Here is a 244,850-nt window from a genome sequence, read left to right as displayed (position 1 = left end):
TAAACTACAATTCCCTGGATTCCCTAACACTGAGCCAGGGTAGTTAAAGTGCTCTCAGACTGGAATATTTCTGCAGTGTGTTTTGGACCATGATGTAAATGTAAATTCCTGCTTCTTAAGCCATGCTCAAAATGGAGAACATTTTGGAATTCTTCCTAGGCAGAAGGTAACAATGTAGGACAGGTCCTGGAAAAGGAGGACACCTGGCCACCTTGTCCAGAGTCAGAGTGCAACACTCAAACCAACAAGCCAAGTTATTAGCTTGTTTGTTTGTTTGTTTGTTTGTTTGTTTTATTGTATGCCACTTTTCTCCTGGCTCACAGATACAATAGTTTTAAAAAAACTTTACTTCTTATTTAAAAAATAAAATAAAACCTATTTGCTAAAGTGGTATAAAATTACATAATACATGCAAAAGTTAAAAACATAAAAAAAGAGCACACACCCCTTAAAGGAGTGCAGGCAAAACTACAAATTCAGCTAGGGCAGTAAAAGGGCTGTCAAACTACATACTGTAGTTTCTACAGTGTAGGTGCAACCTTAGTGAGACTGTAGTTCTAGGGATTCAAAATGACAAATCCTGCCTGTAACTGTTAGCTATCAACTATTAGTTAACTATTAACTACAACGCTACAACCTCCACACTTTTGTTGTTGTGTGCCTTTAAGTCATTTCTGATTTAGGATTGTGAATAATAATAATAATAATAATAATATAATGACCCTAAGGCAAACCTATCCTGGGGTTTTCTTGGCAAGAGGGAGCTTTGCCCCAACCTCTGAGGCTGAGAAAGTGTGACTTGCCCAAGAGTAATTATCACTGAATTCACTGAGACTTCCTTATGAGTAGCCAAGCAAGAAGCTGGGGTTTCTGTTTGTTTCCTTCCTTTGGACAGAAAGAGCCAGCGAGTACTGGAGTGTGGTTGAAGTTTTACATTTTTAGCCTGTTCTCTTAAGAATGGGTCTTTTAGAAAGACAACAGCAAAGCTTTATTTTGGAACTAGTTCCATGGAAGACAGCTGGGTGAAACTGATGAAATCTTACATTAAGGGATGCATCTACACTGTAGAAATAATGCAGTTTTACACCATTTAAAATGCTGTAGCTCCATCCTATGGAATCTTGGAATCTATAGTTTTTCAGGGTTTTAGCCTTCTCTGCCAAAGATGCCTGTGCCTCACAAACCTGAGTGACTGCGTTATTTCTACAATATAGCATACCATTGATACTTTGGACCTTTGCTGCCAATGGCTTCTTAAAAAATCAGAGAGTGGGAAGACTGCTTATTTTTGGACTGCAACTCCCAGGACCCCCTAGCCAATGGTTGGGAGGGAGATTCTGGGAGTTGTAGCCCAAAGTTAACATCCTCTAACTTGGGTGTGGGAGAATCAAACAAGCATGTAATTCCACAGAATCCTTGTTTCATCATTAACATACAGCATGAAAATGGATTTTTTCTCACTCATCTAGGTTGTTGGCATGCCTGTGTTAGCTTGCAGATCTTTTTTGCAAATTGAGGGGGCTATTGCCCACTGCTAAGAAGATTTTATCAAGGCCTAGTAATTGTATCCTGGTTCATACATGCTCTACATACAACCTTCCATGTTACTAGCTAAATGTACACCTGGTGCAAACTGCCCCAAAGGGCGACCTGGTGGCGACCTGTTTACCTATACAGGTACACCACAGCAGCCAAACTGCCTGGCATCCCTCTGCCACAAAAAGAACTGGGAAAACCTGGGTTCTTTTTAGGACGGTGCATGCACATTGCGAGTGCGCCATTGGCACACACTCATGATGTAAGTGACATGCAGCAACATCTATACGCTGCACATCTCTTACGTCAAAAAAAGTTTGAGGTAATGCTACTGCAGCAGCAACAGCTAAAGCAAAAATAAAGATTAATTATTACAACATAGCAACACATTTATCCAAATACAATGGAAATGAAAGCTTTCCATAAAAGCTGGTGGAGCTGGAAGCCTTCTCCAAAAATAGGAAAGTAAGGAGGAATGGGTGAATGTGTTAAAGCACTAAAAAAAAAAGAATAATCTAATTCCATTCCATTTTCATTATGAAAGGAACATTTTTATCTATTATGTGTATTTTAAATTACCATTTAAATTTTATTTTAATGCTTACGCTAAAAACCTTTGTATGTAGATGTAGGATATTCACGATGAGAGGGACATAATAATGCTTTCTGCTTCTGTACATGGCTTTGCAAAAGAATCAGTGGTTACAGTAGACTCATAGACTGAGCTACAGAGTAAAGTATACATGGGCTATGATGGCCCCCTACCTTTTGCTCCTGTGTGTGTCCACCGTACACACTCACATCACACGCACGCACTCACCCTCCCTTCGCCAGAGCTTTGAGAATACAATGCTCTCCCTTTGCTGTGGCCTTGAAGGGAACAGGATCATCCTAGCTAGTATCTCTTTGCATTCCAGACTCCAAGCAAATGTAATGCCAATAAGAAAGTGTGTGAACACTGCATGGACAGTGAACGCAACCAATCATTTGTTATTTAGACAATAGCCAATTAACTGCCTTTTGTATAATCATGTGTGTACTAAATAGCCAATTAGGCTAATGCTATGTAAACAATGAACTGTGTTTTACTATAAAACCTTTTGGAAATGGCTATTGGGCGCGGCAGCCATTTTATCACCATCTGCTGGTGTGCTGTCGCCTTGGCCAAAATAAAGTGCGTATTGCCTATGGAGATTTCGGTTTCTCGTATCTTCACTCAAGGACACTCCTTTCAAATGAACATATTGGGAATGTTTCCCAAACAACGAGACCTTCTATGTCCTCTACTGTTGTGGTTTCTAAAGACTGGTACTTGTCTGTCCAAGACTATCCCTGGCCCTGAAGTTTGAGGGCAAGACATGAGACCTATGGACAATGCCCGAAAGTCCAATTTCATAAACCATGATATCTTAAGCATCAGCAACCTCACTCACACAGAATATGCCATTGAAATTGAAAACAAATTATATGCATTTCAAGGCAGTGCTCTTGCCCTAGGATTACTCCCTCTTGTCCTGAGACTTAGAGCCAGGCCTAGTCCTTGGTTGTTATTGGACTATAGCTCACAGATTTCCCTATCATTCTAGGCTGTCTAGCTTTTGGAAATTAAAATCCAACAATTTCTAGGGACCCATGAATCCAGGCAGCAGTGCAAATCTGGCCCAAGACATTTTCTGCATGAAGCAAGAGCAGCAAATCCTGCCCCATAACTTCTAAGGGGAAGATGCAGACTAGCCAAAAGTTAATCAGTTATTTTGATACCTAAGGCAGAACCTCCCACCATGCTTCATCCTGAAATTAATAACAAAATAACAAGAAATTAAATATTAACATTTTGGTGGCTTTTCATGACACCCCAAATCTGCTGCTTCTAAAATGGCTACATCATTCTTGCCTAATGGGAGTAATTGGTAATCAGAGTTTAGTTTACAGTGGGCACACATTTGGCTTGATAGAGAGTCCTATCATTCAGCAAGGAGAAGGGAACTATCACAAAAAAGCAATTGAGGTTTACCTTGTGATATGTATAGACTTTGACAAAAGCCTTAACATTAATCCTCCAAATAAGAAAAAACACTCCTAATGAGAAAAATATTTCAAGTTAAGCCTGAGGGGAGAGAACTGTCAAATTACCAATATGTAAGCCACTCTGAGAGCCATTTTGGCTGAAGGTAAGGGTATAAATACTGCAACAAACAAATAAAGCTTAACATTTAGTAGTGGAAAGTAGGATATGCATTAATAAGTATACATCTAATGACTACTGAAAAAGGAAAATAAACATAATGACTAAAATCATACATTAAACTGATTGAATCAACGGAAACCATGTGGTAAGTGTTCACTTAAAAATTCCCTTTGATTCAGTGGGCATACTCAAGTTGGAACTAACTGGATTAAAGCCCCAGAATTTAGTGGCCACTTTTGAATAGTCCTGTGAACAGTGCCAAGGAAAAGGACTTTTTGGCGCCTGCCTTAAAATTATGACAGTGAGGATGTAGCTGTGAACCGAAATGATATGGGATTAGACATAACTGAGGCCTTCCCCAGAGCTGCCTGTGGCCAGAATCCTGCTGCTGATACATGCAAGCCAAATTTACATTATGTACATGGATTTACTTTTTTAGATAATGTAGAACAGATGTATCTAATAACTGTTACTGGCAGGAGTGGAGTTTCACATGTAGAACCATTGCAAATGTGCAATAATGCACCTAGAGTAGTGAGTCTACGTGCATGGCATACCACCTCTGTGCACATTCACCATTTCTCATATCATCAAGCCCAGCAGCTCAGTGGAGGCAGTGAGAGTGCCCCTTTAACATCCAGGGCCCAGGCAGCAGCGCAGCTGGAGCGACGAGGGGGCATCCAAGCAGAGGACATAAAGACCACTCCCAACACCATCAAGCCCAGCAGCTCAGCGGTGGCAGTGAGAGTGCCCCTTGCCCCTTTAACATCCAGGGCCAAGGCAGCAGCACAGCTGGAATGAGGAGAGTGTGTCCAAGCGGAGGACATAAAGACCACTCCCACCACCTTAACATGGGCTCCTTTGCCTTCCCCCACACCCCCAACATCGGTCACCTGTGGCCCATTTCACAGATCAAAATTCATACAGACCTGACTTCTTTCCTCCCTAAACCTATGCCCACTTTATCAATCCCTTTTTTTAACTTAATCTTGTTATTAATTAATCAAATACTATATTAAACTAAATCTAGCTAATTGCCCCATTATTGGCACAACTGGCACAATATTGGAAAAGCAAATTTATTCCGAATAAGGAAGATCAGTTGCTGAAAATATTTGACATAATAGAAATGGATAAATTGACACAAGTTTTTAAAAACAGTTCAACAGAAAATTTTGATAAAGATTGGTCTCCTGTCCATGAATATATGAAAGAGCAATGGGCAATGTACTGCTGCTGAAATATTGAAATACTATTATACTAATTCAGTTTAATAGATTACATTAGTACAGATATATTTTATAAGTGTGTAGATAAGAAATATAATTAATGATAAGCAGAGTTTAGGGATATGCAGCAGGGCAGGGCAATTAGTAAACATATTTCTAAATATATTAGCTTTACTGTTATGTGAGTGAATTGAGTTATTAATGCACCTAATTAATGCTGTTAGGCCTAAACTTGACAAATCATGGAGAATCTAGTAATTTGCCAGTGAGTCAAAAGAAGGCGAGACATCAAAAAGCTACAATCTCATTTATTATTTAATAAATCTAAATGTGAAACATGGGATTAGAAAACTTGCCCACAGTGTTTAACAGCTATTATATTTTGGCAACTGGGAGCACAGAGGAGTGCTGAAAAATAACCCTTGCTTTCTTCTGTTCAAATGTTTAGTTTTGCTTCTGTGTGGGAAAATAATAATCACTGAATTAATTGTATCAGTTTTATCTTATTTTTATAATAAAATTTCCTGTATATCAGTTTAGGTTGCATCTCTGAATTTAATCTTCCAAAGTGACAAATCTTCCAGGTGTAATTCTTTATTCATGTGCACTTTACTATTTGCCATTGGTATATTATTTGTTAATGATGGAAAAGGTAGACAAATGTCATTCATAAGTCTAATTATTGGGGGTAAAGCATTTGAAATGTGCCATAATGTTTGAAACAGCAGCTTTACTTCTAATTTTAAATTAATAATATTTGTGCGGCTGATATAAGGAGATGCTCAGGGCAAATGATAAATATGTAGACTGAATGAAGGGAAGTCCTGATAATAATTCTCTCTGCATGAATCACTGGTCACCAAAGACATTTGTACTTAAACAGAATCTTTATGCTTTGATCAGAAAATTTATCAGTCTATTAATTGTATTGAATTGTAGATCGGAGAAAACTTTGTCTCTCCAAATGCACCCCACAAAAGCCCCTGCCCGCAAGACATTAAAGAGAATGGGCCAGATGTCCACAATATCTGAAAGTCCAAAGGTTCCTCACACCTGAAATGATATACAGTTTTTAAATACACACTGATCAACCACAAGGCTAGTGGCACAATATGCCTGTTGTTGATGATTTATGAAATAGCTCTCAGTTCTCATGCCAATAATTTCTCCTAGCATTTAGAACCTAAACTAATGGCAGTCACTGAAGCCAGTATCAGTAATTACGAGAGAAGAACCTAATGTGTTTTTCTTTTCCGATCAGTATTTCAGTGTTTCTTATCCAGTACCACAAGGTGGTAGCATTCTAAGATGAAAAGATGTTGCTTTAAAATAAAGGAACTAGTGAATAATATCTTAAAAGCTGTGTCAGCTAGCAAACCAACGCCTATACTCCGTTCAAACAGCAGCACTGCTTCTTCTCCAAGAAAACACTACCTTAAAAGGTCCTGCATGCAGTTCAGATTCTGCAGCTGTGTGATATTAAAAGACAGACCAGATTTCTGGGACTTCTGCAGCTTCAGTTAATTTAACCCTCATATTCCAGAGACAAGCGGCTGAGCATGCCAAGGTACTGGGATATTTAGGAAGTCTTCAACATACACGCCTTGAGCAGGCCTTCTGAGAACCAAATTAGTGTTCCCCTAATCCAAACATATTTAAGTTCCACAAGTTCCCAGATTTTCTTTCTGTGCTTTCTATATGTGCCATAGGGAACCATATAAAGGGTGCCATAAAGGGATGATCGTTTTTGCTGAACTGCCACAATATTTCAATTTCTCTCCCAAGCTACTAAAATAAATAATCAAATGTTTTATCAAATATGGAATTTGGCAGCCTTCAGACAACGTGATTCCGATACTTATATCAGAACTAAAGAATCAACAGTATGTTAGCTCCAGCTTGTTTGAACTGTGGCAGTGGGATGAGGAGAGTAAAGGGGAAACAGTTTAATTTTTAATTTCTGTGGTAAATCCTGATCCTCTATGAGAGGTTCAACAACCCTCTCCCACAAACTCCCACAAATGTCCAAAATCACAGGCAAATGCCCTCTTTGACTACTCACTCAGGTAACTAGAGGGGGTCCAAAAAAGCTTTCCAATCCAGAGTGCTCTAATTGAATCTGGGGAGGAAGGCACACCCAAGCTCACTTTTAACTTGGAGACAGGGGAATTCCCCTGCATGATAGAGGCCCTAGACAGTTTTTCTTCGTGATTTTTGAAGAGGATCCAAAAGTAATTTAAAGGCCTCCCCTGTAGCCCAGAGGGGTACAGTGAAGTGCATTACCATGCAATAATTCATTGGGGAGGAAAGGTGATTCAGTTTTGGAATCTTCATGCCAAAGAAGGACTATTCTTGCTACATTCCTTAAATGGCTTTACAAAAAAGGCTGGTGTATTTTTCTTCAGGCAAGTAATGAATAAATGACCCCTGTGTTGTCCCTTTTCTGCAGGAAATATTTGCAGAGGTGGTCCAAATGTCCCGTGGAATTAATTTACATTTATTTACAGGTGGCACCTCCCTTCTGCAGTAGTCTGAAATCCAAAATATTCCAAAATCCAGAATTGCCCACATGGATGACTGAGGTAGTGACACTTTTGTTTTCTGATGGTTCAGTTAACACAAACTTTGTTTCATGCACAAATTTATATAAAATATTATATAAAATTGCCTTCAGGCTATGTGTGTAAACTGTATATGAAACATAGATGAAGTTCATGTGTAGACTTGGGTCCCACCTCCAAGATATCGCATTGTGTTCGTATATGCAAATGCAGGGATTCCAAAATCCACCCCCTCCAAAGATAAATCTGAAATACAGACCACTTCTGGTCCCAAGCGTTTTGGATAAGGGATACGCATCCTGTATTAGTTTATGAATGGACTGTCTTGTTTTGTTTTATTTTGTGCATTTACCTCCTACCTTTACCCTAGTAATGGGACTCAAGGCAGTTTATAACATATTAAAAACAATACAGATTAAAACTATACAAAAACTTGCCGTCCGTGTGACCTTGAGTCCGTGTATAGCAAACCTGCAAATGGCACAGGCACGCTGTGCAAGTTACTTAAAACTGACAAAAACACGGAAGTGTAACCCTAAACCTGAACGGAGTCTGGCAGAACAAAAAAGTCTAGGGAAAAAATGCATCAAAAGATGGCTCAATTTTATTGGGAACAAAATAAAACAATGAGTTATGAATGAAAGAGGTGGGTTAAAAATATTCCCAATCTATTAGGCAAACAGAGATCCTAAGATCTGTGTACAGAGCCCGAATATAGGATAACATAATATCTGTACCTGTATTTTGTATGTCAAACATCTCCTTTCACTTTGCCTATTGGTTGGGATTTATAGTCACTTAGCCTAGTACATATTGGCTACATTAGCGTTTTTACTGTGAGGTTTGAGTATTTTTTTATCCTATATTCGGGCTCTGTACACAGGGCCTTGACTCTCTTTTCCAGTCCTACAGTAGATAGAATCTCAGGGCAAGACCAATGCCATCAATCAAGCAATCCAGAGAGAAAGAGCTTCTCAGGGCTACTGTTAATATAAAGTCGAAGGCTTTCATGGCTGGCATCCATAGTTTTTTGTGGGTTTTTCGGGCTATGTGGCCATGTTCCAGAAAAGTTTCTTCCTGATGTTTTGCCAGCATCTGTGGCTGGCATCTTCCTTGGAGACCTTCAAACAGAGGCTGGATTGCCATCTGTCAGGTATGCTTTGATTGAGAGTTCCTGCATGGCAGGGGGTTGGACTGGATGGTCCCTGTGGTCTCTACCAGCACTATGGTTCTACGATTCTATGAAGTAAAATAACAAAGGTCAGAGAAGAAGACTGACGAAAGGTAGCCCCTAGATCAGGGGTAGGCAACCCTTTTGAGCCGGGGGCCGGGTTGCTGTCCCTCAGACAACTGGGGGGCCGAAGCAAAAAAATAAGTAATTAAATATTTTTTTAAAAAAAATTAAATAAATAAATAAATAAACCGGGACAAATGTAGGACAAAATTTTCAAATGGAGGGCACTTTTTAAATAAAAAATGGAGGACACGCGAAAAAATTTGCTGATTTTTTAAAAAATGTTAATATAAATGCATGTTTCTGAGGCTTCTATAGACAATTGCCCCACCATGCCCCTCGTGCGAGACGCCAAAGGCCCCGGCGGCAATCGGTGGCAGGACCGGGCTGGGGCCGGTCCCAAGGCCTCGACGGGCCGCATCTGGCCCACGGGCCGCAGGTTGCCTACCCCTGCCCTAGATGGATATAGTGGGCCCTTGGTATCCACTGGGATTTGATTCCAGGACCTCTTGTGGATACCAAAACACTTGAATGCTCAGGGCCCATTATATACCATGGTGTAGTGAAATGGTGTCTTTTATATAAAACAGCAAAATCAAAGTTTGCTTTTTGAAATATATATAGGGGGGAGGGATATTTTCAAGCCATGGATGGTTGAATCTGTGGATAAAGAATCCTTAGATATGAAGGGCCAATTTATATGGTCCTAATGCGCTTTAAACAGGACAGTCCATACTATTGGTGTCCTCTTTCAACTGTGGTAGGGTTATCAGATCTCAGGGCACTACCATGGGTCCCCAGTTTGCAAAGGCCACCTCTGAGTGGCAGGAAGGGGTTCAAATTGTCCAGCTCATATGAGATCAGCTCCAGGCAAGAGATGTGTAGGAGATTATCAGATGGAGGACAGGAGCGAAACCCATCCTTATCTCTTCCATGGCAGTGATTGTGCGAAAGACATTCACACTTGACATGCTGAACCCTATCATAAACCTGTCAGTGAAGTGGAATTGCATTAATGAGTTCATCCATTCATGCAAAATGAAGGGTACTGATAGGACAATGTCCAAATCAGCACAGCATCATCTGAAAGTCCTTAGCGCAATCGTGTGGGAAGGATGGGGTGAGGATGGGACAAGGATGTCCCATCCCCTGTCTGATCATCTCTAAAGCTGTATACAAGCCTTTACTCAGGCAGGGAGCCTTTTAGCAGGCTGTGCAGTTCTCTGTGCTGTGCAAAGTTTAATTGATTTAAATATTCAGCAGTATCTGGAGGGTTGCACAACTCCCATTTATGATATAGACCAAACCTCTGATTTAGCATGAATGTCCTTATGCTTTGAACAAAGTCATATTGGTTGATAGCCTTGATGCTTCCCCATGAGGCCTTTATTGTGCAATTCTTCAGGCAATCTGGATGAAGACATCATTAATGCAACATTCCCATGTTTGCACGTCACTTTTTCTTATGAGAAACAAATAAATCTGTTAATGAGCTAAATATATGGTAACTGAACAGTACTTTATAATTACTCATGGTTTATCTTAAAATTCTGAGGAAGAACCAGGCTTTCATTGGATGTGATCAGTGACTCACTAGCTGCATTTGAGACATGGTTCATTCATACTCCCCTAAGTCAAAACTAGGAGAAAAGACCAAAAAATGGGTGCACTATATATCACCCAAGTACAATTGCTAATGAATAATGAGATGCTACAAAAATTCTTAGCTAATTATAAATATAATTGAATAATTTTAAATAAACTTGAAATGATAATGAATAGATATTAGAGAATAACAGATATTAATGAAGAGTTCAACCAAAAACACCTTGCAAGGATATGATAGTATAAGGTGCTACTATGACAAATTCTTCTGTTAACACCAGTAACTTCATGACAGCCAATATAGGGTAAATATCCCAGTAATTCCAATTTGATAAGAAGCCCAGCGATGGTGGCAGTGGCACAGATAACCAAGATAGGTCACCTTGTGAAGATTACACTGTAATAATGTTTCCAAACTGATGGTAAACAAGATAGCAGTATAGTAGTAGAAGCACTGGTAGCATTGATGCAGGTAGCATTTACAATAGCACTGGTAGCAGACAGCTATCTCCAGAGTTTTGAAGCTGCTTCAACTTAATAGTCTTCTTTAGTAGTGTTATAATATTGCAATTCCGGATTACAATTCAGGAAGATATAGTTCTAAATTAGCTTTTCCATGCTTCTACATATGTAAAATTAACACACATTAACAAAAGAATATGCAATTATCACAGAGAAAAGAACCAATATATCATTCCTTACACATATAAACTGCTTACCTATATTTTAGACCACATTCAGTATGTAGATCAACATTCAGCAGGTAACAAAATCCATGAGTGTAATTTTATTAGAACAATATGTTGCAATGGGTGCTAAAAGGATAAAAGAAATTTATCTACCATCGCATTGGTATTTTGTATGTCTGACACCTCCTTATGTTTTGCTTTACTATTCGGGATGTGCAGTTTATTAGCCTAGTCGAATCAACCCTGGCGATCAATGGGGTGACAGATGTCGCAGCCAGATCGCCCTCACATCCTTATTAGCCTAGTACTGATTGGTATCACTAGTCTTGTTTGTTAGGGCGTGGCTTACAGGCCAGCATAAGCCTATTTGTTTTCAGGATTGCATATACTTTATGCTTTTTAAATTTCTTTTATCCTTTTAGCACCCATTGCAACATATTGTTCTAATAAAATTTCAGTGTTTCTTATTTTCATTTCCCCTAGACTTTTTGTCTGCACATTTGTTGTTTCAGTTTAGAGTATCACCTCCCAGTTTTTCCTCAACAAAATCCATGAGTACAAACTGATTGTAACTAGCAGTGTTAATATACACTTACAGTGGGCCCTTGCTTTACGCGGGGATCCGTTCCGGACTCCTCCCCCCCCCACATAAAGCAAAAAACGCGTAAGCTTGAGCCCCATTATATCCAATGGGGCTCATGCTCACTGCATCTATAAGAAGTCCCCACTGGGTAATCGTAGACATTTTGAAAGGAATTTGGGAAAGAGATTTAAATTTAACAAGTGAAGATACACAATTGTAGATACAAGAAGTTAAGAGAAACAACCGCACTAGAAAACAAGAGCAACAGATGAAATTAATAGGGTGATCATAAAGGACCCCTTCTCAATTAGCACTTTTCAATAAATTATCAGCTAAATGTTGGCACTGCGGTGGGTCCAAGGGTTTTTACATGCATATGTGGTGGGATTGTCCATGTGTTCAGAAGGTTGGGGGTGAAGTGATAAGAGAGATTAATAAAAGTATAGGCAAGGATGCTCATTTGAGCAAAGAAAATTGTATAACATTAAATTTGAAGAATAAGGGAATGAAGAATAATGAAGAGTTGGACTGGATGGCCCTTGGGGTCTCTTCCAACTCTACGATTCTATGATTCTAAGAGAAAGCAATAAAGTATATATTAAAAGCTACACAGGCAGTGATAGTATCAGGATGGAAAGAAAGTAAAAATTGGAACTTGACCAAGGTAGATAAATATTTGGCAGATAACTTGCTGTTTGATATTATTAGAGACAGAAGATTAAAATATACTGGAGAAAGGAAAGTAGAAACTTGGAATTTGGGTTGGGAAATCCTGCTGGAGAGGTTAAAGGGAATACGGAGTACAATGAAGTCAATAATGTAATTAAATCCCACATATTGAATGTTAGGCATTAATTGTAAACAGTGTATTGATTCCAAACTCTATCAAGCCAGGGGGAGGGGGGAATGGAACATATGCAACTTTGTTTGTATAGATGTTAAAATAATTTAATAAAGACATTTTAATTTTTTTAAAAAAAGAACCCCCACTGGGTGACCTTGGGCAAGTCACACACTCTCAACTTCAGAGGAAGGCAAAGGCAAACTCCTATTGAACAAATCTTGCCAAGAAAAACCTATGATTAGGGTCACCGTACGTTGGAAATGACTTGAAGGCACTCAACAAACAACAACAACAAAATGACTTTTACTTTTTGAACTCAGTTTGCAGCAATTGAAGTAAGCTGAGGACAAAGGGAGAAAGTAGGAGGAGGGAGAAATGGAGACATTTTTAAAAGAAGCTGAAAAGGCGGGAAGACAGAGAATTAATCAGGACAGTGAGAGGGTATGTTAATTCCTACAGATTGCTCCTTTGCCTTCAGCTTCTGAAAAAAATAATCAGTTAAACTGTTTCATCAAAATGAAAAGCCTCCAAGTAGGAAGTTTGGAGAACTGTAGCCCCAAAAAGTAATGTTTGCAAGCTCTTCCTTTATCAACAGTCAATGAGATATAAACCCAGAACATTTCTTGACTTGTAACCCACCAATCTTTTCACACCTATTCTGAGTTGGACTGTCACTCATACTTTTCCTGTTCATTACCTTTTCAAAATAAGAGTCAACATGCTCTTTCAGGCTCTGAATAGGAGTTGGTCTCTATCTGAACCATCTGTATTGCATAATGTGCCAGACAGAGCAAAAGTTATCTTCTATGTTTCCATGAGGGTTGCCTGCCATTTTGTTTGCTGAGGTGTGGGAAACTATACACTTCTCATACTTTAACGCCAAGATTATAAGGACAAGAAAGGGGCCCATGTTGCATGCACTCTTAATGAAACAGATGGCCAGTCTACACTATCAAAATGCTCCTCATTCTAGTTGAATAGAATGTGATCCAACCACACATGATTCGCAGGAGTTTGGGCTTTTTGCACCCCCTGAAAAACTCAAACTCTGAGGGAAAAGGCTTTGTGGTTTTTACTGGAGTATCTGCTGAAATCCTGAGAAATATGCCTTGTTGCACATGTGACCATCTGTCCACTTCATATGCATTTGGATGACTGTGCATTTTCGGCAGAGAGTGGGGGTGAATGGATGTGAATTCCTGAAGGAAAGTGAACAGTATTAACCATCAACGTGAAAGTACAAAAATACGCACCAATGTGTGTAATACATTTATGCTACTGGTTGCACTTCCAGAGACCAAAAAAAAAAAGGAAAGGGGAGCTATTGCAGAAAAGTAGTCTAGCAGCCCCTAATCTAGATCAAAATAAAAACAGTCCATTTTAAACTGAACTACATCTGTTCAACTTTAAAGATACTTTTTGCAACTTCTGTTAACTGACAACAATATGTAGTCTGGCCTTGAGGATGAGAGCCGGTGACTTGCTTCAAAATGTTCATCTGGGCTTAAAGCAACTCTTGCTTTGCTTGGTTTGTAACATAATTTGTACTGGATTTTGTTATTGCTTTTTTCTTGTGTTTTATATCTTGTATTTTATATATTTCTTATGTGCCAATTCTGCTTTTTGTTTGCAATTGGTATTTTATACCTGTATGTTTTGTACACTGCCCAAATAGTGTTTGTTATCAGGCAGTGAGAAAACACAAACAATTTTTAACAAAAACCTTGCTTGCCCAAATTTTTTTTTAAATACTCTTTACATACATATATACACGCTCATTTAAGCTGATTGTATAACACAAAATAAAAAAGAGAAAGAGAAAGAAAAAAAAGGAAAAAAAAGTCAAAGGCATCCTCAATGATACATCTCATTCATAAACTTATTTCATGTGCCCCTTCCCCACCCCATAAACAAGAAAAGAGAAACCAAAAAAAAAGCAAAGAGAGTAAGTACTTATAAACAAACTAATCGACAAATCAACGAATCAAACCATACAAATAAAAGAGTCTTCCAGTTTCAGATCCCTCTATTCCATTTTATACTTCTTCTTTCTATATCTATACAGCTGTGAATTTCTTATTTCATTCCTCAATTTACATCAGCTTTCCTTACCGCACCACTCCTTAAGTTTCTCTTTTTCCATTACTGTTTATCTGGTAGGTACTATGGTATCCACTGCTCATTTCTATTTCTTATTTATTCTATTATATCAAACTCATCTGGGAATTACCGTCTCTTCTTTTATTTATCCTCAAGGGGGACTACCATTCTTTTCGTCCTATCATTTCTTAACCTTAAGTTATACATATATATTTATTGGAGCGCTCCAGATCATGTCCAGCGTTTCTTACAATATTTGGATAGGGGTAACCATATATCTTCATAATTATCCTCATATTTGACAGTATCCTTTAAACGTGTGGTAATCATATCCATCTCTACTACATCCAGTGCTTTTATCAACCATTCCTCTACATCTATTTCTCCCTGATTTTTCCAATTTCTGGCGATTACTATCCTTGCAGTTGTGATTAAGTAGAGTACTGGCTTCAAGTATTTTCTGACCTCTGTATCAGTAACAATGTTTAACAAATACGTTTCTGGAATTAGTTTTACATTTATATTGTACATACTTTTTATGCAAATATATACCGCTTTCCAGAATTTTTGTATTACCGGACAAGACCACCACATGTGATAGAAGGTTCCCAAATGCTTACCACACCTCCAGCAATCTGTCTCTCTAGTATTATACATTTTGGCAATTCTGATTGGGGGGAGATACCATCTATGTAGCATCTTTATATAATTTTCTCGAATATCCACACACACCGTGAATTCTAAGTCTTTGCCCCATGCTCTTTCCCAATCTTCTAGTCTGATGTTTCTGCCGATATTTTTTGCCCATTCAACCATACTGGGTTTGATAGTTTCTTCTTCAACATCTATTTTTAGGCATACTTTGCATAGCTTAGATATCATCCCCTTACTATCTATTCCTTCATTCATTATTATCATGTCCAATTCTGTTTTTTCCATTGTTATTCCGTGTTGTTTCATATCATCTTTAAATCTTCCTACAAGCTGCCTATATGTAAACCAACCCATATCTATTCCCTCCTGTATCATTTGTTCCCTGCTTTTCATATGTATCCTTCCATTCACATTTTCCACCAAATCTTTGTATATCAGCCATCCCCTGTCTATTAATTTACTTCTCTTCATGAGGGCTTCATGTGGTGACACCCATAACGGGATATGTCTATAAATTTTTCCTTTATATTTAGCCCAGATTCGTAATAAAGCTCTTCTTAGTATATGGTCATTGAATTCTTTATTTTGTATTAGTTTACCATACCATAGATATGCGTGCCACCCATATCTAATGTTGAAGCCTTCCAAGTTTAGCAAATTTTCATTATCCAATTTGATCCAATTCATAATCCATTCAAGACAATTTGCATGAAAATATAGTCTTAAATCTGGGAGTGAAAGGCCTCCTCTTTCCCTTACATCCACCATTATCTTCCACTTTATTCTTGATTTCCTTCTCGACCAAATGAATTTCTGTAGATCCTTCCTCCATTGGTTAAAGACTTTCTCATTTAGTGTCACGGGCAGTTTTTGATAATAAAACATTAATTTAGGTAGAATACTCATCTTTATTAAAGCAATTTTCTCCATCAAAGATAGTTTCAATTTAGACCATTTTAACAGTTTCTTTTTTATCTCCTGCCATGTTTTCTTGTAATTATTTTCGAATAATTCTGAGTTCCGGTTAGTGACTACTATGCCTAAATACTTGATTTTTTTCTGTATTTGTATATTTGCTATCTCATTTAGTTTCTTTTTTCCTCCCTCATCTATATTCAGTGTTAACAATGCTGATTTGTTTTTGTTTAGTTTTAGACCTGCCCATTGTCCATACTGTTCAATTATTTCAATGGCTTTAGGAATGCTTTTCAGAGGGTCTTCTGTTATTAATGCTATGTCGTCTGCGTACGCCATGATCTTGGTTTCATTACCTTTTATCGTCGTTCCTTTAATTTGTCTCTCGTTTCTTATCTTCTGGCATAGTATCTCTAAACACATGATAAAGAGAAGCGGAGATAACGGACACCCCTGCCTCGTTCCTTTCTCTATTTTAAATTCCTCTGTTTTGGTGCCGTTTATCATTAATTTTGCTTTTTGGTCCTTGTATATTTGCTTTATCCACGATGTTATATTATCTCCCAAATCCAGTTTTCCAATGAGTTCAAATAAAAACGTCCAATTTAGGTTATCAAAAGCCTTCTCCGCGTCTGCAAACAAAATGGCTGATTCTGTTCCCGGGTTTTTTTCATAATATTCAATTAGGTTTATTATTGTTCTTATGTGTTGTTTTGTATGTCTCTTTGGGAGGAAGCCACATTGATCTTGATGGATCCAATTTTTAAGTATTTTTTTTAATCTTTCCGATAATATAAATGCAAAAATTTTGTAGTCACTGTTCAACAAAGATATTGGTCTATAATTTTGCACCTGTGTTTTATCCTTATCTTCTTTCGGTATTACCACCACATTAGCCTCCTTCCATGTATCTGGTATCCCCGCCGTTTTAATATCGTTAAATGTTTTTTGGAGTGGTTCACATAATTCCTCACAAAATATTTTATAATATCCGGCTGAGAATCCGTCAGGCCTGGGTGATTTTCCATTTTTCATATTGCTAATTGCTTGTTTTATCTCTGTTAGTGATATCTCCATGTTTAATTGTTCTTTCATCTCTATTGTTAATTTAAGTTTTTCTATATCTTCCAAATATCTCTGTATCTTTATCTCTCTTTGTTCTCCTTCTTGTTGATTTTTATATAATTTTTGATAGTATTTTAGGAAGGTTCTTTTTATCTCTTTCAGATCCGTATAGCTTTTGTTTTCTTCTCTAATTTCATCTATCATATGTTTTTCTTGTTTCTTCCTGACTTTCCTTGCAAGGTGTCTACCACATTTATTACCAAACTCGAAATGTTTTTGTTTTAAAAATTTCATCTTTTTCGTTAATTCCTCGGTCATTTTATTGTCTAATTGCTTTTTCAAAAATGTTAGTTGTTTTTTGAGATTTTTGCTTTTACCTCCAGATTCCATTAACTCTTTTTCCTTTTCCTGAATTTCTTCCGAAATCTTTGCAATTTTCCTTTTCCTTTCTCTTTTCTTTTCCGCCCCTTTCTTCATTATATGCCCCCTAATCACTGCTTTTGAGGCGTCCCAAATTACTTTCATTTTTATACTGGGGTCCATATTCTCTTTGAAATATAGCTTAATTTGTTCTCTGATTTGTTTCTGAATTTTCTCCTCCTTTAACAAATTCTCATTTAATCTCCAAGTCAAATCCTTCTTACATTGTTTTATTTCTAATACTACTTGGTTATGATCCGTCAATTTATTCACTTTTATTCTCACATCTCTAGTTTCATTAATGAAGTTTTTTGTGATGAAGAACATATCAATTCTTGAGGCCGAATTGTGAGGGGCTGAATAAAATGTAAAATCCTTCTCATTTTGGAATTTATATCTCCATGGGTCGATAAGTGAATAATACTCTTGTAACTCAAAAACCTTGCTTGCCCAAATTTCTATCTTCCAACTCTTGTTATCAGACAGGGGCTGTGCACACTGCCATGAAAGGGTGCCCTGGGGGCAGAGTTGGGGGATGGCATCGATATGATGCATGCCCTAGCTCTGCCCCCAGGGCAGCATGACGCCACATGCTGCACTACATGGTGCACAGCACCATGGTGCTCCTCTGGCACTGTGTCCATACAACGCAGTGCCAAAGGAGCACCGTAAAGCTGAAGCACTGTGGCTATCACACTCTTTGCAGAGCACAAAAAGGAGCTGCAGGCTGCCCCTTAGAGGCTGTCTGCACAGCCCCAAAGTGTCAGGAACATAAAGAGCAAAAGGAAGAACAAAAGGTGATTTAAGTTTCTTATACAAAAAAGTTCTAAGGCCCTAATTAGATATAACTGAAGGCACTATGTGTTCAGATAGAGCAATGTTTACATATCACACAAACAACAGCCAATCCCTCTAGAGCACATTGTTTTGAGTGGTGGGTAAATATTAAGTCAGGGCACACTATATACCCACACTATATATCCTGACTCTTCTATCCAGGAGGAATTCCAAAATATCTTTCTGAGCATGACTAAGAAGCACATTGAGTAACTTGTCATTTGCTGTTCCCCTTCAAGAAATGTGTCTACTTAGCAGCCTGTCCTCACTGCAAATAGGGGTATAGGATGGATTCTTCTAAAGTTCCTTTTTTTCCTAGGAGCAGCAATACCAGACAAGACTCGCTCTCAGAGCTCAGGGCATGTTTGCTTCTCGAAGGAGAAAAGGACAGCAAACATCTTAGGCAATGGGCTGTTTGAGGACACAATGCAAATGTTGAAAGGGATTTGAGCAAAATGGACAAATGAAAAGAATGAATTAAATATATATTCAGTCAAGGTTTTGTTGCTAGTAAAGTATAATTTTAATCATTTTTTTGTGCTCAGAGTTCTAGAAGTATGTTGCAAGCCAACACAGCCTTTTAACAAAGATAAGTTCATCAGAAAAATACAGTTGAGTACATAATAAAATACAGTATATGTAATATAGGTGTAAATAAACCATATTGAATGAATTAATATTTATTTTAGTGTGTAGTTTTTATTTTGTTATGTCCTACATTTTTCTTGAATGTCTTACATATTGCAGTGTCTTGTCCTTCTTTGCAGTTATGACATCTGATCATCCTGGCTGCTATCCCCATATGGGAGTCAGTGAGGCATGATATTCATCATGGTAGCTCCACAATTTACCGGTGGTTATGAGCCATTGTTTGAAAGCTCTTCAGTGCCTAGATCTCCTTGATCACATAAGCAGTCTCCACACATCTTTCCTGGTGACAAGGTTTCGGAGAGTATGCTTATGACTGGAGACATGCACATGGTAAGCTGCTCTTGTATATTACATTCCCAGGTATTGAAACTGTTAATGAAAGGGGGGGGGGGGGAATCAAGCTTTCCTTCTTTGTGGAATGAGAACCAACTGAGAGGCAATTATGAGGATATTCAGCATGAGTATTCCTGCTGTTGATGCCTGTACATTAACAGATCAGAAGCTGCAAGGAAGTTTTGCACCCAAATCCTGTGCAGAGGTAATTGTGTCTATTGATTTCAATGGCCTTGGGTTGACATATTTCTGCATAGGATCAGAGACTGAAAAGTTACCTTTTCTGGGAGCTGTAGTCCAAAAAAGCAATTTTTCAGTACTCTGCATGAAGGGCCAGTGTGATGTAATGGTCTCAGTATTGGATTAGGATACTGGGAGACCAGGATTCAAATCCCAGCTTGGCCATGGAAACCCACTGGGTGACCTTGGGCAAGTCACTTTCTCTCAGCCTCAGAAGAGTGTAATGGCAACCCCCCCTCTGAAGAAACTTGCCAAGAAAACCCTATGATAGTTTGGCCTTAGGGTCGCCATAAATCAGAAACAACTGGATGGCCCTAGTGGTCTCTTCCAACTTTACGATTCTATGATTCTATGACTTTAGACAGAACTGAAAGGAAACTCACCAGTCAAGGAGAAATGTGTGCATGGGGGGGGGGGGGGGGGCTCTTCCACTACAAGGGAGGGAGTGTTGACATGGTTTGTTTACCCCTTCCGTCTGCTCTGTTTAGCCTCTCTGCTTTGGTCTCACAGAAAGCCATGAAACAAAACGATGATGACGCCTTCTCTGAGCCCAGGGAGGAAGTTTTGGTCAGAAAAGGGGATTTCCAGAACACTGAGCTCTCTGATGTCTATGCAAATTATTGACACAGGTTAATCTGAGTGCAGCAGAACAGGCCCTGCATAAGAATGTTCTGTGAAATGATACAAGATGGCCTAGTGTTTCCTGAGAATGACAAAAGAGGCAATGGGGAAAGACAGGTTAAGAGAAGAAGTCTAAAACAGTAGAAGAATGGGGAAGCATATATTGACAAAGAGCAGCTAAAATATTAACAGCAGCATGTGGGAATTAGACAAAAGGGCAAGATTCCATCCCTTACTCACCTTTCCTTGCTACTGAGTTAACTGAGTGCAAACTACTTTAGCACTGTCATCTTCGTTTGCAGTAAATTAAGTAATCTGAGGACAAAATGGGTAAGTGAAAGAAAGAGAGAAACTGGGACTTTTAAAGCAGCTGAAAAACTGGGACAACAGAGAATTAATCAGGACTATCCCTACCAAATCAGGACAGTTGGAGAGTGCCATGTTATCTCCAGTGGCATCTCTCCCAATACTTTGTTGTTAACTGACCTATACTAATTCCTGGGAAATACAAGTGTGAAGTTGCTATGTTACTCAAGTCCTGTTGGAGACTCCTAAATTGATTAACCCATTCCTATTTGTCTAGATACTTTGTATAGCCCCTTTTGCCTCTCCATACCATATTGAAGCAGTAAGATATGGCGGGGAGATGCAGCATAATACTTCCCCAAACCCTTGCCTTATTGGCTGCAAAAATTAGACTTATGGATGAACTCCATTTGATATTTAATGGTATAATTTGTGTGTGTAATGGTGATATGCGTGATATGCTAAGACAACAATAACAACCTAACTCTTATCATAAATTCTTAATTGAATTTCTCAGTTACATTTCTTGTTTAAAATGATGTAAAAAACCCCCCAAAGTTCCTGTTGATTGAATTTCAAATGTTATTTTTTCAGAATAAGGATGGAAGTGTTGATAGATGATAGATAGGCAGCATGTGCCTTGAACTAGATGACAGACAGAGAGGATGTACTTTCAACTAAATTGTTAATGTTCTTCCATGTTTACATGGGGAAACAACTTGAAAGGGATATATAAGGTGGGCTTTGAAAATGTCTGGTTGTCTTACTTTGGACTTCAAAAAGGGTGGACCTATTTCTGCTGCAGAAATACCTCCCCCATACACACACACAACATTTTGCTTGCTTACCCTGCTAATTTGGACCAATCTGCTAGGCATAGCCTTCACTCTTTTGACACATGCATCGGTTCTCTTTTATATAATTTTTAAAATAAAGTGAATGATAGTGAAAAACTTTCTTGACCAATAAAGCCCCCAAAACAACAATTTAACTTCATTAGCAGTGCAATTCTATACTCTCTGGGATTGTGTCCCAGAGGCCACAGGAAAGAATTCTGCTCTTGCACAAAGGGAGCCCTGATACTGCAGCCATAATAATAATAATAATAATAATAATAATAATAATAATAATAATAATTTATTTTTATCCCACATCTCCGGTTTGTTTATTTTAAAGGTTTTTTTTCTTTTCTGTTGAAGTTGTCCAGTGTTTATGGATTTCAGTGATTTCCCTGTGCATTCTGACCTGATATCTCAGATGGTTTATAATGTCTTCTGCTACTGCTGAACATGAGAGACACTGCAAAGTGGGTTATCCAGAAAAATCAGTAGTAGCAGAACTGTTATAAACCACCCTGGGCATAAATGCTATTTGAAAACACTAAAATTCTAGACCAAGCCAACAACTATCAGGGATGCACAGGGAAGCCATTAAATCCATAAACACCTGGACAACTTCAACAGGAAAAAATAAACCTTAAAGTAAACAATGTTTGGCTACCAGTCCTGAAAAACACCAAAATTAAAACCAAGCCTGTGCAAATGAAACCTACCCAGGGTCAGGGAGATTTCTTAACAGACAATGGATCATTAATTAAATGGACATCCTGAGGCCTTACCATTCAACATGATACAGAGTGTATCATGTAAATTCACTTCCTCTTAACCAAGGGTCACACTGTGTGTGTGTGTGTGTGCGCGCACGCACACACACACACACACACACTCACTCACTCACTCACACACACTCACTCCCATGCCAGCATTCTCTGAAGATGCCAGCCACAGATGCTTGAGAAACGTCAGGAATAAACTCTTCCAGAACATGGCCACATAGCCCCAAAACCCCACAAAAAACTATGTACTTGCTATTGCTATTGCTATGAACACCCTGTTCTTGCAGAAAGGTCCCAGATTGTGCCCTTTCCAACTTGGGGAATGGGGAAGGGGGGAGGTGTAGTGAAGGGGGACTGATCAGGGAGGCTTTCAGTCTCAAGGATCTAAAGCTTGTCGAGTCCTTCAACATGAGATAAAAGTTACATTAAGGGGAGCAATGGGCAGGAGGTTGAAACAATCCTAAACACACTTACCTGGAGGCAAGGCCCATTGAACATAGTAGATTTTATTTCTGTGTATTCATGTGTTATATTATGAGATACCATTATGGAATCGTGTAGGCTTCAGATGGTTTTGGACTGCAAGTCCCAATAGCCATAGCCAGCAGCACCAGTGGTGAGTAATGCTGGGAGTAGAGTCCAACAACAGCTAGAGTGTCATATTTTTCCAACCCCTGACCTATCCCTTTTGTTAAGTTTAAGTAACTTTCTTTCAGATAAACCTGGCAACAAAAGGACACTAAGGAGACAAGAAAGAGTCTTGCGTTTCTTTTTCTGTTGTTTCAGTACTTAACAATAAGAAAATCAGTGATAATCAGAAGCCATGCATTGTTTTTTTCTTTTACACTAGATGATGATAATTCCATTATTCTAGATTATTCTGACTAGTCATTTGCAAGATTAATAATATGAGGTGGAAGCAAAAAACAGAAAGCTAATACATTATATTTGGCATAAGCTTTAGTGGACAGCAGCCCATTTTATCAGGCCGGTTTCCATAAAAGCTTAAGCCACGTAAATGGTGTACAGGAGTGGCAGGAGACTTGCGTGGCACCTTCAAGTTATTTTTACAGCAACAGACAAACATGGCTACTCTTGCTGCCTGCCCCATGAAGTGGCAGCTGGTTCTTTCAAGACCTGTTTTCATGAAGACATGAACAATGGAGCCTTCTGGGCTTAGCAATTAAATTAATTGACCAGAATGCCAAAGTTGGGGTGAACAAGTTCATGGCAGAACCCTGAAGGTAGGTCATGTGCCTTGAATTCCTCTCAGATTAGACACCAGAGAGAAAACTGAAAACTTTTACCTCCAGGATGGCTGGAAAACAAGTGACTAATCTAGTAAGATTCCCAAACAATTCATATTACCCAAGAGCCCTTGCCATCCTTCCCCCCAGGATTCCTTTGGTGACGTCTTCTATGTTTTTTTTTTCTGTGGCTGGAAAGAAGGAAAAAGAAGGAATCGACGTGTTTCAGTTGGTTCTCCAGGCACTGCTGGCTGATGCTGGGCAACTTTAGGGCATCTATTCTAGGTCTATGGTGGTCGTATGGTGTTTTAATTAGGGGGTTATTCACATGTTTTGTTTTGCAACGCAACTATGTGAATAATCTCATTCATGAATTCCAGATTTGTTGATCACACTATTTTTTTCTACCTGAACTGCATCTCTGAGAGTTCTGTTGTTCATACGCATCAGCACTGTGAATAAAGATGGGGCCGATGATGCAGATGTATTTGAAACACATTCAAAACATGCAGAATTTTATCCTGGCTTATTAGCATCAGTTATTCGCACAGCCAACAATGCAAATCTTGAGGAGAACTCAGAAACAACGATAACAACAACAGAATCCGAGATCAATTATCCTGGGTTTTTAATTATCCTGGGTCTTGTGAGGGTTTTGCCAGCCTCCCCAGAACTTAATTGGATGCATTCAAAATTCATGCAAACAACACATATTCAATCCACGTTCTACTGGAATTATTTACACAGTCTGAATTACCCCTCAGCTTCAACTGGACAGCACTTCAAATAAAGAGTTGTTCTCTCCTTTGTAATGTAGCACACATTGCCATCCATGTCAGTCTCAGCCTGCAGCCCCGTTTCACATCATGGTGACCAATTGAAACATTCCTTATCTCCTGTTCTCTTTCTTGAAGGAGTCTAACACAAATAATTGCATTCCTGTAGTGCAGGGACAGTGGGGTTACCAGAGTGAAGACTAGAGAGCTCTCCTGTACCCTTAATGGTTGTGTAGAAGAGGGTAGTTCAGCAGGTTTTGCTTTTTTTACTTGGTTGTGTTACAAGCAACACCTGCTGAAATTCTCTCTTCTGTACAACCACCATAGGCACAGGAGCCACATCCAGTTTTCACACTGGTATTCCTAAGGAAGAGGAATGTTTGATATTCCAGATATTGCCAGACTGCAACACTCATCTCTCTCTTTCTTTTGTTGGCTGAATGGCTCATGTGAACTGCCATCTATCAACAAATGGATAGCCCCATTCTGCCTATCCTGGTCACAGAGGGAAGACCTCTAAAGAAAGAACTTGACATAATAACCTTTCAATTGAAAAAAAGTGAAAGTCAAAAGAATGTAGTTAAGCCCACTACTCTAAACCAGTGGTTCTTAGACTTTGATCTCTAGATGTTTTGGACTTTATTTCCCCAAGTCCCTGACCATTAACCATGCTTTCTGAGGCTTCTGGGCATGGAAAGCCAAGACACCTGGAAGACCAAAGGAAATGAGAACAATTGTTATAAAGTGTAAGCAAAAATCTTCCCAGAGACAAAATGTGATGGGAAATATTATCATCAGCTGACTCAGAAGGGTATGTTCCAGACATCTGGACATAATGTGCATAAGGCAAATTTCTTTTTAAAATGTTGCAACTCATGAAACAAAATTTTGCTTTTCCTGGAAGCTCGTCTAAGCTGCTCAATTTGTGACAAAATCATGCAAAGCAGCTGTACATGGCTATGGGACTGTAACCTTTAGCAATGGTGGCTGTCCTCTGGGAACAATTTTCCCTCATGACTACCCTTTTCCTTGTCTTCTTCATTTTGAAAAAAACCTGTACTCTCTCCAAATTAAGACATTATTTCTTCCTGTCTTTCCTTGAGACAACACAGCCTTCCCAAAGGCATAAGCTAAGGAAAGGGTGTGGAAGAATGTCAAGAGCCAACACAGGGAAACCAATTCCATGCTATCACAAAATATTAATCTATTTCTCTCCTCACCCCCCCCCCTTTCAAATATTCTTTTCACTTTTAAAATTATTATCTGTATAAGCAACTTATTTTTACTTGACAGGGGCTGCTAAGGGCTCTTTGCATGTTCCTGGATGGCACGTCCCATCAGCTATAGTCAGTATAGCCACAACATCTGGAGGACCACATGCTCCCCAGCCTTGTTGGAAAATTAAAAACTCAGCAAGTAATTCCCCACACATTCTTTTAAACCCTCAATGTGTCTTGTTTAGCCCAAAATATGTATGTAGTACATGGGGTTAGACTAGGACTACAGACCAGGGTTTAAATCCCTGCTCAGCCATGGAAATCCATCAGGTGGCCTTGGGCAAGTTGCGCACTCTCAGCCTCAGAGACAAGCAATAGCAAACCCCCTCTGGACAAAACTTGCTAGGAAAAAAACACACGATAGGGTTGCCTTGGGAGCAACGTAAGTCAGAATCGACTAGAAGGCAAATGAGTTGAAGGAGCAGCAGCTAGAGGGAACTAGAGCTATTTTTAGAAATTAACCTAACTATCTATAGATGCAGAGCTTGGAGATGTTAAAGATTCTTGGGAACATAATCTTCTGTCAAATAAAGCAACCGTTCCTCATTTTCTGCTCTAACATTGAAAGTAAATTTTTATTCTATAAATCTACAAGATTATATAATAGGAGAGGGTTCTGTAAATTGCATGACATGTAGGATACGGAATTTAACCCCCTGTTGCCTTGGGGTTAGCTTGCCAGTTCCTGAACCACATTTGAGGACATGGATTGGAGTTCACAAAAGCTTACACTGAAATTGGTTATTTTTAAAGGTGCCACAAGATGGTTTCAGTATGAAAACATGGCACTCTGAAAATTAAGACAAGAAATACACTTATTTTCTTAGGGCAGTTTCATTCTGTCCTGGCTGCATCCTGAAAGAGACTATTGTTTTGTTTTAGAAAGCTGAACTGGAACTTTGTAAGAAAAGCAGCATGGCTTGCGACTTTAGCGCCTTGATTCTAAGACAGGAGTGTGTGAAAAAACACACTTGACTCTGCAGAAAGAAAAAAGAAAGAAGCCTTCTAGAGCTAGGAAGTGTTTTTAAAAAAGTTTTCATCTTTTCCCTTGAAATTATTTTTAATACCCAAAATAAAACATTCACTTTTCAACTTTAGCACTGAAAGCACCTGTTCGTTTCACTAGCCTCATGCCTGAGCTTCCCCAGGTAAACTGAGCCAAATGTACTTTACATGCCTTAGAATCAGCAGAGGAAGTGGCCTTCTCACCTCAAAACCCTCCACAAAGAAGCCTTTTCCCACCATACTTAGCTTACTTGCTAATTAGCTTACTTGCTGTTCACCGCTATGATCTTTGGAATAGCGGTATATAAATAAAAAAACCCCAAAAAACCATACATTAACATTTATGAAGTGTCACCCTGCTGAAGTCAAAAGCAGAAATACAGGATTTCAAGATATTATGATGACGTTTGCGTTCTTGGAGGATATCTTCACATGCCAAAGCAAAGAAGATGATGTCAGCAAGTCAAGTGTATATTCTTTTTGGCAGAAACTGGTAGGTCACATTTTATGTGAGCACTTCATTGGGCCTAAGGCCAGAACAAATGAAAAGCAGTCCACTTTGCCTGGCTGCTCCTAGCTTTGCAAACCTCTTGTATGGTTGCTGTTTCCCTGCGTAACAGGAACATCCGTCATGCTTGCCTTACTGTTAAATAAAGAGGTGTGTTCCTGTGAGTACCTGGAGGCATGTCAACATCCCATTACTTGAATAAGCTGGGCTTACCAGGGCGAAAAGATGGCCCAGGGTGCCTTCTGCCACTGTCACTTTTAGGGGGCCAAAAAATAAAGAATAGTGAACTGCCAAAGCCTTTGTGGGTTCTGGAAAACTGGAACCCAGGTCTCCAAGATTCATGTGCAACATACTGCATGACTCTATTGGCCTGTTCTGGCTCTTGGGATTGCAGCTTTAATAGCTATTATCTTAAAAGGTAATGAAAAGACACACCAAACATTTCAAGAGCCAATTATAAAGACTGGGGTGAAGGAAGAACTTTGTCTCCAAATATTTATGAAGTACAGAACATTTCACATTTGTTCTCCCACTAATGTAAGGCAGGTTAAGTCAATTAATAGGAAGGACCAGTGATTCAAAAGCAACAGGATAGAATTACATGTACGATTTATTTCCTTCAAAGTATGTAACAAGTAGGTGAATTTGCATCAGCCTTAGTGTAGCAATTGCAGGTCTTAAGAATTATGTAACTGTACAGCTTTTGCAAAAAAAAAAAAAGCACTTCTGTGTAGAACTGATTGCACAATTTGCACCCTCTTTTGAAAGATCTTAAGTTTTGTGCAAGCCATGTTGCACATAGCATCTGAATGCCAGTGGTATAGGTGTAGGGGGAAATCCAAGCTGGTGGGCAATTACTCCATTTGTAAACTTGGACTGTGTTTGATAGCCAGATGTTTCTTACATCTTAGCCCTTGTGGCTAAATGCCTGCACTGCAGCCATTCACTCACAAACCACAAGGTTGTGAGTTCAATACCAGCCAGGGGCTCAGGGTCGACTCAGCCTGGCATCCTTTCAAGGTCGCTAAAATGAGTACCCAGCTTGTTGGGGGCAATTAGCTTACATATTGTAAATTGCTTAAGGAGTGCTAGAATGTACTTGCTATTGCTTACAGTTACTACTGTCTCTGACCCTCTCTTAAAATGAGGATGCAAGAAAGCAGATGGAGAAACTTTGGCCCATCTCCTGTTTTAGCCTCAGCAATAGCAGAGGGTTGTGGGATGTATAGTCCAAACTTCCTGCAGAATCAAATGTTCCTCACCTGATGCAAAAGAACAATGCGATTTTCGTGATGAGTTTCAAAGGCTAACAAGGCCACAGAGACTTTCTCTTTGTTTTGGATCTCCCATAAGCTCAGAACAGGAAGTAGGATGCTAGCAATGAGATTCAACTCTTCTCCCCTAACACTGAGCTTTGGAGGCTCTCTAAATTAGAGATGGGATGGTTCTGATTTCAAATTCTTTTGATGGCCAGTGCAGGAAAACCAGCCCCTGTCCATTTCTTATTTACTGCTGGGACAGACTGTTCCCAAACTGAACAATAGGTGTCTGTCTGTGAAAAACTGCATGGGAAATGTGCAGGGGTGCTTTCAATAAGAGTTGTATTAAATACCTCAAGGGGTGTCAGAGACGAGGGTGCGGGCCTGTTCTCTGCTGCCTCAGACAACAGAACTAGGTCTAACAGTTTAAGTTACAGGACAGTAGATTTCAGTTTAACATAAGAAGGAACTTCTTCACAGTAAGAGCTGTTTGGCAATGAAACCAATTGCTTAGAGGGGTGATGGGGTCTCCTTCTCTGGACATGTTCAAAAAGGAGACTGAACAGCTACCTGCTGGAGATGCTTTAGCTGGAGATCCTGCACTGAACAGGGGATTAGACAAAATAGCCCATGAGGCCTCTTCCAATTCTATGACTCAATATTTAAAATTGGATTCTTTGGTTTCCATGTGTTTTTTCTTGACAAAAAGGAAGAAAGAAAAATTAAAAACATTCCACAGCCAGCAACATTTAACAATTTATTTCTTTGGTTTAAAATATCCATAACAGTGTTTCTTCATTGGCCGTGTGTACACAAGGCAGTGTCATATCATTTTAGACAATTCCCCCACTGATAGGACTGAGCAACCCCTGTGGTCTTTGCTGCTTTGCAGTGTTAAGCTTTTCTGTGTGATACATTTCCCCCCAACACAAAGTGAATCTCCTTAGTGGGATCCAAAACATCCCCCAATGCTTCTAAAAGCAACAGTGACATCTATGCTGCACAAATGTGAGTTACAATGACTTGGACAAGATGACGGGCTTCTACTGCAGTCATCGATTGCTTACTCTTCTTCTCCACAAATGGCCAGCAATGCTTTGCAGTAATCGCCTGAGGTATCCTTCTGTAAAGAGGAACAAAACAGTAAGAAGATGAACATTGGGAATGTCTTCAATTGATCAAGTCAAGCATACAAAAACCATTATTCCTGACATCTCAGCACGTGCCTCTGGGAGCTATCTGCACCAAGAATACAGAACTTAGGCCCTTCTATATGCTGTTAGACTGCAACTCATATCATTCCTGATCACTGGCCATGCTGGCTGAGGGTGATGAGAGTAGAGTCATTTTAAGATACAGACAAGCTGGAGCAGGTCAGACAAGGGCAACAAGGATGGTAAGAAGTATGGAAAATGAAACACATGAGGAAAGGTTCAAGGAGCTAGGCATGTCCAGCTTAGCTTTTAAAATATAATTGTGTCAGGGAGTCCTTTTTATTATAAGGTGTGTGCTCTAGTTATGTTTTTAACTTTTGTGTAATTTATGTAATTTGGATGAAAAAGTCAGAGGGAGCTATGAATGTTTGTTAAACGACAATAAGAAGAAAACAACACAGAATGAATTTGATGTTGGTTCATGTTTTCTTTTTGACTTAGAAATTAAGAGGAGTAGCAGAAACTACAAATGTACAACTTTTTGAAAGAATTATCTTACCATTGACATCTTTTCTAGGTACTACAGAAGATATTATAGAAACTCAGATAGACTGAATGTTTAGAATAATCTCAAAAGTAGCAAAAGAAAAGAAACTACCCAGAGACATTGTTATATGCTTTCTCAGGACAAGGATGAGAGACAGTGGTACAGGAGAATTACAAGGAAAAACTAATTACAGACAAGATGATAATAGATATTTTAAAAGACATATCAACCATTAAGGACTATTAAGGAAAAGACAAGAATATAAATGCCTAATTGAACTATTGAACTACAAAGGAACAATATTAACTTCAGAATTCTTAATTTACTGATAATAAGCAATGGAAAATAAAAAATTTTAAAAATTCATCTGGAAAGGAAACAGACTGAGAATCAAATGGGAAACAGTAAAAGATAGCAAAGAAAGAAGGGGATATGTGCTACCTGACTTGAAATTGTATGTGTGGGTTTCTAGTTTTATATAGCTACAAGACTGGAAAAAATTAGACAACAAAAACATCTTGAATCTAGAGGGTTCTGATCTAAGGTATGGCTGGCATGCCTATTTATGGTACCATAAAATCTCAGTTAATAAGGATTTTTAACAACCATCCATTTAGGAAAAACTTAATGAAAATATGGCTACAGATAAAGAACAAATTTTACAATAAAACACCTGGGAGGATATCAACTCAAGAGGCTTTCTTTGGAAAATGGAGTGATGTACAAGAATTTAGTTAAAATTCTTTAGTTAAATTTAGTTTAAAAAGATGAGCAAGGAAACTTAAAAATAAAACAAAGACAAGATTTAGAAAGTGAAAATAAAAATCTACATTGGTTTAATTATATGGAAATCTAAAGGAAATTTCTAGAAGACATAAGAAATGAAGCAACAGAAGTACAATGAAATGAATTAGATGAAACATTATGAAAACCAGACAAAGGTAAGATATCTACAATATATAAAATTCTCTTAGAGAGAGAAATGGAAAAGGAAACAATTAAGGTCTGGGCACAAGACGTGGTCACACAATTGATTTGGAAAACTGGGGGGAAAGCATGGAAGAAAACACATACTTTCACAGCTTCAGAAGATCTTAAAGATTTTTTTGGGAAAATTGTTAATAGATGGTACTACTCCCCTCTAAAATTGAAAAAAAATGTACAACTTAAAAGACCAATGTTGGAGAGCTACAGGTTCACTATATCATATGTTGTGGATGTGTACAAAGATAAAAAATATTGGATAAAGGTACACAAGACAATTCAAAAGATGTTCAAAATTCAGTTCCCAATGACACCCGAACTTTACTTACTTAACATGACGTCCATATTGGAAAGTGCAGGGGGAAAAAAAATATTGCCATATCTTATTATACACAATTACAGTGGCAAGATTGATAATAGCTATAAACTGGAAAGGTGAAGAAACACCACCAATTGAAAAACGGGTACAAAAAATAAATGAACAGACGGACAGACAGGTTGTCCTATATGATCAGAAAGAAATCTATGACAATATTTTGTCATAGATTGGCTTCCCATTTTAGAGTATTGGAAAGAAATATGGGGGATTAAGAAGGAACTATTAAGGGATTAAAGTCAATATAAAAAGAGTTAAAGGTCTGACTAGGGAAAAGACATTCCATAGAAAACAAAACAAATGAAAGTTGCTTCAAAATTTTGTTTTGTTTTGCTTTACTTTAGGATTTCCTTTTTTATGGAAACATAGGGTTAGGCTGACTGTTATATTGTCAAAATGTGGAGGGATGTTCAAAATAGACATCACTGTGTTATTTTTAGACAAATATTGAAAAGCTATTGGAAATAATCAACTATAACTTATGTTATAACCATATAGAAGGTGATGAAAAAGGAAATGGGGTCGTCAAATATGGAAAGAAAATTTGTGCATTAGAACTTAACATATGGAAGTGTTTAGAGCAGATTAACTCACAAGAAATAATGTTTATATTAGTAAAAATTGAGTTTTATTTTAATGAAATGTTAATATTTTTTTTGAAAAAAGAAACTAGCATCAAACAGGATATACTTGTAATGGGAGATGCACCTTTTCTTATATCTGCTTAACATTGGCTACTAATGAGCTACTCTGCAGCCAATATTTTCACACTGAGGCCTGATTAAGGACTGCTTTAAAAGTTAGCTTAGTCTGGAAAAGAGAATGATTTGGATAACACTTAAGTGTGCAAGTAAATGGAGCATGCAACCATGACTTATATTAAGAGTAGTCCTGGTGCTGCAGAGGTTAAATGCCGTACTGCAGCCACTCACTCACAAACCATAAGATTGTGAGTTCAATACCAGCTCAGGGTCAACTCAGCCTGGCATCCTTCTGAAGTAAAAATGCTAAAATGAGTAGCCAGCTTGTTGGGGGCAATTAGCTTACAGATTGTAAACCGCTTAGGGAGTGCTTAAATGCACTGATAAGGGGTATAGAAATGTACTTGCTGTTGCTATTGCTATATGCCTGATGATTGCACCTGTGGCAAAACACCCATGCATTTCAAATATTATAGTAAGCATTTGTTCATTACAAGAAAATAAAGAGGAACTTCTATGGAGGAACTCTTAATGTGTGAAGCAGTTTTACTATCACTTGGAGTGTTCAACATTTCTTTGGTTTAATTTTTTTTCTGGTGAGGGGAGGAATTACAGCTCCCATAATCTCTCAGCCAGTAAGGTCAGTGTCATGATGGTGGAGTGATTCTGGGAATCACAATCAAAAAAGGAAAAATCTTCCAAGCACACTGACCTTCTTTTTCAACCTATGCAAGTAGTTTATCTATGCATGATTTGAACACTCACTGCGAGATGCACAACTAGCCAACAGCTAAACAGTGAGACACGTTCTAACAGCCAGTTACTGCAGATATTTGAACACAAATCTGTGTATGCAAAAAGCCACACTCATGGTTACCTCAATCATGTGATACAGTGATTTGTCATAGAGGTCCCAAAAGTCACGCCGGATGTTGAGCAGATCAATCTCACTCCTTGAGACGATGATACGGATGAGAGTTCGGTCGTCTGTGCCAGCACCCTTGTGAGATTGAAAAACCAATCAGAGAAACAGAGATAGAGATGCAGGAAGTCATGGGACTTCCCCTCACATTGTTATTAGCAAAATATTATGAAGAGATGGCAACAAGCACCACAACTCAGAGGTTGGGTGCTTCTGTTTACATCAAATCATACTATAAAGCTGATTACAGGAGAGCTTTAGATCCTGTTTTGATATTGAAACCTACATTCCATTCAGAGCTGGGTCCAACTCATTTTGAATTTGGGAGGCTAAACCTTTTTATGGTAAAGGTTTCCCCTTGACATGAATGTCTAGTAATAAACGCACTATAGGGGGCAGTGCTCATCTCCATTACTAAGCCGAAGAGCCAGTGTTGTCTGATTCTAGTGGTCATGTGGCCAGCATGACTGTACAGAACGCTGTTACATTCCCACCAAAGTGGCACCTATTTATCTACTTACACTTTCACATGCTTTCAGACTTCTAGATTGGCAGAAGCTGGGACTAATGTCAGGAGTTCACTCTGTCACACAGCACTTGGACCTCCAACTGCTAAACTTCTGACCTTACAATCGTCACAATTGGCATCTTGACCACTAAATCACTATGACCCATATGGTATTGACTATGATACTGATAAAGCATGCAACCCCTAAAGCTGTTTTGTGTCCCAAAGGTCCCTGCATCCAGCCATTGGAGGTAAAAAAGAAAAAGGAATTCTCTTCCCAAAGCCTCTAACTTATGCTATTGGCCACTTTTCTGTACTGAAGAGGGAATATCCTTTTCAAAGGCTAAACAGTCTCTCTTTCTGCAAATAGGAAGTGACACTCTAGCTACTTCCTATTTGGTAAAAAATCTGTCTGGATCTGAAACAGGGTTGAAAAGGGTTCAAAAAGGCTCCAGAATGCAGGAAAATGGCCTAGTAATTCCTCTCAGAGGCTCTGGGGATGCTACAAACCGTTTTGGGGAAATAAATGTTTTTGATCTCCGTGTCCCAATTGGTGTGAGGCCATCCTGGGTGTTATGGGGCCAAGGTAGTCACCTAACACCTGGCAGCCACTCCTGATATTGATTATCCTGTTAAGTATATCTAGTTCCTTTTCCCATTAAGTATATTTAAGTTTACTGCCACGCTCTTGTCTGCAATCTGTGAAATCATATTTTTTAGAGTAAAAATTCTGGGGAACACTTAACACTGACAAAAAGAGCTGATGGGTGTACATAGCCCAGGTATGTATTTTGCCCATTCCTAATCTACTGTACACCCACACACACTCACATACACCTAGGCAAATCCAATGAGCAATAAGCTGTTTTTGGCCTCTTGAAAGCAAGCATGCATGCACCTCTGGGAACCCACAACTTGGTTCATGTTTTTTTAGTTGTAAAAGGTACTTAGATAATTCCTGGGCTGATTAAAAAGAACAAAACAGAGCATCAATATATCTAAATATACACTTACCTTCATGGACTTGTACAGCTTTTCAGCAAAGAAAGCTTGCTTGTTCTTAACACTCATCACTTCAAACAAAAGACAAGAAAGAGCAAAGCATGAAAATAGTGCCGGATACAAAATACCCCATTTCAGCAATTCCTCCCACATCCCTGGAAACGTTTGAAAGAAGGAACTGGATAAGATCTCCCAGAAAAGAGATATCAGCATATACTAAAATCTAAATCATCTATGACAGTGGACCCCAAACTTTGGTCCTATAGGTGTTTTGGACTTCAGCTCCCAGAATTCTTGACCATGGGCCAAACTGACGGGGGCTTCTTGTAACTGGAGTCCCAAATACCTGGAGGAACAAAGTTTGAGGATCACTGAACTATGCCATAGTATTTTTTTATTTCCATGTATGGGTGTAAAAGCTGGACAATTAAGAAAGTTGATAGGAAGAAAATCAATGTATTTGAAATGTAGTGCTAGATGAGAGTTCTGTGGATAACCATGGACTGCTAAAAAGACAAATAAATGGATATTAAAGCAAATGGGGCCTGAACACTCACTAGAAGCCAAGACTACTACAATGAGACTGTACGCATCATGAGATGACATGGGTCACTAGAAAATATGGTATTTCTCAGTAAGGTGAAAGCCAGTAGGAAAACCACATCATAAGTCAATTGATTCAATAAAGAAAGCCATGGCCCTGTGTTTGCAACATCTGAGCAGGACAGTTGAGGGTTCTTGGCGCTCTCATTCATAGGGTCATCATAAGTCAAAGTTGCCTTGATGGCAAATAACAAGAACAGATGCCTCAGATGGCAGCGCATCAGGAGCAGCAAATTGTCCTCTCCCCCAGGAGTATGGTCTTACTTTCCTCCTCTTTCCATGTTATTGCAACTGCCACTTCACCACAACTTCACAGCTAACACCACTTGCCTGTAGGTATTATTGTGGCATGCCTGCAAGTCATTTCTGACTTATGATGACCCTAAGGTGAACCTATCACAGGGTTTTCTTGGCAAGTTTCTTCAGAAGGAGTTTTCCATTGCCAGACTGAGAGAGCATGACTTGCTCAGGTCCCCCAGTGGTTTTCATGGCTGAGCGGGGATTCAAACCCAGGTCTCCACAGTTGACACTCAAACCACTGTACCTAGGTACTCCCACCTATAAAATTCTGCTCATCTACAAAGAAGCACTGTATGCACAAAGCAACCAACATTTCTTGATGAAGACACAGCACCTTAAGTAAAGACACATGAGTTGCAGCCAGAATTTCTTTGTTAGGAGAAGGGATTCAAGGATTGTAGGCTGAGTAGAGGAAGTGAGGTAGGGGAAAGCAAGGAGAGAAGGAGAGGGAGGGGAGGAAAAGTGGCAGAAAGGCGAAATAGAATGCTAACCACAGCAATGCTTCTCTCCTCACCTCAAGGAGAAGGAGGGCTCAGGCCCCACTGAAAATTAAGCATAAACATGGCCCCTGTATAGGATGATAACTTTCTGGGGCTCTTTCACACCACACAGTTATAGCACTATGATTCCACTTTAACTGCCATGGCAATATCCTATGGAATAGTGGAATTTATAGTTGGGTGTGGAAGTAAAAGGCACTAGATCTCATGTCAGCCCAGGGTCAGTCCTGGTTAATAATGATGGAAGACCACCAATGAATACCAGGTACTATAGGTTATATTTCAGTGGAAATGGCAAAACGACCTCTAAGTATTCCTTGCCTAAGAAAACCCTATGAAATTCACTGGGTTGCCTTAGGTTGACAAGCAATTTGAAGGCAGATAAACAGAGGAGCTCAATGGCTGAGAATTCCAAATGCCCACCCCTTGACTGCAAATTCCAGAATTCCACAGGATGGAACCATGTCAGTTCAAGTGGAAACATAGTGCTATAATTGTGTATTGTGAAAGAGCCCTAGTTCTCACAGTAGTGTAGGCAAGACCAAAAACATACATGGGATATTTAGGAAAATCTCATCTTGATTGGTAATATGGAGTATGAATAATCCTGCCTATCATCCAACCATCAACAGCAATTAGCTTCGTTCTCACTACCACATAACCTGTTGCCTACATATTTTGTCTCATGTGTGAATATAATTCTACAAAATAGCAAAATGTAATATAATATATTCTAGGGGCTGGGGTTAGTAAATGAAATAAGGCATTCCCAAGTGAGGAGATAACCTCGTTATGCTCATGCAAGCGATACTCACCAATGGCTAAAAAGGCATCCTTCACATCACCGGACATCCGTTTCCTGATGGCATGTGCTACATCATGGTTTGTCATCTTAACAAACTCCTGAAAAACTATTAGGATCAGGGGCGAAACATAAGAAATTAGACTCCCTAATGACATTCCGTTAGGACTGATTTAATTACATTCATGCCTAAAATTTCACTGGGATCCAAGCCTGGGGACGGGCAACAACAGGGCCACAGGCTGGCTAATACCCATGCTCCACTTTTTTGTCATGTTGGGCAAAATCAGGTAAGTTCAAGATGAATTATGTGTTGCCAAAGAGAAATCAGGACATGGTGTACAAATAGACCATTAACAATTCCAAGGAGAGGTGCAGTGGATGAAAGTAACCTCTTGGTCTTGAATTCTACGGGCCAGAGGAGCTGGTTTTCTTGAGCTAAAGGAAAATTTCCCTTTTCTTGCAGTGAGGTGGTTGCATCAGTAGCCCCTTCTCCTATCAGGCCAATTAGTTTGTACCCTATTTCCCCGTAAATAAGATATACCCATAAAATAAGCCATAGCAAGATTTCTAAGCATTTGCACAATATAAGCCATAGCCCAAAAATAAGACATAGTGATAGGCCTGGTGTGGAACGGAACGGGGCAGGAAGGGAGTGGAAAGATTGGGGCCAATGGTTCAAAAGGAAATGGAGTCACAAGAAATTCAGGATGGAGAGTTATGACAATGTTCCAGAAGAAGACGACTTAACTATATTTGAATAAATGTAGATTGTTGTACCATACTTAATAAAAATAAGACATCCCCTGAAAATAAGCCATAGTGTGTCTTCTTGAGGGAAAATAAAATTTTCGGGGAAGCATGGTACCTAGCTCCAAGATATCTGTCTTACAAACACACTCTCTCTCACACACTCACTACCTACCTCTCCTGAGTTGGGGGTAACTCTGAGAGCACAAGATACTCAGGAATCGTGTTTCAAGGGATGTTGAGTCATCACTGGAAACATCAGCCAATTTCTACAAAGCCAACAAAAAATCAAGGGGTAGGGGTAAAATCAAAGGAAAGAATAGCTTATAAATTCTATAAATCATTTCAATCCTATATGACTCTCAGAATATTCCCTGCATGTACCTATTTCAATATGAATATAAGAAAGATCCATTCAAGTCTACCAACTTTGTTATAAGTACTTAGTTCCCTGGCTTATACAGCATCAGAAGCCAGACAATATTCTTTGAAGACAAAGGCAGCTTCTCTAAAACAGGCACAGGTTCTGATCTGGATTTGGGCCCTTTATGTGGGATGGTGGAAGGATGGGGGGGGGGGTTGTGTTAACCTTTCATGCCCTACTGTGGTGCCAATTACAATCAGGGCTTCTATGTCTGCAGTTTACATTGCCAAAACCTGATCCCAATGGCTAGATATGTCTTTAGAGATGTCTTTAAGGCAGAGACTGGTGCTGGTGTTGTAAAAGGGGCTCAGCAAAGGCTGCCATGCCCACAGAGGAAATTTCTATGATGGTGGATGGTATCTTCTTCCTAAGACCACTTCTGTCATGCTTCTCTATAAGCTTTCACAACTAGTAGCCATTCTAGCAGGCTATGGTAGAGGAAGACAAGATGGGAAGTGGGTCCCCTTTTCCATTACCACCCCCCTTTCCTTTTTTGTCACATATTCTTGCATTTTTAAAAGAAGATAATTTGTGCCCTCCTATTCTTAAGTATTCACATACCTGTATACATGCTACTTTAGGAATATGTTTGGCTGAGTAGGATAAAAATGCTTTAAAAAGCCATCACCATCTCTCCATAGGAGATGAATGTGTTGCCATTTAAACAAATCCAAACTGATGATCCAATTAGGCTGTTAAAAGTACCTTTGAATACAACTGAGGGAGGGAGGGAGGTAAGGGATGGATGGATGGGCAGACCAACAGATAACCTCTCTATAACAAGAGCAGACAGGAGCCAACCCATAAGTTGTATGTCATCCTGACTGTTTTTTGAGCCCACAGAATCTTTCCTATATGCCCATTTCCTCCACTTACAATAAGAGGAAGAAAACCATGCTGCTGGAAGTTTACTGGAAGACTGATTTCCCCTTAAAACAGGGCACTTTGATTTCAACATGGGGTCATGAGGATTCTCATAACTAACCTTCACTTTAAAAGAACGTTCCCCCAAGTTATCTTACGGTGGAGATCTACAGGAACCCAGGCAGTAAGACAGCCCTACCACCCTGTGAAATTTTAGGTTAATGTTTTGTTTTGTTTTGGGGGGGGGGGACCCTACAGTTTGGAAAACCTGTTGTGGAAGGTTGTGCGAGAGAGAGAGATTGAGAGAGAGAGAGAGAGAGAGAGAGAGAGAGAGAGAATCAGCAATAGGAACTAAGGGGAATAATTCCTCCTGAGTTCAAAGAGAATCAAACCCACAAAGGATCAATAGCTCAGTTGGTAGAGCATGTAATTTACATGAAAGTTTTAATTCAGGAATTGGGTTAGATTTCCACAAAATGAGCATTTACATACATATTTAGTAAATAATTACAAAAATAAATAAAAATATCCACTCCTAGTTAACTCAAGCATTGTTCATTCCTGTAGAATAATAGTGCATGTAATGTGGGTGCAGAGGAGATCATTTTGTTGATGCTTCTATTAAATAATTCAAAATCAGAGGGTTTGGCTAATTTATGGCAAGTCTCCCAACCACCAGATACTAGCAGATCTAGATTTACCATCTGCCTACCCTTGGAATAGACATCACTTTATGAGAGGCTCATGTGTTCAATATTACTGTCTCCCTCAATAAGGTCCCAATACTGCCTATGTTCTCCTCAGTATGGACAATGGTTATTTGTGAAAATGACCCAATACCAACAGTGTGGGACTAGGAGACAGGACAAAGCACATCTAAAGCTCCAGGAAGAGCTGGATCCTGAGGAGGTTACATGGCATCTGGTTCCATCTTGCTGCCCAAATCCTTTCCCCAAAACAGACTGTATTCTTAAATGTCAAAGAAAGTGTCAAAGGACAAAAGACAGCAGGCACTCACCAGAGTTTCAGCAACAACCTAACAACAGAGAGAAAGAGGGAGAGAGAGAGGAAGGCAACAGGGTCAGAGATGGTCCTATAATAGTCTTTCCCTGGATTTCACAAATAAAATGGGTGTCTTAAGCTGACATTGGCATTAGTACAGGCTACTGAATGACGGCAGCAGAGGGGGGGCTTGATTTTCCATTTCTGGCTGAAGAGCATGCACTTCAATGGACATTTGTATTGTTCAATTTAGCGGCTAAACAGAAAACTTTATACTTAATTCAGGAATTATCTATTATTCAAAATCAACAATGGGGCAAGGACAAGAATTGTTAAAAAATATTTTATAAATGGACTGTTGGCTTTCCCCTCAAATATGTAAATCAGTTTATCCATCTCAGCAATATCTGTAGTTATCCTACCCTATCCACTCCTCTTCTGTAGGAGTTATATCAAGATTTTTTGTATAAGAAATTTGACAAATTTACAATAGAGGGATTCTTAGAATAATGACCACATCATTTACTGTACACGGGTGGATGAAGTATATGGCAAATGTGTAATACGAAAAAGACTGAGGAAGAAAAAAAAAGATTGATTAATGAATTCATTAATTAACATAAGTAACTATGAAAAATATTCTTTTTTTGCTTTTGTTTAAAAAGATACATTAATGATTGATAATTCAAACAGGCTTCTTGGCATTTGGGAAGTTCTCAAAAATTTGTTGTATTATGAGATTGTTTATTTGTAGTTTTGTATTTGTATGTTAACAAATATTGTTTTTTATCTTTTTCTTTTGTGTTTTCACTTGTGTTTGTAATATAAACTATGTGTAAAACTAATTTTAAAAATTACAAAAAAGTAATCACAAAAGGAAACAACTCTGTAAAGAAACTTGGCATAGTTTCCTTGAGGCATAGCTGCGAGTTGTATATTGTTGATCTCTGACTATATGCATAAATATTGAGTTTTACAAGGATCCTACCACACAAGGACACTTGTTCTGCGAAGCTTCCAGCATGACAAAGAAATGAGCCAAGAATGAACTGGGAAGTGTGGGAAAAGTGTGTAATTAAATAGAGATCAGCAACAGACAAAGACAAACAAGGGTGGAAGATGGTAGAGTCTTGATTTTGTCTGTGTGGGAAAGAGAAATCATACTGAATGTAAAAAATTGATGTTGGGAAGTACTTCCTGTTATCAGCCTCAGTAGCCAGATATGCTATTGCTGCTAGAATTAGATGCTGTGAACTTGACATCGCATTTATTACACAGGCTAGGAAGATGTCCAGTACACAATCTGGTCAGCATTCATGGAATCAGTTTCAGTTACTGAGGCCTGATGGTGTGGACAAGATGCTTGATGCAATTCAGCCCACACATGTAATCTCAATCCTTTCCTAACTTGGCTGATAAAATATAGTAGATGTGGATTAATGGGTGGGTTCAGGGAGTAGTAAATGCCTTGTAATATCAGGGGGAGGTCTCTGCTGCCTCAGAGGAAGTGGTGCTGCACCGTCTCTTAAAAAGGACCTCCTTGGTCCCAGGTATGTGAGAACTGCCACCTGATTGCAAATATCCCCTTTTGGACAGGTGCTTGGGAGTGTAGTGGCAGGGCAACTTCAGGTGTTCTCGGAGGAAATAGATTATCTGGATCCATTTCAGTCTGATTTCAGACCAGGGTATGGCACTACGCTGGCATGAATTATATTTAGAGCAATTAGTTGCTCTACTTGGCAACCTGCTGCAGGCAAAAGACAGGGGGAGTGCTACCCTGTTGACCCGAGTACCATATAATCTCAGGGGCTTTTGATTCTTAAAATAATGCACAGTGCCATTTAGTTGCCCATTTAAAAACTTGGCTGTTCATCAAAGCCTTTGGGATTCATCAACTCATCCCAAATATAGTGTACATAGTTTTGTTTTATTTATTTTTGAAATCTTTAAAATCCGTTTTTAACTTATTACAGCACTTTAATACATTTTTAGTTTGTTTAATTATATTATTGTCTTAAATTGTGTAACCTGTTTTAATGCTTTTTGTAAGCCCCCCTGATATCTCTAGTATAGGCAGGGTATAAATGTTTTTTTTAAATTAAAATTTAAAAATAAATAAATAAAATTTAATAATACAGGTGAGGTGGATTCTGAACATACAAACAGGAGGGTGTTGGGCTTTGCTGCAATCTGCCTAAAAATCCAGTATTTAAGCCACCAGCCTCTGTATCTCTCTCTTTCTCCTGCCTAAGTAGATGCAATAGTAATCAAGCACAGCTTGTTAAAAATAATAAATACAGCCTATACAAGCATGCAGAAACATCAGCACTCCCCCACATGGAAAGAAAACTAACTGCATCTCTCAGCATCACACAGAGAGCTTGGTGACTAGAGGCATAGAAGGCAAATCATGCCTTCCTCTGCTCCTCCAATACACATTTGACCACTCTGTCTTCTTAATATGAGTGTCCCTTGTTACAAAACTGTCACCTATCAGTTATAGCTCCAGTTTTTTTCAACTCCGAATAAGATGAGCAATCTGAATTAATGAGGCTCGTTTAAATGCCTATACTCCAAATTATGGGAGAGTTGCAAGGAAGCATAATGCCCATTCCAAGCACATGCACTACAGCAGCCAGAGCAGGACTGGTCTATCATCAGACAATAAAAGAAAACAGCTGAACTGTGGTGGTAAGTTTCAACTAGGTATTCTTTTTTCTCAGTTCAAGAAAAAGCCAAATATTGTATAATGAGAACTGTTCTGAGCTCCAAACAAAATGCTCCAGAAGTTTTCTTTGTCTAAATGAAGCATACTATTGCAGCCAGCCCTATGTTATACACTGGGCTAGTGAGCATACTTCTTCTCCCACAGGCCTTTCCCATTTCCACCCCTTTGATTTTAAGCTGGGAGGAAACAGTGCTTTGAGTGCAAGACAAAGTTCCTGATGCACACTGGCTTTCTTTTTCCCTAGATCTAGTCAGCAGGCTTTAGAGTAGGGTTTTCTGTCCTGGTGTCCACCAAACATTGTTGAGCTACAATCCCGCTAATGCCTGACTGCTTATACCTAATGTCTGTGTTGGCTGGAGCTCATGGGAATGATAGTTGAACCAACCCAGCAGGTAACAAGTTGCCTACTCCCAATGCAGAAGTATAGTCCTATTCAGGGGTTCACGTTGTACATGCAATGAGGGTGAGTGAGGAGAAGAGTGAAAGCTCTGCCTCCACCCACACTATTTTCACAAGCTGGTGAATGACAGCACATGAAAAGGCCCCCAACTGCTGAGATCTGGCCCCAATTTATGGCGAGTGATAAGGACACCAGCAGATTTGTGCCTATTCTCCCTTCTCATGTAAATAACCTGATCAGGGTCATATTGTGCCTACACAGCTCGTATTTGAGATGCAGGAATGGGTAAGAGTCCTGACCCTTTGAAGAAAGCAACTTTGGGAGAGAGGAATTTAAATAGAAGGTGTAAGGTTGTTGGGAAGGGGCTGGCTGCTTTCCCCTACCCAGCACTTCTCCACTCTCCATCAATCATGTGGCTTTCCCTCCTTTTCCTGAAGGTTAATGATTCTCTTTATGATTCTGGGCACCACATTTAGACCTTTGCTCTAGGCCAGGGGTGTGAATTGTGCAGCCCTCCAGATGTTCCCGGCATCCCTCACCATTGGCTATGCTGAATATGGCTCTTTGATTTGCAGTCCAACAATTATCTGGAAGGTCACATCATTTCTTGTTCTAGGCTGAAACACTAAGGAAGTCACTAATGTGGGGGGAAGGGTGTAAAGAATTCCTCTGAGGTGTTTTTATTTTACTTTGAGTATGGTTTTGAAACCAGAGGCATGTGACTTCATAGAGAGTGCAGGAGGATCAGCTGAAGGGAAAACCCAGCTAGTATCAGTTTCAATATTTTCAGCTCCTAGGCAAGGAAGAAAGGCAAAATGCAATGAGGGCCAGTGTTCATGTGGGTTTCTATCTCACCTGGGCATCCGCACGAGCTTTTGCCAAGTCTTCTCCTCCTTCATCGCGGGCTCCCTGTATTTAAATATTGAAAAAACAATCACTCAAAGAACAAAAAGGAATCTGGATCAGGGCAGGACTCCCTCAAGACATTCTGGTGTTTGGGACAAAGGGCAAAATTTCCCCACCCCAATTCCGTGTACAGAAGAAAACTGGAATGACAGCTGATTCTTACTTCAACATTAGCAACAGAACAGCATTCCCCGTTGTCCCTGAGGGCAGTGAGCCAGTTTGGGGGGGGGGATAGGATAGGCCAGGTTGATTCCTACTTTGGTAGAGAGAAGACTATAAGACCCTTCCAACTCTATGGTTCTCTCATTCTATGCGGCACACACTTCTAACAGAGAGGAATAGTCAGGGAACTCTGGAAGAATGTCTGGGTAGCTGCCATGGTCCCTGCTCCCCACTTGAGGGGGCTCCCTGATTATGCAAGACTAATTCAGTATGAGCAAGCTGCAGTAATCACAACAGCAACAACTAGGCCCAGCATTAACACCGCCCAAATCCTTGCCAATACCTCTGACTTGGTCTTTATTTCTGATGTGGTCAGCCTCTATTATAATTCACCAAATGCTCTGTCATGGCTCTCGTGACTGACTGCCATGAGAGCCATGATTAATACCATCTTCCTTGTACACCTTGCCCCACTTCCTTGCCCACATCTACCAGAAATAAATCAGAGGAGAAGGATAGCCCAAATTATCAACCTATAGATTACACAAGCTATGGAGAAGAGAAAAATCCTAAATGCAATATAGCACTGGGCCCACTGATTTAAAATTGGCTTAAAAATACTAGAGTCTCACTGTGGTCAAAATCTATACTGTTCGTCTATATTAAATAGATATATTGCATCTAAAACTCACATATTCTGTTCTAACACATGCATGACACCAACCTCCCTCACTCCAATTGGCACTATCATTTGCTATTTATGCATGTTTGTTTAAATATTTAGAACCCTATTAAAATGTCTGGGGGATTACCCAGAACAAAATAATTTAAACAATTTTAAAGCAACTTAAATATTTTAAACACAAATTGAAACAGGGCATATTTTGTATCCGAGGCTAGGCAAGCCATGATCGCCAAATCTTTGATAAAGAACTATGTTTTCATTAAGTGTTGAATTAGGCTCTACTTGCACTATAGTGCTGAGGACTACTATCAATATGAGCATCTGGGGAGCAAAACAGGTATTATTGCACTAGTGAACATTTTCACAATCTTATGGTTGTTGACAATGTATTTTTAATAATTGATTAGTAAAAAGACAATATCTAATACAAGTTACAGGGTTTTACAGAAATAAAGGAACAATGAAAAATTCTCAGTTGACAGACTGACAATTTAAGGGGTGTGGTATAGAAGGAGATGGGCCAGCTCATTATAAGTGAGAGTCCAAAGAAAGATAAGTCCAAGCAAATGTGAAAGAAGAAACAACAAATTTTGAGAGAGAGAGAGAGAGAGAGAGAGAGCGGGGGGGGGGGGGGGGGGCTTCCAGAGATTGGAAGCAATACATTGAAAAGAGCAGACAAGGTGGTAGGGAAGATTGCAAGTTTCGTTTCAAATTCATATCTTGCATTCCTGTGTATCTACAATAGTGGAGCAGTCACATTATCTGTTGGCTTCATGGGATTAGCACTCACCACAGCAGAGCTCTTTATGTCTTCACTGTTACATTGTTTTATGAGGACTAATGATGCAGCCGTGGCAGTCATCAGTTGAGCGCTGCTTTAATTTTACCCACATTTACCACTATTCAAAACATGGCTAGTAAGCTGCAGTCAACATAGATCAGAATTTTGGACTGTTTCTTTGTTTGTTTTGCCACCTAGTGCTGCTAACAGTTCCCCACTCCTAAAGGAGCCTGTGGTATTGAAGATAAAGGTAGGGCAGTTTAAAGCAGTCACTGTGTGGCTGATTCCCCCCCCCCCCCCCATCCAGTCAGGGTTTCTGTGTCTTGTGTGTATAAAATACGCAGAAATCATCACATGAACTGTTATCCCCCACAACCCACTCCATCTATGCAGCTGTCTGCCACAAAAGAATTAGTTATTGACACATTTATTTTAACTAAGGCTATTGGGGGACGTTTACAGGAGAAAGCACAATCCCAACTAGTGAAGATGGCCAAGGGCCAGCTGAATAGATACTAAGCCAAGTAAGATGGTGAAGCCAAATCCCTCTCAGCACATGGCTGTTGGAAGTTCACTAATGGTCTAACCCTGTTTCAGCATTATGGTTGTGCCTCCAGGTTGGAGGACGTCTGAACAAAGCATAGGGCTGTTCATCCCTTATCTGACCCTTTCTCTGCCTTTTTTGGCTGTCCTTCCCACAACTCTTAGCCAGAATAGCTGTTTGGCTGGCAGATTGCTATGTCTGCAGCTCTGTGACATTATCCAGCAGAAGTAGGTTCTGCAGGCAGAAGGGGATTGAACTTGATCCTAACCTCCATATCAGATACTTTGAGTTAGGAGTGCACTGTAGGAATGGAAGAGTTCTTACCAGAGCTAGAGAAATAAGGATCCTTTTGAAATGTCCTGAAGTATCAGAACTCAGTGCATCCTCTAAAGTTGTATGATAGGCTGGAAAAAAAGAGCAAGGGAAAAGGGGGTTGAATTAACTCAAAATACTGGTCCTCATCTTCCCTCCCACATGAACATCTTTTTGTATTTGTTCCATCCACACTCATTGTATCCCATTATATCAGCCTTTCTCAAATAGTGGGGCGGGCCCCCCAGGGGGGGCGTGAGGCTCCGTAAAGGGGGGCGCGAGGCTCTGTTATGCAGAGGTGTACTTATAACAATTTTATAGACAAATGATACTATTTACTGTCACGCGGGGGGCACGAAATGTTTTCTTCTTCCTAGGGGGGGCCTGACAGAAAATAATTGAGAAGCACTGCATTATATGCATATGAACTAATGTATGTGAAGACTGGCTATGCACAAAAATTATCTAATTACCAAAAAAAAAGTCTTTTTACACCTTACAGGCTAGTCATTTTATTGTGGCATAAACTTTCCTGAACTAAAAGATTGCTCCTCTGAAAATTAATATACCAACATACCATATATTACAGTGCGCCTGCGCAATATGAGGAGTCCTGCTTACGCAGAAGCCATGCAAAAATATAAACAATGGTGCATGTGCCTGTGGCGCATACACCATGCCGCCACCACATGCACACGCCCCATTGTTTCCTATGGCGTGCAAGCATATGTGGATTTTCCCTTATGTGGGGGGGCACAGGATGGATCCCCCACATAAGGGGAGGGCCCACTGTAGTATGAAATGCCAAGGCCTAAACGTCATGTGCAACATATGGAAAAAAACCCACCATGATATCATGGTTAGTGCTGAACAGAAATGTATGTACTTTCAAATTTGACCTTAGTAGAAAGGTAAAAGTAAAGCTATTCCCCATTGACAAGGCTGTCAAGTTGTGTCCGACCATAGGGCATGGTGCTCATCTCTGTTACTAAGCCAAAGAGCCAGCATTGTCAGAGACTACTCTGTGATCATGTGGCCAACATGAATGCACAGAATGCTGTTTACCTTCCCACCAAAGTGATACCTATTTATCTACTTGCATTTGCATGCTTTCGAACTGCTAGGTTGACAGAAGCTGGGACTAGTGATGGGAGCTCATCCCATCATGTTGCACCTGCGCCTCGAAATGCCAACCTTTGGATCTTGCAATCAACAGAGTCAGCATCTTAACCACTTGAGCCACCACATCCCTGATGCCCTTAGTAAAGAGGTCACTAATATTGAGTACAATTGTCTTGGTTGATATATAGTGCAAGCATGGGAGGGGATTGTGGCAGCACTTTCATTCACGAGACATCAAAAACCTTGAGGGTCTCCACCAAAAAAGAATGTTCAATTACCACTAGCAAAGAGGCAAAATCCACAAAATTATGCCATTCCTTCAAATCAATTGGATTAGCTACTTATGATGAAAAGCTACTGTATATACTTATAGTTGAGAAATGTGAGCCCATAAATTGACCCCTAAAATACAAGGGTCAATAAGGGGACAGCTGGGCTGAGGTGGATGAGGAAGGGTGGGTTTTGACCCCTCACACCTCTTCTCCAACCTGGCTGTCTCCCATGGGGACAGCTGGGCTGAGGAAGAGAAGGAAGGGTAGGTACCCACACCTCTAAGCTCCACCCCAACCCAGATGTCTTCCTAGGTTTTACCCTCGATTTATCCACAGGTCATGTCAGAATCCCTAATTTTGGGACCCAAACCTGACCTTGGCATATAAATGAGGTTGACTTACCATAAATACTTTATTATAGGTCAAGAAATGTATGCCCCAAAATTGTGTCAACCTATAGATGGGTCAATAACTAGAACTGCTGAGAGAGGTCCTAAAACACGCAAGCCTGATGCCCCACTGTTGGTGCCTCAAGGCACTGTGTTTTTCTGTGTGTGTGTGAAACAAGTTCCCAGTCCGATTTGCCAGCCTCCTCTTCCTATGGAAAAAACACCTCATTTAACTCTACTTGCTTCCTTCCCCACTCCGATTTGCCAGCCTCCTCTTCCTATGGAAAAACACACCATTTAACACCATTTGCTTCTCTCCCCAGTACAATTTGCAAGCCTCCTCATCTATGGAAAACACATTTCATTTAACTCCACTTGCTTCCCTCCCCAGTCCGATTTGCCAGCCTTTTCTTCCCATGGAAGAAACTCCACATTTAACATTTAATTGCTTCCCTTCTCAATCCAATATAAAAACTCTCCTTCAGCACCTGGGAATCATTGTTAGGTGATCAGGAGAGATACAGAGAAGGCAAAGGAAGGATAGAAGTGGTATCTTCTCCTTTCCATCCTTCCTTATAGCCCCCTCAGTTTCATCCTCAACCTATCCACGGGTCATATCAAAATCCATGATTTTGATCCTGAGACCTTCCCTTGACTTATACATGAGGTCAACTTGTACATGAGTATATATGGTATACTCAAGTATATATGGTATGTAATTCAGCTTGAAGTTGGGAGCTGCCATGTTCCGTTTCTTGAGCATGAGTACATGCAGCTATATATTCTGAAAAATTCTGGAAAAGTGCATTAAGTGGAAATGCTCTCAGGCATCTTTCCTGGTATTAAGGGGCAGATGTTGTAAGGTGTGAATGTTGCTGTTACAGAAGAGGTATGGGCATTTTGCAGGGCACACACAATCTGTTATTACAATGCTGCAGTAATTCAACACTGACTAGAATCCTGTTGGTTAGTCCCAAACACAGCAGACTCACTGAATCAATTGTTGAATGGTCAACCAGTAGATAAGTCCAGTAAATTACACGGCTCTACTTGGAAGTTTACTGTAGTTGGAACTTACAGTAGGATTTCAGTTATTAAGCACTATAGTGTAGGAGATCTCTACCACCAGTATAAGCAACCCGAGAGCAAAGCAGTTGTATTAATGCATCAATGCACATTTTCAATTTTATATTAATTTTGAGTTAAGAAGCCTTAATAGTGTTCCGGAAGTATCACATATCCAGGATTGTTCTTAACTCCTTCAATTTTCTTTGGAAAAAGCTCAATTTTAATAGCTGATGTTCCTGTGGAGCAGCTGTAAGCAATTCTCTGGATTTCTTAGTGCTCATGCATTGAACTCTCTTAAAAAGGGTCTTGGGACTCAGGAGCACTTTACCTTCTTTATATGCTTCATTAATTGCTTGGATCTCCTCGTTGTTCCGAGTGGCCAAGATTTCAATGAGTACACTTTCATCTGTTCCAGCCCCCTGAAAGGATAAAGGATATTTGATGATTTACTAGCTGATAAAGAAACTTCAGGGTACCCCAAAGATGTATATTTCTCAATGCAAAGCAATGGGTCATTGGAAGATGTCAACATTTAGAATATAGCTGGCTCCCAAAATGCTCCTTCAATGATGAAACAAAGGTGAGTGCCTCAAAATAGGGCAAGGACTGTAATCAGAAATTTGCTGAGCTAGTTATGCTGCTTGGGACAGAAGAACAATTGCCTTCCTCTTCCTCCCAAGGGCCCAGAAACTATGATGGAAAACAGAATAGGTGGTTTTCTCACCACTCTTTCTCCTCCCAAGCCTCAGTTATCTGAAACCAGCTTTGGCAGCAAATGCCTTCCATGGAAATGTGTAAGGAAAAGTACCAAAAGGGAAAGCTCAGGAACGTAGCTAGGATTTTAGGAAGGGGGGGTCCAGACTAAGTGCCACCATTATAATGGGGCTTGGGTGTGGCGGCGCAGCAGCACACACCATTCATTTTTCTAATGGAAGGGGGAGTCCGGACCCCAAGAACCCCCCCCCCCCTTGGCTACGTCCCTGTGCCACTAGCAAGGACAAAGTTTGGGCACTGGACTCTGGCTTTGGTTGTCCTTGTGCCTGTCTGACTAGGCAATGCTTTGAACCACTAATGTTTTGCAGCAGTTACTCCCAGAGTATACGAGAAATCATGACACACTGGGATTCTGGTTACCTCTCACACATTTTTTTTGAATCTGTGTTCTAGCTGTACATGTTTGGACAGTTTCAACTTGAACTATTACTCCTGCCACATTATCCCTCTGAACACCAAAGACAGAAAGGAAACACAGAGTTGGAAGAGAGCCTCTAGTTCTAGCCCAATTCCCTGTTTGAGGCAGGAGATTCCTTTCTCCACAGTCTGTTACAAGAATTGGTAAAGTAATTTTTCCTTCACACAGCCTAAATCTAGGAGGTGGAGGAGGAATAAGACTTTAATGCACCTCACACCTTGTTAGGTAGTTCTAAATTCTAAAAGCTATATGGGACTCTCTCATGATTAGCAAAGCCACTGGGATCTGGTTCCAGGACCGCCCCCCCCCCCGCCCCCCACCCCAGATACCAAAATCCATGGATGCTCAAGTCCCTTTGAATACAGTGGCATAGTAAAATGGTGTCCCTTATATAAAATGTCAAAATCAAGATTTGCCTTTTGGAATTTATATATTTTAAAAATATTTTCAATCTCTGGATGCTTGAATCCATGGATAAATGAATCTGTGAATATGGAAGGCTGACTTTATTTTTTTTGTTGTTGTTATGTGCTTTCAACTGAATTCCAATTTAGACCAACCATAGCCTAGGATTTTCTTTTCAAGATTTATTCAGAGGAGGTTTGCCATTGCCTTCCTCTGGGGCTGAGAGATGGTGATTTGCCTAAGCAGGGATTTGATTGAAACCTGCTCTCTCAGAGATTTAAACCAATGCTCAAACAAGTACAGCTCAGTGGCTCATTGGTAACTAATAAGTATTACTCCAGCGATTTCAAAATTAAGGTCGGGCAGCCCTACTTCATTGGGGAATGCCTGCTGATTTTGCTGTGTGGACCTCAGCCCCCCCAAAGGCTTGCCCTGATCGTACCAATGAAAATACCGTAAAAGGAGATGGAAGAGAGATCTACCCTGTAGTCTCTTAATTTAGTGAACAAAAAATCTGTGATACCTCCACAGCTTTCTTCAGTTGCTTTGCATCATACTGTGCTGGAGTCATCATCAGTCCCAGGATTACCTTCGCCAAGGCCCCTGACAATTCAGACTTCAAATCTGCCATCAGATCCTATTATAGGGAAAAATTCATGAAGAAAAACAAATTTGAAACTATGAAGAGCTACTACAAGTCAGCTGAGACAATATTAAGCTAAGATGGACCAATGCCCTGACTCCATATGCAGCAGTTTTCTGTGTTCCTGAGTAGTTATGACACCTACTTATCCCTAGCCAATACAGAAAGGCACAAAATAAGACAGAGGAGAGACATGTTGTTCTCTAGTTTTCTGATGTGTAGAACTGTCTCTACTTATGGGTTGCTCCATCAGCAGATACTGTAATATATTTTCAGAAAACTAGTAACCACTGCTTTGCTAATCATGATCTAAAACTTGATATGCTCCCCATCTTAGAAAGCCTAAGCTTAAAAAAAATACCTTGCAAAACATGGAACATTTCACTGAACAGGTTTTTCCTTGGGCATAACTAGACAATATAGTAGAAGATCTATGTTCAGACGACTTTCCTTTTATTTAAAAAGGTACAATCAGCATGTCTAGGGGGAGAGGAACTGAAGGAAGGTTGACTGGATTGGTCCATAACACTGATAAAGGAGGGGAGATAACACTTTACTCCTGTACTATCCCATCCACACTAAATTGTCCCTCCATAGTACAATAGAAGGGGTTTTTTTTTGGGGGGGGGAGGCTTTCAACTGGAAAAGACAGTGCATACGGAAAGGATGAATCTGTCCCTTTTGATTTCATTTACCCTCATCACCTGCATCCTTTTTTTAAAAATAACATACATGCATGCAGAAAGCCACCATACCACCCTCAACACAGCTGATCTCATCTGATTTCAGAAGCTAAGCATACTGCGTTCTGGTTAGGACGTGGATGGAAAATCCCCAGGAATACCAGGTGTTTCTAGGATATAATCCGTCTTGAAACCCTGTAGAGACACAGTTGCCATTCAGAGTTGACAGTACAAGACCAGACAGACCAATGGTCTGACTTAGTATGTGGCACCTCCCTATGTTCAAGTTCATAAACATCATACTGTTTTGTCTGACTACCGTCTTAATTTATGAAGACAGCCAACAAACAGGCAATATTTAATCTGGTCATTTAAAAGGACACCTTTCTGACCATTGCAAAGAAGGCACAGTTGATAAGAATTAGAGAAAAAGTGTGAAAAGCAAGCGAGTCAAGGTGTGTACTTAGGATGGCAGAAGGTGGGAAGAACAACAGACAGAGAAACAGATAGGGCTTGTTACCCGTCCATAATGAGACTTGTATGCCTGGATGATTTCTTGTCTCTGAGCATTACTCCTCTGTGTGACAACTTCAATGATAGCATCTTCATCAGTACCTGAAACCCAATATAGAAAAGTTATAACTCACCCAGTTTTAAACAAGTGATAGAACCTGGCTTAAGAATGAATATTTACAGTCAACTCCCACATCTACACGGGAAACCATGCACCAACCCAACCCCAAGATACCAATGGAAAGGAAACTGTTTCAATGGGCACACACTAGACTGAGAGGGAAATTGGCAAGTTCGGTCATTCAGAGAGGAAACATCTTGTTGACCCAGTTCCACTGGTAAAAACCTACGTATGTACCAGGCCTTTTCTTGTCTTCCTGTAAATAAATGAATCTCAGTAATATACCATATGGAATATATCACATAGGTAATTGCACAGACTGCATAACTTTTAAGGAGCCAAATGGACCTCATAAGCTTAAATTCTCTCCCTTTAGGCTAAGGTAAGGAACTTGGGAGGTGAGTTAAAATCAATACTGTGCAGAAGTAGATTTCGCTTCACAGTATCAACACAACACTGTAAGACCTAGCTTGAACCTAGCAATCGTGTGGTGAAGGTTTACGTAGCTCCCAGGGGGCAGGTATCACCATCAAGCAAGCTGTTGATGCGCAGCTAGTTATCACACAGTTCAGGTGCATAATTTTTTTGGAAAAAAACAACACACACACAAATTTTGGCAGAGACAATTCCTGACCTGAGCACCTGACCTGACTTAGCCATGCTGGCCAGAGGATTCTGGGAGTTACTATCAATTACCCACCCACCCCATTCCTGTTCTTGGAACCAAGCTAGTGGTGATGAAGAATATAGTATGCTACAGCAGCTTTCTTCTTTCTTGAAGATAACACTTGGGGCAAACTAACAACAAATACTTACAAAAACACTTCAGCAGTTGTTAAACATAATTGTGAAGTGGGACAATTTTTAAAAATATTCTAAACACAAGATGACACAGAAAAATGTCACATGGAATAATTTAGTTAGGGAGAAAAATAATTAAAACATGCTTCACAACATGGCAATATTCATGTGGCATGTAGGCAGCAGAAACAGCATATGCCTATCTGTCAAATGGGCAAGTTGGTGGGGAGACTGTGATTTACTCTATAGGAACAACAGCTGCAATAGTAATAAGAATGTGAAATACTGGCTGAAATCCAGTGCAGAGTTAAGCATGCTTTAGCCCACTGAAATAATTGGGCATGCCTAATTTTGGCATGCCCAATGAATTTTTAAAAAATCAATTTATATCCTACCTTGCTTCTAAAAATAGCTGGCCAAATACATTTCTTGTTAAGCAAAATACCATCAAGAACTTATGATTGTAGCTTTCAGAAGTTCTCTTTTATTTTTCCTTTCCTTGTCCTAACCCTTCTGCATTCCCTCCTCCTTCACCCAAGGACAGGACCATTTCTATGACTAAATGTGACAGAGACTCCTTGTAGGCTGTTGCATATCCTTAAGATAGCCCTCTCTGTTATGCACATCTGCTATCTATTGCTCCTTCGCTCTAGCACACTTATGTTATTCCCTTAGCCTTTGTGACCAATCTCACTTGATTAGCGGTAGCACTCAAAAAACCCAATAGATTTTATATTATTTTCATTTGTAAATAAAATAATATATGCCACACAGTCAAAAAAGAAAAGATGTTACATTGCATCAAGAAAGTATATGATTGCTTGAGGCCACCCCTAACTGACAGAGTAATTCCCTCCTACGCCAATGGTTACTACCATGCATGTATGTGCCTTCAAGTAACTTTTTGACTTATGATTTATGATGATCTCATGAATTTTTGTAGGGTTTTTAGGCAACGAATACTCAGAGTCAGTTCACTTCCTCTGAAATATAGCCTACAGCACCCAGTATTCATTCATTGGTTATCCTCATCCAAGAACTAAACAGGGTTGACCCTGCTTAGCTTCCAAGATCGGACAGGATCTGGTACCTTTAGGGTATTTAGATGGCTATCATCTATTGGATACTGGAGAAGAATCAGATTTAGAAAGCTCACTGATCACAACAAACCAATGAGAAACAAGATGCAAAGTATCATCACCCCAATTTTGAAATGAAAATAAAAAGCACACTCTCAAAGATGTGAAGTTAAATATTTTTGCTGTAAGAGTGCCATGGCTGTGAAGCATTTTTACCAAGTTTTTTCAATGAAGGAGAACCCCACAGAGCATTACATTTGTTTCATATGAGGTTTTTATCCCAAAATAATCCTGCCTTATCCACTGACTTTTACAGCACCTCCAGATGACTGGGTCCCTCACTCATAATACTTTGTTTTCCCACTGTTTCTTCCATCCCCTCCCTTTTCCCCCCCAAGAGCCCTGGTGGCACAGTGGTTAAATGCCTGTACTTTCAGCCACTCATTCATAGCCACAAGGTCGTGAGTTCAATCCCAGCCAGAGGCTCAGGGTTGACTCAGCCTGGCATCCTTCCAAGGTCACTAAAATGAATACCCAGCTTGTTGGGGGCCTTGGCTTACACATTGTAAACTGCTTAGGGAGTGTTTAAGTGCACTGATCTCTGGCTTTACTTCACGAACAAAGATTCAGGAAGGACTCATCCTGCGCTTTCTACAAGAGCGTTGATGACTAAAAAGGCCAATCCAAGGTAAACAAGTCCAGTTGCAGAAAGCACAGCAGAAAGTCTCCTTGGGTGATATTTCCGGGTTGTGGTTCTTTCTGCATTGTCATTTCTCTTCGACACTCATTCAGCGTGAGCTTTCAAAAAAGACTGCAGTGCAGTATAGAAATGTACTTGCTATTGCTATTGGTTATTGGAGGGGAGGGGAAGTATTTAATAAGAAAAAGGCTGCCACTGACTTGGTTAGTCACAACTAGAATAGAGTAGCATTGTTGAAGGTGAGTCAATGTGCAAGTAAATTAATGAATCAACAGGCCTACTCTAGTCAGGGGTAAAACAAGATTTAGGCCATTAACAGAAGAGTTTAATGTGCCTTTTAACTGCTATAGTGTGATATCTTGTCCACTGGTGTATATTAGTGCTTCCCTCTTTTCCCTCAGAGTCATCAAAATAAGAGAATAAACTAGTCCTCTCAGAAATATATGTCATTTTTGTTATTTATACAAGGGAAAGCTATGATGGGGCTTCCATGCAGCCCCCCTAGTCATCAGAGGAGGGGCTGTATCCTCCCTGATGGAGTTCCCACAGTTACTCCCTCGGTTGCTCAATTTGGCCAACTAATTTTAGTGGGGTGTTTATTTTCTTCTGTTGTGCTCTCTAAATGCAATGGTTCAGCAAGATACCACAGCTTGGGGGTGCTGGCCATGTAGCCCTAACCCCAAAATTAATTTTTAAAAATATAGCTGTAATTCCAAGACTTGATACCTTTTCTTACAAGTATAAGGATTTGTTGCCAGTAAATTAGAATGCTTCTAGGCCCCAAATGTTATTAAATTAGGTGCTTCCAGCTGGAAGGCTCTACTGAGTAAATGATATTATGTACTCGTTACATCTTTATCTCTTTTTAATAGATCTTTTCTGGGTGTTTTTTTTTAAAGACAGAAGCAGCAGTGACAAAGCACAAGACAGTTACATGTGTAAGATGACATCAGTCTGGACTTCCTGTAAAATTTTATCTTTGAGACAGAGTGATTGCACATAAGGTCCTTTTCTGGAAGCACCCTCAGTGTTCCCTTTTGTAAGTCCAGTAAACTAGCCTAAGGATGAAATAATTTGCATCTTTTAAGCACTTGCTTTCAGTAACTGTGCCTCCTGGACACTTCAAAAAGTACCTCAGATTGGCTACAATCCTATAGTGCTCAGTATAGCATAGTACAGACCTGCACAACTTGGCAGTAGATAGGGGCCAAAATTAAAATAGGCGAAACTTCTTCGACCCACAAATAGGTTTTAATTCAATATTAATTAATTATTAATTATTATTAATATTATTAATATTCCATCTTCCTCTTCCTCTGCCCATACTTTTCCTCAGGATAAAGCCAAGTGACAGAGGAACTTAAGCCTTGCAGGGCGAATATCCGCCCTTCCTCTTCCACATGGCCCTCTCCTCAGAAGAAGGCCAAGCAGTGGAGGAGCCTTGAAGTCATCCCACATCCCTGTGGGCTTCCCCAAACCCTTTAGCAGGCCACATGCGGCCCCCATGCCATATGTTGTGCAGGCCTGGCCTGTATGTTGTCCACCTAGGCTAAACTGCATTATATATCACACACATACACTTACTGAGCAACTGCTGATCTTCCTCCCCACTGCTTTGTGGGAACCAGGCAGAAGCACCTGGCTACACCCCCATAGCCAGATGCAAAATGATTACAATAGCATTGAGACAGCAGATATCAGCATGGATCTGATCATTTTTATATCTGGCTGTGGAGAGACTCTTGTGATCCTACCCACTCCCCACAAAGCCAAGAATGGCATGTTGGGGGCTAACTGGGGTGTGGTGGCTTTGGGAACTGTAAAGGCCTAAGGATGAACTAACTTGCACCATTTGAGTAACTGCTTTCAGTAATTATACTTCCCTGGAGACTTTAAAAAATACCTCAGAGACTGGCTATAATCCTTTATGGCTTAGCATAGCACAGTATGTCCACTTATGCTAAGCTAAGTGATATACCACCCCCACACACTTACTGAACAGCCTCTGACACCCACCGACCCACCCATCCTACTTTGTGGGAAGGATGCAGGATCACAGAAACATCTGGCTACATACCCATAGCCAGACACAAAATAATTACAGTAGCATTGAGATATCTGGAGGTTCCCAGCAGATATTAGCACTGATGTTATCATTTTGTATTTGTTCATGGAAAGACATTTTTGTGATTCTACTCACTCCCCACAAGGCAGGAATGGCATTATGGTGGGATTGAGAGGCAGTTAAACTAAGGAGGGGGGCCTTTGGGCACTGCAGTGGGAGGAAAGGAATGCCAACCCCTGTAGTAACCAAAAGAGGATATACATACCCATAAGAGAAACATACACAGCTTTGGTACATAATATTAGAAATATTAGAAAACAATTTTCTAATAATCCTAAGCATTTACTCCAGAGTATTATAATTTTTGGTACTGTATCCATTTCTTTCCTAAAATATGGGATTCACGTTACTATATATGCTTAATCGTAGCCTGACATATTTACCTCACCTCTGACTAAATATTTATTGATTATACAAAATCTAAACAAATTGTCTGTCCTTCATCCTACTTACTGGCCCTAAGCAGCAAAATCCATCATACAACGCAAAGTATAAATAATAGGGCATCCCTCTGGTCTCCTAAATCAAGTGGTTGACATGCTGTTATAAATTTAGCTGATGCACAAGGCAAACATTATTTTTCTTGTCATACCTCCCCTCCCTAGTTCTGCACTTGGAGCCTGTGGGCACAAGCAGTGAGAACTGCTTCAAATAGGCACTCCTTTGGGAGTACACATCCTCAGGTGTCAGCACTTTTTTCTGGAACACTCAAGACAAATGGGGCAATCCTTCCTTGAGTATCTGTCTAGATATGAGAAATGCTGCATAACAAAATCGAATTCTTACCTTACTGGAACAAAAACTAGAATCTAGGTCCTATCCAGGATAAGCTACAGAACAGACCACACAAGTCCTCAAACTTGAAAATGTACTTTTGTGTCCTAGAACTGCCAGGGGCCATACTATCTGGGAAATTTGGGGCAGGATTGTTGTTGGTTTTTTTGTTACAAATAAAGTAACCTACTTTAAGCCCTGGTCCATTGTCATCATGTTCTTGGAAAACTACAGGGTGGAAAACCAAGGTCACAAATGGGGAGGGGAAATTACAAGCTTTAAAATATTTCAGTTAGGAAAGAAACAGCTTTCAGTGAAGAAATGTGGACTCTAAAATATTTAAAAACTTCCTTTCTATCCTACAAGTCTAAATAAATATGATCCCACTCACATCCAGAAAAAAAAGACAATTTCCTTGTCCAACATAAATGGTAATAGCCTTCATAAAGGCCTTACATACCAAATCCCTTCATAGCTTTCCTCAGCACTTTTGCATCACCATCAGCATTGAAACTGGCAGCTGGACGAATGGTTCCTTTCAGCTACAGACAAAATAAAAGCAGTTTAGATTAAAACTAGATCTGGCAGAGTGGAAGACAGAAATAAAAGTGTGTGTGAGAGAGGAGCATGTTAAGGTGGAAAGCAGCTGTTAAGGATAGAGCAAGCTGGGAAGTTACCAGTGGTGTAGTGGTACATTTTGAAGTACAGGAACTGAACATGGCAGACCCAAAATGCAAATGGCTGCTTTGATCTGTATTGCCAAACCAGTTCTAGCAGTTGTTGTCTCCCCAAAGAGCAGGTCTTTTGTGAATATTGTAGCTTAGCTCAAAGAGAAAGGGGTGCAGAATAGCAAATTATGTCACTGTCCCTGCTGATCAAAGTCTACCAGAACTCTAAACTGGTGAGCCCTGGTTCCACTGCACCTCTGGAACTGACAATGCCCTTAATTTTGTTAGAAAGGAGCAAGTCAGAAAAAAAAAGTGACTAAATAATGTCAAAGAAGTCACCTGCTCATTCAACTACTTCATTTAAAAGAAGGGAAAAGGTGAATAAAAACTAAAAGAGAGAGAAAGAGAGAGAGTATCCTAATAGAGTACAGCCCCATGCATCTCCCACTGTCATATGGGACGAAGCTGTCCTTGTCTTTCTGTGGCATTTCAGGTCCTCAAATATCTTTTCAGCTATATTCTGAATATTAATTCAGTCTGATGGTTAAATTCTCTATGAACAGACGACATGGCTCTCCTAATGTTTGACACCCACGTGAACTAGATGAGTTCATACAGGGTGTTCCAGTGATGGCAAGTGCCTCAACATCTTATCACTTCTCAGTCTGTTCCCTACTGCAATCTGGGTTAAGAATACATTTGCTTGCTTACATCAACAACAAATAGTTGAAGGTATCACATGAATCATGCCATGTGTGAATTCACTCTCTGAAAGTGATTAGTGGATGTTCAGTATCCTAAATATATTTCAAAGAAAGAAAACTTTATTCATAACTGGATATTATAAATTATTATCTCTTTTTACAACATTCTATAGTTTTATTTATTGTATTGTTTTAATTGCTCTTAGCTACTCTGAGTTGGGTGTAAACACTGCAAAAGCAGGTTATACACTTTTATTTAAAGAAATGAAAAACATAAAATTATGGATTGTTTTCTCTTATAGACTGAAACTCCCTTATCAAAAATGTTTGGAGCCAGAAATGTTTTGGATTTTGTTGTATTTGCATATACATAATAAGGTATCTTGGAGATGTGACCCAAACCTAAGCATGACATTCATTTTATGTTTCATATACAACTTATATACCTAGCTTGAAATTAGTTTTATACCTGATATTTTAATAGTTTTGAACATGAAACAGTTTGTGTACACTGAACCATCAGAAAGCAAAGATATAACTATCTCAGCCACCCATGTGGACAGTTTTGAATTTTGGAATATTTCAGAGTTTGGAATTTTGGATAAGGGAGACTCAATCTGTATACGGTTCCACTAAATGATGTTTGGATCCATAAGCCACACCTCTCCAGCATTACCTGAAACAAATCCTGCACTTGCATGTGGGCATTTAAAATCAAGTCCCCTCACTGGTCTATTTTTCCATCTTACCAGTAAGCATTATTCCATGCTAATGTGCACTGGGAAGCAACCAGTATCTTAAAAGATTAGTTCATAAGCAAATACATGACCAGAAAAAGAAAGAAAAACCCTGTGAAGTCACTACAAAGCCATATGGGTTAAAAAGGCATGTCTCAAAGGTGTTTCATTATAGTAGTGAGTAGCTCATTTGAAACAATAAGGATAGCTAGGAGTCCTAGCAGGAAGGGGTCAGCAGCACGCAGGGTTAAAGCAGCTGTGGGTTCAAGCCAGCAAGGCAGAGACTGGGTAGGGAGGATAGGGTTCTGACCTCTACTTTGGCCACTGCACTAAGTTCCCACATCTGATAGGCCACCTGCGCAGCTTCAGGGAAGAACTCACCTGCGGCACTGAAAGGGGAGGGGATAGGAGGACACAAGGGTGAGGAACTTTGTGGAGACACGGGACCACATGGTAACTCAAGTCTTGTCTAAGTCAGCAGTGCCATTCTTACCACTTCCCTCTCCATTGTCAGTAAATTCAATATCACAAGCCTGCTTCAGGCATAACAAATGTGGGGTGGGTGCGTGGGAGGATAGGCACCCTAGCCCACTCAGTGACTACCTTGAAAGTCATATAGTAAGAATGTAACATTTTCTTTACTTCATTCCCACATCATGAACTAAAAACAACATACATTTTCTCCCAACGGACAAGATTATAAGGAGTTTTTGTACATTTTAAATAATTTTTCACATTTCATGACTACTTCTAGAAAATCTCAAGAAAGTGTTTCTGTACAAGCACATTTTTTTCTACATGTTTTCCGGGTGTGAGGATCAATGTATTTTGCCCAAAATACAAGGTTTCCTTTGTTTTTACATCCCTATTATGTAGGGACAAGCAGTTAGGAAATTGCCATATTTTGACTTCTTCAGACACTCCTTATAAACTTGAATTGGTTGCAAGTGGATGGGGTGCAGCATGTATTCCCATTTCTTTCCATACTTACAAGTTTATCACATCTGAAGATGGCTGTAGTCTTACCATAAAGCAGTCCTATGTTATTAACTGCTTTAATATGGCATGGAGATGCAGAGAACTAAAAAGGTGAACCTGTTCAGTTTCAACACACTGGTGTTGGCTACACCCTCTTAACATGCTAAAATGTAACCATCATCATATTAATTTTTTTTATTTAACGCACACATATATATGTGTGTAACCATCATCTATCTGATCACCACAACGTTTTCAAAATACCATAGTTGTGGCATCATTTCTAGCAATGAATGCACAACAGTATAATATTCTATGTGTCCATGAGCACACTCAATCTTAAAAACCTTTTAAAAATAATAAAACAGTTTGTATGATAAAATTAGAGCTTGGGCAAATTACTTTCTTGGGCTACAGTTCCCAGCACCTCTCAGTCAGTAACTTTTCCATGCTCACACAAAATATGTGTTTAGCTCCTCACACTTTTATTACAGAAGAGAATGATTTGAGAAAGCTGAAGTTATGCATCCCAGACATACAGATTCTCCCAGCCTTACCTACACTGAAAGCAGATCCCTTTGGAGCCCTCCTGCATGATAAAGTATTGGATAGTAAACTTGTCCTAATTTCAGAATACTGCCTTTGGGCACTGTCAGAGGGATGAGTTTTGAAGCTGATTAAAAAGCATTTCTTTTTTAGAATCTTCCAGAAACAAAGTGTGGAAATGAAAATTGCACAAGGCCCTTTGGAACACAATGAGTAAATTCATACTATTTTTAAAAACAGAATCTGAACTTCTTTGCATACAACCTACTGTACTCTTTCTTGGTCAATCGTTAAGTTCCCAGTGCCTTGGCAGGCAAACAGTAAGCAATTGTGGTAAGAAATGTTGCCTTGTTTAACTCTCCAGGATTACAATGTTTTACACACCAAAGGACTGCACTCCACTCATAGTGGCTACTGTACAGTTTACAGATTTGTAAAATCATGCATTTTTTAAACAGAACTAGGGCTTACTCATCATCTCCTCCACATAGCTTTAGTAGTGCTTTTTTGTAATCACCGGATGTATCACTCTGTAAAAAAAGAAAGAAAGAAAATGACAAAAAAGGGGGAGGGGAAAGAGAAATTCAAATTTAGTAGTCAGTTGTTACAGATCAGCCACCAGGAGAAATACTTCTAGATGAGATGTTCATAATTACAGTGATATACATTGTCTGATGCATTACCCATCCTCAAGGCAAGAAAGGGTCAGTGCCCAAAAGCTATAATAGCCCAACATATTGGCCAGCATTGCCACTAGAATGCATATACTGGCCCCAAAATGGAATAATATACCTCACTCCAATAAATCAACAGACCAGCAGTCTCTGTCTGGGTCTCTCAAGATATTTTGACCCACAACCCCCATCACCCCAATTTCCTGGCAATTCTAGCTGGCATTGATGGGAACTGAAAGCTATAACATCCTGAGAAATCCTAAGGGTTTTCAGAATCTAAAAGCTAGGTACATTTCCTAGTGGAAAAGATGCACTGCTCTCTCATGAAAGATCATTTGGTATTTTCAGAAAGTGAAGTTTAACTGCTAGTAAACTTTAACCCAAGCAGCTCTCATAAGGTTAGCCAAGCCTCATGCTTGTCACCAAATGTGAGGCAAGCTGAGAGAAAAAGAAAGAGAAGGTGGAGGTGGGGGGGAGAGAAGTGGAGCAGGCATTTCACTGTAGCTAAATTGGGCACCTTCAAAAGGACCACTTCTATCCTTCAAATCTCTTGGTTACATCCAACATTTACTCTGCTTGCACACCTCTCCCTAAATTTTGCCAATTACATCCTCCAAGGAACAAAATTCCCCATTTAATTACACTCTGCTCTGAGCCTATTCTATACCCATGGGCATAAATAAGCAGGGAGTCACTTTTTAAAAAAATGTTCTCTCCTCCCTCCCACCCCCACTGGCAAAAACAAGCCAGAGATGAAGTTTTGAAGTGGATCATCATGCCACTTTGGAGATCTTTTGGAGACAAATTTTCAAGGGAACCAGAGTGGAGGCTGCAAGGGGGCCATACTGTGCTCGCTCTTGAATTTCAGAGTACAAATAAGAGAAGGTGGTAATGGCAGAAAGAATACTTTTCCTGTCTCTTGCACATCAATACAGTCCCTTAGACATTACCTCAATCATGTGATGTAGAGACTTCTCGTATTTAGTCCGGAATATCTCCCGGATATCCAACATGTCAATCTCACTGCGTGATACCATGATCCGAATCAGCGTGTTGTCCCTTGTCCCCAGGCCCTGCAACAGATCCCCCAAAGAGGGGAGGGAAATCAGGGTTTGCTTGAAGGTGTTACAAGAAAGGAGGAGCAAATACCAGTTGAATATGGAAACTCATGCGAGTATCACCAATACCTAATTTACTCCAAACTGGTTGAAGTTTGCCCATTTGTGTATATCCAACATGTCAATCTCACTGCGTGATACCATGATCCGAATTAGCGTGTTGTCCCTTGTCCCCATTCTGTCTCTGCGTCACTCTACCTTGGCAATCTGTATAAATTTGGGAAACAGTCTCGAAGGTCCTTCTAGTCAACCCAATAAATTGAGCTAATCAAAATTCCCCTAGAGAGATCGTTGGCTACATTAAATACATTTTCTGAATATATTTTTCAAATACAGTTTGTCAGAACTGTTCCCTCGAACAGTGAAATTTTACATACTAAAAAAACCATGAGTGTTTGAAAAGGGAGATCATATATGTATGTGTCTGTGTATGTTATATGTTTCGTGGACTTTACAGCACCTCCCATGACCAGGCAATTTGAACCCATTACTGATACAAGACAAAAAGCAAGCAGATCAGTTAAATGCAATCACATATTTAATAACATACCTGGTTTAGCCCTCAGAATGTATAGCTGCAATTTACAATGATTGCTTAGATGGTCCCTATTCACTTAGTGGAAAAGAAATTCACATGTGGAATGATACTCACCTTCATGGCTTTAAAGAGTCTGTCAGCAAAATATTCTGATGTACTCCTGACATTCTTCACTATGGAGAGAATAAACAGAGAATAAACTAGAGGCTCAGGCTTCTTGATTGCAGGACAGTGACATGTAATTTCTTCCTAAGCCCTGGAGCCCTTGAAAGCCTGCTATGTATCATGACAATAAACAATTCTTTTGAAATACTCAAGAGAACACAAATGGGATCTGCAATAAAATGTTTCAGGATGGTGTGTTGCAACTAAGGATTGTAGCCTGGCAGCCATGCCTTCTTTGAGGATACCCAGTTCCATTTTCCCTCCCAAGTTTTCTCTTTTCCCCTCAATGTACACAGGGTATGTGGCTTGTGAGCATGCCTTGTTCTCCCTGGGCCAAAAGCAGGAAAGGTTGCTTCGTGAGTTTTACTTATATCTCTGTGTGTGTTTTTGTGTCTGTATTGGGAGAAGGATCTTTGGAAATTCTGAGATTCCCATAGCCTTCTGAAACTTCCTTCTTATGTGCAGACAGTGACATTTTGACTACATAAAGATAATCATTAAGAGCCCTTTCACATTATGCAATTATAGCATAAGATTTCACTTTAACTGCCTGGCATCATCATCGGCATCATATTTATTTATTTATTTATTTATTTATTTATTTATTCAGCACCATTAATTACACAGCGCTTTACAACAGAATAAAACATTAATAACTATTTCAATATAAAATACTAAAATACAATACTAAAACACAATAGTAAACTACAATGCAAAAAAGCTACACACACAACAGAAAAAATCCTACAGAATCTTGGGATCTGTAGATTTGTGATGTATTAGAGGTCTCTGGCTGAGAACACTGCAGCTTCTAAGATTCCACAGAAGGGAGTCATGGCAGTTAAAGTGGAAACATAGCACTATAATATAATGGTGTGAAAGGATTCTAAGAGCTTTCTATTAACATATGTGAATCTCTCCCCCATCTTTCCCCTCAGAATTCTAACTCCTTCAAACAAGTACGCACGCACGCACGCACACACACACACACACACTGTTGTGTGGTGTGTTTTAAAGCCACCCACAGCCACCATGTCTACACAGGATACATACAACCTGTATATAAAGTATCATCTTTTGAAGGAGGTTTTGCATACTGGTGGATTGGGCAATGAAGGGGCATCCTGAGAAACCTGCTTTCTATGGGGATAGAAGGGATCCATGCAGGCCCTTCAAGAGCTTCAATGTACCACATTATGGTCATCATTCCTTCAGTGAGTTTTGCACATAAAATTCCACCCTATGCTTGCCCATATATTTTTCATTCGTCGTAGAGACTGGTGTCCCCTTCTTTCTTCAACAACAACCAAAGCCCTGCCAGGATTTACAATATCTCTGATATACGGGAAATGGTTCTTGGGGGACAGCCACCCCAAGAACCATTCCAATGCTGGTGGAGGTAACTGGATGACCCCAGCAGATCTTGGCAGAAGATGTCCTCAACCTGTTTCTTGCTATAGGAACATAGGCAAAAACTTTTCCAGTCCTCCCCACTCCATGCACCAGCTAACAAATCCTCATGGGAGGGTACTATGGTGAATCCTGGGGTAGCCATTGCAGAGTCTCATAAGCAGAACTCCTATGCTATATGTGACAATGTAGGATCTTGCCTGTAACATTGTTACCCTCTATCCATTAAAAAGTATAAAAGCTTTTAAAGTTATTCCTGACGCCTCCAGTTTACCTTTAATCATGACTAGTTTGATGCATGTTATAACAAGTCATGGCTACTCACTGTTCTTGCATTTTAGTTTAAAGAAAGAAATGCCAGTCATGTTTCAGCAGCCAGGTGGTAGTGATAGTTATCAGTTGTAGCCCCAACTAGGTTCTTCTAGGAGCTTGGGTAGAAAGCTTGAGTAGAGAGAGCAAACATCCCAGTATAATGTCCCCTGTTACTGTTTATTTATGAGCTGTGCAATGTGAGCAAACCAACATGCTGCTCAGAAAGTGTAACATTTAGGGCTTAATATATCTTAAATGTAAAGTAACACTTCCAGGGCCTGGGCTCCTTATTGGTGCTGTGTCACTTTCAGGGTCATATGCACTAAATCATAACTCTCACCTACAGCTAGCATCAGTTTCTCAAGGTCCCCAGACAGCTCTCCCCGGATGCTTGCCTCAATGGGTTTGCCTGCTATCTTCAGGTATTCATCAAAGACTGAGAAGAAAGCACAACAGAAGAACAATTCAACATATAAATGCCTTTGAATCATTATAGCCCCGAAAGCATGCTGCTTTCTACCCCAAGCAACAAATGATTGATGCTAATCTATTTAATTAGCACAAAGCAATTTGAAGGGAATGTTCAATCCTTCTGTAGTACTGTATTTTATATAAAGAACCCCTAAAGGAACTGAGAGAGCCAATATGTTGTAGTGGTTTGAGCATTGCCTACAACTCTGGAGGCCAGGTTCAGTTCCCTGCTTGGCTATGGAAACTCACTGAGTGCAGGGTGACCAGAAGTGATAACCATAAAGGAGGACAAGTCACCACAAAATGTAGGACGTTCAAGAAAAAGTAGGACTTCACAAAATAAAAACAAAAAATGTCAATATCCATATAAATTCATGTTCGCCATGCTTGAATTGGACAACATTTTGAAATTCCTTCTGGACAGAAGGCTAAAATGTAGAACATGTCCTGGAAAAGGAGGACATCTGGTCATCCTCACTGGGTTGGTCATCCTCACTGTTGCTCCTTGACATTAATTCTCTCCATAAAAAGGCCTTGTTTGTAGCTTTGTTTGTCTTCACTCACTGCTGAAATTCAGACTAAGATCTGCAGTGCAGGAACTAATTTTATTTGTTATTCTATGAAACACTACCAGTATTAACAGCACTACAGCATTGTTAATGTATTATATTATGAGAATTAGCAGAGCATAGTGGTTTAAGTGCTGGATTAGAATTCTGGGAGATCAAGGTTGAAATCCCTACTCAGCCATGGAAACCCACTGTGTGCCTTGGGCAAGTCACTCTCTCGGGCTCAGAGGATGGCAAGGGCAAACCCCTTCCGAACAAATCTTGCCATGAAAACCACACAATATGGTCACTTTAGGGTCATTCTAAGTCAGAAACTACATGCAACACACAACAAAAATTATTAACAATAATTTGGAACTCCATTAACACCATACTCTTCATTTAAAGTTAGTAAGCATAAACAGACTTCTCAAATACTTTCTGACAAGCAGCAAGGATAGTTATCAATCACAGAGCATATGGGTCTCCTTTTTACAGGGTGAAGTGAAATGAACCAGCAAAAAATCATAAACTGAATGTGGAACAGAGACAAAAAATCCAATTTCCCATTCTATGCTCTTTGAGACAAAGTTGCAATGTCTATACTTTGTAGAAAAAGAAGAAAAATATAGTACAAAATCACAGGTAGGATTTTCACCCAACAGAGGAGTACAGTGGTACCCCGGGATACGAATTGACCGCGTTACGAAATTTCCGGGTTACGAAAAAGTTAGATTTAAAAAAACTGTTCCGGGTTACGAAAGATTTTTCGGGTTACGAAATTAATTTCGGCGCGAAATTTAAATCGGAAGCGCGGCTAGCGGCTTTCCAGCGCCTTTTCGGGTTGCGAAATGTATCGGGTTACGAACGGCGCCGCGGAACGAATTAATTTCGTAACCCGAGGTAGCACTGTATTCTCAGAACCTATGTGGCATGGTGACCAGGTTCCAGAGAACAGCACATTAATCTCTGTTGTACAAGGTCTTAACACTGTGAAGCCTGCCACTAGATGGCATGTACTTTTCCTGTGCATCATCAAAGCCTTATCAGTAATCATTCCAGAAAGAAACATAAAGCTTTTCTAACAGGAAGCTCAACTTGCAGTTTGAGAACCATATAATCTCTTTGAATGCAAACTCAAACTCACCCAGCCGAAGATGCTGTTTGCTTCGATTTCCAAGAATGTAGATGAACTGGGCCTCATCTGTGCCCCATTTCAGCTCCCCAGCTTCCAACAGGTCCTTTTGGAAAGAATACAGAGAGAGAGAGAGCTTAAAAGCTAAAGTGTGAGAGGGTATCAGGAGTGCCATGCCAGGGAGAGGGAGAAGAGACCAGGAGAGATGCTGAACCAGCTTACCCTATAGTCACCAACTGGTCCCCTAACAACCTACATAAAGCTTGTTGGTCTATCTGAGTGCTGAAGGAACTTAAGTTTATTGTTCAGCACTGAAGCAAATATACTGTTTTACTTGGATCTTTTGGCTTGGCACCTCATGGAGGGTTGATGGAGTCAAAGGCCTATGATGTGCTGCTCCCCATTCGGGGAGAAAGGGCAGGGGAGGGGGAGCCACATAGCAAATGACAGAAAGAATCAACTACTAAGACAAAATGTCCTTCTGCAGAAATTTGTTTTAGAACAAATTCATACAACTCAACCTATATTAATGAGTATGCAAAACAAATAAACAAAATGCATCAGACTGATATAATGAGCATTTGAGGAAGTAGACTGAAGTCTACGAAAGCTCATGCTGTCAACTTTTTTCTTTCAGTTAGTCTCAAAGGTGCTACAAGTTCTCTCTATATACTGATTCTACAGACTAACATAGCTATATATTTGAATTCTCCCAGTAATAACAGTATTTTATCCCTGGGTCTTACTGTTATTAGAACTATTCAGTCTCATAACTAGAGCTTATTCAGTCTTATAAGACTCAGTATGTAACCACAATTCAAGCCTATTCTGAACTGTTGAAGACTTCAGAAACATATTCAAGAAATCACAGTCTTAATTCTTCTCTCCCAAGCCAGCATGGTCTGGTTTTTATCAGATATATAGGAAATGCCATTCTGTGGCTCACGTTGTTAGAGATATTTGTCTGTGCATGTACGTTAACTACCTTCCCAAATTAATTGCCATAAAATTATTTATTTTGAAACAGGCCCTCCACAAATACCTCACACATACTGATCACAATGTGTTGCAATAAAAGAAATTTAAAAGGCTACAGAATCATGTAAACAAAAGCAACATTGTTTCAGGATTTGCAGTTTAATAGTTTAAATTCAATTGCAGCTTGGCTTCCTACTTTATTTCAGATTCACAAACAGTAAATCACTATGCACAGCGGAAGAGAAACCAATTAAAGTGTGATGAACCAAATGTTCCTTCTGTCATTTCCTACTATCTGAAATTATATCTAAACAAGTTTATCCCAGACCCCAATAATACATTTCTAGAGACTCCAGTTTGCATTTCTGTGCTTGTTTCAGCCTCTCAGAAATCACCTGGAGAAGGCCAGCTCAAATCCGTCCCACCAGGCTGGTCAAGACTGTATTCTTTTCCCCAAGGCTAGAAGTACAGACTTGCTCATTTCTGACATTAGGCAATGAATGGAGTTCTCCAGCTGACATAGAGAAGCATGAAAACCTTGAGCACATACATCAGAAGCAGAAATGTGTCAGAGGGAAATCATGCAAACTTGCCCTTTTTTAATAATAGGGGATATTTTCCTAGGAGATTTGTTAAGGTGTCTATACTGCTGGTGCATAGGTTGTGAAGAAACCTGACCAGAACTTGCAAGCTTCACCTTGACAAGACAGTGGCCAAACTCCCAACTCCAGCCACTTTCCCTAATTCATGGTACTTTCTGACTCATCATTGGTAGACCAAAGTACCATGTCCATTGTACCTACCTTGGCATCTTGTTCCACTAACTCTTCACTCACAACATCATCTTCTTCTCGGGTGGCCTGCAGTAATGGCAATAAATTAGTCTTGTTCAGCATAACAACAACAACAACAACAAAAAGGGGGGGACCTGAAGGGAAGCACAGAGATATCATACCTGAAGAAGAACAATGATCATCTTTTTGAAGTGTCCTGAAGTGTCAGCAATAACATCTTCCTCCAGGTTCCTTTCATATGCTGCGGAAGAAGGAAAAGAGACAGGGGAAGTATCACTTATGGTACCATTTTGGAGGCTAACTTAGGCTCATTGGAGATCTTTTTTAATAACAGGAAGTGAGCATTAATCAATTCCTGTTCAATTCTAATTACAAAAAGGAAAAAAAAGACCTCTCCTGGGCCTAAATTAGCCTAGGGCAGGGCCAAAAATGCCTCCATGGGCCACATTTTGCCCACCCCTGCTCTAGAAGGCAGGACCCAACCAAATGGATCCAAGGCCTGAAAGAGAAAACGCATGCACCCAAAGTAGCCAGAAGCTGCATGGAGAGTGCACCTGGCTGGAAAAAAACAGCCACAATGGAGCAGGGAAAGTGTACTCTTTGCCGCCATCCCGTTTGGGATCACATCAGCGGCCCAAATTGGGACTGGATCATGCAGTTGCTACAATCCTGTGCCGGTCGGTGGGTGACTGGGGCTGGAGCCGGTCTGCATGACCCCCAAGTTTTTAAAAAATAAGATATTCTAAGGAAACTTTACAGAAAAATGTCCCTACAGTAAGAGCTGTTCAACAGTAGAGCAGGTTACTTTGGAAGCTAGTGAACTCTCCTTCACTGCGATGTTTTAAACAAGGGTTGGACATTTGCCTGTGAGCAATTCTTTAACAATGGATCCCTGCACTGGTATTGGACTAGATGATCTTTGGTGTCTTTTCTAACTCTATAATTCTATGATTAAACTGTACAAGTAGATTCAGGGACTAAGTAAAAATTTGCTCATTATCATTCAGAAAACTGAGCATAAAAGTTTATAGAGCTTTCATAGAATTTATATATTTTTGCATGTCTTTAACATGTTTGATTTTTTAAAACTTTTTTTGTAAAAAAAAACCTTTAGAATTTTGATTGAAGGGCAGGGTATAAATCCTTTTATTAAAATAAACAGGGCTGACATTATAATCTGGAAAGAATCTAAGATCCCCTATATTTGAGAATAGTTCTATTCATTTTTGTTCAAGAGAAAGCCCTGCTGGTCTTAGTAGAATTAGATTAACTGTTTATATCAGTGAGGAGAAACCCTTGCTATTCCAGTTTCTGGGCTGAAAACATCCATCAACCCAAGCCAGCAGGGCTGAATGGTAAGGAATTATGGGAGCTGATGTCCAAAACATCAGGAGAGTCAAAGGCTCCTTATGTTTGGGGATACAGAACTGCCATTTTTAACATGCATCTCTCAGTAGTAGCTAGAACCAGCTCAAGGCTCAAGGAAAGGACAAATCCCCTGCCCTCTGTAATCACCATCTTTGTAGGCTTCCACCAGAGCACGAATCTGTTGATTGGTCCGTGATGCTAGGATCTCAATCAGGCACTTCTCATCAGTCCCAATGCCCTATGAGTAAGGAAAGTAAATATGAAATGAAGCACTACGAAATCTAAGAAAATGAGATAAGGGACCCCTTATCTGCTGTTTCTGCAGATGTTCATGGGATGAGCTAAGAGTTCTCAGAATGGTGGAAATAGTAAATTGAATGCTGGTGCTGTCAGGTGTTTCTGAAACAATGACAAACAACAGCCTTTTACCTTTAGAGCATCTTTGATTTCCTTGGCATCAAAGTATTCCAAAGGCCTCATCAGACCCACAATCAGTCGTTCAAATTTCCCAGTCAGTTCATACTTCAGGTCTGCAATCAGGTCCTAATAAAATGGCAGGTGAAGATGGAAGAGAAGATGTAATACTACTTTCTTGGATCACTTTGTGAGGTCACTCATGGTGAAATTCATAAGAACTTTGAACCAGCAGAGTTCCCACCAACTTAACTGACTTCCCTACAAGCACTCACCCCTGGTCACCTGGAACTCAGATCTGTGGAGGACTGAGAAATATATCCTTCTTGAGATGTATCCACATGGCAGGATTAAAGCAATTTCATACCACTTCCATTGCCATGACTCTATCCTACAGAATACTGAGATTTGTAGTTTGGCGAGGTATTCAGCCTGCTCTGTCAAAGTGATCTAGTGCCTCACCGGGACAGAATCATGGTAGTTAAAATGGTGTGAAACTGCTTTGATTCCGCAGTGTGGATACACTCTCAGTTACTGTTGATCAATGTTATTGATCAAGGTTACATTGTACTGTACAACCTGTTGTAACTATAACAGGTATCTGAACACTAATATATCTTAGGAATGGATGAAACATTCCAAGTCCCATATGCATGATGTACAGGAAAATTAAATTCATGTGTGCCACTCTTATCCTGCCACTTACGTCTATGTTTAGTAAGAAGGATTCAGGATATCAAGAGGAATAGAACCTGCAGTTCTTAACTCACTAAACAGAGATAGAACTATTGGGTTTAGAGATGGAATTGCAGGAGTGGCCAGTGGTTTCTGAGCCCAGTGGGTGGTAAATCATCTCCAAGTTTTAGACTAAAATTTAGACTATATTTCTCTGCCATTTTGGAGCCTGGGGTTCAGTACCTTAGATATCTCCTTCAAAATTTAGACTAAAACCATTAGTGCAAGGACTTCAGAGCTACCAGCCACCCCTGCCTAGCATATGTCTTTCATGCCACATTCTACTGCTTGCTTCCTTTGAACGCAGAGATTTTAGAATATATGTATCTCACCCAACCTGTTCCTAGTATCTCTTCACCCCAATAATTCCCCCACCCAAAAGGCACTCTTGTGCATTTTACAGTTGAAGATCAATTTGCCTGTGGTAATCTACTTGCACCACAAAGCAATGGAACAGTTCTATCTTTACCTTTCCATAGAGGGCCTTGTATGCATGACAGATCTCAATTCTTTGTTTGTTGCTTCTGGATGTTAAGAGATCAATTATGGTATCTTTGTCACTGCCTGAAGGGGAGAAAGTTGTGTTTAATGCTCATAATAGGATCTGTTTTCAAACACTTGTATTAAATTTCTATTTCAGATGCTAAATGAAATTAACAGGAACACGATTTAATCCCAAAGTGAGTTCCAAAGAAGAATGAGCTACCTAGTCCTGTCACCGGGGGGGGGGGGGGGGGGGGGAATGATAGTAAGAGGAAGTATCTCACTGTAGAGTGGGATCAGATTTTCTTGTCTCTTACTGTCACAAGTGGAATCAGAAAACCTATTTTTCCAGTTCTGGAGAGTAGTTTAATGGCCCAGCACTTTCCCCTGGAACCCTTTCACACTATTACAGTGCAATTATTCCACTTTCACCACCATGGTTCCATCCTATAGGAAGGGAAGAGGAACACACAGACAGAGGACTCCACTAGTGCCTCTGACTAAACTACAAACCCCAGGATTCTATAGGATGTTGATATGACAGTTGAGTGGAATCATTGTCCTGTAACTGTGTAGTGTGAAAAGGCCCCGGGTCATTTTACATCACCCGCAAAAAAGAAATCACCTGAAGTTCTTGTCTGGTCTGTTGAGAATTTTAAAACAAAACAAAACTAAAAGAAAATATTTATTGTAAAAACCAACATAATCACAAGTGTTTGCAGCAAACTAACAACAAAAAACAATCACTACAAGAAGAGCCTATGTCTTCTCAAAAGAACTGGTCTTTTTTTTACCAGACGCAAATGGGAAATTGCTGCCGATTCAATTCAGAGCCCAAGAAGGGATGGGTTAATGTGTAGGGGGTGCATCGTGCCCTTTGCTCTCTCCCTGCCAGCCAAGCACCATTGTTTTTCTCTCTCTGAACTAAAAGCAGCTCCAGAAATGAAGTGGATTCAAATTCCCCATGCTTTGGAAAGTGGTCTCTTTAAAGAGCAGTCCAGCTTTTTCCCTCTTCTGCCAGTGTCCCCTTATCTGCACTGATGGCTGATTCCCAGAGCTCACCAAAGCCCGAGAGGGGGTTCTCCTTGGAACATCATTTGATGGTGTACTTTTTTTTTGTTAAAAATTTTTTGACAGCTCATGCACATCTTTGCTATTGGATGGCCACAGTACACAATAGTTTAAACACTTGCACCACCAATATGACAAAGGTGGCTATCATTTGATTGGCAGTTAAAAACCTGAGGACGACTGAAATGTCAGCTCAATTTTAAACTGATATAAATGGTAATGTGAACATCAACAGGGTTAAATTGCCACCGACAGCTTTGATCGTGGCAAATGCAGTGTGAACTTCAATTCAATATTGCATCGATCATGCAGTCTGACTCTTTTCAGCTCAAAAACATAGTATTCATTGACAGTCTCCCATTCAAGTACAGTAAATTCCTACTATACGTTAATCAAAGGCATGACAATAACTTCAGGAACCCAACCCAAATCCAGTTAGAAGCAAATACATTCGTTGAAAAGAGCCAGTCTCTACAACCTACCCTTTCCTCCCACTATTCTTGTCTCCTTTGTTCTGGTACAGAAAGAAAGGTAATTAACCAGGACTGCAGCAATGAGATCCTTCTATGCAGAATAGCAATAATCCTTTCTTTGTTTTTTTCATAAACAACAGCTGGAAAAATGTAAATAGCCAGAATCATGTTAATGATGCAACATGTTTCAGCCCATGTCCAGAGGAGGCAACACATACCAAATCCCTTCATTGCATTATACAATGCCTCAGCATCTTGGTTGGCATCAAAGTTTGGAAAATCCTTCACCGAACCCCTGTATCTTCCAGCCTAAAAACAAAGAAAATGGGAGAGATATATTAGGCTGCTATCTTCCATCGAGTCCATCAAGGTGATGAAGGTATGCAGAGGGGCATTCTCTGTAGTTACACCATACTAATGTAATTCCTTCTCCTAAGGGATTTCAGCACCATCAACCATTATACAAGTTTAAGCTGCATTGCCACATCAGTCAGTTTTTGTGAAAACAGTATAGATTTATAGATTTATTGGAAAGGTAAAAACAGTCTTTAGATGCAACAGCCTGACCTAGGCTGGCATTTTGGAACTGTGCTATTTCCTTCCAGATCTTGAATCTTTGAATCTGGATTAGATCTGGGTGACATCTATTTTCATATTCTCTTTTTACTAATTGGAAGAAAGACAGATATAGAGACTGGCTCAATGTCATGCCTAAAGTTGCAATTCAAGTCACTGGCAGGAGTACTGCCATAGACATTCTATCAGGTGGAACTGAAAGCAAAGATCACTGAGCTGCTCTCTCACCAGCTGCCAAGACCATCAATACCACACAACCCATCCTCAACTCTAAAATGTAGAGCAGCTCAGTAAAGACAGAACAATTTGTTTCAGGAATGAACATCTTGTTTGCAGTGTTGAGAGAAATGGATTTGAATCAAACACATAAGATTTAATAAGAGTTGGAAACACATGAATAGAGTAGAAATCAGGTAAGACAATATAATCGTATGCTATAATTATATATATATATATATATATATATATATATATATATAAAAATAAAAATATGGAACCACATATATACATGTATACTATTATAATCAATATATCTATTTTAAAAGGATTTAGATAAGGTCAGCTGAGGTCCTTTAACTGAAAGGGAATTTTATAAAAATATATAAGTTAGTAAAAGAAAGAGTTTTTAGATAAGCTTTTTATAACACTGTTATTTATTAAATATTAAATATATTGTTTTATAAGAATAAAGGGGGGTTATATCTTTGATAATAAATAAGATACACTTATAATATGCTGGACTTAGTTATTTTAAACAGTATTTTTTGTCTTTGTTAAAATTATCAAAATGGCTAAGTGTTCTGTTTAAATAAATAAATAAATAATGAAGTAGACTTGCATTAAAATAGCAATTAAACTAGACAAAAGACGCATCAAAGACTGCACCTGGAAGTCTAGGACAACTTTGCAAAGAAGGAGGCAAAACAGTTTTTGGAGCCAACTGATAAGAGAGCTCCATCCTCATTAAATGTCAAGAACACTATTTTTTTGGTTGGGTTACTAAAAGTCAAGAGATATCCCCTTTTGCGCATGCCTAATGGGGGTTATGAATATTAGAACACACCTATGAATCTATAATGACTAATTTAAATGATCATGAGATGTATGATGAGATATGTTATGGGTGGAGTTTTTACATACATGAAAAGGTAGTCTTAAAATTGATCACATGTCTAGATCTGGCCAATAAAAAAATGAGACAGAAATATTGTAACAGAAAATGTCTTATAAATACTGGGTAAAACCTCAGAGGGTGTGCCTACTTGCCTGAGACACCACTTCTTGCAAGACTGTAATTAATAAATTGGAAATTGCTGCTTCACTTGTTTTGTCCTGATTAATTTGATTTGGTACTTTGGTACTTAGAAAAAAAATCTGTATCTCACAGGTGTCATCCAACCATACATAATCTCTCACTGCTATCCCACTAGATCTCTTTTAGGGAACCTTTCACATTACACAATTATTGTGCTACAATTCTATGCAATGGTTGCGTTCTACAGAATCCTGGGATTTGCAGTTTAAGGAGGGGCCTTTAGAATCCTCAGCCAGAGAACTCCTCTGGTGCCTCTGACCAAACTACAAGCCCTAGGATTCATAGGATGTTGCTATGGCAATTTGAGAGGAATCACATTGTGTAGTGTGAAGAATAATTTCTACAGCATTATTAAGGGCTAAGTACACACAATTACTTTCCTTGCCACATCACCAGCTGTGACCGAAATGGAACAAAGTGGGGGCATGAACTCTGTTGCCTAAAAAATTATAGGTGTTGAACATTTAGTCCTCTATGTGTTTGGAACATCAACTCCCAGAAAGCCCCTAGCCATAGCAGACAATAAAATTATGGGACCTGTAGCCCCAGAATAGTTGTGTTCCTCTCCTGAAGAATACAGCTGAGGCTTCCACAACTGCAGTGGTTCTTTCACAAACAGCATTCATAGGAATTGCAGCCCTCCATGCAACTCTATGTCATGCTTCATTTTCTGTACAAGCATGTACAAGATGACTGGACAGTATGTGACCTAATGGTAGTTATATATAGCGCTATATAAATAAAGCTTGATGATGATGATGATGGTTGGTGCCCTCCCCCCATTTCAGTGGGGCTGTGAATCTACTCTGGGTTTTAATATGAACTTTAAATCGGCTATCCACACTGCTGAATCAATTCACTACTGCAATGACATAAGAGCCACTGCTGGTACAAACTGGCCATAGGGAAAGCGTAGCTATGATTTATTTATTTTTTTGAAACCTCAGGGATCTGAACATGTTAATTTGACAGGCCCTTCTTGAAATCTCCCATGTATAATTAACATTCATTCCCTTTTCTCTTTGCCCTTCCCCCAAATCTATGAGTCATCCTGGCTTCCTGACAGAGGACCAGAGCCCTTGAAGTTATAAATAGAGGAGCCAGCCTGCCTAGGATGGCTGCCTTAATTCATACTTCCAAGTTGCCTCATAGTGCCAGTGCCCTGCCTTCACATCCTTTCCTCCTGAAGTACATCCACACAAGGAACCCAGCCTCTGACACACAACTCCCTCTCCTTCCACATTACTTTCTGCACTCAGTTCACTGCCATTTCCTCCATTTACAACATTTTCTGTACTGACATTCAAGTGAGTTCTGATGAGTCACTTTACAAGTATCCAGTCCCCTCTTTCCAGAGAAGGGTAGTAGAATGCTCTCATATAACAAGATGTGAGAACACTGGATGTCATTTCCCCAACATCTTCCACATATGTGTTCTACTGCTCCAGCAAAGGGCAAATGGGGACAATCTTTTCCTAAGCAAAATACACCTTGAGAACTGTAACTATGTAAAAATCACAGGTAACTAAGAAGAGCATCGTCCACACAAAGCCCAGAGTTTCAGGGGGCACATATTTTAAAAAATCTGTGCAAAGTGAATGTGCCATGAAATATGAGTGCAGCAGTATGTAACTGGCAGAATCAGATCTCTTAAACTGGAAACCTGAAGTTTGCTGTCCCTGGTTCAAATGCAAGGCATAATCTTTGGTATCACATTGATTCTTTCCATCATACCCACTTTCTAGACCAGCTACCAGAAGTGAAGTCCACTTCATTTATACCCTCACTTCCCCACTTCTAACATGAGTTGCTTCCACATCAAAAACAGCATAATCCCTTTGTGTAAATCTTACATGTTCAGCTGTTTACATGAGAACTGTATGACTTCTTGCATAAAGTGACTTCTGGAGATGGACACTCAAATAAAAGGACATACAATTCTTTAAGGTACCTCATCATATTTTTATACCAATGAAAGTGGTACTTGCTACTCATATCACATTAACCAAAGTAAAAAGTTAACCTAGGTGGCAAATGAAGATGTACTATCTGAATGCTCCTCAAAATAAAATGCTTCCTACACAGGAAAGTCTAGCACAGGGATGAGGAACTTTTGGCTCACCAAATAATATTGACTTCAGCTCCTAGAAGCTCAGACCAGAACTGAAAATGGTAAGGAAATATAGGAACTATAACCCAAAAATCTAGAGGGGTAATGTTTCCCTATTTAGTGTGTTAGAGAGAAGCTTTTATATTTTCCCAAGAACATTAAGCAAAACAAAAAAGCCTCACAAAACAATCTCAGAGGTGGAAATGTTTTGGACTATGACTCTTACAATTGCCTGCCATTGGTCATGATAGCTGGGGCTTCTGGGAGCTGAAGTCCAAACCATCCAGAGAGACAATGGTTCCCCACCATCCCTGCTCTAAATTAAAGCAAGACATTAAACCACAATTGCACAGGATTGTAACTCTCATCATAAATGCTTTCGTAAACATCATCCAGCAGTGTTTGTGTTATGTGCATGCAACACTTCTCACTGCTGCAGATACTTAGGGTGGGGGTGGAACAAGATGGCCATCTCTCAGGGATGCTTTGATTTGGGTTTCCTGCATGGCAGGGGGGTTAGACTGGATGGCCCTTGCGGTCTCTTCCAACTCTATTATTCTATTATTCGATGATTCTAAGAGGCGCTCTCACAGTTTTGCTGTGGAGGATATCTCTATTAACAGGTATACTTCTACTTCAAGGACAGAGGTGTGGTAAAAAATGTGCATCATCAACACATTGTTTACACTATGAATTGGCTGTCTAGGAAACCACTGGAACAAATAAATCCTCATGAAACAGAATCTGCATGACTTCATCAGCCATTTTCATGTCTTGAGAGCTTTGGTATTACACCTTCACGCACTTTTAGACTCCCCAAGTGCACGTGTGTTTTTGCACAGAGGATTTGGAAATTTGTCAGATGACAAATGCTGATTCTACAGCTTGAATACAGAATGCCCTCTTTGTCATTTGTTTTCATATCACCTGCCACAGAGACAGTCTGTATTGAGTTCTTAGCAATGATCAATCTAGTGCTGACAGATTCCCTTTTTCTTTGGACCTGAAGTTAGCTCTTTTATTTAACTTGCAAGTTTAGCATCCAGTTCTATTTGTCTGTATTCTAACTCCACTTACATGGAGTTGCTGAGAAATAGCAATGAAATTTAATAACACATATCCACAATACAATTCTCCACTTCCAATTAGAAGACCATGCAAAGTGGGAAGGGAAAAAAAATCTGCAAGACATTTATTTTGAAGAGCAATATGGGAAAAGACATATTTAATGAACAAACTATAGTTTCAGTGTATTGCTTGTGATAAAAGGACACTGGAGATGCTATATATCCTCAGGAAGTCATTTTATATTTCAAATTTCAACTCTAGCTCATTTCAAGCATCTGTTTCCAAGGATATATGCAACAATGCTGTATTTCCATTGCTAAGCACCAAGATCGCAAAATTAAAAAACGATACAAACATGTATGACTTAAATATTTTTTTTTAAACAAGTGCTAGCATCTTCCGATCTCTCATTTACAGAGGAGCAGGTGTAAAATAGATAGTTACCTACAGTATTGTAATATACTAATGTATTACTTGTCTGACACACCATCATATGAACTGGCTGGCAGACCCTAATATGGGTTGGGTCTCCCTTATCCAAAATGCTTGGGACCAGAAGTATTTTGGATTTCAAATTTTGGGATAGTCACATCTACATAAAAAGATATCTTGGATTGGAACCCAAGTCTAAACATGATATTTATGTTTTGCATATAGCTTATACACATAGTTTGAAGGTAATTTTACTCATAATATTTTGAAAATAATTTTGTGCACAAAACAAAGTGTGTGTACACTGAACCGTAAGAAAGTAAAAGTGTTACAATCTCAGCCATCCATGTGGACAATTTTGCAGAATTTTGTATTTCAGAATTCCTGATAAGGGATACTCAACCTATAATGCACAGCAGAACAAAAGGAGTTTAATATTCATCTGCTAACCATTTGATCTCCACAGTCGATAATTACAGTTTACATTTTATGCTTGTTAAACTGTTATCATAGATAGGGGCTGCTGTAGGTCAGTGCTGACTGCACACCCTTCATGGCAGATTTCTTAGGGTTAAGTCCTACCTGTTTTGCCCACATAAAGCTTTTCCAGTTTTGCACTAAAGAGAGAGAGAAATGGGAACTGGCATGATGTGCAGATACATTTGTTCAGAACTTTCAGACCAATTCTGCACACCCATCTTCTATGCTCTTAAGATGCATTACTACAGAAGAAGAAGGTGGAACAAATGTACCTAGAGAATCAACCCCTTTGTAGCACCCAGTGTCTGAATCTTCCTGGCACAATCTGTAGTGAACTAAGGGTGTGATCAACGAATCAACGAAGCTCAAGCTTCTCGGTTTCTAAGTGGACATAATTGACTGCACATTGTTCTTTCTGGGGCATAAATTGGTATCTATTTCCATGCAGTTTCCTAAATATGCATGTTTTAGTATGCATTTTAATGCAGTTTTGAAAAGGATAGGTATTTGTTTGTAATTTACTAAAAAAATTGCACATTTTTCAAATGCAAACAAATGCATATTTGTTTGCATTTTTCAAATTCAAGCATCAATATTTTTTCAAGCATTTTTCCAATTCAAGCATTTTCAAGACCATGTTTCAATGTGTAAACTGGATCACAAGCTTCCAAATATACAAATTTATGATCACAAACGGTATTTGGACACAGGCATTGTGAAGTGGGAGCCAGCGTGGTGTAGCGGTTTCAGTGTTGAACTAGGCCTCTGGAAACCAGGGTACAAATCTCCATTCAGCCATGGAAACCCACTGGGTGTCCTTGGTTAAGTCACACTCTCTCAGCCTCAGAGAAAAGCATAGGCAAATGCCATCAGAACAAATCTTGCCAAGTAAACCCCCAGTTTTGTCTTAGGGTCACCATAAATCAGAAATGACTTGAAGGCACACAACAACAATTGTGAAGTGGGTAAACTTAATCAATTTTAAATGATGTTTTCAGTTATACAGCTAGCCCTCTATTATCCAGATTCTCCATCCACAGATTCAACCATCCACAGCTTGAAAATATTTTTAAAACTTTCAAAAAGCAAAGCTTAATTTTGCCATTTTAGATAAGGGATACCATTTTGCAATCCCACTGTACAGTATATAAAGGGACTTGAGCATCTACAGATTAAGGTATCCACAGGGGATCCTGGAACCAAAATCTAGCACATACTAGGGGCCACTGTATTTAGAAATTCAATTATTTTCTCACCCTTATTTTATTTTATTTTATTTATTTAATATCGAGCCAATTTTCCTTGCACAGGACCATATGGGGCTTCTATATGCAATGCAGGTGGCATAGAATTGGAATACAGAATTGAGATGATCATTTGAATGCACACCAAATTCTTTTAAAACCTTCACATAAAGGGGCCTTTGAAATGAATAGTGTAAAATGCAAAGTTATAGTACAAAAAACCCTCTTTTCAAAGGTTTTGGCTGGCAACCATACACGAACATACATGCCTACTGAATGAATCCAGTACTCTGTCATTCAGAGTGCTGTAGTTTACTATCCCCATCATCACACCACTGTAATTACTCACCCCTCAACATTTTGACCACAAAATAAGGATGGAATACTATTAGTCTCATTTCTGCAGACAGAAAAGTCAAACACAGAGCATGTGAAATGAGTATTCTCAGTACTAGACAAATGAAAATGAGAATATTACCCACATCTCTGCTTGATCCACAGTCCATAACCTTTTATTTACTAACCATCCTTTTTGAAATGGTTACTTTTGAAAGGTCGCTTCCTTTAAACCCTTCTACATATATCTTTTGCTTCCATCTTTGGCAAGAGAGTGAAGCACCAGCAACAGCCACGCCTATGATCCTGGCTACAGGAAAGACTCTCAGTGACAAGAACTCTCGTCCAGCAGCAGCTGTAGCAACAGCTGTTTGAGAACTATACTGACACCAGATCCAAGGGATTTCCATGAAAAGCTCCCTGAAATATTTATCAGGGTCCCTGTGTTAATGGAAGTGCCAGACAGCAAAGGGGGATCCTTTGTGTTTTGTGGCCTGTAGAGTTCTCTTGCAGAGCAAGATGCTTCTAGGTTGCAAGCAGGTGAAGTAGTGGGCTGCACATTTGCAGCTTGTCAGCTAATATTACAAACAGGCCTTTCTCTGGGACAGGCTATGATACATGACACCAGTCCAGAGATGAGAGTGGGTAGGAAGGAACTAGCACACAGTTCCTGAATTCCAGTAACTCCTTGCTGCATTCATGATTAAGCTTAGGCTAGGGAGCGTTCTCAGAAAGAGAGATAAAAGAGAAATTATTTGCCTGGTGCTATCTAGTGTGTGGTCTCATTCTACTTTCATCCCTGAGAAACAGGTTTTGCATCATTTTGAGTGATGCCACATTCTCAACCATTTCAACGTTCACAGGACACCTACACAGTGACAGATGCATCTAGAAACGGGGCTAGGTGTGATCTATTCTAAAGCAGAGCAAGATTTGTGAGCCAAATGCCCTGAATTAATCTAAGATTTACTTTATCTTTGACTGTCCCTTTCCCCAAATCCCTTCATATTTGACTGTGACTTGGAATGTGGTTGGAAGACAAATTATGGTTATTATTTTTTTCCACCATCCCACTAAAATAGCAAATGACAGTTTGCTGCAAACTAGAGGTGGGAGAGTGTAATATCCTCCACTTACCTGTGGGAAGAATCTGCAGGAGCTACAAGCTCATCCATTTTCATAATGAAAAACTATGGTTTGTCTTTCATCTGATGAGTTATGCAGAAAACAATGAGCTTATTCACCTCAGGTTAACCTTTGTGATTTCTTAGAAATTAAAAATGATATATGGTCTTGGCAGGATGATTAATCTGCCTTAGAACAGAAATCTGAGCAAGATCAGGAAACTCTCTGACAATCAAGTTCAGTATAGTACCCATATAAGAAAATTAAAGGTGATTCCCTCTTTCCTCCACTCTCTCACACACAGAAACATATCACTATTCATAGTATTATAAATATTAGTCTACCATTCTCTAATAATGTTCTCAATGTAATCTACAGTAAAAATTCTGTAATTATCATTTAGTTAAAATATTTATAATTTAATAATTAGATGGGCAAAATGCAAGCAGCACAAATGCTACCGATAAAAGACGTAAAAGATTGGGAAAATAAAAATGGTATCTCCCTTGCAGTTAAATTGTAGCAAAGTATAGGCTAGTCATCTTTCTGGGGAGGTCATTTCCTAACAAGGACTGAAAAGGCATATGTGTTAGTTATTTGGAAGGGTAACTTGTAGAGGTACAAGATGTATACAAGGAAAGAGGTAGCCCTTTAAGTATTCTGACACTAACTTAATAAGGGCTTTAAAGGGAAAAGCCAGCACTTTCAACTGGTCCTAAAAAGAGGCTAAAAATCAATGCAAGTGGCCTAGCAGAGATGTTAATCTGATTCAGGTACTGTCATATTAATCTAGTAGCTGCCTCATTCTAAGCTAACTGCATTGTCCAAACTCTCCTCAAAGGCAGCCCAACCCAGAGCACATAAGAGTAATTTCTTTTCTTCCCATAACTCTGAAGACCCTAACATGTGTGATAACTTCTATTGAAAATATTTTGCTTTTGTGTCATGGCAAAGAATACAAAATCTGAAAATGTTCTGAGTGAGGGCATGCATGCATAAACCCATCCTATACTTGCAAGCAATATGGCCTTTCTTGCCCTCTATTTTATCAACCTCTTTGTCTCTCAGTTTTGTTTATGCTGACATCACATTATTTGCCAGTGTTACACTGCAACTGCATTTCTATACAACATGCTTTGCAGTGGTTATTCTGATCACTCTTCAAATCTGACAGACAACCCTTTTCCCTACAGTTCTAATACTAATAAGCCACTAATACTGTTGAAGCTCAAGATGGTTTTCAACCAGACCAGAGGGCTGCAGCAGGCACTAGTAAATAATTTATGCATTATGTCATAATAAGGCTTGTATGCACAGCTGTGTGCTCAGATACCGTTTAGTAGTAATCATCTGGAAGAAGAGGCAATATTATTATTGGTATTACTCTAGAAGTGGGGGAAAGCACCCTCTTGGATTACATGCTTCAAGAATACCAGAAGTGCTGTTCCTTTATTAACCTTTTAAAGCATCTTTCTTGGGTATACACCTACACATTCATATGCCTTTAGAAGAGAAGTAAGCAATATTCAGCCTCAAGTTTGTAAGTGGCCCCACCCATACCCTTTTGGTACTATCAGAACCATGGCATCAAAAAAATGTCTTTCTGGTCTTCCCTGCCTATATTAGACCAGGTTGTTTCATTCATCTGGTTCTGATAGCAACACCTCTCCATTGTAGTATAGGCCTTCCCTTGACTTATCCACAGGTGTAGGTATCACATCTGGAAGCATGCCAGCCTCAAGAGAGAGTTTATACAGCCGAGCAATGACCTCTCATGTAGAGAAGTCCAGGGTGCCTCAGAAAGAAAAATCAAATGATGTCCTCACTCAGGTCAGTAACATAGTTCCACTTTCTCACAGAGGAATACACAATACTGTATATACTCAACTATATGTTGACCTCATGTATATGTCGAGGGCAGATTTTGAGACCAAAATTATGGCTTTTGATACGACCTGTGGATAAGTCAAGGGTAAAACTTAGGGGCACGTAACAAAGGATGTAAAGGCAAAGCAAAGGAAGATGATGCCAAAGAATTTACAAAATCCCAGCAAGCATAACTGTTTGGACTCACACTAAAGGCTGGATGGATAAGAGAGTAGAGGGAGGTCAGTGCTTCCAGGACAGATTACACTCTTACCTTTCACCAGTGGAAGGTTCCTTTTCAATAAGAGTTACAGTACTTACATTGACTCATGTATAAGTCGACTCAGGTTTTGGGGGGCAATTTGGACTAAAATTTCTAGACTTATACATGAGCATATACAGTACTTCTGAGGTGGCAAAGTTGGAATGGTGCTTGAGCCATCCATAGGTACTCAGGTCCCTACTAAGCCATGAAACTCACCACATGACCTTTGGTCAGTCAATCTCTCTCAAAATTCTTCTGAAGATAAAGTGGGGAAGAGGGGAGCCATGTACACTATCTTATACTCTTTGGAGGAAAGCCAGGACATAAATATACATCATAAACATTAAATTCATTTAATAAGCTATTATAGTGAATTACATTACACATTCAAAACCAAATTGCTCAATGTGAAAAGTGCTCATTACTTTGCATGTTGCTAGAGTAACGTTTAGTTGACCCCAATGTGTGTAAACTCATCAACTGCCAACTTTTCCAGGAGGCACATTACTAGGAGAATGCCACCTGGAGTACCCCCCTCACCCCCTCCCATATACCATTAAATGCCCATGTCCTTCAGATAAAATTAAAAGAAGGAAAGTCAGAAACACAGGCACTATTTTATATTAACATCCTCAGATCAGAAAAATGTTGAGTGCTTATCTACAGTTTAGGTTCAGAACCAAAAACTGCAGAGAGTTTGGAAAATGGGAATGGTAACAAAAAAAGAGTAATAACAATACAAAAAAGGACTACACACTAGCCAGATCAAGATCCTGTGTCAGCATATCCCTGTATATAGTAATGAAGAGTCAGTTTGCTTTAAAATAGCATGCAGTTCAGTCTGGTTTCAAACTGACCAAGTTGGCACATGATTCTAGACTTGGGAACTCTCTCAAATGTTACCAGAATCATACAGGTTTGGGTGTTCTGGAAGCAGGAGTCATGTTGCTAGAGTAACATTTAATTGACCTTACTGTGTGTAACCTCATCACAGAACAGAGACATTCATTCCTGTGACCAGGTCATTTATTCATTATCTCAGCCATACAGGGGCCATGCCCAGAAAAGCAGCTCTCACATGTCTAAGGTAATGTTTGATGTAAGATTTTGTTTCAGACTGGTCACCATCCCTCCTCCATATTCTGGATTTCCCCCAAAAAATTCCAAAATGTGTTTAAAAGGGACCCCAACTTCAAACTGGTTTCATATAAAACCTAAATAGGTACTGAGGGTGAGGTTGCATCTCAATTGCCTAGTTCCTTATTCAACAATGAGCACAAAATGAGCTGAAGCTGGGCCCACAATCCCCCATAAAGATTTTCATAGAAATCCAAGGGGCTGGAGAGGGATAGCCAATATATCTTTGGGGGAGGGAGTACAATTTCAGAATTTTTAGAAGAACAGAATATTTTATCTGAAAAACAGCAGATGGATTTTCTCTTCCCAATTTTCTTTTTAAGAAATTTTGAGCCCATACAAACAGGCCAAAATAAAGCTGTTTCGGGTCACTTTGGAGGTATGCTGTTTAAGTTATGCATGCGTCTTAAGAGTTCGGAAGCTGAGCCAAACCCAGGCTCCAGTAGGACTGGAGCATGGTTTTAGCTCAGCTTCCGGACTCTTAAGACGCATGCATAATTTAAACAGCATACCTCCAAAGTGAACCGAAACAGCTTTATTTTGGTTTGTTTGTATGGGGCCTAAGTTCCCAAATAGTTCTGCCTTCCCCAGAATGCGTCCCGGAACATCATGCTACAGCACTGTGACATAGGCTGAATCTTCACTGCAGAAATAATGCAATTTGACTCCACTTCAACTGCCATGGCTCAATGCTATGGAATTCTGGGATTTGTAGTTTTGTGAGCCATTTTGAAAGTTATTCTCTGTCAGAGAGCAGTGGTGCCACAACAAACTACAGACCCCAGGATTCCACAGCATTGATTCATGGCAGTTAAAGTGGTGTAAAAAGTGCATTATTTCTGTAGTGCAGCTGCAGCCATAGCGTTGCTAGTTGTCAAATCCAAGAGGGTCTGCCACATCTTTCCCTTATCAATGTATCTGGAATGACACAACATCACAGATCTTATTCAATCATTATATCAATTATGAAAATATACCCATAAAGAGGAAAGCACGCTAATTCCTCTACCACCCTCTCCACATCACTGCTGTCCTCACCAACTGTTTCAAGCAGTGCAGAAGTCTTCCCTTCACCATATAAGCTCCCTACATGACCCAGAATTCTGGAAAATAAGCATTCCTGTTTGTGTAAAGTATCTCAAAGGAGGGATGAACTTTCTTTCTTTAAAAAAGTCAATTGTCATGTGAGGAGAATAACATTAAAGAGGACAAGGCTAGCATGTTCTCTTTCTCATGGGTTCATTCTATAATGATGAAATACAGCTTCAATTTAACCCTATCAGGTGAGACATTCTGAGGAAAGCATGGCCACCAGGCACTGAGGAAGATTACTACAGGGGAAAAATATAGAGGAGAAAAGCAGCAGCTAGAACTATTTTCATGAAAACCCTCTGATGATGATCCAAAAATGGAAACCGTCTTTGAGTCCCATTAGTGGAAATAAGGCAGGATACCAATCATTTATATAAAAGCAGCAGGAAGTGACTGTATCCAGCTGCATAGCCTACATTCAAGCCTACAAAAGTGAGCAAATATTTCTAGCACAGCAGGTCTGAATAAGAAACTCTGTTCTCCATGCTACAGCTGTCCCTCCTTGTCCTCCTTCCCCATGCCCCTCTCCCATTCCTTGCCTTAGCACTCCACTGTTTAATACCCCAGTAACAACCAAACATTATTTAAACAAAGTCCACAAAAAACTTATCAGAGCTTCTGAACTATCTCCCCCAAAAACACAATTTTGGAAGAAAAGAAAATCACACACACTTTAGAAGTGATGGCAACACAAAGGATACCTTTCTAATGCACTTGGATTCTTATGCCCAGCAAAATGGGATGAGACTTAAGGGAGCAAGACAGAGTGTTATGGAAGATTCTTTGGCCCAGAAAGTGTAAGCCAGTCTTCCCCATGTGGAAATCTGCAAATGGCCAATACTACAATTCCCATCACCCAAGCCAGAGTGGGGATGATGGGGATTTTAGTGCAACAAACCTGCAAGGCACCAGGTAGAGGGAGACTAACCTAGGCTTTCAAGGGAGAAGTCAGATGGTCATAGAACAAGGCTCCAACTCTATCCTGAATATCCTGCTATATTTGCTATGAAAGCTTTTGGAAAGATGAAACACATCTGCTATAAGAACAGAAAAAAACAGAGCTTCTCTCTTTGCTTTCCCCCTTCTACTCCTCCCTTTTCATCTGTTCATTTCAGTCTTTAGATTCCACGCAATAAAAGCCTCATTCTAGTCTCTCTAATATACATCTGTTCTGTATTTAGACCAAATGCTGCCTGCAGGAGGTAAGAATGTAAACTCAGCTTGGGAAGTTATTTAAAAAAAAAAAAAGGAAAATTAAAAGAAAAGGAAAGGAAAGGGAAAAAAAAAGAAAAGAAAAGAAAGGAAAGGAAGGGGGGAAGGCTACAGCTGCTTGGGGGGGGGGGGACTTGCATCAGAAGGGAAAAACAGATGAAAGCAGGATGCATAGTAAGCATGATAATGTTTTCCTTCATTAAGTTACCAGATTCTTGTATTAAATGAGCAAACGCCTGGAATAGTAGCAACTGCAGGGGGCAGAAAAGCGTCTTACCTTTCCTTTGCTTGACATGGCTTCTGGACAGGTATTAACTGAAGAGGTGAAGAAAGCTGTCAAAGAGAAATTAAATAAAATTAACAAAGTTATCCTTTATTTATTGCTCTAAAAGCCCCAAGTTTAAAAATGTACCTCAATGCTTAATTTGCAAGGGGGCTATACCCCCATCAACAAAAGCCTACTATGCCGCCTCAGTGTTAAGAAAGTCCCCTGAGGTATACTCAGGAGAAGCTGTCTCCAGCTTTCTTACAGAAACACAGAGACATGATCTTCAAAAAACAGCCCTCCAGGGTCAGGATAAAGCACCAAAAAGAAGCCAAGATTTTTTAAAAAGAAGGGTCCTGAAATGGATTCAGTTTTCCTGCCTTACGCCCCACACCCATAAGTGTCCAGTGAAATTTGACACACAAGACTAGCCATCTAACAAAAACACTAGTCCAGGATTGATGAATTGGTGTGCACAGGTTAGAAATTGACACCTGGGTTTTATTATCTGATGCACTCATTTCTCCCACACTTTGGAATAAATGCTAAATGCTTCCAAAGCATTTCCTTCCCATAACAAGGAGAGATGGGATAATTAAATGAATATATCTTGGAAATATTAATGAAATTCCATGCTACCCTACAGACACTAGTATAATAATTTCAGTCCATTACAATAAAACTTCAACATTTGTTGACATTTACTAGTCAATCTTAAGATTTTAGATTTTGAGCAGAAAATGTTAGATCTGTTTGTCCTGAAGTATTTTTAAATAAATGTCCCATATGGTATAACCTAATTTTTGAGGAAGGAAAAATACAGGTTTGAACCAAAATTTGAAAACAAAAGTTAATGTTTGGATTATAGCTTCTAGAATCAGCACAGTCAATGTAAAACACATCCACTGAGATTAATTTTTTTAAATCCATCTTGATATTGAAATACATATGCACTTAAAAGCAAATCAAATCAAAGGACTGATATACAAAAATTCAAAACTAAGGGAAGAAGGGCAGCATCTGCTTCTTAAGTAAAGACAAATATCTTCTTCTCACTTCATAGGGCTGACTGTTTTCCCTTCAGAGCTCTTGGACAGAGCTCTTCAAGAAGAAGAAGAAAGGAGGGAAGATCCACATAGTAAAGACTGCAAGAACAGTCCAGATGTCTAATGAGGGAGCCTTTCCAGCCAATGAAAATGTACAGTATTGCCTTGCAGGCAGCTCATCATCACTGCACTGCGGTTTGTCTGTTGGGCTGAAATCCAACTAGAAACTAACCCTTCAGTCTTCAGCGATGAGGCTACACAGAATAGCTAGAGAGACAAAAAGGACCACACCTTTCTAAGGACTGCATCTCTATCAGTCAGAACATTTCTACTCATACCCATGCAAAAAAGTACCATATTTTTACACACCAAGTGGTCCAGAAGTGGTCACAGATCCCAAACAAATATAAAGTCATGAGTAATCATTCCAACTTGTAATGCAGTGATGGGGTGGCCTCCCAGCTGTTGCAAGGCTACACCTCTACCCTGCTCTCACTCCTGGCTACTCTAGCAAGGGCTGATGGGAAATGCAATCCCCAACCATAGTGTTAGTGTCTCATGTGTGTTTAGCTGTATTCCATGAATGGACGTGTGCTGATGCAGCTCATCCATGGATGCCTCTTTGTATGGCCACAATTACATCAGGAAATACTCTGATATTTCCCAACTCTCACTACCAAACTTCTGCAACTCCAGAAGCTATGAGTAGTGAAGAGCCACACGAACTCTAGAAGCACAAGACCAAGGATACCCACCTATGAGGACTGGCAAGTTTATGAATTGAATTGCAGTTATGAGTGTCATTTACATAAAGTAGCAGTGGTTCCCAAACCTGGGTCCCTAAACGTTGTTGAACTACATGGCTGTGCTGTCTGGGACATTTGGGAATCCAATGCCCAACAAAGTTTGCCACTCTAAGTCTGGGAATGATAGACAGAAAACAAAGATGAGCAATTGTGGTAGACTGAAAGAAGGACAAACAAACAAAAAAATAATCCAGTGACTAGTATTCAAAATTGTGATTTTTTTAATGTTAAACAGTATAGTGGAGCCATGCCACCTATCTAAAAGGCCAACTGAGATAGATGGAGGCTTCTCAGTCCTAGAGTCTCCTTCCTTAGAGGTCTTTAAACAGAGGCTGGATGGCCATCTGTTGGGGATGCTTTGATTTAGATTTCCTGCATGGCAGGGGGTTGGACTGGATGGTCCTTGTAGTCTCTTCCAACTCTATGATTCTATGACTGGTCGGGGATTCTGAGATGTTGGGGGGAGGGCACAAGAAACAAAAAAACATGTCACTCCAGGGCTGTATTTTGTCCACCCATGGTATAACAGATGGTGTCTCAAAGAAGAGTCTCCCTTTATGGGTGGCCTAATACAAAAAAAACTTGCAATAACCTATGTGCTAAAAGAGAAAAATAATAAGGGAGTGCAGTACAGACAAGTTGGATATTCTAGAGTAAAGCATTTTGACTATAAAGAGAAGTTTTAGGGAAGAAGGCTTCATAGAAGTCCTCTGCTCTTCTTTCATAACCCCCTTCTTATGGTTCTGGTGGTCATAATTGTATAATCCACCAGTGCCTGATGCCAGTCTCCCTTGTTCCTCTTTGGCTCTGCCATGGTGAACACAGGAAATTTCCCCTGAAATATACTGAAGGAAAATTTTTTATTAACAGAACATATACAGTGGACCCTTCCTATACATAGGGGATCCGTTACAGACCCCCTCCCTCACGTTTGGGGAAAAACATGTAAAATTAAATCCCTTTATTTTCTATGGCAGCGCACATTTTGTCCATCATGGCTTGCCATACATGTAAGCTCAAATCTGCGTAAGGCAAGCCCGCGTATGGCATGGGCACACTGTACAATAAGATACACATGCAAAACACACGCATACACTTTTAATCTATTGTAGAAAAGTAAATCTGAGGAGCAGCATCTCTGGAATGCTAAGGACTTGAGACTTGATAAGCAGAAGACAGCTGAGAGAAAAGGGAGTACAGTACAAAGGATGCACAGCAAAAGCTTTAACTCTATGACCTCTGTTGCTTACTAGAAAGGTCTCTGTTACTCTGGCAATGTGTGGTTCTCCAAATGTTACTGAATTGCCCCTCCCATCAACCCTAGTGAATGGCAAGGGATGATGTGTGCTTGAGTCTAATACTGTGCGAAGGTCATAAACTGCCCATCCCTAATCTAGACTAATGAAGCACATGGTCAGGGTCTTTTGTATAGTGTGCCCTTGGTATCTGCTGCTTATTGGCTCCAGAACCCCACGGATACCAAAATCCATGTATGGTCATGGCCCATTATATGCAATGGTGTAGTAAAATGATGTCCCTTATATAAAATGGCAAAATCAAGGCTTTTTGGAATTCCCCCCCCCCCCCAAATATTTTCAGAATCAGTGGATGTGGAAGGCCAACTGTACTATACCCAGCAGTGCTAGTGAGGAAGAAAGAAGCCTTGTGTCTTGTAGATGGCATAGGTTTAACAGGGCTTGCACACTGATCATGAGAGAGTGTGGCTCCAATGCTTTGACCAGAATGTCACCACTTGGTGAGGAAGTGATACTCAGTGTGATGTACATGCAAGCTGCTTTGTTTCCTGTCCCAACCCCACCAAGAACTTGCATTTTGATGATCTCAGGTTTTGTACATGGCATATGAGTTTCCCATATTGAAAGCTCCCTTTGGCCTTGGTTTGAAATGAGTTTTGTTTTTTTTGTGGCGGCGGGGAGAAGATGTATGTCACCTCAGCACCCACATTCAGAGAAAAAAGGCCAACTGAATGAGTACATGGTTCACGGTCTAGAAAATATTGTACTTACCAAAAGCAGATGCCATAAAAGTATTATTAATCTGGGTTCAATTATGCAGCCAAATAGATAAAACTGAACTAGGGACAAGGTCTACAGACTTTAGTCCATCTCAGTCCTCCATAGATGCTCTTGTAGTTACTGAATTTAACAATTCTTTGTTCCTAGCAGGACTGGATTAACAAACATCCGACTCCCAATTTTAGGCAATGCTAGATTCCTGAGGCTCTATAGTTTATCCCTTCGCTGATAAAGGAACCAGAATCTACATTTTGTCCATGACCATAGCTTTTGAAGAACAAAGGGACAAAAAAATTTACAACCTTCAGTCACCCAGAGGCAAACACTGGAAGCAAAGGTGATGAAACCAAGCACAATGGGCAGCAAAGGAGAAGTAGGCTCTACAGCACATAACTGCATTGTGGAAGGAATTCCATTCACACAGATAAGCACAAGAGGGAGAATAACTGTCCCTTAAAACTGCAAACTGCTGTCTCTCATTGCAATCCAGGTAACAATCTTGACAACTCCCACCCAAGATTCGGACAGATCTCTGTGATTTTTACAGGAACATGAGGAAGTGGTTCCCATTAGTGAATATCTGGTCTCAATTATTTTGGAGGAGCTAAGAGGGCAATTCTGGAAGGATCCTGATAAATTATTCCCCAGAATGAATATAATGGGGTTGCTTCCAGATCCTGAATTGAAAAGATGATGGGCAAATAGCCCAGAAATGACAGGTTAGCTTGCCTACTCTCTTCTTCAAATCTTCCTGAGACCTGCCTTGACTTTGCCCCCTTGTGATGATCGCCAAGGAACAATTTGGGCACAGCAGGATAGTTTAGTCCTGTTCTCAACCCTTCCTTGGCCAGACCAGAGATAATCATCTTAAAATATAGAATCCAGCTGCTTGGACTCAAACTAGCATAGTCTGGCAGAGCATGAACTGAGAGTTATTTTTAAGCACTTTAGGAGATGTGCTATGAAGGCAGTGATTCAGCTCAAACGTGGAAATCTGCAGCCTCAGAAAGTTTTTATTATCAATTTTTACAAGCCAGCGTGTGATCTTGTGTACACCTCCTCAAAAGTAAGTCCCACTAAGCTGGCTGAGGATTACTTCCAAGTAAGTAGATGCTGGCCTGCAGCAGCCTCATAGTCAATCCTGGAACAGTATGGCGCATGCAGACCCCACCCAGTCTAAGGAACTGCCAAAGGCATTAACAAGGCAGGATAGACATAAGGCAACAGATGTCACACAAAGTCATACAAATATCAGTGTCTTTTTCTGAAGCACCCAATTAGTCGCATGCAGAAAATATAAGCATTTTCCTCCCCAATCGTTCCTGTACCTATTTACTTGAAAATAAGCTCCACTGTCTTCATGGGTGTTTCGCTTCCTAGTGAATCAAGTGAGTAAGTTGTACTCAAGCCTTGAAATCAAGACTAAGCAAAATATTTGAAATGCCAGTTTGTTCACATGATTCTTTCTCTCTTTGGAAGCACAGCTTGTGACTTTTTAGTGCGTACAATCTACAATATTCTCTTTGCTCTTGAGCGGATGTAATCAAATTTAGCAAAACTCAACCTCAACCAGAAAAGGAACAGTCTCTCCCTGAAAAGGCCCCAGTCATTTCAGTGTGCTTGGCACTGGCCCTGCCTGGCAAGGCTAGGAAACGCAGGGGGAGTTCATTCTGAATTCAGCCTTTATAGCAGAAGCACATGGCATAGTGGTTTCAGCACTGCACTGGGACTGGGACTTTGGAGACAAGGGTTCGATTCTCATCTCAGCCATGTAAACCTACTGGGCGACCTTGGCCAAATCACACTCTCTCAGCCTCAGGGGAAGGCAAACCTCCTCTGAACAAATCTTGCCAAGAAAATCCCAAAACAGGTTTGCTTTAGGGTTGCTGTAGGTTGGAAAGGACTTGAAAACAACAAAACAGCAACTTTATATTTAAAACAGGGATCCTGTAGGAAGCTTGGAAGCAAGCATGCCCTCTTAAGTTCAGGCATCATAATAATAATAATAATAATAATATCCAAACTTTCTCCCCAATTTCAGACTCAATGAGGCTTTAGATTTTTTTTTATAAAACAACAACAACATAGTTACACGTTCACAAAACACAAAATATCCCCCAAAGGGCTGCATTCTAGAAAGCCAGAGAGAGAAAACTGCGGTAACACTGTGGAGAAAAATGCCCTACAAATGGTCTTTTCAAAACCTTCTTTTGGCCTTTTGCTTGGGTAAAGGCCGGGGGTGGGGGCAGGGTAACAATATTGGGGGGATGGATGAACTCCTGAACCCTCCTCTCTCCCCCTCTGGACTCACACAGCCAGAGACTCTCTCTGTTAATAGACCCTGAAGGTGTTCCCTCCCCCCTCCTCCTCCTCCTCCTCCTCCTCCGGAGGGAGCACCTTTGGGGCAGCAGCCAGTGGGCAACCCTCCCCTTGCAAGCCCTGAGGACCCTTGACTCTCGGCCAGGACCACCCCCACCACCGCTTCCTAGGCAGACAGACCCGGGCTGCACCTTCACTGGAGAAATAACCCGGCTCAAAGCTATGGAGTTCTGGGCCCCAACACCAACTCCAACTCCCAGAATTCCACAGCCTTGAGCCAGGGCAGTTAAAGCGGTGCCAAACTGGGCTTATTTCTCCAGTGTGGGTGCAGCCCCAATGGCTTCTTCCTGCAGACTCTAGTCTAGGGGGCCAGGAATGCCCCTGGAAAGGGAAGAAGGGCCCAGGGGGACCCCTCAAACTTCTGGCTTATCCTTAGACTCCCCTGCCTTGCAAAGCAAGCGATTCAATAGAAAGGGAACAACTAAAACACCACCCCACCCCCGTTTTGCAAGAGAAGCCCAGCCTCTTTAGGAAAGGAGGCGACATCCTCCCCATCTGCGGATCCCGACTTACTTTCCAAGAGGCCAGGAGCTATTGGTTGGCGTTGGCTGGGCAGCAAAGGAGCCGGCGCTGACCTGGAGGCAATGCAGCAGCTGCTCAGGCTGCCTCGCCCCTCTCTCTAGAGCACCACCAGCAAGAGCAACGTCATCGGCTCCAGAGCCCTCCAATCCTGGCTGGTCCTGGGTCCCTCCCCGGGTGGGAGGGGGCTGCAGAGCAGGGCGACACTAAGCAGGGCGGGGGGGGGGTGAGGGCTGCACCAGGTGGCACCTTAAAATGGGGGGAGGGGGCACTACTTTTCAGAGGATCCTAGAGTTGGATGGGACCCAAGGGCCATCTAGTCTAACCCCCTGCCATGCCGGAACTCTCACCATCAAAGCACTCCCAACAGATGGCCATCCAGCCTCTGTTTTAAAGACCCCCAAAGCAGACACCCCAAGGCAGCATATTCCACAATTTATGACAACCCTATTATGAGATTTGCTTAGCAAGATTTGTTCAGAGCAGCAGAGGTTGCCATTGCCTTCCTCTGAGGCCAAGAGAGTGTGACTTGGCCAAGGATCAACCAATGGGTTTTCATGGACAAGTGTGGATTCAGTCCCTGATCTTCCCAAATCTGGAGGCATGAACAGACAAGTAGGATACCATGGGCAATGCTTCTTGTTCCAACTCAGGTCAATCCCTGAACTGGCATGGCGATGGGTGAGGGTTTACATCCTTACCCACCACCATGCCATGGAGCTGCTTCCACCCCGTGCCCCTTACCCGCTGCCACTGTTGCAGCCTGTAAGGGTGGAAATGTGGTGCCTGGCTCCACCCATGTGGCCAGGTGTCTCCATCTGGTGTCATTACTAAGGACATCATCATGGGGACCTTCAGGAAAGACACAGTGTTGGTAGCAGGTAAGGGTTGCACCATGTGGTGCACTGCGTGGTGTACCAGCTGTCACCATGACATTTTCAAGAAATTTGACTGCAAAGAGCCAGACATTTTGCCCCACACTAAGGCCCCTTTTGGCCAGGATCCGTGTGGGACAGGCCAATGATGTGAGGCAGGAGGGGGGGACACAAGCCTCGGGGCCCATGCATACAAACCCTGGGTTCAACACTCAGTTGAACAATGTTAATCAGTTACCATTTTTGTTTGAAGCCAAAGAAAGTAGTTCATTACAGTTATTACAGCAATGTTGGTTGCTTCCCTTTTTCCTGGAAATGTGTGATTATGCTGCCCAGGGTTATCATGACTGTATATGAAGGTTCATATTCATGGGTAAGTCAGCCATTTTCTGACATTAAAAAGATTATGATGTTTTTTAAAAACAAATCTATACCAACAAATTTCTCAAAAATAACTGGCATAGATACTTTGAGTTGCTTTCTAATAATACAGTATATGTGAATGCTACAAGGTGTTGGTTTGTTGTACAGAAGATTTTCTCCTCCCGGCTAGCTTATTCTTACCTTAACACAGCAGGAAGAAGCAGCACAAGGCATCATAGGAGTCCACATTTGAACTAAGTGATGTTTTCCTCTACTACTGAATGAAATCACAACCTTGCCATTGTGAAAGTAACACAAATGTTATGGCATTACCACCAAAGGACTGAAGAAGATACCCATATCAAGTTATAATTCTAAAACAATTTAGTTATACAGTGGGCCCTTGGAATCCTCTGGGGTTGGGTTCCAGAACTCCCCATGGGTACTTAAATCTGTGGATGCTCAAGTCCCATGATATACAATGACATAGTAAAATGGTGCCCATTATATAAAATGGCAAAATCAAGGTTTGTTGTTTGGATTTATTTTTTAAAAATATTTTCAAGTTGTGGATGGTTGAATCCATGAATACAGAATCTGTGGATATGGAGAGCCAACTGTATCTTCATTATTGGAGAAAGGGATTAATTGGACGTCACTAGTTACTTCTCAGCTCTGCTCTCATATAACAACAGTTGGGATCACTGTGGAAAACTAAAATGGTGACTGGAGCCAGCAGCCTGATACAGCATTGATTACTGGTACCACTGCCCATCGCTGCCATGCCTGTCTGCCATATGACAAAGAATAAGGAGGCTGTGTCCAACCACCAGTTTGTTTTCACATATTGATATGAAAACAGAGCTTGGAAGTAACTGATGGCTTCCAGTTAGTTCCTTTCCCCAACATGAAGGTATAACTAAGGGCTTATCTACACCACCAGAATGCCTCCCATACTCATCCTGTATCTGCCTTGTTAATATGTATGACCATTTCCAGAGTGAAACTGCTTCTTTAGTGTTTTAATCCACATTATAAAAACTTGCAGGTTGCTCTAGAGTTTCTGGAAAACCAAATTATTTGACATGTGGACATTTGGATTGGTCTGGATTTGGGGGAGAGAGGAGCAGTTGGGATACACCCTCATTGCTGATCACATCACTGATCATTTTGACCTCAGAACAAGCAGTGTTGCCAACGGGGCTCTACTGGGGAGGTACATGTCATGGCTGGTGGCAGCCCTGAAGAGAAGGGGACAACAAAATGGTGCTGATTCGCATTCACACTGGGGACATGTGTGGACATCAATTTGGCTTCAGATCACTTTATTACCAGCATGTGTGGTACTAATAGGCTGAATCTGGGGCAGCTGGGGGCAAAATACTCTGATTTGGACCTAGATTATCTTTGCTAGTGTAGACAAGTGGCAAATTGCATTGCAAATGGCAAAGAAGGGGGCCTACTAAAGTATTTCCCTGAGACCCTCTTTGAATTTGACCATATTAATCCTGCCCCTAATAAAGTCACAAATGAAATAGCTATTAAAGGACCAAAGGAGTACTCCTGTCAAGAACAGTCTTCATAAAATATAATTCTCAAGTCATATATAGTTCGCATAAATATTTACTTTTTTTCTAAAAATAAAGAAAAAACTAGTTCAGTTGGAATGGCTTCTCTTCCTTCCTACTCAGTGAGATACAATCATCACTTAATAATTTTCCCAAGAAGCTTTTACCAGCCAAAGGGAAGGGGGGAGGAAAGGAGAAAGAGAGAACTTTTAATTTTGTTGCTGTGCCATGTGTGGTTTGTTTGTGCTTTTGTTTTCTGGGTTCTGCAAACTTGGATACACACTCTCAGGGCCTGAGGCAACTATTTCATTCTTATAATAACAACAGCAGCAGCTTAAGCCTTGGATAGGCACTTTTTGTTAAACCAGTTAGATGTCAGCACTGACACAGGTAAAAGGATGATGAAATCTCATTCATCAACATGAGTTACTAACTCCATCATCAACCAAAGTCTGAAAAAGAATACTCTAGCAATCCTCATACCTACCATCATTATTATTCTGAGAAATTTCTTTAAATGTCTGATTATTTTTCCTTCCTTTCATTGATGCTTGCTTTATTTCCCATTTCTTAGGAGCCTATCTATTTTGTAACACAGGTAGCAAGGTCTTATTTTGAGTTGGGGATATGTATTAGCAATTATGGGATTGGGGTGGGGGTGGGAAGGAAAATAGGTGTATGTGCAGACACTACATAGAATCATAGAATCGTAGAGTTGGAAGAGACCACAAGGGCCATCGAGTCCAACCCCCTGCCATGCAGGAAATCCAGATCAAAGCATCCCCGACAGATGGCCATCCAGCCTCTGCTTAAAGACCTCCAAGGAAGGAGACTCCACTACACTCCGAGGGAGTGTGTTCCACTGTTGAACAGCCCTTACTGTCAGGAAGTTCCTCCTAATGTTCAGGTGGAATCTCTTTTCCTGCAGCTTGGATCCATTGTTCCTGGTCCTGTTCTCTGGAGCAGCAGAAAACAAGCTTGTTCCCTCCTCAGTGTGACACTCCTTCAAATATTTAAACAGGGCTATCATATCACCTCTTAATCTTCTTTTCTTCAGGCTAAACATCCCCAGCTCCCTAAGTCTTTCCTCACCTCATAGGACATGTTTTCCAGACCCTTCACCATTTTAGTCGCCCTCCTTTGGACACGCTTCAGTTTCTCAATGTCCTTTTTGAATTGTGGTGCCCAGAACTGGACACAATATTCCAGGTGGGGCCTGACCAAAGCAGAATACAGTGGCACTATTCTCTTGATCTAGACACTATACTTTTATTGATGCAGCCTAAAATTGCTGCTAGATTTATCTTGTTTTCAGCTGCTTTAAAATGTCCCAGTTTCTCTTTCTTCCTCCCACTTTTCTCCTTTGTTTTCAGCTTACTCCAGTTACTGAAAAATTAACAGTAGTTTGCAGTCAATTACAACAGTGGGGAAAGAGAAAAGGATGTCCCAGTAGGCTCGGGCAAAAGCAAACTGCTGTAGCCTCTCTTAGCTTGTTTGTTCCTCCTTGTTAATAATTTTTGCCATCTTGACTACACTCTGATGTTGCTTGGCCATATATGACCTGGTTTTCATCTCTGCAGTGTTGGAAGGTATGATGTAGCAAAGATCTTCAAGCTAACAGGCCAAAACCAAAGCCATTTCGAAGTCAATACCCAAGCAGGTGTTTTTCAAGTATTTGCCTTATGTAATCAGCGACAAAATCAACTTTATTGTACATGCAACTTTATTGTACATGCAAACTATGAAATTTAAAAGGGCATGTGAACTGGTAACAGCTGGTGTAGGCCTTACACTAATAGTAGATCATATTATTTGTCAAACTACCCCAAACTATTTGTCTCTTCTTATTGTAAGAACCTTTTGAAGGTAAAAGGCATTCTGAAGTGGTTTACCAGTGCCACTTTCTGTACAGTACTAACAAAAGTTAAAGTGTCGCTACCATTGCCTCTGAGAGATCGTCTTCCAATGTCACCCCCACCACCCCACTACTGCTGCTGCCCAGTTGCTTCCCTTCTGGAGTTTCTCTGCCCTCCTCACTATTGCAACTAGCACTTCTTTTCTGCCATTTCTCCCTTAATAGGATGGGTGTGCTTTAGTGTACCATTTCCATTGTGAGCATCCCAGTTTGGGAGATTCTACTAGGAACTTCCTAGTAAATCACAAGTTTAGCAGCTAAAAAAGCCAATGTGGTGGTGGTGGTGGTGGTGGTGATGATGATGATGATGATGATGATGATGATGATGATGATGATGATGATAATTTATATTTTCCTGCTTCTCCCAGGTGGATCGAGGCGGGATTACAACCCATTAATAACAATAAGATACAAGAATAAAACATGCAATTTTCAAGCATTAAAACAGTTAAAAACAGTACAGTCAAACAATTATAAGATATAATATTCTGATTCTGAATAGAAGAGTGAATGATGTCTTTACAGAAGATTGGGTGGATAGGGTTGCCAGAAGAGATCCGTCTTAACTGCCCTCTTGAAACCCTCCAAGGTGGTAATAAGACGGATCTCTTCCAGGAGGTTGTTCCATAGTTTAGGAGCTACTGAAGTAAAGGTTCTTTGAGAAGTTGAAACCAGTCTGGTTGGATGTACTTCCAACAGATTTTTCCCGGAAGTTCTGAGAGTGCGGGCAGATTATACAGGGAGAGGCGTTCCTTTAAGTAACTTGGGCCCAAGCCATATAGGGATTTATAGGTAATAACCAATACCTTGTATTGCGCCCAGAAGCTAATAGGTAGCCAATGAAGATCTTTCAAAATAGGTGTTATATGGTCATATTTCGAAGAACCAGTGACCAATCTGGCTGCCGCGTTTTGTACTAATTGAAGCTTCCGAACTCGGTACAAGGGTAGCCCCATTACAGAAATCAAGGTAAGAGATTACCAGTATATGTACCACTGCTTCAAGATCCTTTTGGTCCAGGTAGGGACACATTTGACGTATCAACCAAAGTTGGTACCAAGCACTCCTGGCTGTTGATTATAGGCTGCATCAACAGAAGTATAATGTCTAGATCAAGGGATGTAATAGTACCACTCTATTCCGCTTTGGTCAGGCCTCACCTGGAATACTGTGTCCAGTTCTGGGTACCACAATTCAAAAAGGATATTGACAAGCTGGAGCAAATCCAGAGGAGGGCAACCAAAATGGTGAAAGGAAATGGTGTACCTGGCAGCCTGTCCTCACTGCAAATAAGGGAATACGATGGATCATTCCAAAGTTCTATTTTCTTAGGAGCAGCTCAGAAAAGACTTTCCCCCAGAACTCAAGGCACATTTGCTTCTCAGTGGGGAAAAAGACAGCAAATGTGCTAGGCTGCTTGAGGACACAATGAAAATGTTGAAAGGGTTTTCCCCTTAATTTCAGCACAATAGAGAAATGAAAGTAATAATTGAAATGTAGATTCAGTCAAGGATTTGTTGCTAGTAAAGTACCATTTAAGTACTATTTGTCTCTTCTTATTGTCTTGTTCAGAGTTCTATAAGTATATTGCATGCCAACAAGGCATTTTAACAAAGATAAGTTCATCAGAGAAATATGACTGAATACATAATAAAATACACTACAGTCATCCCTCCCGATTCATGGGCGATCCATTCCAGACATCCCCCCCACAAATCCAGAAAAATGTGAATATTCGAATCATGGACTCCAAGTCCATGAATGGGGAGGGATGAGCTTATACTGTATATAATATAGCTGTAAATAAACCATACAAAATGAATTAATGTTTATACTAGTATTTTTAACTTTTATTTTGTTGTGTCCTCCATTTTTCTTAAATTCCCTACATTTTGCAGTGTCTTGTCCTCCTTTGTTGAATGAAACAACTCTAACTCCTCTTGTTCTCAGTCATTCTGCTCAGGTGTTGCAGGACCTTTGATTCTTTTGCATCCGGGTGATTTTAAGCCAAACATGGGCTTTGTTTGAATATTGGTTTCTTTTATGGTTACCTGGGTGTTCTTTTAAAGCTCTCATTAGCTTTTCTGTTGCTCAATGTTTATTTTTATTTATTCCATTTGCAACTCTGCAGCCTGCTGGTTCAAAAGGGAACAGCAACTGACTTAAGTTTTCTGAAGAGGAGGAAGATGAAAGAGAAGAAATAACTGATAGTATTTGTTTGGGAGCATCTGAGGCTGCTTTAACTGTGATGTTTGTGTCTGTCCTTCAGGATCCATTCTGCAAACCCATCCTAACTGTCACTTACAAAGTGAATACACTTTCAATGAACTGAAGAAATTGCATGCACTTACATGGATTCTAAAGAGGAGGAAGAAAAAAGAAAATGTGACAGCACATTTAAGACTTTTTATTTTGCATGAGCTTTCATGAATATAAATAATCTTCTTCAGATGCAGTACACATTCAGAGAGTAAGACAATATTTTATGACAAATAGTCTACCTACTACAAGACAGAAGTATAGCCATATGTGGTTTCAATTCTATCTGTTTTTATTATATTTATAAATTATACCGTACATTCTGTAAGCTGTTTTGGTCTCTGTGTTGCTTTCTGGCAATGTTTTTTTTCTTTTGCATATTTTTTTTCAGTCCTAGTGAGCATTTAGTAAATGATAGCATACATATGTTTTCAAAGCTTTTGTATACACTGGCAAGTGAAAAAAGGCTGCAATTCACATTAAGGTGATTTTCTCTTTAGGGCCATGGTCAGAAACAATAGATTGAAAACCAGAACTGTGAACTGAAGCCACGAACATAATAAAAGAATGCAAACATACACTTTCAATAGACAAATAGAAAGAGAAAATTAAACATGGATGTCAGAGAAAATGCTACAAGCTGTAAAGGAAAGAAGAGAAGAAAAATAAAAGGGAGATAGGAACAAACCAGGAACTATGAGTGCAACAGTACAATGGCTAGTGCAGTGAGATAAAGATACTGCAATGACCAGTGCAGAGAAAGAGAAGACAACAACAAAAAAGGAAGAACTGGAGACCTCTTCAACAAAATTTGGGAAATCAAAAGAAAGTTCAAACCGAGGACTGAGATGCTTTATGACAATAAAAATAACATAATTCAAGATCAGGAAGGAATAAAAAAAGACGTTGGATGCAGTATGCAGAAGAGTTATATGAAAGAGATGATAAAATGAATGATGGAATGAAGACCCATATGAGGATGAACCTCAAATTCTAAAAAACGAAGTGGAAGCTGCAATAAGAGAAATGGGGGGAAAAAACCCAAATAATCAGCTTCTGCAATCCACATTGACAGAATAAATTCTAGCGCTAACCAACATATGTCAACAGATATGGAAGATGGGCAACAGATTGGAAACTATCAATATACACTTGGCCCTCCACATTCTCCACATTCGTGGCTTTGACACTTGTGTTTTTGATTATTCATGAGATCAAGGCTGCTGTGTATATACACTCCTCTTCCTCCTTCCTCCTGGGTTTTTCCCGAGGGGAGGGGGAAGCCCAAGAAGGAGAAGCCGGGAAGAGTGAGTGCGCCAATCCCTCCCCTTTCTCAGATGGATTGTTGCCTGCCCCAGGCACCGATAGGCCGGGGGGAAAGGGCTGGGAGGTGGAAAGGATCCATCCCTCTCATCCCCTTTCCCAGCGGGATGACAGCCTGCCTTGGCCAGGCAACCATCCCCCCGGGAAAGAGGCTGAAATGGACAGATTGCCCCCCCCCCAGCCCTCATCCCAGGCATTGATCTGCCCAGGAAAGGAGTGGGGAGCCAGTTAAAGGGACAGGAGGGCAGGGGGGAAAAGTGTGCATGCCTGCTCCTCTTCCCCCACTCAATGCTCCCTTTAACTGGTTTTCATGCAAGGGGCAGAGGGAGTTAGTCATGATTTTTCCACATCCGCGAGGGTCTTGCGCCCCTAACGCCCAAGAACATGGAGGGCCAAGTGTACATCCCCATCCACAAAAAAGGAGTCACAAAACTGCAGGAACTATAGCACTAGGGTTGCCATATCCCGGTTTTGGCCGTGGGAACACATTTTTCTTTTCTTTTTTTAAAAAAATCACAAAAACGGTTGAATGGTTCAGCAACAACTTGCCATTGCAAGCAGTTGCTTTGCCAATCTATCAATTACGTGATTTATTTTATCTCTTTGCATAGAGGAAGTAGACTATGCTAAAGATGCAAACTTTTAAGGACTGAGACATTTTTTTAAAAATTCTTTAAATATTTTTATATCACCTTTTAACTATAACAAGTCATTCTTTTCCCTCTGTGTGAGCAGTCACATGAACAAGCATGCATTAACTAGAAAGCTATGGATAGCACTAGGGATAGTGACTTACTGGACATTTGAAGACACACAAATATGTGGAGGAAGTGCACTGAAATCCACAAAGGCTCATGCTAAAATAAAGTACTGATAGATTCCACCTCCCTTTCCTTTTCAAGGCCCCTTTCACACTGGTCCATTTGTCCTGGATAGATCCGGGCAGATCCAGTAATCCCCATACTGAATCTGTCCGGAAAGCTGTGCCCACTGCTTAACCCTGATTGAACCTCCCTGGTGAAATTTACCCTGCTGATGTTCACATTTGCCTCCTTCTTGTTGTGAGTCAAATGATTTGCATAATGACTTCTGCTTTTGCAGTGGTGATGTGCCATACAGCCATTTGCCAATGACATGGGTGCTTTCTCCCCTCCTTTAAAAAAAAATACATATAGCAGGAATGTTTGCATATTCTGTCATTTTGACAGATTATGCGAATGCTACAAGCTCCAGGGAGATAATTTCCTCAGCTCCCTCTCTAGATCCCCGGCTCTTACCCGCCCTTGACAGCCTCACCGGCAGGGAGCCTACACACACCAGTTCTGGACTCTCACCTGCCTCCTCCTCCTCCTCCCTCTGGCTGAGAGAGTGTACTTGGTCAGAGAGTGTGCCTTGAACCAGCAGCAATCCATTTCCCTCTCCTTCTCCTTCCCTCCCCCACTGGCTCCCTCCTCTGCCTCCTCCTCCCTCCAGCTGAGAGAGTGTGACTTGCCCAGAGAGTGTGCCGGCGCTCCATTTTCTCCTCTTCCTGCTGGCTCTCTTCCCTTCCCCAAGCCTGGCCCCGCTTCAGCACCAGGGGAGGGAGGGGGAGGGAAGGAGCTAGGAAGAGAGCACTTCTCAATCCCTCCACGCCGCCTCCTTCCTTGCTGCCTCCAGGCCTGGGTAAGAGAAGACAGCTATCTGGGGAAGCAGGAAACCCAGTGCCAGTGGAAACAACCTACTTTTAAATCAGGTTCAAAATTGGGGTATATGGTAGTGTGAATGGCCCCCAAGTTAAAACTACTTTGAAAACTACATGGAGGCAATACCTTGCTCTGTGATGGTGCTGTGAGCATTGTTTTTACAGGAAACTATGTCTTTAGTGAAGCAGAAACTCAAATGCTTATAGGTCATTCTTGACCCTGGCTAATCTAGGCTGCCTTGGGTCCCTTTCTGTGAGAAATGCAGCACAGAAATGAAATGAAATAAACAAATAATAAACCTGCCCCATTGGTTGATACCACTGGTGTTTCCTCCCTCAGCTGTGAGGGGAGGGCTGCACAAGTGGTGACAATAGCAATCAAGTGAGTGTGATAGGTAAGGTCCAACACATATATAATTCACTCAGTAGTATTCTGGCAGCCAGAATGGTGTAGTAGTTTGAGCATTGGACTAGGACTTTGGAGACCAAGGCTCAGTTCCCAGCTCAGCCATGAAACTCACTGGGTGACCTTGGGCAAGTGACACTCTCTCAGCCTCAGAAGAAGGCAATGGCAAACCTCCTCTGAACAAATCTTGCCAAGTAAGCCCCATGATAGCTTCACCTTAGGGTGGCCATAAGTAGGAAATGACTTGAAGGCACACAACAGGTATTCTAGATTCTGAAGTAGAGGATAGAAAACACCCTTGAGAGGCTGCTGAACTATAATTCCCCGGCTATGCTGGTTAACGCTGATGAGAGTTATAGTCCAACAACATCTTAAGGTCCACTGTTACTCCCTCTTGACTTGAAGGCACATTTCACTATGCAGTTACACTGCTTCTATATTATGTGTGTCTTTAACTACATAAGCCATTCTCCAACATCTTCTCTCCCTCCTCTCTTTTGCTGCCAGTTGTGTTTTTTATTATAATGAAGTTGGCTGGAGCGACACTCATACTTGTTGACATAATCTGCTGTGTTTGGAAAAAAATAGCTCATGTGAGATGAATGTACAAGACAATCAATGCTTTGTGAATAATTGTACACAAATCAGACTGCCCCCTCCATCTCCTTGAAGGAAAACAAAACAAAGTATTTGCCCCAAAGCCATGCCTTATTAACAGCTTTATAACATAAGTTGACCACAAAATACAGATTTTCAACCCATGAATAGTAGCTATTATTCAACAGAATGTGATTTAAAAATCTGAGGGCTTGAAAAAGCACAATGTTAGGGGCAAAGTACTTTTCTGATCCATAAGTCATAACTGCATTCATATTTACTAATCATATTTACCAATCATATGGGGAGACAGACATCCTAAACCAGAATGAGACTTCGCATGTGTTAAGTCTATCCAGGTCAAGTGGAACCATCATATCATGAGAATTAAAGAACAGGGTGTTGCTTAGCCAAGGCTTGGAAAAGTTCCTTTTTTTGACTGCAGTTCCCCAAATCCCCCCAGCCAGTACGGACTGTGGCATCCAAGCTTTGCTCTGAACACATTTTAAGCCTAGGCATTTGTTTTTAATATCAGAAATGAATAAAGCTCAAAGGCCTTTAATGTGAAAGTCAATTTTCAGTTTGTATTCTTCTTCTTAGAAGCTTAATTTAGGTGGGAAAAGTCATTTTGGGTTTGCTACTGCACATAACAAAGAATCATCTTGGCTTCCAGGCAGAGATCTGGCTTTATTTGACTTCTTGACTGTCCACAGTATCTTTAGCACTCTTCTCTGGCATCACATCTCAAAAGATTTTATTTGCCTTCTGTTGGCTTTCTTCACTGTTATGCTCCCACATACATACATGATAATGGGGAAGACAATGGCTTAGACAATTATAGCTTTAGTGTTCAACTGTATATTTTTACACTTTAGGATTTTGTCTAGTTCTTCCAATTCCTAATCTTCTTTTGATTTCTTGACTACAGTTTCCGTTCTGATCTATGCTTGATCCAAGATATGGGAACTCTGACTATTTTGATTTTCTCATTATCTAGGATGAATTCTTGTAGATCTTTTGTCGTCATTATTTTTCTTTTTTTAAATGTTCAACATTAAGCCTGTCATGGAGCTTTCCTTGACCTTCTTCAGTAGTTGCTCTAGGTCTTTGTTTGGCAGGGTACAGACCGCCCAGAAGAGGTACCTACTCGGCGCCTCTCTCTGCTGCACAGCTGTGCCCCAGCATACAAACTGTGCGGTGTAGCCACACAGCAGAAAAGGAAGTAAAAAAAGCAGCTCCTTTTTGCTGTGCCGCAAAGCGCCAAAGACTGCACAAATATGTCACAGCTGTATGGAAGCTGCGCAGCTGCAACGTAACGGTTACGCGCGCCATGTGTAAGGTGCTGCGTAAGGGTGGCGCGTGCACAACGTGCTAGGGTTGTGGGGCATGTGCATGCACCACCCCAAGGCAACCCTAGCATGTCATGGACGCGCCGCAAGGGGCTTTTGTTTCTGCTAATAGTATTGTGCCCACTGTAGATCATAGGTTGCTAATGTTCATTCTTGTGATCATCACTCTTCCTTCCTCTGAGTCCAAGCCTGCACTGTTTTCTGGATACAGGTTGAATAGCAGCATCTTGTCTATAATTTCTGTGAGAGCATTCCATAGCTTTTTGTGATCTATACCGTCAAAGACTTTGCTCTAGTCAATGAAGCACATGCTTTCACTTCACTTTCCAAGATCTAGGGTTCATCTTTGTAAGTCTTTTCTTCCAAACAAAGCATACTTCAAAGGTATTGGTAAAATATATTTAATTGTGTGGTCCCAAAAACTCTTCTAGACATGTAGAATTTTTTTATTCTGCAATACCCTATAATTTCTTTATAGTGAGAATTCTGTGCTCTCAAACACTGTGCTCCCAAAAACTCTTCCAGACATGCAGAAATGTACCCTGCAATACCCTATAACAGTGACAGTGAACCTTTTAGAGACCAAGTGCCCAAACTCAGTGGCATTTCTGCACCAGGTGTCACCACATGCCAGGGGCGGGACTTCCTGGGGTAAGACTTCCAGGGTGGGATTTCTGGGGGTGGGACTTCCAAGGGCAGAACCACAGCTAAAGTCAAAGGTTCAAAATACCTTGCGTAAATAATCCAGTCTGAGACCACTTTAACTGCCCTGACTCAGTGCTAGGTAATCCTGGGAATGGTAGTTTATTGTGGCACCGGAGCTCTCTGGCTAAATATTTAACACTAGTGGCAGACCATCACTATTTTGTGGATTTTTGATGTTACTATATTTTGCTATATGGCCAACAAGAGCCAGCATGGTGTAGTGGTTTGAATGTTGGACTATGACTCAGGAGACCAGGGTTCAATTCCCTGCTCAGGAAATAACGCACTGGATGACTTTAGGCAAGTCACACTCTCTCAGCCTCAGGGGATGTCAATGGCAACCCCCTCTGCACAAATCTTGCTAAGAAAATCCTGTAACAGGTTTGTTGTGTTTAGGACACCTGTGTGGTATAGCGGTTTGAGTGTTGGACTAGTCCTCTGGGAGATCAGGGTTCAATTCTCCATCAAGCCACAGAAGTCCATCAGGTAACCTTGGGCAAATCACACTCTCTCAACCTCAGGAAAAAAAGGCAATGGCAAAAGCCCCTCTGAAGAAACCTTGCCAAGGAAACCACAGGATAGGGTCCCCCTGAGTCAGAAAAGTTTTGAAGGCACACAACAAAAACAATCCTGGGTAGGTCACATTCTCTCAGCCTCAGAGAAAACGGCAATGGAAAAAGCTTCTCTGAATAAACCTTGCCAAGGAAACCCCAGGATAGGGTCCCACTAAGTCAGAAAAGGCTTGAAGGCACACAACAACCTCAAGGCACTGCTCACCTGAGAGGCCACCTGGATCTGGGGAAAACTTTCACACTGGAAGCTAAAATGCTGTTAGCCAAGTGGTCGAGTTCCCTGCAAAAGTGTGGGGCTTCTGGGTGGAAGAGGAAGAGCTTTGATTCCTTGCAAAAAAGCAGAATATAAATAAATTGTATTATTATTATTATTATTATTATTATTATTATTATTATTTTGGGTTCAAGGGGTGGGGCTTCCAAGCAGAAGGGCCATCCACTGCCTCTCCAGGCTGCAGCAAGTAGCTGGGCTGGCCATGTGTGCCTCCCCACCCCTGGCCTCCATGGTTGTGTATTCACTCCGATGGCTTCACGTGCCAGAGTGGGCACATATGCAATGGGTTCGCCAACATAATTTCCTTGTAGTGAGAATTTTTTTTAAAAAAAATATGTCTGCATTACAGTTAAAGAAATGCACAAATATTGGGCAGCAAATTGTCAATGGTTTAGTTGCTTGGTTTATTATAATTTTTTAAAATGTGTGTCTATGGGTGCATCCAGACTGATTAAAAAGACCAGATGTCCCTGTTCATTCTGATTTTATTTTGGAGATTCATACACATTTTGTTTATTCTAAGTTTTTTTCTGTGAGCTCCCAGTAGAATCAGAGCCTTTTCATACCAGCTGCACAGGTCAGTTTATTTTAACCAAGTAAAAAATCAGAAAAAGAAGGAAAAAAATGTAGGACTTTTCAATCAGTGTGTGTATGTTTGTATGCCATGAGCATTCCAGTTGAATTTTGTTACTCATTCATACTAAATGACCTGCATGCTCTCTGAGAAGGCTCCATTGATATCACCCATTCTTGGAGGTTATTCAGATAGTGAAAATAATCCTGGTAGAATGTGGATTGAATCTTTGTTGTTCACATGCATTTCGAATAAATCTAAGTTTGGGGGGCAGTGGCCAAACCCCCCCACTTAATGTGGGATAATCAATCTTAGGAGTTTTCCTGAGTTATTTTAAAAGATTCACATTGTCGGCTGTGTGAATAACTGATGTGAATAGATCCAGGATAAACCAGGATAAAACTCTGCATGCCTTGAACATGTTTTAAATACATCCACATCATCGACTCCATCTTTATTTGTACTGCTGACATGTGTGAACAATAGAACTCGTTGAGATGTGCAGAGATGTGGTTCCAATTCCAAAATTCCAAAACAATTCTAATTCCAGTTCCAGTTCCAAAACAACAAAAACAGAATGCATAATGAGATTATTCACACAGTTGTGCTAACAAAAACATCTGAATAACCCCTCAGATGTGCATAGTGGGTTTTCTTTCCCAGTCACACAGCATGGCTCACCACACCCTGCCATGTAGTCTATCAACTTTTCCATCTTTGTACTCTGGTGCTCTAGAACTCCACTGGTGCCTGACTCTCCACACTCATTTGTGTCCTCCTGCATCCCCGTCCCGTTCCTTCTTTGTGTTTGTTTGTCCTGCCAAATGCTACTATTCACTTTCTTAAAGATTTGATACTTTTGATGCCTAGGGAATAGAGACAGAAAGAAAAGAAGGAGGACAGGAGGACTGTGAGCAAAAGAGATGGGAGCCCTTATGTCCTGCCAGCCCAGGCAATTCTGAAATGTTAATTCAAGCTTTCCAATAAGGCACTGAGCTGCTTAGCATTTGTGTTCCGTGGGTAAGATTTGGAAACTGTTGGGGGAGGGGGGAGAAAATATTTCTGCATAGCTTTTCCCATGAACAAAAGTGGCTAGGGAAAGGCAGAGGTAGGTGGGTAGAGGAACAGAGGGATGGGCTACACACAGCTTATGAAATATGTTTAAATTAGAGGGAAGCAAAAATACCCACTGGCTCTATATCTGACTCCATTCTCTTCATTACTTTCTGTGTGAAGCTGGAACAATTTCCTTGAAAGAATACAAAAGTAAGTAGATCGTTTTGTAGGCAGGGATGGAGGGAGCAGGAGGCAAGTCACACTTGAAGTTCAATTTTGCTGCAGGGCATTTTGCCAAAGTGTGGCAAATGTGCAAAAAGTAACTTTAAAGGGCAACAAATACGAAGAATTAAAATGGGGGCTGTAGAAAACAGATGAAGGGCAAAGGCAGGAGCAGGAGCTCCTGTTGAGACCCAAAGTGAGCACCAATAAGCAGAATTCAGAATAGTTACTTTTTAAAATACAAGTCCCAGGAATCTCCCCACTCCTCAGCCAGTATGGCCAGTTAAGAGTTGTCATTACAATACACACACACACACACACACACACACACACACACACTATCCAAAACATGATGGTTAGAATTCTAGGAATTATAGTCATTTTTCTCAAAAAAAAAATAATCAAGCTGTGCAGTGCATAGTCAAAGATCAGACTTTAATCAGGGGAATGCTGAGAATAAATTAATAATCCTATTGCCTGTTCATTATTATTTGTATTACAAGCTAGAGTGAAAATGTTTTCTTGTCATCTTGTTTTCAGAGACAAAGTTCATGTTTGTCTTGCAGGTTTTCAAAAGACACCTGTCTGAATAATAATATCCTCCAAAGCAAAAACCAGCATAAGCTGAAATTTATAGGCAACTGCATGTGTTAATTCAGGAATTAATTTTAAATTAACTTGGAGCTTTTCCAAGTTAAAATAGAAACCACTGACAGAATAGAATGTGGGTATTCCCAGCCAACTGATACAGCAATATAAAATGGATCAGGGACACACACTGCAACATTAAAGCAGTTTGACACCACTTTACCATTACTCTAGTCAACAGAATCCTGGGATTTGTAGTTTGTTGAGGTATTCCACCAAGTCTGTCAGAGCTCTGGTGCCTCACCAAACTACAAATCCCAGGATTCTGTAGACTAAAGTCATGACAGTTAAAGTGGTGTTAAACTGCTTTAATTCTGTGGTATTCAATAATGGTCATATTCTAGCTTTTATTCTATAATGGTTTCATATTCTAGTTTTTATTGATTTTATGTTAAATTTAAAAACCACTATGATGCAATAATGAAAAGTGTTCTATCAATAATCCTTAATAAGCATGCACTAGTATGTATATAAAAGTGGAAAAATAGAGGGGAATGGAGATATATAAAACTAGTAGGAGTACTACCTGATTCACTAATTTCCAAGGGCACATGTGACTCCACCACTGTCAGTATTTGATTTCTCCAGGTCAGTGAATCAGATCTCCACTTAAAATAAGCTGTTCATGGACCCAAACCCAAATCATCAGGTCTAGTCAACTGTCCTGGCCATTTCTAATTGTAATTCCTTAATGCTTTAATACTTTTCTAACTTTCTCAGTTGGGTTGTCATCATTTCCCTTCCATATCATATTGTATGTAGATTTCTAATCCTTAGATAGTGTGATTATAATATATCTACACAGCCTCAGGAATTTCAATTTAGGATCAGAGATGTGTGTTGGCAGTAGTTGTAGTGCACATCCAAAGAAGACAGCCTTTACCTATGAGACCCAAGATGGCAGAGAGGTTCAAGAAGTAGCAAGAACAAGAAAGGAATGTGACACCTTCTTTACAGCTGTGAAGCCTAGCATGAGAAACCTAGCATGTTTCAAGGAGTCTGCTGCGGGTCAAAGGGTTGCAGACAGAGTTTCAAATGGAAACCCATAGCCAGGGATATCAAGGAGAACAGAAATATTTTGATACTATTGTGAACCTGCTTATCAAGAATTAGTACCATTGGATGTAATGAACTTTGCATATGCAGTCTTACCCTACCACATACTTCTTTCCCAGTATGTTGGAAGGCAGTACCCATCTTTCCTTTTAGAATGGCTGAGTGTGCTGGTTGGGGATGAAAACTGAGACATGTGTGGCCAAGCAACATCAGGTGTGGTCAAGAAGCAAAGCTATTGATGAGGAAGAACACACAAGCTAGAAGAAGATACAGCATTTTGCTTTTGCCTGAGTTTATTGGAAAGGGCAAGATTATTCCCCTCCTCTTCTCTTCTCCCTGTTGGGCTAACTGAGTGCAAACTACTTTTGTACTTTGAAATCAGTTTGCACCAAGGGAAATAAGATGGGGACAACTGGGGAAAGTGGGAGGAAGAGAAAGAGGTTGGGACATTTTTAAAGCAGCTGAAAGACAGGATGACAGAGAGGTAAGACTATCTTTGCAGTTGTAGGGATTTTGTTGTCTATTCTTATTTAGGTAGTACTTTGTTGGGAATGACTACCCTACAGAGTAGTGCTGCTTCACAGTTGAAAATCAGGCTAGAAACAAGCAGAGCTGATGTCACCACAGTTTTATAGATAGCCTTCTTCCCCTTTCCATCATAACGTGTCATCTTTCACTTACCTAATGCATGTAATATGTGGTGACTCAGTGGTTAAGATGCTGACTCTGATGATTGCAAGACTGGGAGTTTGGCAGTTTGAGGCCCAAACGCAGAGTGACAGAGAGTTGCTGTCACTAGTCCCAGCTTTTCCAACCCAGCAGATTGAAAGCATGTAAAAGTGCAAGTAGATAAATAGGTACCACTTCAGTTTGAAGGTAACAGTGTTCCATGCAGCCATGCTGGCCACATGACCATGGAGTTGTCTTCAGACAATGTTGGCTCCCTTGGTTTAGTAATGGAGATGAGCACCGCTCCCTAAAGTCAGAAACAACTAGACAAACTTGTCAAGGGAAAACCTTTACCTTTAATGCATGTATATGGTAGTTTGTGAACAATGCAGTACCTCCACATATCACAAATCCAAACCAATTTTTCTTTACTTTTGAACTGTATTTTAGCTATTGAGCGTTATGGGAAAGCAGCCTCAACTGAACACTGCAGTGCTGTGTCTCTGATGATAGTGTTTCAGAAATTAAAGATGGTTAGATTTCAGATTATTCTGCTTTGGTCAGACCTCACCTGGAATGTCTGGCTGTCCAGTTCTGAGCACCACAATTTAAGAAGATATTGACAAGCTGGAGCATGTCCAGAGGGCAGTGACCAAAATGGTGAAAAGTCTGGAAACCATGCTCTATGATGGGTGACTTAGCATGGAGAAGAGAAGGTTGAGAGATGACAAGACAACCATATTTAAATATTTGAACGGTTGTCATAGTGAAGATGGAACAAACTTGTTTCTGCTGCTCCAGAGACTGACAGGTGAAACAGATGGCTCCTTTGTGATGGCTTCCCAGTGATTTGGGGGCGTGTTGTTTAGATGATGTATGCCCCCCCCCCCGCCGTGAAGCTGCCCACCCATCCACACAGGGGGCAGCTTTTTGGCACTCCGCCGGTGTAGCACTTAGATGTCGCTTGCCGCAGGAGCACCGAAAAGCCACCACAGTGGCAGAAAAGCCAGTGTAGTGCCATCTCAAAAAGGAGCAGCTTTCTACCACTGCTTTTTGTGCTGGCAGATTCAAACAGGAAAAGAGATTCCACCTAAACATTAGGAAGAAATTTTTGCTAAGAGCTGTTCGAGAATGGAACACCGTATCTCTGAAAGTGGCAGAATCTCCTTCTTTGGTGGTCTTTACATAGAGGCTGAATGGCCATTTGTTGGGAGTGTTTTGATTATGTCTTCTAGCATGGCAAGGGGCTGGACTGGATGGCCTTTCCCAGCTCCATGATTCTATGAGAATATGCTTGCTGGATCTCTATCCTGTTTGCTACTTATGTGACTTTAGAGCATCCTTCTCTTACCAGTGGCCCTCCAACCATGTTGTATTGCAATTTGCATCTCCAACAAGACATGCTGCACTCTATAGCAACAATGGATGTTGTAGTCCAATGCATCAAAAAGACACTTGTTTGGGGAAAGCTGCTTTAAATTGTCAGATGGATGATATTGTTTCTGCATTAGTGTTGATACACTCTCTGGCATCTTTCTCTTTCAGATGTCAGCCTGGCATGATGTACTCTCCCTCTTTCAGATGGTTTCCCGTAGGAAAGTAGTAACAAGCACTGGCTGCAGAGAATCGAACTTGCGCCGCTGCCTTTCCACCACGGATTTAGTGGCTTTGGGTGTGGGCAGTACACTGGGGGCTGGGGTTTATGTCCTAGCAGGAGAAGTAGCCAAGACCACCTCAGGCCCTAGTATCATCATTTCCTTTTTTATTGCTGCCCTAGTATCCATCTTGGCAGGATTGTGTTATGCTGAATTTGGAGTGCGAGTGCCTCTGACTGGATCAGCTTATCTCTACAGTTACATAACAGTTGGAGAGCTGTGGGCATTCATCACTGGGTGGAACCTGCTGCTTTCTTACATCATTGGTACAAATATACCTTGACCATTTTGAATTTTGATGTCATCATGTGGCTTTGCTGATAGCAGAGGTTTGGGCCAAACAAAGAGCAACCAGGCAGGCAGGCAGAACTGGGGGAAATGTTCTACCTCTGCTTTATTTTGCTGGGTTTTTAAAATTATTTTTTAATTTGGTAGATTCACACAAGTTAAAAATATAGCAAGTCTGTCACCGAGTAATCCATGAAGATATGTCATAAGATGATGAAAATGTTATTTGTGCATTAGTAGAAAAGCCTGACACTTCTTGGCCTATGTGTTCTCTTATGGTCCTTTTTGTGGGGCTTCTTTGAAACTTCAGAGGTTTCTGAATTGATAACTTTTGAAGTATTTCCTGGGCCAATTCCATCGCCATGGAAACATGGCTCCCTCTTAGCATCCCTGAATCGTTCCTGGGAAGCAGAATTTCTCTGAACGCAAAGTTTGCATTCATGGGAAATCTGCTCCCTGTGAAATGATTCAGGGATGCTTCAGGGAGCCATGTTTCCATGGCGATTCAGGAAATGTGTCTGGCTTTCAGACACAGGCACTTCCTTCCCCTTTTAGAGACGTTTGGAGCATGTTTTAGCAGCCATGCAGCCAGGTATGAAAATCTTCTCTGTGTATAATCCAACTATCTGGGTCATATGGCAACTCTACTTTAAGAGCACACATAGGCTAAAGTGTAATGGTGTTTTCTATTAATATACAGACCAGCTTTTGAGCATCTTTAGACATGTCGCTCGCTCCTTCCATGGATTCCATTGGAGGATCCCCAGGTTTTGCTAATTCTTTTAGTGGCAGAGCATATGCTTTGCATTTAGAAAGTTCCAGGTTCCAGGAACATTTTGGGGAGGGGGGCTTGTGGTCCAAATTCCAATTTGGGAAGACCCTCAGGGACACATTTAAAAGTGAGGAGGGCTGAAGGCAAGGGACATCCTGGGTTTGATGGACCAATGGTCTGACTTTACCGGGTCCAGAATCCATGAAGGACACCTTGGAAATATTGCTGTTCCACAGAAGTTCACATTAGAAGGCCTTTAAACCTTGTAAAAAGCTAAATATGTGTTCATGACATAGCTCTAGAATATTCCCAGAATTTGGAAAAGACACATTTTTGGACTTCAACTGCCAGCTGGATCTCCCAGGCAGCATGGCAACTTTTCCAAGTTCTGAATATCCCTCATTCTTAAAATCGGATGGATTTTACCTGTCATTTTACAAGGTCATTTTGTTTACTAACTGATTGTCTGCAGGTACTTCCAGTGTAGCCAGAGCCTGGAGTGCTACTTTTGATCAGCTCTTAGGGAAACAAATGGAAACCTTTTTCAGCAAGCATATGGCCATGAGTTCTCCAGGACTGGCTGAACACCCTGATATCTTTGCTGTTTGTCTCATTATCATCCTAGCAGGTATGTTTGTAGGACATTCATCTTTGTCTTTATGGAGAGACCTAGATATGCTTCTCCCTACAATTTTTGGGTTTTCTTTAAAATTATTACCCTATTTTTGTTCCACTCCTAAATTGATTGGCACACAGCTTTTGGTCATCAAAATGTCCAAGCTTTTCATATTGAAAGTAAAATGGTTTTCATGTTTTAGGAGCCAGAGCTGGCAACAAAACAGTTTATTTGTTTATTTTATGCGATCCATATCCTCCCTTCTTCTCCATACTGAGATTCAATGTGGCTCACAAGATTAACTTCAAAAGGCAAGATAAAACTACCAAAAACAAAACAACAAACAGTTAAACAAGTTATAATGTTAAAATACAATTGAATTAAAGGTAATTTAAAACCACATCAATAAAGAAAGTACAGTCCCCACCTTCTGAAACTCCTTTCTCAGCAGCTTCACCTGCTGAGAAAACAGCCCTACCTTCTTTGGCAACTTCCTTATAAGAGGGAAATGTTATTCTTCTTCTAGCTCCTCTGTGGAGAACAAGATATTTAAACATGGTCACCCCTCACAGACAAGCGAACCATTCCTGACAAATTCCAGAAGAATTCTTGGAATTAGTGGTATGAGCCATAAAACTCTATTTGCAGTATCGAATAAGGGAGGATTGCCTGTGTTTAACTTTACAATGAAATTCCCTCTCCTCCTTACAGATGAGAGGAATAATTCAAATTACCTTGACTGGTACTCATACAATTAAATTAATGACTGAAGCAATGCTACTTTTATTACCTAAATAAACCAACCATCTTGAACATCAATTTTCTCACTGAAGGGCCTGCCCCTGGTGAACCAGTGGATCTCAAGAGGCAGAGTTACAGAGCAAGATGGACTAACAGCCACACTCATCCAACAGAGCTGAGCATGGACAAAACAACAACAAAAACAACCCTAATATTTAATGAATAGCAATGAGCTTTTGTCACATCCCTACTTCCTTATACATGTTTTAGATCAGATGTAGGAATCAAAGAATCTTAGGAGTTTGTCACATGGGGGGGGATGGGAATTTAAACAATGATTAACCCGTGAAAATTGAGCAATTGACATTACAACATGCTTAAAATGACATTAACACAAATGCCATTATCCCATGAAGAACCAGGGAATAACCAGGCAAGAAACAGCAAAAAGTCATTCACAGGAAAATCCTGTGAATAAGTTACTGTTGTTTCTCGCTTGGTTAGTCATGGGATAATGGCATTTTAATCATGTTTTTTCTCAACATTGTGTGAAAACCATTTGCGCAATTGTGCACAAGTGGGGGTTAATGGGTTATTCACGGGATAATAGTGCTTTGCACATGAAATCATGTAAAAACCATTAGCGCAATTGCGGGTTAATCGTGGGTTAATCATGGGTTAATCACAGTTTATACTTCCAGTTTCCCCCATGTGATAAACTCCTTAGAGCTGGCAGATGCCACAATAGTAATCTAGTCCATCCCCCTTAGGTTTTTGATATTCCTTCCTCCTATGTTCACTCCTCCTCCTCCTGAGTCTAATTCTGCTTTTCTTATGAAGTTTTCATCATATAAATTGAACAATCAGGGTGATAGGATGCAGCGTTGCCTGAGCCCTTTAACTATTGGGAACCACTCTGTTTCTCCAAATTCAGTTCTGACAGTGACCTCCTGTCCTTGATACAGATTTCACATCAGGATTATCAAATGTATGGGCATCCCCATGTCCTTGAGTGTATTCCATAGCATTTCTTATCTATACAGTCAAATGCTGCTATAGTCTATAAAATATATGGTCACTCCCCCCCCCCCTCCAGAATTCTTTGGTGTACTCCATTAACCATTTTACATTTACAATGTGGTCTCTGGTGCCTCTTCCTTTCCTGAATCTTGTCTGCACCTCTGGAATTTTGCTCTCTATTTATAGTGCTACAGTGCAGCAGAAAAATCATACTTTTGCACTATAAGAATTAAAAAAAACAGGGGAGGAATAGTGCCCTTCAGACCACCTCAGCAAACCACATCCCTGTTTTTTTGTTTTTAAACTTTGGAAGTCATCACTACAAACAACCTTGTAAGAATGGAATAAGTGGACACGGGAGTAACAATAACCAGCAAAACAAAAGGTGTTGTATGGTAATAACATATGCTTCTTAAGATGATACTGAAAGAGTCTTGTGTTTCATTTCCATGCAGTATAAGCAATTACACATGCTCTGCTTTGCAAAGGGCAGTTTCTCAAGCATCTGTCCCCAGCAACTGTTCTTGTCTTAAAGTTTCAAACTGAGTCAACTGCAGTCCATGCAGCTTCAGAATTTCACTCACTTGTGGCACTTTCTCTTAGAGGAAGTCAAGTTGGTGCCACCTTTTTTGAGCTTCTGTTGGGTAGTCAAAATAATATTGAAAGGACTTTGGTATAAAACTACTTTTAGACTTAGCCTTTAAAACAGTTTTTAATCTTTTTAAGGGAGTGTCCTAAATCTATTTTATCATATGTCACTTTGGGAGCCACAGTGGGAAGAAAAGTGATATTTTCATGAATGAATTGATACTTTCAGCCATGAAGTCTTACTTCTCATGTTCCTGTCTCCACAGGCCTCCTCTCCATTGGGGTAAAAGAATCCGCCACAGTCAATAAAGTATTCACAGCTATTAATATACTTGTTCTCCTATTCATAATAATCAGTGGATTCATCAAAGGAGACCTGAAAAACTGGAGAATGAATGAGACTGATTTAAGAAATACTACCAATAGAACTAGGTAAGAGAACAGCTACACTAGCATCCAGGCTGTAGTCAACAAATTATCTGCAAAAATTTTGCAGTGAACAAATAACTGATTTTCCACCCATAATCTTTGTATAGTTATCTTTTTACAGATTTAGTCAGCTATAAGAAAAGTGAATGACGTTCCCAAGCTACTAAAGCCATGCCTTTCTTGTTAACTTTCAACAAAGTGCAGCCCAAATAGCCTATAATTGATTTTTATTTATGATATTTTGTTATGATTTTGCAAGGAATGGTCATGCTGGTGAAATGCACCAGAGAATCTCCCCTTTTCCAAAGGGGCAGCATCTTCATGATGTCAGACTGCCCTACCTCAGTGAAATCTGTGGCCAAACAGAAAGGTTCCACTGACCATGAAATTTACAGATATATTGATGTATGTGCCTATGGAAAATATAGGATTCATTTTCTAAGTGATGGATAATGATGAAAGAGAGACCCTAGGGCAGGGAATAACAACAACAAAAACAACATTTATTTTATTTATTACCCACCTCTTCCCCAATTCGAGGTGAGGTAAAACATAGATTGAAATACAATATATACCATATATACCCGACTATAAGTTGACCTCATGTATAAGTCGAGGGCAAGTTTTGGGGCCAAAATTATGGATTTTGACATGACCCTTAGATAGGCTGAAGGTAAAACTTGGAGGCTCCTTCTGTGTGTGTATGCAAGCGGCAAGAGAGAAGCAGCAATCAATATGAGGCTTCAGAGTTGCAGCTTTCATTCCTGAGACAGGGGAGCACATGGGTGGGAGAGTGACTGAAACAAACAGCAATCAATCAGTGACCAAGGACTCCATCTGCTTGGCTCAGGTCAGAAAGCAACTGCATGAGAAAATCTGAAAGAGCTGCTATCATATTACCATATTGACCCATAAATAAGTTGACCTAGGATTTTGAGGTCAATTTTTGGGCATAAATTTTTAGATTTACAGATAAGTATATACGGTAATATAACAATATACAATATAACTAACCACATGAAACTATTTAAAAACATAGGTTAAAAAGCATTAATATGGGATTAAGATGACTGTTGCACATTAAAACTGTCCAGATATAAACATTTTAAAAATATACCAATTTAAAATTTATAGTTTTAAATTGACTGGGTAGGCCTGTCAGAAAAGATTAATAACAACAAACAAACAAACAAACAACAGAAGGCCCTTGGTATCCACTGGGGTTTGGTTCCAGGATTCTCCATGGATACCAAAATCCATGGAAGCTCAAATCCCATTAAATACAATGGCATAGTAAAATGGTGCCACTTATATAAAATGGCTAAATCAAGGTTTGCTTTTGGAAATTTATATATATTTTAAAATATTTTCAAACCATGGGTGCTTGAATCCATGGATAAAAAAATCTGTGGATACAGAGAGCTGACTGTAATAAATGAAGGGCAAAGAAGCAAATTTTTGCTTAAATAAATGCCTATATAGGCATGTCTCTTATCGTCCATCCAAAATCCACTACTGTGAAAAAGAAATTCAGAAAGAGCTTCCTTCCTTCCTTCCTTCCTTCCTTCCTTCCTTCCTTCCTTTTCTCCCTCCTTTCCCCCCACCCCTCCGTCCCTCCCTTGATTCCTGTTAGTTCAGGCTGGTGTCCACTACTAATTTCTCTTATCCATCCCATATGGTGGTTATCTATGAACAGCATGCAGTCAGATCCTTCTCATACTGACTTACTTTATGTCACTTTCCTTCAAAGCAATCGATCTGTGGCTGTCAATGGCACTTTGGAATTTGGGGCTGGAGGGTTCATGCCCTTTGGCTTCAGTGGAACCCTGGCTGGAGCTGCTACGTGCTTCTATGGTTTTGTTGGGTTTGACTGCATTGCCACTACAGGTAAGAAAGAGAGGGGACAAGGATACATTTTTGATTACCACCTCTGATAACTTATAAAGAAAAAAGAATGCTGATTTTGCCTCCTAGAGAGAGCTAGTTGTTTTTAAAAGAGTCCTGTGCTCACTTCTCTTCCTAAGAAAAAGAGCAGAAAATACTTATGTGTTTGTTGCTGTAAAGGAGATCCTGAGGCATTCTTTTGGATGGACCCAAAGTACCACAATGTTGCTCCATTGCTAGTGTGATAGGAGGACAAATATGCTCTGATCCAAAGAAACAAAATGCATATTTCAGAATAATAATGTGGGTATTCGTGTCTTCTTTGTACCAGGAGAAGAAGTGAAGAATCCCCAAAAATCTATCCCAGTTGGAATTGTCCTCTCTCTGCTCATCTGCTTCCTGGCCTACTTTGGTGTTTCAGCTGCCTTGACCTTGATGATGCCCTATCACATTTTGGACATGATGAGTCCTTTGCCAACAGCTTTTGAATACATTGGATGGAGCATGGCCAAGTATGCTGTAGCTGTGGGGTCACTCTGTGCTCTGACCACCAGGTAAGTAGTCTTGCAGGAGGAGGTATAAGTGTCCATCTAGGTGTCCATCTAGTGTCCTTTCACTCCCCCCCAACAGTAATCATCCAGATGCCTCTAGGATGTGTCCATAAGCAGAGTGTGAAGGCAACATACCACCCATCCTTACTGCTTCCTACCCAGAAAATGCTGTGCAGTCCATTTGGCCCGTGTGTGTAGTAGCCCTTGTGTTTAATTCTCCTCTAAGGTTTTCATCTTACCTTAGTGTTCAAGGTCTAAAGAAGTTTATCATTTTCAAAGTAGCAACTTATTCAAAGCAGCCATCCTCAACCTTCTTCTGTGCAAGTTGTGTTGGGCTACAACTTCTATAATTCCCATCCACATGGTCGTTTGTTGATAGTTATGATGGGAGCTGCAGTCCATCCCATCTTAAGGGGCAGACTGGAAAAAAGCTGAATTAAACAGTTATTTCTGTTTTAAAACTAGGAAAATGTTGGGAGATTTTTCTCTATTCTTTATAAAGGTCTGTTCCAGTGCAGATAACACAGATTTCCTTGCGTATAAGAGGGTAGTCAAGAAAAGGGGGAAATGACTGTGATCCTTCTCTTTCTTCCTCTGTAGCTTATTGGGCTCTATGTTCCCAATGCCACGGATTTTATTTGCCATGGCCAGAGATGGACTCCTCTTCCAACCTTTGGCCAAAGTGAGCAGTCGACAAAGCCCAATGGTTGCAACCTTTGTGTCTGGAGCAGTAGCAGGTAAGTTTGTAAAAAGATCTAATGCTGAACACACATTAGGCCAGTAGACAATGGACTAAGAACCTTATCACACGAGGCACTTACCACTGCCAAAACATTTCCCAAATGTTGCAAAAGCACCGGAGGTGGGATCGTCTGTCAGACTTCTCCTACGTAATTGAGGCTTCCCACTTTCCTTCCGTCACTGAAGCGTTCATGGGGAAAGCCTCAGAGAAGCCATTTTTTAATAGCCGAAGATCCAGTTATTTTAAAAAAATGGCTTGTTGGAGGCTTCCTCGTGAACGTTTCAGTGACGGGAGACAAGTGGGAAGCCTCAATTACATAGGAAAAGCATGACAGATTATCCCACCTCCAGTGCTTCTGCAACATTTGGGCAATGTTTTGGCAGTGGTAAGTGCTCGTGTGATAAGATCATAAGACTTGGATGATGAACCTAGTTCCATTTTTAATGGAACATAAGAAAGACACAAACATTTCTTGAGAACCCTGTTTCTCACAGTGGCCGAGTAGATGCTTCTGAAAACCTGCTAAGACTTAAGTCTGCTCTTATGCCACAGCAACTGATATCCAGACACATGTAGCCTCTGATATGTAGTACAGTAATGCCTCCAGGCAAGATTTAAAGTGTTTGATGCCAGTGACTGGAAAGGTTTTCTTAATTTTTTTAAAAAAAATTAGCATTACCAGTTGAGCTAGCATTCAAAATCCAAAATGTTTCAAGCACCGATACTCCAGAAGTGGTTCAATGTATAAAAATCACTAAAAATATTGTATAAATTTACTTTCAGGTTATTTGTATTAGGTGTATATGAAACATAAATGAATTTCACGTATAAACTTGGGTCCCATTTCCAAGATTACACATATGCAAATATTCCAAACTCCAAAAAATTTCAAAATCTGAAACACCTCTGGTCCCAAGCATTTCAGAAAAGAAATATTCAGCCTGTATATAGTGCTTTTTGCTTATAATACTTTTTTAAAAAAACAAACAAACAACATCCTGAAATACAGAGGTGCTTATCACACTAGTCTGTTGTCTTTGGACCATTCAAATGAAAATTACTTCTCCCATACTTGGAAGGATAGCAGAATGGCAGTGCATATCCCTGCACTGTGTTTGCTTTCTGATACTTGAAATGCAACAATACCATTTACAAACACCTTGTTTACTCCAACTCCTGCACCGTGATTAGTGTTTTTTAAAAACAACAACATAATTGCACAATGGTGCTATTATAATTCCTTATCCAGATAAGAAGGATGATGTGCACACCATGCTATTCCTACCATTTTTTCTGTGCTTTCTCCCGCAAACCAACATTCGTACATTTCTACTTTTGAATATTACCCTTTCATCTTTTATCTATTTACTCTTTATTTACCTTTTGCTGAACTTAATGGTTTGGACATTAACCCTTATATTATTGAACTGTCTTATTTTAAATACATATATAATTTAAAATAATGTAGAGAAGGTTAAGAGGTGATATGATAGCCCTGTTTAAATATTTGAAGGGATGTCATTTTGAGGAGGAAGCAAGCTTGTTTTCTGCTGCTCTAGAGAACAGGACCTGGAACAGTGGGTGCAAGCTACAGGAAAAGAGATTCCACCTCAACATTAGGAGGAACTTCCTGACAGTAAGGGCTATTTGACAGTGGAACACACATCCTCACAATGTAGTGGAGTCTCCCTCCTTGGAGGTCTTTAAACAGAGGATGGATGGCCATCTGTCAGGAGTGCTTTGGTTGAAAATTCCTGCATGGCCTGGGCTTGGACTGGATGGCCCTTGTGATCTCTTCCAGCTCTACGATTCTATGATTCTAGAAATCCTGTTAGCGAATGGAGAACAAATGCACAATGGTTCCCTTGGGAACTCCTGAGAATCCTAGTATCATCTCATCCCAACCAATAGAAGTAGTCTGGCATCTCCCTGCTGGAAACCCCCAGGGCATCTCCAAGGGACTAACACTGAAACCACACCCTCACCACACTCACTATGCTTCCAATATCACAACGAAGCAGAATGAGACATTCTCACTCAAAGTGGTTACTAAACCATAGGAGGATGGGGCAGAGAGTGGCAATCATTTCCAGAGTATCTCCAGTAGCAAAAGAATAAATTTCCTAATGAGCCAACAGTGGTATAGCACTGGGAGAGCCATACTGTAGTGCAATCAACTCCAGGCATAGTGTAATAGCAGAATAATAGTGTTGTGTGATAAATTTTTGAATTTCAATATACTGTAGTAGATAAGATAAAATTAGAAAGTAGGAGATAATAGAAAAATATTTGTTTACTTGCATTTGCAACAGGCCTCCTTTCTGTCTCTACAGCTGTGATGGCTTTTCTTTTTGACTTGAAGGCCTTGGTTGACATGATGTCCATTGGAACCCTGTTGGCCTACACTCTAGTAGCCATCTGTATTCTTCTCCTCAGGTAATGAAACTGTTCATGTTGTATTTCTCACTGATGGGGTGGGGCAGGGGGAGTGCCTATATCCATAAAGAAAATATATTGCCATGACATAATATTGTTGGAAAATTTTTGCGTTCTCTTTCCCCCTTGTGGACGTGGCTCCTATGCCCGCCGAGGGTGCCCCTGGGACCGGCTCCATCCTACTCTAGAGTTGGTTCACAAACAGTCCTTGCAGCCGGAATGATGCTTACAACCAGAACACAACTTTATTAACTCTTCACAAACTGAAACCAAAAATACAACTCCTTCGACACAGTTACTTTCACTGATGCCGTCTCACTTCCGGGAAGTATTCACAGGGTGTGGTGTCGGGCCGGACGGTAGTCACTCACAGGCGTCTCTACTCGTCTTCTGGGCTCGGGGCTGGGGCTGGAGTTAGGAAGTTGCCGCCGCTCCCTCAAAGACCACCATGGCTCTTCCCCTTCTCTGACTCCCTCTCTTCCCTGGCCTATTTCTGGGTTCCATGGCTGGGACCGGGTCCCCTCTCCTCCCCGTGGGCACGCCGGGTGGGTTGTAAGGACTGGCCTGACTCTCACCCGTCCTCCGGGAGTACTACCTTCCCAGTTCCTCTTATCCGCTCCGCTGGTAGTGGGTTCCTCTCCTTTCCCTCCTCCGTACCTCTCTCCACGCCCCAGTCTTCCGCCAAGTCTCCTCCCCCCGAGCGCCTCTCCCTTCCTCCTTATTAAGGCCCCAGTCGGCCTTCCCCGCCCCCAAGGTGGGGTCTCTAATTCCTCGCCCGAGACCAGCTGGGCTTCCCCCTCCCATCTGCTTGCCTCCCTCTCCCCTGGGTCCTCAAACTCTTCTTTCGCCCGCTCAACCCGACCAACCTCCCTCTTCTCTCTACACCCCTCTTTAGATAAATAGGGATTTCCTGCATGCAAACTCTCTTTTCTCTTTCAAACTAACCATGTGATTTAGATCACTCCCCCTTTGGGACTAACAGATCTCCCTCTCTCAAGATCTTCAACTGAACTGTTAGTCTTCCATCTTTCTCCTCTTTCAACTTTCTTCTGAGAGAGGGTGAAATAAAGACTACTTTTCTACCTGAACTATTCACTAGCTAGATTAGTATATAGCTTCTATGTAAATATAGATTAAAACCATTAGTAAATTTTTGTTTGAACTACAAGCTACTATTTGTGTTGTTTTTGGAGTTAATCTCAGTTCTTAGAGAAACATTGTTAGGCAAGTAGACATTTATGCTACTCTGCTAATTTAAAGCTAGACCCTAACAGACATGGCTTTGACATTTTTTGATATTTAAATATTTTTGGTTTTTTATCCAAGGCTGAAGCCTTAGGAAACTTAAATTACCCTGCAAATATTTCCTCCACATAACATATCAGTCTCCTCTATTGCACTTGCATCATTTATAAATATGCTGTAGAACTAAGGAAACAGCAAAGGTATATGGAATTGCTGATATTTTTGCAGCAGCATATGCACTGTGGATCTTGGATCGAGAAGATCTAAGAATTAAGCCCACTTAGAATTTAAATTAATGCTATTAATGACAACAAGGGCTAAATTACTTAATCAGTTAAAATTATTTATTTAAAAACTTTTAAATTATATCCCTAAACTCAGAAATAGGTACTGTATCATATCCTGGATAAGTACGTATACAATTACAGCTTTAATCTATTTAATCATCTCTGCTTTCTCTCATAATTCTTTTTGCCATCTAGTTATCAGCTTCACTCAGGTGACATGGCCATAATTGTAGTCCAAAAGAGTAACTTTCCCAAGTTAGGCTTCTCTTGAGTGATGGACATCCAGGGCTGCTTATGTCATCTGCTAGGAATGCAACTCCCAACAAGCAACTTTGATGGAAATAAAACAGTACCAGTTTATGGTTTTTACAGTAAATGAATATGCTTTTCAGATACCAACCTGATCCCAGTTCTCCAGACCTGTCAGAAATGAAGAATCCTGGCAAAATTCTCTGGGCAGAACTCCTTCTTCATCCTCCTATGATCCCATCCCAGTATTCCTCAAACCTAGTATCCTATACTTTATTTATAACCGGTGAGTATTAGATCAGCAACCTCATTTTAGTCTGTCTCTTATGCTGGCCTTCACCAGCCCAGTGTTTTTAACCAACTGTTTTTTGTGGTGGGAGTTGTCGGTCAAAACCTCTGGAGAAGGGGTAGGCAACCTTTTTGAGCCGGGGGCCAGGTTGCTGTCCCTCAGACAACTGGGGGGCCGAAGCCGGGGGGAGTGGAGCTTCCACCCTCCGGGGGCGGGGCCGCATGCTGGGGCGGAGCTTCCACCCTCCAGGGGCGGGGCCAGCACTGGAGGCCTCTCCCTCTTTGCCGGCCCCTGCCAGGGCCCCAGGCCCCATCAGAGGCCGGCAAAAGAGCTATTGGGGGCCGCCAGCGCTGGAGGCCTCTCCCTCTTTGTGAGCCCCTGCCGTCAGAGGCTGGCAAAAGAGCCGGCAGGGGCTGCCAGCGCTGGAGGCCTCCCTCTCTTTGCTGGCCCCTGATGGGGCCCCAGGCCCCGTCAGAGGCTGGCAAAAAAGCCGGTGGGGGCCGCCAGTGCTGGAGGCCTCCTCTGGCAAAAAAGCCGGTGGGGGCTGCCAGCACTGGAGGCCTCCTCCTCTTTGCTGGCCCCTAACAGGGCCCCAGGCCCCGTCAGAGGCCGGCAAAAAAGTCCTAGAGGCCCGCTGCCGCCGCCGGAACCCTGTTGGAGGGCCCCAGCGACGGCAACGGGCCTCCCAGAGGCCTGCTGTCACTGTTGGAGCCCTGTAGCAGGGCCCCGGCCACCGCAATGGGCCTCCTAGAGGCCGCCACCATTTTGTTTCTCAAAATGGCGGCGAAGTCTCGCACAACCTTTCCTGTGGTCACGCGAGACTTCGCCTCTAGGCCACCGCCATTTTGTTTCTCAATATGGAGGCGAAGTCTCGAAAAGCCGCAATCGGTGGCGGCGGCAGGAGTGCGCAGGGACCGGCCGAAAGGCCTCACGGGCCGCATCCGGCCTGTGGGCCGGAGGTTGCCGACCCCAGCTCTGGAGGCTTTCATACCATGTAAGACTGGGATATTCAGTTATTGTTGGTAAATGGGAAACAAACAGGGAAACTATTAGTGTAAAACTATTGCTGAATGAACAGGACTCACCTGAAGCAAACAGAAATAACCACTTCACAAAATTTTCTGCAATGTCTGTATAGCCTCCAACTGTCCCAGGTTGGCAGGAACAAGTCTGATTTGCCGTCTCTCATCCCAGTTTTTCATCTGCTTTTAAAATGTCCCAGTTTCTCTCTTCTTTTCTGACTTTCTCCTTTTGTCCTCAGTTTACTTCAGTTTACTGAATTCAAAGTAATTGATATTCAGTTAACTTAGTGGGAGGAAGGAGAGGAGATGAAGGAATCCTGCCCCTTCCAGTAGACTCAACAAACTGCTACAACCTCTCCTAGTTTATGTGTTATTCCTCATTAATCACTTTTGCCATCTTAACTACACTTTGATATTGCTTATCAACCAGTGTTCTGGTGTAAATCTGTGAAATGTTGGAGAGTATGGTCTTGTCTTTTCTGATAAGTGCTTTTTGTAAGGGATGGTCTTGCCTGAGGTGTATATATTCTGGCTCCACCATACTTTCATAGGCTTTTTTCTGTCCAGCTGTTCTAGTCTGCATCGTGAGTGTGCTGGCCACAACAGGACTGTCATGTTTGCTGTCTGGAAGTGCCTGGTGCATTGCCTGTCTTTTCCTTCTCTTCCTGGCTATTCTACTGGCCTCCTTAATCATCTGGAGGCAGCCTCAGAGCCCAAAGGAAGCAGATTTCATGGTAAGCTAAAAAGACCTCATTACTGGTACTGTTCTGTAAATTTATGTCCAGATGAGGTGCAATGAATTTAACAATAGCTGAGGGCTGAATCCAGAAACACCTATAAACAGGAATAGGCAAGGGACAGTCTTTGTGAAGCAGTTATATTTCCTACCAACTTTGCTTCTAGTTAAAGGACATACCTACAGTCTGTGATCTAATGGTTCATTACCTTTTCTTTGTTCTTCTCCACATGCTTCTTCATGTAGCCTTCTTGTGTTGTGTGTGTGTGTGTTGTGTTGTGTTTCAAAAGCTGGTGGCATTTTACCTACTTAAACAAGTGTTTAGTGATTCAAGATGGTACTTGGGAAAATTATAATTTGGACTACAGTGCCCAAAATTCCCAGGTAGTAGGGCCACTAGGTCTTTTGGTCAGAGGATTCTGGGACTTGCAGTCTAAAACAGAACATTTTAGACACACACACCCTCCCCCAGATATCTGTATTTACAGTATTACTCAAAGAAGGGAAGTAGTGTTCTGAGTGCTGGGAGGACCACCCAGTCAGCACTGGACATTGGAAAAAATTCCAATCCTGAAATTGGAAAGAATAGACTACCACACGCAATTTCGGGCAATGAGAAGTCAGTCCAAACGCAATCATGGGGTTTCACATTATTGCATGAGAGGTGATCACATGCAATTTCGGGCAATGGCAAGCTGTTTTCAGGCAATGGGAAGTCAGTTCGAATGCAATTCGAATTCATGTAAATTCGCTGAACTAGCAAATTCACGTGAATGAGTTCTGGCCCCACTTTTTTTTTCATTCGAAATTAAGGGAAATTCCTCCCGTGTGATAAACTCCTCAGTTCCATGTAGAGCTTGTTGCGTGAGCTACCAGAGCTATGGCACAAAGCATCTTTCAAGGCAGTGAAGTCTTTGCAGATCTTGGACTAGTATTGCCCACCCAGGCCAGCTTGGACCCTCAAGCTGAAGTAGTTACTGTGTTTTTTGGCTCAGGCTTATAGCTCTCTCTGGTACAACTCCTTGGCAACTATGTCTGGCTAAGACCCAGGTCTCAATCAAGATATGCCAAGTCTTAAAAAGTACACAAAGTTTGAGAGGTGCCATAGCATTATCAACAAAATTATAAGGAAAGGAGAAATTGTGGTGTTGTAGTGAGGCTTCCCATGATCTATTATTATTATTATTATTATTATTATTATTATTATTATTATTATTATTATTAACCTTTATTTATAAAGTGCTGTAAATTTACACAGCGCTGTACATACAATCTTTTTAATTGGACGGTTCCCTGCCCTCAGGCTTACAATCTAAAAAGACACGACACAAAAGGAGAAGGGAGAGGTGGTGAGGAAGGGGCCTTTCTAGTAGGATAATACATATAAAATACATAGCAATACAGGAAATGATTCAGTAAAACAGACAACAAAGGAACATCAAATAGCAAGTGACAGTTATGCAATGCCTGGGAACGCTTCTCTGAACAGGATGGTCTTCAACTCCGTTTTGAAGCTGGTTAAAGAAGTGATGGCTCTTGATCACGGGGGAAGAAGGTTCCAGGAGTGAGGGGCAGCGAGTGAGAAGGGGCGAATCCTAGATGGGGCAGAGGAAATCCTGGGTTGGGACAGCAGACCTTGACTACCATAACGGAGGACCCTAGTGGGAAGGTGAGGAGAAATAAGGTCTGATAAGTAAGGAGGGGCCAGCCCATCGAGGGATTTAAACGTTGACAGCAGGAGCTTATACTGAATGCGGAAAGGAAGGGGGAGCCAGTGAAGGGATGCCAACACAGGAGAGATGTGGTCAGAGCGGTGGGTGGATGTGATAATGCATGCAGCTGAATGCTGGACAGAAATTAAAGGACAAAGGTGAGAAAGAGGAAGCCCAGCCAGGAGGATGTTACAGTAATCGAGTCATGAGACCACTAGGGCATGGACCAGGATCTTGGCAGTAGAGACGGAGAGATATGGTCGGATTTTGGCAATATTATATAGAAAGAATCTACAAGCCTTGGTTGTGGTCTGGATCTGAGGGATACACGACAGAGAAGAATCAAAGATAAAACCAAGACTGCGGTCTTGCTTGACTGGTTGAATAGAAATGTTGTCCACAGAGACAGAAAAGGAGTGTTGAAGGGTGGACTTAGGAGGAAAGACAAGAAGCTCCGTCTTGGACATGTTGAGTTTCAAACGCCGATGGCGCATCCAATGCGAGACAGCTGTGAGGCAAAACGAAACTTGCTGTTCAAGCCTTGGAGAAAGATCAGGGGTGGAAAGATACAACTGGGTGTCATCGGCATACAGATGGTAGGAAAAACCAAAAGAGCTGATGAGTTTACCTAAGGACAGTGTGTAGAGAGAAAACAGAAGGGGACCCAGAACAGAGCCCTGGGGAACTCCAACAGATAAGGGAACAGGAGATGAAGTCTGACCACCTGTGACCACTGCAAAGGATCTGCCAGACAAATAAGATCTAAACCAGTCGAGAACAGAGTCTGAGAACCCAAGGTCAGAGAGTATGTCTACTAGGAGACAGTGATCAACGGTGTCAAAGGCTGCAGACAGATCAAGAAGGATGAGAACAGAGTAAAGGCCATTAGCCTTGGCCCGTAAAAGGTCATTGGAGATCTTAGTGAGAGCTGTCTCTGTAGAATGCCTTGGGCGGAAACCAGACTGAAAGGGATCAAGAATGGAGTTGGCTTTAAAGAAACTCGAGACAGTGAGAATAAACAACCCGTTCCAAGACCTTAGAAAGAAAGGGAAGAAGAGAAATTGGACGATAGCTAGACAAAGAGGAGGGGTCAAGAGAAGGTTTTTTCAGAATTGGGGAAATGAGAGCATGTTTGAAGTCCGACAGGAAGGAGCCTGTAGAGAGAGAGAGATTGAAGATATGGAGAAGTGAGGGGAGAAAAGAGGGAGCTATAGAGATTAGAAGACGAATAGGAATCTAGGGCCTGAAACTGTAGTTAATTAAGTTGTTTGTACATCCATCCATGACAAAATGGAGATAAATTCCCATTTGTTAATAGGCTTCATCACTGCATAGGTTTTATTCCAGCATTTCATAGTGCTTCAGACTCATTAAAGGATATAATCCAAAATAATGTTCTTTTCTAATCTCCAAATATGTCTGTGCTAATTTAGGTTCCATGCTTGCCCTTCCTGCCCATCTTTGGTGTCCTTGTCAACAGCTACCTCATGGCCCAGTTCAGTAGTGATACCTGGCTTCGGTACACAGTGTGGATGATTATTGGTAAGCCCAAATGGAGGTGGAATTTCATAGTAGGACTCAGGGAAAGTAATAATCATCAGTGAAATATGATAATCTGACTTTCTGAGCAGGCAATTATCTACTTCATAGTTCATTGGGATGAATAAGTCCTACATCACTGGATGACCCCGATTTATTTTTGATAAAACACCCACCTTCAACTTCCTGCATAACTATGGGGTTTCTGTTTTCATTTCTGCAAACTCCTGCAGTGGCAGCAGCATAAAGAACAGGAAAATGGGATAGTTATAACAAGTCCTTGGTTCCAATAGTGTCTGATGTAGCTTTGTGCAACAATAACAACAACAATAAAAAAGACAAGAAGGCACCACAGCATTTCCTATTACTTTGTGCTTTCTCACAAAGCTGGTTCCTTTTTCTTGGGCTTGCAGTGCCACATGCTGAACATATCCATATCCAACCTGATGCCCTCAAGATGTTTTTGGACAGAAGCCACTGACTATGGTAACTGGGGCCAATACAGAGAGTAGTACAACACATCTGGAGGGTCTCAGTTTGGGGAAGCAGCTCCATTTCTGACATGGCTGGGTTTATAAACAAGCTAATTAATTGTGAAGTCGAAGGCTTTCATGGCCAGCATCCATAGTTTTTGTGGGTTTTTTGGGCTATGTGGCCATGTTCTAGAAGTTAATTAATTGTGTAGGTCTTAGTGGCTATAGCTGCTTCCCTGAGCTGGGACCTTCCAGATGCGTTGTACTACCGTCTGTATTGGTCCCGGTCACCATAGTCAGTGGCTCCTGTCCAAAATCAACTGGAGGGCATCAGGATGGAGATGTTTGATGCTCAGCAGGTGGTACTGCATTCATGTACATGAACAAGGAACCAGCTTTGTGAGAAAAGACAAAATAATAGAAAATACAGTGGTGCCTTCTTAGCTTGTCTTTTTGCTGCACAGAGCTACATGAGACAAACTTGACTTCACTAAGTCAAATAATGAAATAAAAATGATGACCTTTACTATAATTAGGCCATCACTACTCTCATTCCACAGACAGAACTTTCGTATTGTATTTGCAACTTGACACAAAGGGCTTTTCAATTGAGCCTGTTTTCACATTCAACAAGGTAAGGCATTCAGGCAGTGCAGAGGAATCAAATGTGGAGATATTAATCTGTGTGATCCAGCCCATGGGCATTGCAGGTTCTGAAACAGCTGTTCCCTGTGTCGTAGGTTTCGTGATTTACTTTGGCTATGGGATTCGCCACAGTACAGAGAGACACAGGAGTAAAGATTCATCCTCACAGAAGATAAAGCATGAAATAAGTGACACAGATGCAGCTGTCATTTGGAAAAAGTAATTCAGAAGAAGCCATACTTGTAGCTGGAAGCAACTGATTTTTTACCAGCTGAAGGACTTCCCAATTATGTGATTCCATTATGCCTGTTTGTCCTTGTTTAATAAGCTAAAACAGTGGTCCCCAAACTGTGTTCTTTAAGAGATTTTGGACTTCAACTCCCAGAAGCCTCAGCCATGTTGGCCAATAGTCTGGGATTCTGGGAGCTCAAGTCCAAAATCCCTTAAAAAGCACAGTTTGGGGACCACTGAGCTAAAGCAAAAGCAATGCTTAGATGACAGATGTTTGATCAGCTCACCAAACTCATATCCCCTGGATGAACTGGTGTTGTATAGCAGCTACAAATGAACTATGATACAGAACACTCATGAGTTCATTACGTTTCTTTAGCCAAATAACTTTTTTTAATGGCTTCAGATTATCCCCCGAAATATGGGGATAATAAGATCTAACAGGATTGTGGTGGTGAATAATAAATTATGCTTGAACTACTTTTTTTAAAATTTAGCATTATATACTTGCTAAATATTAACATGTGATAATGACCACTGGCTTAAGTGACTTTTAAGGAGTGGACAGATTCATGGAAAAATGCTCAATCATCAATTCTGGTAGTTCATAGAGGAATTGTTACTGGTCGGAGCACTGGAATATGACTGGGGAGTCCTAGGTTGAAATCCCCATTCTGCCATGAAATTCTCACTGAACCACTTATTATTGTTCCATCTAACCTACCTAAGCAAGAGAGCACCCTTGATTAGTAGTGATGAAGAATGAAGAGTCATTGCTACAATCTGTCATTGTGGCATACCTGCTAAAAGACATTACCAGAATGATGGTTTTTGTTGTGGTGGTGGTGACTGTGTGTCTTCAAATTGTTCCTGATTTATGGCAACCCTCAGATAAACCTATCATGGGGTATTGAATGTCAATTACTGGCAAGGTGGTAAATTTTAGATTACAGGTGCTTCTCATGAAAGTACCCATTGTTGAGCACAACAAGGAGAGTCCATCAATGCAGCCAGTTGTGTGGATCCATACTAATAGACCTGTTTTAGTTTTCAGCCGCAGTGAGAGAAGGACTTTTACAAAGCCTTCTTCATTGCCCACTCTAGACCAAGTAACCTCAGAATACTTTATATTACAATAGGGTTAGTTCACAACTTTGCATAGTTACTTGGAAAATCCATTTCCCCTTAACTATTATGAGGATTGCAACGAAGGTCAAATGGAAAAGGGAAGCATGGCTTATCATAGTGCTGGTGGCTGCAGATGACACCACTGTCCTTTCTTATCAAAAGCACAGGAGCCTTTGGTGAGTCCTGACTACAACACTATTTGTCAAATGTTAACAAGTTATTATCTTTGATACCCACAGAAATAGCTCTACTTGAAGAAATTTTACAAGTTGTAGCTCTTTCACACATATAATTATAGTGCCTTTGCTCCACTTTAACTGCCATGACAACATCCTGTGGAATCCTGGAATTTGTAGTTGAGGGAGAAGCATTTAGCCTATTCAGCCAGAGTTTCTCTTGTATCTCTGGGCAAATTAAAAATCCCAGGATTTCATAAGATGCAACCGTGGCAGTTAAACTGGAATCATAATTGTGTAGTGTGAAAAGGGCCCAAGAACTGGGGCATCTTGGCTAACTGCTGTGGGGAGGGATCATCCCAAAGCCATCCCATAACAGCAGAAAGGAGTTCCATCACAGTCCTGGGGACCAACAGAGCTGGAGCTGCTCCATATAAGGCTGCCTTAGAGTTCCTAAATACTAGAAACCCTCTGCAACAGCAGCTCCAACCCAGCCTCTGTGAGTTCTATCAGGGAGTCTACTAGACAGTGGTTTGGATAGTATTCTGGGGAACTCTTCAAATTGTATCTAGTCCCTAGAGCCCAACACCAGGTGTTCTTGATACAGGCAGACTGCCAGCTGATCTAAGACCTGGTCAACTATGTGGCATTTATGACCATTAAGTGGATTTTTCTTCACTGATGCTGTGCAGAGAACCTGGCCATACCTATGTCTAGAAAATAAATTCCCCTTATTTACTGCAGGGATATATAACTGTACTGAAAGCTCTGAGCTAGCAAACAAACATGAAACTCATGGGAAAATTGATAAGTGTGGTCAAAATTGACTACTGTGGTTTACTCAAGGAACATGTACAAGGTAGGCAGTAGTAAATCCCAGTTGCTGAACCCCATCTCCAGAAACATGTAGCACCTTGGATCACTCCTTTAATGATTAAAACTTTTAAAGTGGTATTAAACTGTTTTCTTGTGACTGCTCAGACTTTGCTGTTTGCTGTTATACATTGGAAGGGCATAGTAGTTATACATTCCTTTGGGTGTGAACAATAGTAAAGCCATGGAAAAGTTTGTTTGGTTGCTATCTGTTATAATGAATAACATTCCCTATTTGTTAAAACAAAAGAATAATAAAAGATGTTTTGCTAATTGATCCACATTTACTGGTTGGTCCAAGTGGTTTACTGGTTTCCTTAAAAACACTTCAACAACGGTGATATAACATGCTAATACCTACTATCAAATTAAATCTGTTGCAATGGGTCCTATGGTATAAGAAAACTTCAATCCTCCCAGAATATTTCCCCCCTATAATGTTGGGGGCAAATTGCTGGATGATATACAGTATAATATGGTCCTGCCTTGTTGTTGTTGCAGGATGTACCTTTGTTATTTCTGACTTATGGTGACCCTAAGGCATTTTCATGGCATTTTCTTGGCAAGATTTGTTCAGAGAGGGGTTGCCTTTGCCTTCCTCTGAGGATGAGAGAGTGTGATTTTCCCAAGGTCACCCAGTGGATTTCCATAATTGAGTGGGTATTGAAACCCTGGTCTCCAGAGTCGTAGTCCAATGCTCAAACCACTACACCATGATGGTTCTTAGGCTTGCATATACAAAAATGTCTAAATTGGGAGAATTGTGCACAAAATTTTCATACAGTCTTAAAATAGTCCAATGCTTAAACCACTATGCTGCATTGGCTCTGCCTACCCCCTCATTGAATCCCTTACATCTCCCATCTATTCCATTTACAGCCGTCACATCTATTTGTTTTGGATATGCACATATATTATTATATATGTTGCAGCACTTGAAAATTCTGATGTTTCTAATGAATTCTTCTTTGGGAATATCAGTGTATTAATGTAGGGGTTGTCATGCAAGATGCCAGACCCTACAATATAGAAATGCTTTTATCTGGGAAGTGGAAGCCGCTTTTTCTGATTAAGTGGGAATCCAGATATATATTGATGGCCCTCTGCAGGGCTGTATAGTAACACAGCTATTTTAGGCTGAACATAAAAAAGAAAAAAAATATGTGCCAAGGCAACTCTGATTTTTCAAGATATGAGTGGTTTTCATGCCACTCAGCTGCTTAACACTAATTAACTGGTTCTTTGAACTTGATACTATATGTACTTTGTGAAATAAGCAACTATTTAGGACTGAACTTCAGGGTTACTAGTTATGTAGGATGTTGACTATTCAGAAGAATCTGGAACAGGTTTCTCTTTTAAACAAAGCTGCAAAGTGTTCATTTTAAAATGTATTTATTACATTAGTGTTCTTTTTTTCCCCTCCCAGTACAGTATCTCATCTCAGAGGATAGCTTCATGAGCACTAGTAGCTTTAAGACTGGGGATGAAAAGAATATTTGAAAATGGTCAGAAAGTTGTTGAAAAATGAGTTTCGTGTGTTGAGAAATACTGCTAAAGTGAATACTAAACAGAGGAGAATCTTCAGAGTTCAACTCAGCGTAAAAAATGTACATAGGCTTTTCCCAGAGAAAGCAGCATTTTCTGTGGAGAAAACTCGTTTGCTACACAGAAGACAGCATTTTCTTCACAGAAAACATTTCCCTGCAGAAAACAAGTTTCCTGCAGAGTAAACAATATTTCTGCATTTATTTATTTATTTATTTATTAATCAATCAATCAATCAATCAATCAATGACACAGATTGATCCCTGAACTGTGAATAGTCTTTGAAAACTTTGAATTATAACAGCTTTCTCATAGACTCTCAACTCTAGGTGACCCAATATTTTCAAGTAAAACAATGTTAGTACATTAATTGTGGTTGTGAGGACAACGCTAAAATAGTAACAGTTCTAAAGTTTACTGTCTAGAAGACATACAAAGGAGAAAGGAATTGGCAAGGAGAAAAATATTTAAATGTTGCCTTTATATCCCTGCTTCAAACATCCAGGGGTATATAGGGACACAGTGCCTTGCCTGGGCACTTTTTATTAAATCTGAGAAACATTAGATGCTTTCTCTTTCCCCCCTGCTGTTTTCTGTTTAATGTATCTGAAAAGGGCTCAGCAATAATATTTTGTAATTGGAAATGTGTTGCTTTTAAAAACCTGAAGTATATCTTGCAGAGTGCCACACTGAATAGGCCCATTCACCTCCGCTGTGGGATCCTGAACTCTTGCGGCACTCATGTGTGAAAGAGATTTTGTTTTAATGAAGCAAGCTGAGGGTTTGCTTTGAAATCACTGAATTCTGTATACGTCCCAGTCTCTCTTTCTTACCTCCCTCCTCTGACCAAAAAGAACACATTGGTGTGAGATTTCTTCTTTCTGTTTGCAAAGTTGCAGCAGTAGTAGCAACTTTGCAATCTGTACGCTGACTTCAGTGGATGGAGACATATTTGAAGCTGTGTGTCTAATAGTTTGCCCCCAAGATGAATTCTAAGGGACTGGCTGTTTTGAGTTGCTGCCTTCTCCTCTTTGTTTGGGGTAAGTCTTTTTTTTTCTCTCAGTTTTTGTTCCTTCTCTGTGCAGCTTTCCTACAGTACCGATAGTGTCATTTCTCCAGGCAATCAGGAATCACGTATTTATTTTAAAATCAGTGTCACAGCAACAACTAAACTCTAGCTGATCTACTATTTTCAAGTAAGATGATGTTAGCACAGTTGATAAGACTGTATATTAACTGTGGTTGTGAGGACAGCACTAAGATCGTTGCGTTTCTAAAGTTTACAATCTAGAAAAGACATACAAAAGGAAAAGGAATTGGTGAGGAGGAAGAACCCAAAGAAAAATCCAGGCACCAGATCTTACAGTTGGCCCTCCATATCCACAGATTCTTTGTCTATGGATTCAATCATCCATGGACTGAAAATATTAAAAAAAAAATCCCAAAAGCAAACCTTGATTTTGCTATTTTATATATGGGATGCCATTTTACTACACCACTGTATTTAATGGGACTTAAGTATCCACAGATTTTGGTATCCATGGGAGGTCTTGGAACCAAAACCAGCAGATACTAAGGGCCCAGTGTAGTTGTAAAATTCATTATCGATGGTTTTTTTGGATGGGATGGGCAGGGCAAATTCCTGAAGGGACTACTTCTTGGGCCATACAATAGGGACTGAGTTGCTCTTCCCTTCCTGTGGCGATATTCCTGGAGATCAGGGAGAGTGACCTCCATGTAATCAATGGTCCCTTGGCTCACAGCAGCAGCCAGAGGGAACTATACCTGTACTTCAGTCCCTGTTAATTGTATCTTTTATAAGAGTGGTGACAAGAGGATGATTTTAAAATAATGTTTTAAAAGGCAAAACTTTTTAAGGAATTTTTAAATATCACACAAAAATGGATCATCTTTCTCATATTTTTCAGAGATACTTAGGGCTTTATCACATGGGGAAAATTGGGACGTTAAACTGGTCACAATTCAGGGTCATCCAGGGCATTAGAAACAATTTTTCAATCGCTTTTCAGACAACACTGTGCACAAACTGGTTAGAATCCAAACAGAAAGTGAGGTAAATCAGGAAATAAGCATTTTTGCAAAAATACCGTGTTTTCATTTCCAGTTCATTCACGAATTCATTTTCTTCACATAATTGCAGCAGTTTGAAAACCATGTCCCTGATTCTCCCTGTTCTAGTGGTCCCTTGCTGTGCCCAGGAGAGGGAGGGAGCCTTTTTCTTAAAGGGATACACACACAGCTGGTCTCCTCCTCTAATGGAACCTCTAAGCAGCTTCTAAAGGAACAGCTGGTGGGAGAAGGCAGAGAGAGAGAGAGGAAGTTTTGGAATTCCTCTTGTGTAGGTGGGAAAAATGGAAGATATGTGCTGGAAAAGGGGGGCATCTGGGAGTTTCAGCCCTTGCTGAAACCAGGCAGGTTTATGGACCAGCCCCATCCTTTTTCTCTCTAGTGTGTATGTATGTGTGTGGTTTTAAGGGAGTTTGCAAAGTGAAACCTCAGCCTGCCTTCCTATGAAACAGCTTCTGCGACAAAGAGGATTTTCCTCCCAGGTTTTCCTTCCTTCTCTGGAGCATATGTGTGTATGCACTTGTGGAAATGACAGTTTGGAGCATGTGCAAAAAAGTTATTTCCAAGCTATCAACGGGATTTGTGCTCATCTGTCTGAAAACCAAATTTGCTTTCTACCCACTTTCTTGCGTAAGTAATGTGCTTTTAACCCATTGTTGTGCTCTCTGTGTGATAAGCATTAGCGAGTTGGTTTGCTTTTCTGGGATGCCAATACTTTATCCATTTTCGGGATGGAAGCACATAGGTCACTGTGTGAAAAAGTCAATTTAGAAATGTAGTAAAGACAAAGCTTGGAAAAGTGACGTTTTTGCACTATGATTCCCAGAATCACCCAGGAAGCACCCAAAAGTCACTTTTCCTGGGCTTTGAGTAAAGGTCAGTGTCACTGTACTGTGATGTATTAAAATGTCTCTTTGTAGCTGAATGCCAAAAAGAAAAGCCCTCCAAAACTACTGATAAGAAGGCCACAAAGGAGCTGAAAGCCAAAGAGAACAAGTTTTCAAGAGCAGCTGGTAAAAAGGTACCGCAGGGATCATCAAAATTTCTAAAGAAAGGCCAAGCCAAGCCCATGACTGTCACTCCCAGTCAAAGGCAGCCTTCACCCCTGTCTATTCTGACCCGTGCAGTAGCCAAGGGGCAATTCCAGAAGGTCCCTGACACATTGGTGCTGAGGGCAAGAGAAATGCTGGACTTGCGCTGTAAAGGAAAAATGGTCAAATGGAGATATCCTCCTTACCTGGACGATGATGACACTGACAGGCGTCTCAGGTGAGTGTTGATGGTAGGAGATCCAATTTTAATGCATGTAATTGCGGAAGTAGGGACATAAATACTTTGTATTATTATTTTAATTCAACCTATTTAATTTATATCCTGCCTTCCTTCCAATATGGGACCCAACACAGCTTATAGCAAATAGCAAAAACAATATTGCTAAATGAAAATAAACAAATAAAACAAAATAGTTAAAAGAATATGTAACACTAAAATCATCATTAACCAACCCAACTGAACAGTTAAAATCCCATAATAAATGATATAGCACACCCATTAAATATCCTTCTCTTTCCCCCCTGCTTTCCCCCCAGTTAAAAGCTGAAGGTCTGTTTAAATAAAAAGATTGTTGCCTGCTAATCAAAAAAAGAAAAGAAAAGAAAGAAACACTCTTCAATAATCAATAATCTAGGAGCATCTTCTGATAAATCCTTCTTCTATGTCTATACCATACAAACCTGTGAGGTGGTGGGATTAAGTCAGTGCTCCCTCCCAAAGATTTGAAGACTCGGATATGGTCATATCGGGAGATATGGTCTTTCAGATAGAATCATAGAATCATAGAATCGTAGAGTTGGAAGAGACCACTAGGGCCATCCAGTCCAACCCCCTGCCATGCAGGAAATCCAAATCAAAGCATCCCTGACAGATGGCCATCCAGCCTCTGTTTAAAGACCTCCAAGGAAGGAGACTCTATCACCTTCCGAGGAAGTGCATTCCACTGCCGAACAGCCCTTACTGTCAGGAAGTTCCTCCTAATGTTCAGGTGGAATCTCTTTTCCTGTAGCTTGCATCCATTGTTCTGGGTCCTGTTCTCTGGAGCAGCAGAAAACAAGCTTGCTCCCTCCTCAATATGACATCCTTTCAAATATTTAAACAGATGGTCTGGATGCAATCTGTTTAGGACTTTATAAGCAGCACTGTGAATTGTGCCTACAAATGGATCAGTACCCATTGAAGTTGCTTCAACAAAAGAATTAAAAGCAGCCTCTTAGAATACTAGGTATTGGGATCATCCAATGAAGCCTTTGATCTGCTTTGAATTACATTCACCACTTCTTCATCCATAGCTAAACAGAAGAATTCACTGCCACAAGATGTGGTTAGGACTGCCAACTTGGAAGGCTTTAAAAAGTGACTGAATAAATTCATGGCAGATAGGGCAACTAGTCTAAATGGTTATACAGTATATCATTTCAAGTATCAGAGACAGGATGCTTCTTTATATCAGTTGCTGAAGACCAGAATGCCTCTGAATAGCACAAGTTACAGGGTGCTATGGCACTCATGTCCCACTGTCAGGAACAGAATTCTGGACCAGACAGTATAGTTCTGCATAAGTCCAGAACATCAGTCATTTGTATCAAATGCATGCAAATCATTATTTGGTGTTGTACAGGATGATGCATGTGTCTTTTGAGGAAACATGTTGTTTCTGGCAGGAGATAACAGTAGAAAATATTTCTTTGACAAAACCAGAATACACACACACATACATACATAAAATTTGCATGGCCTTGTTCTTCCTCTTTCTCTTTCAGAATCAAACACTTTGAGAGGCACAGTCAGCTGATTGTTGTCAACTCCACTGCTGCAGATACTGGCGAGTATAGCTGTTGGTCTTTCCAGTGCTATGACAGTGAGTGTCACAATGGAGAAGACAAGCTGGGGAAAACATACATCTTCTTCACAGGTCAGGCTTTGCTTGGTTTAATGGACAATCTTGCTTAGTTAGTGGGAACAGTCCCTCCAGGCATTGCTGGGCAATGATTCATGAGATCAAGGCATACTGGAACCGATGCTCTTGACTATATAATACTACCGCTAGCCTCAACCAGCATGGACCAGGACAACAGTTGTTGTTTAACAATTGGTAATGCATTGGGTTCAGGAAGGTTATACTAGAACAAAGCAGGAAACTACAGCCCCCTTCCCCAGGGAACTTTTTGCACCTCCAGGCCTCTGATAGACTCCTTCCAGCTCCCCAAAATACTGGGGTTGAAAACATATTACTTGGTCAAAAACAATTCCTAATGGATCCATTAAGAGCCAGCACGGTAGTAGTTTGAGTATTGGACTAGAACTCTGGGAAACCAGGGTTTGAATCCCTATTCATCCATGGAAACCTACTGGAGGACCTTAGGCAAGTCACACTCTCTTAGTCTTTTACAAGCCTCCTCTGGATAAATCCAGAAATGGATACCCTGGAATACCGTCACCTTAGGGTTGCCAGAAGTCCGAAATGAGTTAAAGACACACAAAACAGCACTCAAAACATCACTAGTCTCTCACAAAACAAAGAAAAATAGCCTTAAATGCTTTAAATCAGAAACTAAATATTACTTCTGATTTTATTGCTGAGTAAGAAGAGAAAGAAAGAAAGAAAGAAAGAAAGAGGACTGGTGAAGCTTTTGGGGACAAATTACTGCCCTTCTTGATGCTCCCATTGGCTATAGGTGCTGGCAGTTCTAAAGAGGGCATTCCATTATGTTGACAGGAAAAGCTCTATTTGCCAATTGAGTGCATGTGGCTTTTGTAGAAAGGGTGGAGGTGACAATGATTCTGAACACCTTCAACTTGGTACTGTCTTTGTAGATTAATGGTGGGCAACTTGTAGGCATTCTGACAATGGAACTCTTTTTGTATCTCATGATTGGGAATGCTGAAAAGGGCTGGAGGGATTTGAATTACTTTCCCCACCCCTGGAGTCCAGGGCTATATGTCACTATATTATTACCACAACCTACTTTTTCCTCAGACCCTCAGGAGCTATTTGTACCTACGGAAGATTACTATGAAGTGATCCAGATGCGTACAAACCACCCCACTCTTCTCCCATGCCAAGTGACGAATCCACTTGCCAAAGTGACATTGCACCGGGAGTTCCCACCTGAGAATGTTGCAGTGGATGGCATAGACATCTCCTATGAAGTGAAGAGAGGGTTCACGATCCACCGCCCACGTCCCTCCCATGCTGGCTCCCTGTTCTGCATGGCAGATATGAATGGAGTGAGGCAGATATCCACAAAATATATGCTGATTTATGTGAACTGTAAGTTGCCACAAAAATGAACTGTAAGTCTCTCCTATTCTTTCCCCCAATACACCTCTCATTTAGAATCAAAGTAGACATATTCCCTCCTACAATAGGATTTGCCTGGGGATATATACCACATTGATCCAATTTGCAAATTAATGCAAGGAACTGAGAAGGCAGCAAGTCAAAGGAAGTAGGGTGGGATGTTGAAAGCAATGGCTGTGAAAGGGAAGACCATAGCCTCTGCTATGAAAAATATGAAGTAAAAGACAATGATAAATAAAACTGGGAAAAGGATTTGTGGCAGGAGATCAGAAGATCAAGAATATTGTTGGTAAACAAGGTGAAGCAGAGCATAGGCTAAGCTAATCTCAAATGCGTGAGAACTTTTAATGAGTTCTTCTTGTTGAGTTTCCACAACACTATACTATTTTCATAATTGTTTTATAACTTCAGGAACTCTGCTTTCTAAGGCTGTGACTGCATTGCAAAAATAATCCAGGTAGACACACTTTAACTGCCATAGCTCAATGCTATGGAATCCAGGGATTTGTAGTATGTTGTGGCATCAGAGCTCTCTCTGATATAAAAGAATGTCTCACAAAACTACAGTTCCCAGAATTCCACAGCATTGACCCATGGCAGTTAAACAGGAGACTGGGTTGAGAGCCTATCAGAACCTTAAAGATCCTGTAAAAAGAGGTTAGGCAGTATTGATGCTCTTATATTGTCCATCTGTGACACTTTATCCTCTGGAGTAGAATTATTTCTATTCTGATTCAACAATGTGTTGGCATTCTGTAACAACACCTTGAAGTTAGTTTGACTTGTATGAAATGCCACCAGCCTCATTTCAATGGGCAAGTTCCTTTCTTAGGGTATCATTCAGGAATAGTTTTGGTTTGGGAAACATGTGAGATACTTTGTGCACAACATCTTTTATTGTATTCCCTTTTGGCTTGTGCTCCAGATTCAGGATTTTACCATGCCACAGTACATGATGCACAAAACCAGAAGGTAGGGACGAAGGTAGATCAGAATCAACAGGTAGGTCTCTTGGAAAATTGATGTAAACTGGCAAATATTTCCAACCTGTAATTATTTAAAAATGGTAACAACAAAAAGGGGTTTTATCTCTCCCCTAAATTATATGGCTGAAAGTCTGAAGCAAAACAGGAATATTCTATAAAAAGGGGTACATATGCAAGGCCCAGTTCTGAAATGGAAAACAAATTTCTATACTGAGCTTTGTTCTCTGAGGTTGCTTGTTTTGTAACTCTGTCCCCTTTCCTGGGCACCTTCTTTGTATTGGGTGAGGAATGAAAAAAAATTGCATCAGCTCCAAGTCTGCCTACCCTTGATTTTGTCTACCAAAGGCATCCTTAGCAACAAGGCAATAACAGCAACTGATTTCTGAATACATATGGACAGAACCAAGCAAGAGGTCTCTGACACATGGACTCCCCCCCCTTCATATCCGCAGATCCCTCCTCAGTTCCCAAACCAGCTATCCAAGCCTCAGCAGCCTCGTTTCACATTGGAGACAATTTCAATGTCACTTGCACCGTATTTGGGGAGCCGGAGATTGCTGTCGATTTCATGTGGGAATATCCAGGCCAACAAGTAAGTGAAGTTATGCTGAGGGAAGGAATGGGCGAGAGAAAAGAGAAATGGCTTATCCCATACAGTATGGCTCTTTCGGTTTCTTCTGCCCTACTGCTGACCTGCAGCATTTTCCCCATAGAAACTGAAACAAAAAACTATCGTGACCCATGAACCTAGCAAATGGAGGAGTGTAAAGCCAAGCTGAACTGGGTTGAAGCTTCTGCAGACAAAGGTCATAGGGAGAACACAAAGGAGATTATCATACAGGATGAGATAAGGACGGGATCGCTCCCCCATCCTTATCCCATCTTTGACTGCAATCCTGAAAAAGGCTTTTAGATCGCAGGGTTATTGTCCCGTCATTGAAGTGGCATTGCATTAACGTGAACTCCTCTAATGCAAAATGCTAGGTGATGCCTCTTCAGTGACGGGACAATGACGGGATCAGTATGACATTGTTTGAAAGTCTTTCACATGATAGTGGTCAATCGTGTTTTCTGGAAGGGATAATGTCTGGATAAATGTGACATCTTATGAAAATCTTCCTGTGATCACACTATGAGAACAGGGACAGGGTGGGACAAGGATGTTTCGTCCCCCTTCTGATAATCTCCAAAGTCAAACTGCTGCTTTTAAGGAAAAACAAATAAACCAACAACCACGTCACATGGTTAGGCAACACCTGTATAATTTTCTGACTAAAGCCACGGATCCCATTGGCACCTACAAACTGTGGGAAAGTAATAAAAACGTTCCTTTTGAGGAAAGCAACTTTTTAAATATCCTAATATGCTAGATGTAGCACTTTTATACATTTATTTCATTTAGGTTCCAGTATGATGTACATAGGGTTGCCATAAGGCAGGACCTCCAAACCGGGACAAATGTAGGGCCACATTTTCAAATGTAGGACACGTTTTTTAAAAAATGGAGGACACATGAAAAATTGATAATTTTTTTTTAAAATGTGAATATAAATGCATGTTTCTTAGGCATGCTCAAAATGGAGGACATTTTGGCATTATTCCTAGACAGAAGGCTGAAATGTACTTCTCTTTCTGGCCAAACACCCCCCCCCCCCAAAAAAAAATTCTACAAGAACATTTCCCACTTCCAAGCTAGCATTTGCAAGATCACAGGCAGTCCCTTGTGCCACTGAAAACTACATTTCTCACTCCCAAGCAGGCATAGCATTTGCAAGATCACAGGCAGTCCCTTGTGCCACTGAAAACTACATTTCTCACTCCCAAGCAGGCATAGCATTTGCAAGATCACAGGCAGTCCCTTGTGCCACTGAAAACTACATTTCTCACTCCCAAGCAGGCATAGCATTTGCAAGATCACAGGCAGTCCCTTGTGCCACTGCAAACTACATTTCCCACTCCCAAGCAGGCATAGCATTTGCAAGATCACAGGCAGTCCCTTGTGCTATTGAAAACTACATTTCCCACTCCCAAGCATGCATAGCATTTGCAAGATCACAGGCAGTCCCTTGTGCCACTGCAAACTACATTTCCCACTCCCAAGCATGCATAGCATTTAAAGACCACAGGCAGTCCTTTGTGCCACTGCAAACTACATTTCCCACTCCCAAGCAGGCATAGCATTTGCAAGATCACAGGCAGTCCCTTGTGCCACTGCAAACTACATTTCCCACTCCCAAGCATGCATAGCATTTAAAGACCACAGGCAGTCCTTTGTGCCACTGCAAACTACATTTCCCACTCCCAAGCATGCATAGCATTTGCAAGATCACAGGCAGTCCCTTGTGCCACTGCAAACTACATTTCCCACTCCCAAGCATGCATAGCATTTAAAGACCACAGGCAGTCCTTTGTGCCACTGCAAACTACATTTCCCACTCCCAAGCAGGCATAGCATTTGCAAGATCACAGGCAGTCCCTTGTGCCACTGCAAACTACATTTCCCACTCCCAAGCATGCATAGCATTTGCAAGATCACAGGCAGTCCCTTGTGCTATTGAAAACTACATTTCCCACTCCCAAGCCTTCTTAGCAATTTCCCCCCTTCCTCCTTTTCCTTGCCCCCTCCAAACCCCCCAAACCCCTCGCCCCCTCTTTTTCCCAGGTATGTCTCAACTTAGGAGGGATTTATGAGACAGATCCAAAGCCTTTTTTCTTTTCTAATGGGGGCAAAGCCTTGAGAAGCCCTGGACCCCTGAGAAGAAGAGGAGGGGGGCTTAGAGAGAGGAAGAAAGAGAAAAAGAAGATGAGGAGGGGGAAGAAAGGAAGAAAAAGGAGAGGAGGAAGAGGAGGAGGAGAAAAAAATGGAATAACAAGAAGAAGAGAAGGAGGGGAAAGAGAAAGAGAAAGAGGGGAAGCAGCTTGCCTGAATGCAAATTCCTCCCTGCTTGGATGTTGCCCAAATAAGGAAGCAGAGGGCTGGCCAATAGAGGCAGGGCAGTGCAGCAGACCCCGCCCCTGCTGGGTTCAGTCGTGGTGCTGCTGCTGCTCCAGACAAACTGCACAGGCAGCACTCTATAGAAGGCAGGCAGCAGCCCTGGGAGCCCAGAGTTGGGCAGCCACCCGGGGGCGGGGTCGGGGTCGGGGCGGGACCGGGCACGCCCCCCAGGGGGCGGGAAAGTCCCGCCCACCACCGTGAAATGGCAACCCTAGATGTACACTGCCTTTCAAGGTTCGCCCAGAACTTGACAAGAAACGGGCAAATGGCAATGAAAAATATCCCAGCAAATCTATAAATTTATAATAAGCAGCAGTAAAACTTCACAGCTCCTTAATATGAACTGAATGGAAAAAAAAACATATTTCAAGTTATCTTGACAGCTGTGATAATGGAGAAATAACATATTTCCTTAGGAAGGGAGTTCCCTTGCTACTGAAAATACTGAGCCTTCAGGGATTTAGAATGCTGTTTTTAAAGCAGTTTCTCTTTAAGGCAGCTCATCGCCCTGCAGGAAGTCAGTGATTTTCCTAAGGCACTTTATTTATAAGTATTTACTTATTTTAGTTGTCATTTGTTATTTATATGCCATCTTTCTCTAAATATAGGCAACAAGGCAGCTAACAACAAATTTAAAACTACAAAAGCATTAAAAAGTATACAGTTTTAAAAACAATTAAACAATCCATGCAATTAAAACATTAAACATTAAAAATATTAAAATGTCTTTTAAAACTACATACAAGCCTTAAAATTTGAATCGGACAGCATGTAAAAGCCCAACCATCATCAGTTTGAAAAAGCTTGATGGCATAAAAATGTTTTTACCGGCCAGAGAAAGGAGAGCAGGAATAAGGCCATCCTGGCGTCACTCATGAAAGTGTTCCAAAGTCTGAGTGCAACCACCAAGAAAGCCCTCTCCTTTGCTCTCACCAATTGAGCATGAACAAATGGTGGGACAGAGCAAAGGGCCTCTCTGGACATTTGTAGAGCTGTAATGGGCTCATAAAGGGAGATACAGTCCTTCAGATAACCTGGACCCAAGCCATATAGGACTTTGATGACACACTAACTGTGGCCACACTGCAGAAATAAGGCAGTTTGATGCTGCTTTAACTGTCATCCCATCCTACGGAATCCTGGGATTTGTAGTTTGTAGTGGCATCAGAGCTTTCTGATAGAGAAAATGAAAAAAATGAAAAAAAAAAATCCCAGAATTGAACAGCACTGACCCATGACAGTTAAAGTGGTGTCAAACTGTATTAATCCTGATGTGTATATGCAGCCATTGTTTTAAGAAGAGACATAAAGTACAAAAAGGGGCAAGAGAAAGATCTAGAATAAGGCATTTATTTTAGCATGACCTTTCCTGGATTATAATCCATTTCCTCAGATGGATCAGATGTGACCCTTTACAACTGGACATCAGGATGCTTTGAAAAAAATCATTCTTAGGTTCCTTCTCCAAGCTATCTGCATTTTAAAATCTTCAGGAGGGGCCCCTCTGCTTGTCCCAGATTCTGGAATGCCATGACACAGAAAGCCAAGCTAGCCCCATTTTTGTTGACTTCCACTTTTTTTTTAAGTTTTGAGTTTTTGCTGAGTAGTATTAAAGATGGGTGTTGTTTATTTTTAAAATTTTTTTAGATAGTTCCTTTTGATTTGCACCTATGTTTTCATTATAATTTTGTATTTTATATTTTATTGTTGTTAGCTTCTTGAGCATTATTTGTAAGGAAAGGACAGGTTATAAATTTGGTGGGTTGGGTGGATACATAGGCGCAGCACAGACCGCTGAGAAACAGTGGCCTGCCCGTGCCTGTTTTTACTCTGGAGGGATGGCACAGCCCCCAAACCATATGCCGTCACTCCAAAGTAAAAAGAACCCAGAAAAACCTGGTTCTTTTTGTGCTGCCAGTTACATTGCGAGTGCATTAATGGCGTACTTGTGATGTAACTGGCGCGGTGTGACATGTGGACACTATGCGTCTGTTACATAATGGCGGTGTCCATGTACACGGGATGCTGCGATTACTGCGCTGCTGGCACGTATTAAGGTTAGGGACCATGTGGTTGCTGCGCGGTCCCTAACCCTAGAATTGACAGCCTTTACCACGCCATGGATAGAAAGAGGATCTTGCAGCACCTTTGAGACTAACTGAAAAAAGTTGGTAGCATGAGCTTTCATAGACTTGAGCCTACTTCATCAGATGCATTTGGACTAACATTTTCAGATTAATATGGCTATCTTTTTAGAAAGAAAAAAAAAGATAGAGGTACAGAGTGTGCTGTGTCATTCACCCTATGGATGATGGATGGATGGATGGTTTGGTGTGTTTTTCAATGGAGTGCAGGTTGGCTAATAGTATTGCCTTGGTATTGGAAACATCTAGAAACCTGTGGTCTTCCAGACGTTAGATTCCAGTTCCTATCAGCCCTAGACAATGGTGGCTCAGCAACACTGGTGTATCTGTTCATAGCTTCTTCACTCCCTAAATTCCAGACATGCACTTGCTTTTATAGTCACAGGAGTAAAGGAGGACTCAGAGCAAGGTCAGGTGTGTGCACGTGCAATGTTTGGAAGCATCTCCATTTTGCCTTTCTTCTTCTACTGTACTGTTGGTACCAATATGACATTTAGTGCTTCTGGAGAGAGGAGGGGCTGTGGCCCATCACAGCACTCTTGCAACCATCTAACCTTTGAGAGAACCAAAAGACTGTCAGAGAACTATGTTTTGGCCATGTAGCTGTCACAAGGATTGCATGGTTGTCACTGATGTTGGACATTACTCAGGCTCCTCTCTCCACAGCTGCATGTGGACCAGCACACTGGCTATTGTACACTCTGTCATAGTTGTTAAGGAAAAGTGCTTTCTCAAAGAATATTTTCTCTCGTTTTCAGATTGGGAGACCACCGTATGTCCGTGAACGTACAGACCTGGTACGACAGGGCGGGCAAGTGCAGCAGGAATCTGAAAGCATCCTTTATATTGATGAAGCTCGTGCTGTGGACGATGGGCTGTACAGCTGCATTGCAGAAAATCTCCAGGGCACCACCACAGTGTCTACTCAGATTCGCTTGCTTCAAACCACCCTGGCCCCAAGGAAGGCAAAAACTGGGTAACCACCTGTGCGGCTGAAAGTCCCAGCTATACTTGGAAATCCCAAAGCTAAAAAGCTGCTGTCAGAAGCAAAAGGATGGGGCTGCCAGAATGCAGACTAGAAAGGGCTCCTATACCTTTCATGGTTGTGTAAAAGAAGGAATTTCAGCAGATGTTGCTTGTCATGCAACAAGGTAACAAGAAGCATGTGTAGAAATTCCCCCTCTACATATCAATTAAAGGTACAGAAGCCTTCTTAGATTTTCAGTCTGGCAAGCTGAAGAGTTGTCTTCTGTGTAGTTACACTTAATGCCTTCTTAGGTGCCAAACACACTGCCGAAAACAGTCCACTTTGACACCATTTTAATGGCTCAGGCTCAGTGCTAAGGAATGCTGAGAATTGGAGTTTGTTGTGGCCCCAGAGCTTTCTGTGACAGAAGGCTAAATGCCTCACAAAATGACCCTTCCTAGAATTCCCCAGCATTGAGCCAGGACAGTGAAAGTGATCTCAAGGTGAATTATTTCTGCAGTGTGGATGGAGTTTAGCTACTTATTAAAACAGTAAGCTCTTGCTTTTCCCCAAGCTGAGACAAAGGCACCCCACCCCCCCAGGATATATTGTGGAAGATTAATATAAAATTATTCAAATTCAAATATTCAGTAGCTTTGCCAAGATATTGCAGAACTTGGAAATACTTTGTTTGGGACTACAACTCCTAGCACCCCTATCCATCATGGCGAATTTGGAGACTATGGCCCCATACAGACAGGCCAGAATAAAGCTACTTCGGGTCACTTTGGAGGTATGCTGTTTAAATGATACATGTGTCCTAAGAGTCCGGAAGCCACGCCAAAGCCACGCTCCAGTCCTATGATTTTGAAGTCACATTTTAAAAATTGTTTCTCATCAGTTCTATGCCAATAACATGAAATATCAACTTGCTAATCAGTACTTTCACGCCTTGTTTTTGACATTGTTTTGAAATCAAACTATGTTCAGAACCTGGAGTATTAAGACTCATAGAATCATAAAATCCTAAGAATTGATGTGTACATAGGTGGGTGTCAAATTAGGAGAGGAGGCATCAAAGTCATGAAAGCCATTTGAAACTGTATTATTCTAACATTTTTATTAAAATCATTTCCTGGTATTATCTGATGTCCATTGAGTCCTTTGTAGACAAACTGACTAAACCAGATGGGAAATAGATGAATTCTTTAGCCATGAGCTACGTTTCTCTGTTGCATACTCTTGAGCTTCGGTCATGCCAGAGCACTATCAGCACATCATTAGGGAACTCGATTATCAAATTGATCCACATAGAGGACCTGGAATCAACATCGATAGTTCATTCTCTATCTCTATGGCTGAGAGGAATAACTGCAGGACTAGCAAAAGGTTTTCATTTACAGTACATGATTTTCATTGGTCTCTTCCATCATCTCTAAAGATACTAATGATAAATAGATGGATAGGTAGATAAACTTGAAAAAATATTTGGGGGGGGGGACTTCAACACCCAGATTTCTTCAGCTAGCATGGCCACTGGCCATATCAACGCCTACTGGTGAGAAAGCAGAGGGTGGCTTCCGCATCCTTCCAGGCTCTGCATTGAAGACTTGCCTCCACTGATACAGTTTAGGAGGTTGGAGCCCAAGGGATAACACCTGTGGCATCTGGCTGGGTCTCTGTGCCCCATGGGAAGGCGGGTAGGCAGTCTTGGTGGTTCAGTGGCCTGGAGAGAAGTTGATCTGGAGTCGCCTGCCAGTGAAGAGGAAAAGCTGTCACTGAAGAGGCAAACCATCCCTCTGGAGGATGCCAGCAGAACTGATAGCCCCCCCCCCCTGTGCTGCACCCCTGCTCTGGCAAGAGTGTGCTCCTGGCATCATGGAACAGTGCTACCTGCCATGCTACAGAGCCCAGATTCACACCCATATGTGGCCATACTGCTTCCTGGGCAATCTTGGCCCAGTCATGGTTCCTCAGCCTCATCTACCTCATGAGATTGTTGTGAAAAGTAAGATGTGACCCAGCCCCATGCCTACCACCCTGAGTGCCCTGGGGAAGGAAGGAAGGGACAACTCAACTGAGGGGCAGGGGGTGATGCCTACCTGATAGCAGCCATCAGACTCTGGTGCCATTTGTTCAAGTCCTCCTGGTCATGGGACATCAGCAGTAACTTCTTGTGTGGGAAGGATAGCTGAAAAGGCAAAACACAGCTGGAGAAGTGCAAGCCAAGTAGCAGAGCTGCTTTGTGGGCCAGTGTGGAGGCAGACAGAAATGGCACAGGCAGCCTTAATTCTTGCACTCATCTTCCTAAGAACCTACTTCTCTTGGTGCCAGGAAAACAGGAGGGCATCCTGCCAAGAGAATCTGCCCCCCCCCCCGCAACACTGTCCAACAGATCCCTTACCAAGGAGCAGTAGGGAGGGGATTGAGAGACTCACACTGAGGAGCCCCCCGTGGCTCTGGGTGTGACCAAAGATCTTCTCCACCAAGCACTGCTGGAGCTGGAAGACCTCCTGGCAGGCCAGCTTGTGGGCATTCCAGGGGTGGAGAGGGTGGTAAGGCTTGGTCATCAGCAAGGCATCAGAGAAGAGGAAGAACATCCTGTGCTGTAGGGCCTCCCCCTTGTCGGGCACCACTGTCAGCCAGCCCTCCCGGAGGTACCACCGCCCTGAAGAGATGGAGGAGACCCAAGTCAGACCTTGACTGTGTGACAACCACGTCCCTTGTGGGGGCTGGTGGAGGGATGCACCTGCACAAAACCTCAGGGGTCCCAGCACAGCCACACTTGTGGGGGTGGCAGTAGCAGGGATCCCTTCCCCGGGTGAGTTTTCCAAACTAACTTTAAGGGTGGCCCCCGTAGACTGGATCAGTTTATGAAGGCCACTAACATGTGATAGGACCGCTTTCCCAGAGAGGGTTGAAGCTACCAAGGCTGGCAAAGATTTCTGTGCCACCAGCATCACATGCGTCCCCAGAGGCAGGGAGGGCCAGAGACACCCCAACACTGGTCATGTGTTCAGAAGGAATGTCCCCTCTGGGTCACCCACCCCCCACTCTCCAGGAGGCCCACTCTTTCTGGACAAGTCTGCTTGCCACAATCCCACCTTGCCAGTTGAAGACAAAGATCTCCAAGCGGGACGCCATGGGGGAATGAATGCGGGAAGAATCAATGGTCAGCACAGTCCCTGCCCTGCTTTCTGTGTCCCCTGCATTGTACAGGAAACTGTCCCTGCTCTGAGAAGCCCCTTGAGGGTTTCCCTAGCCCACTGTGGCCACTAGGCCTCTCCAGGCAGGGCTCTCTCTTTGCCAGCCCTCTCCAAAAACCCCTTGTGTTTCCTCCAGGTGGTCTCTGATCTGAGGACAAGCCAGGGCTGACCCTGCTTCGTTTCCAGTCACACAAGGGAGCAGAGAGTTTGGGGGAGGACTATTGTTAGGCTCTCCCTATCTGTGCCCAATGCAGTTGCATCCTACCTGGCAGTGTCACTTTAGTCTTCTGTCCTTTGAGCAGCAGCAGCTTCTGGATCCGACTCAGGTGTCCCACATTCTCATGGAAGCGAGTAATCTCTTGGACTTGGTGAAAGGCCTCCTCGATGGACTTCAGTGCCTCTGTGGAGAATGGAGATCACGGTGGCACCTCTGGTCAAGGTGCTGGGAGCAGGGATGGCCAGGGTGGGGCCTGCAGCTGTGTGGCAGGGGGGCAGGGGGGGGCAAATGCCATGGGCCTTGGGGGTGAGGTGGAGCAATGCAATCCCACCTCTCAGCTGCTCAGCCTCTGAGCTCTTTGTCGGGGTGTTCTCCACCAAATCTTGCAGGAGGTGTCTGTACCTGTACAGCAGAAGAGAGGCATATGGGGCCACACATCAGAGACACCCGCTTGCCCTTCAGTCCCCTGTACCAACTGGAGGAGCCCAACTGCCCATACACCCTTCAGGACTGCCGGAGCCAATTTGCTGGACCATGGCCCTGGACAATGGGGGCACCACTGACCCTTCAAGACCAGGCCCAAAGGGGCGGGAGAGGAGTCCTGCATTGGCAGAGGGGGGCACTTACTGGCGGAGCCTCTGCAGCGGCAGAAGGAGCAGCTCTTCCAGGCAGAGGCCCCCGAACTCCGTCCGGGACTCCTGGAGCTTCTTGAAGCGGGAGAAGGCCTTGTTCTTCCTCACCTGTCTCTGTGGGTACAAGAGGCCGAGGCTAAGGGCAGTCCCCTCCCTCTGCCCCCGGAGCCAAGGACTCGGCAAGCAGCCCCCAGTGGCCCCAGGCAGGCGGGCAGTGGGTGGGGTGGCAGGCCCCTTCCCCAGGCGCCCACTTGGGCCGGGGCTGCTGGGCAGAGCAAGGCTGGCGGCAGGAGGAGGGAGGCAGGGAGAGAGGGCTCTTACCCGCAGGGTCTCTCTGGCCTGAGGCAGCTTCTCGGCGTAGGAGACGTAGAGCGGCAGCTGGGCACGGAAGCCCTCCAGCCCCGGGCCCAGGAGGCCCCTCTCCAGGAGGCCCAGCAGCGCCCTGCAGGGAGCAGAGGCCAGCAAAGGGGCTTTCTTCCAGCCCCCTCTTGCCTTGGAGGCCCAGGGACGCCAGCAGCCCTCTCCTCTCCCTCGGCCCCAGAGCCCCCCTTCCGCCCTCTCCCTGGGGCCCCTTCCCCTTCCCCTTCCTTACCGGCTGGCGGGGCGGAGGGCCTCCCAGGGGCCGAAGAGGGTCTGCCTGGCCTCCGGCCGCAGGATCCCCTTGGCCGCCGACAGAGTCCCGAAGTGCTGCCCGGAGGGAGAGGGCTTCAGCCGGGGAGCCCCGCCACCCGCCGGCCCCCCTCCCCTCCCCTCCCCTTCCGGCCCCCTCACCTGCCCCAGCGCCTCCAGCTGCGCCAGGTAAGCCTCCTCCGTCTCCAGCAGCGCCGCCGCCGCCCGGGCCCTGCGCCTGGCCCACGACCCCCCCGCCGCCTCCGCCTCCGCCGCCTCCGCCGCGCTCATCCCCACAGGCCAAGCCCAAAGAACCCGAGCCCCCGACGGCAGGGAAAGGCGCCAGCTCTCCGCCCGGCTCTGCCTCGTCCTCCCGCCGCGCCTCCTTCAAACGGCCGCCCAGCGCCGCCCCTTCCGCCCTGGGCCTGAGTGGCCAGCCTTCCCCGGGGAGGGTCCTCCTTCCTTCTGGCCTTGCGAAGGGAGGGAGCGCAAGCCACCCCGAGCCTGGCCTCTGGCTGAGAGGAGCACAGGCTCCGGGACTTGGAAGGGGAGCCATGAAGGGCCATCCTGCCCTGCTCCGTCCAGCTGATGAACTGGAGCTCCTCCGAGACCTGCTCCAGATGGTCACTATTCTTCTTCTTCTTCTTCTTCTTGAACCGGGCTGCAAAGTCACTCCCTCCCTCCCCGAATAGAGAGAGACTACTGGATGAGGACTTGGCTCAGGGTCCGTCTAGATCCTGTCTTCCTGGCAGCGAGGCAGTCCAGGGCTCTGTCTCCCAGGGAACCGGGATTCCTGCCTGCGCCTCCTCTGCTCCTTTCCCCCAAAGCACCCCATTTCCATGCCCACTTAAGAGGCAGTCAGGCAATCCTTTGCTTTTCTCTAGTGCTTTTAACACAGCGGGAGCCAGCCTGGTTTACTTGTTGGAGACCAGGGTTCAAAGCCCTTCTTGGCCATAAAACCTCACTGGATGGTGACCTTAGGCAAGTCACACTCTCTCAGCCTGAACAAGAAAAGCCCCGGAGAGGTTCACCTTTGGGTCTCCTCCATAAGCTGGAAATGAACGGAAGGCACACAACAACCACTTCTAAGAGAAGGACTGCTTGAACTGCTTGATGCACTTGTCCCTGTTCTTGTTTGTTAGACCCCTCAGGATACACTCCAAACCTCCCAGATCCTTAAAAAAAGTTAGGTGATAGACTTTTTTGCCCCCAAGTGACACAAAACTACCTCCAAATGGGACAGTTTTTCTTAATTTTACCTCTTGGGACATCGCCAACCCCAGTTCATCAAAGGTAGGCCAAAAGTGAAACTGGAAGTCCTCATGCCATACATTCCTGTCCAACCCAATGAGGTCCACATGGGTGAAAACGAGGGGCTCAGTCAGAGCACAGTTGCCCAGAACTGTCCGACTGCACACATGGCATATAAGATGGCCTCCTATATTCCAAGGACAAGGCATCCACAAAGACAACCATTTGAAGGCCATTCCCCAAGCAGAATGGTAATATTGCCCTACCTTTCAGGGCTGTTGTGAGGAATAGTGTGTCTTTTTTGAAACACATGTATCCTAAGCCTACACGTATGTACTCAGTTCTCAAATCTGAGTTCTGAAAGGCTGACTTCAGTGTCAAAAGTCACATCTGCACTGCAGAAATAATGCAGTTTGACACCGCTTTAACTGCCATGGCTCCATCCTATGGAATCCTGGGAGTTGTAGTTTGTTCTGGCACCAGACCTCTCTGACAGGGAAGGCTACATCTCTCACAAAACTAGAAATCCTAGAATCCCATAGCATGAAGCTATGTTAAAATGGTCTCAGACTGTATTATCAGCTGCCCCCAGTCTAAAGAACAACCTGCCAGAGGAGATTCAAGGGCTGAATGCATTGTATTAAAGATGAGTGTCTTCTGGAAGGCCTATCCAGATGTTTTTTCAATTGTACATTTTAAATGATTAATTTTGAAATGTGGATTGCTGTCCTAAGTGATGTATTTTAACTGGTATGTGCATTTTAACTAATGTAGTGCATTTGTTGGTCTGTTGTTTCCTGCTTCGATCCATAGGGAGAAGCGGATAAGAAATAAATATTATTGTTATGAATAAAGGTAAAGGTAGAGGTAGTTCCTTGCAATGGATGTCTTGTCGTAACTGACTGTAAGGGGCGGTGCTCATCCCTGTTTCTAAGTTGAAGAGCCAGTGTTGTCGGAGGATTGCTCTGGTGGCCATGTGGTCATCATAACTGCACCGAACACTGTTACCTTCCCACTGTGAAGTGATACCTATTTTGTATGCTTTCGAACTGCTAGGTTGGCAGAAGATGGGACTAGTGACAGGAGCTCACCCCGTCATGCAACACGTGGGCCTCAAACTGCCAGCCTTCCGATCTTCCGATCGTCAGAATTAGCATCTTAACCACTAAGCCACTGCTGTCTCACAAGACCAGTTTGGGACTGCTTTACCTACTCTGGCTCAATGTTAGGGAATTCTGGGAACTGTAGTTTTGTGAGGCATTTAGCCTTCACTGTCAGAGAGCCCTGGTGCCACAATAAACTACAATTTCCAAGATTCACTAGCACTGAGTGTTGTAAGTCAAAAATGACTTGAAGACACACAACAATTATCATCGTTTTAATTAGGACAGGAATACACTGAATAAAAGTATCTTACCATGCACATGTCAAGATAGGACCCAAACAGACAGGCCAAAATAAATCTGCTTCGGGTCACTTTGGAGGTATGCTGTTTAAATGACACATGCATCTTAAGAGGCCAGAAGCTGCGCCAAAGCTGCGCTACAGTCCTTAGGGCTGGAGCGTGGCTTTGGCATGGCTTCCAGCCTCTTAGGAAGCATGCATCATTAAAACAGCATACCTCCAAAATGACCCAAAGCAGCTTTATTTTGGCCTGTCTGTTCAGACCCATAGATGAGCTTTATAATAGTAGCAAACAAACAGTAATAGAGTATGTGATAACAAAGGCTTTCATGGCCGGCATCTATAGTTTTTTGTGGGTTTTTCAGGCTATGTGGCCATGTTCTAGAACATTCTAAAACATAGTCACATAGGCCAAAACCCCCCACAAAAACCTATAATAATAAAGTATGATTTCTTCCCAAATCCAGAAAATCTCATCCTCTTCTTCAACATCACCATCTTAAGATTTTTTAAGGGACCAGGTCAGGATCTATGAGATCTGTGTACAAACAGGCACAGATGAATTGCAATGGCATGGAAGTTTTTTCTTTGGATGGAGGGTGCAGCAAAAGCCACAGAGTTGTTCTATCTGGCAACTGATGGTTTTTCCTGGAAGAATTAGAATTCATTTTTCACAGCATTTTTGGAACAGAACAGGAGGACTTGGAGGGGTCTCATTCATGGGGTTGTCATGAGTAGGGATCAACTGGGGGTGGTTAACAATAACAAATGCTTAGGCAGAAAGAATGAAATGCCCAGATATAGGATAGATTAGACAAGGGATGGGCAACTTTGGTGGCCTCAGGGACCAATTATCTTCAGGGACCACATGGACTGCCAGAAATGGAGGGGGGGAAACCCCAGTAGTCAGAAGTTCTTTTGCTTTTGCAGGCTGCCAGCTCTTTTAAGGGTGGGTTCTAGGAGAAGAAATACAGGGTTTTTTGGGGGGGAGAGTTGCCAGAAAAAGGGTGGCTACAGGAGTTGAGGTGATCTGCCTTGGGGGCCTGCACCTGTCCTCACTGCCATAGCCCATCCAGCTATTAGAGTGACAGATACACACATGTGCAAATGTATAAACACCTTTCCATAATGCATATTATTGTTCAGGATATATACAGGACCTGTTATGTGACCTTTTCTCACATTCTCAGATGCAAACAGGATGGTGTTATTTCTAATAAGCTTAAAAGGGGTGGGTAGGTAAGTTTTAAAACTACATTTTTCTCCTCCGGAAGATACCTTTGTTGTTCTGAAGGCATTCACTTATCTTATTTTCTTTACACTTCTTCACTATTGGTAATTTTTTTCCCATCTGTTTTTGCCCTACCTCAGTCTGCCTAGGTTCTGTGGTATCTGTTCTTCTCTAGGTCCAAGTACGCCAAATCTGGGACAGGTCTGACTGGTATTTCAGTGAGCTGATGTGCAACATCCCATCCCATCCCTCCTAATGTCCTGGATTAGCATTTTGACTAGATGTTATAAAATCTGAATGATGCAGCAGGGGAAAATGGGGGGGGGGGGGGCAGAAAAAAGCCAAGAAATAATTGAAAAAAGGGAAGAAAATCAATTATGGAATATTTTATTTTAGCATGATTCAGGAAAAACATGGACAAAAATTCTTTTATTCCTATTTGGGGGGGGGGGGCTTCACATCTCAATGCATCACCCATCTTTGGCTTGCCCTTCAAACTGCTTCACCGTCATATTTCCAAACTACCCCCAGTCAGAAGCCAGGGCTATGTCTATACAGTTATACAGTTTCATTCAAACCATGCATGGCCAGGGCTGCAATTTTTGGAAGAGTTAAGTAGTCCCAATGATCTGTTTAGACAGGAGGAAAGACAGCTAGTTTCATTTCTCCTTCGAGTCTTCAGCTTGTCTGCTTGCGCATCTGCGCACCGTCCCAGAGAAGCCGCCTACGGACCTTTACATCTCGGCGTCTCCAGCTTGCCAGGACTGAGGAGTGTTTGCCCCAGCTGGGGGAAGGCGGAGAGAGGGGCGTTCCGGTGGCAGCGGAGTGCTTAAAGCCAGCCTGTTTGGCCTCCTCCTTCGTCCCGCCCCTTTTTCCTCCAAGGACTGTGCGGCTGGGGCTGCTGCGGCCGGGCGGCTCTCTGGGCTCGGGTGTCTGCTTGCACATCTGCGCACCGTCCCAGAGAAGCCGCCTACGGACCTTTACATCTCCGCGACTCCGCAACTGCGCACCTGTGTAACATCTTGGAGGGAGATGGGCTGGGTTCCTGCTAGCTGGATAGTTGCAGTGATTGATTGTCTGTATCCTTCTCTGCTACTGTGCTGTGTGCTGGGGGAGGGAGAGTTTGGATATGGGATGTATGCTGGTATCAGCTAGTATAATTGTTTTTTAGCCTTGTTTTAATCTTGTTGTTAATTGTGTTTTAACTGTACTATTGCTATGCTGGATTTTGTATTTTTGTTATGTTGAATTGAACTTTGTTACCCGCTTTGATCTATGGAAAAGCAGGCTAGAAATAATAAATATTATTATTATTATTATATTGTTGCCAATAATCTGACCAGGTGATGTGTTTCTGTCTCAGGAAATGTGTGCACAGATGTCATTTTTGCAGCTGGTATGGCCCAAATACAATCGGGGAATTTAACTTTGACCTATGCAAAAACATAGACAGTGCTGTGAAAAAATATATCTACTTCCTTTATTCAACCTTTTCATACAAAATTGTATCAGTACTACCTCCTGGTTACAGGTGTCAATTCTTCAGCATTCCTTCATATTCTCTCTCTCTCTCTCTCACACACACACACAATTACATTTGTCTTGGCTACATTTTCACTTAGATCTTGCAAACAGCAGGACAGTAGAATGTGCACCAACTAATGTTCCTTTGCAATTGTTTTGATGGCGTGCATTTCTGCTGAGTTCTCTTGTAGGAATTACTTGCAGTTATTCTCCTTCACTGAATGAAAAAGCCATGGACATACTTACCTGGCAGGGAGACACCATGATCACGAAGGTGATTTTCCCAGGGTGAGGCTCATCCATTGCACTCCAGGTGTGCTGACCCCTGTGATTTCCCCAAATGCGGGAAACTCAACTGCATAATTTGTGGTAGTAATTTGGGACAGTTGAAAAAAGGAAGGGAGGGCCACTTGAAACAATCCAATGAAAATACCACCGTTCTGAAAACTGTTTGAAAAATCCTTGTTGGTCTTTTGATTTCAGCCGTATAATACTATGGGGACAGTGGGTTGGCCTAAACAAGCTGAATGTTTTGGGATCTGTTGCAACTGAACTCTTATTTGAAATAACTATTTATCAAATACATGTAAGAACCTATAATGACCAGCAACAAAATCATACTTTTTTCCAAAACTAGTAACTTTAAACAAATCAGACCTGAACTCTCCCTGGAAGCCAAGATGACCAAATTGAGACTGCCATGCTTTGGCCACATTATGAAAAGTCATGACTCATTAGAAAAGACAATAATGCTAGGGAAGATGGAGGGAAGTAGAAACAGAAGTAGGCTGCATGCTAGATGGATAGATTTGATCAGAGAAATCATGGGTATGAATTTGCAGGACATACGGTATATACTAAAAGTTTAGTCACTTGGCCAGTTTCTTGCTCATTCACATTCTCCCTCCCATTCCACCACCCCCCCCCCCAAATATCTCAAATTCTTGATTATTCTTTATTGGAGATTCCAAAACAATGTATTAGCTGATAGGACTCTCACAGTTAGGCTGTCTTGTCCTCTCAGTGCAATGTATGAGCTTTGTAATTGCTCAGTACTGAGTTTTTCTTTCTTTCTTCATACACATATTTTTAACTTTCTGAATATAGTGTGGCCTAAACTCCCACTCCTCTGTTACTTGGGAACTACATTAGCACATGCTTGCCACCTTCCCCTCCTCTTCATTCTATTGTCTGCCTTAATGTTGGCATTTCTGTGCCAGCTAATGGCCCACACATTGATGTCACATTAGGAGGGTGGGGATATGCTTGAAAACAACACCCATTTTATAGTTTAGAAACAAATAAGTTTGGATCAAATAGAGTATCTGGTGCGATACTCACAGGCAATGAATGCGCAATAATTCCTTCAAATCCAAACAGAATTTGATTACTATTTTACGTGCAGAAAATCACACCTATTTGATGCCCACAGTTTTTTTGTTTTAAAAGAGCACAGTTTTTTTCACCAACATACATATCTGAGATACTCATTATGGTCACTGGTTAGGAAAAATCACTTCACACATGTTAAATCATTATTCTGGCTAGGACAGATTTTCAACCTTGATAATATTCCAAAATTTCCTCATGGTGGAAAACTTGGTAAGTTGTTTTAATTATGAGGTGGGCATGTACCTTCTCCATAACAAACTCTTTCCTATTCAGATGTAAGTGTATTGTATGTGATGAATGGAAATTAAAGTTTTGTCAAGAGACTGGTTATTCCCATTTTTGTTCCCTAAATGTTTCAGGAATCGCAAAAAGTTGAGTAGCTGAAATGAAACAAGTTGGCTTGTCCAACTTGTAGCCCACCAACCAGGTGTAGGGTGCAGTTAGGTAGTGAGTTGTATCCCAACACACCAGGAGATTGGGTGGACCAGACTGAAAAAAAGCCATACTAAGGGGGAGAGCTTGGAAAAGTACTTGTAGGAGTGCAAATCCCAGAATGCTCTAGCCATCGCCATGCACAATCACCTGGTTTTGCAGCTTGCTGAGTACTTCCAAAACAAGTGGCATGTCACAAGATAGGGACTCAACTGTTGTGTGGATCCATGCTTTAGTTTCCCAGACTGAAATAAAGTTTATCAGTTCATTGTCTTTCATTACTTCTGTGCCAGTGTTTATTCACAACATTCTCCATTCACAATGTGCTACATGCCAGCATTTCCATTGGTACAGGAGCATAAACTACTCCCTGATTACTTTTCATACCTACTTCATTCTAATTCAAATTATTCTTGTTATACTACTGTCTGTCTATGTGCTATGCCTCTGCAACAGTGTCTTCACTTTGGACAAGCAGTTACTCTTTTCTTTGCAACTAACAGTGCTGCATCATAGCCACGAGAGGGCAACCTCTTTTGGTAGCTTCCCAAAAGAGTGACATGAGGAGGAAAAGTCCTCCTGGATTTCCAAGTGCTTGCATTTTGTGGGCATTTCTAATAACACTATTCTCTAATAACTGACAGTATGACAAAGCAGAGCTTGGCAAAGTTACTTTTTGGTATTTCAGTTCCCAGAACAACCCAGTATGCATGGTCAGCAGGTTTAATATAGTACAAAAAGCAACATTTCCAAGCTCTGAAAGAAAGAAAGAAAGAAAGAAAGAAAGAAAGAAAGAAAGAAAGAAAGAAAGATTCCATCAAAACAGAAAGAATGCTTTCTATTAAAATATTGTCACTGCTGGAGGGAAGTGAATAAAGAGGGTGCCTCTTCCATTTTCTCTCATCTGCTTGAGACCTCCTTATCTAGTACAGCCATTCTCCAGTCATGTGGGCAAGAAGCCAATTGCTATCATGGGGTAATTGGAAAGGAAAAGCCCACAGCGAATAGGCCCTGCCCTTGTAGTTGAATCTTTTTAAAAGAAACTTCTCCCAGCCCATTATAAACAACATAAGTGTATGACTGGAGAATATTTGAAGCATTCCTTTGTTGCAAATATCCACACTCCTGTCTAAGTTCTCAATTTAATTACTAGGGCTTAGTTCCAAATAAGAATCCCCCAGCCAGTGGCCATGCATGATCAGTCACTTAGCTTTGTAGCTTACCAAGTACTTCAAAAACAAGTAGCATGGAACAGAGGAGGGACTCATCCCTTCATTGTAAATATTCACATTTCTATCTAAGTTCTTAATTTAATTATTTGGGGTTGGCTCTACTTGCTCCAACTCACATCAAAACAGCTGTGGAAATGTAATTCTGCCTCCCCGCAATATCTACCACAGGCAAGGTGAAAGTCTCGTTCTCCTGATGTAGTCGGACTGGAACCCCCACCAGCTCTAGTTTGCATAGTTAATTGTGATGGATGATGGAACTTATAGTCCAGCAACTTTTAGAAGGCCACATGTTATCCATCCTTGATCCAGCTGATGAAAGAATTGGGGGAGTTAGGTCCCTGTATGTTTAATCTGTGTGCCTCTTCTTATTTTCTGTGGCTCCTTCCAACATAAAGCCACAGCTACTGAAATACCAAAGGCAACTGGGACACTACCCTACCACATACAGTCTGGTATCTGAGGTAGCTGATTTGGTTGCTTCCTTAGGTGAGGAGGTCAGGGTGGGAGAAGCCCATCCTGGCCAGTGCTTGCTTGTGCACACTCAAAATGGAAGCACATTTAACTTTATATCTTGGCAAGCATTAATGCTGGCCTTTTTTGGTGGGGAGAGCACCATGCATCCTTTTTAAGTGTTGGAAGAAACTGAAAACCAAAAGCATGTGGTACTCAAGAACCTTTCGGTCAATACAGTGTTGTCACACAGCACTGAGCTCTTGGTCTGGCTGGAAACAGAAGGGCTAGAATGAAAGGACTGAACAGTCTCCTCTTTTCCCTTGCTCTGCCCCATGTTCAGTCCATTTGGCCTTTCCAAGTGCTATGTAGCAATGAGTGCTGCCTCAGTGGAGATAGGGAAGATGTGCACAGGATCACCATTGAGCACTCTGTACAGCAATTCTTCCTTCTCCCGGTGAGCTTGTTCTCTTAGCTGTGCCTCCTTCTCCAGGGCCCCACGAACACTGAGGAGCTCATCAGAGAGTTGCCTGTAAAGCAGAACCAGAACTGGGATAAGTTAATTTTTGGACTTAACATTTCCCAGCATCCCCCAACCAGCATGGCCAGTGAAGTATATGAACACAGGAAGTTGTCAGAGACAGCATACAAAGTCTCTTTGCCTTAGGCAGATGGACAAGTCCTTTTCTGTTGCCACTCTGCTTTCTGTTGCCACACCCACTAGCTGTTGCCCATCAGTTGGGCTTGCTCTCTAAAGAGTGGTACCACTTTCAAAAAGCAGCCAATGTGATGCTAAAAGAGCAGTGAAGGCTAAGATGGTTCACTCTGAATGGCACTTGTTCAGAGGAAGGCATCATGGGAGATGCCACCAAGACTCCTCATCTACTAAAGGACTCCTCAAAACAAGGCATTTAGGCCTTGGCAGTTGTGCTCTATAGCTGTATCCCTTACTCAGAGGGGGACCCTTCATAAAGTAAGAGAGCCAAAAGGCAGCTGCCCTAGGGACTCCACTCACTGGATCTTTTTGTCTGAAGATCTCTCTTAGAGAGATCATCAGGCAGCTACTACAGGAGTCCCACCTATTGTATTCAGCTACAGCATTTGCTACAGTACCAGCAGGGAGAGGTCCTTCTTGTGTGCAATTATCTGCTCCTCTGGATCCACCATGTGATGCCAGTCCTGTAATCTACCTTACATTTGGGGCTCATTCCCACTATCAAAAGAATTGCTGAGCAAATTAAATGCCCTCGTTCCCATTTGAAACTGGTTCCTGCTGTGATGTGATTGAATCTGTCATGATGAAGCGAGGCAAAGGCAAAAGAACCGTTTTTTTCAGATGCTAGCTTAAAAGAGGTTCTTTTGAAAAAAACACGATTCCAAAGGGTGTTCAGCAAGTGGGAACAACAGATTGGAATCACAGCATTCTGGAGGGGAGGGACTAATGGCAGAGGGGTGTTTATCATCCCTCCCCATTTTTTTGGAGATGTCATTCCTCCACGCCCCTCTCACCCAGTGCTGTCTTGTCATTTATTGGTGTGACTTTTGGTTCCTTTTTTAAAAAAATTAATTAAATTAATCGATTAAGCGACAGAATGGTTTAGCAACTACTTGCAAAGGTGCTAAACCACTCTATCACTTTATTGTATTTACAAAAGAAAAGAAAAAAAGAAAAGAAAGGAAAAGATGCCCTGCCCTCCTTCCTATAAGCCTCCCTGGATGCTGGTGCCCTCACTTCCCAAGCCTCCCTGGATGCTGGTGCCCTCCTTCCCCTAGGCTCCCTGGATACCAGTGCCCTCCTTCCCCCGGGCTCTCTGGATGCTGATGCCCTCCCTTCCCAAGGTTCCCTGGGTCCCTCCTCCTCCTGCTGCTGCTGCCTCCTTCTTCCTCCTCCTCTTCCTCAGTCAGGCCCCAAGCCCCTACCTTTTCCTCCCATCCCCCCACCAAAGCCTTTATCCCCCTCTTCCTTCTCCCCTGGGTCACTGACCCTTCCTCCTGCTTCCTCCTCCTGCCTCCTTCTTCCTCTTCCTCCCCCTTGTGCTACTCTGACCCTCTGACCCTTCAGCGTTTGCATCTCTCTTGAGCATCACACTCTCTCAGTCTCAGGTCACACCCTCTCCGCCTCCACAAGCCCCCCAATTCCAAGCCAGGCAGCTGCTTACATCATGGATAATTGACAGGGGATGCTGAAGCAGCGCTGCCAGTGGGGATGACAATCAGGGCAAATTAAGTCACTTGGATTGGGGTAAGGAAAAGATCTCCTTTGATAGTAGGGACTGGGTTTTTTTTAAGAATCGTTTTCAAATTCATGAAGCCATTCATCCTGCCAGTGGGAATGACCCCAAGTCATCCTTTCCGCACCCAGACTAGTGCCTTCTTGTTTCTGCTTCTATACATACTTTAAAAAATAATAAGATGCACGGTCTCCTCCTCCTTCTGCCTCAAATAATTGCTCTTGATTTTTGAATGATTTTAAAATAATTTTCCCAGATAATTATTGTTACCGCTCTATAAAAACAAGGTTCTTTCCTAGACCTATTTTGAGCTGGCAGGAATTAAACCTGGAACCATCTGCATGCACAGCACATGCTCTACCACTGAGCAATAGCCACTTCTCTAAAATACACAGGGCAGTTCTCAGAAGTGACATGAAAAAAAGGTGGGAAGAGGGAAACTGAAGTAATTTGAGCAACTGAAAACTAGACCATGTTTTTAAAAACAAGATGGGGCACATTAAATCCATGCACCTGGTAAAATCAGGAAAAATGTGGTTAAAAACACCCCAGAACACAGTAAAGCCTTGTACTTTTGCGGTACTGCTGATTGCAACAGCCGTTCTTAAGCATTGTGGGAAAACTTCTCCAGTACTTAACAGAGCACACTGACACTGGATGTTGCATGGGAAGCAGATAATTTATAGATACTTTTAGTATGGGGAGTTGTTGCTACTAAACTGGTTGGTTTGCTTGCCACTACTTGTCACAGCTATGCTGTCACTGCTGATCCCAGTCTAGATAGCCTGTATACATAGAACAAAGACAGTGAATTTGGTCACTTTAAATCTTCCTCTGGACACTTCTTTGCATGTATTTCTGTAGCACAGTTCCAACACCCCTTCACAAAGACATTTTGTATCAGGGATACTCCATGCAGCTGAGCTCAGTACCTTGTCACTGTTATGTGATTCTGCATCCGTACTTGGAGGTCTTCATTCTCTTGCTGAAGAGTTTTCACTTTCTCCTCAAGCAACAAGTTTCGCTCCATCTGTAAAAGGTCAAATGAATGAGTGGACACAATACTGTGGACACAAAAAACATCCACTATTCTCCCCGTTAGATCAAGTAAAAGCACAGAGCTGCAGTACTCTGTCAAAATGTCATCCTATGAAAAGCACTTCTCAGAAGGCTGAACACTAATAAGGATACTGAGACAATATTTTTGGAGGACAATAGCACCCTCATATTTGTAGACCTTCAGGGTGTAAAGACTGGACATATTAGTGGGTCAGTATGTTGCATATGTTCTTCCAGGTCTAAACTGCACTGCAAAAATAATGCAGTTTGACACTGCTTGAATTGCCATGTCTCAATACTATAGAATTCTGGGTTTGTAATTTTGTAAGATTTTTAACCTTCTCTGTTAGAGAACTTTGGTGTCACAGCAAAATACAAAAACGCAGAACTTGATAAGATGAAGCCATGGCAGTTAAAGCAGTAACAAACTGCATTATTTCTGCAGTGCAGATTAAACCCTAGGAGCCATCTTTCTGCTGGCACAAGTATTCTGGGAACTGTTGTCCAAAAAGGTAGCTTTTCCAATCCCCAGGGGAAAGAAAAACCACAATGACTTACTAGTTTTCAAAGGTACAGTGAAGTTGTTTATGTATACAGCCTAAGGGTTCCTAATCTCAGATGTTTTTACTAACGTCCACAAAGATTTATGAAATACTAAAAACTCAGGCAAACTCACCACTGTTTCCAGATTCAATAGCTTTTTGTCCAAGTGGTGGATGCGTTCATTCTTCATCTCAATGACAAAATGCAAACTCTCTAGTTCCTGTTCCCAGAATTGGCTGGGACTCCCATAATCCTAGAAAACAAGATGGGAAATGTAAACATACATCCTGAATCCAAAGGCTGGCAGCAACCATGTCACATTCTTATACTAATGTATACATGCAAGCATACATGCACAAAGCCTTACAGAAACAAAATGTCACCCAGAGGGTCACTGTCTTCCCATGTTGGGGAGAAACTACAACTGCAATAAAATTATCTTTATCACTGAGTAAGTCCCATTGAGCTCAATGGGTTTCTCAGTGTATGCACTGTGTGTGTTTCTAACTGTCAGGACCTTTGGAGGTCTTTAAACAGAGGCTGGATGGCTATCTGTCAGGGATGCTTTGACTGAGAGTTCCTGCATAGCAGAAGGTTGGACGGGATGGCCCTTGTGGTCTTTTTCAGCTCTATGATTCTAATTCACTCAAGCTGATACACTGCTTGAAGTGCAAATATATGCTTACCTGCTCAGACACAAGTCCCACTGAGTTAAATGAAATTTATGCCCTGGTTAGATGCACTGGATTACATGATGCTATGTTGGGAACTATGGATGCTTTGGATTTCAGTTACTAGACTTCACCATCCAGCCTGGAAAACTGTGAGGGTTGTAGTCCAAAATGTCTAACAGGCCAAGGTCCTGGTTTGTTGGCCATGACGTCAAGCAAAAGCATCTTAATGCTTTTTAAAACCTCTTCTTCTTTTTTCATAGTCAGGAAACTTTGTTCCCCTTAAGAACTCTTCTTCTATATGCTGAAACATGGATTCATATTCCAAAATATCTGCTGGACAAGCTAAATGTATCAAGCTTATTCCTTCCATGTGCAAATTTTGGGTCTAGGACCAGTAAGGATCTGGAGATGGGATTAGAACATGTATTTTTGCTCCTCCTCTAAGTATGTGAGGGGAAGTGGGTTTATGATAGGAGGAGGTGGCATTGTTCCTTTTTTCATAAACAAATACATTCTACACAATAGATTATGTCTGCTTTTGTACCTGGATGTGCTTCTTATAATCTCTGCTCAGGATTGATTCCTCCACTCGTTTCATTTTCTCTTCAAAGGACTTCATCTGGGAACTCAATTTGTCTATAGTCTCCTAAAGCAGGAAGATGAGGCTGAATGCATTAGTACAAATTCACAACTCCAACAGAAGCATGCATCTCTCACTATTTCCCCACATAGACAAGCACCATGCCATAGAAAGCTTAGATTATGCTAGTCAGTAAACTGGATAATTGTTTTTCAACCAGTACCATAAATGAAATTGGCAAATACAAGACACAGAGGACCTAATCCAGATGAAGATAGTAGTGGGGAGGCAAAGGATTAAAGACACTGCTCGACACCAGGGTCCTGACTCAGAAAGCCCACTAACCTGTGATTTACTTTTTAAAAACATTATTCGAACTGTAGTGTTTTGCTTTTCTGTGTGCCTCCAAGTCATTTCTGACTTATGACTACCCTAAAGTGAACCTGAGAGCCAGCATGGTGTAGTGGTTTGAGTGTTGGACTGTGATATGTGGTGTGCCTCCAAGTCTTTCCCAACTAATGGCCACCCTAGGGCAACCCTATCAGGGAATTTTCTTGGCAAGTTTCTTCGGGGGGGGGGGGGGGTGTTGCCCTTGTCTTGGCTGAGAATAGTGTGACTTGCCCAAGGTCACCCAGTGAGTTTCATGGCTGAGCAAGGAATTGAAGCCTGATTTCCAGAGTCACAGAGAGCCAGAGTGGTGTAGTGGTTTGAGTGCTGGACTATGACTCCATGAGACCAGGGTACAAATCCTGGCTCTGCCACGTAAATTCACTGGGCTATCTTGGGCAAGTCACACTCTCTCAGCGTGAGAGGATGGCAATGGCAAACCCCTTCTGAAAAAACTTGCCATGAAAACCCCATGATAGGTTTGCCTTAGGATGGCCATTAATTGGAAAATACTTGAAGATGCACAGCAACAACTCCAGAGTCCCAGTTCAACATTCACACCACTACATCATGCAGTACAGTACAGTACAGTAAGCCTGCAGTACAGTACTTTGAAAGTTTAGAATAACAAGAAGGAACTGGACTGTCTTTTTCTGCATTTTAATCAGGAGTTCTCTGCTCTTTGGAGCATAGGCAAGAGCACCTGTAAAGATGACTTTGACTTTTCATAGGATTCCATCAGAAGATGCCTCTCTTGGTCATGTGCTTTCTGGAGTTCTGTGGAAAGAGCACAGAACAACATTGGAGATGAAACAAGGAGGAACACAAGCCACACTCTAGCCCATCTAAGGTTTCTCTTTACACAGTTGAATGCAAACAGAACCAGTTTGGAAAAATTAACTGCTTCCACCAGAACAGATTACACTCTTGAGTTTCACCAAGAAATGGTCCCTTGTGGTTCAAGTATAGTGCATACAATGACTCATGGATAAGTCAACTCAGGTTTTTGTGTCCATTTTTTGACTAAAATTTCTAGACTTATACATGATTATATAGAGTATATCCCAGCACAGTGCACCAGGACAATGCAGAGTTACAAACTTTACAAGCATATTAAAATCTTCTTTAATTAAAAAAAAAATTGAAAAATTGTCCTTAAATAATTTTAAAGCAAAGAACTTAAACAGATGGAGCAGTTTGAAACACTAAAGGCTGGACAGAATATCACCATTTTAGCTGGCTGTGGAGGCTCAAAAGAGATGGAGCTGGTCTAAGTTCCCCTAGTAGGCAGTTCCATAGCTGGGCTGCTGCTACAGAGAAAGCTTTGTCACACGTGCACACTTCGTGAGGTGTTGGGACATGCAACCCTCTGAAGAAAATTAATGTTCACCACAGTATTCAAAGATCCCAATTATTCTTCTGCGGCATCCGTAGGGTAATTATTCTGTGGAAAAAACCATGGTGTTTTTTTTTTATGCAAAACCCTGTTATTTGCACAAACTTCATGTTCTTCTTCACATAATACTTTTTCCATAACACGTCAGTGTGCTTGAATACCAAGAGAAAATAGTGCAAAATTTGCTGGTCTATTATTCTTACCAGTGTGGTTTTGGGATTGTTGAGAATCCTTTTTTTAAAAAAACGTGGGCATTAACAAATATGAATATTCTTTCCATCCCTGCCATGAACAGATCACGCCTCTTGTTTCAAGAATGTAAAGGAGAACCCAGAGATCTGAGCAGGATAGAAAGTCTCAACTATACTGCTGCTATTGACAGTGACCCTCAGAGGAAGTTAAAAATACAATGAATCACAGTGTAGAAAGACTCTAACCAGGGAACAGGAGCTGGAACTGGAAAATCTATTTGGAATTGTTTCATACCACTGAGCACATACATATAGGAGTTTATCACACACATGTTCCATCCTGAGCCATGCACTGGACACAATCTGGCTGGAACGGGGGAAAGCGGCTTTTACTGCACACAAAATTGCTGTTGCGCTGCCGTCTAACCTTCATCTGTTCCCAAGCTGTGCTCTGGTGGCCGATTTTAGCACTACGGAAGCTTTCCATTTTACCAAAATTGGCCACCAGAGCACTGCTTGGGGATGGATCATGGTCAAATGGCAATGCAGCAGCAATTCTGTGTGCAGTAAAACCCATTTTTCCCCCTTCCAGCCCGATCCTGTCCAGTTCATGGATCGGGCTAGAAAATGCATGCGATAAATCCTATAGTTATAACCATGTTCAGAGAACATAGGGACATGGTAGGATAGGCTGATGTCTCATATACAAACATCAGTTTAGCACTATGTCCTTCAACATATATCTCTGTGACCAAAGCCTTTGTTGAGGTCATGACTACATTACTAAAGAAATGTGAAGCTGCTCCTGCTCCTGTCGTGACTTTCTTGTACTTCCGCTTCTGTGGTAACTCAATGTGTGCTGGTTTCTTGCCAGTAGTTATTTCTTCTTTCCACATCTGCTTCCCAGCTTTTTGAAACACCACTTCCCATAATATTAGGGGTGGGGGGGAAAACCTCTCCTTCCACAAGTATGATGACATTGACAGTTTTGTTTTTTTCCCTTGATGGTGGAGGGAACGCCTCTCCCTACACAATCCGCCCCACACTCTCAGAACAACCGGGAAGAACTTATTAGAGTATGTAAACACCAGGTTAACAACAACTTCCCACAGGGCATTTAGTGCTGTAGTTCCTAAATTATGGAATGGCTTGTCGGAGGAGATCTGTCTCATTACCACTTTAGATGCCTTTAAGAACGCACTTAAGATGGATCTCTTCTGGCAGGCCTATTCACCTCATCTGTATTAAGAGAATTAGAAACACCCCACTTCTATTTGTAAAGATATGTATTTTAAATTATGATTTAGTCTATGTGTTGTATTGATAGCGGTTTTACTGTTTTATTCAGTGTATTTTATATGAAATTGTAGTTTTTTCTCTTGTACTGTAATGTTGTTTCTATTGTTGTAATCCCACCTTGATCCGCAGGGAGAGGTGGGAAATATAAATAAAATTATTATTATTATTATTATTATTATTATTATTATTATTAACCTTTATTTATGAAGCGCTGTAAATTTACACAGCGCTGTACATGCAATCTTTTTAGCTAGACGGATCCCTGCCCTCGGGCTTACAATCTAAAAAGACATGACACAGAAGGAGAAGGGAGTGGTGGAGGGAAAGGGTAAGAGGTCCAGCAGTTCCTCTCTACCTCCGAGGCCTGGACCAAGGCAGATGGACTGGAGGGAGGGCTTGGTTTCATAATGGATGGTTAATCTTCCAGGGAAAATACATACTCTCAAGTAGGATAATGCATATACAGTACATAGCAATACAGGAAATGGTTTGATAAACAGGCACCAAAAGAACATCAAATAGTAAGCAACAATTATGCAATGCCTGGGAAGGCTTCTCTGAACAAGATGGTTTTCAACTCCGTTTTGAAGCTGGTTAAAGAAGTGATGGCTCTTGCTTGTGGGGGAAGAAGGTTCCAGGAGTGAGGGGCAGCAAGTGAAAAGGGGCGAATCTGGGATGGGGCAGAGGAAATCCTGGGCTGGGACAGCAGACCTTGACTACCAGAACGGAGGGCCCTGGTGGGAAGGTGAGGAGAAAGAAGGTCTGATAAGTAAGGAGGGGCCAGTCCATGGAGGGCTTTAAATGTCGACAGCAGGAGCTTATACTGAATGCGGAAAGGGAGGGGGAGCCAGTGAAGGGATGCCAACACAGGAGAGATGTGGTCAGCACGGTGGGTGGAAGTGATAATGCATGCAGCTGAATGCTGAACAGAGATTAAAGGACGGAGGTGAGAAAGAGGAAGCCCAGCCAGGAGGACGTTACAGTAATCAAGTTGTGAGACCACTAGGGCATGGACCAGGATCTTGGCAGTAGAGGTGGAAAGATATGGTCGGATTTTGGCAATATTGTACAAAAAGAATCGTCAAGCCTTGGCTGTGGTCTGGATCTGAGGGATACACGACAGAGAAGAGTCAAAGATATAACCAAGACTGCGGGCTTGCTGGACTGGTTGAATAGAAATGTTGTCCACAGAGACAGAAAAGGAGTGTTGAAGGGTGGGCTTAGGAGGAAAGCTCCGTCTTGGACATGTTGAGCTTCAAATGCCGATGGCGCATCCACTGCGAGACGGCTGTGAGGCAGGACGAGACTTGCTGTTCAAGCCTTGGAGAAAGGTCAGGGGTGGAAAGATATAACTGGGTGTCATCGGCATAGAGATGGTAGGAAAAACCAAAAGAGCTGATGAGTTTTCCTAAGGACAGTGTGTAGAGAGAAAACAGAAGGGGACCCAGAACAGAGCCCTGGGGAACTCCAACAGATAAGGGAACAGGAGAAGAAGTCGGACCGCCTGCAACCACTGCGAAAGATCTGCCAGACAAGTAAGATCTAAACCAGTCGAGAACAGAGTCTGAGAACCCAAGGTCAGAGAGTATGTCAATTAGGAGACAGTGATCAATGGTGTCAAAGGCTGCAGACAAATCGAGAAGGATGAGAACAGAGTAAAGGCCATTAGCCTTGGCCCGTAAAAGGTCATTCGAAATCTTAGTGAGAGCTGTCTCAGTAGAATGCCTTGGGTGGAAACCAGACTGAAAGGGATCGAGGATGAAGTTGGCTTCAAGAAACTCAAGACAGCGTGAATAAACAACCCATTCCAAAACCTTAGAAAGAAAGGGGAGAAGAGAAATCGGACGATAGCTAGACAAAGAGGAGGGGTCAAGAGAAGGTTTTTTCAGAATTGGGGAAATGAGAGCATGTTTGAAGTCCGAAGGGAAGGAGCCTGTAGAGAGAGCGAGATTGAAGATATGGAGAAGCGAGGGCAGAAAGGAGGGAGCTATAGAGATTAGAAGACGAGTAGGAATTGGATCAAGAGAACAGGTTGCAGGTTTGCAAGAGTTCAGAAGTGTAGAGAGTTCATCCAAAGAGGCAGGAGGAAACACAGAAAATTTGTTAGGTGAGGGCGATAAAAGATTAAGAGCAGAAGAAGAATCGGGGGGGGGGACTATCTCAGAACGAATAGTGGAAATCTTAGAGATGAAATAATTAGCAAAGTCATTATTATTATTATTATTATTATTATTATTATTATTATTATTATTATTATTAAAATGGAAATCCAAGAGAGGCAAATGTGGGAATTTCTGCCAACTAAACTGTTTCATAACATCACTGCTAGAACTCTAGCTTTAAGTCCACCAAGGTAAGCTTCAAAATTGGATTTGAGCTAGCCTAAATAATCTTTAGAATTGTTTGTTTGTTGTTGCTGTTGTGTGCATTCCAGCTGTTTCCAACTTATGACAAGCCTAAAGCTACCCTATCAAAGAGTTTTCTTGGCAAGATTTGTTTAGAGTGAGTTTACCTCTGCCTTCCTCTGAGGCTGAAAAAGTCTAACCTGCCCATGGGTTTCTATGGCTGAGGGAATTCAAAGCCTGCTCTCCAGAGTCATAGTCTAATGCTCTAAATACTATACTATGCTGGCTCTCTGATCTTTAATGTAGGCACATTCAGATCAATGGGACAAATTAGTTAGGGGCTATTCTACATATGACTGGGTCAGATCTACTTATCTGTAGAACTTGGCTTCAAAGTGGAAATTAGGTACTGCTATCTGCTTTTCATTGTTGTTGCCCTGACAAAGTCCATATGTCTTTAAATTTCTGCCCATCATACAGCTGCTTCTATCACAGTGACTCCAACAAGTAAAAAAAAAAAATATCACACCAAAATCCAACATGGGAATTACTTACCTTTCTACTTTAACAGAAGCATGAGGAAGCTTAGGCTGTTGCCCCACTCTAAAATTAATGCAATCTGACATCTTATGAAATCCTAGGATTTGTAGTTCATTGTGGCACCAGAGTTCTCTGACAGAAAGGGCTAAATACAAATCCCAGAATTCTATAGCATTGAGCCATGGCAGTTAAAGTGGTGTCAAATTGCATTAAGTATGCAGTGCAAATGCAGCCCCAGATATGTTGTAAAACACATTTTGGCTCTTACCTCTGAGTCTTTCTTCCTGTTCTCTCTTTAGGAGGTTATACTGCTCAGAGAGTTGCTGTTTACACTCTAAATTTTTGTCTTTTTCTACCTAGAAAAGAAAACAGAAGTAATATAGAATGTTACACTGCTAACACTCAATAATAGCAGCCATGCTGACCAGGGAAGTCTGTGAGTGTGAGACCCCCCCAAAAGCAAATTTTCACAGTTCCAGTAACTATAGATCAAGGATTCTAACTAGGGATGGAAAGAATACTCAATGATTCATTCCCAGATTGAAAAAAATGACTTTTCTGCAGGTTGGGAAGGCCTACCAGGAAGAATAATTAATTTGTACAATTTTCTCCTGGTATTCAGCACCTAAAGTATCACACACTTTATTCTGAGGAGAAAAAAAATTCAGGCATTGTGTACACACACTCATAAACAAAATGTTTTCTGCACAGTTTCCTGTCCAGAAAATAGTTTCCTGTAAGAAAATTCTGTTTTCTGCACAGAAAAAATAGTGCTTTTGTATGAGAAAATTCATGTTTTTCTCCCCAAAATAATTGCTGTGCAACACTTCAGGAGTATGAATATGGGGAGTAATACCATAGGAGAATATTAGGCTTTTTTCCCAGCAGGAAGATAAGTATTTTAATAATTCATCCTCGTGTATATCCCTAATTGTAATACAATACTTAGAAAGTGGCCAGGAGAATTCCACATAGCCCTGGAGAAAGGCAACTAATTAGTACTCATATTCAGGGCACTAAATAACAGCTCCAGACCAGACAAATAGCTCCAGACCAGCAGTTAAAGATCTGGAGATGGAGGAGATGGTGACGAAGATGGGGATTTTGCTGCCAATTTGTCTTCCCTTAAACAAACAAGGAAATGAGAACTCTTTACTGATCTATAGCAAAGCAGAGATGTACTAATACATCTAAATCTTCATTTGGACCATACCTGCCCTGGAATTGACTGAAATCCATGAAGGCTTATGCTGGAATAAGACAGTATATTTAATGATGGTAATGGAATACTTTATGCCTTTTCATGCTGAAACAGACTAACATAGTGATCACATGGCTATCTTATTGAACAGTATTGGAATGCATCCAAGCACTCTCCTACATTTGCACATTGTTGGTGAAGAATGATAGAAGCGTCAAGCTGTCTTTGAGGGAGGTTTATCTCCCACTGCTGACTATCCCAGGGCTCCCTGGAATACAGACTTAGCATTACTTTTTTGGAAAGATGTTCTACGTGACTTCTTATTCCTCTTTTACAACTGCCTTGTTCCCTCCTATACTCACCAAGGAAAAGAAAGCTGAGCTATAGATGCTAAAAATAGTTACCTTGTTTCTTTAAATGGACTGAGAATTATTTAAAGAGTTCACTGCATTCCTGATGCTGTGTTGCCAAAAATCTATCAGTACAGAATCTGTACAGTTAGAGCTTGCATACACAGTTTCAGTAAAGTAAATACTTTGTAAAACAGCACATGGATTCCTCATTGTATACATGCCTGTTCACTCCACAAACAAGTAATAAGAACCAAACAATTTCCTTTTTAGAACTAACGGTGGGGGAAAAAATTATTTGAGCTCCCATTATCTCTGACTGAATGTTGAATTGCTATACTTACTGCCTAATTCTAACTTAGATCTCACTGACTTCAGTAGGGCTTAATTCTCAAGTACAGGTGCTGAGGCCAGCTCTATTGTTCTTGGATACATAAGGATCAGTCAGTAGAGTACTGAAGTGGCAATTATATGCTGACATGCTTGGGAATAAGAACATGGTAGGATCTTGTTCAAAGCAAAAATGTAAGAGATTTTCAGAATGCAAATTGTAAATTACACAACTGAATTCATAATTTCAGTTTTGAATTCAGGTACAAGAATTAGGTACAAGAATTAACAGAGGTACAAGTTGGGTTCAGGAAAGGAAAAGGCACTAGGAACTACATTGCAAATATATGATGGCTAATGGAATGAACCAAGGAATTCAAGAAGAAAATAAGCATGTGCTTTATGGACTATAGCAAAGTCTTTGACTGCATAGATCATGAGAAGCTATGGAATGCTGTTAAACAAATGGGAGTGCCACTACATTTGACAGTCCTGATAAAAAATCTGTACTTAAGACAAGAGGCTACTGTCAAAACAGAATATGGAGAAACAGAATGGTTCTTACAGTGTGCCCGCGAGGCGCAAGGAGCGGTGCATCCCACTCAAATGAGCCTAAGCCTGCAAGACCTAAGCAGAACTAAGGATAGAGAGGATTGGAGATGTCTCATTCACAAGGTCGCCATGAACCAAGGCTGACTCAAGGGCAGCCTACAACAAACAAACAATTATACTGATGCTGTTTTTCTTTTCTTTTTATTTCTTATACTGGTCAAAGACCGAATAAACTATATTACATTACATTACAAACAAACAACTACTTGAATCGGACACCCTTGACATTCCCATTAATTTACCCTGGATTGGACACGGTCCATGGCAAAAGAACTGCTGGAAAAGTGGTGTCAGGATAGAACACAGCTGATTCGGGTTATAACTAGAGAATCAATCAAATGAGGATCAAATCTGAATTATAATGGGAACAATGTCCCTATAATGAGGATTGAACACACATTCAAATGGGAACAATATTCTATAATCCGATTCTTGATATCCTATAATCCGCTTTATAACCCAGTGGGAATGAGGCCTGTGTTAAACTTCGTACTTCCTATCTTGCTTTTGTTGAAAATTTAAAAATCAGTTTTTATTTCTACCTAACATTCTTCATTACATCCATGTCTTTCCAAAAATCCTTTGTATGTTCTATCTCTATTTTTACTTGTCTACTCTTCTCCAAAGAAAATATCTCATTTTAAATATTTTATTTCAAAAACTAAAATGCAAAGTGACACGAGCAAAGAACTGTGTCTTTGCTTACATGTTACAAATTTTCAGGGACACCAAATTAGTTTGTCTATCTGTTTATTGGTCAAGCAAAAGTGGCAAAACAACAGATTCAACACAAATTTTCTAGAAATGAAAGTGTTTTTACTCACTTCAGAGTATGTCAACCAAATAGGCAGGTGTGTGTGTGTGTGTGTGTGTGTTGTGTCAACCCTAAAGGGAAACCTATCATGGGGTTTTCTTGGCAAGATTTGTTCAGAGAAAGTTTGCTATTGTCATCTGAAACTCAGAAGGAATGTTGTAGAGAGATTTCTATAAACTGAGGAACATTTTTAAATATATTACCAAATAATTGTCCTTCCAAATGTATGCATTATTAGAATTCTATACATGCTAATAAGACCTCAAGAGCTGGTTAAGATTAATGTTGACCACTGTTACAACTATAATCTATTTGTATTCTACCAAAGCAGTTGGCTGTATGAATAATACAACTGCACAAGATACACCCCATTTCCTTTTACTCATCTGGGACAAGCAACCATTATGGCTGTACATTGACTCAGCATGTACAACAGAACTTGACAACATGTCCCATGAATGGGACTACTAGTGTATTCCATTGCATCTAATTTGGTGAGCTCAATCAGTGTTATATATGAGTCCATGAATGAATTTTGCTTTTTGACTGACCACTGAGGCAGGGTGAGAGTTGTCAAAGGCAGAAGAAACCTGCATTGGTCAAATTGATTCATTTCATGAGGACTAACATACAAGGATAAATGTTTGCTTGCTTGCTTGCTTGTTAGTTAGTTAAACATCAACTCCATAATGTGTAAAAGCATATGGGTTTTCTAGAGGCAGGTAGCAGGCTAAAAACGCTCATCTTTCACAAAATGACACCAATCTCTTGATGGTATGCAGTGACCCTCAAGAATGTATTTAAAATCTGTCTAATAAACTCCTTTACCCTCTTCTATAACTGTGAACAGTCAACTACTGCTGAATAAAAGATAATGGTAGTCCCTTTGACATGAATGTCTAGTCGTAACAGACTAGGGGGAGATTTCTCATCTCAGTTACTAAGCTGAAGAGCCAATGTTGCCTGTAGATGGCTCTGGTCATCATGTGGTCTGCTGAACAAGAGTGGTCAATATTAAGATTGACCTAGGATGTTTTGCTGCCTGAAGTAAAGGACACGATGATGCCTCCCTCTGCCTTCCAAATCCTACATACAAAAGCCTAATTTTCTTTTAACACCTGCTCCCTTGACTGCATCAATGGCAGAAAGCTAGCTTAGGGCCTACTGGGCAGACAGTATGGCAAACACAATGCAGTTTTCAGTATATTCTTCTACATTCCTCACTCCCCCCAAGAGCTGTCACCTATAGCAGCCATTTCACTTTGCCTAATAGTAGAGCCTGTCCTGATGAGGGGAGAGGAATGGATCCCATAAACAAAGGGAGATGTAGCTAAAAACCAATCAAACCAGTCAAACCCTATTCAGGATATGAAGAACATTGAAAAGGAGAACCCCAACCTGGATTTTAACATCTTGGCTAAGTCTCTCACTCTCAGCCAGGTAAGCTTCCTTTAGACACTCCTGGTGTTGTTGTTGCAATCTTGTGGTCTCATTTTTCTGCTTCTCCAGCAGCTCAGCATTACATTTCTCTGCTTCCTCGTGTAAATGGACTGTGTTGACTTGTTCAAGGATAAGAGGAGAGAGAAAAAAAGACAGTACCGTATATGTAAACAGCTTTCATTCTCATAATCATTATCTTCATTTTCCTTTTAGTGGTAAATAAGCTTCCATATTCAAATCTGGGAGCCCTGTGCTGGAAAACATTTCTGACCTAACTCTAAAGCTGGCCATGGAGAAGTGTTTGAAATACAGATGGGATGTGTGTTTGTGGGGGGGGGGAGGCATTCCAGATTTTTTTTTTACTTCAACATCCATGATCCTTTGCCATTGGTCATGGCAAAAACTGAGGTTCAAATCATCTGGAGGGCCAAAGGTTTCCCAGCCCTATTTTAAGATCCTTCAGCATTCAAATTAGTAAGATATACACTAGCTAAAATTCCTTCAGAATAGCCTTTTTGTTGGTCACAAGTGCCTAATGTTTCTGAGCAGGAACAAGTACTTTGTGTGACCCTTTTGACCAGCATTTATTATTTGGTACAGATTCCTGCATGGATAACTCTTTATTAGTTTTCAGAACTTCATTTAGCAAAAGATGTATATAATATAAACAGAGGTACTCACTATAGGAACTCCAAATCCAGGGATGGAAATTTGTTAACCAGTCCTGGACGGGGTCACACTTTCCCTAAAGGACTGTGTTTGCAGTTTGGGAGTGCTCCTGGATTTGTCCCTCCAGTTGTCAGCTCAAATAGATGTGACGGCCAGGAGCGCTTGCTATCAACTTCGGGTGATACGCCAGCTGCAATCCTACACAGACCAGGAGGACCTAGATGCAGTGATGCATGCTGCGGTAACCTCTCGTCTTGATTTCTACAATGTGCTCTACATGGGGCTACCCTTGTGCCAAGTTTGAAAGCTTCAATTAGTCCAAAATATAGCAGCCAGTTTGGTCACCGGTACATCTAGGTTTGACCATATTACACCAGTTGTGAAATCTCTTCACTGGCTGCCAATTAGCTTCCAGGCACAGTATAAGGCATTGGTTATTACCTTTAAAGCCACATGGCTTGGGCCCAGGTTACAAGCGAGAATGCCTCTCCCTACATAATCCGCCCTGCATTCTCAGATCCCATGGGAAGGATATATTGCAGTCACAAAAAGCTACACTAGGACTTTTTCTTCTGCTGCTCCAAAATTGTGGAATGACCTGCGAGAAGAGATCTGACATTACCACCTTAGGCACCTTCAAAAAGGCTGTCTAGACAGATCTCTTCTGGCAGGCTTTCCCAATCTGAACCCCTGAAGGACAGTCCATCCACCTTAATCGGTCCACTCCATTGTGATTATTTTATTGTGTGCTTTGATTGAATTTTAATGTGAAGTTTTATTATTTAAAGGTGGGAGGGTTTGGGGGTTGATGTAAATTTCTACTGTCTAATTGTAATTTTATTTTTTTTGTAATCCCGCCTCGATACCAAACAAAAACAATACAAACAAGCTTCATTTATATACCACTTCATACCGCCTAAGCAGTGTCTAAGGGGTTTACAACTGTAAGCTAATACCAGGTTGAGGTGGGGAATATAGGTGGGATACAGATCGCCCAAAATGGGCAGTCTCCTGCCACCCTGATTTGCTCTGCGGGGAAGCCACAGCCTCCAGACAGTGGGGCTTCTCCGCAGAGCAAACAGAACTCTTAAAAAGCGGGTTCTTTCTGCGGCGCACTTGTGACATCGCAGTACACCAATGGCGCACTTGCGAATTCACAAGGGGCACGCGATGTGTGGACACTATGCGGCTGTCACGTCGTAATGGTGGCACCCATGTAGACAGGGCACCGCCATTTTGCCGCCACCAGTACGTACTAGGCTAACCCTAGTACGTACTAGGGTTAGGGAGCGTGCGAATGGTGCGCACTCCCTAATGCTAAAATCGCCACCGCCACGCTACATTTTGGTGGTGTGTATCCCGTCATAAATAAATCATATTATTATTATCTTGTTCATATTTGGTGCTTCAAGCCAGTGAAAAATTAAATGTTAATATTAAGTGCTTCTGTTATATCAGGAGTAGACATTTGGAACACTCCAAAGGTTTCTGGCTGAAAAGTCCCTTTAACTCTAGTCAGCATAGCCCATTGTGAAGGATAATTGACATTGTAGTCCAAAAACATTTAGGGACAGTTTCCCACCCTTGTTTGACATGATGTTGATTATAATGCACCTTATAGTGCAACAGCTAGCTGAAAAGATGAGGAATATTATATCCAAATCCATGGTTGTTTTACAACTGATAATGTAAAACCTGCACTATGCTGCTTGCTGATGATTGTTATGTTGGGGCGTGTGAGACACAATAGTCTACCTTACAAGAGAGTAGCAACTATTCACAAGCAAAAGGTGAGCAACAACCAGTCCCACAACACCACTATGCACCCGTACATAGCCTATGAGAGAAAATAAATCAGGTTTGATCTTCCTTGTAAAAACCTGTGTACTACTTTTTGTTTACAAATAGTAAAGGTTTCATAACAATTCACAGTCAGAGGGGCTCTCTAACATGTACTTGTCAAAGAGGGAGAAGAGAGAAGGAAAAACTGTAGAGTACAAAATGGAAGGCAAACCAAATCAAATTAACTGCAGGCTAAATAATGCAGGAATATAGAAGGTGTGGCATCAGGAAATAAATAACACAAATATTTGCTATGCTTAAACAGAGACAGTCAACCTAACAACTACTGAGTACAGGCATGCCAATGTTGCTCCTTCTAATATGTTATGTATACAGGTGGTGTGTTAACAGCTTGTGGGATCAGCAGACCAAAGTCCAAACAAAGCAGAATGGCATAATTGCTAGAGGACTGCTGACTCTGTGTGCAGGTGACCCCTTTTCTCAGGTAATGCAGAAAGCCCTTCCCTGCAGCACTATGATCTTCCTAACAGCAGGAGAGAGGGACTTTGTTGGAGCTTTGCATAGAGAGGAAGGCCAGTGTAGTAAAAGTCCAGGGGCCCTGTTAACAGAATGCACAAGACGGTCTTCAAATCAACACAGCAGGGCTAGCTTAACATGTTTGGAAGTAAGCGAAGTAATGCATATTGCCATTTAAAACCAGGAGCTCCTACAAGACCATTTGCAGTTTAAAATGACCACTGCATCTCTAATGGCTATGCAGACAGTTATTTGGACAAATGGTTGATCCTTTTATATTCTCTAGAAGCCATTCTCTCTTTCAGTACAGTGCTGTTTTTGTTTCATTCCCAATCTGTTAAATAAGAGTGTTGCTTATTTAGAAAACAGCTGCTAAAGTCATTTTTGCTGTACGCACCAAATATGCAGCAATAATACCTGCCTATTACAAGTATAGTGCATCCACGCCAACTGTGAACTTGCCACCTGCAGATCTGAGCTATCGCAGATGGCAAGACCCGGCTTTTTCAATGGGCACATGTGTACATGGCTGCACATGTGCCCATTGAAAAAAATGGGACTTAAGGTCCTGCGGGGGGGGAGGGAGAGATCCGGAATGGATTCCCCACAGATAGCAAGGGATGACTGTAATACTCTGGCTAGGGTAATGTAATGAATGACCCAAAGAATGTAGATTTACACATTGCACATGCAAGATCATGAGAAACAAGGGATGTTAAAAAAAATAATGTATGTTCCACATGAGATTGCTTTATGCAGATGCTGTTGCCATTAATAAAGTTCTCTTCTTTAGGGAAAGGGCAGGTGTCCTGTTATCGCTCACCTACACTGTATTCTCCAAACTGGCACCATCTATATACCTCAGACTGCACGTCCCATCAACCCATCCAGTAGGGCTATGTGATGGAACTTGTATTCTAACAATTGGTTTTGGCTGGCCCTGTTGATCCCATTGTGAACTGGATCCATATATTCTTATGCAGGTGCAGAAGAAGTTCAAAATGGACTGTCTGCTGTTAGACAGACTTCTCCTACTATTCCCTCACCTTTCCAACCCCCCAAATTGTACTTTTTTAAGGTGGCAGGTTATATTATCCTGAGAATGACTTAAGAGACAAGAGGGAGACGTGATGGACATCTTTTGCCTAGTGGCACAGTAGTTAAATGCTGGTATTCCAGCCACAGGGTTGTGAGTTTGATCCCAGGGCTCCAAGGTGACTCAGCCTTCCATCCCTTGGTAGATTGGTAAAATGAGTACTCAGCTTGTTGGGGTCAATTAGCATACAGATTGTAAACCACTTAGAGAATGCTGAGTTCACTGACAAGCAATATAAAAATGTAAATTCTATTACTATTGCCATTTTTAACCTATTATTTTGTCCATATTGTATACAGTACATCTGTGAAATGTGTGTGTGTATCTGTGAAATAGTGGGAATCAACACCTCCCATCATTTCACAGATCCTCAGTATCAATTTAGACTCAGTATTTCTCATTATATATATGTATGTACAGGTACTGCAAAATTCCAAAATATGGAACATTTCTGGTCTCAAGCATTTTACATAAGGGATATTCAACTTGTATTGTATTTTTAAAATAATAATAATAAAAAATAAAAGAAACAACCTATAGTGATTTTAAATAGAAATGTTTCAAGGTGCTTTTTTCAGCTTCTGCTGTTATGCCAGCTACGCCATTTCCTGGAGCCAGGAGACCTTGAAACAGTAGTACATGTACTGGTAACCTCTCAATTAGACTTCTGCAATGCGCTCTACATGGGGCTACCCCTGTGCCAAGTTCAGAAATTTCAGCTGGTTCAAAATGATTACGGTTCTGAAGTCCTTTCACTGGCTGCCAATTAGATTCTGGGCAAGGTACAAGGTGTTGGTGATTACCTTTACAGCCCTACATGGCTTGGGTCCAGAATACTTAAGGGAACGCCTTCTTCCGTACTGTCCATCCCGCACATTAAAGTGTTCTGGGAAGAATTTACTTCAGTCAAAAAAATCCAGACTAACTTCAGTTACGCAGAGGGCCTTCTCCACCGCTGCTCCGAAGCTATGGAACAACCTGCCGGAGGAGATCCACCACATTTCCACTCTTACAGCCTTTAAGAAGGCCCTTAAGATGGATCTCTTCCAGCAGGCCTTCCCAACCTAGTTTCCTCTCCCCAAATACGAATACGACCCGATTGTGATCAATGTCTCTATCTGCCCAGTTTTCCCCAATTTTTATCCTATTGTATTTTGGTATTTTTAATTTGTGATTATCCTATATTGTAGTTTTATAATTGGGATGGGAGGGTTGGGAAGAGATTAATTTTGAATTTTCTTATATATTTTTAGTGTATTTTTACTGTTGTAACCCACCCGGATTCCTCGTGCTTGGGCGGACTATAAATAAATCTATTATTATTATTATTATTATTATTATTATTATTATTATTATTTCCTCATTCGTATCTTACCATTTTCTGTCTTCAGTGCTATCAGTTCACAGGATGTTTGTCTCATTTCATGATGAGTTTTGACTTTTTTCTGAAGAAAAAACAAACAAAATCACAACTCAGTTTTTAAAAAAGAAGTTGTTTTGTGTTTGGATGAATTGAATTAGGGAGGAAGTATAGAAAATGTCATTTCTAAGGACTTTTTCACATGGAGGAATGTATCACCATTCTGAAAGAAGAAAAAAGTGGGGCCAATTCGAAAATGCACTAAATTACAAACTAGCTCATCACACACACAGATGGGAACAGCATCCATCCAAAAGGGAAAGCTGTGCCAATACGAATGAATTCATCACATGAGTACATACCAATCAGCTTTCTATTGCGAATTAATGTATTTGTGCCTGTGCAGGGAGGACAGGATTGCGTCTGGAGGATTTTACATTTCCAGTCCCAAGGAACCTCCCCCCCCCCCGGCTCCCGAATTAGAGGTGGCCAGAAATAAGGAGGAGGCAGAAGACATGCTTAGCCTCCTCATCTTTACCTTTCCTCCCCTTCTCTAATTCCTCTGGAGAATACTGGGATCCAGAGAATACAGGGAGAGAAATCGCAGCAAAGCATCCTGGAAATTGTAGTCTGTTTCTAACATTTCCTGTCAGAACATTAAACTGAGATTTTATGTTGTTGCTGTGTGCCCTCACGTTGTTTCAGATTTATGCCAAACCCTATCATGGGGTTTTGTGGACAAGATTTCTTCAGAGGGGGGTTGCCTTCACTTTCCCTCTATTTGGTCTTTCCTCCGAAACAGCTGCTTTCCCCTCGGCAGCCAGGGATGGGCAATCACAACAAACGATTACGGGAATTGTAGTATGTTTCTAATGAAGGGAATCCATAGCCAATCTAGACATGCCTTTCATACCAGGCAAATGTGAATTGACTGTGAATTTGGAGTGAAACAGGATATATAAATTCGATGTTTTTCCAAATTTATCTATTCCTAGGATGACTCGTGATTGCGTTTGGATAGCCTTTGGATTACCTCCAACATCGTTTAATATTCTCTTTCGAAATAATGTGAAACCCCATGGATGACCATGGATTGACCCTGGTAAAACCTTCCAATTTTCCCCGTGTGAAAGAGTCCTAAAAATGTTTGTGCTAACCCCTGGCTCTCAGAGGTCTGAAAGGAGACAAGAGATTCTTATCACAGTACATATGACCTGTGATAAGAACCTCTTGTCTCCTCTAAAGCCAGGAGGTTCATCTTCATCAACCTTCTGTGAATAGTGTTAGTAACAAAGTTGTCACTGTTGATACTTTCTGGATTCAATTCCTCTCTGATTTGACTGTCAACAACCTTCCTTCCCAACCATATGTACTACAGAATGTTAGCATACCTTACATCCCTTCAGCTGGGTAAGGAATTTCATAATTACTATCTAGAATTGGTATGTTCTGAGGACATGATGACCTGTGGAAAGTAGGAAAATAGACACACTGATCTGAAGACATGTGTGAGACCTAGATAAAAGGAAATGGGTTTTCTGAGCACCTCACACCGCTCAGACTCTTTCCATTTCCTCTTGCCATGGAGACAACAGAAGTCCCATCACAAAGCAATCAGAGACTATACCCTTCACCTCACCTGACATGTTTCCTATTCAGCCTTCCTGCCTAACCATCGAGGGAATGCCTCAAATCTAATTAATGTTTTGTCACTCTGGAGATAAAGCCATCAACCATTCTGGACTCCTTTTGTCATTTCGCTGGGAAAGACCTTTGTCACACCAAATATTGCACTCAACACCCCTTGAGTATATGATATAAACCAACTGTATTCTATAACCCTTATATTCTGATATAGACCATAGCAAGTATGGCCCAAAACAGACAGGCCAAAAAGGAGGCCATCAGGTTCAGTTGGGAGTGTGGTGTTTAGATAATGCACACCCCAAATACAGCCAGAAGCCCCTCTGATGCCACTCTAAATGAAAAGAAACAGCCTGAAAATGAGTGCAGGGGAGGGACTACTCCTTTTTAGATGCCTATTTGAAACAGTGGCTGTGTGGGCTATCTGCTTCGCCCTTATGTTTTAAATATGGGATCCCAGCTAAAATCTCACAAGACCAGTATCTTTGGCTTTGCCTATATTGATCATTTACCTAAGAGATGGAGCTTGGTTCAGTATTGATCCAAAAAACACTACAATACTACTTTTGTTGGTCTCAAATTCTAACAGCATGTTTATTGTTTTATTTGGAACCAAGTAACCAATGGGATGTGGTGGCTTAGTGGTTAAGATGCCAATTCTGATAATCATGAGGTTGGAAGGCTGACGGTTCGAGGCCCAAGAACTGCATGATGGGGTGAGCTCCTGTCACTAGTCCCAGCTTCTGCCAACCTAGCAGTTCGAAAGCATGTAAAAGTGCAAGTAGATAAATAGGTACCACTTTGGTGGGAAGGTAACTGTTGGAATGTGATGGGTTTACACTGAAGCTTCACGCCAGGATAGCCACCAAGTAAACTGTCTTGGAGCTGTGTGGCTGTTCAGGAATCTCCTCCTTCCCTCCGGAGCTGATAAAGCACACTGAGACAGTTGTCTCTTCAAAGAGGCTCTTTTAATCTTCAGTTGCTATATATACAGATTCCAAAGCTACTGTCACTATATATCCTCCACCATCAACCAACAACCCACACTCTACAATGAGGCTTGACCTTTTGCCATGCTGCCACTAAGTCCAGTCTCTTCCTGCTGTGTCACCTTAATTCTTGTCCCCCAAGCAAGATGACTATGCATATTTACAGTAGTTTTACAACACTTCACAGTGCTTTCCAGCACATGATGACCTTGCAGAGACATCACATGTTCTGCCCCAGCTGTATCCAATCACTTGGTTACCATGCTACAAGTGACCCATAGTTACCTTTGTCACTCTTCTCCACATCTGGGCATTTTATTTCAAGCTTTATTCTCTAACAGTAATAGCATTCAGTGCAGTCCTGTTGGCCACATGGCCACCAGAGTAGTCTTTGGACAATGCTGGCTCTTTGGCTTAGTAACGGAGATGAGCACTGTCCCCTACAATTGGTTACAACAGACATTCATGTCAAGGGAAACATTTACCTTTACCTTTAACTAAAGACACTCCACAGGATACTAAATTCTCTCAGACCATATTTTTTCCAAGGAACTGAGTACATACTCAGAAATCCTAAGTTCTGTCTAGGAAGGCAAACTGGTTTTTTTGAGCTACAGTCGGCCCTCCCCATAGGCAGGCTTGCCTTCCGTGGCTTTGAGCTTACGTTGAAGGCATGCCCCGGCAGAAGTAATGGGGCACATACTCACGCTGCGAGTACACACCCCATTATTTTCTATGGGGCTTGAGCATACGCTCTTTTCCCCATATGTGGGGTAGGGTGGGGTGTCCAGAACAGGTCCCCTGTGTATGGGGAGGGCAGACTGTATTTTTAATAGCTGCTTTTAAAAATATTTTTAGTGCTATATTAAAACTGAAACCTCAAATGTTTTAGTTAGTTTCTAGTTATATATTTAATGTTTTAAAGGTGTCTTTATCTACTGTACATTGCCTCAGGAGCCCTGTTGGGCTGAGGAACAAGGGAAAAAAAGACACACACACACACACACACACACAGAGAGAGAGAGAGAGAGAGAGAGAGAGAGAGAGAGAGAGAGCTTGCCAAAAATACTCCTTTTTTGTCAGTTTTTCAAGTCTCCTTTGTATTTTCTATCTGTCCCTTTCTATGCACCCCGTGAGAGAGAGAGAACCAGTTCACAGAGCCTTCATAAGGTAAAGGCAGAAGATAACAGTTTGACAGAATGTTAGTTTCTTCCACAGGATCAAATTGTTCCACAGAAAACAAAGAATTGGGGTAAGTTTGGAGTGAGGCTTGTTGTTGTAACAGTGACCTATAGCACTAATTTAGCAAAATAAATGTCCCTGTAGATGAAGTAAGGCCATATATTCCACATGCACAGAGCTGGCACAAGACATTTTGCTGCCTATGAGGAAAGACAAGATGGCACCCTGCCCTTGCCACGGTCATAAAAGCATGCCTTTTGCCAAACATGACAAAAGAAAGCAGAGAGGCAGCAAGAGAAAAGCAGCCTTCTCCTTGACTCTCTGCATGCCATCGAAGAACTTTCATTCTCTTCCCAGGGGAGATGGTTGTAAATGTGTGTGGCAAGGAGCAGGGTGTCATCTTGTCCTTCCTCATAGGCAGCAAAATGTCTTGCCCCAACAATGTGCATGTGGAATATATGGCCTTGCTTGGTCTACAGTGACACAACAAAACACAGAGAGTTAAAAAGATCCCATCACATCTCAAAACACACATTGATCCAAACACCTACTCCCTCCCTGTCTTGAGAGGGCTGGAAGATTTATTAACTTTCTTCTTCTTTGTACCTAGTTTTCTTTTTTGTATTCTCCCAGCAGATGGTGATAGCAAAATTGGGCCCCTCACTCCCTCAAGGGGTGTGTGGGAAGGAACAGCTGGAAAATATGAAGGAGGCTTAAAGAACTGACAAACAAGGAGCGTGTTTGGCATCAAACTCTACCGTGCTGGGGTGTGGGACACACTTTCCAACAGCCTTGCCAGGCCCTTCCCCTTCACCCGAACTTCACACCACAGATGCCCTCCCAACTAGAGCAATGGATCAGACAACTGGGTGAAGCTGAGCTCCCTACTCCCAGATACCTCCTGCTCCAATCATGCTTTTTATAGCAAGCTCCAGAACCTAGAAATAGCCCATTCCAAGGCACAAAGCAAGTGCAGGAATGAGAAATTATAAAGAAGGCCATAAATCATAGGCAATTACAAGGATAAAGCGCAGCCCTAATCATTCCTCCACATATCTGGCACTAGCCACACCAGCTCCGGCTGGAGTTCAAACCGTTACATCATCACTCAAGGAATGCTTTGTTTCAGCATCAACTGTTGCTACCATCTCCACTTGAGCTTTCACCCTCTCAGAGTTTCCATCCCAGCCTGAGGTTTTAAATAGGAGGTTATGCAAAAATTGGATTTCAGGCCTAGCCCGGTAATATAAACTGGACAGTGATTCTTTCCAGCCCCAAGGCAACAAAACTGATTTGCAATAACTACAGTAGAAGGCAGAGTGGAGGATGTGTGTGAAGGGGGACAATTATATTTTCACTGAAGGATGAGCTTTCCTCCTTTCTCCCAAGACACTGGGCCTCTTTACACATCTTACAAAGGGCCCATTTTAACATTTTGGGCTGCCAAGATTCTGAAACAGCTTGCAGGTGTTATGCAACAGCAATGTAAAGTTGGTGGTTGTATGAACTAAGCTATCCAAGTGGATCCTGAAAAAAGGTAGAGGTAGTCACTTGACATGAATGTCTAGTTGTAACTGACTGTAGGGGGCGGTGTTCATTTCTGTTATTAAGCCAAAGAGCCAGCGTTGTCTGAGGACTGCTCTAGAGGTCATGTGGCCAGCATGACTGCACTGAACATTGTTATCTTCCCACTAAAGTGATACCTATTTATCTACTTGTATTTGCATGCTTTTTGAACTGCTAGGTTGGCAGAAGCTAGGACTAGTGATGGGAGCTCACCCCATCATGCAGCACTTGCACCTTGATCTGCCAAACCTCTGGCTTTCCAATAGTCAGAATTGGCATTTTAACCACTAAGCCACCGCATCCCATATAAGTGGATCTTACATAAGGGATAACTACACTTATGGGTTGGTGCTTCCATCATTTCCTCCATGATTGATGTTAAGTCCTGAAACAGATCTGCATAAGCACTAAAATCATCAAATCGAGGCAGTTTTAAAACCTGACATAATAATAATAATAATAATAATAATAATAATAATAATATAAAATTTTATTTATATACCGCCTTGTGGCAAACCAATCCGGGTGGTTTACAACATTAAAATAACATACAGCATAAAAACAATATATTTCCCTACCCCCTTAAAAAGTTATTAAACTGCATATCTAAATTAAAACCACAATAACTAGTTAGAACAACAATAAATTAAACAAAATAATACCAACCGATAAACCACTGCAACTTCAGTTCTAAAGAAAAGAAAAGGGGGCTTTGGAGACATTACTGAGGAGAGGGGAGATCCTGAGATCCTGAGGCCGGGATATTTTAGTTTGGGAAGGCCTGCCTGAAGAGATCCGTCTTGACAGCCTTTTTGAAGCTGTCCAAAGATGTTAATTGATGGATCTCGTCCGGCAGGTCGTTCCAGAGCATAGAGAGGCATACTTGTGATGTCACCAGAGGTGAACCCTGCTGATATTACAAAGATATTATAGAGATGATCCGTTAGCATTAGCCAGAGTTGCACAGAGTACACCTTTTGAAATTTAAAAACCTAAGTCTAATAAAAGAAAATGCATACACACTTTTCAAGGCAGTACGCTTTCACCCTGAGATTCTTACTCCTGACCCAGAGGACCAGAGGAGAGTGTCTAGGCTGAGATCAGGGAACTCTCATAAGCACAGACTGGTCACATGGACATCCCTATGTGAAACATAAACAGGATTCTTAGGTTAATCAACTAGAGGGTAACAGATGTGGTCCATCAATTTCTATGGCCTTGTCCTTCCCCCACTTGTGTTCAGATGTGTTCCATTTTCTGTATTTTCCACCTACTGCACACATTTTAAGAATCCCTGCAGGGATTGTTTGTTGGTTTTTGTTTGTTTGTTTTGCACATTTGCCAAAGTGTATGCATGTTGCCAAATGCATTCTGTTTTTGTTTCTGCTTTTTTGTAGAAAGCATTGCAAGGTTGGGAACATATGAATTTCCAATTAGAAATTTCAGTCTAGTCCAGAAATCCTATTTAGTGTTGTGATGTCCTGCCAGGACTGATTGAAACTTTCCCCTGCATTTTCTTTCACATTGGTTCAGGCCATAATATGTTTAGTGTAGTAAAGTTCATTGTATTAGTTTGTGGGAGGAGCTGTAGGTTTCCCCTGCATTATTTCCAGGTTTGGTTTGCCCTTTCCCAACATGCTCTGCTGTAGCTAGAGGTTTTAGTTAGGGAGCAGTCTTTGCTGAGAGCAAGCAGAGAGCTGTCTTTTGGTGGCAAGCAGGCCTAGACAGCCGGAAAGGGCATTTCTTACACCTCAGCCAAATTAGTTACCAACTTAGCCAAATCAGTTACCAACTCAGCCGAATTAGTTACCATCAGCAAGTGAATAGAAGATTTCAGGAGCTGAAAGACCCTGCACCAGCTCCATTGAGTGAGGAGAGCAAACCATCAGACCCAGAAAGATGACAACCTGAAGATTGCTGCAACTGTAAAGTACCTTTTGTTTAGAGCTGGGGAGGAGAAAACTCTTTATTTTGTCCTTTAAATTAAATTTCCCCCCTTTTAAACTTTACATTCAGCTTCAGAGCCTTTTTTGGGTAGAAGAGTTTGATCTCACCAGGGTACCGGCGTTGCACACCCAAACCTGCCACCACCTTTAGTTGGGTGTGTCTTCATAAGTGTTGCTTTTGTGTTTGGTCTGGGAGTAGGCTTGCCATATCCCGCCTGGGGGCGGGACTTTCCCGGTTTGGGGTGGGGCCACACAGTCCCGCCCTGGTTTGGCCCCTCCCCCAGGACCTCCCCCCCAGCAAGGCCCTGGAGGCAGCTCCACCCCTCCCTCCCCATGGCTGTGGGCCACCCTCCCCGCCTCCCTGCCTGGCTCAGCCTAGAGAGCAGGTCTTCAAGACATCTGCCACTCAGAGCTATTGCCAGCCCACTTGGTATATATGTCTTGCAAAAGGCATTACTTTCAGGTTACAGTGAGCAAAGAAAAAAAGGCCATCAATCGTTCCTGTTTCCCTGGGAGTCTAAATGCCTCATCTTTTAAATGTATAGCACTCAGTATTGTTGTAATTCTTTATCACAGGATCGTTTTTGAGGCCCTAAACACCTTTACTTGTAATATGCAAATTTCTCCCGAAGATGACCAATGGGAAAGAAGCAATCAGCCCTCCACTTGGGTTGGTTTTCAAGGGCTTGGAAGGAAGAGATTTTGCCTTGCAAGTTGCTGGTAAATAATAGAAGGCTTTGGGGTAGCAAAGGCTGCAGAAATAGTTTGACCCCCCCCCCTTAATCATCCATGGCTCAGTGCTATGGGATTCTGGGAATTGTAGTTTCTTGTGGCACCAGAGCTCTTTTGACAAAAGGAGACTGAATGGAGGCGTTGCCTGGCTGGGGGCAGAGCCTCTTGCCAGCAGTGAGAAGGCTGCGATGATGAGGAAAAGCAGGGGCTCCTCTGCTGGTCCTGGCCACTTCCCTTGGCTCCCTCCCTCCTCCTCCTCCTCCTTCTCCTCCTCCTCCTCCTCTCAGAGCTCATTCACACTCCCTGGCTTTTCTCTCTCTCCCTCCCCCCTCTGCACTTTGAGACCCCTTTAACTGCCAAAGCTCAATGCTCTGGAATTCTGGGGTCTGTCAGAGAGCTCTGGTGCCACAATAAACTACAATTCCCAGGATTCCATAGCACTGAAACCTGGCAGTCCAAGCAGTGTGTTTTGGACACAGAGATCCTCCAAATGAATCCAGTCCCTAGCTTTTATATCTCTCTCACACACTGCAGGAATAATAACCCACTTTGAGACTGCTTTAACTCAGTGCTAGGGAATCCTGGGAATGCTAGTGTTTGGGAGACATTGAGACTTCTCTGTCAGTGATGGCTCTGAGGCCACAATAGACTACAATTCCCAGGATTCCCCAGCACTGAGCAGTCTCAAACTGGACCATTTCCTCAGTGTGGATGCACCTGGGGAGGCATTCTGGGCACTGCAGTTCAACTACGTTTGGAGGGTTATGGGACTCCCTGTCAGAGATAGCTCTGGGGCCACAATGTACTACAATTCCCAGCATTCCCCAGCACTAACCCAGGACAGTTAAGTCACTCTCAAACTGGATTATTTCCATCTGTGTGGGTGCAGCTTTGGTGAGGAACTCTGGGCATTTCAGTCCAGCATTGTTTTATTTCTGCAGTGTGTTTTGGACCAGAGACAAGGTGACCAGGCATCCTCCTCCTTTTCCAGGACATGTCCTCTTCTGTCAAATTTCAAAAGGTCCTCCATTTGGATCATGGCTAAGAAGCATGGATTTATAATTACATGGGTGTTTTTAGCTTTTATTTACATTTTTTTGCTTGGGTGCCTTACATTTTGGGGTGAGGGCATTGGTCACCTTGGTCAGAGAGCTTTCCAGGGGTTAACTGCCATTCTGCTGTGGTGCTGGAACAAACCACCATTCCCAGAATTCCATAGTATTCAGGCAAGACAGTTAAAGTGGTCTCAAACCAGATTATTTCTCCAGTGTAGATGCAGCCCAAGCCTTTTGCCTCTCTTATGCTTGAGATTTCAAAGCCCAGCCTTGGCACCACAACAAACTACAAATCCCAGGATTCCATAGGATGGAGTGATGAGAGTGAAAGCAGTGTGGCAGCAGCCTAAGTGTGCTTAATGCAGTTCTTAACATGGTGCACCTCTTGCCTACAGAGTCTCACAAGACTTTTTTGTTGAACAACTTGTACCCATTAACTCCATTTCATGTCTCCTTTATTTAGTGGGGAGGAATACAGACAAAACAAGTCAAAATGAAGAAAAACCAAAGTCTCTTGACCAAAGGGTTTGGTGGTGGAATAAGCCTCTGAAATATGCAAGAGGCAATGTTAAAATAAAGCCATGTTCAATGCTCAAATGTGCTGTTTGGAATGGGGAGAGGGGGGTGGCCAGAAAGGGAAGTACATTTCTGTGATCTGTCTACGAATAATGTCAAAATGTCCTCCATTTTGATCATGCCTAAGAAACATGGATTTATATTAACATTTCTAAAAAAGCCTCAATTTTTTTGCGTGTCCTACATTTGAAAATGTTGTCCTGCATTTGTTCTACATTTGTCCCGGTTTGGAGGTCCTCACTTATGGCAACCCTATCTGGGAGGTATTTTTAAAAAGGCCAATAACTCCAGAATCAAAAGACAGCAATTTTTTCCTATATTCCTGTTCTCAGCAAAGTCCTTGTGTTCCATTCGTGCACATGTGGCATTTTATCATTTGGTTGTTCTGTCAAAAAGTAACCATCTAGCTACTTATTTTAATTTTTTTCAAAATTGTATTAATTAATTCATTTAGCATATCCACATGTGACAGTTTCCAAAAATGGGATTTGATGGGTCACTAAACCAAGACTAAAGATATGGCTGGGACAGTCCTAATTAATCCTCTGTCATCCTAATTTTTCAGTGGCTTTTAATGTTCCAGTTTCGCTCTCCTCTATCCACTTCCCCTCTTGTCCTTGGTTTACTTCAGTTGCTGCACACTGAGTTCAAAGTGCAAAAGTAGTTTGTACTCCATTAGTTCATCAAGAGGGAGGGGAGACGCGTGGTGGAATCTTGCCTGTAGGCTTGGCCTGAAGCACACTGCTGCATCCTCTCCTGAAATATGTTTCCCCTCATTAATTGCTTTTTGCCATCTTGACCATGCTCTGATGTTATTTGGCCACATGTGTCCTGGTTTTCATCTGTGAAATATTGGAAGACATGGAACCCTCATGCTTTAAAGATTCAAGGTCACTGTAGGTCTCTAAATATCATTTTCTGGGTGGTATTCACCTTTATGCAGCAAAGGCAATTATCCTGCTCTTTGCTTACATACTTCCTTATCCCATGTTCAAAGACAGGGCAGACTAGAGCACGTCAAGATGGTCTCTAAAGAAGCACTATGTCAATCTCTATTTTGATCTACACTTGTCCAAATTGGACACTGGAGGCCAGCGATAGGTACCACTATTCAGTTTAGTATTTTTTTTAATATAAGCACAGAAACAAATTCACATAGTTGATGAGCAAGAACATCTCCTATTAAACAAATGCATAAGACAAACCTGGGGAAAGTTACTTTTGGGGGCTTCAGTTCCCAAAATTTCATAAAAGTCTTCTGGGAACTGTAGTCCAAACAGTAACATTCCCAGGCTCTGGTATAAGCTGGCTTTCAGAGTACAAATGCTGTGCACCCATTGCTATGAAAAGGAAAGAAGTTAGGACAGGCTTTAATTTAAAATATAATGATCTGGGCATGGATCTCCACTGAAACAAAGCAGAGTGTTTTGGGTACTGCCTGTTCTGAACACTAGCAGACTGCCCTACATTTAGAGCACTAACTTCCAGAGGCGCTCTCTCTTCCCGCTACACACTTGCCAGGTTTTCTCTCCACAGAACACTGTGCATATGGTGGAGGATGAAAGAGAGTTCAAGTTATAAACTAACTGCATTGTGCCTGCTTATAATCAAAGATAGCTTCCAAGTTTAGAGCAAAGCAAAATGACACTGGGCTTTGTTTTGGTGTACAGGATAGATCATAAGGAGTGCTACAACTAATCTCTAATAGGAAAAAATGGAATAACACATAGCAAAAGATAATACACCACAGATGAGACCTAGTGCCATTGCCAAAGCTTGGAAACATTACCTTTTGGACTACAATTCCAAGTATGTCCTAGCCAATCTGGACATACTGTCCAGGATAGCTGATGGATCCTTGGAACTGTAGTCCAAAAAATTACTTTTGTGAGATCTGGTCATTCCACACACTGCAAAAACAAAGAAGTAAAAACAAGAGTTATTTATTCGTTTTTTTTTTTAAAAATCTGGGTTTCTCCATACAGTTCTGTCAACCCAGAAGTGACCCAAGACATATTTTATGATTATCTCTATTCCTTATACGGGGGAAGATGATGTCTCTCTCATTTATTGTTCCAAAGCCCATTGGATTGGCAACCAACAGAATAGTAGTAGCTTCCCTTTACATCAGGGGTTTTCAGCCTGTGCTCTGAGGAGCCCTTGGGACTCCACATGCACTTCCCAGGTGCTCCGCAGTGGCTCCAGGAAAATGAAAGAAATAAAAATTATAATAATAAATAAATTGTTTATTTATAAACCGCTTTTCCCAAGATCAAAGCGGTGTACAACATATCAATAAAAAACAATACCGTGAATAACATAGTAAGAATACACATTAATTGAATGAAATTAAAGAATAAGAATATATTCTTATATAAACTCCTAAACATCATTAACTTGTAAGACACAGGGTAGGTTTCTTAGGGGCTCTGCCATAGAAATAAAGGCTCTGCAAGTCAAAAAGGTTGGGAACCCTGGCACATGATAGGCACTAGGCTAGTATAGAGGGTGCAGGACAGTTCATAGATGGAAATGGCCAGGGAGGGAGCCACCCAGGAGTAAAAGCAAGGGATCTGCTGGCATCTGCTGCTTGAGGCAGTTATCTTGCCCTTAGGGATGTAAATTCTTCACATAGGGGCTTTCTACATTGACATTTGGGACGTCCTCCGGACGTCCCATTTTAAAAAAGGGGCGTCTCTTTTAGACGCCCCATGGCCTAGTACGGACTCCGTCCGTACAAGATGGCGGCGCCCCTTCTACATGGGCGCCGCCATCTTTACGTATCGGACGCACAGCGTCCAGACGCGTCGCGCCGCTGCTGACGTAGCGAGCGCGCCCCTGGCGCCTCGCTACGTCGCAAACGCGACGCAAAAAGAAGCTCCATTTTGGAGCTTCTTTTTTCGGTCCGCGCGGGAGTCGGGCCGTTTGAAGGCTCCGGCTCCCCCGCGGACCTTCTGGCGGCGGCGGCAGACCGCCGCAAAGCGGCGGTCTGTACCCCGCCTAAGTTTCTTTCTACAATCAAACCATCAATAATTTTAACATTTTTCCCCACTGTGAGAAAACAGCTGCAAGCCAATTAGGTGATTCACAATTAGGGAACTCTGGTGGCCCAGTGGTTAACTGCTGGTACTGCAGCCACAACATTGTAATTTTGATCCTAGAGCACTCCAGGGTCCACTCAACCTTCCATCCTTCTATAGGTCGGTAAAATGAGTACCCAGCTTGTTGGGGGCTGTTGGCTTACACACTGTAAACCACTTAGGGAGTGCTAGTTCACTGATAAGCAGTATAGAAATGTACTTGCTATAAACAACGACCTATTCTGGAAAAAATATTTTTTTTAAAAAATCACATGTGGTTGTTTTGCACATAAAATAATATTTCTACACAGAAAGATTATTTCTTTGCAGTCAATGTTGTTTACTGCACATAAAATGCTGTTTTCTATGCAAATCAACCATGTGTGGATTTTGTACAGAATAAATCCCCAACTACTACATTTTATGTGAAGGAAATTATACTTCTACACAAAACAATCATTTGCAAATTTTGCATAGAATAAATTCCAAACTGCAAAGATCTGTCTGACTCAGTGAGGAGGAGGAGCCAAGCCAGTTCTTTGATAAGTGTGTTTGTGTGTCCTTTCCAAACACACAAGAGTTTGTTTTATTCCCATTTCATGTTTTAAAGTATATACGGGGGGGGGGGGGGGAGTTTAGGTAGAGGCCTACAGTACAGTATGTGCAGGACAGCCTTTAGATTCCTGTTCTTTTAGCCTTTTAATATACTTGTCCCACTTTATTTGAAGGAATGGGACATCAATCTATTATGCCTACTGATGAAATTCTCTGTACACTTATTTTGTGTAAAACTTAGTATGACCTACATCTCAGTTAACACAAGAATATAGTTAGCCCTTCTTACACATGGATTTTTTTGTTTGTTTTTTATTTATATACCGCTATTCCAAAGATCATAGCGGTGAACAGCAAGTAAGCTAATTTTTGCCCCCAACAGTCTGGGTACTCATTTTAGCGACCTCGGAAGGATGCAAGCCTGAGTCGAGCTTGGGCCCTTTTGCTGGTCTTGAACTCGCAACCTTGTGGTTTTGAGTAAATGGCTGCAGTACAGGCATTTAACCACTGCGCCACCAGGGCTTTTATACACGGATTCAAGTATCCACGGTTTGAAAATGTTCAAAAAAAGTATAAACTTCAAATATCAAACCTTGATTTTCCATTTTTTATAAGGGACACCATTTTGCTATGTCATTATATTTAATGGGACTTGAGCATCCACAGATTGTGCTATCTACAGGGGATATTGGAACCAAATCCCAGCGTATAACAAGGGTCCACTGTACTAGAACCAGGGTTGATCAGGGTCAGAGGTTAATCTAGCACAGATGTGTTAGACATCAGCCCTCAGAAGCACCAGCCAGTATGGAACTGTAGGGAGACACAGTCCAAAAGCTATAAGAGATGTAGTCCCCAAAAGCAAAAGGTTCTCTAATTTTCACTGAGCGGCGTTTCTCAGAGATGCCCCCAGGAAGGCCATAACCAGGGCATGAAAGCAATAGCTTTCGTCGACTACTACTCATTGCCATCTGATGGTACTCAGTAACACATGGCTGTTTTGGATTTGGGTCCAGAGTTTGGATGTATTCCACACATGCAGTTATTTGGAAGCAAGTTCTGTAGGTTTAAATGGCAGTTCTTTCCACACCATTGTTCCAGAAGTTGGTAATCAAGATGTATTAAAAGTTAGTATGGCTCTTTAAGGGAGTTTATTGGTCACAGTTTTCTTAAAAGGGTGGAGCAATCATGTGCTGATATAGGGGATATAGCCTTTTTTTGTTGAAAAAAAGCAAATAAAGTACATCTGGCATGTCAAACAGACATATTCCATGAATTGTCTGTCTTGCTGTGACTATGCTATTAATGTGGAGTACTCTCAGTTATTTTCTTTGCTTTGTGGGAAACTGAATGGAAGTTTAGCTTAATCACAACTTTGGCAGGATGCATGAAATTGTATAGGAGAAAGCAGAACCCAAAGGAGAAGCCTCTCAAATGGGATGGGTTGAGGGATTCAGGCAAACCTCCAGATGTTGTGGAACTGCATTCCCATCACGTATCACTATTAGCCCTGTTGGCTAGGATAGCTAGGAGCTGCAGTCAGACAACATCTGGATCATCAAATACTCCCCTTCATGCTTTTTAATATAAAGTCCTTTTCTTCCTTTCCCAAACTGTGTAGGCTTCTTTTCCCTGAAGGAACAGCTTGCTGTTCAGTCTTTACTTCTGAAGGACAAAATATGTCAGGAAAACTAGGCCTGTTCTGTAGATAGGGCAAAGCAATTGTGAGCTCAGATTCATTGTTCATAAGGGGATATCCTGCTCCTGTGATGCCAGAAAGATATATGCTCTCTGCTATAGGGAAATACCATATTTGCGTGTTCTAAATTAATCATTAGGGGAGAGGATGAGTGCACAGTTTCTGAAAAAACTAACCTTTCTCCAGTGTGTACACACACATGGGCCTGCTCACAGAAAAGGAAGAGATGCACACCATGTTTATGACAAATGGAAAAACCCAGTAGCATTCATCCAATTGCTGATCACTATCAACGTCCTCTGCAACCTTCTGCCCAAACTAAATGTAGGCACTCGAAAAAGCAAGCCAACAAAAGCTCTCTAGGCTGTCTCACTCATGTTTGTTCATCGTAATGAAAGGCTGCAAAAAATCTGAAAAGATCAACAAAGGGCCATTGGTCCAGCTGAACGTTAAATAGAGATGAGAAGCACAAGTAGAGTGTCCTGTCCAAGTGAAATCAGATTAAGAAGAGTTGACAAAACAGATGATCTATAGTGGTGGTGAATAACCACCGACTGATTAGCTTTCCTCACAAAGCTGGAAATGAATTAAGAGATATCTGGCATTCAAAGCTGGTCAGATTTAGAGAGGAAAGGGGGGGCATATTCTAAAGCTATTCTATATGCATTAGGCTGTATTTGAACACTTTTGGAATGATTTAAATAACCAATACTATTAATAAAAACACTAAGCTTAACACAACCAATTTGAGACATTGTATCTAAGGAATGAATTCCACACAGAGCACATTGAAACTTACTTGAGTTAACACACATAAGTCTTTGAGACCAAGTACTTTTAAGTCTTATTTACATCAATGGGAAAATTAAGATCTGCTCATCTTTTTTTCTGATAGAAATTGATAGGGTTTCAAATTGCTGCCCTTTATTTTACATTAGCCAATTATTTTATGAAATCTTTGAATTTGTGAAATGTTTGAAAACACATGGTAAGTTATGGGTGCTTTCAAACTGAGAGCTATTGCCAATGCATCCTTTTCATTCACAGACTTTGTTCAGTTACAAAACAGAGGGAGAGGCAAAGGAAACACACGAAAAACATGGAAAGGCTGCAAAATGAAGACAACATTGTCTGGACCTCCCACAAACCCTCATGAATAAGGCAGTGCAACTGTAAAATATGGCCCTCATTTGGAAGCAATAGCAGAAACTGTGTTTTATTTGGCAATATGTTAAGCCTTTGATGAATAAGTAAAAACAGGTCTACTGTCAACAGAGGATCAGAACATTTTAAAAAATTATAAAACCAAAGCTATTGCCAAATTTTATCCTTTTAGCATGTCTGATGGACAAAACTGAGTTATACCATTTTATGTTACATAGGCGCTTTACAGAGGGCCCAAAAAGGGTGCTCTGCCGGCGCCCGTGTTTGCTGTGCCAGGGAACTGCAGCGGACAAACTGCGCGGTTTCCGGCGCAGCAAAAAGAACTCACAAAAAGCGGGTTCTTTTTGTGGTGCAGTTATGATGCCACAAGGCGCCAATGGAGCACTTGCGGCATCATTTCTGTGCCGCAACGTACAGACGCTAAGCATCCACTACGTCAAAATGGCGGCGCCCATGTAGAATGGGCGCCGCCATTTTGTACGTGCTCGGCACGTATGAGGGTTAGGGGTGTCCAGAAAGGACACCCCTTCCTAACCCTAGTACGTGCCGAGCACATACTTTTTGGCGGTGTGTAACCCGCCATTGTCATCACTTAGTACTTAACATATTAACGTGTCCTCTCATCAAATTTAAAGCCTGTCTTCTTTTCCCATTTCCTTAAGTATGAAATGTTGTAAAAGTTCACTACAATGTGCAAAATCATAGCTAATCCCAGCTCCTCGTCATATATACCATGTGACAAAACAAACCAAGTTCTCTAGCTTAGTTAAAACATCAGATGCAATGTCACCAGATCCATAACCTCCAATGGTCCCAGTTTGGCAAGGACAGTCCCGATTAATCTTCTATTGGCCCATTTTTTCCAGCTGATTTTAAAATGTCCCAGCTTCTCTCACCTCCTTCCACTTTCACCCTTTGTCTTCAGTCTTCTTCAGCAGCTGTTCAAGGTGCAAAAGTAGTTTACACTCCATCAATTCAGTAGTCAGGAAAGGAGGGGAAACCGTGCCCTTCCCAGTAGGCTCAGGCAAAAGCAAATGGCTGCAGCTTCTCCTAGCATGCATTAATTCCTCGTTAATAATCTTTGCCATCTTGACCACACTTTAATAGTACCTGGTCAACATGTCCCAGTTTTCATTTATGAAATGTTAGAGGGTATACAGATGATTGGTTTATATTAGCTTGCTCCCCAAAATTGGGATTCAAGACAGATCCATACCAACCATAATGAAATCTATTTTTATAGAGCAAACAGAGGCTACAAATCCCTCTTCCTGTCTATAGTTTTAATCTCCACAATTTGGTTGTTCTTTCTTTGTCCCCCAATTAATTTCTCCCCTCAGCTTCACCAAATAAGTGGTAGAGGAGGAATATTCCACAGTTAAAGAGTAGGCTTATGCTATGCTGAGTGCTCTGCTATAGATCTTGAGATGATAAACAGATAAATAGGAGGGTTATGCATCTATAGCACAGGCTTGCAGCATTCAGTTTTTAAATGGTTCAGAAGTAACAAATTTCATATCTTCCAAGAAAAAGGAAAGCCAAAAGTAACTTTTAGAATGTAATAAAAATGGCAACTAACTATTTGAATGGGCGTGATCCTATAAAAGTAACTAATTACTCAGACCTGGGGACCTTTCATGCTACAGAATTATAATTCCACTTTAGAATCAGCATGATGTAGTGGTTTGAATACTGGGATTACAACTCTGGGGAACAAGCTTCAAATCCCCCACTCAGCCATGGAAACCCTCTATGTGACTTTGTGCAAGCCACACTCTCTCAGCCTCAAAGGAAGACAAAGTCTAATCTTCTCAGAATACATCTTGTCAAGAAAACTCTGTGATGGGTATGCCTTAGGGTTACTATAAGTCTGAAATGACCTGAAGGCACACAACAACTGAGATTGATGTTTTGATAAAGCTTTAGAAGAGCTCTCTTTCTCTCTCTCCCATTCCCACAACTTCTTTCCCATTCAAACATGACCTTCTGTACCACAGTCCCAGAGCTTGGAAAAGCTCCTTTTTTGGACTCCAACTTCCACAATGGGAGGAAGTCCTATAGAACTTAATGGGATGTCTAATTTTGCATGCATAGTCGTATTATACTGTTAGTGAAAGAGAGTTTGTAGAGGACATACTATCTTGTCTGCATTTCTGGCTAATTCCAAATGCTTTATTATTCAAAATAGTTCATCTCATAAAATAGGTGTATCAGGGATGTAGCCAGGATTTTGGGAAAAGGGGGGGGGGGGGTCCAGACTAAGTGCCACCATTATAATGGGGCTTGGGTGAGGCGGTGCGGTAGCACACACCATTCATTTTATCTAACGGAAGGGGGGGTCCGGACCCCAAGGACCCCCCCCCTTGGCTATGTCCCTGGGTGTATCCCTGGCAAAATCTATGTCAACCTTTTTGTTTAATAAAAAATAGAGATGGGAAGTTTGCATATTAATATGAACCTGCCTAATTCACACTTTCTAAATCAGTTTAAGAATAACAACAGAGTTTACTCTTAGGAGTCTGCATTTCACCCAGATTTGCACTGCAGTCCTTCAATCAAAAGATGCATACAAAAATGCATATATTAAAAGAAAATGCAGATGAAGAACTACACTTCTGTGAAAACAATTACAAAACTGCATTGATTATGGAACACACTATGCAAAACTCTCTGTAAATATTCAAAGAAGTGGTTTTATATTAATGAAAGCTCATGCAAAAATAAATATAGGTGCTCCTATATTTTTTCCCCTCCCCTTCCTCCTTTTTATGCTGCAAGTGACTAACACAGCTACTTCTTTGAAAACTCTATGCAAAAATGTGTATATTACGCATTGTTGTTGTGTGCCTTCAAGTTGTTTCTAATTTATGGTAACCCTAGGGAAAACCTATTATGGGGTTTTCTTAGTATGATTTGTTCAGAGGAGGTTCACCTTTGCCTTCCTCTGAGGCTGTGGGAGTGTAACTGGGTCACACACAGTGTTCCATGGCTGAAGGAATTCAAACCCTGGTCTCTAGAGTCATAGTCCAAAACTCAAACTACTGCACCATGCTGGTTCTTAGGCAAATTGGACATCAAAAAATGTCTAATATACACAAAACTTTAGTTGAATTATTTGTTTAATTAATTACAATTTTTGTGTAGTGAAAGTAACTTTTTTTGCAGTCTGATGTTGAAATGGGATGCAATGAATTTAAACTGGAAAAATTAAGGAAACAGAGAGAAGCCAAAATTGACAGAGGTACATGTCTAGATAGAACATTGTTGATGCATACTTCTTCATGGGTATTTGGCAAATTAATGTTATGTATGCATCAGCTCACAGAGATTAGTTGAAGGATAATTTTCCTCGTTCTAACTCATAAAGCTCAAAGGACTGTTTCATTACAGCTGTATAAAATATTGTGATGTAATCAGTTTCATATACAGTTGCAGCAGGTGCTACACAAGTACGCCTGAGCTGGACAAATGTTTACTGGTACATAAAATCTTCCAACTTGAGCTGCTGTTTTCCAAACCCTTTTATCCAATCCAACCCCCTGCCCCTCAAAGTTATACTTCTTTATATTCTTTGGGTATCAGTAATCAACCCCACAGTTCCAATTAAAAATTAATTTTTAGACTATTCCATCAGATCTGTTGAAAGCAAGAAGCAGTCAAAGCACAGAAAGAACTCACTGGGCAACGTTACACCAGTCAATCTCTCTCATCATAACCTTCCTCACAGAAGAGATGTGAAGATAAAATAGGGAGGAAGAGAACTAAGCCAATATGAGCTCATTGGAAACAAGGCAGGATATAAATGCTCAGGTGTACCTTACTTTATGGAGCTTAACTTTAGCGCACTTCACTTAATACAGTGCTTCTCAGTTATCCAGTATAGTGTCATTTTGTTATTCATGTTCATTTTGTTTCCAGCATTCACATCTCAGTGTCATATTCTGGCAATTTTTTCATTGTTTATTTTTACTTTTGCATCTTGTTTTAGGCCTAGCACTTTTGCGCACTTAATACTCTCTCTCTGGCTTTGCTTCGCGAATGAAGATTCAGGAAGGACTCATCCTGCGCTTTGTACAAGCGCGTTGGTGACTAAAAAGGCCAATCCGGGACAAACAGGTCCGGTTGCAGAAAGCACAGCGGAAAGTCTCCTTGGGTGATGTTTCCGGGTTGTGGTTCTTTCTGTGTTGTCGTTTCTCTTCGAGACTCGTTCGGCGTGAGTTTTTGAAAAAGGCTGCAGCATCATGGATAGTGCATCTCCATGCCTCCCAATGCGAGGCCAGGGCAGACCATTGTTGGTGATCCATTTGGCCAAGCCTGAGATGTTGTTTCAGGGAGTCCTTGTATCTCTTCCTTGGGGCGCCCCTCTTACGCTGACCCGTGGCGAGTTCACCATAGAATACTATTTTGGGGAGGCGATGGTCCTTCATCCTAGAAACGTGTCCTGCCCAGTGCAGCTGCGTCCTCAATAGCATGGCCTCAATGCTGGTGATCCCTGTTTGCTCAAGGACAGCAACATTCGTCACATAGTCAGTCCAGTGTATATTTAGAATTGTGCATAAACAGCGCTGATGAAAGCGTTCAAGGAGTCGTAGGTGTTGGTGATAGGTGATCCATGTTTCAGACCCATAAAGGAGAATAGACAGTACAATGGCTCTATACACACTGATTTTTGTGCTTTGCCTCAAGTGTTTGTTACTCCAGACTCTTTTGTGAAGCCTTCCGAATGCACTATATGCCTTTGCCAGTCTGTGATCGATCTCTTTATCAATCTTGGAGTCTGAGGAGATGATGCTTCCCAGGCAGGTGAACTGCTGGACGGACTTAAGCACAGATGTGCCTACAGTGATGTGGGGATGGTAGTGTTCTTCCCGAGGTGCCGTTTTCTTCAGACTGACTTCCAGTCCAAAGAGCTCTGCAGCTGTTGCAAAACAAGATGTTAGGCGCTGCAGAGCTGCTTCCGTATGGGCAATGAGGGCAGCATCGTCAGCAAAAAGCAGCTCACGGACTAGATAGTTTAGAGTTAGTGTGGGCCCTTAGGCGGCTTAAGTTAAACAGGCTACCATCAGTATGGTAGCGTATGTAAATGCCGTCTTCTTCTTTGAGATCTGCCGTAGCCCTTTGGAGCAACATGCTGAAGAAAATTGTAAATAGAGTTGGAGCGAGAACACAACCTTGTTTCACACCGTTTGTTATTAGAAAGGGCTCCGAGAGAGCATCCCCATATCTGACTTGACCTTGCTGGCCTTCATGTAGCAGGATGATCATTTTGAGGAATTTGGGGGGGGGGGCATCCTAGTCGTTCCAGGATCTGCCACAGACCTTTTCTACTCACAGTGTCGAAGGCTTTGGTGAGATCAACAAATGTTACATAGAGTCCTTTGTTCTGCTCTCTATATTTCTCTTGCAGTTGTCTAAGGGCAAATACCATGTCTGTAGTGCTCCTATTAGCTCTATAGCCACATTGGCTTTCAGGGAGAAGTTCTTCTGCAATAGCAGGGACTAATCTGTTCAGCAGTATCCTTGCAAGGATTTTTCCAGCAATGGAGAGCAGTGTTATACTTCAATAGTTTGAGCAATCCGATTTTGCTCCTTTTTTCTTGTACAGGGTGATGATGACTGCATCTCGGAGATCTGATGGCAGTTTGCCTTTTTCCCAGCAACTCACAAGGAGCTCGTGGAGTTTAGCATGGAGTACATGTCCTCCATGTTTCCAAGCTTCAGGTGGAATTCCATCAATCCTGGCAGCTTTGCCATTTTTCATCTGCTGTATGGCCTTAACGGTTTCTTCCAAATTGGGAGCTATATCCAATTCCTTCTTCATTGGTTGTTGTGTCATATGTTGAATAGCTGAGTCTTGGACTACTCAGCTGGCACTAAAGAGGCTTTGGAAATGTTCAACCCATCGGTTCAGAATGGAAGCTTTATCTGTGATTAGTGTTTGACCATCTGTACTGTATAGGGAGCTTTGGATCTGATATGTAGGTCCAAACACTGCTTTAAGAGCTTCATAAAATCCTCTGGAGTCACCCAGATCTGCACAACGTTGTGTCTTTTCTGCTAATTTCATCCACCACTTGTTCTGAATGTCTCGGAGTTTTTGTTGGAGTTGACTACATGTGAGGCGAAAGGCTGCTTTTTTGGCATGGCAGGATGGCTGGGCGAGGTGTGCCTGGTGAGCAGTTCTCTTCTTTGCCAACAGCTCCTGGATCTCTTGGTTGTTTTCATCAAACCAGTCTTGGTTTTTCTTGAGGGAGAACCCTAAGGCTTCTTCCGCAGATTGCAGGATGCTGTTTTTGATTTGTTGCCAAAGCACTGTAGGAGAAGAGTCTACAGGATGGTCTTCAAGTTTTGTTTGCAAATTTGCCTGGAAGTTGTCTCTTATAGCAGCTTGTTGAAGATTGTTGACTTGGAGTCTCCTCTTTAGGATGCCAGCCCTCTTAGGTTTCAACTGAAAATGAAGATTTAGTTTGCATCTTAAGAGGCGATGATCTGTTTGACATTCTGCACTGGGCTTCATTCGGGTATGACGGACATCGCGAATGTTTCTCCGGCGCACTAGGATATAGTCAATGAAGTGCCAGTGTTTGGATCGGGGATGCATCCAGGTTGTCTTCAGGCTATCTTTCTGCTGAAAGATGGTGTCTGTAATAGTCAGCTGCTGTTCTGCACAAAACTCTAGCAGGAGGCGTCCGTTATCATTACAGTTTCCAACACCATGCTTGCCTAAAACACCTTTCCAGGCTTCAAAGTTCTTTCCTACTCTGGCATTGAAGTCACCAAGGATAATGATTTTGTCTTCTGCAGGGACTTTTTGTATGAGGTGACGTAGGTCTGAGTAGAATTTGTCTTTCTCTGCAGGGTCGGCTTGCATAGTTGGGGCATATATACTGAAGAGAACAACATGTGGGAGGCGTAAGAAGATAATGCGATCAGAGTGTCCTGTTGGCAAGGTTTCGAGTTTGGAGGCAATGGAAGTTTTGATCATGAAGCCTACACCTGAAAGATGTTTTTTTCAGTTTTGGGTTTGTCCGACCAGTAGAGTGTGTAGCCAGCACCGTGTTCTTTAAGGCTGCCTTCCTCATGGAGACGAACTACACTAAGAGCAGCGATGTTGATGTTAAGTCGTGACAGTTCATGGGCTATTAGAGCAGAATGGCGCTCAGGAAATCCACTGTCAGCAGAATCTTGCATGGTTCTGACGTTCCAGCATGCAAGCGTTAGTCTATTTGCACCTTTGGAGGCTGGTGTGTGCCTTTGTCTCTTTGTCTTTGTTTGACCGCATCAGAAGATGCCCGTTGGCCACGGCTAGCCAACCGGGTTGTTAGGGATCAGCTTTCTTTAGGCCACCTTTTCTAGACCCCACTCCATATGGAGCAAGCTGTGCTCTCCTTAAAAAAGGCTGCTTGGTCATTCAGGATGCTGCCGAACAAGACTGTCATCCCCAGTCAGTCTCAAGCGACCAAAGTCCTGAACCGCCTGCATGCAGGGTGGGGTCTGCGGCTTCCAGTGCATCTTTACACCTGCCGTTTCGTCCCTTGCCTATCGCTACAGGGCTTTTCCGGAGATTGGATGTATCCTTCAAGCCTGTGCAATGGATTTTTCTGGTGGAGCGCAGCGTGCACAGAACTGGCCTCACCCTTTAAACCAGAGGTTCATCTGCTGAGGCCTTGACAAGCATGGACGGTAGCAGCGAGGTCCTTGGGTCATAGGTTTGATTAGAGTTTCCTTCTCTTAGATGGTTGACCTTACAGGGTTAGACGAGCACCATCTGCCCGGGTTTGGGGTTAGAGTTTTCCTTCTCCTAGGATGGTTGCCATAAGGCTAGAGCCCATCCTGCCCTTTGGCGCTCTTGGTCAGACCCTTCGGTTGTGACCTGTCTGGCATGAGAAGCCCTGCCGGTGGCTATTATATCACCACCTGCATAGCTCACAACATCATTAGCGTGCACAAGCCTCTCCCCCACAACAAGGGGGCGTCAATGGAGAGGCACTTAATAAATGACAATGTAAATATGTTTTAGGCTTATATATGCACTAGCAAGTGTGTGTGAAACTCTGATTCACTTTAAGGAAATATTTGATTTATAGTGATGGTCTGGAACCTAACCTGCTATATTAGAAAGGTATGCCTGTAACTAATTAATGGCCAGCTGGATCCAATATGCAAGAGAGGACCCTTCGAAACACCCTCTGTTGCCAGATTTTTCCAGTATTACCTCTTTTTTATATATTTAAAAATATCTTGCTAATCAGGTTCATCCTGCTCACATCTGGCATAACACAGTTTGCTGCAGTGTTGTTCCCCAGTAATATATGCCGAGTCCAGATTTGGAAGGAAGACAGAGCTCAGACTTGATCTTTCAAGAAGGCAAGCCCTTCTGTCCATTAGAGATCAGGCTATAACAAAAATCTGTGTTCACCAGTGCCAGGCAACTGAATTCCACCCCCTGATATAATGTAACATTGCATCCTCTTGGCAGTACAAGCCAGCATTCTTATTGCTACAGATCCCTGTGGGCTTCTTGTATGCTTCACCAACACAGTCGTTTCCTTATCTACTTGTTCTTCTTGGAAACAAAAATAGATGACAGGAAAGGCTGAGGCCTACCCCAAACCCACACGCTCAAAAAGGCAAAGCAGCTGAGGCATGCAGTATGAATAGTGGCACCTGAACAGATTACTTCTGGTTGACTATTCCATAATCAAATCCTTCTCCACCCTATGAATAGTTTCTTCTTTCCAAGATAATAAAAGGGAGGGAATGTTTGTTACCAAGTCTGAATACATATGTAAGAAGCACAAAAGCCAATTATGAACTTGTAAGTAGGTTTGCCAGAGTGAAAAGCAACACCTTGGTGTTTTGATATATAACTAAGAAGGCGTAAATGGTAACTTTAGAGAAGGCAATCTTTAAGGTGGCCAGAGTGAATACTAGAGAGGCTCCTGTAGCTTCAATAGTTGTCTAGAAGAGGGAATTCTAGCAGGTGTTGAATGTTACCTGGTTGTGAATCACAGCCCACACTTTGCCCACTGATGTATGTTTTCACTCTCCAATTTCCCCACATAGGCACTGGGCAGGAGAAAGATTTGCTGTTGGAAAGGCAGGTAACAGCTCCAAAGGTTGTTCCATCTGCATGCAAGTGGCAGAATTCTGGGCCATGGCAGTTCAAATTTCATCTGAGGGCAGAGCTTATGGCTTGGTAAAGTTCCTTTATTTGGACTATGCTAGTTGGGAGATTCTGGAAGTTGTATTCTCAGAAATACACTTGGCCCTCTATATTCATGGATTTTTAATCCACAGATTCAAGTATTCACAGCTTAAATATAGTTAGAATATATATAAATTTTAAAAAGCAAACCTTGATTTTGCCATTTTATATAGGAGAAACAATTTTATTATGCCACTGTATTTAATAGGACTTGAGCATCCACAGATTTTGGTATCCATGGGTGCTCCTGGAACCAAACCCCAGGGGATAACAAGGGCCCAATGTAATTTCAGTTCAGCCATCCAGCTGCACTAGGAGTGGGCAGCTACAGCAGGTGTGGGGACGACTTCCCTCTCCTCACCTTGGCAGGCCACACCACCTAGAAGTCAACCAAAAATCAATACAGAAACAACTGAAGATCTTGCTTCACCAAAGAGTAGCCAAATAAGACTTTTGAAAGTCTGTGTAAAGTTTCTCTGCCCCACTCTACACTGACTAGCAGTAGTCTTTCAGGGTTTCAGAAAGGGATCTTTTCCAGTCCTGCCTGGAGATGCCAGAGGCTGAAGCTGAGAGCTTTTTCTGTGCAGCAATTGCAATCACAATAGCATTTACATTTCTATACCACTTCATAATGAACTAGGCACTCTCTAAGTAGTTTACAATCTGTTAGCCAATTGCCCCCAACAAGCTGGGTATTCATTTTACTGACCTATGGAAGAATGGAAGGCTGAGTCAACCTGGAGCCCTCTGGATCGAACTCACATCGTTGTGGCTGCAGTACCAGCAATTAACCACTGAGCCACCAGGGGTCCTTACAAATCATGCAATATGTGATGGACCTTTGGTTTTTCCCCAAATGATGGTTTTTGAATATAGATGAGCTTTCAAAATTATTACCCACTATTCACTGGCAATCTGAAGTGGTATAGCCCTGAATTTTTCCACCTCAGGGTGCATCTACACTGTAGAAATAATGCAGTTTGACACCACTTTAACTGCCCTGGCTCCATCCTACAGAATTTTGGGATTTTTTAGCCTTGTGAGCCACCAGTGCTCTTTGGCAGAGAAGACTAAAGAACTTGTAAAATTACAAATTCCAGGGTCTGATAGAATGGAGCTACAGCTTTTAAAGTGGGGTCAAATTACATTATTTCTGCAGTATAGATGCACTCTCAGTCTAACCTCCTGGTGGTGATCACTTGATAGATCTTGTGTCAAGTTAATAATTGGTTCCCAGCTTTACACTTTTTTCTGTTTTAAATACACGCCCCTTCCTAATCATTTGCATGTGAGATTAAGGGTCCCAGGTCTCCCTTATTATGAAGTATGTCCCCTATCTGATAACTGGAAAGATTTTCCTTTTATACAGACTGACAAGATGCCAAAAAGTCTTTAGGAGTGTGGGTCCTTCATAAAGACAGAAATGTGTGCAATTCATGGATGTGAAAAAAATATATTAATTTTATGGAAAATGCATGTCTAAATTAAGTGAAATTAATACCTTCACCTGGTATTGGTAGAACACAAACTTGTTAATAGCTACTTCTTGATAGTCAGACCTGCATGGCATGATTTTTGACTGCCCCTTATTGCTGTTTCGCAAATTTGATAACACTGTGTGAAGGGAAAGAGCAAAATTTAGACCAGCTAGGAAACATTGCTGGTTTCCAGAGGATTATTCCCATAGTCAGGAATATCTAGGTACCAAGTCTGTTTGTAAACAAATGATATTCTTATTATCTTCTAGATAAGGTTGTTTAATAATGTTTATTATTATTATTATTATTATTATTATTATTATTATTAAGCTAAATTCTTTCAGCTTCATTGCAGGTCATATGAACAAGTTCAAATACTGGAATTTTTCAATAATTAACTCAGAATAACACATACCTTACAATAAATGATTCATGAGCCATTCCATGGTTCCACCCACAAGCAGGCCATAAACATGCAGAAAAAGCTACCCCTTTGCAACTCTTTAATCATCCTGACAATGAATTAAGCAATATTGCTAGAATGTGCTAAGGTTTGTTTAATCCTTGTTTACTTGGTTTTTAAATAGAGGTCCTAAATACTCCTACTTACTTTCAGTTCATCTGTGTCGTATAATTATACATCTTCACTTCATTGTGCTTTCCTTCAGTTTATTGGCTTGGAAGCCACCACGTTCTTTCAACCTGATGTCTGATTATCAAGGTATTCACAGAACATTCTTCTTGTCCAGTGGATGCAGGTGCAGTGTTAGATGGTAGAGAAAGAGCTGAAACCACAGGTGATTTCACATGCTCAGTCATGATAACCATCTTGGGCAAACTCTCTCAACTCATACCCTGTAATTGAGACAATCCCACTTATTCCTCTGCTGTCCCACTTTTTCAGCTGCCTTTAAAATATCCCTGTTTCTTTTTCTGTCCGCCCTCTTTGTTCTCAGCTTCTTGGAACTGTTGCAAACTGAGTTCAAAATGCAAAACTTGTTTGCACTCCATTAACTGAAAAGAGAGGAAGAGTCTTGTTCTCTCCCCCCCCCCCCCGCTCCTCCCAGTGTTTCCTACCTAAATTCAGTGCATAAATTCCAACATTTCCCTGCTAAAATAGTGGTTTTGTGTGTTGTTCCTGATTAATAATTTTCTCTGTTGTTGCTTGATCACACTCCATTGACCAACTCTGAATGTTGCCTGGCCACATGTATGCCAATTTTCACTGATGCTCCTCAAGGGGGCTGCTATGGGGTGGGCAAATGGATGGTTCTGTATGTGCCTGATCTCCTTGTAGAAAGCATCAGAATATAAATGTATGTGCATTTTTAAGCCTTATTGAGAAATATATATAAAGCAGTAAGGCATAATAGAAAGCAATAAGTGTGAAGTGATAAACTTGAGGAAAAGCATGACAATGAGAATAGTCATGGCTGGTTGGTGGGGACACGAGAGAGGGGGCCTTCTTGGTGGCTCCCCTACACTCTGCTACTCCCTTCCCAGGGAGGACAGAATGGCCTCCTCCTTGTTGTCCTTCCGTCAGTAGGCTAAAACCTTTTTCAAACAGGCTTTTAAAACAAAATCTTTAGAGAACTTTAAAGGGCTGGAGTGTTGTATTGTTTTAAAGTGTACTGATTAAACACTTTCATCTTTTAAAACTGTATTTTATTCTTTTAAGGAGTGATCTGTTTTAATATTGTAATAATTTAATTATATTTCAATGTATCTCTTTTGTTTTTAATTGTACTGTTCTTTTAAACGGTAAGCCACTCTGAATCCCAGTTTTGGGGGGAAGTGGGATGCAAATAATAATAACAACAACAATAATAACAATACCAATAACAACAACAATAATAATATACATTTAATAGATATTCATTTAACTGACAGTTGGCATTTTCCTATCTAACAACTGAGTTTGTTGGAGGTACAGTGGACCCTTGTTATATGCTGGGGTTTGGTTCCAAGACCCCCTGTGTATAACAAAATCCATGTATGCTCAAGTCTCATTAAATATAATGACATAGCAAATTGGTGTTCCTTATAAAAATTGGAAAATCAAGGTTTAATATTTGAAATTTATACTTTTTTAACATTTTCAAACCATGGATGCTTGAATCCGTGTATAAGAAGAGCTGACTGTAATAACAGTTTTAGTAAGCAGTAAATATGAACTACTATGTGTAGAAAGCAGCACATTCAAAGTGTGTTAAATTAATATTCAGTTGTTGGCCTAATGGGGTGAGTAGAGCAGTATAACCACAAACCTGTCAGTGCTTTCAATGCAATATTGTGGCTTTTCTCTTGGAATTTTCTCTCCTCTCACTTTCTTTTCATCTTATTTACTGATTCTTCTGTCTTGATACCACCTGGATATAACTTGTAGCACAGTATCAGGTTAAAACTACCTCACTTCTGCTTACACCTGGGCAGCAGCCATAATAACTACCTTGTAAACAGATACACTTCTGTTTCACAGACAGATAATGTCTAAAATACTGCTTAACTATTTATTTATTGGATTTATATCCCACTTTTCTTCCCAAATAGGATTCCTCAAGCAAGGAAGATGCAAGAGTCCAGAGATTCTTTTGAAGAGGAAATATACATCCTGGCTATGAATGTGAGAGATCATGGCTCTAGCAAAATAGAATGTGTCCATATGGCTTTCCTCCTGAATGTGGTCCACTTGGATGAAAAACATCACAGACCTGCATTCTGAAAACCCAAGGATACTGCAGGAATAAATCATACTCTCTTAAATGAATTGCAAAGAAGTACCGAATGTTGCTTGCTTCAAACTACAAACAACAAAGTTTTATGTCATTTATCAGGACAGAAACTCGAACTGCAATGAATATGAAAAGGGAATTAGCTGGCATGGTTTAGTAGTTCAGGTGTTGGGCTGTGACTCTGGAGACCAGGGTCCAATTCCCCACTTGGCCATTTAAACCCACTGGATCACCTCAGGCAAATCACACACTCTCAGCCTCAAAGGAAGGCAATGGCAAATTTCCTCTGGATAAATATAGAGCAGAGTGGCCATAAATCAGAGTTGACTTGAAAGCACGTAACAACAACAGCTATGGAAAAATCTGTTTGGTACCTCATGCAGAAGGAATATTTAAAATTGTATGTTTCAGAGCTTGGAAGTAACTTTTTAAAAACATCTAGTTGCCTGAAGTTATCTTCCAGTAATGAAGGGATAACTACATTAATATTGTTCACTATTTCTGCAGCAAGTTCACTATTTCTCCTGAATTACTGTTATTTTTATTCTTCATGCAGGTGATGCTTCACTAAGTGGCATAAGAGAAATATCATGGGATTCAAGTGTTGGCTCTTGTTCTGTTATGGGACTTGAAGTGACAATGCAGTGGAGGGGGAGGAAAATATATTTTCTGCCATAGTCCAATGGGAATTCTTAAAGGAAAGTAGTAACTTTAGTTATTTATGAGAAACAGGAAAGTAAAGAGTTAAGTTATTTCCCAAATAATGGACTTCTTGCATACTGCCAAAAAAAAGTGAAAGTTGCTCTCAAAACTCTGGCAGGGCAGATATGAGACTGTTTTGACGTTGCATGGAAGAGATTAATGTACTTTCCAGTACAGTTAAGCATATTTATTGAGCAGAGACAGGTGCACACTGGAAAAAAAAAGAGGGGGAAGAATCACAGATGTTCTATAATAACCCTTCCTATAGAATCCATGCACACAGAATAATGTGTTTGTCTTTTTCAGATATTTTTTTCCTCTGGATAAATGGGAACAAATGTGTGTCAGGAAAGGAATGTTTGCAGACAGTGAATGTCTGTGAATGTTTACTTGTGGATATATTAATTTTTGCAGAGTTGTCCATTGTTATTTTAGGAACACTTAAAATGAGCCAGAACTCACCAGCCTTGAACCTGGAAAATAGGTGCACCATATAAAAGCCATGGCACCTTGGAGCATATGCAAAACATACTTTCTCCACTAGTCTTTCGTTCATACCAGTCATTTTGTGATCAGGGTTTTAAACCTGATGTATCCATCTTTTTTGGAATTAACAACTGCATATCACAAAACCCTTTGGTTTTAGCACAACTTCCAAGTTTAGGGAGCAGAAGCAGTCATGACTGACAATGCCATAGAGGGGTCAATTAAAAGGATTCATTTTGTTTTGTTATGTAAGCTGCTCTTGGCATACTATGTTTAAAGGTAAAGTTAGTCCCTCAACAGGAATGTCTAGTCGTAACTGACTGTAGAGGGCGGTGCTCATCTCCATTACTAGGCCAAAAAGCCAAATGCTGTTATCTTCCCACTGAAGTGGTACCTATTTATCTAATTGCATTTGCATGCTTTCAAACTGCCAGGCTGGTAGAAGCTGGGGCTTGTGACAGGAGCTCAACCCATCATGCAGCACTCGGGCCTCGAACTGCCAACCTTCTAATCTTCCCATTGTCAGAACTGGCATCTTAACCACTATGTTTATATTTATACTATGTTTAGCTGGAGATAATCTGACAGCTGAATGCAAAAGATGTGCAGATATTTTCAATCTGTTTTGTTGTCCAAAGCTCTTTAACTAAACAGAGTGATGGCATGGTTTTATTCCTGCTGTTGTTTGCCTTCAAGTTGTTTCCAGATGGCAATGCAAAGGTGAACCTATCATGGAGTTTAATTGACAAGATTTGTTCAGAGGAGATTTTGCCATTGCCTTCCTTTGAGGATGAGAGACTGTGACTTGGCCAAATTGGGTTTCCATGGCCAAGCAGGGATTTGAACCCTTGTCTACAGGATCCTCGTCCAACACCCAAACCACTACCCCAGGCTGGCTCTCTCAAAAGTAAGTCACATTGCTTTCAGTGAGGCTTACTCCCAGGAAACTAAATAACAGGATTACAGTCTCAGTTGTCTAACACATTTTACACTTGCAGAAGAATATTTTAACACTCAAGAGGACTGAGCATCCACCAAATTATGCCAGTTTCTGAGCATCCTTTTAAACATTTAAGACAATCTATGGAGGGTTAGTGTGCTTACAGGAAATTGCCAATGTCAAAAATTTTTATGAGATTACTTATATTTTAAAAAGATTAAAAATAATTCTCAGTCCCTTTTGCCATCAAATAATCAAAGTTTCTTCCCTATCCCTGAAATTCAAAAGTTATAGGCTGTGTTTATAGGAATGAAGAAGTAACTACAACACCAGATTTACAGTAAGATGATTCACGTACTCGATGTTCTAGGTAGCTGCCTGTTTTGTCTCCCAAATGAACTTTACAACACACAGCTGGAAATGACAAAACATACTTCTATAAAAGGTTAGAGTACTTCCTCTACTCTCCAGATTACTAGGAGCTGAAACTGTTCAAGCCCATTCTATCCTCAAAATAATGTTGGTCTCACACACCCCTCACTTGCTGTTTGCCTGATCTGGAGCTTTGAAGAATTGCTTCTTTTTGGACTGCAACATCCAGAATCTCTTATGGTCACACTGGCTGAGGGTTCCTGGGAGATGTAGTCCAAAGAGGTAACTTTGACTAAGCACTATTTCAATTGAAGATTGCTGGAGCATCTTTCTTAACTTCAGTATTATAATCAGCTAGAGATACCAAACTAAATTTTTATTTCACTGTCTTTTTTTGTGCTTGGGTCCAGTGAAAGATATACTATGTTGCACTTTCCAGCCAGACCTTTTAAGAATTGCACACAGATCCTTTTGAACACCACACGTACAGTTTTGCTTTAAGGAATGCAGCACATGACAGAGCCAAACAGACCTCATTTAAAGAGGCATATAGAAAGGAACATGCCTCTCAGCTCCCAAGCACTTGATCTACGATAACTACTATCTCCTGGTACTGTGTTAGCAATCCAAATATCCAATCAAGCATAAACACGGAATAGACAGGAAATTTTCCTCAGTTTTATGTACTAACTAGGAGAGCTTAACTATAAACTCCAACAGCTAATGGTCTAAATCAATTTGTTATTTTCAATTACAGTACGGTACATCCACTGAGAGCCTGCGTGGCGTAGTGGTTTGATTGATGGATTATGACCCAGGAGACAAGGGTTTGAATCCCAGCTTGGCCATGAAACACATTGGATGGCCATTGGGTACGTCACACTCTCTCAACCTCAGGGGAAGGCAATGGCAAGCCTCCTCTGGACAAATTTTGCCAAAAAACAAAAAAACAAAACCATGTTATAGCAACCTAAGTCAAAAATGACTCGAAGGCACATCCATTGAATTGATGGATGTACAAAAGTGTTAGTTTGTAATCCAGTCATTGATTCACTAGAGCTATTCTGGTTGTGACTAGCAGTTGGAGTGAGGGTTGGAGTGAGGCCACTGAATGACTTATCATTAACTCCTTTTCTTTCTTTCTTTTGAATAACCTCAGTCTTGCGTGCCTTCAAATCATTTTTTGACTTATGGCAACCCTAAGGTGAACCTATTATAGGGTTTCCTTGGCAAGTTTCTTCAGAGGGGGTTTGCCATTGCCACCCTCTGAGGCTGAGAGAGTGTGACTTGCCTAACATCTAAGCTATATTACATTGTAGTATAGAGAGGAATAGCTGCATTCTTTTTGCATTCTAACGGCTTGGGGCACTTTTATAGCTGGGGGCAATGTGGCCCCAGCCCTTAGGTGTGTTCTGTACCACAGGATGGCTGCATGCAGATATTTGCCTGCAGCTCTGTTTTAAAGTAACTAACTACTGTTTTAAACTAACTAACTACTGATAGGAAGAGAATCAATGTGATGCTGGAGAAGAGTTCTGTGGATAGCCTGGACAACCAAAACCACAAATTCATAGGTCCAAGAGCAAACTGAGCCTAAACTCTGCCTAGACACGCAAATGACTAAACGGAGACTGTCATACTTTGGCCATCTCATGAGAAGATGTGACAAGACTGTCCTGCCAGGCAGGAGGAAAAGAGGCGACCCGCATTCCAGATGGCGAGCCTCCAATGGTCCGGAGTCTGCAAGAGGGCTGCTGGTGGCAAGGGGCCTTGGGGGCCTCTCATTCCTGGGGTTGCCTTAAGTCGAACTTGACTAGACAGCAGTTGAGAGGACAAAACAGAGGACGTGCCCAAAGAGAAGCTCCAAACACTCAGACGAATGGAAACCCAAGCTGCTGAGTCCTGCTCAAAATGGAGGACATTGAGACATCCCTCCAGCGGAAAGCTGGGGTGGAGGACATGTCCTGGAAAAGGAGGACGCCTGGTCCCTCTGGGTCGGGAAGGAGAGGGTGATTTGGGACCTTTTGTCATTCCTCCTGGACAGAAGGGGGACATGGAGGACATGTCCTGGGAAAGGAGGACATCTGGGCTCAACTTTCTGATCAACGGAGTTTGAAAGAAAGTTCTTTGGCTGCATCCACACTGGAGACATAACTCGGTTTGGCACCGCTTTAACTCTTTGTCTGGCTCAAGGCTTTGGAATTCTGGGCCCACAACAAACTCCAACTCCCAGAATTCCATAGCCTTGAGCCAGACAAAGAGTTAAAGCGGTGCCAAACCGAGTTATGTCTCCAGTGTGGATGCAGCCTTAGTCTGGAAGTCTCCAGAGAGTTCCCCCCAAAGAATCCCCAACCAGTGTCCCCTCCATGATCCCTGGAGCCCTCTTCCTTTACCTTCCTCCTGGCTTCCCAGCAGCCCATTTTGCTCCCCTTGCAGCCCATGCCTGGAGCTCAGCAGAGGAGGGCTCCCTCCAAGGAAAAGAGACCCCGCCAAGAAGCAGCAGGAGAAGCAGCAGCAGGAGCCCTTCATGCCGAGTCCAGAGCAGCCCCCCTCCGCCGCCGCCGTAAGTCTCCGAAAAGGGGCTCCCCCGAAAGCTCCCTCCCTCCCTCCCTGACTTTCAAGAGGAAGAGAGCAGCCACTCCAGCTGCCCAATCAGGGCTGCTGCCTCTGGACTGAGCAAGGCTAGCCAGTTCTGGGGACTCTAGTGTTGGGAGACATAGCGAGCTTTCTCTCTCAGACAGCCCTGGGGCCACAACCAACGACTATTCCCACTACTATACTTAGCCCTGAGCCAGGGCAGGCCAAGGGCTCTCCAACTGGATGATTTCTGCAGTGTGTTTTGGACAACAGGCCAACACTCAAACCAATACTGGCTATTGTTGCATTTTAATCTCAGTTTGCAGTAACTGTAAGTCAAGGGAAGAGTGGGAGGAGGAGAGAGAAACTGGGACATTTTAAAAGGTATTAGAGCAGAATATATATATAATTATATATAGTCTTCTCCTGGTGAGGTAAAGGGATAAGACAAGGCCAGGAAAAGAATATATCCTAGCCTGGCCTTATATCTTTAACATCAGGCTGGCTAAAAAAATATCCTCCCCATCGTAACATCTTTACTAAGGACTGAAACAACATGCAGACATCTCACTAACACAGGGGTAGGCAACCAGCAGCCCGCGGGCCGGATGCGGCCTGGCGAGGCCTTGGGACCGGCCCCAGCCCGGTCCTGCCGCCGATTGCTGCCGGGGCCTTTGGCCTCTCGCGCACAGGGGCAGGGGGGGCAATTGTCTATAGAAGCCTCAGAAACATGCATTTATATTAACATTTTTTTAAAAAAAATCAGCAAATTTTTTCACGTGTCCTCCACTTTTTTAAAAAAAGTGTCCACCATTTGAAAATTTTGTCCTACATTTGTCCCAGTTTATTTATTTATTTAAATTTTTAAAAATTTATTTAATTATTTATTTTTTGGCTTTGGCCCCCCAGTTGTCTGAGGGACAGCAACCCGGCCCCCAGCTCAAAAAGGTTGCCTACCCCTGGACTAACATCTCCAGCTGTTTTTTTTCCTCTCCTGTTTGGTCTGTAACATCTTCCCTGATGAAGAAGCCCATGGAGCTTCGAAAGCTTGCAACAGGAATATTGTGCATTTCAGTTGGCCAATAAAGGTATCACTGGTGGGTTTTTGTTTGTACCTTTAACATCAGTTTCCTGCAAGGAGGAGTCCAAGGAGGGAAAGCTTTTCTCAGCAGGAGATAAGACAAGATGACTGCTTGCTAAGGCCCTCCTGCTGCTCCCATAAAGACAATTATGCTGTAGCTGTCACTCAGGCAGCCCCCATTCAGCTGATACAGTATTGCTTCTGGCTCCTTCCTCTTCAGCCATTCTCTACCATGGCTACAAAAATGGCAGTGGGCACACAGCAATATGTGGCCAGTAGAAACAAACTAGGGGAAACGTTGACCATCTTTTCCAGTTTTCAACAGGGAAGACATACCCAGGAAAATGTTCTCTGGAAGTAAAAGATGTGCACTGTAAAAGAGTATCTCTGCTGTGGAACCATCCTGATTCTGTCCTCATTGGTACATGTGCCATTACCTGTGTATTTGAGATGTAGTTCGTGTGGTTTAATTCCACTTGTTGCCTCTTGCAGGTCAAGCCTCCTTAAAGTTTGTATTGCATTTGTAACCCACCTCTCCTTAAAAGTCCCAGGAAGGTTATTGTTGTATTTATTTTTATTTACTAGTTAAGTTTATACACTGTCTTTCCTGCAATGAGCCCACATCCCAACTTTTCTTCATCTTCTCAACTGAGCTTCACAGCAGCCCTGTGAAGTAGGCCAGGCTGAGAAAGACTGACTGGCCCCCAAATTCGCCACTGAGTTTCATTGACTCTGCAGGGACTTGTGCCTGGATTCCAACAGTCTAACCACTATATAGCACCTTTGAGATTAGGAAAGCCAATTTCTTTCTTTCAGTGAGTCTCAAAGGTGCTACAAGATCTCTCTCTGTACTGATTCTACAGACTAATACAGCTATATCTTTGAAGTCTAACCACTATGTTAGGCTCAATTTAAATAAGATATAAGTTGGTTTGGTGACTTCTTAACACTGGACTTTTAACTGCTAAACCATTCTGTACCGTGCAAGTCTATAAGGTGTTATTTTTGTGTGCCTCCAGTTTTCAATTTCTGACTTATGGCAACACTAAGGTAAACCTATTGCTGGACAAGATTTGTCCAGAGGGGTTTTTCTGAGGCTCAGAGAGTGTAATTTGCCCAAGGTTACACAATCCAAGTGAGTTTCCAAGCCTGAGCAGGGATTTGAACCCTGGTCTCCAAAGCTGCCCAAATTACTATACCACACTGGCTCATGGCCATGAGGTTCAATGGGCTTACTCGGAGATAAATATAGAACTGCAGATTTATTACACCATGGAGCTATAGCCTGGACAGCATGCTGTGCTGGCAGATACTTTAAAGACTAATCCTACTAAACTTTTAAAGTATTCTTCATTGCATGTTGTATTTTTCTTATTGTACTGATATTGCTTGTTGTACTTTTCTTATTTTCCCCATTCATTTTGTGTATGAGTGGATTATGGCTCAAGTATTAATAAGGTAATCTACTACCTTTTGGACTACAACTCCCAGAATAAGGAGCCCTGGTAACACAGTGATTAAGTGCCAGTACTGCAGCCACAATGGCGTGAGTTCGATCCCAGGGTCTCCAAGGTTGACTCAGCCTTCCATCCATAGGTTGGTAAAATGAGTACCCAGCTTTTTGGGGGCAATTGGCTTACAGATTGTAAACTGCTGAGTTCACTAGTAAGCGGTATAGAAATGTAAATACTATTGCTGTTGCTGATCCCATAGCCAACATATCAGGTGGATGCAAAGACCAATAGTTTTAAAAAGTAAGTTTTCCAACCTCAGTGTGGTGGGAATTTTAATGGCCTAGGCCTACAGTGCCCACAGGCATGTCCACATTGCATGGGCAACTGTCCATTTCCCTGCCTGTGTGCAGTGCTTAACTCTGATCCAGATTTGAGGGCAGGAACTGTAGCTGGTTTTGCGGCTCCTGTGGGTTTGGCTGCGTTGCCTCCTCCTTTTGCTGCTGAGCAGCCCAGTGTTAGCTGTAATACGGTACCCATGTCAGATGTGTTGATAGGGCGGCCATCCTACTTTCGGCATGGCAGACAGTGTTGTGGTTACAGACTACAGTTACAGCACATGTTTGTTTTTAAAATGTTGCCATCTAAATCAGGGGGCCCAGGCAAGATTGGGTTACACAGCCCCTTAAGGCCCTTCCCTCAGCCAGAAGAATGGCGAGGGCCTGCCTGGGAGGAATCCATCTGAATGTATTATACAGTTGTTGCTGGGGCTGGGAGGACCTGTTACATTAGCTGGCTGCAAATAATTTCAAGGGCATTTCCATGGTTCTGATGTGTGGGCTAGTCGGATGAGAAATGGAAGTGTCTTCGCTTGGAGATTTAATTGGACTGTCTGCATTGTCTATACATCTCAAAAAGATGAAGTGGGAAGAGTCTAGAAAAGTGACTTTTTTTGACTCCTAGAATCTCTCAGCCAGAATGGCCAGGAGATGTCTACTGTGTGTACAATGGGCCCTTGCCTTACGTGGGGGATTCGTTCTGGACCCCCCCACATAAGGCAAATTCCGCCTATGCTGGAGCCCCATTCATTTGAGTGGGACTCAGGCGCAGCGGCACGGGAGCGTGTGGGGCGCCACAGGTGCGCGCCCCATTAATTTGAATGGGACATGCTGCCCTTTGCGCCGCGCGCGCTCCCCACAGCTTGAGCGCATATGCTCAAAGTCCGCGTAAAGCGCGCCTGCCTATAACGCGGGCGCACTGTATATGTGTCTTCAAATCACCTGTCAACCTATGGATTTTGTGGGGTTTTCTTAGTCAAGGAATACTCACGTGTTGTTTTGCAAGTTCCTTCCTCTGAAATACAGTGGGCCCTTCCTTTACATGGGGGATCCATTCTAGACACCCCCCCCCCCCAATAAGGGAAATATCGTGTACGGTGGAGCCCCATTAAAAACATGGGGCTTGTGCCATTACTTCTTCCGGCACGTGCCATTGCTTTTTCTGGCATGCCCGTGTATAGCCTTCAGCACCTGGTATTCCTTGGCAGTCTCCCATCCAAGTATTAACCAGGACAAACCTTGCTTAGCTTCCAAGATCAAACAGGATCTGGTGCCTTTAGGGTTGTTATTGCCAGCTGCCCTCAGGTTGACTCCAACTCATTCTCCAAGACCCCCTGTCCTCCACTGCTCTACTCAGGTCCTGCAAATTCATACTTATGACCTCCTTGATTAAATCTATCCACCTGGCATGTGGTTTTTCTCTTTTTCTGCTTCCCTCTACCTTTTCTAGCAGTATTGTCTTTTCTAATGAATTATACCTTCTCATGAAGTGGCCAAAGTACAGTAGCCCCAATATGATAATTTTGGCTTCCAAGATTTCAGGCTTGATCTGTTCAAGGCCTAATTTTTTGTCCTTTTGGCGGCCCACAGTATCCTGAGCACTCTACTCCAGCACCACATCTCAAATGAGTTGATTTTCTTTTTATTGGGTTTCTTCGCTGCCCAGCTCTCATATTCATACATTCATACATAGGGAATACAATGAACTGGACAATTCTAAATTTAGTTCTCTGTTGTATATCGTTACTCTATGAAATCTTTTATAGTTCTTTCATTGCTGCCTTTCTCATTCCTATTCTTCTTATTTCTTAACTGCAGTCTCCATTATGATCACTTTTTGATTGTAGGTATGAAACTCTTTAACTACGTATTTTGAATGCTTCATTGTCTAGGATGAATTTATGTATTTCTTTAGGATTATGGCTCTCAAAAACAGCCAGAAGTCTGCTCTTTAAATATGTTTGCTGTTTTCTGACTGGCAGTGGCTTGCATATTAGTGAGGTGGTGAACATGCTCCTTAGGGTTTCTGTCTGAACCCAAAATGCCAAACCCAAATTACAAAATGTGGTCATCACCTTGAATAGCTCCTTTAAAGTTTAGATTGAAATTCAGAGTGAGTTTACTGCCACTAAGACAGACAAGTTTTACCTGTATACTAATTCACCTTAGCTAGAAGGGGGTTCCTTCTCTTCCTAGACCTCTGGCAGACAGGATTGTCAGAGTAAAAATTGAAGAGGGTTCTTGGACCTTTAATGATTGTATAGCATTTTTTCATACAACCAGGTAACAAACAAAACCTGCTGAAGGCCCTTTTCTCCGTAACCATTAAAGGTACAGGCATCCATGCCAGTTTTCACTCTGGCAACGCTACTCGCACAAGCACCCATCTGGCAAGGAAAAGCAATGGAACTCCTTCTTCATCTCAAACAGGGCTTATCAGCCAAGCATGTTTCTTACCTCCTTTGTGTTTTTCAGGATTTAGACCTGGCCCAGCTCAGGCTGTTTTGCTGCACAACAAACCACAGCAAAACCTGGGCACATTGTATCCTAAGCCAAACTATTTTGGCACCTGTGGCAGAACATCTCACCTCTTCGCCTTTGTATTGGTAGTAATCATAGCAGTAAATCTCACCTTTTCCCCAGCCGTAAGCCTAAAGGGTTAAAAAAAGAACCAATAAAAGCCAATATCAATCATTAAAGCATACAGAAGTTAAAATATAATTGAACTATATATAGAATTAAAAAAACAAAAACAAATACAGATAATGCAGTGCATTATTAAAAGCCCGTTCCCCATGAGCAGATAATTCTTGAACACCTGTGCCTCTAGAAAGACATTTACCAGCCTTTCATGACACCCCAAAATTGATGGTTTCCAACAGTTAAGATCAGCCCTCTTAAAAGTTAAATATACAGAATGACCAGCCAGCCATGCCGTTTCATACCATCTCCCTTTCTTCCTTCAAATAGTGTTCAGTGGACACTGAGCACACTCAGTCCTCATTGGGTTGGTTTTTGTGGTGATGGTGGAGCAGCCTTCTTGCCTTTATTTTCCTAAAGATATTTTAAACTGTACAAACCTTGAGTTTCCCGTGAAGATGCTTAGTATCTTCCTGTGTTTCCGTAGTCCTCATTTTGGCCACTTAGCTGCCATAGGTACCAGAATTAGTGCCAGTGAGGAGGCCTTTTTCAGGCTCAAAAGAATTGCTGTCCGAGGAGAAGGATACTGTTGCTTGGCACCTGCTGCTCTTTCTGTGGCTCCCTCCTCTATCTTCACCTCCCATCCCTATAGATACCCTATCATGAATGCTACTGCTATAGCTGGGAGCTCTCACAAAGTGTGTTTGTGTGTGTGTGTGTGTATTGTGAGCTCCCGGCCACAGGTAACCTGCAGGCATCTAAACGGGAGACATGTCCTGTTGGCAGCTTCCTACACTTTCAATTTGGCCTTTGTGTGCTAAACCAGAATAGCAGGAAGTGAAGCACAAAACAATTTTCTTTTTATTAAACAAAGCCGCTTCAATATCTAGCAGGACAGTTATCACTGGGGTTTAGTTCCAGGATGCCCCATGGATACCAAAATCGGTGGATGTTCAAATTAAATACAATGGATAGTAAAATGATGTCCCTTATATAAAATTGCAAAATCAAGGTTTGATTTTTGAAATTTATATCTTTTTTAAAAATATTTTCAAGCCATGGATACTTGAATGAGTGGATAAGGAATCCATGGATATGGAGGGCCAAGTGTATATGGTCTTCTCTGGTCCTTCAGTGGCCAGTGCTTAAGCACATGGCAAGGCTTAGTAGGACTTTTGCTACTCTTCAGATGTTGTTGGACTGCAACTCCCAACCTGCCTCACAATTGGCCATGCTGACTAGGATTGCTGGGAATTGAACTTCAGAATAGACTAGCCCTCCTCTGTCTCTGAGTACAAGGCAGAGCTTGAAAAAGTTACTTTTCTGGACAATTGATATTGTTGCTATGTGCCTTGTAAGTCAACTCTAACTTATGACAACTCTTTTCTAGGGTTTTCTTGGCATGATTTATTCAAGTAGGTTTGCCATTGCAATTTTTATTTTTATTTTTTTTGCTGAGAGAGTGTCACCCAGGGTTTTCCTTTTCTTTTGTAGCTGAGTAGGAATTCAAACTCTAGACATCTATACTATATATGTATAGCAGTTTGGGACTATGGAGTTTATCACACGTGAAATTTGAACTAAAATCCAAAGCAAATTTGAAGTGACGGGGAAGCAGAATCAATTCGAATTCAAGGCAATTCACATGATTAATTATCTCACGTGAAGAGTGGAATTGTCATTCCTGTGTCAAAGCAAAGCAAGTGCAAAATAAATGATCACACCAGTACATACCATGGAGAGTCACCAATTCAAATTGGCACCCTTGCGCATGCTCAGTGGGGCTCTAAACACATCGTGAACCTTTGCACTTCTGGGATAAAGAAGGGGGCCACTTCCTGGTTCCATTTTCATGTGAATGATGACTTCATGTTTCTTCCTCCCTTTTATTTTCCCATCCCTGGCAGCCAAATCCAAACAGGTCCTCCGTGTCAGAGCCCCCATCCATTTCAGCCACATATACATCTATTCTCCTGTCATTCTCTTCGTCTATTTCAGCCACATCTACATCCATCCTCCTGTCATTCTCCTCATCCCTGTCAGCCACATTTACATCTATCTTCCGTGTCAGAGCCCTCATCCATTTCAGCTACATCTACATCTATCCTCCATGTCAGAGCCTCCATCCATTTATTAGTATTATTATTGAAACATTAATAATAATAATAATAAATTTCACTGCAAAATAATCAGTGTAGAAGCTGCAGCTTTACTTGGAAGTAAATCCTTTGGATCTGAAGGAGACTCATTTTGGAGGATTGGAGAAATGATCCGGTTTCTCTTATTCTCCATTCTTCCTAAAATACCACCTCCCTGAATCCAATCCACTCTCCTTCCCTTTATAACAGTTGCCTTCTCTTAGGTTGCATCCACACTGGGGAAATAATCTGGTTTGACTCCACTTTAACTGTCCTGGCTCAGTGCTATGGAATTCTGGGAACTGTATTGTTGTGGGACATTGAGCCTTCTCTGCCAGAGAGCTCTGGTGCCTCAGCAAACTAATAAATTATTATTATTATTATTATTATTATTATTATTATTATTTTGCAGTGTCTTGTTCTCCTTTGGGTACCCTGCCTTGAGCCTTGAGGAGAAGCAGGAAAGAAATTATTATTATTATTAAAGAAATATTATGCAGCCTCCGTTCTTGAAGGAGTACTGGAAGCAAATGGAGCAAAATTGCAGTGCTGCATCATGGGATATTTGCCACCTTGGAGGTTTGGGGGAGGGTGTACCAAGACGGAAGCAAAGTTGCATTCCACACCAGACCAATTCGGATTGAAATTGAAGTTGGCTTGGAAACTATTTTTGTGAATTCGCTTGTTACCGAATTCATGAAAATCAGGAGTCACTTTGGATTGACTTTGGATCTGGCTTGGAAGTACTCCCCATAGAAAGCAATCACGTGTGATAACTTATCACGTTTTAACATGAATTCGCATGGTTGGACCAGGAGTAACTTTGGATTGTAGCTGCAAAACCCATCATGTGATATCGTCCACTGGGAGACTATACTGCCTAGAATGTTGGTTGGAGATAGTCGTAGTTGTAGCCTAAGACATTATGCTCCTAAACCCTGGAGATGAGGACAAATTGGCTGCATTAAATAGGAATACTTCTGTCACAAAACCTGATTGTCATCTGTTGGTGGAACAAGGAATGAAAACACATGGACAGAGCATGAGTTTCTCTTATCAAACTACTCTGGAAGAGACCTAGCATGGACAGGTGGATGCTGTTAAAAGGACTGCCTGAGTATTGAGGGATTTGGGACTCCACCTGCTGGATAGAAAGTGGAAATATATATATATATATATATATATATATATATATATATATTCTGGTTTGGCCTAAAACAGTGGTTCTCAAACGTTTCCCCCTTGTGACCCCCTTTACATCTACATTTGGATGCTGCCAGCTGCCTCCCTCCCTCCCCCGCTTGATGTCGCCTATGATTAAAATATTTTGTTCTTTTAGTGTGCATATTTTCATTCACAGAATCATGTATATTCATATTTTAACATCTTAGAGGGAAATAGTTCTCCTCCTGCCGCATGCAGAGGCTCTCAGCACCCTCCTTGGACCCATCTGCATTGCAGAAATAATCTGGTTTGACATACTTTAATTGACAGGGTTTAGTGCTATGGAATTCTGGAAATTATCATTTGTTGTGCCACCAGAGATCTGCCCTGGTGACACGACTGACAGTTCCCAGACTTCCATAGCACTGAGCCCTGGCAATTAAAATGGTGTCAAACTGGATTATTTCTACAGTGTGGATGCTGTCCTTGTCTTTGACTTCCCTTTGAGGACAGAAAAGGTTTGAGAAGATGAGGGGAGGAGAGACCAGGGCCTCCAAGTCTTGCACCCCCCTTTAGCAACTCTCACACCCACCATTAGAGAATCACCGAGAGCCAGCATGCCATAGTGGTTTGAGTGTTGACCTGTGACTCTGGAGACCAGAATTTAATTCCCGGCTTGGCCATGAAACACACTAGTTGACCTTGGGTAAGTCACACCCTCTCAGCCTCAGGGGAAGGCAATTGCAAACCACTTCTGAACAAATCTTCCCAGGAAAACCCTGTAGTAGCCTTAGGGTCACCATAAGTCAGAAACAACTTGAAGGCACATAACAATTACAATGGGCTAGGAAAAGAAAATGAGGTTGCTTGCACACGTGCTGTTTCCTCTACAACTGAAACCATCTATTTCATTCAGTTGTTACAAAAAAAAATCAAAGTTATAGCACACCAGTCCTTTCTCTGCTGTCCTCATTTTCCTATCAGATGTGCTTTTTGTACCCATTTTTTTCTGACATTAGAATGCAACTGCAGTGTCATCCTACCCCATGTCAGCTATCAAAGCATTATTGAAGGTGTATCCACATGGCAGAAATCAAACAGTTTGACACCACTTTAACTACCATGACTCTATCCTACAGAATCCTAGGATTTGCAGTTTGGTGAGGCACCAGGGCTCTGATGGAGCACTTCACCAAACTACAAATCCCATGATTCCACAAGATGGAGCCATGACATTTAAAGTGGTGTCAAACTGCTTGATTTCTGCTGGGTGACAGCTCTCTGAGTCATTCCATAAAGCTGTTGGTGATGTCCCATTTTTCTGTGTCGTTAGCCTCCATTTTTACACTGACTAATATCAGCTCTGCTCATATGCATATACTAATATCCGCTCTGCTCATATACCTCTGCTCAAGTCCTATTTGTGGCCAGAGCAACTGCTGATTTATTCTTTTTTAAAACTGCTTTTTAAAAATTGCAGTGCAATCATACTAATGAAAAAGAAAATGCAGGTGCAAGCCACTACTTCCCCTCTGCAAAAAAGAAAGACTAACCGCAGGGCCGGTGTGCAACAGGAAGAGGAAATGATTAACACTAAGAGGCAGATTTTAGTGGCATGGGTCCAAGAGAAACAAAACCCACTTTAAAATTAAGATTACCAAATGTAAAAAAGGTAGGGCTCCTGTACACATGGTTGTGTAAAAGAAAGGATTCGAGCAGAATTTTAATAATATAAATTTGTTTAAAGGTACTGGAGCTTAACACTCTTTTCTGTCTAGTCATCCTATTGAAACAATACAAAGACTGCACCAGTGGGAACTAGAAATCAAAAATTTTGGGAGGGCCATACACAGTTCCTGTTCTGAAAGAACATGTGCTGAAGCCAAGCAGGGCTGCTTGCATGTACTGTATATAAAAATGTTGCAAGGGAAAAGCCTTATTGTAAGCAGCTCTGAGCTCCTTGAAGAGAATGGGCAGCTTGTGTATATCTGAAGTGGCTCTGACCCTTGTCTCTCAATATAACTGGCTATCTGAAGGACTGTATCTCCTTGTATGATTCTGCCTGGATGCTACAATTTTCAGTTTCTCTCTATCCTACCACGTTCACAAGCATGTTTGGTGGCCACCCAAGGGATGGCCTTCTTTACAGCTGCTCCTACATTTTGGAACATCCCGGGGGAGTGGGGAACGAGCTAGGCTGACTTCTTCCTTGCTTTCCTTTCATTGTCAAGTAAAGATTTCTATTCCAATGGGTGTTTTAATTCTGTAGATCAATGATTCCCAAGCTCTGTTCTTTTGGCCTTCCATGCCCAAAATCTTTTCTTATTTTCTAAGCCACCTTTAGTCCCACAAGTGGGGGGAAAATGGGATGTAAATAAAGTGATTGATTTAAACTCAAGATGTTCAGCCAGTGCAGCTTTTCCCCAGCATTAAAATGGATTTCCGTTCTAATAGCCTTATACATTCAACCTCTCTGACAGATTCAGTAGGCAGTGATTTATAGTTTCAGTAAACTTGCTTCTTGCTCTGCCTCTCTGGTAGAGAGTGTAACTGGTAGACTGTCTACCTCATACCATGGGACAATTTGACTTGGGGTTTCTGGAAGCTGTAGCCCAAAGTAATAACTTCCTCAAATACTGACACCAAGCTAAATATGTAGCATGCAGTCAAAAGCTAAATTACTTTATATTTGAAATGCCAGATCTGCATTGGGGCTACTGTGTACAGGTAAGGGAGTTTAAACCGTCCTCTGGCTCAACTTCCCCACCTAAATTTGCCCCTCTCCAGGGCAGGTGCTTAAAGGGGGAGTTGTGTGGGTGCCAAAAGAGTTTAATCTATCTTTTCCTTCATCTTCATGCCATATGGATGGAAGATGAACATAGGTAAGTATGGGGTGGGAAGCAAATGGAGGGTGATGAATTTAAACTACTCCACATGTCAGGTGGTCCAAAACCAGACTAGAAGCATGCATGATGGATAATTTATTACAATCAGCAAACCAGAACAAAATCAATCCAGTTTACAAAATTGTAACATGAGTGTAGTGGTTTAGTGATTTGAGTGTTGGACTAAGACTCTGAAGACGAGGGTTTGAATCCCTGTTTGACCATGGAGATTCACTGGATGACCTTGGACAAGTCACACTTTCTCATCCTCAGTCCTCTAGTCAAAAAATGACGAGATGCAAAGGCAACCCCCCGCTGAACAAATCTTGTCAAGAAAATCCTGGGATAGGTTTTCCACAAGTTGAAAACTACTTGAAGGCACACAACAACAAATTATCCCCTCACCTTCTCCAGCCTCAAGCATCTGTCTTCTCACTTCAATTACAAACAAGAGAAATTGTCCTACAACAAATATCATTACTTGGTTTCTGCTTGGCAATAAAATTTTAGCGTAAACCTGGGCTGATTTAATAGATAAAGCAGATACCAAAGGAGCGAGCTATGGGCTTATGAAATACAACATATAAATGACACAGCAAAAGAGACATTTCAGTGATTTCATTTCTTTTACACATACAGGCTCTTCTTATCCAGATGGAGCACTTGTAAGTAAAGAAGAAAGGAACTTTCACCTGTGCATGGTAGGCTTATCTGGACCAGGATCCTACATGTTACTTAAAGAGAGAAAGTAGGGTGCACAGCTCCATGCTGTGCATTTAGCTTATCATGTAGCTGGCAGGACATTGTGCTACATGTGACTAAATATGGGAGTTTATCACACAGGAGGCAAAGCACCCAAATCCCATGGATAAATGGGGTTAAATCCTGGAAATATCCCTCAAGAGTGGGATTGTTTTCAAACATGTTGGGCAATTTTGACATTAACTCAACATTACCCTTTGGAGAAAGCCACAAAATCATGCTGCTTTGCCGCCTGGGTTCCCTTTTTGGAAGGAAGGCGGGATATAAATAAATAAATAAAATTTTAAATTCAGGATTTTCTTTAAGTTAAAAAGCGGTGTGATTTTGCGGCTTTCTGCTTGGGTTAATGTTGCTTTAATGCTCAAGTTACATGATGTTGTCTGAAAACAATTCCGCTCTTGTGAGATATTCCAGGGTTTAAACCCCGTTTATCCATGGGATTTGGGTGCTTCCTTCCCATGTGATAAACTCCATAGTGGCCAAATATACTTGATGTTTTATTTGAATATATACTGTTGTGATGACTCTGGAGACAAAAGTTCGCTGGCTTCTTCAGTGCTTCCCTGATTTTTCTTGGGCTCAGCAGGAAAGGACATTTGGGAGGGAAAATGAATCCATGCAGGGTAAGTTACACATTCTTTCCTCAGTGGCTATCGAGCACAAGAGGAATATGGATAACGGGGAGGGTGGGAAAGAGCTGTTGGGAGAGAGGCTATTTATTACAGTCCTCTTTAAGCCTTTGTGGTGGATAAGAGAAGCAGTTGTCATTGCCTGGCTGGTGTGAAGCAAAGTAAGATGTTCCATTAATACATCTCTTGTGACAGCCTACTCCAAACTCTCGCACATATAGTGATATATACATGCTCAGATCTGTTGGATTGCTAAATAAGGATGTTGCAAATACAGAGCCTGCTAAAAATAGGCAAGAGCTCTGGTTTTGACTTCTGGGGCAGCCGGTCAATGCAATTTTAAAAAGGGGAGAAGCCACTCTTCAGAGGAAAAAAGCACTTCCAACTCCATCCAAGCTGCTGAATGGAGACATCTTCCTTCCCCCTCTCTGACTTCACTTTGTTTTCAATCCATAACTACAGGGTTTAGTGTTCTGTTTCATCTAATAAAAATAATCAACTATGGGAAACCTGTTTGTGAGATGCACAAGAACCAAATCACTGGGACTTGTCAATGCCCTTCTTTTTTATCTAGTGGAACACGACCAGATACCAGCTCAGTAGCTCCCTGGCTTTATTACCACCACCACCACCACCACCACCACCACCACCCCACCCCCCCGAGGATAAATTCTTAACATGGCTACAGCTACTGATAGTAATGCTAAGTCCTACCATGCCCAGTTTGTTGTGACTGATCAGGCTTACGCCATCTAGCTGTTGTGTTGCTGTTGCTTTCAAGCTGACTGATTCGTGGCAATCCATAGAGCTTTCTTGGCAAGATTTACTCAATGGTTTACCATTGCTTTCTATAATCTTCACAGTGTGTGACTTGCCCAGAGTCACTCAGTAGATTCAAACCACTAATGCTGGCATGTTAGAAGCCCACATCTTGAGATTTTCTAGTATCTAGATAACCTTTTTTGGTTTTTCATTCCAAGGGGCAGGGAGTCCAATAAGAAAGGCTAATCAAAACCCTGACAGTGTCCTACCTTCTTGGATAGTCTGGTGGGTCACATGTTGTGGTTAAAAAATCAATATTTCACTAGCTTTTTGTGGGTTTTTCAGCTTCACATTTCACCAGCTTTTTTGCTCAGGTTTAGAGGAGAGCATGGGAAGCATGTGGCACTCTAATCTTGGACTGCATCTCCCTCCTCTTGACAATGCGGCCTAGGGGAGCTGCCGTAAGTAACCTATGGAGACCCACATGTTTTACCCCTGATTTGAACTCTTCTTGGGTGGTGCTTAAGCCTCCCCAACACTAGGCTAGAGGAGTAAGCCCCTTCCCCATAATGTGATTTGGCAAAATTGGACTATCATGATTCCTATGTAGTTAAGCCTTTTCAGGAATGATCAGATGGTCAGATACTAAATGATCAATCACTAAGAATTATTAAGACTATTAAGAGTAGAAGTATTAAGCTATTGTTGTTTACCTCTCTCAGAACTGATAAAGGCTGCCTGCAATCTATCCTATGCACACTACATGAAAGTTAGCTACACTGAGAGCACTTCTAAGTAAATTTTCCTTGTAGGAGTCTTTATATTTAAGGATGTCTAGGTGATAAAGGATGGAAAAAGTAATTTTTTCCTTTCACAGCAGGTAGGCAAAATTAATAACAATGTGCTTGCTAATGTTAAGCCCCCCCCCCCAACCTAAAAACAGTTCCGAAGGCCCTGCTTATGTACCCACTCAACCTGTTGTTCAGGTGCTAACTAATGGGTAAGCCAAAGCCTCTGCTCTCACTTCTTATGGTTCTTGATTTGATCTGTACTGACACTGAGTAGTCCTTCAAATAGAGGATGTTTTCAAATGGACACGTGGCCACCCAAATTTCTAGGAAAGTTCTCTAATGGCAGATAAGCCACTTTGCATTATCTTTCAAGAAACTTGAAAGTTTCTTGAATAGAGATACAAAACCACTGATACAAATCTTTACACTGACAAAGATGTACAAGGCCAAAGTGCAACAACACAGGTTTGCCCTTAGTTTACCACTACCAGCTACATAATTGTAAATTGTAGCAGTGTTATAGCCAAACTAGAGCACAATCTCTCCTCCACCAGTGATGTAGATGCCAACAAACAAGTGACTACTGAAAATTATTGTCCATTTCTTGCTAATTTTCTACCTTTCTGTATATATCACTTACTTTTCTCTTTTCAGTGTTCTTTCTCAATTCTTTGGCTTGTCAAGTTGAACTTTTCAGATTCAGTCTGTGACATAAATATAGGCAACTCGCTTCAAATCCAGATTCCTGGATTATTTTCTGTTTTACCAATGCTCAGATGCTCTAAAGTATATCAGTTTGATCTTGTATTTTCTGTTTAGTATGTGTGTGTACACAGAAAGGAGGAGGAGAAACTGTTAGTAATGAGATGAGATTTATAAACCAGGGATTTATTCTTCCAAACTTGGAACTGTTTGAAAACTAGAACCACAGTTTGTGGCTACATTGCAGTCCAGAGTAGTTAAGAGTGATAAATAGCAGTTTTCATCTGAAACAAAGCCCTTATTAGGATGTTGACAGAGTTTGGTGAAATGAAATAATTTTTTTAGAAATGCTTGGAAGCCACTGATATACTAATTAAGTTAATTGATCTAATATGCAATCATGGGCCTGTTACAAACAGGCAAGAAAGTATGCGCTGAGCGCGTACTAGGGTTAGAAAGGGACGGTGCTTCCACACCCCCTAACCCTAGTGCGCGCTCTGCGTGCACAAAATGGCAGCAGCCATTCCACACGGCCGCTGGCATGAGGACATCACGACCGCGCCGCCTCTATACGGGGCGGCACGGACGTGACGTCCTCGCTCCATGCCAGGGCGCTTAGTGCGCCCTTAGCGCGGAGCAGGAAGGAGCTCTGTTTCGGAGCTCCTTCCTGGTTTGGTCTGCTGGGCGCAGCCTTCACATGGCTGCGCCCAGCGGACCAAAGGAGAAAGGGGCCAAGCGGCCCCTTGCTCCTCCTCCCCGCCGCCGCAGGATGTCCTTGGGGCTTGAAGCCCCAGGGACACCCCTTTTCAGGCTGCGGGGAAGCGGCCTTTTTCCGCTTCCCCGCAGCCTGGAAAACGGCGGATCGGGGCCTCAGCGGCTGCCGGTCTAACCACTGAAGCCCCGATACACCGGGGAAAGGGGCGGGTGCAGCCCACCCCAAATAGGCGGTCTGTAACCCGCCTATATTAGGTAATTTGTGGCCCTCCATGTTTTTTTAGATTGCAACCGTACTTCATACATTAAAACAAAGACTACAGCAAAGCAATTCAACATAAAAACACAGAGAGAAAAACCCTTAATCCATACTCAGGACTTTATCACACCAGCCTGTTGTTGTTGTTTTTTTTAGCAAAAAACATTGCGTAGTGAAGCAAACGGGAACATACTAGTTTGAAAATGTTCAGTATCACACTTCTCCACAATTGCATGAGTGTGCTGCTTTGGTAATCCATGGTCTTTTCTGCACTGATCTCATAACCCCACCTTCCTACCTATGATGCCCTGCTCAGCACACAACTGCCTTTATTCTTTAAATTTTTTGCTATCATTCCATATGTTTTATCAGTTAGTTGTAATTATGCAATCACAGCAAAAATAAACCACCCAAAAGGCATAGAGTGAAAACAACCTTGGCCTGCTTGGGAATAGTGAGGAGGAGGAAGTAGAAGGGCAAAGACAAGGAGAATAACACCTCCTCAAACCACATACCGCAGCGGAAGGGACCTATTGCACCAGGGGAATTAATGGAATAGTAGCAATACTGGGAACCATTGACAGGTTTTCCCTGTCAGTGAAAGGGCTGATGATTTAAATGCAAATCAGAAACATGAGAGACACAACAATGTGTGATGTATACCGCCCAAAGATACTTTCACCCTGTTGAAATTCCACTTGGCTTTGAGATAAAAGCCCTGAAAGCTGTGGAGATTCAAGGTGCTTAGGAGCCAACATGACCTTTAAAGCAGAGGAGACCAGTCGGAAACAAAATTCAAAGTATACTTGAGTAAACATGTTTCAAATCCACCCTGTGAACAGGAACCTGATTCTATTAGCATTCTCATAACACAGGGAGGATTTGTAATGGAGTTATTATGGATGCATTTTGTAGTTTGTTTTATTGAGTACATAATCATATAGACCTAACATTGCTTACACAACCTAATTTAACCTGCTTACAGAACGATAATTGTGGAAAAGACTTTACCTACATGCATGCTGTTCCTTAAGGAAATAGCTGAAATTCAACCCAGTATTTAACCCCTAAGAATCCAGCTTAGCTTTTGAGATCAGACAAGATCTGGTGTCTTTTGAGTATTCAGTGTTTCACTAATGCCAGAAACAAAAGGTATCATCAAAGGGCTTGGGTTTGCAGTCCACTTCTGTTGATTTGACTGGGGTGGAAATGCTTCAGGATCATACTCTTCAACTGTCCCACTTCGGCAGCTTCAGTCCAGGTAAATCCTCTGTTGTCCACTTTTTTAGCTGCTTTTAAAATGTCTGAGTTTTCCTCCCACTTTTTCTCTTTATCTGCAGCTTACTTCAGTTGCTGCAAAAAATTCAAAGTATATGAGTAGTTTGCACTCAGTGAGGAGAGGAGGTGAGGGGCAGAATCTTGACTTTTCCAGAAGGCTTAGGCAAAAGCAAACTTCTCCCATCGGTAAAGTGCAATGGAGCCATCATTTGGTATTAATGGGAGTTCATTAATACCAAATGATGGCTCCATTACACTTCACCAATGGGAGAAAAGCATGGGGCAGCTCCATTACCCTTTACATACAGGAGAAGGACAGAAGAATCATATGGGGGTGTGATAATCTTCACGATTAGCAGAGTTGAAGAATGGGAGAAGGACGCTGTGCCTCCCATGTGATGATCTCCTATGTCTTGGCTTTTTAAAAAGGCCTCCCATCGTCCCAGTGGACATTTGGGGACCTTTCAGGGCAAAATATTTATGGGGATCCCCCCCCAATTGTTTTTCACTCCTAGGGGGTCCATGATGCCAAATATGGTGGGAATGCTCTTCACATACCATAGAATGCAGTGGGTGCATTCTGGGGGGTCCTGGAGGGGTGAGAAAAATGGCCCTGGGAGCTGCATTTGGCGTGTGGCCTGCACTTTGTACATAAAGTCTAATTTACATGAGTTTCCACAGCTGTCTTGGTCATGCAGGATGAATCAGGTAGTATAAGAGATTCATATCTTTGAATTGATTGGAAGACCCACTGGTATGTGGTTTGGAATTAATCCAGAACTGCATTAATATATAGTTTGTAATTTCAGGAGAGTATAGTGTTTTTGTTTGTTTGTTTGTTTGTTTTTTAAAGAACTATTTAGGTGGCTCATCTGTCTCTGGCATGGAAGAATGTGGTTCTTCAACTGAGAACTTTTTTTTTATGTTTGGACATGAGCCCTGGTTAGTACTTGGATGAGAGCCCACCAATGAATACCGGGTGCTGTAGGCTATATTTCAGAGGGAAGGAACTGGAAAACCTTCCCTGCCTAAGAAAACCTTATGAAATTCTTGGGGTTGCCATAAGTTGACAGGTGACTTGAAAGCACACATGTACACATACAGAGGTGTATCTTTAGGTTTTTATTAGGTAAATTGTCCTGAATATAATATAATGAAAGATAAATGCAGATCAGTATCACTATGAACACTTCATAGAGAATAGTTGGAAGCAACCTGAAGGCACACAACAACATCCATGGTTTTACATCCAAACTCTTTCTTGAAACATCCTGGGTTTCCTTCCCCCTCGATCCCCTGTGTCCTTCCTCCTCCCTTGTGATAGCCTTAGAGTTGCCATAGGTTGGAAACAACTTCAAGGCACGCAACAACAAACCCTTGATATGAGAAGTTGTTGTCTCTTGTTCTCATGGAAAACTGAGACAATTGGTTCGTTATTCAAGAAATGAACTTCATGATAACTCCTTTATTACAGATTGGTTCAATTGATTCCTTTTATTAATAGAAACAGAAACATAGATAATCTAGATCCATCTGATTCTCATGTTGGTCCTTGGAATGACATCTTAACTTGAAGGATTAGAAAAAGAAATGTATGTGTATATAGCAATAGCATGTACATTTCTATACTGCTTATCAGTGAACTAGCACTCCCTAAGTGGTTTACAACCTGAAAGGCAATTGCCCTCAACACACTGAATATACTCTAGAAATTTAGGTCAAAAAATTGACCCCAAAAAACTTGAACCGATTTATTCATGGGTCAATGTAAGTACTTTACCTTAACTTATATTTAAAAAGGATCCATTCCTTGGTGAAAGGTGAGGGTGTAATCTGCCCTGGAAGCACTGACTCCTCTCTACTCTTTCATCTATCCAGCCTTTAGTATGTGGACAAATAGTTATGCCTGCTGGAATCTTGTAAGTTATTGGGCATTGTTTTCCTTTACTTCATCCTTTATACCCTTCATTATATGACCCTAAGTTTTACCCTTGACTTGTCCATGGGTCATATCAAAATCCACAATTTTGGCCCCCAAATGTGCCCCTGACTTATAAATGAAGATAGTCGAGTATATATGGTATTGTAGTGGCCTAGAAAAGGATGGAAGGCTGAGTCAACAGTGGAGCCCTGGGATTGAACTCACAACTTTATGGCTGCAGTACCGGCATTTAACCAGTGTGCCACCAGGGTTCTCTATAAGTGTTTTTTACATGCTTTATTAAGAAATGCTGACAGTCTGTAAATTTTATTTTGTTCTATTCAATTTTTTAAAGTTATATTTCTTGCAATAAAATAAAGAAAAATGTACACAGATAAATGTTGTTTATAAAGTGTTGGACTTTTATGTATTTAACTTTTGTGTACAATTAATTTTTAAATTATGTTTAACTATTGTAAGTGACCTTAAGTCCTAAACTGGGAAAAAGATAGAATATTAACAACAACAACAACAACACAGTGAACAACTGCTAATGCTTATGCTAGTGGCACCCCATTCTGAAAGGATAAGTACTGGAAAACTATTACTGAATTCACAACACAGCAGGTTTACAGAAGTGTAAAAAATTGCTGTGACAGAATGGTTTACTGATATGATAGAATTATCAGAGGTGTTAGCAAAAAAGAATGGCTTTGCAGATATTGGGTTGGGTTCCCCCCCCCCCCGCCCCCGCCATTCATCAATAGAAACTTACAAGACCATAAACCACCTTCAGCTATCCTTTTGAAAAGACCTAAATAAAATATTATGATACTCAGAATTAAAATGTTACTTTAAAAATGTTAACTCTCTGTTAGTGTCACTATTAGTCATGGTGTGTGTGTGTTAAAATAGCAACATGTGTAAAATCCAGGTTGAGTCTCCCTTTTTAAAAAAATATTTTTATTTCTAAAATACTTTTACAAATAATAAAAAAATCATCACAATCTTAATCATGTCCTTTGTCATGTCAAGATTATTCACTTCCAAAGTACCCTTAAAAATAAAACATCTTAAAATTCAACAATAATATTGTTGTCTTATTCTACTTAATCCTCATTATTTATATCCGCTCTCTTTCTAAAGAAAATGAGTAACATGTAACTCACATTTTTGTGACTTATACTTCCTCTTCTTATTTGTTAATCTAAAATATTCTTTTAGTTCATCTTGCACTCAATACCACAAGTTATTGCAAAAATCCATTATGGGTGACCACTCTCTGTTAATTAACTCCATATCTTTCTGGTTTATAAGGGCCGTCAATTTGTCCATTTCTTTCATTTCTAACAGTTTCAGATGCCATTCCTGTGTTGTAGGTATTTCGGGGTCCTTCCATTTCTAGCTATTAAAAGTCTGGCCACTGAAACCCATATATAATAAAACTCTCAAATGTTTCCTCTCCACAACTCCTCAACAGGTTGAGTCTCCCTTAACAAAAATGTTTGGAACCAGAAGTGTTTTGGATTTCATACCCCCGTCCCCCTAGATTTTGGAATATTTGCTTGTACATAATGAGATATCTTGGAGATAGGACCCAAGTCTAAACATGAAATTCATGTATGTCTCAAATACATGTTGTGAACGTAAGCATGAAAGTAATTTTATATAAAATATTTTTCGTGATTGTGTGCATGAAACAAAGTTTTTGTACAATGAACCATCAGAAAGCAAAGGTGTCATGGTCTTAGCCACCCATGTGGATAATTCTGGATTTTGGAGTATTTTGGAATTCCATATAAGGGCCACTCAACCTTTAATACCCAAATACTTCACATGACCTCTAAATGTTTTGTAAGTATTAGTTAGCATTCCTTGATAAACCAAAACAATGGTATAATGTTAAAAATTAAAAAAAGAAGGGCAATGATATCAGAAGTAACATGTTGACTAGGACTGATAATGTGTTTCTTGGAAGCATTTCCCAAGTGTATACGATTAAGTTTCTATGCAGATTCCAAGACTATTCTAATGGTCAGGTTTTAATGTCCCAGTTTATTCTGTTTATTAATGTTATACTATTATTGTTGATTAATTTTTAATTTATAAAAAAGGTTTTAGATATTCACCACAGCAAAAAATTCCTAGGTAAAGATCCAATGAAATGTCTAATATATCCAGAATGCTCAATGCACATGAACAGAGCTGACATATCTGAAGCTCTCTAATAAACTTCAGATACTTTCCCCACTGTACTGCTTATCTGTAGGTGAATGACATGTTTAATATGTGTGTATGAATTGTTTTTAAAATGTACAGTTGTCTCTCCATATCCACAGATTCTTTATCCACATCTGCAACTTGAAAATATTCTCTATCTATCTATCTATCTATTCCAAAAAGCAAACCTTGATTTCCCCATTTTATATGAATGACACCCTTATATTATGCCACTGTATTTAATGGAACTTGAGCATCCAAGGATTTTGATATCCACAGGAAGTCAGGGAAACAAACTCCAGGGGATACCAAGGGCCCACTTTACAGAAGTATTATATATTATATATTATATAAAGGGTTTTTATAGCTTAGAATAACTATTGTATTTTTAAGTTGCTGAGTTGTTAGATCTTTCTATTAGTGTGGCTTAATTTATTAGATGGCTTAGAGCAATTTGATTTTCCTGGGTGATCTGTAAATGGGGGTGAAGGCTGTTTACAACCTGGTGGGGGAGGGTGGAATAAGCAGATGCTTGTCCCTTGTCCAGGGCAGGTTGCAGGGAGAGGAGATATTAGATTAGTGTGTACTTTGGCACCCCATTGTGGTGGAAGATTGGTCTCTCTCTGGTACTGCTACCACAAGGCACCAGACCAGATAGGGTTGCCATATCCCGCCTGGGGGCGGGACCTTCCCAGTTTGGGGCGGGGCCACACAGTCCTGCCCCGGTTTGGCCCCACCCCGGGACTCCCCCCCCCAGCGAGGGCCTGGAGGCAGCTCCACCCCTCCCCATGGCTGTGTCCCATCCTCCCTGCCTCCCTGCCTGGCTCAGCCTAGAGAGCAGGTCTTCAGGACACCTGCCACTCAGAGCTTTTGCCCACCCACGTTGATATATATGCCTTGCAAGACGCCTTACTTTCCAGGTTACAGTGAGGAAAAAAAAAGGCCATAAATGGTTCCTGTTTCACTGGGAGTCTAAATGCCTCATCTTTTAAATGTATACTGCGTCAGTATTCTTGTAATTCTTTATCACAGGATCGTTTTTGAGGCCCTAAAAACCTTTACTTGTAATATGCAAATTTCTCCCGAAGCTGACCAATGGGAAAGAAGCAATCAGCCCTCCTCCACTTGGGTTGGTTTTCAATGGCTTGGAAGGAAGAGATTTTGCCTTGCTTGTAAATAGGAAGGGCTTTGGGGTAGCAAAAGGTTGCAGAAATAGTCTGACCCCCCCTTAAACATCCATGGCTCAGTGCTATAGGATTCTGGGAATTGTAGTTTCTTGTGGCACCAGAGCTCTCTTGACAAGAGGCTGAATGGTCCACAGAGCTACAGTTCCCAGGATTCCATAGCCTTGAGGAGGAGGAGAAGGAGGAGGAGGAAGGGTGCCTTGAAGGGCAGAATTGGGGCAGAGGAGGAGGAGGAGTTGGAGGAAAGCTGAGTCAGTGGCCATTAGGTCTGCCTTGGTTTTGTGGGTTTTTTAAATTATTTTTAAAAATATAAAATACTTATTTTATTTTATTTTATTAATTTTTATTATTGCTTTTTATTTTTTTATTTTATTAATTTTTATTATTGCTTGTTTTTATTTTATTTTATTAATTTTTATTATTGCTTGTTTTATTTTATTTTATTAATTTTTATTATTGCTTGTTTTTATTTTATTTTATTAATTTTTATTATTGCTTGTTTTATTTTATTTCATTTTTATTATTGCTTGTTTTTATTTTATTTCATTAATTTTTATTATTGCTTGTTTTTATTTTATTTCATTAATTTTTATTATTGCTTGTTTTATTTTATTTCATTAATTTTTATTATTGCTTGTTTTTATTTTATTTTATTAATTTTTATTATTGCTTGTTTTTATTTTATTTCATTAATTTTTATTATTGCTTGTTTTTATTTTATTAATTTTTATTATTGCTTGTTTTTATTTTATTAATTTTTATTATTGCTTGTTTTATTTTATTTCATTAATTTTTATTATTGCTTGTTTTATTTTATTTCATTAACTTTTATTATTGCTTGTTTTATTTTATTTTATTAATTTTTATTATTGCTTGTTTTATTTTATTTTATTAATTTTTATTGTTGCTTGTCTTTATTTTATTTCATTAATTTTTA

At 41.4% G+C, this 244,850-nt stretch overlaps 5 protein-coding genes and 1 pseudogene across 8 annotated transcripts; 3 read left to right on the top strand and 3 right to left on the bottom strand.

The window, feature by feature from the left end:
• Positions 1–29,042: 29,042 nt before the first annotated feature.
• ANXA6 (annexin A6) lies at positions 29,043–95,871 on the bottom strand. 4 transcript variants are annotated; one of them, XM_089528338.1, is made up of 26 exons: positions 95,766–95,871; positions 88,998–89,053; positions 74,681–74,771; positions 72,905–72,999; positions 71,716–71,829; positions 71,434–71,524; positions 70,080–70,159; positions 69,928–69,984; positions 68,159–68,252; positions 66,333–66,428; positions 64,220–64,278; positions 63,400–63,522; positions 62,247–62,305; positions 60,562–60,640; positions 58,603–58,684; positions 52,550–52,644; positions 51,227–51,340; positions 49,435–49,525; positions 46,268–46,347; positions 43,721–43,774; positions 39,754–39,771; positions 37,623–37,716; positions 36,711–36,806; positions 34,505–34,563; positions 32,938–33,060; positions 29,043–29,418 (listed from the first exon to the last, which is right to left on the bottom strand). In XM_089528338.1, exons 2-26 carry the CDS (start codon positions 89,013–89,015, stop codon positions 29,362–29,364), a joined length of 2,019 nt encoding a protein of 672 aa, XP_089384464.1. In that variant the 5' UTR covers positions 89,016–89,053; positions 95,766–95,871; the 3' UTR covers positions 29,043–29,361. The 4 variants fall into 4 exon arrangements, with proteins under 4 accessions (XP_089384464.1, XP_089384474.1, XP_089384456.1 ...); XM_089528348.1 differs by having other exon boundaries at positions 29,043–29,421; positions 95,766–95,866; XM_089528330.1 differs by lacking the exon at positions 95,766–95,871 and adding an exon at positions 90,042–90,059 and having other exon boundaries at positions 29,043–29,421.
• A 19,557-nt stretch (positions 95,872–115,428) lies between these two features.
• On the top strand, positions 115,429–136,422 carry LOC149321778 (cationic amino acid transporter 2-like). The gene is made up of 11 exons (XM_089528312.1): positions 115,429–115,804; positions 117,071–117,226; positions 119,830–119,995; positions 121,743–121,879; positions 122,208–122,430; positions 123,028–123,164; positions 125,503–125,605; positions 127,530–127,672; positions 129,265–129,431; positions 132,579–132,687; positions 133,898–136,422. The coding sequence occupies exons 1-11, from the start codon at positions 115,429–115,431 to the stop codon at positions 134,023–134,025; spliced, it is 1,845 nt and encodes a 614-aa protein (XP_089384438.1). The 3' UTR covers positions 134,026–136,422.
• Positions 136,423–138,731: 2,309 nt separating this feature from the next.
• On the top strand, positions 138,732–152,329 carry LOC149321777 (platelet-derived growth factor receptor-like protein). The gene is made up of 6 exons (XM_089528320.1): positions 138,732–138,798; positions 140,767–141,115; positions 142,663–142,814; positions 143,880–144,173; positions 145,642–145,781; positions 151,087–152,329. Exons 1-6 carry the CDS (start codon positions 138,744–138,746, stop codon positions 151,306–151,308), a joined length of 1,212 nt encoding a protein of 403 aa, XP_089384446.1. The 5' UTR covers positions 138,732–138,743; the 3' UTR covers positions 151,309–152,329.
• Positions 152,330–152,430: 101 nt separating this feature from the next.
• On the bottom strand, positions 152,431–156,250 carry ARHGEF39 (Rho guanine nucleotide exchange factor 39). Its single transcript, XM_089517373.1, has 9 exons — positions 156,122–156,250; positions 155,943–156,037; positions 155,672–155,792; positions 155,346–155,464; positions 155,050–155,120; positions 154,767–154,901; positions 153,734–153,963; positions 153,398–153,486; positions 152,431–153,047 (listed from the first exon to the last, which is right to left on the bottom strand). The coding sequence occupies exons 1-9, from the start codon at positions 156,248–156,250 to the stop codon at positions 153,014–153,016; spliced, it is 1,023 nt and encodes a 340-aa protein (XP_089373499.1). The 3' UTR covers positions 152,431–153,013.
• A 5,357-nt stretch (positions 156,251–161,607) lies between these two features.
• Positions 161,608–161,748, top strand: LOC149321775 (U1 spliceosomal RNA; annotated as a pseudogene).
• A 1,713-nt stretch (positions 161,749–163,461) lies between these two features.
• On the bottom strand, positions 163,462–220,959 carry CCDC69 (coiled-coil domain containing 69). The gene is made up of 9 exons (XM_089528302.1): positions 220,811–220,959; positions 186,327–186,396; positions 180,826–180,986; positions 176,389–176,476; positions 171,053–171,126; positions 169,927–170,028; positions 168,842–168,961; positions 168,039–168,136; positions 163,462–165,405 (listed from the first exon to the last, which is right to left on the bottom strand). Exons 1-9 carry the CDS (start codon positions 220,856–220,858, stop codon positions 165,240–165,242), a joined length of 927 nt encoding a protein of 308 aa, XP_089384428.1. The 5' UTR covers positions 220,859–220,959; the 3' UTR covers positions 163,462–165,239.
• Between the last annotated feature and the right edge of the window lie 23,891 nt (positions 220,960–244,850).

The sequence above is a fragment of the Sceloporus occidentalis genome, unplaced genomic scaffold (genome assembly GCF_023333645.1).
Source record: "Sceloporus occidentalis isolate IW3139 unplaced genomic scaffold, rSceOcc1.0.p SCAF_1, whole genome shotgun sequence".
Taxonomy (NCBI): Eukaryota; Metazoa; Chordata; class Lepidosauria; order Squamata; family Phrynosomatidae; genus Sceloporus; species Sceloporus occidentalis.
The sequence above is the reverse complement of the archived record's forward strand: the minus strand, read 5'-3'. Positions and strand labels throughout refer to the sequence as shown.

Coding starts and splice junctions, on each gene's coding strand:
- LOC149321778 (XM_089528312.1), top strand. CDS start 115,429: ATGTCAGCCTGGCATGATGTACTCTCCCTCTTTCAGATGGTTTCCCGT. Junction 117,227..119,829: donor TCTCATTATCATCCTAGCAG/GTATGTTTGTAG, acceptor CTGTCTCCACAG/GCCTCCTCTCCATTGGGGTA. Junction 132,688..133,897: donor CACAGTGTGGATGATTATTG/GTAAGCCCAAAT, acceptor CCTGTGTCGTAG/GTTTCGTGATTTACTTTGGC.
- ANXA6 (XM_089528348.1), bottom strand. Junction 43,775..46,267: donor TCCTTATTTCTCTAGCTCTG/GTAAGAACTCTT, acceptor ATTTAAATACAG/GGAGCCCGCGATGAAGGAGG. Junction 29,422..32,937: donor CACTGTATCACATGATTGAG/GTAACCATGAGT, acceptor TCCTCTTTACAG/AAGGATACCTCAGGCGATTA.
- ARHGEF39 (XM_089517373.1), bottom strand. CDS start 156,250: ATGAGCGCGGCGGAGGCGGCGGAGGCGGAGGCGGCGGGGGGGTCGTGG. Junction 156,038..156,121: donor AGCTGGAGGCGCTGGGGCAG/GTGAGGGGGCCG, acceptor CCCTCCGGGCAG/CACTTCGGGACTCTGTCGGC. Junction 154,902..155,049: donor AGAGGCTGAGCAGCTGAGAG/GTGGGATTGCAT, acceptor CATTCTCCACAG/AGGCACTGAAGTCCATCGAG.
- CCDC69 (XM_089528302.1), bottom strand. CDS start 220,858: ATGGGCTGCAAGGGGAGCAAAATGGGCTGCTGGGAAGCCAGGAGGAAG. Junction 186,397..220,810: donor GCTGGGAAGCCAGGAGGAAG/GTAAAGGAAGAG, acceptor TTTTTTCTTCAG/AAAAAAGTCAAAACTCATCA. Junction 170,029..171,052: donor AGTCAAAGTCATCTTTACAG/GTGCTCTTGCCT, acceptor TTCCTGCTTTAG/GAGACTATAGACAAATTGAG.
- LOC149321777 (XM_089528320.1), top strand. CDS start 138,744: ATGAATTCTAAGGGACTGGCTGTTTTGAGTTGCTGCCTTCTCCTCTTT. Junction 142,815..143,879: donor AACATACATCTTCTTCACAG/GTCAGGCTTTGC, acceptor CTTTTTCCTCAG/ACCCTCAGGAGCTATTTGTA. Junction 145,782..151,086: donor GGGAATATCCAGGCCAACAA/GTAAGTGAAGTT, acceptor TCTCGTTTTCAG/ATTGGGAGACCACCGTATGT.